The following is a 235,402-nucleotide window of genomic DNA, read 5'->3' as shown; positions in this document are numbered from 1 at the left end:
ACAGTTAACTAAATTAACTCATCTGAAGAAGTTTTAAAACTTAATTAAGATATTTACACTGTCACATTTTCTTCCTTTTAGAGACATAATTTATGGTTATACGTTTGATCTCACTGTTCCATGATGAGTCACTTACCACAGTGAATCCACTTTGAATTGATCTACATTGTTTAGAAAGTGCCACCTAAATTACTTCTACAGTTTGGTAACCCTGTTCTGATAACTGGTATAAACAAACAGCTCTTGATGTGCTAGACATGGAATTAGGTCACCGCTGAGTTCTAATCAACTTCATTTAATTAGTGTGGATGTCAGTGAGGCATATTCAGAAGGCAGATGGTGTAACAACCATTCCTGTGTGGAGGTAATGTGCCTGCTTTCTATTTTGAGTGTATGATCTGTTGATGAAGCTGCTTTGATGCAGCCACTCTGATGCCAAGATAACATAATGAGACCCGTCTGAGGGAACACTTTGAAACAAGAACACTGTGACACTACCGAAAAACAAACCATCAGATTTCCACCTTTCATGCTCTACCAAGTGATGAGCTTCATTCTCTCTTTGAGGGAACTGTGGCTGAAGACAAGACGGGGCCAAGAAAGAACTGAGGGATGGGCTGAAGTTAGGGTCTCTCTTTAAGGACTCATATGTTTGCTACATTTGCCTATCTTAGAAAGGGACACCAAGGATTCTAAACGGAATTTCTCTTTCTTTGATATTCACCTATATCTTGAATGATCTGCACACTGAATAATCATCTGCTTTTATTTAAATCTCTTTAGTTTCAGAATGGCAGATTGTTCTATTTGGCATATGAGAAGACTGACTGAACTCCCTTGATTTTTTGCAGTGCTTCCTCTTGTCAGGCCAACCAGCCTTACTTGATTAGGTTTCTATCAGACCCCAGAGATGAGGGGGGCAAGGGAGGGTATCAAGGAAAAGCAGATTTCCTTGTCTCAGTTTCAGATGCACAGAAAATCCTCAGTCGGATTTCTAATGCTTTTCTTAGGGCTCTCAATTATATTTGTAGATAATATATTTCATGCTGTATGTTGTGTATAATGTATTTCACAAAACGATTTAATAAAAAAGGTATTGACTGAAAAATATCACACTGCAGACCTAGTTAAATAACTTAGGACACTGAAAACACAAAAGAAGCCCTGAAATATGCAACTATAAGAGGTCAAAACAATTCCTTGTACCCTAATCGTATAAATTTGGAATTTGCTTAACCCCAGCCAAGTGCTTACAGTGGATTTAAACAGATTAAATAATACCATATATTTTATACATTAGCCAAAAAGAGTGAAATGGCAATAATTCCACCAATGGTAAAGTGCACTTGTAAGACTGTTTTGCAATTTATTCAACAAGTATTTATGGAGCCACCTACTAGATGCCAGGCACTCTTTTATAACCTGGGGATATAAAGGTAAGCAGGTAAACAAAGTGTTTGATATCATGGACATAACTCCAGAGTGTGGGAGACTAGAAAGAAACAATTAAATAAGTCAATCCATAAGATAACTGCAAGTGTTAAGGAGAGAACAATAGGGATGCAGGAATAAAGTATGAGGTGGGGGGGAATAAGGTGGTCAGGAAAGGTTTCTCAGAAGAGTTTGATTGGTGAGGAGAGAACTACACTAAGATCTGGAGGAAGTGCATTCTCAGCTTTAGTAAAGCAGGTTTTAAGACCAGAAGACTGGGAGAAAAGGCCAATGTGTCTGAACAGGGAGCAAGGAGAGCAGTTTTAAGCAGTCAATTTGAAGAGAGAAGCAAGAAAACAAGATAATCCAGAACCTTAGAGACTCAAAGTAAAGACGTCTGGATTTTACTTAAAGTGTAATAAGAAGTAATGGGAGTTTTAGTTATTTTATGTTAAAAGCCAAAATATAGCACTGATTATGAACTTGGACTATTCTAAATGCCTTACAAACATGTACTCATTTAATCATTTAACAAGCCTATGAAAGAATCACTACTACAGCTGACCCTTGAATGATGCAAGTGCGAGGGGGGCAGACACCCCACACAGTCAGAAATCCATGTGTTACTTTATAGTCAGCCCTCCATATCCAAGGGTCCACATCTGCAGATTCAGCCAGTCATAGGTCAGGTATACTGTGTTAGTCACTCAGTCATGTCTGACTCTTTGCAACCCCATGGACTGTATCCTGTCAGGCTCCTCTGTCCATGGGATTCTCCAGGCAAGAGGGGGTAGCCATCCTCTTCTCCAGGGGATCTTCCAACCCACATATCAAACCCAGGTCTTCTGCATTACAGGCAGATTCTTTATCATCTGAGCCACCAGGGAAGCCCAAGAATACTGGAGTGTGTAGCCTATCCCTTCTCCAGGGGATCTTCCTGACCCAGGGGTCGACTGGGGTCTCCTGCCTTACAGGTGGAATCTTTACCAGCTACATGTATACGGTAATAGGCATTTACTGAAAAAAAGCTGCCTGTGAGTTGACCTTCGCACTTCAAACCCACGTTCTTCAAAGGCCCACTGTACTATTCCTATTTTACAAATAAGGACACAGAGGCCCAGAGACATTTCGTCACATATCATCACACATACTTATATACAACAGAGCCCTGACTCTAAACTAGGACAAACTATCTTATTTAACAAGTGGTGCTGGGAAAACTGGTCAACCACTTGTAAAAGAATGAAACTAGATCACTTTCTAACACCGTACACAAAAATAAACTCAAAATGGATTAAAGATCTAAATGTAAGATCAGAAACTATAAAACTCCTAGAGGAGAATATAGGCAAAACACTCTCAGAAATAAATCACAGCAGGATCCTCTATGATCCACCTCCCAGAATTCTGGAAATAAAAGCAAAAATAAACAAATGGGATCTAATTAAAATTAAAAGCTTCTGCACAACAAAGGAAAATATAAGCAAGGTGAAAAGACAGCCTTCTGAATGGGAGAAAATAATAGCAAATGAAGCAACTGACAAACAACTAATCTCAAAAATATACAACCAACTTATGCAGCTCAACTCCAGAAAAATAAACGACCCAATCAAAAAATGGGCCAAAGAACTAAATAGACATTTCTCCAAAGAAGACATACGGATGGCTAACAAACACATGAAAAGATGCTCAACATCACTCATTATTAGAGAAATGCAAATCAAAACCACAATGAGGTACCACTTCACACCAGTCAGAATGGCTGCGATCCAAAAATCTGCAAGCAATAAATGCTGGAGAGGGTGTGGAGAAAAGGGAACCCTCCTACACTGTTGGTGGGAATGCAAACTAGTACAGCCACTATGGAGAACAGTGTGGAGATTCCTTAAAAAATTGCAAATAGAACTCCCTTATGACCCAGCAATCCCACTTCTGGGCATACACACCGAGGAAACCAGAATTGAAAGAGACACATGTACCCCAATGTTCATCGCAGCACTGTTTATAATAGCCAGGACATGGAAACAACCTAGATGTCCATCAGCAGATGAATGGATAAGAAAGCTGTGGTACATATACACAATGGAGTATTACTCAGCCGTTAAAAAGAATTCATTTGAATCAGTTCTGATGAGATGGATGAAACTGGAGCCGATTGTACAGAGTGAAGTAAGCCAGAAAGAAAAACACCAATACAGTATACTAACACATATATATGGAATTTAGGAAGATGGCAATGACGACCCTGTATGCAAGTCAGGAAAAAAGACACAGATGGGTATAACGGACTTTTGGTCTCAGAGGGAGAGGGAGAGGGTGGGATGATTTGGGAGAATGGGAATTCTAACATGTATACTATCATGTAAGAATTGAATCGCCAGTCCATGTCTGACGTAGGGTGCAGCATGCTTGGGGCTGGTACATGGGGATGACCCAGAGAGATGTTGTGGGGAGGGAGGTGGGAGGGGGGGTCATGTTTGGGAACGCATGTAAGAATTAAAGATTTTAAAATTTTAAAAAAAAAATAAAATTTAAAAAAAATAAAAATAAAAAAAAATAAAATTCACTCTGGTTGCAATGTGGAGGACAAAATGTAGGAGGGCAAGAACAGTCCAGGCCTGAGATGACAGGGGTTTAGGCCCAGAAATGACAGTGAAAACTGAGAACTGAAGTACATGCTACCAAGGTAACAAACAAGTTGCTGACATGGAAAGAGGGAAGGGAATGTGCTTAAACAGGGAGGTCAAGGGAGGCCTTTCTGTGAGAGAGACTTCTGACCTGGGACCTGAAGAAGGACAGAAAAAAGATCATTCCAAAGTCCTAGGGTAGGAGAGGTACGTGTAAAAAGATGAGTGTGGATGGGGCTGCATGAATGAGGTTAGAATGGTGAGTAGAGCTTGAAGGTCAAAGACAGGATGTACAGTATGTACAGTATTTACAGTATGTACTGTAATAGTAGGCCCTTAGAGGATTTCCAGCAGAAAGATGGCATCATCATATCCTTTCAGGAAGTCAGGGAACAAGTATATACTGACCACATACCACATGACACGGACTATTAGGTGCTGGCATATGCATACCCTAGAATACGGGGGAGACAAAAGGCCATCGTCACTGTTGTGTGCTCCAGAATTCATCCAGCACCCCGAGATTATAAAAGAGGCCCCTTTAAAATATAAGTGTAAGTCAATCAAATTTACTAAACGCTAAAGAAAATAACCTAGTCTGTTTTATCGTCATAGTAGTTGCTGAATTAAGGCTTACAGGCTCAATGCACAAGTGAATAAATGATAGCAAAGTCAACTGCAGCTCTAAATGGTAGACTATAAATGACTCAAGCATAACATGGTAAGAGTTCCCAGAGTAAATATTTTCCTACAGTCATTGATAAATAATTCAGATTTCTGGTTGCACCACCTGTCAGTGTTTCTGAGAGAACTAAACTGAATATATACCTGCCCATGACACCACTTCCTGATTCATAAGCCACAGTGAACAAGGACACAGACGGGAGAGAGGCATCCTTCTCCACATTCTCTCTTGTTGAGTCGGCTTTCTTGGCCACAAACATCCCAGAAACTACAAAGAGCAATTAAGGAGGAGCTGAAGAGGAGGAATAGGATAAGGAGGGTTTCACCCATTCAGGAATTGGGGCAGTTTGGGTGTGTGGTGGGCTTCCCAAGTGGAGCTGGTGGCAAAAGAACCTGCCTGCCAGTGCAGGAAATGAAGAGATGTGGGTTCAATCCCTGGGTCGGGAAGATCCCCTGGAGGAGGGCATGGCAACCCACTCCAGTGTTCTTGCCTGGAGAATCCCACGGACAGAGGAGCCTGATGGGATACAGTCCATGGAGTCACAAAGAGTCAGGCACAGCTGAGGCGACTTAGCACACACACACACGAGTGTGTGGTAAAGACCTCAAACTAGGAAGTCTAGAAGTCTGGGTTAGGTTCCTCACTTTGCCCCTTCCTCAGGTTCCAGGAAAATTGTCTTAGACATACTGAGTCTTAGGTTTCTCATCCTATATCATGGTGGGGAGGGGGCGCGGAATAGCTATAAATAAATTAATAAAGATGATCATTGCAAATAATGCTAAATGCTATGAAAGAAGAAAAAACTGAGCACTATGACAGAGATTGGGAAAGGTGGGAATTCTGAGTCAAGGAGATAGTTCAGGAAAGGACTAAGCTGCAGGTGCTATCACTCTGCACTGAAGGGAATATCAAGACTTTACACATAAGAGGTTATGAATATGAAATGTGGGGGGAAATAGTAAGCATAAGCAAGTGCTCACTCTTCATTAATCTGTGTGTAGAAATTAAGGGTTTTCTGAGAGGAACAGGGATTCAGAGGCAGGGCTGAGGCCCTTCCCACCATGAAAGGCAAACCAGGAAATAGTGACGAAGCAAAAATCAAGACTTACCCTGCTGCATCTGCATTTCAAAGGGACCCCAAATCTAGGCCAGTGGGTTGTCAGAGACACAGGTTCTAAACCAGAGGCTTCCATAGTCAAGGGATGAGCTTTTGTTTCTGAATCCCTCCTGGTTCACACAGAGGATGATACAAGAGTGGGAGCTGAACAGGTGAGAGAATACATTAATTTATTTTTTATTTTAAGCCTTGATAAAAACAAGACAACAGATCCCAAATGGAGTCACTTATGTTAAACCTCACATCACCAAACCAAAAAGTGACTTATTTACAATTTTGGCTCTCCCAGACACCGAGTCTAAACCCAGTTGATCAGGAATCCCCTATCAAACTAGGCTCTGTCAACACTAATCTACCTGACAGACTCCTACTACCCTAAAAAGGAAAGTGACCTCCCAGTGACCAACCCCAACAGTTTTATCTCTTAATGTAACGTCCTCCATACTCTTCTGCTTAGGTAAGTCTCATTTTGTATAGATCCTAAGTGGTGGTGTTTTAGTTGCTAAGTTGTGTCCTGACTCTTTGCAACTCCGTGGACTGTAGCCTGCCAGGCTCCTCAGTCCATGGAATTCTCCAGGCAATAATGCTGGAGTGGGTTGCCATACCCTTCTCAGGAGATCTTCTCCACCCAGGAATCGAAAGCAAATCTCCCACACTGCAGACTTTCTGTACCACTGAGCCACCAGAGAAGTCCATGGATCCTCGGAGCTCCTTTCTAGCTGCTGGATGGAATAGTGCCCGATTCCAGTTGATTTTTGCTCAAAAAAGAAAACAAACAAAAAAACACCCTGGAAAGTTTTAACATGCCTCAGTATCCTTGCCTAGAGAATCCTGTGGACAGAGGAGCCTGGAGGGCTGCTGTTCACAGGGTCGCACAGATTCGGGACACGACTGAAGCGACTTAGCATGCATGCATGCATTGGAGAAGGAAATGGCAGCCCACTCCAGTATTCTTGCCTGGAGAATCCCAGGGACAGAGGAGCCTGGTGGGCTGCTGTTGATGGGGTCGCAGAGTCGGACACGACTGAAGCGACTTAGCAGCAGCAGCAGTAGTTTATCTTTTAACGGCCCTGACTTCAGCAGAGGACACCTGAGGAGACTCCTGAGAGCCCCGTGAAGCAACAAGAGAGCAGGGGTCTGCACCTGAGAGCCCCTCGTTCTCGCTGCTCTCTTGCAGGTGGTGAGGGAGTCCCTCCTCCTAGCTCAGCAGCTTTCGTGTCCCATGTCGTGAGTTTTTGAACTTTTCTTGAGGGGCTCTTTTTCTCGCGTTAGGTCCAGAAACCAGTGGAGTCCTAGCCGTTCCGACTTGGAAGCTGGACCGGGTCCGGGGTCAGCCTGGGTCCGACTGGGAAACCAGACCGGGTTCCGGTCCACCTTAAGCCGGACCGCGTCCAGTTCGAGGCCTCACGGGAAGTGTTTTGCCTCAAGGCCGAGCAAGCAAGTTAACCTTATTGAAAATAACCTTGAATTACAGTGACTGCAGCGAAGAACTTTTCACCTGGATAACTTCTGCGTTTCCCGGGTGCCCTGGAGGAAAAGGGTCTCAGCAAAGCACTCGCCTTAATGGGCAGAGCGAAAATTCTTTTTCCTCCTCCTGAGTTTCCCATGACCAGGGTTAGAGCCTCCGGGACCCCCTAGTGGCCGTGGCAGATCCTGCACTCAGAATCCTGGGAGAATTCTTATCGAAGTCCGCTGCTCAGATCTGTATCTGTGGTTCTAGGTTAAGAAAGGAAGGTAAAATCTCACGTTGTCTCTTCCTTCCCAAATGCAAATTGGCGGGTAGGGGGTTAGTAATCACATTTCGAATTGGGAATTGTGAACTTGCTTTGGGGTACCCGGTGGTTGTTGATCTTTTCTCTCAGAGACAAGATCATTGCCTTTTCATTCTTTCTTTCTTTCTTTCCTTTTTTTAAAAAATTTGGCTGCCTCGGGTCTTAATTGCAACATATGAGCTCTAGTTCCCTGACCAGGGAGGAAACCCCGCCCCCTACAGTGGAAGCAGTCTTAGCCATTGGATCACCAGGGAAGTCCCTATTGCCTTTTGCCTTCTTGTTTGCCTTGTCTTTGTGTCCTGAGAACTAGATTTGGCAACTGTCAGGTGGCAGGGGCCCCAAAATATGGGCAGACAAAAATGCAAAATGCTGGGTCTTGCAGAGTGTTGCCGTCTCTCAGAGGAATTGTCTTTGGTCAGGACTGCCTCTGGATCTTGGGACGGTAGTATCTTCTGCATCCTCTTTAGAGCTTCCCACATAACTTTGTGGTAAAGAATCTGTCTGTCAAAGCAGGAAATGCCAGAGACTCAGTTTTGATCCCTGGATCGGGAAGATCCTCTGGAGAAGGGAATGGTAACCCACTCCAGTATTCTTGCCTGGAAAATCCCACGGACAGAGGAACCTGGAGTGGGGTCACAAAGAGTCGGACACAGTGGAGCACACTTCCTTTCCTTTGGAAGGCCTTTTGCATCCAGGAGGTTGTTCCATAATGCCAGGAATAGTTACTATTTGTCCCTGAGGAAACATGATTTTTGCTCAGATAAACTCTTAAAAATTTTAATGTGCCTCAGTTTATCTTTTAACAGCCTGCACTGCAAGCAATTGCACGGCAGCAACATAGTCAGAGTCAGAGAGGTGGCTCAGAGTCAGAGGTTAGAGCATTTTTAATAGCATTTGAAAGAAAAAATTATCAAATTTGTCACTAAATTTTTTTTTAAAAAGTTGTTCATTTACCTGCTTAATTATAACTTTGTTAACTCATACTACTCTGATGCTGGGAGGGATTGGGGGCAGGAGGAAAAGGGGACGACAGAGGATGAGATGGCTGGATGGCATCACCAACTCGATAGACTGTGAGTCTGAGTGAACTCCGGGAGCTGGTGATGGACAGGGAGGCCTGGCGTGCTGCGATTCATGGGGTCGCAAAGAGTCGGACAGGACTGAGCGACTGACTGAACTGAACTGAACTGAACTGATCAACAATAAATCAGAGAGCCCAAACCTGAACAAAAAGACTTCCAACTGCCCCTTAAAACATCATCAAATGGAAAAGGAGGCCATTTTAAACAAGCAGCTTTCCCAAGCCCCGGGGAAGCTGGAAGGCTGTTAAAGCCGTTATTAGCATATCTAGCCACCAGATGTCACCATTGGTTTTAGCAAATATACTCTACCTAGCTCTGGGGCTGCTGCTGCTGCTGCGAAGTCACTTCAGTCGTGTCCGACTCTGTGTGACCGCATAGACGGCAGCCCACCAGGCTGCCCCGTTCCTGGGATTCTCCAGGCAAGAACACTGGAGTGGGTTGCCATTGCCTTCTCCAGTGCATGAAAGGGAAAAGTGAAAGTGAAGTCGCTCAGTCATGTCTGACTGTTAGCGACCCCATGGACTGCAGCCCACCAGGCTCCTCCGTCCATGGGATTTTCCAGGCAAGAGTACTGGAGTGGGGTGCTATTGCCTTCTCCGACCTAGCTCTAGCCTAATTCATAAATTCCTACCATTTTGGACCTCAGAGACAAATGTCATTTCACCTGGACAGCTGATGAAACTGAGACTCTGGTTAGTTCCTAGTATTTACAGTATTTATTTATTTTTTATGATTCAGTTTAGCATCTTCAAATTCCCTTCCTAGTGCTTTCTGTTTCATGTATTGTTATTTTTAAAAAATTGAAACCAGTGTGATGATGCCCTTTAGGCTAGTAAACTACAATTAAGAATTAAATCAAAACAGTTGTCTGTGTCATGGGGCTCAGATCCAGGTAATAGTTTTCACTTACTTTTTCCCTTTTTAAAATGCCACACTCTTGAGTATTGCTAGTTGAAACACACCTTAACAAAGGAAAAAGGAAGAAGTTGCCAATCAAAGTCCAATTAAAATATATTCGTTTTAGGCAGGTGATGTTTAAATAGGATTCCATAGAAGAGAGTTCATATTTATGAACCTTACAAATTACTTTTTCACTATATATGTGAACCTAGAATTACTTTATTCCTTAGTTTCTCTATTTTTGATAAGTATAAAGGAGATTAAATGTTAACATCTCTTGTTGCTAATTCTTTAGCTTCTCTCTGTGGAATAGCAAGTACTTCTATTTACACAAATCTATTTTCTCTCCAACAAGACTCCTTCTGCATCCTCACGCTTGTTCAAATATCCCAAAACAAGCAACTTTTTACATTTCTATCTCCTCCTTCCCATTCTCACCATTTCTACTGCCTTGTAGGGAGAAATATCTAATACATTTTCATTTCCTAAAGATACCACAAAGATACCCTGGAAGTTCCTTACTACATAGAAACCATCATTATTGCTTTTCCCCCTAAAAATAGAGCCAAGCAACAATACATGACAAGAGCAAGGACCAAAGGGGAAAGCAAAGAAATGTATGCAACGGAGATTTTATGAAAGAACATCCCAAGAATTGACTCTTAAATCACATGATTCTGGAATTGTGGCTTTATAGCTCTATGATTTTTTTAAATTTTTACTTGATGTATAGTTGGTTTACAATATCATCTTTATTCAGCTATACAGCAAAGTGATTCAGTTATATGTATTTTTTCAGATTATTTTGCATTAAGGCTATTATAAGATATTGAATATAATTCCCTGTGTTATATAGTAAATCCTGTTGCTTATCTATTTTATGTATAGCAGTTTGTATCTGTTAATCCTATACTCTTAATTTATCCCTCCCACCAAACCCTCACTTTTCCTTTTAGTAACCAAAAGTTTGTTTCCTATGTCTGTGAACTAGGACAGACATACCTTCTGTTTTGTATCTACATTCCTTTGTATTATTTTTAGATTCCACAAACAAGTGATATTATATAATATTTGTCTTTCTATGTCTGACTTACTTCACTCGGTAAGTAGGCCCACCCATGTTGTTGCAAATGGCATTATTATATTCTTTTTTATTTTTTTTTATTCTTTTTTTTTTTCTTTTTTATAATTGGGTTTTCCTGGTGGCTCAGACAGTAAACAGTGTGCCAGCAATACGGGAGACCTGTGATCAGTCCCTGGCTTAGGAAGATCCTCTGGAGGAGGGCATTATAACATTAATTTTATAATTAATGTTCCATTATATATATATATATTGATAAAGATATTTATATCTTCATCTTCATAAATCAGTCTGTTGATGGGTACTTTGATTGTTGTCTTAGCTATTGTAAATGGTGCTGCTTGTGAACATTAGGATATATATGTCTTTTCAAATTAGAGGGTATCTTTTGGGGGTATATACACAGGAGTGGGATTACTGGATCATGTGGTAGCTGTAGTTTTAGTTTTTTAAGCTAACTCTATACTGTTTTCCATAGTGGGTACACCAGTTTACATCCCCACCAACAGTGCAGAAGAGTTCCCTTTTCTCTATACCTTCTCCAGGATTTATTGTTTATAGATTCTTTGATGATATATAGTCCCATGATTGTTTTTCTTTTAATTGGCAAACAGAATTGCACTCACTATTCAAACAAAATAACAGGAATTGCATGAGCTCCAATGAACAAAAATGCATAGTTGATTTATTTAAATCCTAGAAGTAATATTCAATGAGTTTGAGTAAAACTTGCTGCTAAAAACAGGACATTAAAGGTAATTTAAATATATTCAGTGCAGTCATGTATTCCAGTTTCATACACATTAAGTAGGTTTTTATATCTAAGGTGCCATCAACGGACCTCTCAGACATTCAAAATACCAGCTTTACATCATTAACACATTCCTGGTCAATGAGTTGGGTAATGTAGAACTTATGAAAATATATATTGCCATTCTCTTTCAAATGAGCTGCACATGTAATATTAACATAACTATATTGGTCTAATTTCCTTATTTTCAATAGCGTGCAGTTTGGAAATATAAATTGACAAATGAGAGCCAAATGAGGAAAGGGGTCTTACCCAAAAGGTCGTAAATTATAAAGCCTCAGCAAGGAATATCTTAGATAATTGCCATGATGTAAAAGTGTTAAATAGTATGCATTTAGGTTTTTCTTTTTTTTTTTTAAAGAAAAACTTACGTTGTTTTAACCATTTTATTTCAGCAAATCTGTTGGTGGTAGATAATTTGACCTTCTTTTTAAAGAGGTAGTTTGACTCACCTAAGTATCTAGGTTGGGCTTCCCAGGTGAGTGGGTGGCAAAGAATCCACCTGCCAATGCAAGAGACACAGGTTTGATCCCTGAGTCAGGAAGATCCCCTGGAGAAGGAAATGGCAGCCCAGTCCAGTATTATTGCCTGGAAATCCCATGGATGGAGGAGCCTAATGGTCTGCAGTCCATGGGGTTGCAGAAGAGTTGGATACGACTTAATGACTAAACAAGAAGTATCTAGGTTACTTTCCACATGGACTGTGGGAAGGTCAAATCTTGGATCCTATTCCCGGAGATTCTGCCTTAATTTAATTCTGCTTTAGTGCAATGCTCAGGAGTGGCCTGACCATTGGAGATTTAAAAGCTTTCTAGGTGATTCTAACGTGCAGACAATGTTGAGAATCACTATACCAAACCTTACATCTTAGGTAAACTGATGTTAACACATTCCTGCTTTGTTATTTTCAAAGTTATTTATAAGGGGAGTTAGTTCCAGGTTGGGTTTAAAGTGCACTTTTGGAAACCTTTCAAGTTACTGCAAAAGGTGATTGCAAACTAAACATTCTTTACAGCCAAGGGAGGAGGGAAATATAATTAGTAGATGCACCTTCACTCATCTCTGAAGTAATCAATAGATCTTTTACAAAATTCCCAAAAGCAAACTCTTTGGAACTTCCAAAGAACATTACTGGTGTTACCAAAAAACTGTCAAACAAAAAAATCCAATGTCAAATAGTTTGGGGTTAAATCATACTTTTCTTTTCTACAAGATTTCTTAGAAACACTGTAATAGGTTGAAAATCTGCAAGAGGAACAGAATTCCCTGTGTAGCATGCAATGAATGTGTTGAATGATTCAAGGAACCATGGGCCTAGTGTTTTATGGCGCACACTTACAGAAGTGAAACCCAAGGATGTATCTTTTAAGGCAATAAAACCAAAAATGTTGTCCAAAGGTTTCACTCTGCAAGTCTGATATACCACTTGCTTTTTAATATTCTGTTTTGAATATATCACTGTATCAGTAGTGTGTTAGTCACTCAGTCGTGTCCAATTATTTGTGACCCCATGAACTGTAGCCCACCAGGCTCCTCTGCCCATGGGGATTCTCCAGGCAAGAAAACTGGAGTAGGTTGCCATTTCCTTCTCCAGGGGATCTTCCTGACCCAGGAATGGAACCTGGGTCTCTTACACGGTGCAGGTGGTTTCTTTATAGTCCGAACCACCAGGGAAAAGCTGTCTTTGTGTTACCTTCAAATATCTGGAAATTCTCTACAACAGGCCCAGCCTAGTAGTTAAGATTACAAACTCAGGAGCAAAAGTTTTTGGGGTCCCATAGAACATTTTTTACTTAATCTCTCTGTGCTTCAGTTTCTTCACCTGTCGAAGGCGGAAATGTATCCCACCCCGCTCATAATATCTTGTGCTTGGTAAATTTAGGTTGTTGACATTCCATTACAATAGCAGTTACAAGAGTGCCTTAAAAGAGAGGCACCAAACTGCCATATAAAGAATTTCCAAGGAAATTTCTGAGGAGCTATGCTGTAACCTCTGAACCCTGTGACCCACTTTGAGAATATAAGCGGACTGAGAAAGGGAAGGAGAAGAAATACTTGTGAAGAGAGAGCACTGTGGAAATAGCTGTTGCCTTACGAGTAAGCTCCACCATCTCTCTCTGTTGAGAAGAACTCGGAGGGGTCCCCTTGGTGACCCTGAGTGGTATAAGCATGCATTTTGGGGGCCCCATGTCTGCCATCTGCCTTCTGTCCAGGAAATCTAGAGGACCATGGATGGTTGAATAACTGCTCTGAAGGCCGGTCCATCTGCTTTGCCAGAGTTTTTCAGGGCGTAGGACGTGCAAGTGTTTCCTGTGAACCAGATGACAAAGAACCTGGCCAAACAGAGGCCCAGCAAGAGGCTGGAAATGAGGCCAGATTCCTTGGGTCCAAAGCAGGAGGAACAAGTGGCATCCAGTTGCCAGTTAGCAATAAGGGAACTGAAGGAGGGAGGCCCCCAGCAAATATCATCACAAAAACTCCACAAAAGCGCCCCAGGAAGAAAGAATCGATTTTAAGCCGAAAGGCCCAAGATAACTAAACAGAGGAAAGCTAATGAGGGCCTCTTTCCAGGGCAGATCTACAGGGGAAGCAGGTGAGGGAGGTTTGCCTGTTAAATCAAGGTCGGAGCTTAGTAATATCTTGGGCCACCTAAATTTAATTACTGAACTGAGCCGTGTTCATGACCTTAATTGACAGTAGGGTGATCTGTTACTTAAACATGAACAGAAGAGTGATGGGGTCTGGAGAAATTTTCATCCAGAAGTACCCAGTGATTACTGGAGCAGGCGTGCATGCATGCTAACTCATTCAGTCATGTCCAACTCTGTGACACCAGTCTCCTCTGTCCATGGAATTTTCCAGGCAAGAATACTGGAGTGGGTTGACATTTCCTTCTCCAGGGGATCTTCCTGATCCAGGGATCAAACCCAAGTCTTCCACGTCTCCTGCATTGGCAGGAAGATTCTTTACCACTGAGCCACCTGGGAAGCCCGACTGGGACAGGAAAGATGAAAATAAAAATGATTTGATGATTTGCTGTTATGATATCATGAGTCTTGCACCAGATACATTATATATTTGAAATATACATCTTATATCTATTTATTTGTTCTTGTTTAATCACTAAGTCATGTCGATTCTTTGCAACCCCATGGACTTCAGCCTGCCAGGCTCCTCTGTCCATGGATTTTCTAGGCAAGAATACTGGAGTGGGTTGCCATTTCCTCCTGCAGGGGATCTTACCAACCCAGAGATCAAACCTGTGTCTCATGCATTGACAGGAAGATTTTTTACCACTGAGCCACCAGGGAAGCCCAATATATATATTTAAATGTTATAAATATACACTATATAGTGTATATAATAATTATACCTAATAAATATTGTATACATTTTTTAGGGCAAAAGTTTCATAAATTCTTATGAATTGAAGGACAATCAGTTCAGTTCAATTCAGTCACTCAGTCGTGTCCGAATCTTTGTGACCCCATGAACTGCAGCATGCCAGGCCTCCCTGTCCATCACCAACTCCCGGAGTCTACACAAACCCATGTCCGTTGAGTCAGTGATGCCGTTCAACCTTCTCATACTCTGTCATCCCCTTCTCCTCCTGCCCTCAATCTTTCCCAGCATCAGAGTCTTTTCATTTTATTTATTTATTTATTTAAATTATATTTTTACTTTATAATACTGTATTGGTTTTGCCATACATTGACATGAATCCACCACAATGAGGTACCATTTCACACCAGTCAGAATGGCTGCAATCCAAAAGTCTACAAGCAATAAATGCTGGAGAGGGTGTGGAGAAAAGGGAACCCTCTTACACTGTTGGTGGGAATGCAAACTAGTACAGCCACTATGGAAAACAGTGTGGAGATTCCTTAAAAAATTGCAAACAGAACTGCCTTATGACCCAGCAATCCCACTGCTGGGCATACACACCAAGGAAACCAGAATTGAAAGAGACTCATGTACCCCAATGTTCATCGCAGCAGTGTTTATAATAGCCAGGACAGAGTCTTTTCAAATGAGTCAGCTCTCTGCTTCAGGTGGCCAAACTATTGGAGTTTCAGCTTCAACATCAGTCCTTCCAATGAACACCCAGAATTGATCTCCTTTAGAATGGACTGGTTGGATCCCCCTGCAGTCCAAGGGACTCTCAAGAGTCTTCTCCAACACCACAGTTCAAAAACATCAGTTCTTTGGCACTCAGCTTTCTTTATAGTCTAATTCTCACATCCATACACAACCACTGGAAAAACCATAGCCTTGACTAGATGGACCTTTGTTGAGAAAGTAATATGTCTGTTTTTTAATATGCTGTCTAGGTTGGTCATAACTTTCCTTCCAAGGAGCAAGCATCTTTTAATTTCATGGCTACAATCACCATCTGCAGTGATCTTGGAGCCCAGAAAAATAAAGTCAGCCACTGTTTCCACTGTTTCCCCATCTATTTGCCATGAAAGAGATGGGAATACCAGACCACCTGACCTGCCTGCTGACCTGTATGCAGGTCAGGAAGCAATAGTTAGAACTGGACATGGAACAACAGACTGGTTCCAAATAGGACAAGGAATACGTCAAGGCTGTATATTGTCACCCTGCTTATTTACCTTATATGCAGAGTACATCATGAGAAACGCTGGGCTGGAGGAAGCATAAGCTGGAATCAAGATTGCTGGGAGAAATATCAATAACCTCAGGTATGCAGATGACACCACCCTATGGCAGAAAGTGAAGAAGAACTAAAGAGCGTCTTAAAGGACAATAATGCCCTAGATCTTCCATGTGTGCTATTCAAAATGTGGTCCATGAACCAGCAGCATCTGTATCATCAGAGAGTTCTATAGAAATGAAAAACCTCAAACCTCATCTCAGACCTGTAGAATCAGAACCTGGATTTTAACAAGATCCCCAGGGGATTCAGATGCGTATTAAAGTTAGAGAAGTGTTCCTTTATACCACCTGGCTGTCCATAAGAAAATCTTTGTGAGATTTTAGCATCTACTAATTGTGACCTAACCAATCCATTTAAGTTCGTCATAAAGGACATCATAAAGGACTTATTTATCAATAAATAAAGGACTGACAGTAACGTCACATGTGTTATAGCAGTTCGGCATTGTCAAGGCTCACTTTATCTCCGCTCTACTCACAATTCACTGGTTAATTGTTAATCTGGTTTAGGTTTTTCGCCTGTGCCCTTTATGCACATGCAACTGGTCAGACAAGTGACAAGAAAGCCCATATCTAGCACCTGGTGTTCCCAGGCCACCTTCTAATATGAAAGGAAGATTAGATAGTTCAGCGTCTGTTACTGGGTAATATAACACTTATTAGCTTATCTTTGCAATTTAGCCACAGAGCTTCCAGATTCTGTGGGTAATACGTGAGACAGCTTTCCAGATTTTCGTAGCCTCAGAAAAACTTGCCTGGGTGGCCTTATCAGCAGAAATGAAGACAAATTACCTCCTTTGGCTCTTACCTCTCCTTTAGATCCACCTCTGTCACTAACTGGGAAGCCTGCAGCTACAATCAACAGGCAAATTGCCATCTGAGTTTTAGTGGGTGGATTCAAGGACAGACCATAGGCTTTGGGAGAGCCAAATAAAATGCAGCATAGTACCAGGGAGGTACTGATGCTGGGAAAGATTGAAGGCAATAGAAGCGGGGCGGGGCGGCAGGAGAGGATCAGATGGTTAGATAACATCACCAACTCAATAGACATGAATTTGAGCAAACTCCAGGAGTAGTGGAAGACAGAGAAGCCTGGTGTGCTGCAGTCCATGGGACTGCAAAAAGTCAAACACAACTTAGCAACTGAACAGCAATAACAAGCAGAGAAGTGCTCAAGACCCATGCCAGCTGTGAGCAGCATGGGCTCATGGTACCTGGAGGATAACAAATCAACATTTATTGAATGAGTACATAAATCATGAATTAATATTCAACAAATGAATTAGTCTGGAATTTGTATCTTTTAGGCTAATTTGTGTTCCTCAATTCTCATAGTTCCCTGATGAATGAAATCTTATGCAATGTTTCTTTTTTCATTCCTTCTCATGCCTGAACTCACCTTATTGCTGGGGGGATTCCATTTGTTTCAGGAGAGCAATATCATAATCCAGCAAGGCCATTGTCACGTGATCACTAGCTATGGCGTGGGAAGTTTAATCTGGGGTCCACCACTTGTAGGCAGTATAATCTTGGATAGTGACCTAACTTTCAGAGCCTCTCTGTCCTTTCTTGTAAAACAAGACTTGTCTATAGGATTATTTTGTGATTTAAAGAGGATAACATCTGTGGAAGTTCGTAGCATGGGTAGGTGGTAAGTCCTCAATAATTTCTTGTACATTTCTCATTATCTCACCTTATCCTAGGTACGTTGTTCTGGCTTTGCTTAAATCTTATCCATGTCCTTACTAGCTTCAACTTCTGAAGGTAATTTAAATTGTCCGCTTTTATAAATAGTTCTTAGAGGCAGAGCATAGAATTAGCTTCAGTTTGGTACTTTCCAGTTCATTTGTTCACTCATTCATACATTCTTTCAAATGATCATTTCCCAAGTGCTTAGGAAGCATCAGGGCTTCCCTGGTAGCTCAGAAGGTGAAGGATCAGCCTGTAATGCAGGACACTGGGGGTCAATCCCCGGGTAGGGAAGATCCCCTGGAGAAGGGAATGGCTATCCACTCCAGTACTCTTGCCTGGAGAATTCCATGAACAGATGAGCCTAGCATGCTCCAGTCCATGGAGTCTCAAGAGCTGGACAAGACTGAGCGACTAACACTGTCACACTTTAGCGGGCATCAAATATAACCCCAATATATCCAACTAGAAAGAAGTCTCATTAAAAGAAAATTCTATGATGAGTGCAGTTACTATAATCAGAATGCCTGCTGCCTGTTCTGCTCTGAACCTCAGTCCACATGCATAGAACTTCATCTACTCAGGATGCCAAGGGGGAAATGGATCACTAGCAAATATCTCAGCACCAGATACATCAGACTTTCCCTGATGACTCAGATGGTAAAGAATCTGCAATGTGGGAGACCTGGGTTCAATTCCTGGGTGGGAAAGAGCCTTAGAGAAGGGAGTGGCAACCCACTCCAGTATTCTTGCCTGGGAAATCCCATGGACAGAGGAGCCTGATGGGGCTACAGTCCATAGGTCGCAAAGAGTCAGACACGACTGAGTTATCTTCATATGTGAAAATTCTAATAGAGAGGTCTCTTCACAATAAAACAGATATATACATCAGGTTATCTTTATGTCCAATGTTTTTTTCATTTTATTTCCTAGAGAAAAGCTCAAATACTAGACTGATTCAGAATGGAACGTCTGTTAGCATTTTTAAACTCCATCTGGTGAGAAGTGGCCTTTCCTAACTACAGTCTGAATTCCTCAGGATGCTGAGCTACAGGTGCCATGATTCTTCCTGAGCAACACCGTTAGGCACCATACTTAGTAAGCATACACAGGACATTTTGTTGAATCCTGCTCATATTAGTTACTTTTACATTCACAAGCACTACAAATTCTTCAAAGTCACATTCATCAAACTAAGAAAACTAATACCAACAGTCTGTAGGAGCTAGAACACTATTTCAGGTATCAGATTAGAAACAAGAATGATTTAGCTTCAGTTGCAAGTGACTTTATAACTTGTATTTTCTAAGGAGCGAAAAAACTAACTCAAGAAAAAAAAGTGTAACCTATAAATTTTGTAGCATGTTTTCAACAATAAAACCAGATATTGCAAGTGAAAAATAAATCTCAGAAAGAAGGTACACTTTGAAAGATAAAATATTAAGTCCTGGAAAAAACAGTGACTACAAAGATGAATAAACCTAGTTTAGACAGCAGTTAGGAACTTCAAGAAGAAGATGAAATTTCCCAATAGTAGAGCAATTGGCAAGAGATCCAGCTGAACAGAAGGTGACGAGAGCATCGGTAAGAGGCAGGAGCAGAGTCTGGGCTTCTCTTGTATCGCACCACGTCTCTATTGCTGTTTAGCCGCTAAGTCGTGTCTGACTCTTCTGGGACACCATGGACTGGAGCCTCTCAGGCGCCACGGTCCATGGGATTTCCCAGGTATGAACACTGGAGTGGGTTGCCATTTCCTTCTCCAGGGGATCTTCCCAACCCAGGGATTGAACCCACGTCTCCTGCACTGGTAAGTGATTTCTTTACCACCGAGCCACCAGGGAAGGTCATGCCACATCTCTAGGTATTAGGAAATGAGCACACTGACACAGAGACTGTCAAATATTTAAACACTGTTCAGAACTGTATCTCACCCTGTTCAGCTGGCAATGGGGTTTCAAGTGTTCCCGATGAGCTACGCACACCTCAAATCTAGCATAAATAAGGCTTCGTCCTTGCTCAGGACTCAGAGCGATCATCTTGCTTCCCAGAATTCTGCCTAGATCAAAGTAGGTGTTCTGTAAATATCTGCTCAATGAGGCTGAACTGAACTAGAATTTTGTTTGGATGTTCCTGTATCCCAAGATTTTGAAATGAATTGTGACCTTATAATGTGTGTGTGTGCACGCGTTTGTTCTAATAGAATAAACTAACAAATCAGACTTTATTAAAGGGGCCCAATAAAAGCTTCTCGATAAAACCAGTTTAGTTGCTCTATAAGCTACCTCTGCCTTAACAATCCTGGCTGAGCAGAGTTGGCTAAGAGCAATAGCTTTCAATTAATTAAGTCATTTGAGCAAACTGTCCATTTTGAATTTATTTTCCATTTTTCCTGATTCTTTTCCCATAGGGTAACCTGTGAAGATCTAAAAACAAAACGTTATTTGAAAAAGGTAACTTTTGTGAATGGAATAATTTCAACTTGACTGCCAAGAATTTTTCACATTTATCTAGATTTTTTATGATAGGTGAAATTATTGAGTTGATCGCATTGTGGCTGTGGTTTACTCGCTAAGTCATGTCTGATTCTTGCAGTTCCATTGACTGTAGCCAGCCAGGCTTCTCTGCCCATGGGATCTCCTAGGCAAGAATACTGAGGTGAGTTGCCATTTCCTTCTCCAGGGGATCCTGCCCACCCAGGGATCAAATTTGTGCTTCCTACATCTCCTGCATGGCAGGTGGATTTTTTATGGGTGGGCCACACATTAGTGCAGAGTAAATGATACTAAGTTACAACTTGTATTTGTTTGTGTTTAATTTGCCATTTCAACTAAAATTATTGCCAGTAAAGGTCATCATGTGATGTTGGAAATGACTCTTGAGAGTCTCTTGGACTGCAAGGAGATCCAACCAGTCCATCCTAAAGGAAATCAGTCCTGAATATTTGTTGGAAGGACTGATGCTGAAGCTGAAACTCCAATACTTTGGCCACCTGATGTGAAGAACTGACTCATTGGAAAAGACCCTGATGCTGGGAAAGATTGAAGATGGGAGGAGAAGGGCATGACAGAAGATGAGATGTTTGGATGGCATCACTGACTAGATGGACATGAGTTTGAGCAAGCTCCAGGAGTTGGTGATGGACAGGGAAGCCTGGCGTGCTGCAGTTCATGGGGTCATAAAGAGTTGGACACGAATGAGCAACTGAACTGAAAGGTCATGCAGTTTGCTATAACTTTTGCAAATTTCAGTGAAATTTTATATGTGCCCAAAGACCATCACCACAGATATATGATTTCACCAGACAGTTTTAGAATTATCATAACTGCTAATGTATTTATTTAGTAGTCTTGGCTCTTAAATCTATAAACACACTACACTTCAATTAACTATGCAAGGGAATAAATCAAAGTAAGAGTTTGCTTTGAGCATTCTTTCTGTGAGCAGCATTAGAAATATAATACAAAAAAGATTGCAATTAGAGAGATACAATAACAAAATAACCTATTAGTATCTGATTAATGATAGGTGCTCAATGATTGTCTGGCTGAGTGAATGGACACAGGGAAGATGAATAACACAACTGTGGGATATGTAATTTTATAGATGAAGAACTATAGAAAAACTTTCTGTACAAAACAGAAATAGAAGAAAGTGTTTTTATATTCAAGGTATCTCAAAGACAATAAAACAAATCATGTTCAAGCTGCTGGTGGTGCTGGTGGTTATAACCACCTGCCAGTGCAGGTGACATAGAACTGCAGGTCCAATCCCTAATTGGGAAAGATCTTCTGGAGGATCCACTCCAGGATTCTTGCCTGGAGAATCCCACGGACAGAGGAGTGTGGTGGGCTACAGTCCATGGGGTCACAAAGAGTCAAACATGACTGAAGGGACCTAGCACATGAATGTTTTCATTCTCCATTATTGACTTAAAATATAGAAAATATTAAAATCCAAGAACAATTACAGGTTTAATGTATTGAGGAAGAAGGAAATTTTAATTAAATTTTGCAAACAGAATAAATCTCATTTAAGTATGAATGCCTCTTCAAAAAGCAATTAATAATAAAAATGCTAATATAAGTTGAAAAAATCAAGAGCATTGAAAGTATTAAGACAAAAAGACAAAATTAATTTATAAAGACAGATTATTCCAACACAATAAATACCAATAATGCAATAGCAGAGACACATAACAGGAAGTCAGGAAGGAACTAGTTTCACAGTAATAGATTTACAGAAAGAAAAAAATGTCTGAAAGAGCTATTAGGAAATTTCCCAGTATAATGTGGGTTAACAGAAGCAGAAAGTGACATTTATTTTATAGAAAATACACATACCACAGTATGGCCTATGCATTAAACAAAGGTTTATTTAGAGTTAACATTTGCTTCTTATTGAATTCCTTAAGGAAAACTAAGTCTAAATTAAGAATTTTATCTTGTGATTGTTAAATTGTGTTTCCAGTAATTAGTATATCTAAGATGAAATGTCAAAGGGAAAATAGTTTTTTTTTTAAAATATGTATCTCTCTATCAAAATGCTTCATGTTGTTCCAAGTCTAAAAATGTCTTTAAGATGACACAGTATCAACAAAGATCAAATAATGGAGATTTTATCTTCCTAAGTAAATCCCTTTTCTTTTTTGATAAAGAAGAGAAAATGTAATTATAAAGTTATTCCAAGCTCACTGCCACTCTTAACTTTGAAAATTGAGAAGGTGGGGCTTCCCTGGTGGCTCAGTAGTAAAGAATCTGCCTGCCAATGCAGGAGACATGGGTTCAATCCCTGATCTAGGAAGATCCCAAATGCCTTGGAGCAACTAAGCTTGTGTACCACGACTACTTAGCCTGTGCTTTAGAGTCAGGAGCCACAAATACTGAGCCCACACACCTCAGGGACCGAAGCCCACAAGCCCTCGAGCCCATGCTCTGCAACAAGAGAAACCACTGCAATGAGAAGTCCAGGTACTGCAATCAGAGGAAAGCCCACTCAGCAACGAAGACCCAGCACAGCCCAAATAAATAAATACATAAAATTATTTTTTAAATGTTGGATGCATTTACCAAATACGCTTTAAAATAGAGTTTCTAAAAAAAATTGGGGAGGTGGATCATTTTCTATGGGGCAAATAATTCAAGAAGTCAGAATTTTTTAAAGAAACATTCACTTGTCTTTGTCACTGTGAATGTGACTAATTTACTTTTGCAGCAAGCACTATTTCTTATTAGTACTTGAAATAGTTAATGCCTTCCTCCTGCCCAGCAGGTGCTTACTTTTCATTTCTTACTATCTGTGCTTACACTTGATCTGTTTTCTACAATGCAAACCCAAAATTAACTGGCAATGAACAAAGTGAAATCTAATCTTCACCCGTAAGAGAAGTAACTCTTAAACTCAATGACAACCATGCCAGACAAAAGAGACAAAATTTCCTATTTACAGTCTAAGGTTGCTTAAAAATATTTTGGTGTAACTAGTCCTTTAAACATCCAAGGTTAAGGTGTTTCTGGTTGAACTGCTAAACTAGCATTAAAGCAAAATATGATTCTGTTGTATTCTTAATGATGTTGCCTAGGCTGGACTGTCTCTGCAGTGTATGAAGGGTAAAAGGAATGAGGGTCCATGGCTGCATTCTCCCTGGCTGACTTTCTCAGTCTTTTGGATTCCTCAATGAATATTTGATTTTAAAAATTGGCAAGGGAATGAGGGTGGGGAGTGAGGAACAAAATGAGGGAAGAAAAAAAAAGATTTTTTTGTGATTTAAAAGTTCTTGAATTGTCTCAAAAATCACTGGGTAAAACAAGTCTACCAAAGGTTATATTCATTTTCTGGGATACAGCAGGCAGGCAATTCCCCACCTGAAAAATGAAAGGACTTCCATATATCTTTTCTTAAGGCCTAAATGTCTCATATATAACAAGGACTTTTATAACCACAATCAGCTTAAGTGTGGATTGTCTGAGCTGCTATGACTGACATTTCATTTCACTTAGCTGTATTTCTCAAGTCTGATCAATTACTGTGATGATTTTCATGGGACGGCGCTGGTTTGTACCTGTCTTTCCAGTATAATTATGTATTAGTAGCAACTCACTTCCTTCTCAAAAACTTTCTCATTTGAAAAATAATTTACATGTGGTCACTCAACCAATGACTAGCTGCCTTTGAAAATCTTGGCTTTTATTAAAAGCTGAGCTTCCTAGGTCCCACCTTGAACCTAATAAATTACGACCTCTGAGGGGCTGGCCCAGAATATGCGTTTTAATAAGAAATTCCTAGGTAATTTTTAGGATTACTAAGATTTGAGAACAACTTCATTAATATACATTAGAGGTTATTATATTTCGGTGAGAAGAAAGCTGGAAAGACCAGGAAGAAGGTGACATTAATGAATAAGATACCTAAAGAGACCGATGCATCATTTTACTTATTTGGCAAGTTTCTTGATTGTCTGTATCCGCTACCTCCAGAAGGTCTACTTTTGTCTCTGCAGCAGCAGGATTAGTAAAGCAGCACTGGAGTGAGGAAGCTAGTGTGAGAGGACTTCATCTGGCTTATGTATTTAGACTTGTTGTGGTCATCTGGTTGCCTTTGCTCCAAGTCTATGTATCTTCACTTCTTGTCCATCTGACCTAGTTCTCAGTAAACCAGATACACTGGGCTACTAATCATTCCAGACGGTGTTTTCCATCCCTCCCCATGCCATCTCCTCTGTATATCCAAAATTTAACTTTAGAAAAATAAATGTGATTATTCCAGTAATTAATGCTGATTTTTTTTTCCCACCCAGAATTAAGGGAATAAGGAGGGAAGTATAACCCCATGAAGAAAGAGTTAAGTTTGGAAGTCTTCCTTTCTTCTTCACAAACAACGGATTTTTTTTTTCATTAAAATTAAGCAACCTCATCCAGGATCACTCCATACATAGGTAGTCTTTAATTTCTGTATTAGCTAACTAATGTTCTTTGGTTGTGAGGAACATAAAGCAACTCTGGCTAATTTAGACAACAAAGGAAGATTATGGGAAGGGTTTCAGAGCATTTCATGAAATCCAAAGAGAGGTGAAGGCTCAAAAAGACAAGAAGTGGGGAGTCTCCAGGGCATCAAGGAGTTTATAAATCTCTCTCTAGAATCTGCCCTAATGTGGCAGGAATCAAATGGCTTTCCAACTCTCTGTCTCATCATTCCAAATGGTAATAATGGTCGAGCTGCAGAACGTGATCAGGTAGCAACTCCCAGACAAACACCCATGGCCAGGTAGGCAGAATCACAGGGAAAATCTGCTGGGCCCATGTCCATGCACAAAGGAACAGTCTTTCTGAGAAAGGAGAGATCACAACTGACCATGCAGATACCCTAAAGCTATCTGCTACCATCCACCCTCCGGCCGCCCATACACACGCATGCACACACGCACACTCATCCAGTCTCGCTGTCCCACATTCTTTCCCTCTCTCTCCCTTCCTCTCCTCCCTTCTCTCTCCCTCTAATACATACCTTTTTCCCCTATATCCCCCCCCGCCAAAACCACTCATAACGCATGACCCAACCAGTCCTCACACAACTGCAGTGGGCGACAAGCACAGTCATCTGCAGCCACTGCACACAGAGGTGAGATATTGGCCAGGACCTCTGGCTTCCCCTGGCTGTGTCCATTCCTCTTCAGCTCTGTTGCAATCCCGTCTCAGTATTCTGCAGCCTATAGACTACATGATAAACTCAACCACTACTTAGATAACATTGTATACCCCTGAAAGAAAGAGGAAAGAAGAGAAAAAAATTATTATTTTAAAGTATCATTTAAAAAGGAAACAGGAGAATAAATAGCATACTTAGCAAGGAAATAGTGGCTCAAGTCCTCCATTCTGCTGGCATTCATAAGAAGGATGCTGACTTACAAGACAGATTCCTCCTCAGCTTGGTCCAAGTTCTCTTGGCTTCCAGCCGACACCACAGCTTGCCAAGGATCTTTGCCCTGATTGCAAAAAGAATCTCACATATCCAGGTGGCAGTTTCAGCTGTCAATTCAATCAACTTACTTTTTTTTAACCCTTAGCTGAAGCATCCCTTCACTGAGTACTGAATTCCTTACACTGAAGAGTTAAAGAAATAATAGCTCTTCTAAGAAGAATTAAAGAAAAAAATTCTGAAAGTGAAAATGTAGGTATAATGTTAAAGAAGTCTTCACCCCCTGGTCCTAGGTTATATTCTGTCTATGAAAGCAAAATCGATCATATTGATCACTGGTTCTGCTATGTTCAGTTTTCTATAACAGAGCACACCAATATCACAAGGGGCTACTTCTTAGACAGCGTGTGTGTGAGTCCTTCAGTCATGTCTGACTCTTTGTCACCCCATGGACTGTAGCCCACCAGGTTTCTGCATCCATGGGATTCTCCAGGCAAGAATACTGGAGTGGGTAGCCATTCCCTTCGCCAGGGAATCTTCCCGACCCAGGGATCGAATCCAATTCTCCTGCATTGTAGGCAGATTCTTTACTGTCTGAGCCACCAGGGAAGCCACTTTCTAGGTAGTGTTGTGGCATCATTAGGGTGACTGAGTATCTATACAGTAAGACCAGGCAGTTAGTAGCCCATCATATTTCTCTTTTTGCAATGTAGCGAACTCATCTCTCAGAAGCCATGTATGGAATCCTGTGATGCTTGAGAGGCACGTAAGCAGGGAGAGCGAATCCAAGTCCAGAAAGATGATACATGTTGCTCCTCCATGATGAAAGGGCATTTCCAACTCAAAAAAATTTATCTGCCACAGGGAAAAGATCAGGTCCCCTAGGGGTGCATTGCTAGTCATCGTTGCTAACAGTATATGAATCAATCTTGAGGAAAGGAAATTTATGTTACTGAATTCAAGCATTACCTCCATCTGGCCATCACAACTGTTATGTCTGTGAACTAACAGTCTAGCTGGAGAAGGAAGAGGGCTGACTCCCACAGAAGGAGTCATTTTGTTCTCCTGGTTATTAAGACACAGTTCAGTCGCTCTGTCGTGTCCAACTCTTTACAACCCCATGGACTGCAGCATGCCAGGCCTGTCCATCACCAACTCCTGGAGCCTGCTCAAACTCATGTCCATCGAGTTGGTGATGCCAACCAACTATCTCATCCTCTGTCATCCCCTTCTCCTCCTACCTTCAATCTTTCCCAGCATCAGGGTCTTTTCCAATGAGTCAGTTCTTCACATCAGGTAGCCAAAGTATTGAAGTTTCAGCTTCAACATCAGTCTTTCCAATGAATATTCAGGACTGATTTCCTTTAGGATGGACTGGTTGGATCTCCTTGCAGTCCAAGGGACTCTCAAGAGTCTTCTCCAATACCACAGTTCAAAAGCATCAATTCTTAGGTGCTCAGCTTTCCTTATGGCCCAACTCCCACATCCACACATGACTACTGGAAAAACCATAGGTTTGACTAGATGGAACTTTGTTGGCAAAATAACGTCTCTGCTTTCTAACATGTTGTCTAGGTTAGTCATAGCTTTTCTTCCAAGGAGCAAGCGTCTTTTAATTTCATGGCTGCAGTCACCATCTGTGGTGATTTTGGAGCCCAAGAAAAGAAAATCTGTCACTGTTTCCATTGTTTCCCCATCTATTTGCCATAAAGTGATGGGACTGGATGCCATAATCTTGGTTCTTTTTATGTTGAGTTTTAAGCCAGCTTTAACACTCTTCTTTCACTTTCATCAAGACTTTCTTTAGTTCCTCTTCACTTTCTTCCATAAGAATGGTATTATCCGCGTGTCTGAGGTTAGTGGTATTTCTCCTGGCAATCTTGATTCCAGCTTGTGCTTCATCCAGCCTGGCATTTTGCATGATATACTCTGCATATAAGTTAAGTAAGCAGGGTGACAATATACAGCCTTCACATACTCCTCTCCCAGTTTGGAACCAGTCTGTCATTCCATGTCCAGTTACAACTGTTGCTTCTTGACCTGCATTTCTCAGGAAGCAGGTAAGATGGTCTGATATTCCCATCTTTCAGAATTTTCCACAGTTTGTTGTGATCTACAGTCAAAGGCTTTCAGGTAATCAATAAAGCAGAAATCAATAAAAGGAATTCTCTTGCTTTTTCTATGATCCAACAGATGTTGGCATTTTGGTCTCTGATTCCTTTACCTTTTCTACATCCAGCATGAAATCTTGAAGTTCATGGTTCACGTACTGTTGAAGCCTGGCTTGGAGAATTTTGAGCATTACTTTGCTAGTGTGTGAGATGAGTACAATTGTGTGGTTATTAAGAACCTCTTCTGTAATGAAGGCATCTTAGCATTCACATGGACACAGATATTTTCAGACTCTAGTCCCATTCTGAAAGGTCCATCCACCTTTTCCTAAAACCTTCTTGTCATCAGTTCTCCAGTCTTGATCCTTCTAAGTCTCTGATCAAGGCAGAACAGAACAGCAAAACTGCCCAGTATTTACTCATTCAGCCTTGCCTGTGTGCTCAGCCACCCTGTCGCGTCCAACTCTTTGTGGCCCCATGGACTGCAGCCCTCCAGGCTACTCTGTCCATGGTATTTCCCAGGCAACAATACTGGCGTGGGTTGCCATTTCCTTCCCCATGGAATCTTCCTGACCCTGGGATCAAACTCACGTCTCTTGTGTCTCCTGCATTGGCAGGCAGATTCTTTACCACCAAGCCACCAGGAATGCCCCCATTCAACCTGAAACCATCTCTAAAATGTTGCCGCTACCCCAAACCCCCTGCCCCATTATATCCACCATTGCCAGAGTCACTCTGGTTCTTCCCTCAGAGACATCTCTGACTCCTTATGATCCAGCAATACAAGGGTTAACATCTGGCACCACAGGGAGGGTCTTCAGCCCCAGCTTTACTGCTACATTCCAACTGCCTTTCTTATCACAGATCTTGAATATCACCTCTGTGCCAAATAAAAAGCTCAAGAATCAGCTCAGATCCTGGTCTCAGGTAAAGCAGACAATAATAGACAGAGTGAATCATAAAATTACTGCTCAAAATTTAACCCTTGTAAGCATTTTACTTCTCAGTTGTAGTTCGGGGCTACCCTGAAGACCAGCAGCACTTCCTGGCATCTGCCTGGTGCCAGTGTATCTTGCAAAGCCATGTGTACACCAGGTTCAGGTTACTGTATCCCTGGTCCACTAGTCATAGGAAACTCCCAGGAGACATAAGGAAGAGCGTGTAATGTATAAGGGCAACTACTTGCTCATACAAGATACCTGCGTCTTTAGGCTTCCCCTGCTGCTGCTGCTGCTGCTGCTAAGTCACTTGAGTGGTGTCCGACTCCCCTAGACTCAGCCTTATAGGTTTCTCGTCCATCTCAGTCTACTTGATGTGGATTACTGCTGGGAATGACTGACATTATGCTAAGTGTCTGAGACAATATCATTTCAGGTCAGGAACTGAGGTACTGTGGCCATCTTACGCCAGATGGTTGAGTGATTCAGGCTCTATATGAGCCTAGCCATAAGCCAGGAGTCATTTCTCAAAATGAAGACTCACTTGCTAAACTAGCCTTTGCATTTTCCCAAACAGAAAAGGTCTCTTCTGCAATGGTCTTGTTGGAGCTTGGCATAGGCACCATACAGCTTTCAGAAGGGTCACAGACCATTCCAGCCACACCAGACCCACTAGCTCCCTAGAGCCAAGGCAGAGATGCTTGCCTTGCCTCTGGGGCCAGTTAGACAACCTCCTCCGACTCTGGGCCCCACTCCAAATGGGCAGCTTTTGGGGTGGTCACTGACAAAATATACCAGGGTATGACACGCAAAAGTGGCAATACTACATTGAAAATCCTAAGAGGCCTCAACTCATCATGCTTGGTAAGTTCTCTTTTTAACAATTTGTGAATGAATGTTTCATATAAATTACAATCTCAATATTGAACTTCAGAGTGCCAAAATTTTGAAGTGATGTCTATTATATTAATCAAATTTGGTCATTATTGTTTACCACTTAATTTCATTCATTCGTTCAGTCCTTATTTAAATTTCAGTTCAGTTCAGTCGCTCAGTCTTGTCCTACTCTTTGCGACCCCGTGGACTGTAGTACAGCAGGCCTCCCTGTCCATCACAAACTCCTGGAGTTTATTTAAATGTATCTGCTTACAAAAGGAATTAAAGTGTCACGTCATGTCACATTGTTGCTTTTTCCTAATGGTATCAAGCAGTTATAGAATAAGATAGCATCTTATAAAATTCAAGTGAGTTCATTTAGCAGCTATGTTTAGTTTCTATGTTATGAATGCATATGCAAAAATATGTCTGAAAAACTAGTTAAAGACTGTTTGAAAACTCTTAGAATCTTTAGTTTTTGTGTAAGACAATCAAAATAAATACATCCCTACCTGAGCAAGAAATCATCCTTCTCTATTCTCTTTCTTTGGAAACCACCATGGCAAAAGCTTTTAAATGTAAATGTCTGTAAGGAATTTTTTTAAACAAAACACTCTTTTGTTTATTCCTTTGAACAAAAATCAGAAGCAAATTAACATCTATGTCCCCGTGACCTTTTTTAAGTGGTTTTAACATATGTTGATTTTGAGTGCACCCCAAAAGTGCTTGACTCCATTTATTAATACTTTTACAAGTATCTATTGATCACCTACTATGTACAAGTTCTAGGTGAGGTCATAGAGAAATAAGACTCGGTCAATCAAAAGATTATAATCTAGAAGGGAATATAAATAAGTAGACAGAAAATTACAATATACAAACAGTCCCCAGTTTATAGTAGTTCAATTTGTGATAGTACAAAAGTGATACACATTCGACAGAAACTATACTTGGAATTTTGATCTGTTCCTGTGCTGGCAATATCTGGCACAATACTGTCTTGTGACACCAGACAGTACCCAGTCAGTCATGCAATCACAACCATTCTATCTCCAGAAAACCATTGTGTATTTTACTTTCAGTACAGTATTCAATAAGTTACGTGAGCTAGTCAACACTTTTTATTATCAAATAGGCTTTGTGTTAGATGATTTTGTCCAACTGTAGGCTAATGTAAGTGTTCTAAGAACATTTAAGGTAGGCTGCACTAAGCTACCTTAGTAGTAAGTTCAGTAAGTTAGGGGTATTAAATACATTTTCAACTTACAATATTTTCAACTTACAATGGTTTCATCAGGACACAGCCCCATCATAGGTCGAGGAAGATCTGTAGTTTGCCAGGATCTAAGACGGGAATAACGAAAAGGTGCTGGAGTACTGGGGATCAGGGAAGACTTTTCAAAGGAAGTGGTATTGAAACTGAGGCCTAAAGGGAGAAGCAGGAGCCATTCAGACCAAGATGCTAGTAAATGAGGCAAAGACAGTGAGTTCTGGGTAAAGCAAAGTCATGTGCAAAGACCCAGACACCACAGAGAGTATAACATGTTTGAGTGCTAAAGGCAGTTCAATTAAACTGGCTTTTAGAATTGAGGTGGCAATGACGGTGGTAATGGAAATATATCTGTGGGAGATACGGCTTCTTATTATACATAGCTCCACTTTCTGTTCTCTGCTAACAAAGCCTCCAATAACTAGCACAGGTCCAGGGATTTATGGCCAGCTAGAGAACGAACTAAGGTACTTTTCACTTCACAATCATGAGTCTAGGATTGGAGATGTGATCCAGTGCTGGCCAATGAGATCTAAGGACAAGTCCGCTGAGGCTTCCTTTCCAGGCTAAAAGCAGATCCTCCCAAGAAGAAAGCTGCTTCCCTCTGCTTCCTTATCGAAGATGCTCACATAAGTCTTTTTTTTTTCTTCTTAATTGGAGGTTAATTACTTTACACTATTGTATTGGTTTTGCCATACATCAACATGAATCCGCCACAGGTATACACGTGTTTCCCATCCTGAACCTCCCTTCCTCCTCCCTCCCCGTAATATCCCTCTGGGTCGTCCCAGTGCAGCAGCCCCAAGCATCCAGTCTTAAAGACTGTCTGGAGCTGCTACCGCCACCTTGGGATCAAGGAAAGACTCAAATTGCAAAGAGCTAAGGCATTAACATTTTATTGTAGTTTAGTCACTAAGTCATGTCCAACTCTTTGTGACCCCATGGACTGTAGCCTTCCAGGCTCCTCTGTCCATGGGATTCTCCAGGCAAGAATACTGGAGTAGGGAGCAATTTCTTCTTCCAGGGGATCTTCCTGACCCCGGGATCGAACCCTTGTCTCCTGTAGCTCCTGCTTGGCAGCGGATTCCTTACTACTGAGCCCCCTGGGAAGCCCCTTTATCATTTAGTTGAGCTGATAAACCATTCCCAGCACTATCTTTGTCTACCCTTCTTGGTACAAGAGAGAACAGAATGCCTGGTAATTCTGTTTGTCTGTGTTCTGTTACTTGAAGCTGAGCATCTTCCTAAGAGTTATATGGAGACTGTGATTTTGATAATCTGGGGCCATATCATGAAGGGCCTTACAAGCTATTATTTTTTTCTTCCTTCAGTTGCACTAATGTTGTTACATTACTAGTCATTAGCTCTTAAGTGCCAATTCTGTATTAATGTAACCTAAGAGGACTGATATGTATCCTTTTGTTACAGAGATGATGCTGAAAATCAGGCAAATGATCATGACAAGGATTAACAGAGGGCTTGCTATGTATCAGGAGCAGTTGTATTTTTCCTTACAAGCTGTTCTAACTAAGACTCTTGTTTGCAAGGGACAAAAACCTACTTCTAAGCCTAGGTGAATGGAGGGACATTATAGGAATGTACTGGGGTATCTTATGTGACGCAAGGAAGGGCGGAACAAGCAACTTCTGGAAGGACAGGGGTACAGGCAAGAGTTAGGGACAGTCTGAACCAGGGCTTCCAACACAAGCAGCAGCTTGCTCCCTGTCTCTCATCTCTGCTTCTCTTTGTGGTTCCTGCAAGGGGTGAAGAATATGGCCATTGGCAGCTCCTGAACTTCTCCTCTTTCAGCTGCCATGCCCTAGGAAGGACTGACTTATGTGCCCTCTAATATTAAATTTAAGAATTTCATTTAATTTCCATGTGTAATGAAATCATTCTGGATGACCAGAACAACAGAGAACACAGCACAGGAGACCAACAGAAGATTTTAAGCAAAAGGGAGAAATAGCAAAATGTATATTTTAGAAAGATTACCTTAGTCAGCCTTGGGCTAGAGAATGGGTGGGGAAGGTTGTTCCGGGACAAGGGCAATTTCTGTAATTTACATGAGAAGTAACAGAGTTTAAACAAACATAGAGATGATGTGGATATGATTATAGCTCTTACTTAAACAGCACTGACTTAGCCATTATGGTTGGTCTTTTCCAAATCACAATAAAGAGCACAACTTGTCTGCGGAAGCAGAGAGTGGCAGGAAGATGGGCAGAGAGCTGTGTTTATAGTTGGAGTTTTATGCGAAAGATTTGGAAAAAGATTAATCAGTTTGTCTGCCCTCACCCTGACCCAGGGCATTCCAGGTGGCCCTAGTGGTAAAGACTGCGCCTGCCAGTGCAGGAGACAAAAGAGACTCAGGTTCTGTCCTTGGACTGGGAAGATCCCCTGGAGGAGGGCATGGCAACCCACTCTAGTATTCTTGCCTAGAGAATCCCATGGACAGACAGAGGAGCCTGGAGGGCTTCAGTCCATGGGGTCACAAAGAGTTGGACAAGACTGAAACAACTTAGCCTGTGCACACAATCTAACCTAACCTTTCTGTTTTTAATCTTTCAAACGTTTATTTCAGGGCACTGATCCACAGTGGATTTTAGATCTTGTTGAATGCAGCCAGGTCCATAGACTGTACATACGCGACAAAAGCAGTGATCTGCTCCTCCACCCAGCATGTCTGTCCCAACTTTGTCATCTTCAACTACACACTGGATTTGAAGTTTTTTAATGCCATACCAACCAGAACTAGTTTAGAAGAGGCCTGGACCAAGCCGTCCTCTGGAACACTTCTGATGCACTCTAGTTTTGCGAGATCTGTCTCACCATCCCAAGGTTTCACGTCTGATAAGTTGGAAGACTTGGCAACAAGGTCTGGATTTTTGGCCTTCTTTGACTCATACTGCACAAGGCGCCCTTCTCTTCACCCCTTGGCTTCTTCACGTTCCTCCTCCTCCTCAGATCCGAAGTGATCAATGCCATCATCGTCATCTTTACCATCTGTAGCTCCACTTTCTGCGGTGTCTGCCACATTAGCAGGGCCATACTTGCCCAAGGCCTTCTTCACTCCTGACAGGCTGGCCTTTCCCTTTTCGTAAGAGGTGATGTGACTATACCAACAAAGGGCATAACACAAGTTGGCAAATGGTGGGCGGGAGACGGCTTCAAGTACTCCCACATCTGCTTTTGATGGCACGCACCACTCAATGTGGCTCTTGTCCGCCAAGTGGTCGTTGAGCACCTGGAGGCCTGCGGGGCTTTTTAGGTCTCCATAACCCATGGCGATGGCTAATGGGGAACCGGGCGGCAGCAGAGGGAAAGAAAAGCGCAAGCACTCCACAGCAAGTGCTAAAAGGGAAAAAAAAAAGTGAAATTTTTGAAGTCTAGTCTTAAGTTTCTTCGAGTTTCAAGTACTGTTGAGTCTGAAGCTTATTCAATACTGATTTACCATAAAAATTGATTAACAATCCACAAGTTTCTTTAAGACATAAAACATAGAATATGAAAATCCAGTAATCCATCCTTATACATTCCTACCAAGTTAACATATTTTAGTAGAAAATCATTTACTGCACGTTTTGCAGAAAGAACACAGTTTACCTGAAACCATAGGCAGATGAAGCCTTTCAGGATGCATTAAAGTGCTGGTGAAAAGTGAAAAGTGAAAGTCGCTCAGTCGTGTCCGACTCTTTGCGACCCCGTGGATTATACAGTCCGTGGAATTCTCCAGGCCAGCATACTGGAGTGGGCAGCCTTTCCTTTCTCCAGGGGGTCTTCCCAACCCAGGGATCGAACCCAGGTCTCCTGCATTGCAGGCAGATTCTTTACCAGCTGAGCCACAAGGGAAGCCCAAGAATACTGGCATGGGTAGTGCTGGTAAATGAAAGTAGACAAATAAAAGCATAGTCATGAAATGAAAGACGAATCAAATACAATTATACCTAACAGTAAAAATAACTAACCCAAGTGATTTATCAAATGTGCTAATGGTGTAATTTAAAGATGAATTGGGTGTTTTGTTTGTTATTGATGTGATTTCTGATGTAAAGGGTTTTTTCTTTGCTTTTATATCCAGGTCGGTTCTAGATGGCTGTTTCCTCAAGAATGGGCCACAAACCAACAAACCAAGGGAAAAGACAAATATGGGGAAAGGTCAGGATGAAGGAGGAAAGGAAAACAGAAAGAGAAGGAAAGGGAGTATTTCCTCATTGTAAACCAATGCATTCACTGTGTCTTCTCTGACCCAGGCTGCATGCTAGGGTCGGCAACAAAAGTCAATAGGCCTTACTGCTCCAAGCCTACCAGCTGTTGGAAGAGGTCATCCAGAGAACATGACCACCAGTTAACCGGAGCTGGACCTGCACATCTGGAGGCTTCTTACACCCTCCCTTGCCCTTGGAATGTATGTTCTGCCCACCATTCTCACAGTGGGAACAGTTTCAAGGACACAGCCTTGACAGAGCTATGTTTATTGAGACCATCTGGATGGTATACAAGACAGAACACTGTCAAGGCCTCTACATAAACTAAAGATTCTGGTGGGCAGCTGAGGACATCTACTCATCTTGCAGCTGCCCAAGACAAGCCTTTTATGTAAGTTCCTTTGCCTATTAACTGCCACCTACCAGTCTAGAGTTGCCTGCCTCTTTGTTCTCTCCTTGCCCTCGGTCCCCGTGCTGTAGTCCATGGGGTCGCAAAGAGTCAGACATGACTGAGCAGCTGAACTGAACTGAACTGCCCTCTGTCCATGGAATTTTCCAGGCAAGAATACTGCAGTGGGTAGCCATTTCCTTCTTCAGAGGATCTTCCCGATCCAGAGGTTGAGCTCATATCTCTTGCATCTCCTGCACTGGCAGATGGATTCTTTCCCACTACACCACCTGTGTGCTGTGCTGTGCTCAGTCGCTCAGTCGTGTCCAACTCTTCGTGACTCCATGGGCCCGCCAGGCTTCTCTGCCCATGGGATTCTCCAGGCAAGAATGCTGGAGTGGGTTGCCATTTCCTCCTCCAGGGGATCTTCCCAACCCAGGGATTGAACCCAGGTGTCCCACACTGCAGGCAGATTCTTTACCAGCTGAGCCACCAGGGAGCCCCTAAACACATGGTTACCTAAAATTATTTGCACAAAGATGAAGCACAGCAAGGAAGAGAACACAGAGTTCCTTACAGAGTTTTGTGTCTGAATCCTATGAGCCCTTCCTTTGGTGAACTACCTTACCGAAGCTTCCCCAGCCACTTAGTTCCATAGAGCCAATACTCAAAGTGCAGTGTGCACTGGAATAACCTAGGCAGATAGCTTAGAATCCAGAATCTTCAGCTTCAACCCAAAGGTTAATCCACCAGGTCTGGATAGAGTGTACGTTGTTAATGAGCCTCTCAGGTGCTCCCCATGCACCATGAAGCTGAAGAAAGTGATTCTGAAAGTGATTCGGCCCTAGAGAGACAGATTCAGGTCAGTGGAGGACCCACACATTCTCTGAATTTTTAGAAATGCAGATAGTAATTATAGCCATTAGAAAGGTTGAGTATAAATCAAGAAGGCCAGTTCAGATATTTAAAAAAAAAAAAAACCCTGCAAGATTGTATTAAAGATTGAACGGTACTGGTAATAAAGAATGGTACCCATACAGCTTCAAAATTTTTTACTTTGTTTTTTATTTTCTTTATGGCTGCACTGGGTCGCCTTTGCTGCTCTCGATCTCTAGTTCTGGCGGGCAGGGGCTGGTCTCTAGTTGTGGTACATGAGCTTCCCTTCCTGGCAGAGTACTAGCTCTAGGCATGCAGATTCTGGAGCACAGTCTCAGTAATTGTGGCACATGGGTTTAGTTGCCCCACGGCATGTGGAATCTTCCTGCACCAGGGATCAAACCCATGTCCCCCACTTTGGCAAGCAGCTTCGTAACCACTAGACCACCAGGGAAGTCCTGGCTTCAGATATTTTTTGAACTATTCTAAAATTGTTTTCTGCTTACATGATGAAGAGAGAGTTCTGACAGGAGAAAAGCAGAACATTTATGACTAAATATCGTGGATAAAGCAAAAGGCCTAAATAGACATAAACAGCAGACTCACCATGGTTAGCAACAGGGCAACAGAATGACATGTTTATCTTTATAAACTTGTCGTTGCTGGAGCCCCACTCCAGATCTACGGAGTCAAAATCTTTGAGGATAAACCCCTGTCAAGGAACATGTTGATACACTGTAAGAGCTGAGAACCACTGCTTTAAACCAGGGCCACTTGAAGGAAATTCACCTAAATAGTAAGGTTAGCTTTCTGAATGATGGTTTCCTTCACAAGCTGAATCTATCCCACTAAACTGTTGAACTGATCATCACAATTATAAGCACTACAAATACATATATATATATAATATTAAAATTATTACTGGCAAATTTGTTAATTTTCATTTAAAATATTTTAAAGCCTAAAATATAATTAGGTTTATATAAAGTTTTATCATTTAGGCTTCGCTGGTGGCTCAGACGGTAAAGAATCTGCTTGCAATGTGGAAGACCCCCAGTTCAATCCTTGGGGCAGGAAGATCAGATCCCCTGGAGAAGGAAATAGCAACCCACTCCAGTATTCTTGCCTGGAGAATTCCATGGACCAAGAATCCTAGATGGCTAGAGTCCATGGGGTCGCAAAGAGTCTGACACAACTGAGCAACTAACACACAAAGTTTTATCATTTATAACATATATTCACCTGTAGTAATGAGAGTAACATTTTCGAATGGAAGGTATCGTCCACGTTTGACTTATGCAGAAACAGAGAGAGTAAATTAGTCCACTGATTCCCAAGCTTGTTTGTGTGTTGACATCAATCACTCGGCGGGGGAACGTCGAAAAATACTGATGCCTGTGTCACAGCACTAGAGAATGTGATTTAATTAATCTTGGGTGTGGCCTGGGTTTTGGAATTTTTTAGAGACCCTGTGTGGGCTTTCCTGGTAGTTCAGGTGGTAAAGAAGCCCTGTGATTCTAATTTGCAGACAAGTTTAAGAAACCCTGGACTAGCCCCCAATCACTCAGATGGTAATTAACAAGGCTGGAATTCAGGCATTCTGACATCAGGTTAATGCTCATGGAATTGTATTTGGCATAATGATCAAAGAGAACCATTAACCTCAACCAATATTTATTAAGTTTCTCAATAGAACAGAGTTTCCAAATTTCTCTGGCCATAAGAATCAACTCAGTTGGGTGTTAAAAATACAGATTCTGAGCATCTTCCACAGAACTTTCTGATTCCGTAGGTTTGGAAAGGCCCAAAAGGCCTGGAGTATGCGCATGCTTCACAAGCCACCTTAGTCTACTTGGGATGCTGTAACAGACCCTGGGTGGCTTGTAAAAAATAGAAATTTCTCAGTTCTGGGGGCCGGGAAGTCCAAGAGCAAGATACTGGCAGATTCGGTGGCAGGTGAGAGCCCTCTTTCTGGTTCATAAATGGTTGTCCTCCTACTGCGTCTGCACACACGGAGAGAGCTCTCTGGGGTCTCTTTTATGAGGAGAGAGTAGCTCATGCATGCTCAGTCATGTCCAACTCTTTTTGACCCCATGGACCGTAGCCCGCCAGGCTCTTCTGTCCATGGGATTCTCCAGGCAAGCATACTGGAGTGGATTGCCATTTCCTCCTCCAAGGGATCTTCCTGACCCAGGGATCGAACCCACACCTCCTGTATCTCTTGCATTGCAGGTGGGTTCTTTACTCCTCGAGCCTTGAGGGAAACCCCTCTGGTTGTTCTTCAGTCTCTGTCTTGTCTGACTGTTTACGACCCCGTGGGCTGTAGCACGCCAGGCTCCTCTGTCCTCTACTGTCTACTGGAGTTTGCTCAGATTCATGTCTGTTGAGTCAGTGATGCTATCCAACCATCTCATCCTTGCTGCCCTCTTCTTTTGCCTTCAATCTCTCCCAGCATCAGGCTCTTTTCCAATGAGTCAGCTCTTCACATCAGGTGGCCAGAGTAGTGGAGTTTCAGCTTCAGCATCAGTCCTTCCAATGCATATTCAGGGTTGATTTTCTTTAGGATTGAGGGGTTTGATCTCCTTGCAGTCCAAGGGACTCTCAAGAGCCTTCCCCAACACCACAGTTCAAAAGCATCAATTCTTTGGCACTCAGCCTTCTTTATGGTCCAACTCTCACATCCATACCATACATGACTACTGGAAAAACCATAGCTTTCGCTATATGGACCTTTGTTGGCAAAGTGATATCTCTGCTTTTTAATATGGTGTCTAGATTTGTCATGGCTTTCCTTCCAAGGAGCAAGCATCTTTTAATTTCATGCCATCTGCAGTGATTTTGGAGCCCCCAAAATAAAATATATCACTGCTTCCACTTTTGGCCCTTTTATGAGGACACTAACTCTATTCATGAAGGCTCTGCCCTCAGGACCTAATCACCTCCCAAAGGCTCTACCCCAAATACATTGGGGATTAGATTTCAGCCTACAAATTTGGAAACACACACACATTTACAGTCTATAGAACAGGTACTTACATGATTTTTAGGATAAAAAAAGAGTGGAAGAAACTATAACAAAGATTATCAAACAACATCATTCAGTCCATAATAGTACTATTGAATGTCAAAGTTAGGATTAAAACATGGCTAAGGATTAATGAAGAGACATTACCCAACACAAAGCCAAGAGACATAATTGACACTCATCCTGGAAGGATCTAGTTGTATAAAACTGTTTATTCATTAATTCAAGAAATTTTCTTTAAAAAAAAAATTGTGTGTCATGTCTTAGCTGCAGCACGTGGGATCTATGCTCTCTGTTGCAGCATGCAGGATCTTTTAGTTGTGGCATCTGGAAGCTTATTTCCTGACCAGGCACTGAAACTAAGCCCCCTGAATTGGGAGTTCAGGGTCTTAGCCACAGGCCCATCAAGGAAGTCCTCAAGAAACTTACACATCTAAAGCACTCTGGTAGATAAACACAAGATAAAGTCAGAATTTTTGCTCTCAAAGACCTAATTATTTACGTACATCTCTTGTGGGAAAATACAAACTGTTTGAGCTGAGTATGGGATATAAGTCCAGGAGTCCTTATTTTCCCGAGAAGGTTACCATCTAAGATTGCTTCAGCAAGCCTGTAATGAGAACTCTAACAGGCATTTGGGAGATACAGAAAATGTTGTGGCAGTGGCTGTGATAATAATAAGAGAAGGGCCAGGAGGTACTGGGATACCCTAAACTCAGAGTTGAAGGACAGCTCCAGTGAAAGTCTGACCTTGCAGCAGGAGACAGTGATCATTCTGGTGTGAATGAGTCCAGAAAGAGGGGAGTGAACATCAGGACTGAGGAAGAAGAGATGACAAGCAGGAATCAGTTGGAAGGTGAGTAAGGCAAATTAGGAATGATAAACGTTTTGAATTTCTTGATCAGGCATTTGATTTTGATGTAACCTTTGGAAGATTTTATAGCTGGGACTGAAGCCAGGAAATCATAATCGTGTTTCATTAACTTCATACTTTAAAAGTAATTCTGAGACATAGATTCTGTCTTCTATTACTTTACACATCATCACCCCTTCCACCATCACCCAACATACCCAGACAGTCACACTCACACACATACATGCAATTCTTGGCATAAAGCAGGTACAAAAATACTGAAAATACTTATATTGCAACCATCTAAACTGGCTTAGTATTGAAGTATCAATATACAACCCTAGGTGGAAAGATTGTAAGTTCCAGGTAAGAAACGCCCAGGGTTGGATAGATAATGGAAATAAGACTGAGAACAGTGGACAGAAAAGCTGAGCAACACTAGTTAAAGAAACCGTAGTCCCTTGTACTGAACCATAAACCTGAAGTGAAACAGAATTTAATAGCTAACTGAGTATGAGGTAACCTACTAGAAAGGAATTCAAAATAATTTTGAGGCTTTTCAGCTTGCCTGAACACATAAGAGAAAGAGCTCTGGAAGGAAAACATGGTTGAGTCATGTCAAATTGGAGATAATAAGTTCTAATTAAACAAATGATAAACCATCCTAGTAGTGATATGCTGAACCTAAGAGTAAAATAGAAAAGCCCTGTTATATATATATATGAAAAAAGAGTTCGTGATACCTGTTCCCACTCAAATCTGGACTACATCTGACCTCCATGAAAAGCAGATTTTTTTTTTTTAATTGGAGGAAAATTGCTTTACAATTTTGCATTGGTTTCTGTTGTACAACAATGCAAATCAGTCATAAATATATATATTTCCCCTCCTTCTAGAGCCTCAGTCTCCCTTCTAGGCCACCATAGAGCGCCAGGCTGGGCTCCCTGTGAGATACAGCAGCCTCCCACTAGCCATCTACTTTACACGATACTGTATATATGTCAACACTACTCTCTCAATTGGCCCACCCTCTCCGTCACCTGCTATATCCGGTCTGTTCTCTACATCTGCACCTCTATTCCTTCCCTGCAAATGTGTTCATCAGTACCATTTTTTCTAGATGCCATACATAGGCGTTAATATAGGCTATTTGCTTTTCTGTTTCTGACTTACTTCCCTCTGTATAACAGGTTCTAGGCTCAGGAAAGCAGAGATTCTTAGAATCACTTCTAGCTTTTTCAATCCCAATGCTCTTCTACATGTTTTCATAACCAGCTCAAGACTGTCACCCAGGAATAAAGTCACTTGAAATAGGAGGAAAACTAGAACCTGAACTAGTGTAAGGGTCTCACCATTAGGGAGTCTCTAAGATTTACCTAAGCAGTTCTCATTTGAGATGGCAGCAGCAGCGGCAAGCAGAGGAAAGCCACAGACTTTTAGCACTGGAAGGAATCTTAAAGGTTGGTCTAGAGGTCAGAAGCATAAAATGTTAAATCAATAAGGAATTTGAAGTCAATAAGAAATCATATAACCAGGATTTCCAAACATTTTCAAAGGTAAGGATCTCTTCTATTTATTTCGAGTGTCAAAATTTTAATCTTCCTTATATCTGCAAATTGTAAAATTCAGTATGTACACTATAAAACAAATCCAAGCATTACCACAGAATATAAGTGAAAATGCAACTTTCCCCCTCCTCCAACCTCAGCCCAAAGATCACTCCCTAGAGACAGCCTCTGTTAACATTCTAGCGAATATCATTAAAAGCCTATGCTTATATATAAAATATTTACTTAAATAGAATCATATTTCACATGGAGTTTTGCAAGCTGCTATTTTCACTCAAAAGAAAAGGAAAGAAAGAAAACATCTTGACCTCATTTTTAAAATAGCAGTCAGTGTTCCAATACCTAAATGTACCATAATTTAGTTAACTAACCCTTCCTTTAGAAGGACAATTTACTGTTTTTAAAGTTTTAATATTATAAACAGTGTTGTGATGCTCATCTCCAAATGTTCACTTTTGTACATTCACCTAATTATTTCTGTGGGAAAAAAAAAAAATCTAAAAGTGGAAATGTGAGATCACAGGCATGCACAATCAACATTCTGTATATATTGCCAAGTTACACCCCATAAAGCAATGCAAAATTTTTATTTCTAACCTAAGCATCCATTAGTGGATATGTGGATAAAAAAGTTGTGATCTATATATATCATATTTAATATATATAAATATTATTCTCCCTGGAGTAGGAAATGGCAATCCCACTCAAGTATTATTGCCTGGAAAATTCCATGGACAAAGGAGTCTGGTGGGTTATAGCCTATGGGGTCACAAACAGTCAGACACAACTGAGTGATTGAGCATGCACACATAATATTATTCAGCCAAAAAACAGGGAATCCTACCATTTTCAACAACAAGGATGCACCCAAACAGCATTACGTTAAGTGAAATAAATCAGACAGAGAAAGACAAATACTATACGATCTTGCTTACATGTGGAATCTAAAAAAAAAGCAAAACCCTCCAAACTCATAGAAAGACAGATCAGACTCGTGGTTACTATAGGCCAATGGTGCAAAGAGGAGAAACAGCAGGATAATGACTAAAAATACAAACTTTTAGTCATAAGATAGGTAAGTACTAGGGACATAATATCGGAGAAGGCACTGGCACCCCACTCCAGTACTCTTGCCTGGAGAATCCCGTGGACAGAGGAGCCTGGTAGGCTGCAGTCCATGGGGTCGCTAAGAGTGGGACACGACTGAGCGACTTCACTTTCACTTTTCACTTTCATGCATTGGAGAAGGAAATGGCAACCCGCTCCAGTGTTCTTGCCTGGAGAATCCCAGGGACGGGGAAGCCTGATGGACTGCCGTCTATGGGGTAGCACAGAGTCGGACATGACTGAAGTGACTTAGCAGCAGCAGCAGCAGGGACATAATATACAACCTGATGACTGTAGCTAACACTGCTCCATGATACACAAGATATTTGTTGAGAGAATAGAGTCCAAGAGGTCTCATCATAAGAAAACTTTTTAATTTTTATTGTACCTGTATAAGAGGATGGATGTCAGTTAAACCTACTGTAATACTCATCTCACAATACACATAAATCAAGCCATCAAGCTATACACTTGAGACTTCTACAGGGATTTATGTCAATTATTTTGCCATAATACTGGAAAAAATTCTGTTTTCATCCTGTTTATGAGGGTACAGACTTGTCCATGTCCGATATCTTCAACACTAAGAATTATGCTTTTTTCATGTTTGACAATATGATAAAAATGTTTTTAAGTTGAAAATTTTGTATTGAAAAATTCTTTTGAAAAATTTTGCTAGTTTAATTTCTTCTTTTATGAATTGTCTGTCCCTGGGCTTTTCAGTGGGAGTGTTCATGAAAACCCTTCTTCGATACTAAAAAATTCTTAGACTCTCTCCCACTAAATAGCAATATTAATTACACACATAATATTGACCAACAAAATACATGATACAAAGTTACTGTTAACTCATTAATTACCAAGATAGAGTAACAGGAACCAGATGTATGCCTCCACCTGAAATAAGTAAAACAGATAATGCCATTCAAATATTAGATATTAGGGGAAAATATTGATCCTTCCATCCCTCCACTGAAGTCTCTGGCACTGATTTCTTTTTTCTTTTCCATCTCCATAGTTTTGCCTTTTCCAGAATGTCATATAACTGGAGTCATACAGTGTGAGACCTTTTTGGACTGGCTTCTTTCATTTAGCAGCATGCTTTTAAGGTTCCTCCACGTCTTTTCTCAATAGCAAACTTTTAAACACTGACTAATATTTCACTGTGTGGAGGTTTACTTATCTACTCACCCATTAAAAGACATCTTGCTTGCTCCGAATTTTGGACAGTTGTGAATAAAGCTGCCATAAATGTTCACATGCAGCTTTTTATGTGACATGTTTTCAACTCATTTGCATAAAAACTAGGAAGTGAAATTGCAGGTTAGTGTGTTAACAGCATGTTTAGTTTTATAAGAAACTGCCAGATACTGGGTTTCCCAGGTGGTGCTAGAGGTAAAGAACCTGCCTACCAATGCAGGAGACCTAAGAGATGTGGGTTCAATCCCTGGGTTGGGAAGATCCTCTGGAGTGTAGGAAATGGCAACCCACGCCACTATTCTTGTCTGGAAAATCCCATGGCTAGAGGAGCCTGGCAGGCTACTGTCCATAGGGTCACAAAGAGTTGGACATGACCTAATGACTTAGCATGCAGGCACACCAGACTATCTTCCAAAGTGGCTATATCAATTTATATTTGCACCAGCAATGAATGATGGTTCCTTTTGCTTTACATTCTCAACTGTATGTGGTGTTTTTCAGTGTTTTGGATTCTAGTAATTTGCAATTCCTTAAGGACAGAAGCACAAGCTGGAATCAGGATTGCCAGGAGAAATATCAATAACCTCAGATATGCAGATGACACCACTCTTATGGCAGAAAGCAAAGAGGAACTAAAGAGCCTCTTGATGAAACTGAAAGAGAAGAGTGAAAAAGCTGGCTTGAAACTTAACAGTCAGAAAACGAAGATTATGGTATCTGGTCCCATCATTTCATGGCAAATAGACGGGGAAACAATGGAAACAGTGATAGACTTTCTTTTCTTGCGCTCCAAAATCACTGCAGATGGTGACTGCAGCCATGAAATTAAAAAGACACTTGCTCCTTGGAAGAAAAGCTATGACCAACCTAGACAGCATATTAAAAAGCAGAGACATTATTTTGCCAACAAAGGTCTATCTAGTCAAAGCTATGGTTTTTCCAGTACTCATGTTATGGATGTGAGAGTTCGACCGAAAGCTGAGCACCGAAGAACTGATGCTTTTGAACGGTGGTGTTGGAGAAGACTCTTTAGAGTCCCTTGGACTGCAAGAAGATCCAATCAGTCAGTACTAAAGGAAATCAGTCCTGAATATTCATTGGAAGGACAGATGTTGAACCTGAAACTCCAATACTTTGGCCACCTGATGTGAAGAACTGACTCATTGGAAAAGACCCTGATGCTGGGAAAGATTGAAGGCAGGAGGAGAAGGGGATGACAGAGGATGAGATGGTTGGATGGCATCATTGATTTGATGGACATGAGTTTGAGCAATCTCCACGAGTTGGTGGACAGGGAAGCCTGGAGTGCTGCAGTCCATGGGGTTGCAAAGAGTCGGACATGATGGAGTGACGGAACTGAAGTGAACTTAACAATATCATCGGGGAGATGAATTAATTAGGATAAAGGCTGGGCTATAATAATATTCAAAATATAATGGAACGAACTTTATTTCCTTCTCATAAAACAATCCACTATGGGCAAATCAGGTGGTTAGGGATCCACCTCTTTTTCATCCTCAAAGTATTTCCCCCATCTGCATGGCCAGACAGGATCCAACCTGTGGGAAAGGGGGAAGGCAAAGGTAAGGCGTGTGTTTCTTTCAAAGGCATGACCTGAAAGTTATACACATGTGTCTCAGCCACATTGTGTTGGCCAGAACCTGGTCACATGGCCATGCCACGCCATAAAGGAAGCTAGAAAATACAGTCTTCAGCTGGGCAAAATATGCTCGGTTGAAATTTGTATTACTGTAGAAAAAAATAAATAGTGAGACATGACTAACAGTATCTGTTACTAGTTACAGACACTAACAGTAAGAAAGTTAGCAATGGAGTTAAAATGAGAGTAGAAGGGGCTTCCCTGGTGGACCAGCGTTAAGAATCTGCCTGCCATTGCAAGGGACACAGGTTCAATCCCTGTGTTGTGGCAGATCCCACATGCTGCAAGGCAGCTAAGCGGATGCGCCACAGCTACTGAACCTGTGCTCTAAAACCTGAAAGCCACAACGATTGAGCCCACATGCCCTAGACCCCATGCTCCATGAGAGAAGCCACCGCAATGAGAAGCCCGCACACCGCAGCGAGAGAGTAGTCCCCATTCTCCGCAACCAGAAAAAGCCCGCACAGAGCAATGAAGACCCAGCACAGCCAATAAATACGCAGATAAAATTTTTTACTAAAAAAGTAGAAGAGGAAAAGTGCATCTGATTGGGGATTTGGAAACAGGAGTTATAGTCCTAATTCAGCCTTACTCTGATTAAACCAAATTTGGACCCGTGTGTTTCAACCTGAGTTCTTAGTAAGTCTTCGAAACTGTCCCTGTGCACAGAGAAAAAGACACAGCAAAGACCTAGAGCTCACCTTCGTAATCTTTAAGTCCTGTTTTTAATTAGACAGTGACCCTTTGAGGTGGTCATTATCCGAAAGTCTGCCAAAACCAAGGGATGGCTATGACCTCTGCGCTAAAATTTGCCCAGATCCCAGCACAGATCCTAGTGAGAAGCAGGGTTATACTGGATGGCACATGATTAAGTAAAATTCTCCCCTGGCAGTGAATAAGATGTCCCTTTTTTATGCCATCACCAGCAATTTTCTTGCAGAAGTTTCAGTGAAAGATACTGGGGGTGGAAGTGTAGGGAGCTGCATTATTTATATATAAATCTAAGCTGGTGCAGCAATGAAAATAATTACCTTTCTCTTCAGTGTAAAATAAGCCTTTTCATTGTAGCCTGAATTTTGAAAGGAAAGGAAGTTAATTTTAATTAACGAGTTAATGCTTTTAATTAAACATCTGTTCTATTTTCACATGCACATAGAAGTTTGCTTAAAGATATAATCAGTCCATCCTAAAGGAAATCAACACTGAATATTCACTGGAAGGACTGATGCTGAAGCTGAAGATTCAATACTTTGACCACTTGATGTGAAGAGCCAACTCACTGGAAAAGAGCCTGATGCTGGGAAAGATTGAAGGCAAAAGAAGGTGGATGAGATGGTTAGATAGCATCACTGACTCAATGGACATAAATTTGAGCAAACTCCAGGAAATAGTGGAGGACAGAGGAGCCTGGCATTGCTGCAGTCCATGGGGTCGCAAAGAGTTGGACACGACAAAGCAACTGAACAACAAATAACTAAATGATGAGAGTAATTCTAGTAGTCATGTATGGATGTGAGAGTTGGACTGGGAAGAAAGCTGAGCACCAAAGAATTGATGCTTTTGAACCATGGTGTTGGAGAAGACTCTTGAGAGTCCCTTGAACTGCAAGGAGATCCAACCAGTCCATTCTAGAGATCAGTCCTGGAATTTCTTTGGAAGGAATGATGCTAAAGCTGAAACTCCAGTACTTTGGCCACCTCATGAGAAGAGTTGACTCATTGGAAAAGACTCTGATGCTGGGAGGGATTGGGGGCAGGAGGAGAAAGGGACAATAGAGGATGACATGGCTGGATGGCATCACTGATTCGATGGACGTGAGTTTGAGTGAACTCCAGTAGTTGGTGATGGACAGGGAGGCCTGGCGTGCTGCAGTTTCATGGGGTCGCAAAGAGTTGGACACAACTGAGCAACTTAACTGAACTGAACTGAATAATAGAAGCTTTGTTTTGCTATGTGCAGAACACAACTGATCACAAGAATTAAACAAAAACTGGTCAATATATTTAGTACATATCCTTGAGTACATCTAATTTCTGTACTACAAGATACAGTGAATAAACAACTTTATCTCCTCCAATAAAATTTAGCTTAATCCTTCTTTAAATTGTGATCACTGATAAAAATTAAACAAATTTAATAACTTTTAAAACATCATTTTTTTTCAAAATTTACTCCTATAGATTACCTAATTTTAATCATCTAGCAACTCTGAAGCAAAAACATTTTTCATAATGAACAGAGATTTGCATGTGTAGCTCATATTAAACACATTGATAATAAGAATAATTTAAGCTCTACCCTAGCAGGTACCAAAAGAGTATAGATGATGATGTCAAAGATGAGTCATAAAAGGATTTCAGAGCTCTAGAAAGCTGTATCTTTCTGGATGAATGGCAGAGCAGATATTTGTTTTATGGTGCCCATTCACCAAGAGGCACAAGGATCCTGCCTCACTTGCTCTTGTTGGCTGAGAGCACAAGCAGCATTCAGAACATTAAAATATATTACAAACAGTACACTAACATCTATACTATGTAGATGGATAATTTGTCTATATATATATTCATACATACATTTTATGCATGTATATGTGTTGGTATATACATATATGTATGTGTGTGTGTGCGTGTGTGTTTCTTCTCCAGCCCTAAGCAAACACCAATCTGCTTCGTCTCTGTAGATTTCCCTATCCTAGACTTTATATGAATGGGATTATATTATACATTGACTTGACTTTTGTGGTGACTTCTTTCACGTAGAATGTTTTCAAGGTTCATCCAAGACACAGCATGTATCAGTATTTTGTCCTTTTTCACGACCCAATAATATTCCACTGCACTACATTTTATTATTCATTCATCCACTTATGGTTGGATTGTTTCTACCTTTTGACTGCTTTGAATAATGCTGCTATATGAGCAAGTTTTTGTGTGGACACAGGTCTTCACTTCTTGTGGCTATATACATAGGAGCAGAATTGCTGGGTCATATGTTAACTGTGGACTTCCCTGGCGGCTCAGATGGTAAAGCGTCTGTCTACAATGTGGGAGACCTGGGTTCCATCCCTGGGTCGGGAAGATCCGCTGGAGAAGGAAATGGCAATCCACTCCAGTACTATTGCACCTGAGGAACTGCCTGATCATTTTTCGAAGTGGATACATCCTTCTACATTCCCACCAGCAACGTATGAAGATTCCTCTTTCTCCACATTCCAGCTTGGATTTTTCTTTAAATAATAGCTTATTTGCTAAGAATGGTGGCACAAGAGAGGAGGGCAGCACCCCAAGGAGCTAGCAGAGGCCATACAGCCCTGGACAGCCTACTTTCCAATTCTTCTAATGTGGGAATAAAATAAATCTCTATCTCATTTAATCCACTGTTATTGTGTGTCTCTGCTAAGGGCAGCCTAACACAATTCCTAATTCATGTGGTCCCATTAGCAATCTAGAACCTGGGAAGCACCCCCCAAAAGATCATTGAATATGTAAAGACTTTTTGATCCTGCTACATTCTAGAAAACGCACATTATTTCTTCCACAACTTCACATTCCAGCATTCAAGAGCCATTCTCTTCTTAGTACCTGTGTTCCAATTCTCTGCATTTTGAGGTGATACTGTGAACACACAAGCAGCTTGCCATCCGACTGGCTCTAGATGTCTAGATTTGGCTCATTAACAAACGTATCCACCCCAAAGCCAATCTTCTCAGAAATTGTTTCCGGTTCTCCCTAGCACCTTGTGGGTGCTCTGCAAGACTGAAACAACTTGGTATACAGGCGCAATGGAAGTGTTATAAATGGAGCGATTTTTCAAACGGGAAGGGAAAGCCCGCACTGTGGCAATGCAGGACAAGCACCAGTTTATTATTTCTTCCTTTAAGTATTATCCCCAATGTTAGGACAACCCAAATAATGATGAAAAGTCATTTAACACCTTATGTTAAACTCTTTATGTTAAATCCAAGGCATTTCAGTGCCATGTTGACTAACATGGCCTTTTGTAAGGTACAAGGAAACCTGAGTAATTAGTTTCACGGATCAGCTTTTTTTCTCACTTCCCCGAGTACCTGTGTTCCAATTATTTGCATTTTGAGCAGATGCTGTGAATACACACGCAACCTGCCATGCTACTAGCTCTAGATGTCTAAAGCTCATCGATGCCAAAGCTCATTAACAAATGTATCTACCACAAAGCCAATCTTTAATAAATAGGGTTCCTAATATGTTTTCAGATAACTACTAAATAACCATTGGTAGAAAGGAGAACATTAGAATCAGGAAATTTTGTGACCTATTTCTCTCTCAATGCTTTAACTAATTGATACATTCAGCCAACATTTATTGAGCAACTACTATGTTACAAATAACACTTCATTCTGTTAAAAAAAAAAGTTTCTTTTAAACTTCCTAAGCTAGGTTTTTACAGTAAGTTAATGGTTCTTGGAATCAAATATTTTAAAACAAAATATCTTAATCATCTCCCTTTTGCAAGGAAGTCTTTTCTCATTTTAAAAGGACTTTTCCCCCCTTTTTATAAACAGGACAATCATTTGGCTTGTGTTGTCTACAGATTCATTTGAGTGCTTCTTATAAATGCCAGTTATATAGGAGCAATGTTTTTCTCTTACCAAATTTCTCCTGAATCTCAGCTTCTCGTCAATCTGCTGTTTTGTAGATCCTATTCATTCAGCATTTGGTTTATTCACAAACATGTTTTAAGGACTTGATATTTGCTCAGCTCTATATTTTGTGCCCTACTGGGACAGGCTCAAATCCATCTATGACAAACAGAAACCCCAAAGAATATATCCAGAGAATTATGTCAACTTTAAAAGTCATATAAATTCCTGAAGCGGTACCATCTTACTACCTTTCTATTAAAAAATCAACATCTTCTCCTATACTGTTTTCTGTTTCCATCTTGGTCAGACATCTTTCTATCGTGTGTGTGTTAGCCATTCAGTCCTATCGCACTTTTTGCAACCCCGTAGACTGTAGCCCACCAAGCTCCTCTGTCCATGGAATTCTCCAGGCAAGAATATTGGAGTGGGTTGCCACTTTCTTCTCCAGGGGATCTTCCTGATCCAGGGATTGAACCCGGATCTCCTGAATTGCAAGGGGCTTCTATAATGTTTGAGCCGTCAGGGAAGCCCCTTTCTATCTTGAGATTAAACTAAATCTCTTGGTTCAGACAACCCTGGATTTAAACTTATGCTCAACATCCTATTTGCTGAATGCCTTTATGGTACTCTGGGCAACGTTTACATCTGTAAAATATGGATAATACTCTACCCACATTATTGGGTTGCTGAAGGATTACAGTGAAGTACACAGCATACGCCTGGCACCTAACAAGCAGCCCATTCATGTTATCTGTGGATTTCTGGCTTGTTTGCGTCATTACTCAATAATTATCTTTCCTTTCACCCTGTTAAATTGTTTCAATCGGTGACTATTCAATGAAACTTTTAAGAAATATATAACATGAGGGATGAGTCACAGCACTTTAGGACTGCTTTTCAGCATAGATGGTTTTAGCAAGCAACACCTTTTCTTCATGTGATCACGGCAGGGTACTCAAAAACAAGACGTTGGTTCTTTCCTGTTGACAAAGAATAAAAGATGAAATTACTTAAGTGTCAGTAACCTAAGTAAAAAAGATATGTGAAAAATGGGGACGGAAAAAAAAAATATGTATACAGTTGTTTTTCTTTTCATAGAGCCTTTTAACATTAAGCCCACACTTGATTCCCAGATAGAGGCCTCTGTAACTTTTTTTGGCATTGGAGTCAAGACGTGTCCTGTCGTCTAAAGCCACGGAAATCTATCGTGGAGGCAAGTAGCACGCGCAAAGCACTGCACAGTGGGAACCCTGGGGCGTTCGCGGCTGCTCCCACCTGTCGGCCAGGTCATTGTGACGCAAATTCTACGGACACGTGGAACACCTGCGGGAGAGCCGGGGCGGGGTCACCCTGGGCGGTAGATCCGAGCGGGGGGCACCCCAGGAGATGGGGGTCGAGGAAGGACCCGAGGGAGTAGAGAGGAGACTCACTCCCCCCATCCCGGACCCGCCCCAAACAAGGTGAGGCCATCGGCCCCTCCCTCCTCTGGGTCCCGGGGTCCTGCTGAGAGGGGTCGCCCGCCGGGCGTCCGCGGAGGGGAGAGACGGGGAGGGGAGGCGACGGCGGGGTCCCGGCCCTGGGAGCTCGCCGGGAGGCGAGGGCGCCCGCTCCCCCCGACCGCTGCGCTGCGCTGCGGCGCGCGCGGGCTCCGCCGGCTGCGATTCCGGCTGGCGGCGAGCGCCGCAGGAAGGACCGGTTCCTGTGCTCCCTCCGCCCCCTTCCCTCGCCTTCTGCTGACGCTGACGTCGGGCGAGGGAGCTGGAGGAGCGCTCCGTTCGCGGCCGGGAGGCTCCCGGGGGCCGGGGCTCCGAGGTACCTGCCCTCCGGGGCCCGGGCGGGGGCGAGCCGGGCGGGCGGCAGGCTGCCGCGGGAGGTTCCCGGCAGCCGGGGCGGTCGGGGGCGCCAGCCCGGGGCCGCCAACCCTGCCCTCCGCGCGCGGGGTGACAGACAGGTGGCCTCCTCCTGCGCCCTCACCGCCGCGCGGGCACCGCCGCAGCCCCTTCCCCTCCCCCGCCTCCGCCCTGGGGCCCGGGAAGGTCTGGAGGAGGCGCGCGCCTGCAGAGCGCGCGTCCGCCCCGGGGCAGCGGGAGGGATGCGTTCCCGGCTCCGGCCGCGCCTCCGGGCTCCGCGTCGGCAGCGCCCTTCCCCCTCCCGCCCGCCCCACCCCGCCGGGCCCAGCCTCCCGGCCCTTCCGGCCCCGGGACCCCGCGGTCCCTCCCGGGCTGGGGCTTGACTTGTTGCCGAGTTCACCTGCCGCAGCTCCCGGTGCTCGGCTTTTCTCTTCTCCCCGTTCCCCATCTTTGGCGGAGGCGGGAGGGAGCCCTGGAAGCACGCGTACCAGGGGGCCTGAGGTGGATCCCCCCCCGGGTGAGGTGCTCCGAGCCTCGGACCCGCCTGGAGCGGGAGCCCCTAAGCAGGCCGGGTCCCCGCGAGCCCCGCGCGCCCGTTTCCCCTGGGTGCCGCTGCCGCCGCCTTTCCTGCCTCGCGCTGTCCTGCTTCCTCTAGGAACGAACACATCCTGTTATTACGTCCGCCTCTGCCCAGAGCGACCGTCCATTAACCTTTCCCGTTGCCTTTTGACTTGGCGTGCCCCCAGAGGCCCCTCAGCTTCTCTTTGGGCGTCTTAAAAACGGTGCGTGAGATTTTCCCTGGCGAAAGGCATGTAGTTTAGAAAGGGAATTGGGTTCTCTTCTAGATACCATAAAAAATTATCACGAGCAAGGGTGCTGGGTGGCAGCCTTAGTATCTGAGATCTGGTAACTTTATAAAAATTATCAGGGCCTGGAAAATGTACTACCTACCAGCTGGTTTGAAAATGATATTGAATGTGGGAAGGAAAGCACAGAAGACATTGGCCATTAATGTCCTATAAATTATGACTCATTGCAAACATGTCCATGTCCAAACATTTCAGTAAAAACTCGCCAGAAAAATACCAGGTTGGTTTCTGAAGACCTTTAGTTTGGTTTTTTTGAGATCTGAACTGTTCCCTGGGCTGAAGGAATGAAGTAGGAAATGCCCACTGGTTTGTAATCCGTGGTCCAGATTCTGTTTCTTACATTCTGTTCAAGGCACACTTTTTTTTTTTTACTTTTAATTAAGTTTTCAAGTCCGTTTTTTTTTTGTTGTTGTTGTTTTTGTTTGTTTGGGGTTTCTGTCTTTGTTTTTGAAACGTGTAGAGAATACATGCCATAGGGGCAAAATTCTTTGACTGCCAAATATATATCTAATTTAAGGAGATGTGAGCGACTTCATTTTCACTTTTCACTTTCATGCATTGGAGAAGGAAATGGCAACCCACTCCAGCGTTCTTGCCTGGAGAATCCCAGGGACGGGGGAGCCTGGTGGGCTGCCATCTATGGGGTAGCCCAGAGTTGGACACGACTGAAGCGACTTAGCAGCAGCAGCAGCAGCCTTCAAACTGTATCTTTTTTTGCACTAAATAGGTAAAGAGTTGTACTGCTATTATAGGATGAATCTTTAGAAAATGACAGTTAAGCTGTTGAATACTAATTATAATAGTGGAGAGATCCAAGGCTAAAAAGCTGATTGTGGACACTCAACCTAACGGGGCATTAATTGCTAAAGACACCGGATAGTAAACACTTGGGAACTTTATTTTATAGCTCTTTCCTTCATTTGATCCACTTTTATATCTATCTGACTGCTTTCTCTGAGCATCTTTATTGCCATGCATTTCTCTCCACATCAGGCTTATGAAAAAGAAGATTTTGTTACCCAAAAAACCTTCAAAACTGCTGCATTTTTAGTGTATTTGACTAAAGAGTACATTTTTTTTTTTCAGGTGCTGGCAGGTTTATCAGAGAAAGAGATGTGTGGCAACTGTGAAATGATGTGGCAGGGTCAACCTGTTTCCGTGTGAACTTTTAAGTTACAGAAACCTCATACAGGAGAATGTGGTAAAGTTAATAGGCCACAAGGATCAGGAAGAATTTTTCCTTTTTATTGGTTGAGCTGTACACCTGGAAGCCTGAGGATGGGTGGGAACATTTAGGATCAGTGCACTGGCTACTAATGTCCTTTTTATTCCATCTGCACTTTCAGATTTATGGAAACCTTGGACAAGGATGCTATCTGTATGTTTATGTCCATGAGGCAACATAGATCACTGATTAATTCACCTTTTTCCCTTCTTCACCCCCATCCAGAATCTGCCTCAGTAAAGCCTTTAAACTCAAGTACCAGTATAGGAGGAACATTCGCCCCTCCCCCACCGCCGCGGCTGTCACATTTTATACCACGGTCATATCTAGTGCCATGGAGGATGGGCAAGGACAGGCTTTGGATCCCAGTGGAGCAGGATTGGAGCCCCAGCTGCAACACATAATTAGCTATGTGACCTTGAGCAAGTTGCTTCAGCTTTCCAGGTCCTTATTTGCTTATCTATAGAGCAGGAATATCCACCTTACATTTATATATATATATGCATTGGAGAAGGAAATGGCAACCCACTCCAGTGTTCTTGCCTGGAGAATCCCAGGGACTGGGGAGCCATATGTGTGTATATATATATATATATGGATTTTCGCAGTAAATAGGACTCAAGTTGGGCTTCCTGGGTGCTAGTGGTAAAGAATCTGCCTGCTGATGCAGGAGACGCGATTCGATCCTTGGGTCAGTATGATCCCCTGAAGAAGGAAATGGCAACCCACTCCAGTATTCTTGCCTGGAGAATCCCATGGACAGAGGAGCCTTGCAGGTTACAGTCTGTGGGGTCACAAAGAGTTGGACAGGACTGAGCACACACACACAGCAGGACTCAAGTAATAGTAGATTAATTATTCTTTCACACGCTAAACATATGTGCTGTCTATCTCTGAAAAGGATGCTTCTGCCTTTCCCTCATGATAGAGAATGCGTTCCAGTTGGTTTTGAGTTGTTGCAGTGATTTTGTACCAATACTGAGAATTTGGGCTTTATGGAATCCTCCCTGAAGCTGGAGAATGGAGTCTGTGGTTGAGGAATAAAACAAAGCTAATTTGTTCCATTAGGGGTAGATCTTCTAAACCGCTGACACTCAAATGTGATCCATGGACCAGCAACATTGACTTCCCTGAGAGCTTGTAAGACAGGTGGAATCTCAACCCACCCTCCCTCGACCCCATGTCCACTGAATAAGAATCTCTTCTTAACAAGATCCCCAAGTGAGTCCTGTGTAGATTAAAGTTAGAGAAGCATTGTCCTAAGCTGGTACTTATTAAACTTTTCTTTCTGATAGAATCATTTGGGGGGCTTGTTAAGTGTGGATTCCCAGCCAGGTGTCTCCCATCTGCTGTAGTTTATCAGGTAGCTCTGATGCCCCAGGCTTCTCCCACTGATCTTTGAGAACATGCTCACTCAGTGGTGTCTGACTCTTTGTGATCCCATGGACTGTAGCCCACCAGGCTCTTCTCGCCATGGGATTTCCCAGGCAAGAACACTGGAGTGGGTTACCATTTCCTTCTCCAGGGGATCTTCCTGACCCAGGGATCAAACCCGGATCTCCTGCATCTGCATGAATGGCAGGGGGATTCTTTACCACTGAGCCACCTGGGAAGCCCAGTTTTTGAGAAACATTGCACCAAGCTTTTTATGCAGCAGAGTATACTAAGATGGGCCTCTGCCCTCTTCTTTAACAGAGCATTTTGGCAGATACAACCTTTGATAGTCAATTCCCTTTGAGGTAAATAGGTGTCATAAATCCCTGTCTATCTGCTTAGGAAAATTAGGACTACGGCCATGATTTGCCGCTCTGGATAACGCATATGGTAGATGCGTTAACCTCTATAAATTCTAGTTAACCATGCTTGCATGACTCTAGCATCCCAATTAATGCCCTGAAGTAATTTCAGATTTCAGTGAATCTCTCCAGGACACAGATGACTCTAAGGTGTTTTATACACACTTTTAAAACAAAGCCTTCCTTCTGTGTGACTCCCGGCCAATTACTTAGGATAAGTAACTGATTTTGAGCTTCAGCCATAAAATGAGGATGATGTCCCCTGGACAGTGTTGCCAGGATAAGCATACTGTGCACAGAGCATTCATGTTGGTGTCTGAGAAGTGCTAGTTCCTCAACTAATAGTAGCTACTTGTCTCATTGTAAACCTAGTGAGAGAATGAGTTCTTGGAGAGTTGAGAAAATGGCATTGCTCATGATGAGAAGTCTCTCCTGCTGGTTAGATGATGTCATTCATGAGGCCTTCGGCCAAATCAGAGAAGAGGGGTTGTCGCTCAGTTTTCAGCAAGCATCTGTTGTGTGTGTCATGCGTCATGCATCGTTCCAATGCTGGGAATCCCAAGCTGAGACCCAGACCCTTCCCTGCTCTGGAGAAGCCTGCAGCCTAGTGAGGGAGATCAGTGGGTCAGGTGACGATGACATTTCAGGAAAGGTAGGGAGAGGTGAAGCCCAGGGCAGAGACACCCAACCCAGGTGGGGGAGAGGGCGGAGAAAACTGAGACGATTCATGGAGGAAATGACCCTTGAGTTAAGCCTTAAGGGGCCAATAAGAATTTGGCAGGTCAGAAAAGGTGATGAGTCGAGGGAGAGTTTCCCACACAGTACCCAGGTGTACAGAGGGAAGGCATACTGGCAACTAGTCCTCATGCCTGGAGCCCATTGTGCATGTATGTCCCTTACTGTCTGAATGACCTTGGGCAAGTTTGATCAATCTGTGAGTTGAGAGGCTTAAATGTATTAACCAGGGTAAGCATAGGACTCATTTCAATTTTGTGCTGCACAGTCATGGAGAGCTGGTGGAGATATTAGTAGAAAATGAGGGACTGATGTTAAAAAGCTGTTAGAATTAGAGGAAAGTAAAGGGGTCATTTTTAGAAGACATTTTACAGAAAGTACATAGAATCGAAAGAGGATGCCTGAAAAAGACACCGGAATGCAATGAGTTACCATGGGGTCGGATACACGAGGTATATGTATTCCGTGATGACCAATGAGTATGTAGATAATGGTATATCGCTAACCCTGAGAGTCTAGACTTGAGAGTGGAAGGTCCCTCTCATTCTGTGGTGAGAGTATTTGTGCAAGAAGTGGTTATAAAGTACTGCAGCTGCTTTCCCAGACCACACGTTAAAATCATCCCGTTGCTCACCATCATCATCATCGCTTACACCCACTTCTCTGTTCCCAGAACAAGGCATGAAAGCCTAGTGGTACTTAGGGGAAATTCAGCCTTCTCTGCATGTTTCTGGGGTAGTGCCTCCTAGGCCAGGGACCAAAGAGCTAGTTGTGATAAATGGCACACCTTGTTCTTGGTAGGAACCCTGAGAGCCGCCAGGAGTCGTCAAGGTTTTGTTGTGTATAAGCATGATGGCAGCTATGGATTTGGGAATAACATGGAACCTGAGCCTGTGATTAGGAGAGATTGTTTTTTAACAGAAGCTGAGCCCATTATCCGAGCTTCCCTGGTGGCTCAGTGGTAAAGAATCTGCCTGCCAATGCAAGAGACTCAAGAGACCAGGGTTAGAGCTCTGGGTTGGGGAAGATCCCCTGGAGAAGGAAATGGCAACAAACTCCAGTGGTCTTGCCTGGGAAATCCCATGGACAGAGGAGTCTGGTGGGCTACAGTCCATGAGGTCACAAAAGAGACATAACTCAGTGACTAAACGACAAAACTAACAACAAGCCCGTTATCCAACCCTTTGGTCCAGGAGTAGAGTGGAGTGCTTAAAACAGGATTTCGAAGGTCAAAAGCAGCCTTTCATTGACTAGTTGTAGACTTTGGGCAAATTATTTCACCTTTGTGTCTCACTTGCGAAATGGGCTGTTTGCCCTTCTGATACTGGCATGACTGTTCGGTGCTTCACACATGTAAAGGGCAGTACATAATTACTGCCCTTTATCCAGTACATATTTGCTGAAGGCCTGCTGTATTCAGATTCTGTGCTTGGCATAAGGAGGCAAAGATGAACCAGTTAGGATTCCTCCCCTCAAAGGACTTCCGGGCCAGTGCAGGGGTGTGCATGGGTTCTCAGTTGTGTTGGACCCTGTGACCTCATGGACTGTAGCCTGCCCGGCTTCTGGGTCCTTGGGGTTTCCCTGGCAGGAATACTAGAGTGGGTTGCCATTTCCTCCACCAGAGGATATTCCTGACCCAAGGATCAAACCTGCATCTCCTGCATTGGATTCTTTACCATTGAGCCACCTGGGAAGGGCTAGTATGTGTGTGTGTTTTGGTGGGTGGCGGGGAGCGGGGAGGGGGGCGGGCGCAATGCAGATGTAATCAGCTCGTTGCTTGAGAATAATGGGACTGCGGAGCACCACCAGCATTGGTGTGTGGCAGTTGATTCTCTAGTGGGGAGGGCAGGAGTGGGAGGCCCCTGGGGAGAAGGAGGACAGGTGTTGGGTTGGGGAAGACTTCACTGAGGAGGTGACATTTGTGAAGAGTCGAGGTAAGGTTAAGTCATTGTTTAGTCATTGAGTTGTGTCCACTTCTTTGCAACCCCGTGGACTATAGCCCCCCAGGCTCCTCTGTCCATGGGATTTCCTAGGCAAGAATACTGGACTGGTTGCTGTTTCCTCCTCCAGGGTATCTTCCCAACACAGGGATTGAACCCATGTCTCCTGCATTAGCAGGAGGATTTGCATGTTATACAAAGAGTTCAGACAATGGTGTAAAAGATTAGAATGGGTAGATACAAGGATGGTTTTGCCTCTGAAGGCCTAGACTAAGCCCTGATTGTGAATCTAAAAGGAGGAGATGTGTTTAGTAGCTTTTTAGGAGGTAGGATGAAGAGGACTGGGAGACTGGCTGCAAAAGATGAGAAGTCAAGTTTGGGCCACTCGGTAGATTTCCTGCTGGTGATTAGCATTGGGACCACAAGAAGGAGAAAAATTGCGGGGGTGATGGAGAGAGAGAATTTTAGTTTTAGAGGTGCTGAATTTGAAGTGCCTGTTGGACATCCGTGAAGATGACCAGAGGGAGTTGGTTATTTAAACCCCTCTCCAGAGCTCCAGCGGCTCCCCTTGCAGCTCAGACTGTAAAGAATCCACCTGCAATGCAGGAGACACAGGTTCAATCCATGGGTTGGGAAGAAGAGAAGAGAACCTGGGAACCTGGAGAAGAGAATGCCTACCCACTCCAGTATTCATGCCTGGGAAATCCCATGGACAGAAGAGCCTGGTGGGGCTGCAGTCCATGGGGTTGCAAAGAGTCGTACACGACTGAGCATGTACACACACACACACCCCCCCAGAGTGCCAAAGAGTCACACAGGACTGAGCATGTGTACACACTCACACCCCAGAGTGCCAAAGAGTCAGACACGACTGAGCATGTGTACACACACACACACACACACACACACACACACACACACACCCCAGAGTGCCAAAGAGTCACACAGGACTGAGCATGTGTACACACACACACACACACCCCAGAGTGCCAAAGAGTCAGACACGACTGAGCATGTGTATACACACACACACACACACACGCTCACACACACCCCCAGAGTGCCAGATCTACATTTTGAGACTCCCACTGTAGTCTCTGGAGAGGGGTTTAACTTTGGAAGTCATACAGCTGTTGGTGGAAGCCACAAAAGTGAATTAAATCACCTAGAGAGAGCAAGTAGAGTGTAATAGAAGACAGCCAAGGTTTGCGACCCCATGGACTGCAGCCCCGCCAGGCTCCTCTGTCCATGGGATTCTCCAGGCAAGAATGCTGGAGTGGGTTGCCATTTCCTGCTCTAGGGGATCTTCCCAATCCAGGGATCGAACCCAGGGCTCCTGCATTGACAGGCAAATTCTTTACCACTGAACCACCTGGGAAGTCCTGGAACCTTATAGATCATTGATATTCGAAAGGTGCACACACAGAGGGAAAGGAGCCAACAAGGAAAACTGAACAGTTGCCAAGTGTAGAGAGTGTTTACTGAGAAACAGAAGAAGGGGAGCTTGCTCAGAGGTCAAGAGAGAGGAGGACCTTCGCTGGGCTCATAGTGAGAACCTTCCTCTGGTGTGGTGGAAAAAGGAAGCACACTGCGTGGGCTTAGAACTCCCTCTGTGAAGAGAAGGAAGAGGATGGTGACTGGAGGGAGAAAGAGGCTGAAGAATATGGGTTGAAGGCAGAAAGGGAGGTTGACTGACTTGAAAGAGAAGGAATAATAGATGGAATAAGGTGGGAAGGGGCAAGAGGGTGAGACCGGTCCCTTGTGAAGAGGAAGGAACAGCCGTGGCTGTAGTCGTGGTGCTGGATGGTCCCCCAAAATGAGTAATGGTGACGAGGGGAGGAAGCTGTGAGAGAAAGGGCCCAGTGCCATGCCCAGGGCCACGATTCCCCATAGAGCGTGAGGGGGGAGCCTGGTCATCGCCCTCCTGGGGAGTTGCCTCTGCCTCCTATTCCCTGAAGGCCAGGAGCCGAGCAGCCTTGTGTCTGATGCTTTTTCTCGGCGTTGCCATAGGCGGCTCGGGCGTTGCCGTGGAGTAGGTAAACTTGCCCTGGCGCCACACCTGACCTGAAGCTCCGTGCCTTTGGGCTACTTCCTGGTGGTTCTTCCTGCTTGTTCTACCTGCCTTACCAGGCCTATCCCCAATGGTCCTGTCTTTCCTGATTCCCACCAGAAGAACTGGTCTTGTGCCTTATTTGTTATTATTGATGATTAATGATTTATATTAGTAATAGCAGTTCTACTGCTGTTATTTATTTCAGAAAACCTCTTCCCTAAGAAAGTAGCAAGAGCCTGGAAAAGAGAGCTTTTTATTAGTTCTCAGATAACACCAACCAGATGACCCAGTTTAGGCAAGGGTGGCTCTGCTAATCGAGGTACATGAAAACACAAAGCTGTCTCCTTCTGCTTCCCTTTACTGTTGACTTTTATCTGAAGGTCTTCCTCTTGCATCTCCCTCCCCTTCCTAGGCTGTCTTCATCCCTTGCTCTTGTGCTTGCGTGCTAAGTTGCTTCAGTCATGTCCGACTCTGTGGGGCCCCGTGGACTGCAGCCCACCAGGCTCCTTTGTCCGTGGGATTTTCCAGGCAAGAGTACTGGAGTGGGTTGCCATTTCCTTCTCCAGTGCATGAAAGTGAAAAGTGAAAGTGAAGTTGCTCAGTCGTGTCTGACTCTTCACGACCCCATGGACTGCAGCCCACCAGGCTCCTCCATCCATGGGATTTTCCAAGCAAGAGTACTGGAGTGGGGTGCCATTGCCTTCTCCAGGGGATCGTCCTGACCCAGGGATGAAACCCACATCTCTTATGTCTCTGGCATTGGCAGGTCGTTCTTTACCACCAGCACCACTTGGTCCCTTGTTCTTAAGCTAGCTCAAACTCCAACATGATTTAGGGACCACTGCTTCACCAATGGAGAAGGCGATGGCACCCCACTCCAGTACTCTTGCCTGGCAAATCCCATGGACGGCAGGGCCTGGTAGGCTGCAGTCCATGGGGTCGCGAAGAGTCGGACACGACTGAGCGACTTCACTTTCACTTTTCACTTTCATGCATTGGAGAAGGCAATGGCAACCCATTCCAGTGTTCTTGCCTGGAGAATCGCAGGGACGGGGGAGCCTGGTAGGCTGCTGTCTAGAGGGTCACACAGAGTCGGACATGACTGAAGCGACTTAGCAGCAGCAGCAGCACTTCACCAAAGAACGTCCTTGAATCTGTGCCATTTCCAGAGAAAGGAGTCATGCTGGTTTATTTACAGGACCTGTGCACAGCGTAGACATTTTATAAACAACATACTGGTGTCTGTGTGTTTCGGTAATTTAAAACAAATGGAAAAGGCTTACTCTATGCCTCGGACATTTTCTTCCATCCTGGGCCTCCGTTAGCTCATCTCTGAAAGGAGAAGATAGGACTGAATAATCTGTAAGTCCTCTGCTACCTCTGAGTGATCTGTGGAGGCCTAAGAAATTACTTGATCATTTCTGTAAGAAGCTTTAAATTGTGAGTTTAACCTTAAAGAAAGAGAACTTTATAAACAGTAGTATCTTGCAGGTCGTTCTGATTGTTGACGTTACACTTATGTGTAATTTCATAGAGGCGTCATCACTGCATTCATTTTTTTGTCTTCCTTCACACTTGTAATACTATTAACCATTCATATTTGTATATGAATTATGTACATTTCATTTATAAATGTGTGTGTGCATTTTATATTTGTAGGTATTTATATGTGTGCTTTTGTGTGTGTGTGTGTATAGTGAGAGAGTGATTGATTTATCTTCTCACTTTTGATGATCTAATGGTAGTTCATCCACTTCACTAAATCATTTCTATAAATCTGATTTAAAAGAAATAGTACATTTTGCAGATAGAGTTTGATTTTTTTAAAGCAACTTATTGTGAAAATGCAGATTGTGGGTCATTTTAAAAGACCATACTGAAGGTCATTTAAAAAGACTATGTATACATGTATATATACACATACACACATATATATATAGTTTATGTACATATATATATAAGTGAAATTTTATTTCTGTAATGATGTATCTGACAGGATAATTGTCAGAGAGATTCTGGGGAGAAAACTCTTTGAAAATATCTGTATCTGTATAGAATATTGGTGACCTGAGAATTAATTTTTGGCTCTTTGCTGCTTTGCTTAATGCCTTAGACCAAAGCTATGTAATAAAAATGTAAGGGCAGCCACATATGTAATTTAAAACATTCTACTGGACACACTGAAACAACTAAAAAGCAGAGAAAATTAGATAATATATTTATTTAATGCAGTATATCCAAAATATTATTTCAACATAAAATATGAAAATACATATATAAAATATAAATAAGTATAAATGTAATTTATAACATATAATACAAATATATATTTATATATAATATAGCAATACAATTATATAAAATTTAAATATACATAAATCAATATAAAATACATATAATTTTAGCAACATAAAATATAAATAAGTATGAAATATCAACTTCTTATTGGACACTTTACTTTTGGGATTGCTAAGTCTTCAAAATATAGTATGTGTTTTATTTGAAAACATATCTGTATTTAAACTAGCCATATTTCCAAGTTGCTCAGTAGCCACATTTGGCTAGTGGCTGATATATTGGACAACACAGTCTTGGATGAGAAAATTTGTTTATCTCAGATTAATCTTTCAAATAATTATATCCCAGTTATAAAATGCAGTGTTAAAATTTAAAGAAAACATGTATTCTCATCATTTAATGACGCTGTGTGCTGGTACTTAAGGGTCTAGTATTTCTTTTTTTTTTTTTTTTAATTTTCTATTTGGCTGCACTGGGTCTTAGTTGTGGCTCTGGAGTTCTATAGTTGTGGCGTGCAAACTCTCGCTTGCAGCATGTGGATCTAGTTCCCTGACCAGGGATTGAATCCAGGCCCCCTGCTTTGGGAGCAGAGTCTTAGCCACTGGACACCAGGGAAGTTCCATGCAGTCTAGTATTTCTTGACCAAAGTTGATTGAGACCTTTGTCTGAGTAGCGTGTTCCTTCATTGTTCACCTTGTGAGGTTAAGCTTTTAGAGAAAAGGCACTATAAAGACCAGAGATTAAAATCCATTTGCTAAATTGCATTTGAAAGTTACATATACCAAACTAAATAAAATCAAAGGTGAGTATAATTTATACAGCAAGGTCTTTAAAAACAATCCTTTCTTTAGCAAAGATACACTATTTGTTCTTTTTCGGTTTCCAGTCTTCTAATCCATTTCATATTATCTGCTCTTGTAGATTCCCTTGAGGTTTCTTTCAGTGCCAGCCTTGTTACTGCCATCATGATTTTTGTCACAGCACAAAATTCACCCTTGATTCTCCTATACAGGCAGGGGGTAAGCAAGAGAAAGAGTAGCAAGACCTAGATCATGCCCCACCATGAGCAATTTGAGTTTGGGGGTTATTTTGGTTTTAGTTTATATCATGGGGCCATATTATTTTTAACTAAAATTAATATCAAGGATGAAAGCCTTTTAGAGAATATGTTAGCTTTTTAAAGTTTCTTTAAGTATGAGATGCTGCATTTGGTATATTCCTTTGAGAGACATCCCTTAGAAGAGAGGAAGAGACTCAGGAGAGCATCAGGTTGCTAATTGGCTGACTAGTGTTTGGGACCCAGAATTCCTCCATGTAAACTTGATCTTTAACCTGACCTCCCAACAGTCTCTATTTCTAGAAACCCAATTTCCTTATCTTTAAAAAGGAACATGTTGTGTTCATTATCTCTAAGCTTTCTCATAAGTAAAAGTCGCTCAGTCATGTCTGACCCTTTGCGACCCCATGGACTGTATAGTCCTGAATTCTCCAGGCCAGAATACTGGAGTGGGCAGCCTTTCCCTTCTCCAGGGGATCGTCCCAACCCAGGGACTGAACCCAGATCTCCTGCATTGCAGGTGGATTCTTTACCAGCTGAGCCACAGGGAAGCCCAAGAATACTGGAGTGGGTAGTCTATCCCTTCTCCAGCGGATCTTCCCGACCCAGGAATCGAACTGGGGTCTCCTGCACTGCAGGTGGATTCTTTACCAACTTAGCTACCTCTGAAAATAATTAAAATCAGCTCTATGGTTTTGTGACTAAGGGCAACCTGGATGTCAGCTAGCTTCATCTACTGTTTTACAGATGAGCCAAGTGTAAGATGAGCAAGCCACGCTTCAGTCTGGCTTCCCAGGTGGCGCTGGTTGTAAAGAACCCACCCGCCAAATCAGGAAACATAAAAGACCAGGGTTTGATCCCTGGACCGGGAAGATCCCCTAGGGTAAGAAACGGCAGCCCACTCCAGTATTCTTACTTGGAGAATCCCATGCACAGAGGAGCCCGGTGATTGTACAGGGTTGCAAAAGGGTCAGACACAACTGAAATGACTTGGCACACAAGTGGAAGAGGGATAAGCTTGTATCATGACCGTGGGCTTATAGGCTTTTGTTTTATGCTAAGCAGAATATTGGGAGACAAGTTATATTGGCATTGGAAATATTTACTTCAGGATGTGATCTTAATAGAGTTAGGGAATTATTAAGCTTAGTTAATGCCTGGATATTATATTTTAATATTTATGTATTTTAATATATTTTTATATATTATAATATTTGAGCTGTTTTGAAATGTGAATGATCATTTAAAAATATCCTAAGCCACAATTCATTAACAGAAAATGCAAATTTTAATAGAGACTTGCACATGTAGGTTTAAATGAAAAGTCATCCATCTTTTAGCTGCCTTGAATATGGTTAGAATTCTGCTTTCCTCCTGTAAGATTTGCTGACTCACAAAATTAAAGCATGACTCATAAAATTAAATCATGATGGTGTTTCACATTTGCTTGTGAACTTATGAAATGCCAAAAATCATTTTCAGGAGACTCAAACTCAACTGCAAACAGAACCCATTTAAAGTTCTGTGGAATGCTCAAGTAGTCATAACCTTATCAAAATCTGAAAGGGAAAGCTGGGTGATATCTGAGACATAGGACAAACACCCATAAAAACTAGTCAGAATCACATTACTTTAACTAATGTTTGGCTTTTGAAGGGATAGAAGATGATTCAACTTCCCACCCTCCACAGGGAACCCTTTTTCTCAACTATGTGTGAACACATTTTGATGAATCAATATTGGAATAATAACAATAAATGCAGTTAGTTATGCCTGGAGGAACTGCTTTAGTTTTTCCTCCCCATTTCTACTGAAACTATTTAGACATTTATACTTAAAACACTTTTCCTTCTCTATGTGGGAAAGAATCTTTCTAGACATGAGAAAAGGGTGAAAGTGTTAGTTCCTCAGGAGTGTCCAACTCTTTGCAGCCTCATGGACTGTAACTCACCAGGTTCCTCTGTCCATGAAATTTTCCAGGCAAGAATACTGGAGTTGGTAGCCATTTCCTTCTCCAGGGCATTTTCCCAACCCAGGGATCAAACCCAGGTCTCCTACAGTGCAGGGGGATCCTTTACTGTCTGAGCCACCAGGGAAGCCCAAGATAAACTTTTTGGGGAAAGGATGAAAAATATATTGAGCAAAATAAGAAGGAAGAACATTATTTTTCTAGCATGGTACCTAGCACCTATGACAAATGTGTGTTTCTTCTGCTCATTTGGCAGTTCATCAGAAGCCTGTGTCTGAGTCCTGGTGCTGGAGCCAATTTGCTTTGTTCTCTCTGGATCACAGGTCCCCAGTTGAAAAGGAAAGGGCTTTGTTCTGTTGTTTCTTAACGACCTCTAGATTCTAAGTTATACAACTTATATTACTGCTGCTGCTACTTATATTACTGCTACTTCAGTCGTGTCCGACTCTGTGCGACCCCCTAGACGGCAGCCCACCAGGCTCCCCCATCCCTGGGATTCTCCAGGCAAGAATACTGGAGTGGGTTGCCATTGCCTTCTCCAACTTACATTAGTTCTGTGGTTATATGTCAGAGAAATAAAACCAGCTATTGAAAACTGGTAGTAGTTCTAGATGAAGTTGTTCTCTGTAAAAACAGAAAGATGGAATGAGGAGAAAATTATATAAATTAGTATCCTGCAAAATTGGAAGTTAAATCCAAGAGACCTGCCACAGGTGTCCATTTGTCATGGAAAGTCGATTAGGAACTCTTAGCAAAGACAGGACACAGAAGGTAATCACTACATGTGAAATAAACTGCATCAAACATCTACCCTCCAGAAGCTACAAAGTATATCTCAATGCTGAAAAGTGACTAAAGGTGCTTTCAGAGATTGGTCCCCATATGTCCCCATGTGTCCCAGGTCACAGCTCTTGTTCTTAAAAGTTGTAGGAATGCACAGCTGCTTATGGTTGGCTGCGTGGATGTGCACGCGCGCGCACACACACATACACACACACCCATGCAGTTCTACCGTAGAAGCAGTTTGTTCTTTGCTTTCCGTCTGTCTGGAATAATACCCTCCCAGCATACCCACAGGGCTGCCCAGGTGGCACTAGTGGTAAAGAATCCTCCTGCCAGTACAGGAGATGCAAGAGATGAGGGTTCGATCCCTGGGTCAGAGAGATCCCCTGGAGTAGGGGAAAATGGCACCCCGTGCCAGTCAGTACTCTTCCTGGGAAATCCCACGGGCAGAGGACCCTGGTGGGCTGCAGTCCATGGGGCCGCAAAGAATGGGACATAACCAAGCAGCCGAACACACATACCCACACACACTCCTGCCCGTCCCCTGGCCAGCAACTACTGATTCTCGGAATCCCAGCCCAGAGGCCGTGTAGGGAGCCAGCCCAGTGCCCTGACCTCTCTTTTCTTCTAACCCTGGGTACCTCCCCCTGCCATGGCACTTACTCCCCATCACAGGAAGCGCTCAGCACTCCCAGACTTCAGATTCTCCTGTTCACTTATACACAAGTATCCCTGAAAGTCTGTGGCGGGTAGTGATGGCTAATTTTACAGGGGTTTAATTTTAAAGAATTATTCTGTATTTCATCAGATGATGTGAACTCGTTGCTCATGAGCTCTTTCACCATCTTATGTTGCATGAAGAAGAAAAATGACTACCAAACAGTTGATAAGGTATCGATTGTAGGAGACATCCAGCTTCAGGAAGGTTGCAGTGTGAACATATCTGCACCTGGGATTCAGTGACGTGTGGTGCCATGAAGCTGGTGTTTGGCAATGAGTGATCTTTCTATGGGATGATTCAGACATACCCCCCGCAGCTGCGTATACTGTAAGACTCTGTTCTCGTCTCTTGCAAAGTGTGTTTAAATGCTGGTGTGCACAACAGAATGAAGCACTTTAAGATGGTGACAGTTTTTAGTTAGAAAACACAGATTTTGAATAAGTTAGACACATGACAAATTTGGCAGTGGTTCCGACCTGCAGTTCAAGAGAGTCTTCCATATGCTCGGTACAGATTAAGGAAAAGGGGATACTGGACTCAGTTTCAGCTAGGACTCAAGCTAATAGAAAACCTGCTCACTGAGGGAGGAGAAAAACCTAATGTTTTTTCTTTTTTTTTCTTTTTAGGTTTTTTTTTTTTTTTTTTTTTTACTTTATTTTACTTGACAATACTGTATTGGTTTTGCCATACATTGACATGAATCCACCACGGGTGTTGGACAAGGAATTAATTTGAGACATGAAAACTGCCCAAGAGACACTTAGGAAACATGAGGCAAAAGGAAGCTTACTGTTGTTGTGGGTTGAGAGTATTGGTTTGGTGACACATAACTGCCCATCTTACCTTTACTCTGAGTAAGGGTTGGCTCAAGAACTTTAGACTCTTTGCACAATTCAAATATAGTCAGAAGTGCCATCAGCGAACTCCATAAGCTCCTAGAAAAGGGTTGTGGGCCAGAATAAATGTTCAGTGCAGTTGAAGGCAGCCTGTATGGAATGAAAATACTTGACGCATGTTACGTTTCCAAGGAGGAGAATCCAGTATCAGGATTTGAGGCAGCTAAAATTGACTCTTTTTGGAGCAGTGCATCAAACTTTGCTTAAACCAGGCTGGCTTTAGTGTTCTATGAACCTTGGAGTTATTCAGAAGAAACGTTAGCACATGTGTTGGCCAACCTGTGTGTTCAGAATGGCGTTTCAATAGCTACAGGAAATAGAAACAAGTGGGACAGCTGTGGTCTGTCCACATGGGTAGATAAAATTGAAGAGTCAACACGCCAAGCATGCAAGAAAAGCGGAGATGAGGATGAGCTTAATGATTGCACAGAACCCCTGTACAAAATGTGAACAAAATATCCCTCCTCCCTGTTTGTCCCGTTTTCCCCTCTTGGCAAGGTGGTCTCTCAGCCACATGGGTATATTTGAGGACAGCTCCTGTTTTGAATGCCTGGCCTTAGAGCCTGAGGAAATGGTAACCCACTCCAGTCTTCTTGCTTTGGAAATCCCATGAACAGAGGAGCCTGGTGGGCTACAGTCCTTGGGGTTGCAAAGAGTTGGACACAACTGAGCGACTGAACACACGAGCCTGGGGTAGAGATATTACAACTCCGTCAAAGTGCAGCCTGGGAAAGTCTTAAGAACATTAGGGTGGTCGTCTTGGTGTCACCCTTAGTGTCTCTGCTCGCCTCAGCGGGTGCCCTACCTCTGAGCAGGGCTACGTCTCTCCCCTTTATTACTTGTCTGAGATGCAGAACCTGCTCTTCACGTACTCATCCCCCCACCCTCAGGGTTGCTCCATCAGAATTAGGAACTATTCATTGGTCTATTAACTCATGGGCCCCTACTTCTTAGAGTGGGTCTTAAATTATTATTGGTTCATCTGCTTTGTCCTCGGGGAGACAAGAGTTTAGTGAGACACAGACATACATGTGGTCAGGTGGTGCTGAACTGAACAATATTGGTGCTTTTATTTTTCTCATCATGGGACTCAGAGTCCATAAGTAACTTGATACTTGCTCTTCGTTGCCTATCTCCCAAGGTAAGGTGACCACAAGTAGAACTTGAGGAAGTCTCTGGGCTATTAACCACCATTTATTTTGGGTTTCTTTCATAAGTGCCTTGTGGCAGAAGTGGAGAAATAGCTTCCTGTGCAGAATCATGAATTGAAGTATTAGCTATTCTTAGACTTTATTTCATTTTATAGGGCAAGTGATATTTTTACAGCAGAATTTACAAATTTGGGGATACATGAAGATTTCTTTAGATGTCTCTTGCAAATGTCAAGAGTCTCCTGGATCTGGAAATTATGTTTGTATTCATCCGTCTTTCCTGCTCAGCTAGCTTTGTCTACTACTATAGCCAATGATCACATGTATCATTTGAGCATTTAAAGTCACTAGTTTCAATGTAAAGTGCACACAAGATTTCAGACTTGATAGAAGATCATGAGTGCAAATATACAATTTGTAATTTTTAAATTGATTGCATGTTGGAATAGTATTTTAGGATATATTGGATTAAATATATATTTAAACATTTTTACCATTTCTTTTAACTTTCTTTTTTTAATGAATGACTTTTCCTGTTAATCTTTGCTAGGATTGGTATTTTCAACTTTGTGTGTTTGTTTAGAATGTAACCGTTCTAAAAGATATGTAGGATATCTCACAGCTGTTTCTATTTGCTTTTCCCTAATGTACTTAATGTACTTTTCCCTAATGCATTGCATTTCTGTTCTCATAATTCCCTTTTTATCAGTGTCTTTGTGTATGATTTTGTTCCCACTTGTATACCTTTTATGGTGAGGTGTCTATACATGCCCATTTTTGTTTTAACCTTTTGACTCCCTTCACCCATTTCTCCAACCACTTACCACCCACCTCTGGCAACCACCAGTATGGTATGAGCTTGCTTTTTGTTTGTTTGTTTTTGATTCCACATATAAGAGAGATTAGAATGTATTTGTCTTTCTCTATCTGATGTATCTCACTTAGCGTAATGCCCTTAAAGTGTATTTATGTTGTTGCAAATGGCAAGGTGTCAGTCTTCTTCATGTCTGAATAGTATCCCATTAGGGCTTCCCAGGTGGCTCAGTAGTAAAGAATCTACCTGCTGAGCAGATGTGGGTTCGATCCCTGGGTCAGGAAGATCCCCTAGAAAAGGAAATGGTAACCCACTCCAGTATTCTTGCCTGAAGAATTCCGTGGACAGAGGAGCCTGGTGGGCTACAGTCCATGGGGTCACAAAGAGTCGGACATGACTTAGCATTTAAACAGCAGCAAACAGCAGCAGGAATATCCTGGCTTTTTTTTTTGTATGTGTTTGTATGCGTATGAATGTGTATACACGTTACAATTTATCCACTCAGGCATCAGTGGACACTGGAAATTTAGCCTGTTTCTGTATCTTGGCTATCATAAAGAAGGCTGCAGTGAACATGGGGGCGCAGATATCTTTTTGAGTTAGTGTTTTCATTTCAGATAAATAACCGGAGATAGAGCTGCTGGATCGTATGGCAGCCCTGCTTTTCATTTCTTGAGGAACTGCTGCACTGTTTTCTGTAGGGGCTATGCCAGTTTGCATTCCCACCACATCCTTGCCCACACTTGCTGTCTCTTGTCTTTTTGATAATAGCCATTCTGACAGGTTTGAGGTGATATCTCACTGTGGTTTTGATTTGTATTTCCCTGATGATTTAGCATATTTCCATGTATCTGTTGGCCATCTGTATGTCTTCTTGGGAAAAATGTCTATTCAGATCTTCTCCTCATCTTCTAATCAGATTGATTGTTTTTGCTGAGTTGTATGAGTTCATTATATATTTTGGCTATTACCGCATATCAGATATATGATTTGCAAGTGTTTTCTCCCATTCAGGAGGTTGCCTTACATTAGCTTTTGAGTAAGATGATGTCCCCCTTATTTATTTTTCCTTTTGCTTCTTTGCTTTCGGTGTCAGATTCAAAAAGTTATTGCCAAGACCTACATTAAGGAGATTGCTGCCTATGTTTTCTAGTTTTATGGTTTCAGGTCTTACATTTAAGTCTTTGTCCCATTTTTAATTTGCTTTTGTGCATGATGTGAGATAGTAGTCCAGTCAGGTCTTACATTTAAGCCTTTGACCCATTTTTAATTTGCTTTTGTGCATGATGTGAGATAGTAGTCCAGTTTTATTCTTTTGCATATAGCTCTCCACTTTTCCCAACACAACTTTTTGAAGAGACTATTCTTTCCTCCTTGTATATCCTTGTCTCCTTTGTCATGAATTAATTGACTGTTTATGTATGGGTTTATTCTTTTTATTTTTTTAACGTGACTGTTAGATCATTTTAAATTATTTATGTAGCTCATAAAGATCTTCCCTGGTGCTCAGCAGTAAAAAATCCACCTGCCAGTTCAGGAGATGAGTTAGATCCCTGGGTCAGGAAGATCCCCTGGAAAAGGAAATGGCAACCCATTCCAGTATCCATGCCTGGAAAATCCCATGGCCAGAGGAGTCTGATGAGCTACAGTCATAACATCACAAAAAGTCTAAAATAAATGAATAAATGTAGCTCATAGTATGAATAAATGTAGCTCTGCTTCACAGAGCTGACCTAGACTATAGGTTCCTTGAGGCCAAAAATGGTGTCTGACACATTATATAGTCACTGCATGTTTGATAAATCAAACTGTTGTTGTGAAGTGAATGAATAGATGAGAATTATAATAATTTTTTAAAGTAATGATTTTGACACTGTGGATGAATTTAGGTGATAGTTCAGATGAAATGGATTTTGGCAGGAAGTCATTAAATGTTTGTTGTTTCCCCAGTGAATGGGGCTGAAGCATACATTAAAAGAGATGCAAGTTCGGGCAGCAGCTGCTACTCATGAGACGTTGAGATCTGCCCTGTACAGGCTAACCTGATTTTGCTACCCACTATTCCTTTGTTCTGCGTGCTAGATTGTTTCAGTTGTGTCCGACTTTGTGATTCCATTGACAGTAGCCCACCAGGCTCCTCTGGGATACTCCAGGCAAGAATCCTGGAGTGGGTTGCCATGCCCTTCTCTCTGTTGTTCTAGTGCCATATATAATACAGAAATTTGTTTAGGAGTGATCCATTTCCAGAGAGAATTTTTCCTGTGTATCATTTAGCTGTGGTTCTCAGACTTTAATGTGCCTAAAAGTCACTTGCAAAGCCTGTTACAAATGCAGATTCCCAAAGCCATTTCCAGAAATTCTGATTCATTAGGTAAGAGATGGCTCCCAGGAATCTGCATGTTACCACCCCAGAAGATTCCAGCATGACCCGTAAACAATACCTTGAGGAACACTGCTGTATGGCAGCATAATTTGGGAGTAGCCTGGAAGTTCAGGTAGAGGGGCAGTTTGCTTATTGATTTTTTCCCTTCTCCAGGGGATCTTCCCAACCAGGGATTGAACCCAGGTCTCCTACATTGCAGCCAGATTCTTTACTGTCTGAGCCGCCAGGGAAGCCCATTATACTATAAAGAACTCAAATTGTTAAATATTTTAATACTCACAAGTTGCAGCAAAGGAAACAGCAGTGAAAAGGCAACCTACTGAATGGAAAAAGATTTTGCAAACCGTATATTAGATAAGGGGTTAATATCCAGAATATATAAATAACTCCTACAGCGCAATGACAAAATGACTTACTCGATTATTAAAAAAAAAATAGGTAAAGGACTTGAATAGACATTTCTCCAAATGAGATATGCAAATTGCCAGTAAGCACATGAAACAATGCTCAGTGTGCATGACATGGTCAAGGAAATGCAAGTCAAACCACAGCGAGGTACCCCCTCACACCTATTAAGATGGTTGCTGTCGAAAAAAACAACAAACAAAATAATGCATGTTGGTGAGGATGCAGAGAAATTAGAATAATTGAAGCCCTGTTGGTAGGACTGTAAAATATGCACTTGCTATGGAAAAAAGTACAGAGATTCCTCAAAAAATAAAATAAAAAATAGAACCACTGCTATGTGATCCAGGAATCCCACTTCTGGGTGTATATCTAAAAAAGATAAAAATGGGATCTTGAATAGATATTTGCACACTGATCATTCACAGCAGTGAAGATTTGGAAACAATCTAGAGTTCCATCAGTGGATGAATGAATTAGAAAAAAAAGTGCTATATATACACAATGGAGGAGTATTTAGCACTAAAAAGGAAGGAAAACCTATCCTGTCCTACGATATGGACGAACCTTGAGGACGTTATGCTAAGTGGGTTGCCATGTCCTCCTTCAGGGGACCCTGGCCCAGGGATCGACCCCACGACTCTTACATCTCTTGCATTAGCAGCTGGGTTCTGTACCACCGGCACCACCTGGGAAGCCCAGGTGAAAGAAGGAATCACGGAAAGAGAAATGCTTAAGTATTCCACTTACGTGAAGTACCTAAGAGTCGAACTATATAGTAGAGTGATAATTGTCAGGGTCTGGGGGCAGGCAGAAATGGGGAGTTGTTCAATGCGGGTAGAGTCTCAGTCGTGCAAGATGAAAACATTCTGGAGCTCTGTTATACAACAGTGCACAGATGGTTAACGGCACTGTACTGTTTACTTAAGATTGTTCCAAGGATAGATTTGCTACATGGCTTTTATCATAATACAAAATTGATGAAAAAGTATCAGCTATCCTAATAGTTCATGGTGATAAGAAACTCAAGGAAAGAATATCATTTGTTTCCTTGGATAATACCTTATTTTGAGAAATTTTGTTGGAAGCCTTGAGCTACATAAAATAAATGTGTACTTGCTGTGAAGCTGTGTGGGTGGTGAGAGGAATGGAAGCTTGTGACTTCTCCATGATTTATTAAGTAGAAGGCAAGCCTTACTGATCATGTCATTCCCAAAGCAACGTGTCCAAAAACCTGGATGATCTCCAGGAGGAAGAGAGATGCTGATTGTGGGATGCTGTCATCTCAAAGGCATCCAACACTCAAGAAAATGTCATCCATTCTCTCTCCTGTGCCCATACCTGAAGCCTGGAATATCAGCACCTCGATTGCATTTCCCTTAAAATGTTTAAAAAATTCCTTAGAAACTCAAATCATTTTAGGGATCCTGGTTGCCAGGATCATTTCTGAAGCAGAGGGAGAACGGTTGGGTTGGTGTTGTTGGAGCAGCCAGAGCCTTCATATGATGAGCATTCACTCTGGCAGCCAGGAAGCCATCTGTGTCTGGTCAGAGGCCATTCCTTTAGGTAATGCGTTCATCCATTCTGGTAACTGGTAGGCACATGTCGCTGGGTGGGCTGGCTCTTCTCCCCGGGTTTGCCTAGCTCCCGTGACTGGGGCAAATGGTGGTGGTTTAGTTGCTCAGTCATGTCCAAGTCTTTGCAGCCCTTTGGACCATAGCACAGCAAGCTCCTCTGTCCATGGGATTTCCTAGGCAAGAATACTGGGGTGGGTTACCATTTCCGTCTCCAGGGGATATTCCTGATGGAGGGATCGAACCTGGGTCTTCTGCATGGCACGCGGATTCTTTACCGACTAAGCCACCAGGAAAGCCCAGGGCAAATGGAATGAGGTGCAAAAGCATCAAGTGACTCCCATATTTACTAATGAGATGAAAATACAGTACTGGGTTGATGGAAACTGAAATAATCAAATTTTCTTCCTTTGTACCTTTATGGTGTTTTGTTTTGGCTTCTCTTTTTGTTTGCTTTTGTTTCAGCAATGTGCTGGTTTACTTTTCAGAAATATTAATTATGAGAGATTTAAAATCTGCAGAGACCTACAGATGCAGTATACTCATGACCTAGCTTATCAAAGACAACACTGTGGGTACAAAGTCCATGTATATGCCTCTCAAATAATATTCCGTGTCCCTACTACAGTGGTAGCTGCTGTCTGGAATTTAGTGTTTGTCATTCCTAAGCATTTCTTTATACCTTCACTATATAATGCTTGTATATTTCAATAGTACGGAGTATTGCTTGCATGTTATGGTCTCATATATTCTGTAGTCTTCTGCAACCTGCCCTTGTCATTCAACCTGCTTGTTTACTTCTTAAACCTCATTTGGGATGTTTCGAAGCAGTGTTACTTAGCCAAACTACTCCAGATGCTGGGGTACAGTGTTACTGTGGAGTAATGTTTGGCTCCTAAAATGGCTTAGACTGAAAAATGTTATGTGTCAAATTAACGTAATAGTAGTATAGTGTGTAACTGTTCAATGTATTTGTTTTATTTCAGGTTATAATGTAACTTATGCTCTCGTGCTTTTTCCCTGCCCCTTCTCCCCAAATCATCAACAGTAGAAAAAAGAAGGAGGAGGAACCATGTCAGGACACAAATGGTAAATAATTTGTTGTCTCTTCTGAATTGGGGGAGGCTGTTGAAAAAGGAAAGCATGTGATATATACTCAATAAATATCTACTGAATGGAAAAATCAGGAGTCACAATGGCTATTAGCCTTCAGCCAGTGCTGAATGTGTGCTGTGCCGTGCTTGGTCTCTCAGTCGTGTCCGACTCTTTGCGACCCCACGGACTGTAGCCCACCAGTCTCCTCTCTCCATGGGGGTTCTCCAGGCAAGAATACTGGAGTGGGCTGCCATGCCCTCCTCAGAGGATCTTCCCAACCCAGGGATCCAAGCCAGGTCTCCTGCATTGCAGGCAGATTCTTTACCATCTGAGCCACCAACAAAGCCCCCATGCTGAGTATAGTCAAGTTCAGTATCCCTACTAAATGTAATATGAAAAGCAATAACCAAAAAGATTCTCTGAGAAATTCATCTACATGGAAATTTTTTTCTTGGGAATCTAGTGATAGCTTTTCTTACCATCATTTTTTCATTGTAATGAGTTGATACATTTTTCAATCTCTGTCTTATTTACAACTTTTAATATTAGAGTTCTAAGGGAATTTTATATAGGGCAGCTATAAAATAATAATGTAACTCTATAATGACAAAAATAACTCAGACTCATTAATTAATAACTCAGAAGTCATTAATAGTCATGACTTCAACCTTCATGAACATCCAGGAACCAGTCATTGCTGGAAATAGATGATGCTGAATAAAACAGATGTGGTCCTCACACGGCAATATTAGCACTGCCATTCACATGCCTATAACTCATCTAAGCATCATGTTAAATTGCTTATAAATTCAGGTCTGCTATAAGCAGTGTTTCTGAACCCTTTTGAAACCTTGATCCACCGGTCAAGGTGATCTTTGTCACGCTTTACCTCCTTTAATTTGAATCATGAAAGAATACAGTGCCTATTTTCATTTTTCAATGGTACAATTAATTATAATAAAGACTATACTTTTTAATCCCTCCTCTCTCAGTAGAGAAGCAGTCAGGTCCAGCTCCTCAGTAATATCAAAAGTCACACTTTAAAAGAATTTTGCATGTCTTAAAATGTAATGAGCTTTAAAACGTAATTAATAAACAGCTAAGGGATTTTGTTTCCCTGAGTATCCCCATTTGACAACTCTCTAAGAGTTGTCAAACTGTTTTTTTTTTTAATTGTTCCATCTTGCCTCATTAAGACAAACGGATGGCTTCATCCCTTGACCCTCGTAATGGCTGACATATCTTGGCTGCAGGCGCAGGGAAGCAGGTAGTTAAGCCCCCGCTTAACCACCTGGGAGAGCCCCAGGAGGTGGGCCCTTCCCCAGAGCCTTTCTCCCCTTTACCTTTCAAAGCCACTTTACCACTTGCTACTGAAATGTGAGGGCTGCAGAGAACATTGAAATGCACGCTGTGCTGCGATTTTGAAGCTTGGATTTTAATCCTCTGTGATTCTGGACAAGATTCTTAACATTTTGAAACCTGAGATTCCTCATTTGTTAAATGACAGGAGTGAAGGGTGTTGACTAGATCTCCAAAGACCTTTCTCCCCCGCTCCTCAAAATGAAAATTTTTTTAAATCTATGACCTTTGACCAAAAAAAAAAAAACAATAGAAGTCCACCCTACTCCCCACTCTTGAAAATTCCTTTCCCTTGAAATAGCCACAGTTTTGGGAAGCATATTCTTCCCATCTTTTCTTTCAGCTGCTCTGGGTGTCTGTTGCTTTGCATGGGCGCTCTCTAGTTGCAGTAAGCGGGGGCTGCTCTTTGTTGCGGTACGCGGTCTTCTGGTTGTGGTGGCCTCTTGTTGCAGAGCACAGACTCCGAAGTGCGTGTAGTGATGGCGCGCTAGAGTGTGCAGGCTTCAGTAGTTGCGGCACACGGGCTCAGTAGTCATGGCACATAGACTTAGTTGCTCCATAGCATGTGGAATCTTCCTGGACCAGGAATGGAACCCATGCACTGGCAGGCAGGTTCCTAATCACGGGACCACCAGGAAAGTCCTCTTCCCATCTTTTTAACGCACATAGTATGTAGAAGGATTATCTTTTATGCAAAAGTTAGACATATTTTCATTTCCTTTTCTCTGATTTAAGCTCATAATAAAACCTTTTAATTTGCATTTAATTTTAAATAATTATGTATATTTAAGATGTGCAACATGATATTATGATATACATAGTGAAATCATTACTGCAGTTAAGCTATTTAACATATCATCTCCTTTATAGTTACCACTTTCTGTGTGTGATGAGTGCGCATGAAGAGTAATGCTCCCCTCCTAGCCTGTTTGCAGTGTTCAGTACAATGTGTTCAACTATTAAGTGTGGTCATCGTGCCTATACGTTTGATATCTAGACATATTCCCAACTTTGAAATAATGCAGAAAGATATAAACCATAATCCTTTGCCTCTTTCCAAAGATAACCATTGCTAAGGAAGTCATCTGAAACTCTGATTTTTTTAAGAACAAGTGTGTGAATCAAAACTTGTAAATGTTATCCGGCAAGATAGTATAAATCATCAAGGTTTGAGATACATATTTCGGTGTAATAGTATAAAGCAATTTCTGCTTTAGAACCCAAGTCTGGCACATTTGAGTGCTAATCGGATGGGATGGAAGAAGTTATGTGTCTGCAGAGGGAGACACCTGGGGGTCCCATGTGAGCTTCTGGATGGGAACCCTAGACACACAGGAGGTGGGGACAAAACCAGGAAGGATGGAACCCCACGGCAAGCTTTCTGTCAGTGTTTGGGTACCCTGGGCACTTTTACAGAATTCCACTTCATTTTCAGTTGAGCTTTTTCTAATTTCTTCTTGACACCCCTTTAAAAAAAAACTTTTTATTTTGTATTGGGATATTAACAAGCCAATTAACAATGTTGTGATAGTTTCAGGTGAACAGCAAAAGTCAGCCATACATATACATGTATTCATTCTCCCCCAAACTCCCGTCCCATCCGTATAACTGAGCAGAGTTTCCTGTGCTATACGGTAGGTCCTTGTTGGTTATCTATTCTAATAAAAACAGTCATGTGTACATGTCCATCCCCAAGTCCCCAACTATTCCTCTCCCTCGCCCTTCACACAGCAACCGTTAGTTCCGTCTCTGAGTCTATTCGTGACACGCTTTTGGATGTGATCTTCGCTGTGCTTTTCCTGAAGAATAGCTTCCTATCTGTATTTCAACCATTTATGTTTAAGAAGTTAACGTTTTAATATGAAATATCCATAACCAATTAAAAAAATTTTTTTTCAAAATTTTTTGTGTCTGTAGTAAGAACACTTGACATGAGAGCTACCATTTTAACACAATTTTAAGTGTAGAATACAGTGCTGTGGACTACAGGCACCATGAATTGCAGGCACACGGTTGTACAGCCGATCTCTAGAACTTAACTCGTCTTGCACCGCTGAAATTTTATGCCTGTCGATCAGTAATTTCCCCTTTCCTCCTCCCTGTCCAGCACCAGGGAACCGCCACTCTGTCCTCTGATTCTATGAGTTTGACTATGTGAGGGACCTCTGTGACAGCTTTCAAGTATGCATTTTTGCAGGCCCTTATCTCTGCTTTTCTGCCATCACTTCAGTGTTGGCTGCAGTGCAGACTGGAGAGAACTTTGGTGTTCGGCTTTATCTCTGACTCCCTCGGGTGCTTGAGGCAGTCCCCTTGCCTGGCTTGGCTTCCCTTTCTCCGTTTCTCCAGTCTTTCAATATCCGAAGTCCTCAAGCTTGAGTTTCTTGGTTTCCTGCCAAAGTTTCTTAATTTCCTCACTAACTTTTAAGGTTTTGGTGTAAAACTTAGACTTGATTAACCTTTTGGTGTAATAACCGTGTAAGAAAGCACTTCTGTGTTTAGTAATGTTGTGAATGTTTGGAAACATTTGCTTGTGCTCTGATGTCTTAAATCTTTTTGAAAGTCGTGAGTAAAACATCTCTTTGAATGCCTGTGCCTTTAGCAGTTATCCCTGGGACTTACACAATCGATATCCCCAAGACAAGTCAGTTGTGAATAAGATGCAGCAGAAGTATTGGGAAACGAAGCAAGCCTTTATTAAAGCCACGGGGAAGAAAGAAGATGAGCATGTCGTTGCCTCCGACGCAGACCTGGACGCCAAGCTAGAGGTGAGCGCTTCATGGCCCTTGACCCCTGTATGGCCGTCCTGCTAGGGACAGAATCTGAGAGTGTATTCACAGAAGCAAGCATATAGGTGTGCTTTGTATTTGAAAACATATTGCAAACAAATTCATTCATGAGGAAAATCTAGGATCAGATCAACTGAATTCCAGCATATTTTTTTAAACCCACAATTCTTCTGTAACCGCCAGTATACCTCAGTTAATTCATTTTTTAAGCACTTTATTGGAATGCATGAAATGTGGTAAATTCTCAATAAATGTTGAAAAACATTAACTCAAAGAGCCAGTGCTGTTATAGATAGCTAGGGTCAGACAAATGGTTACATTTAAAGAAAAAAAAAGGATGACAGCAAAAAGTCCTAGAACATGAGTCTAATAAGGTTGTGTTGAATCCTGGAAAATTCAGGAATGAATTAACTAATATTTAGTTAGACTATAATAACATAGTAAGCTGAATTAGTAGCTGATTGGCTCTCAAATAACTGGTGAAAGGGCCACTAATTTGCTGCCTTGCTGGGCATTCTCCTGATACTTTAGATCAAAATTTAAAAAGCATTTGCTGTACATCAGAAGCTAACACAACATTGTAAACCAACTATACTCCCAAAAAAATTAATTTAAAAAAATTTAAAAGCATACTTATCACTTCTGTGAATGAGAGGGCACAGAGAGAAATAATGTGTTATGTGGTCTGATAAGAATTGAGAGTGATATCAAAACATAAGCTACAATTCATGAGCTGAACACTTAATGAGAGGAAGGTCAAATGTTCAAGGTTTCAAAAAGCATTCTGAGAAGGGTAGGGCCAGGATGGTGCAAACCATGCTTCTCCTGGGAAAGAGAGGCTGAAGGGGAGATTTTAGTCACCGATTCTCTGGGATGGGCTGTCATGTGGAAGAGGATAAGGTTCATTCATCCTGTGTACCTGAGGAAAGAGCTAGACCCAGCGCCATTATTTCCAGAACTCACCTCTCATGGAATTATCTCAAGTGTTCGTTTGCCTGCCCTCTCTCCATCAGGGGTCAGATTCCATGTCAGCCTTATTCACTATTGTGTGCTCAGCCAGACACACAGCACACATTCAGTAAGTATCAGTGAATAAGTATGCACGGAAATACAAGTAACATGAGTTCCCAACCCTCTCTCCTGTCAGTGGGATTGTTCTAACCGAAGCTGGGCTTGACAGAGATGCTCTAATAGAGATTCCTGCAGCGGAGAAAAGAACCAGGAGGCCTCTATTCTTTTTTCTTTTTTAAGAGATAATATACTTTTGGAAGGGGGTTGCCATGTCCCGTGGCATGTGGGATCTTAGTTCCCTAAGCAGAAATTGAACCTGCATCCCCTGAACTGGAAGCATGGAGTCTTAACCACTGGGCCACCAGGGATGTCCCAAGGCCTCTATTCTGATTTTAGTATTCTAAATAGAATTGAAATGATAAGTTGTATATGCTTCTCTTATCTTATAGATTTATTTTTTCCTCTTAACAACCTAGTAGTAATACAAGCATTATTCAAATTTAGTATGTTAATTTCTAGTATGTGAAACAAAATGCAGTAATTTTATGTTTATATCTAGGCTCTTGCAGCAGCATTTCAGGCTTCCCAAGTACTCTTGCCTGGAAAATCCCATGGACGGAGGAGCGTGGAAGGCTGCAGTCCATGGGGTCGCTGAGGGTCGGATACAACTGAGCAACTTCACTTTCGCTTTTCACTTTCATACATTGGAGAAGGAAATGGCAACCCACTCCAGCGTTCTTGCCTTGAGAATCCCAGGGACGGGGGAGCTTGGTGGGCTGCCATCTCTGGGGTCGCACAGAGTCGGACTTAGTAGTGACTCTGTGACTGAAGACTGAAGTAGTGACTGAAGTGACTTAGTAGTAGTAGTAGTAGTAGGTGGCACTAGTGGTAAAGAACACACCTGCCAGTGCAGGCTGACGAAAGAGGCACAGATTCCATCCTTGGGTCGGGAAGATCCCCCGGGGGAGGGCATGGCAACCCACTCTAGTACACTTCCCTGGGAAATCCACGGACTGAGGAGCCTGGCGGCTACAGTCCATGAGGACGCAGAGTCAGACACTGAAGCACGCAGTCAGAGCCAGAAGCAACTTAGCATGCACGCACGCATTCTCTACGTGACCAAGATTTATCATATTAAGCATTCGTAAGAGTGGTTTTTAATCTTTTCAGTATATATGCATATGTCCATTTTTATTAGAACATTTGGTCATATTTATCATGAAGCCAGCCTTCTGTTTTGACTCAAACAATGAAGTGCTTTGTAACACCAGTTGTAACGGCTACCTCACCATGGCCAGTAAGCCAGGGGAGAGGGAGAGGAGCCTTGCACTCCTTTCCCTGGTGGCTCTTCAGAGGCACAGCTTTGTCTGCCAGGTGTTTTAATTGATACCAGCACTGGTCTCTGAGTCAGTGGACAGAGGGTGGAGAAAGTGTGATGTCTCTGAACTATCTGCTCTCCTTTAAAAAAGAAAAATTGGAGTATAGTTGATTTACAACTGTTTTATCTTCTCTTGAACTGTCTCCATTTCTGAAGCAAAGACCAGAAATTAAAATCTAGTTAAATTATTCCCCCCCATAGCCCACCTGCTTTCCCCTTAATTTTCTCTGTTATGGCCGTAGCATGACATATTAGGTTTCTTCTACATGTATTTTATGAAATAATTGGGAAAAGGAGTGATAGGGGCTGCTAGCTAAACTCCATTTTACCAGATGTCTTCAAAGCAGACAGAACATTCAGCTGATTAATTTTTGTTTGTTTTTATAGAGTTGTTTAAGTATGCATTAGGATCATAGAATAAGCTAGCGCCGTGTTTTAAATATGATGCTTAATTGACAGATCCTCCATTTGGAAAAAAAGACAGCAAGTGGTAAAAAGAAATAAATTAGATTATGAATGAATATTGGGTCTCTGGTTTACCAAGTCCTCTAATGGGCCCTGCACTTAGAATTCCTGTTTTTCAGCTATTATTTGAGTAGTCTGGAGGAAATCATCTTCCTGCAGATCTCATTTTAGATTGCAGACATGATGAATTCTAATAAATATAGAAAAACAGGAGCATGTTTAAAAGCTTTGGTCACATTTTCTGTTTAGTACATCACATAACACCAAGCACACTTAGGCATATGATCTTGTTTTTAGTGGGCAAATCAGACATTATGGTTATATTCAATGTAATTGTTTTTTATTTCACTGCTGCCTGTTTTATTTAGCATTTTGTTTGTGTTTTTATTGTAGCTGTTTCACTCAATTCAGAGAACCTGTCTGGACTTGTCTAAAGCAATTGTACTCTATCAAAAAAGAATATGTTGTAAGTATGCCTTAAGTATGAATATTGACCAAATAGACAGTAAGATATTGGATATTTTGCCTTAATGTGTAATTTTATATGTTTAGGAGGCAAGACAAGAAAACAAATGTTTCAGGGTGTCTGTCTTTGCTCTTTAATTGGTAGGTTGGGGTCTTTAAAAATTTTATCAGAAATTCTTCACATAGGCTGTTCATCTCTCAGTGCAAGTACAATTACAGAGGAGTTTTGCATTGAGTCTACCATGGATAAACATGTGCCACTTCTTTTCCTAGTTATAAAAAAGTTTTCTCAGTTTTATATCATGAGATTTAAAATTTTGGAGCTGTTACCATTTGATTGCCTAGGCTCTCTCATGTCTAGTTTTGTTCCTTTTAAAATGACCAAATGAAGAGAGAAGGCTCATACAGTTAATCCATTGACTATATTTTGTTGACAGCACTTCTTCCTGAACATTTTTTAATGTCAGATAGATACTGGTTTTTTTAGGGAATAAGATTTTCCTATGGTCATCCCATCTTAAAATCATTACCAACAGAGTTGTGTCTGAAATGCTAAATATCAAGTTGTATGTTACTTTGTTTTTAAATTTCCATGTGGAGATCGTTTAAGAGTACAATTTCTGTATTTCTGAGACTAAACGATGAGAAGTTTGTTTCTGACTCCTAAAACCCCTTTCCAGTAATGACAAATTAACAGTTGGCCATTTTCCTTTATTAGTAATCTTTTATGAAGACTCTTTTGGGGAAGTACAAAATCCTAGGATTTAGAGGCAAAATTTGGAAAATTATCTGTGTTACCATTTACCAGATATTTGAGCTAAGATGTCTCCAGCACTATCACGCCATAGTCTTCAGGTATGAGACAGGCCAGACACGGGGCACACTGCCTCCGACATTTCTCTGTCCCACACCCAGCCAGTCACAGGTGCTGGTCAGTTTTGCCAGCTCACTTGCTTCCCGGTTCTCCTTCCTCTGCCTCTTCATGTTACTGCCGTCGTTCAGGCCACTGTCATCACTGTCTTCCTTGATTGGCTGCATCAGCTGCCTAACCGGTCTCCCTGCCCCTGCTTTTGCCTCCTCCAGCTCATCATCCACGTTGCAGTCAGAGAGCACTCAGCCAGCTCCTGGAGCTCCCAGGGGTCAAAGCTGGAGTAATCTGAGCAACAACATAAATGATGAATAGTGTTAGCTTATAACCCATGAAGTGAGATAATGTCCATCAAGTGTGTGTACAGAAAGAAGCAAAGAAACGGAGGAGAAGAAATAGTTCTTCCTTACGAAATAGTTGCGATTAATCTAGGAAGAAGGAGGGAACCACCGAATCACCTAATGGTTTTTCCGTCACACCCACAGAAAGAATTGTGACACGCATGATTCCCGGAAAGATGTTACAGTTAGTGAGTGAAAGTTTGAGAAGAGACTGCGTCTTCGTACAGTCTTCTGAATTTACTCCCAAGATTTTTAACAGTTACGAAAGGAAAAAGAATCTTAATTTTACAGTGGGGAAATCCAATGACATGACATGAACGAAATGATAGGGGTTAGTTAACATCACCAGTAATGACGTGTGTTGATCTCCTGTAGCCCTGATATCTTACACTGAGAAGGAGACTCCACCTCTGCTGTTTCCTTCCCCTAAACCTATAACCCCAGTCTAATCGTGAGAAAGCAAACAAACCCAAATAGAGGACAGACCACAAAACACCTGACCAGTACTCTTAAAGGGCACCAAGGTCATAAAAGTCGAGAAAGACAGAGAAACTGGCACGGGTTGAAGGAGACCAAGCAGACTTGACAACTCAATGCACTGTGGGAGCCTGGAACAGAAAAGGGGCATTAATGGGAAAACTAGGAAAATTCACTAAGATTGTAGTTTAAATAGTAATACTGTATCAGTGGTATTTTCCTAGTTTTGATCAGTGTACAACAGTTACATGGATTTCCCTGGTGCCTCAGTGGTAAAGAATCCACCTACCAAACCAGGAGATATGGTTTTGATCCTGGGTCGGGAAGATCCCCTGGAGAAAGAAACGGCAACCCACTCTAGTATTCTTGCCGGGGAAATCCCATGGACAGAGGAGCCTGGCATGCCCAGTGTATGGGGTCACAAAGAGTCGGACATGACTTAGCGACTAAACAACCACAACAATAGCCATGGTTGTATATGATGCTAACGTTAGGGGAAGAAGGGTGCATAGGAACTCTGTATCCTATTTACAGTTTTCCTATCAGCCTAAAATTATTTCAAAATAAAGTTTTTGTTTTTTTTTTTAAAGTACATTGGATCATATTCTTCTGCTGAGAAGCCTCCAGTATCACTTAATGTAAGATGTACACTTCCATACCACGGGTTACAAATTCCTACTGGATCTGACCCTGCTCACCTCTCCAGCCACTTTTGCTCTTACACGCCACATGACCTGAGGACTTTTGCACTACCACTTCCTCCATCTGGGATGCCCCTGCCCTCATTGTCTCAAGTGGCCCCTTATCCCAAAGCTCAGCTTATTGTTCTCCTGCTCAGAGACACCTTGCATGACCACCCAGCCCAAAACTGTTACCTGTCACTCTCTCTTACGCCCCCCCACCCCCACTCCCGTCTTACCTGGAGTTTTACTTTTTGTGTGTTGAGTTTGAGTTTTGTATTTTTTAATTCTGTCTCCTGTTCCTTGAACCTAAGCTGCATCAGCAGGGTCCTCATGTGTCTCGTCCATCTCTTCATTTCCAATGGCAAGAACAGTGCCTCGTACAATGAGATCATCTATAAATTTGTGCTAAGTGAATTAATGCTACCAAGCTAATTGGTTTTATAGTTCTTTGGTTCCCTTTTCAGGGCACATCTGAAAATCTAATCAGCAATTAAATATGAATAGGTTTTTATTTGTCTCTGAATTAAGTCCTCGTTAAGTGAAACCTTAAACATAGGAACATTAAGAGTGATCTGATAACCTGTGTTGCAGCTGAATTTTAAACTTTGTAAATTTATTTCAGTATTTGGATTTTAAAATTGAAATTAAAGAATGAACATCCCTTCTTAGAAAATGACACAGTCATCACTAAGTCATCCAGCCGGGAGCCTGAGGCCCCTCAATCTTCCCACCACCCTCTGAGCAGCCCTGTCCCATTGATCAGAGTTCAGCTGTCAAAATGAAGCCTGTCTAGCACCCCAAGTTTAATCCTCAAGTGTGTAAAATAGCGAAACCTGAATTCTCAAATGCTCCAACCTACTTAGGTTTGTCTAGCAAAGAGTACATTTTATCAGCCTCATAGTCCCTGGGTTGGGAAGATCCCCTGGAGAAGGGAATGGCACCCCACTCCAGTATTCTTGCCTGGAGAATCCCATGGGCAGATTAGCCGGGCAGGCTACAGTCCATGAGGTCGCAGAGAATCGGACACTACTAAGCGACTAGCACTACTCACACACATAGTCATTTAGGGCCATGAACGAGTTTTCTTCCCTAAGCTCATGTGTTCATTTGTATGTGACTTGAGGCTTCAAGGTAAAGAAGGTGACAGCAGCCTCACACTGTTGTAAGCAAAGATATGAAATTGTCCTAATTGTGCAGTTGAGTGAGTCCCATGTTAGTAAGTGGCAAGGAAGAAGAACGGAAGGTGGTAAAAAACAACAACACTTCTTAGAGGAATTTTTTTTTTTTACCTAGAACCATGACATATAAGTATCAGATAAGCATTTAAAGTGAAGTAAAGTATACAGGGATAACAAGGCAAAAATTATAGTTAATTCAGTTTCACAAGCATTTAATTAATGCCCTGAATATGACTTTTCTGCTCAGCCTTGGGAATCCATAGTTTGGATGAGATCCCTATCGAGAAAGCTGGGATTCTCATGGGAAAAGTAGACACGTGCCCACCCACAGACACTCCAGTACCCGGTGCCGAGAGGGCGCTGCTGTCACAGAGAAGGAGGGGTCACCCCCTTCACAAAGGAGGTAGCTTTTGAGCAAGGCTTTGACCAATGCACTCGATTTTGAAAAAACAGAAGGGGAAGGAGAGTAGTCCTTCACCATCAGGGAAAATGGATTCGAAAAACCTCTTCTCCATAGAATGTTGAACGTAAACTGCAGTTACAGTTTAATAAGGAAACAGTCACTTTCCTGCATTGGAGAAGGAAATGGCAACCCACTTCAGTGTTCTTGCCTGGAGAATCCCAGGGAAGGGGAGCCTGGTGGGCTGCTGTCTATGGGGTTGCACAGACACGACTGAAGCGACTTAGCAGCAGCAGCAGCAGCAGCAGCAGCAGCAGCAGCAGCAGCAGCAGCAGCAGCAGCAGCAGCAGCAGCAGCAGCGTTAACATTCACCTTTGGGTTACTGGTTCCTGGCTAATGTTTTCTAGTTATTGCTGGAGATGTTGTGTCAGGGATGGGGTGCATCCCGAAAGAAGTCTGGATTGTACATGAAAACGGGCAAGAATCCTGGCAGCATTTAGAAAACGTTTTTAGAGACAAGTGATCGGTAAATGCATCAATACAGCGATGTGAAATGCGAGTAACGTTCAAAGTGCATCCCTGTCAAAAGCTGTGCTTAGAGAAAAAACGCATGCAAGGAAGCTCAGCGTCACTGCTTGCCTGTGGCTCAGCTGTCAGTAAAAGTGTATTCAGGCCAGTGGCTGCAAAATAGCGCATACATCCATGGAGTGGGTGCACCACACTGATGAAGTTAGTCCCCATGGCAGAGAGAGAGAGAGTTTTGCTATTATAAATAACTGTGCTATGATTATATCTATCTATATATCTTCGTGCCCATTTTACTACTTCCTCAGGATGTACTCCTATCAGAAGTACAATGTCAAAAGAGATATACAATTTTGACTTTAAAAAATGTTTTTTAGAGATTCTTTAAAAAAACTGTACTTAATTTTGTTTTTCAGTTTTTTGGCCATACCTTGTGGTATGTGGAATCTCAGTTCCCTGACCAGGGATCGAACCCACGCCCCCTGCATTGGCAGCACAGAGTCCTAACCTGGACTGCCAGGGAACACCCACAATTCTGATTTTTAAATATTTACTGCCAAATCAGTCAGTAGAGAGCTTGTAGCAGAGTCCCTTTCTTACCAGTAGCGCCCTCTGAGGTTGTCTTTAAAAGTAAGGCCAAATACACAAATATTGAATCATTTTTGTTGTATACCTGAAACTAAATCAATGCGGTATATCAGTTATACCTCAATTTTATTTTTTAAAACTGTAAGGTCCAAGTTAGGCATAATTCAGATTTGAGTCCAGCTCTGCATTTTAAAAATCTGCCAAGTCATCAGCCTGATTACCTACATACCCTCTGTCTCCACCCGCCTCCTCTCACCAAGTACTTGTGCCACGGATAAGATATTTGAGTTGCTGCACAATCAAGTAGAATGTTATTCAGAAGGCAGAGATCAAAAAGTCAGCAAGAGGGAATAAAAGGAGGAAACTGGCCCTACACTATAGGCCGCCACAGAAGATTCCCACAGTCATACTCCACAACCCAACTTTTTAGTTTCAGCCCAGAGCAGTGCATTATCGGCTCGCTTTTCAGTACAGAGGTCATCTTCTGGTTCTGGTTACAGGGCAGCAAACGAACTGACAGATGTGCTGAAGTGAATTTGATCTCTCATTTTGTCAATGGAAGAACAACATGAAAGTTAAATGCAGCGGTGGGGGGTGGGGGGTGGGGTGGGGAGGCCTACCTCACAGCCTGCCTCTTGGATTTAATTTCCTCTCGTCTTTGTCTGTAGAAGAGAGGACCTTGTGATTTGCCTCTTTCCTTTTCTCTGTAATAAAAATGTTCATTGTTCATGGCCCCTTTTGGTCTTTTCTCCATCAGTCTTGTCTCAAGAAGAAAACGAACTGGGAAAATTTCTCCGGTCCCAAGGCTTCCAAGATAAAACCAGAGCGGGAAAAATGATGCAAGCGACAGGAAAGGCCCTCTGCTTTTCTTCCCAGCAAAGGTGTGTGGCCTTCACTGGGGCTCTGCTGGTGGCGATCGAGGGAGGGGGAGTCTCCTGAGAATCTGGGACCCACTCACTCATGAAGGGAACCTGCCCCTGGTCTTTAGAAGGCTCTTGTCTGAAATTGAGGGCCGCCTCTGTTCACAGTTGTTAGTCTGTTTGTATTCAGCTCTAAGATAGCATGTATAATCTTTTTCCTTCCCTATTAATTTTTAAAAATGTTTTCATACCTCTTCTGGTCCGTAGTCATACACCAAGCCTGTGAGTGCTGTCCTTGGCTTATAGTTTGACCCCCTGCATTGTTTGTAGCAATCTGTCTGATCCCCTTTCAGCAGGAGCCTAATGAGACAGGGCGGAAGGGTTCGCTCACTGCTCTCTGGGGGCAGTAGACTTGAGAAGGGGTGCTGTTCAAGATGCTCTCTATAGTTTTGCTCAGACGATGGGGCAGCAGCAGCAGCAGCCTCATTGGAGGAGAGCTTACTAGAAATGCAAAATCCACCCCCACCCTGGAACTGCTGAATCCATATCTACATTTTAATGGGTTCCCCAATTATTTTCCATGTACATTCAAGTTTGAGAAGCTCTGGGCCAGAGAAAATTGTAGTAAATCAGTGACTTTCTTTCTTAACACTACTATGACTCATGTCAGGGTCCGCATGGAATAAACAGGAGCCACTGCAGAGACACACTTGGTATCTGAGGCAGTGACCTTCCTCCCCTCCTCCTCCTTCCCCAGTAACTAAGAAGCCCTCTTTCCCCAGTGTCACTCACTAGTATTAGGCAAACTTTATACCAAAATGTTATCCCTAAATAAGGCTTGTGGGCAATCGCCAAAAATATTCGGGCTACAAAAATTTTACTCACCCAGCCTGTCCAACAAATTAACCGTCTCTTGTTAGTTTCTCCTTGCTGCTTTTCCCTCGAAGTGGACCAGGAGCAGACCATCACCTGTTCCTAGGAAGACCAAAGAAAGTTGGGGTAGGAAAAAAAGACCAGCTGTGTCCACTTCTCAGTGGTCCCCCTTGTGGGCATTTTGGTTCTTTCTAATGACATTTGGACCCCAGCTTTCATGGTTGAATGGAAAAATTTCCAAGAGTTTTCTACCCCAGCTTTTCAAGATAAGTGTTTATAATCTTGAATTGTACCCTTTAATCTTATTTATAACTGTACTCCTTGTAAAAAATAATACATATTAATTCTAGAAAAATTTTAAAACAAGAAAAAAACAAAAAAAAATTAAAACGACTCAAATTTTGCAAATAGAGATTGACTCACTTTTAACCCCTTGATAGATGCTTGCAGTGCTTATATGCTTTCCACAGTCTTACAGGGATCATTGATTCTTGAAAAACCTTTCATAAATTATCCTGTATTATGTATATGGTTATCACTAATTTCAGTGGGAAAAATTCTTATACATACCTTCATGCTAAGATTAACATCCATTTATGGGAAAGAAACCAAATCCTTGGACATAATCGCTCCAAGAGTTACCATTACTGATCATATAATTTTATAACATTGCTATCCAATTATACCCTTTCATACTCATGTGGCAAGCTATCTCACAAAGCATATGGCACCTTAAGTTCATATAGTCTAACCTTTGGATACAGACAAAAACACTGAAAGAACGCAAATGATACTGGAAAGTATCATTGCAATAAACCTGTACAGCAATACAGCAGACTGCCCTGTATCCATAAATTAATGCAGCTTGCCCAGTGTTGCAGTTTGGAAGACGGCCTCCTACAAGATGGCTCTGATTCCATGATGCTCAAGTGCTCACCAGGCACATGAAATCAAAACAAGTGCTCTGCACATGAGGAAAGAAGGAGGAGGATATAAACTCTCATAAAGTCGAGTTCCCAAACCTCGCATGGACATAACTTGGGATTTGCCAGAATATATTTTTAATGTAAACAGCATTGTCCCATATAATTTTGTATAGTACTGCATACTGATTATTTAGCAAATTGGTTTTTGACCAAATAATCCTGTTTTTATGTCCATGTATACATTTTATAAAACATCCATAGCATAGTATTTCATCATCTGGGCATGTCGTGATACATTTATCCCAGGCCCTCTGTCCACTCTCTGTGTCATTTCTACCTTTTCCTACTAAAGAATAAATATCTTTGGGCTAGACTTTTAGGTATTCTATTGATTATTCTCATTGGGTCGATTTTAATGAATGGAAACATGGGCTGGTCTCTCACTGAAGCCTGACATCTTCAGTTATTGAATTTTTTCCTGGTCTAGACTCAGTCCCTTGTACCACAAGTGAATGGGTCTTCACCTTTCTGATTTTATGTGAAACAAGTTACAGAAAGAAATGATGTGACTTTCCACACCTTTTTCTTTTCTTTAAGATATTAACACCCATCATCATGTATTACATGCTCAAAGGTTCCTAACCTTACAGTAGTCCGAGAAATGGAGACTATTTTATTCACAAGACTCTGTATCAGCCAGTTTTGTAAAACTGGCAAACTCTAAAAGCAGAGACAAAGGAGACCAGAAATGAATGGGATCCTTAGAGGGACAGCTGAGGGCTCTTTCTTTAAATAGAAGTCTCCGATTTTATAAACCTTCACACCAGCGTTAGTTTTACTCACTTTATTTGGTAGTCATTGCTGCCATTGCCCACTCAGTTTGATGAAAAGTAAGTATTAAATTTAATCCACTGGTGATAAAACACAAGCTTACTTTATGGCACAACAATACGTCTTTGAAAACAGCCCACGACATCTAGGTAGGATGATGTGAGCAAGCTATTTTTAGAGAAGTACTGAATGTTTAATAACGATGCTTTACAGACGAGGAAAACTGGAGAAAGTAGTAAAGGGAGTTGTTTCCCTTTTGAATAGTTTGTTGTCCCATCTATAATCTTAGAGTGCGGTATACGGGTCAGGCACTGTGATGTTGATGGAACTGCCAAGAGCTGACTTCAGCTCACTGACATCATTGTTCCCTTCAGCTTAACAAGTTTGCCCTTAAATTGAGATGCAAATACTAGTCTTTTATGTTTTGAACCTGTGCCCTGCACCTTCATGGAGACGACTGTATTTTAAGTGTATAATTCATCTGACATTACTCATTTTGAGGAGGAAGATGGAAGAAGCAGTATCCTCCTCCCCCTCCCAAATAAACATTTTATCCAAATTTTGATATGCATCCTGGGTGGGGAAGATCTCCTGGAGGAGGGCATGGCAACCCACTGCAGTATTCTTGCCTGGAGAATCCCATGGACAGAGCAGCCTCATGGGCTACACAGTCCATAGTGTCGCAAAGAGTCGGACACGACTGAAGGGGCGAAGCACACAAGCGTTTTTTAGCTGAATAAATGACGGTATTTTACAAGCAATGCTATTTTCTACTCACTTTGTTGTATCATGTAGATCCATTTCTGGTACAGTGTCCTTAGGTTTTTAAAATGAGAATCCGATCATATGGCATATCTGAAAGCACCCAACACAGTAGACCCTCAGTAAATGTACTTGTCCCCTTCCTAGACCAGGTAATGATGCTTCTGTTTGTCCTTCATTCTCTGTGACTACCGAAGCAAAGAGCAGACGCCCTGGCCTTCACCGAGTGATCCAGAATGACCTCACCGTGCCCATGTCCATCCCTTCTCAAAGGGCCAGGCTTCAGGGAGGCAGAAGGCAGGGAGTGGCCAAGGGCAGAAATGGGAAATGGTCATTCCTTGGTGTTCCTCTGTGAACAAAAGATGGTTTCCAGCTTTAAACAAGTACTCTGCCCAGGCGTGAGACCAACCCCAATAATACAGATGGAGAGACTCCCCAGTGATACCATTAAGTAACAGTAATTAGGTTGGATAACCGTCTCCTGGTTGACTTGAAAGTTCCATACATTTCAGTGTATACGTCTGCAGATATTTCTGCAGCCTGGAGTATGTTTCACGCACTAACTCATGAATTTAAGATCGGTAAGTTGTCAAGGATTCAGATTGCTGGCCCTCTCGGTTTCAAGACTGTGGCCTTACCCTCTGGTTTAGGTTGGCTTTGAGAAACCCTCTGTGCCGCTTTCACCAAGAAGTGGAGACTTTCCGGCATAGGGCCATCTCCGACACTTGGCTGACGGTGAATCGCATGGAGCAGTGCCGGACTGAATACAGAGGGGCGTTACTGTGGATGAAGGACGTGTCCCAGGAGCTTGATCCAGACCTCTGCAAGCAAATGGAGAAGTTCAGGAAGGTAGGCGATTTCATGGGGGTTCCCGAAAGGGGTACCTGCTGGAAGGTAATGAGACGTGAGTGATTTGAATCCCCCTAGTGAAGAAGACGTAACTCAAAACACCAAGGAGGCAATTAATCATCGCTGGTGTCTCTGTATGTGACAGAATACCAATTAATGTGATATATAATTCTCTAAGGATAAGATAGAAGAGACAGCTGGAAATTGCTGGGATTTGGTAACTGATTTTAATTGAAGTCAGATTTTCATATAATGTGCACTTTTTTATAAGGCTGTCACTTCTAAATGCTTTTTCATGCATAACTAAAAATCAAGATTAGATCAAAGGAAACTGGAAGGTGAGAACAGACTGCTGGGGAAGTCTTTTTTAATTGCTAATGAATATTAAAATTAATAGAATAATAATGTTCCTTTGTTTGGTGAGAAGGTTAGGAAGCAGTGGGGTTGACTTGTAGGATTAAATGACATGGCATTGGCCCCATCTTCAGTAGACCCTTCACATATTTGTATGAGGAGGTGGCTATATTCTTAAATTTTCCTGAAATGACTGGTAAGCAGCAGAGGGACGATGTTTCATTGCTTTTTAGTGTCCCAAGTCCATTTAGCTCTTTGGAGATTGGTCATGCAAGGATATGTTGCACCACTAGGTGGCAGTCATACACTGAATATTTATGAAAATACAGAGAGGTTTTTGTTGTGTATAATCTTGGTAGGTCTTTGTTTGATCGACTTGAGTATATTTCAGGGCATGAAAGACAACAAAAATCTAGCAAATGTTAGATTTGACATAATATTGTGTCAATTGTCTTACTCATTTCAAATGATCCATTTGTAATTGTGATATTGCTTAAAATCCCTAGATTTCTTAGTACATCATTGCAGAGCAGTGGATGGGAAACCTTTCTGGTGTGCAGGAGGTTAGATGGTAGTGGGGGAAATGGGGGGGATATATGGGGTGAGGGAAAAGAGGAACCTTCTGTTGCTTAAGAATAGGGTCAGCAAATGTTGACCCAGGTATTAGACTGACAAAAATCCTTTCAAAAGGCAAGTTTTACTGTGGCTTGTCATTTGGAATCCCTCTTTATGAAGGGACACAGAGACCATTTTCTTCCTGATTGTAGATGACATTAGTGTGTTCTCAGTAGCCAGCACCTCAATAAGATAGGTTTCTGAGCTCATGGAAAATCAGACCTGAAAAGTTCCTTAAAGATGAGTTAGTGAAAGAGAAAACCAAGGCCCCAAAATAGTAAATAAAACTTTTCAACTGTTGATGGCTAGATAGATGCTGGCGAGCCCAGGCTACATTTGAAGTTTCCTGGCTTTTTAATCAGGCTGGTAATTTGGTTTGTCTTTGACGTTTTGTTTGGAGATTGGAAGAGGATGGAGTGGAGAGGTTAAAAAGGAAAAAGGAAACAAAAAACCCAACATTATCTGCAGGGTTTAAGCCAGTCACTCTACTACCTCCTTTAAGCCTCACAATAACCAAGACACAGACTTAATTTTACAGAGGAGGAAAGTGATACCTAAGTAACTAGTACAGGATCAATGAAATGACAGGGAAATGAAAAATCAGAATCGTAGAAAACATGCATCATTTTTTCTTTAAGAGGAGAATAAAGGGGAGTTAAACAGCATACCTAAGATTGACAAAGGCATTTTCATAGTTACAACCCTCCTGTGGTTATCCATTCAACGTACATTTACTGAGCACTTTCTGTGTGCCAGGTAATAGATGTAAAATTATTCCACAAGGCAGAATAATTTTCATGTGAAATTGTATTTATTTAGTTTTGTTATGAAGGGTGGTTGCTAGCTGTGTAAAGATGAAATAAACCGAGAACGCTTCGTCATTGCTTTGAATGTTGAAACATTACCCACTCTCTAGTGTCATCAATCTGTTGATTTTGGAAAATATGGGTTTGTTTTTTTTTTAATTCTTTGCCATGCAGAAGTAGCTGAAGCAATGCCTTCCTCCACAGCCCCGTGTGTGCTGGATTTAATTTAATAGCTGAACATGGTGTACTTAGAATTTCAGGAAAGAATTTTTTTTTTTAAAGGGAGTCTGTATGCAAGTATATACTTGATTAGACTAGACTCTCCATGAGGATAGGAACCAGTTTAGTTCTCTTTACTAACAATCCCTGGGCCAGCCCAGCACGTGACCCCAGTTAGCACCCATATCAGATGGCCGGATGCCAGCCGTGCCATTTGCGTGCCAGATTCATGCCTTCTCACACTTGCAGAGCCTTTCCACCACATGCAACTGACTTTATAATGTTTGGGGAATTGATATATGTGGTTTTGCAAGTAAGAAGTAGCATTATGGGTTTGTGGCTTGCTGCCCTCTTCGGAATGAATTTAAAGTGTGGAGGTTGCTGTTCGCTTGGAGTTCATGACATGAATCTTGAGTTGGAGCCAGCCTTAGTGTTTTGTCCCAGCGGGGTTCCGTTTTAAACAGAGTCTCCATTTCTCTCTCTGGGAAAGAGTTACCAGAAGGCATTTCTGAGTCCCCTGTAAGAGTAGGAATCACTGTGTGTGTGTTGGGTGGGGGATGGGGGGTGTTTACTTTCCTCAGAGCCAGCTGCTTGCTTCTCTCTTTTTTTTTTTTTTTGAGTTCTTATTGTGGGTTTTTAAAATTTATTTTTAATTGGAGGATAATTGCTTTACAATCTTCTTCACTTTTTAGCCCATGAATCCTGAATTAAATTCTATTCTTTCTTTGGGTTCATACTTTCTGAGAAAACAAAATTTGAATTCATACCTCACAAGTGGGACCCCTCTCTGGTTGCAGTCTTTAGGGTACCCTCATGTATTTATTCGGAGAAGGCGATGGCACCCCACTCCAGTACTCTTGCCTGGAAAATCCCATGAACAGAGGAGCCTGGTGGGCTGCGGTCCATGGGGTTGTGAAGAGTCAGACACGACTGAGCGACTTCCCTTTCACTTTTCACTTTCATGCATTGGAGAAGGAAATGGCAACTCACTCCAGTGTTCTTGCCTGGAGAATCCCAGGGACAGGGGAGCCTGGTGGGCTGCCGTCTGTGGGGTCACAGAGAGTCGGACACGGCTGAAGCGATTTAGCAGCAGCAGCATGTATTTATTAATTCATCCAACAAATGAGATTGAAGCCCACCTTGTGCCAAGACACATGCAGAGGGATACAATGGTGAGTGAGCAGACACAAGGGCTGCCCCGCTGTCCCAGGCAGCCACTTGGAGACAGTGACTCCAAAATGAGCTGCAGCCCACGGTGTGGCAGGAACACCCCTGACCTGACGGGCTTCCTGGAGGAAGTGGCATCTAACCCACCTGTGAAGGATGAGCGGGAGGGAGCTGGGTGGAGGAAGAGGGGACTGCAGAACAGAGCTCCAGTCTGAGGAAGTAATGTGGACAAGGCCTTTGAGTGAAAGGAAACAACACATTTCGCTCCTTTTAGGCCCCTGCAACCAGAGTATAAAAAGCGAAGTGGTGGGGGTGGGTCATGGTCCAGGCAGGTAAGCAGACCAGGGTGAAAGGGACATCTCCCTGAGGGCCGAGGAGAACGAGGGTGTTGAGAAGGGGAGACAAGCGATCCAACCTGTGCTCTCACAAGCCTGCTCAGACTTTAGTATGGAGCAGGGACTGGAAGTGCCCAAGCCTTGAGGCTGGGCGAGCCACAGACAAGACAGGGTGTCCAGGGAGTGAAGAGGGAAGTAGACCAGAGAGAAATGTCCTGTTCTGACCTCCACCAGACTCCGCAACAGCCCCACGGTTAATTACAGAGCTCTTCATTTTTTTTTTTAAAGAAACAAGCAGAATACGTATAAATAAATAAATAGTGAGATCAAACGTACTTTCACTTCCAACTGAGGCTTTTTTCCCTTAGTGTTTTCAAGATGCTAAACAACTTTTTTTTAATAACACACAGTGAGCATGACCGAAATGATGAATGAAAAACTTAAACAAAGCAAATGATCCGTTTTCAGGCTGACCCCCTTTGAGCACACGGGCCTGGTGACAGAGCTCTGGGTGGCAATGTTAATAAGCATTTATGAAGTGCTGTCTTTGGGGAGGGAAACACAAGGAGGTGGGAAAGCCTGATGCCGGCTCTGGAGAACGACCCTGCTAGTCATCTGTTCCCTGTCAAAATGACCGTGGTAAACAAGACACCTGGAGAGTGGGGCCTCGTGGAGCTCTTCTCCTAAAGACCGAATCATGGGAAATGGTGGATACATTTCCATGGGCAGAGCTGGACTCCTGTTGGAAACCCCTCCTGACAGTGCGAGTCACCCCAGGAGGGCAATGGATGGGAGACAAGGCCACAAGGTATTTTATGAGCAGTTACAACGTGTGATATATGTGCCCTTTGAAGGCAGAGTAAAAGGGTATAACTTAAAAATAGAAGTCAGCTTCTTGTAGCAGATTACATCAGCTTAAGTTGTGCGCTCCACAAGAGCTTTTGCAGCCTGGTGCCCTTGAAAGAGTCCTCCTGTGGTCAATTAAGTGTCTTGTTTTTCTTGAAAGTCAGAAATGGGATAGAGGGTAATTATTCTAAATGGAATGAAAGCTCTGTTAGGTGTAAGAAAATAGTTCTGAATCCTCTAAAGAGATGAGATAGAAATGTCTATGCAGGCATTTGGATTAGCTGGAGTCCTTATAGGCAAGGACAAGGGAACTGGCGTCTTAATGAGGGCCATTTATTAAATGTTTTAATGAAATCCTACAGCGTCCGTCTTGCATTTCATGACCATAATTCAAAAGGGTGTCGAAAAGGTATTGTAAAGAGTGTGGAAGATAACACACGGGTGTTCTCAGGCTTGTGCCTATTTAAAGAGTGTTAGGTTTTGAAGAACTGTGAATTCACCAAAGTCGTGTTATCAAAGGATATGTTGCCATGAGAAGGTTTATTAACAAGTGGTGGTGGCTTAATAGGGGTTGGGTGCAGGGAGAAACCTTTTAGGGTCATCAATCAGTGGTGTCCCATGCCCTTACTGAAGGTTTGGGTCTGCAGAGCTTGGTCAAGGACTAGTAATGAGCGGTATTGACGTCAGAGGGATTTTTCTTCCTGTGGACAAAGACTTGGGTTAATTAATTTGACAGTATCATTAATTACTGCTGAAATCATTGGTCTTTGTCAGAGGTCAGGCTCTTTCAGCAATTGAGGGCAGGTCCTGTGGGATCTGGAGATGCCAAGTAATGCAGGCAAGTCACCGCTCAGCCATCTCCCTGTTCTGTGAGAAAGGCCTTTCCTTTGCCTGAGCCATCCAGCCTTTGGGCCTAAACCCAGAGTTCTGCTTCTGTTCAGGGCCAACCTCAGGGCTCCACCTGTGAGTTGTGTTGGGCGCTGGAAAATGTCAGGATTGGGTCCCTACGATAAACCAGTAAAGGCCCCACTTGGGAGCTTTGCCCAATTTGCACGTAAAAGCAGAGGGAGCCCTATAATTCAAATGCTGATGGCTTTAATACTGCCCCAGAGGCCTCTGAGACTATCCTCAGCTGTTTTCATCCCTTTTCCTTTATTCTGCTCTTCAGCAGTTATTTCCACCATTCTGTCTTCCCGCTCACTCTCCTGTTCTTCTACCTCACATGTGCTAAGTCGCTTCAGTCATGTCCTGCTCTTTGTGACCCCATGGACTGGAGCCCGCCAGGCTTCTCCGTCCATGGGATTTTCCAGACGAGGATACTGGAGTGGGTTGCCATACCCTTCCTTCTCCATATCTTCTGCCTCAGTTATCCTCCAATTAAGGGGGGGAAAAAAGGAAAAAAATTATATTTACCCTTACACTGTGAAAAAATAAAAGCAGTTCTTGTGAGGGGAAAAAAAAAAGCAGAGGGAGGATTTGACCCCTTATCACCCTGTCTCTTCTGCTTCTAAAGTTCCTGGCACTGGCTTGAGCTCTTTGATGAGGTGAAGGTCCCTTTTGTAGAGCCGCCACACGCTATCCTGTCTGTCTCACAGCCCTCCATTTCCGTTTGTTGCTTTTTTACGTGTGCTGTGTTTAGCTAGGGCGCCTGTTTTCTGCGGTGCCCGGGAAGGTTCAGGCCAGCTGCTCATCTCCATTCCCCAGGTTGCTGTCTCTTGATGCTGCCTAAACACCATAGGAAAAAACATGCCAGGTTCGCATGGCACAATGCAGAAAGGGTGACAGATTGGGATCCCCTTGCTTTCCTGTCTGAACATCATGAGATGAGGCCTTTGGGGCTCTGTGTGTCTTCATTGACTTTTCTCCACTGAACTTGAAGAGCAAAAATTAACTCCAGGGTTAGGCGAAGACCATTTGGAAAAGCAGGCGCAAAGCAGCTAACTCTTGGAAAGCTGGGTACTGGCTTACTGCTCCTAGAGGTTGGAAATAGAGAGGACGAAGCAGCATTACCTCTGAGTGGGGTGGCTCTTCACTCTGGCCCCAGCTCTGCCTCCACCCTTGGTGATGGCCTGGATTGGGGTGATAAGCCAGTGGGGATTTCTCATTCACCAAAGAAGGCACAGGTGCTGGCTGAGCACCAAGCTCTTTCCCAGCTGTAATAGTTTTACTTTTCCCCTCAAGTTATTAGGCTCTAAAATGGTTAAGCCCATCGGCAGAGAAGTATACACACTTGAGCAGGGTTTCCTCTGACAAACAAGTTACGGTCTTGTTGAATTTGTGTGCACGGGGTTGCTTCAGTTGTGTCTGACTCTTTGCGACCCCCAGGACCATAGCCCACCAGGCTCTTCTGTACCGGAATTTTCCTGGCAAGAGTGCTGGAGCGCTGGACAAGGTTGCCATGTCCCTTGCTGAGTTTGCTTGGTCTTATTCCTGTTGCTTTAATCTTGGACTCTGGGGGGTGAGGGGAGAATATTTCACTCCTAATTCTTGGGTAGAGGAGCATTTGGTGTTTATAGACTGTTAATATTTACCTCTTATTTAGATATCAATACTTCCGCAAGGGTGAGAAGCCTGTAGCCTGTGGGCGGGCCGCATAATTTTGCAAACATTTTTTATTGTTAACACAGCCACGCCTTCATTTATTTATTGTCTGTGCCTGCTTTCACAATATCATGGCAGAGTTGAGTGGTGGAAGACAGAGACTGCAAAGCCAAAATATTTACATTCTGCCCCTTTACAGAAAAGTGTTTGCCGTCCCCCGATTTATCGGTACCTGCGAATGTTGAAGATGGTTTTATGTCATAAAATGTACCATCTTAACCATTTTTAAGCCTCCACTTCAGTAGTGTTGAGTGTATGCACATTGTTGTATAACCAGATCTCTAGTAGAACTGTTCGTCTCAAAAAACTGCAACTGTATGCCCATTGAACAACCACCCCGCCCGATCTCCCCCTCCGTAAGCCACTGGTACCTATCATTCTGCTTTTTGTTTTTAGGACTGATTAGTTTTTCTCAAGTACGTGGAATCATGCGGTATTTGCCTTTTTGTGACCAGCTTATGTCCCTTGGCGTAGTGTCTTCGAGATTCCTCCGTGTGGTAGCATGTGGCGGGCTGTCCTGCCTTCTTAAGGCGGAATGATATGCTGTTGCATGTACATTTTATTTACCTGTTGTTTTTAATCATGGACCCATTTGAGCTGCTTCCATCCTTTGGCTTCCCTGGTGACTCAAATGATAGAGAATCGACCTGCAGTTCAGGAAACCCAGATTCTCTGGGTCAGGAAGATCCCCTGGAGAAGGGAGTGGCAGCCCACTCTGGTATTCTTGCCTGGGAAACCCCATGGACGGAGGAGCGAGGCAAGTTACAGTCCATGGCATCACAAAGAGTCGGACGCAACTGAGCAACTAACACTTTGGCTATGGTAAATAAGGCTGCTGTGAGCATCAGTGTGCAAGTAACTCTTTAAGACCACACTTTGAACTCCAAAAACATGATAAATATCTGGTTTTAATGTTATAATTTCTTTTTAGTGTTTTATTTAATCTTGCCATTGCATGAAAATGAGACTCAGGCTATGCAAGCAAGGAGTCATTTGATTTTGATATTATCATCTTGGAAGATACTATCTACACATATGAATTCATTATTTATTAATTTCTACAAGAATTATAAATATTTCTATGATTTTTAAAAATGAACATATGTAATACCATATAAGCTAATGCGTCAGTTTAAAGTAGATTTTTTTCCCTTCTGTCTTAAAAAAGGAATCAAATCTTTGCATATGGCATTCTCTAACTGTTTGAGGGGAAAGCTTGCTAAACTCTCAAAATGTACTCTGGACAACAGTTCATTATCAAAGTGTGAGCTGATCCAGTCCAAGATAGTTTTCCTTTTGCCATATTGTCTGGTTCTTCTTCCTCAGACTTAGATGTCTTGGATGGCATATGCAAGCCTGGTCTTGAGAATTTTATGGATGATAGTATATAAAACATATGGATTTTACTGAGAGCCATCAGGTTCCAGATCAAAATCTTATAACCATGGCTTTCTCAGTCCCTCAGCAGCTAGAAAGTCTCAGGTGGGTTTGTTATTTCTATGTTTCATCACACTGTGCTTTTGGTTGTGGGGGTCAGGGGGAATGGCTGGTGCCCATGATACCCTCTCCCCTTCCCCAAAACACACACTGTTCCATCTGCCCCTGTCTCCTTTCAGGAGCTCCTGGAGAAGGTGTCATTTTAGATTACAGTTTAATGGAAAATTATTTCATTCAAGTAGCATGGTGTACTAGTTACTGTTGCTATAGTTTCAGTCTCCAAGCCTGTCATGTCTGCGTATCCCTCGAGATTACCGTCTTCCTTCTGGTTAATAGCTCAAGTATCATCTTTCCCAGCTAGTCCTCTTATTCTCTCGTGGTAAATTGGTTGCAGTTTTTACCACCATCTTCAAGAATTTTATATAAAAGAAGACTGTTGCACCTTGCTGGATTAACTTAACACCCTCTTTTTAAATGTTTCTGCTACAGGGATCTGTTCCACTATGATATTACTCTTATTTTACAAAATGGTGGTTTTCTTAGACACACAAAATGGAATGAGGATTTTATTTAATATCAAACAGCAGTAATACATCTACTATTTCCTGTGTGCCAATAGCTTTACAGCACTGTAAGTTACTTTTATTAGAATTAAAGGGATTTTCAAATACATTCTTCTTTCCAATCAGACTTTTCTGTGACAGAAAAACATGATGATTTGATGGTTGTCTACACTGTCTCTTTTAAATCAGACTGGATTTATAAATTGGCTATGGAGAGTTAGTATTTCAGAAAAAAAGCTCTGAATCACAATTGCTTTATGAGAAAACAAGCAAGCAAACTTGGGTTCTGTGTTAGTTTGTCATCAAGGGATATTGAAAGAATTTGAAAACCAATTTTTAAATGATTAAATTATTTTTGTGAACCGCCTAACAAAGCATCCCTGACGAGATTTATCCAAGCAGTGTTGGCCTCATAGTGGAGTCATAGATTGTCAATGGTTTCACAGGTCTTCCTGTCTGTCAGTGAAACTCATCTTCATCTCAATTCCAAATACATCCATTCATTAGTGTTCAAATATCACAAGAATGAGTCCATTGAAAACTGGTGTTCTCCATTCACAGCTCTGAGATTTAAAAAAAAGAAAAAGGTATCTGTGATTCTTTGGTCTCCAGGGAACAGATAAAATTTTAATCTCAGGGAAATTAGCCAAGCAGGCCTACATAGGACCCAGTGTATGACCTGGGCAAGGTTGCTCTGCTCGCTAAATCATGTACAATTCAACTCACTCCTTTCAGAAGGCTTCCTTTTACCTCTCTTAATGAGTTTTTGGTAAAAGTAAAACCTTAAAATAGAAAGCATCAACGTGTGTGTACTTACCCCTTCTAGCATAAATTTGTTCAGGACAATTCCAGGTAAAAGAATGTTATCCCCCAAGTGAAGAAATTCCATTTCCTGTTCAACAATTATCCCACATTTAATCATCACACACGATAAATGAAACTCATATATAGGAGCCCTAAAATCTTACACTGGCCAATTTTACATGGACTCGGAGCCCTAAGAAGAAGCAGGCCCTTGAAAGGCCATATGTATAACTTTGAAATGAAATTCCCACATGCATTAATCAGGCTTCTGTTGTTCTCATCAAATGAAATATGATTTTCGGGCTTGGTAACACTTCACAGTTGATTGGCTCTTTCTATCCAGCGACCCATCTATCTGTCCATCCATCTATTTAAATTCACTCCCCAGCTGTGATTCTGAGACAACCATTGTCATTTAGATGCTGATTCCTGACTGTGGTTCTTCTGGTGACTGCTGACATTGGAATAAGGGATACCACTCAAGATAGATTAATTATATAAACAAATGAAGGATGGGAGTTTTTTTCTGCTTTGTTCTTTTAAATCTTTTTTTTTTTCCCCTGGGTCTTTAGAGATGGGACTCTGCATTCTTAGGAGCAAAAATAGTTCATGGGTATTAGTTTATGTTCTGAGAGAGGTCCAGGCAAAGAGTCTTGGAAAATACCCACATCCAGGGAGGAAGAACCATATGGAAAGCCCATAGATGCCTGTATGGGAAATAAATGAAGAAATTTCTCAAATTAAATGCTGAAAAGAAGTTAGCAGAGTTAAAATGTATTACATTTAGGATCTCATTCCCTTTCAATTTTTTTTTAATTTTAAATAAGGGGAAGCAAGAGACAGGAGAACCTGGCAATAGTAATTGCTTCCGAGGCAGGGGACTAGATTAGAGAGGAGAGGAGATAAACAGAGATGAGAATGAGGTTGGAGTTGTACTGTACTCCTTTTTGTGCCTTTTAAATTTTGTACCATGTGCATATGTTATCCTTAAAATAACAATGTGTAAAAATTAATGAGAATAACTGAGACCAGAATGGGAACAGATAAGATTTGATAGAAGAAAGAAAAGGATAATGACAGGAAAGTCCCTTACTTTGCAAGAAATGAGGAGGGATTTTTAGTTTGTTTTTCATAATAATAAAGGGAAGGAGGAAGACGTGTTAGAGGCAAAGATGGGAAGCCGACTTCCCAAGGTTATGTCATAGGGCAGCTGGATGGAGGAGGTTGGAGGATGAAGTCATTCTCGAAAGCCATCAGCAGGGAGAGTCATGTGAAGTGGTCAAGTCACTGAGGAATAAGATGATCAAAACCAGCGCCTGAGGGAAACCTACCAAAATCAAGAACAATGAGAATGTTTCTTTTAAAAGCCTTCTCTGTTCTAAGAGAACTAGAATACGCAGAGTTGGGCTTCTCCTAGGGTTGGGAAGAGGTGAAGAAGTAGAAAGATAACTTTTTCCATCCTCCCTCAATTGCATCCCAGAAGAAATGAGCTCTGTGTTTTGCGTCAAATGAGAATGTAGAGAAAACTCTTTCCCAAAGAAGAATCAAAGGGAAAGAGGACTTCTCTTTCAGAGGGTATTGTCTCCACGGTTTCCACCAAGGCTGGGGCCTCTGATTTGGGTTGCAGCATTGCAGCATCTATCGGTTGGTGTTGGATCTCTTACTTGGTGGGGGGATGTGGGGGAGGGAGTGAGGTTCTGCTGGCTTTAATGACCTTCCCTGTGTTCTCCATCCACATCTAATTCTCATCCACACTACTTAACAGGCTCAGACAAAATCTTCCCCTACAGCATCTCTGCAGGCTTTTCTCTAAATCTAGCAATTTTATCAGTTCCTTTTTATTGGTCGTCTTCCAGGTTTTAGAAACTAAACCAAGAGTATTTATGCTCTTGTGAGCCCTAATTTTGTCATTAACATTTCTTAAGCAGTAATATCAGTTCTATAAATCCATCACATCCCTTTAGCTTCCTAGTATTTATTTATTCCTAGTTTATTTTCTAATACTCTCACAAGGACCTTCTACTGCTCAAGTCCAGAGAAAAATGGAAATATATACAGATTCTAAACCACACATCTTTCTGTGCACACATTATGGCCTGGGCTCCCACTCACACAGTATACATGTCAAAATCAGAAGTGCTGGGGAAGGCATAAGGACATAGTTGTTCCCAGGGCTTCCAGAGTCTGCAGAGCAGACTCAGGTTTCCCTGGAATTTTATCATGGTCACCATAAATCAAGTGTTTGAGAATAAAAAGTTGAAACACATCTTTAATTTTAAAGCTTTCCATATCTTCCTCATCCAGGCCATGTAGGCGATACTTCCTCACCCTCCTTCCCCAAGCACTGCCAGGAAAAGCCAGTGATTTGTAAATTGAAGCTATGTCAGCGAAAGCTTTTATTGCTACTTATTATCCGGGCCTGTGTCTGCTTTTAATTTTAATTCTCTGCTGAAAGAACTAGCTTTGCCTTTAAAAATGTTTGCACGTCTTCTACTCTCTGATGAGAAGACAACAACTAAGAGTAGTGATGTGAAGCCAGACAATGATTAGATTTCTTAAGTTAGCCCCCTCTTCCCCATCCGTAGTGTATTTTAGGTTTGAAGCAAAACCTCTTGTATTCTGTATCGACCTGCTTGTCCCTCTTCTCTCCCGGCATGTCCCCGTTTCACCCACCATTTTGCAGTTTCAGCTAATAAATCATGTAAGTAAAGTAGACATTAAGAAATGGGTGTTAGCAAAGAGGGTTTTGAAAATGAAGATTTGATCAACTTTTTCACTTATTCTTTAATCAAGAAAATAAGAATAGCCCATTTTAAGAGAATGTTAATACAAGTTGTGGGGAAGTCAAAGCACTGCTCATTTTTTGTTTAAAGCTATCTTTTTCATGGTACAAAAGCACAGCAGATATTTAAGCTCCATATTGAACAATATGATAGGTTTATTTATGTTAAGATAATTAACATATTTGAATTTTTTCCCAGCCTTGGGTTTTTCTTAGCATTCTGTGCTATAGATGAGATGTAGGAGCAACTTAAGTATGTATACAGTGCAGGATATTTCTGGTTAAATATTTGTAAGGTGTCTTCAGTTTACAAAGCTGTTCCATGTTCATTACTTGGTTGGAGCTACACAACAGCTCAGTGAGGGCCTAAATTCTTTGTCCTGTTTCATAGCTAGGACCACTGAGGTGCCACGGGCCTGAGTGACTTGCCCACAGCCACATGTATAAGGCAGGATTCGACCCAAGTCCTCTGACTCCACAGATCTGATAAATGGATCCTTTAAAGTGCTTAGTCACCACAGGGGAAAATGTTTCTGTGGTGGAAGAGACCGCACCTCACATTAACATAGCAACCACCTCTTCCAGCACATTGCACATTTTCTGTTCTCATTTTCTCTGACCCCAAGGGCTTCGGTTCTGTGTTAGGCTTGTAGCGTTTCTCCCGCTTCATTTTATTCCGTAAGTGCAATTTGTAGTGCAAAATGGCTGATGTCTCCACATCGGTCCTGGGGGCCAGGTGCTTGAACCCTGCTGCGGTATACTTTTTAGAGCCCTCAGGCCTGAACAGACAGGATAAGGCTCAAGGATGGAAAGCTGACGTCACAGAGGCCAGCACCTGGCTGAGGATCCTGTGTGTCAGCTTATCGACTGAAACCCAGTGCACTGCAAAAAGGTTAATACTCGTAAAAGGAGAGGATCAGGAGATCCTACAGCAAACAGGCTCAGAAAGATAGGTGGCCTCCTGGCCCATTTCCAGTAAAGGATGTTTTCCTAACCCTGAATTCAGGCCTCTCTGGCCTGGCTTGTGCTTAAGATTCCTCTGAGAAGTGAGTAGGACATGGAGAATCCTAGGTCCCAACTAAGAATTCTGATTCAGGAGGTGGGAGGTAGAACCCAAGAGTATGATTTTTAGTGAGCTTCCAAGGTGATTTCCTTGTGTGGATCACATCTTGAGACATTTTCCCAGCACACCACTGTGGAATAATTGATGCTCCAGTGATGACTGACCCATCAAAAAAAAATGATTTTGTTCTTTTTAATAAGACATCCCAAAAGACAGGTGTCAAATGTATAAACATTTCTTAGGTTGTTTTAAAAAATAAAGTTGAATTATATGGAAAGGTCACTAAATGAAACCCTCCCCCCCTCAAATTCTACTATATTCAGCATTATTGTGTTTTTTGCTATTCATCATACATGTTTACTTAAACCCTTGAGCCTAGAAATTGGTATATCACAGACACTCAAATACACTTACTTTACCCATCTTTGATCAGTATAACCTCGCTCATTAAATTTCTTCTCCTGTTTCAGCTGAAGTTTCCTTAATGGTCTTCAGGTTGACTCAGGAAACTGAAAGAACTGGGATGGAGCCTCGGGTTAGTTAATATCTAGAGTCGATTACTCAGAAACTTACCGCTTTGTGAGCACGTAGCAAACAGCTCTGAGAGTTAATTTACACGTGCTAAGGACAGGGAATTTTCCAGGAGCAATCTGGCACTGTTACTGTCCCAGTATGCATGTTTTTAGCCTGTAGCATCATAAATCAGTCTTCTCCATCTGCATCCTTTCTCTTTTGTGTGGTTTGACTACTGCCTGTAGTTGGTCCGTTTCTTAGGACCAGATCAGCCTGAGACAGAGAAGTCTCCAGCACTGGGTCATCCACCACCGCCATCATCTTGTTCTGTGGTCTGTTACAGCTGACATCGTTCATGAGCAGTGACGTCCTGCTCATGACATCAGAGATACTTCCTGTAGTGAGAAAGAGTTGGGCATGGTGTGAAAACAAAAATTTTCATTTGTCCCAGAATGACATCCTATACCTGTAGGGATGCTTGAGAAGCTGTGAAATCAAAAATAAAGACTTTCAGGAGCACAGTTCTCTGACATTTCTTGACAGATGTATGGCCACTCTTAAATAGGACAAAAAAACTTTGAAGTTGAATGTCTTAGTAGAAATGATGTCAAAAATAGGAAATATATTATTGAAAGTTTATCTTGTGGCAGCTCCGATTTTAAGCAATTTACCTGAATAGCTTCATTCACATTCTCCAGAGGGTAGATACTATGATCCCCTCTTCATGGATGAGGATTTTGAAGCTTGAGAGGTTAAGTAACTTTCTCATTGTCCCATAGACTATGGCAGGGCCAGGTGGGAAGGGGTTGTAAATTTACTCATATGTCATGTGTATACACATCTTTGGAGAAGGCAATGGCACCCCACTCCAGTACTCTTGCCTGGAAAACCCATGGACGGAGGAGCCTGGTAGGCTGCAGTCCATGGGGTTGCCAAGAGTCGGACACGACTGAGCAACTTGCCTTTCACTTTTCCCTTTCATGCATTGGAGAAGGAAATGGCATCCCACTCCAGTGTTCTAGCCTGGAGAATCCCAGGGACTGGGGAGCCTGGTGGGCTGCTGTCTATGGGGTCTCACAGAGTCGGACACGACTGAAGCTTCTTAGCATACACATCTTACTTTCTAGACCTGCCTGTGGCTTCTTTATGAGCATGCATGGTGGGGACTTCAGGACTTGTCAGTTAAATGAAGTTAAATATAGCCTCCCTCATTTCATTTTAAATGTTGAGTCTGTTTAAAATTCTCTTTCCTACTCTCTCTGATTGAAGTAGTCCCTTTTGGGATGCTCTTTCAGAATTCTACCCCCCACCCCCCACCCCCATCCTGCCCAGGAGGGCACTGGCTGACTCTGTCCTGGAGAGAGAGGGGAGATGGCATTCTTGAAGCCACCTTCTGTCCCCTGGCTCCTTTCTTGTCATTGCTGCAGCACGGCCATTCTGGGCTTGCATGACCAGAATGCAAAACCTGTGGCTGGGTTGATGCCTGGTCTCCTTCCTCTGCCCCGGCAATGTTCAAAGAGCCTTCGCCACCTTCCCCTGATGAATCACCCTAATGGCAACTCAGACTACGTTGGACTCCAATTTGGCCCTCAACCCAGGGCCACTCCCTGGCAAGCTCACTAACCCGCTCCCTTTGCCACCTTCCTTGAGACTCTCTGAATTTCTTCTTCTCCACACCCTGAGAGCCCAGGGAAATATTTGTTGTTGCTGTTCAGTCACTAAGTTGTGTCCGACTCTTCGTGACCCCATGGACTGCAACACACCAGGCTTCTCTGTCCTTCACCATCTCCCTGAATTTGCTCAAACTCATGTCCATTGAGTCAGTGATGCCATCCAACCATCTCATCCTCGGTCGTCCCCTTCCCCTCCTGCCCTCAATCTTTCTCAGCATCAGGGTCTTTTCCAATAAGTCAGCTCTTCACATCAGGTGGCTGAAGTATTAGATTTTCAGCTTTAGCCTCAGTCCTTCCAGTGAATATTCAGGGTTGATTTCTTTGAGAATTGACCGTTTTGATCTCCTTGCTGTCCAAGGGATTCCCAAGAGTCTTCTCCAGCACCACAATTTGAAAGCATCAATTCTTCAGTGCTTAGCCTTCTTTATGGTCCAGCTTTCACATCTGTACATGACTACTGTAAAAACAATAGCTTTGAGTATATGGACCCTTGTCGGCAAAGTGACGTCTCTGCTTTTCAATACACTGTCTAGATTTGTCATAGCTTTTCTTCCGAGGAGCAAGCGTCTTTTTATTTTGGAGTTGCAGTCACCCTCCACAGTGATTTTGGAGCCCCCAAAAATAAAATCTGCCACTGTTTCCATTTTTTCCCCATCTATTTGCCTTGAAGCAATAGGACCGGATGCTAACCCCATGAACACAATAAAAAGGGAAATGTTGGGTTTACCAAAAGGTTCATTCATATTTTCCTGTAAGAGGGTATGGAGAAACAACTTTTCCCCAACCCAGTGCTGAAGAACTGAATTCAGCTCTCCATTGTCAACTGCCTTGCTTTACTGGGGTGCAGCTGATCTTATCTAGATGAGAGACAGTCTTGAGAGGCAACCCTCTTGCAAATTCCCAAGCTGGTAGTGGGACAGGCCACATTGTACCTTTAGTTTTCCTTCAGTGCTTTCCCTCCGTGGGACAAAGTGGGCCCCCCCGTGTCATGGCCCACTTCCCTGACTGACTTGTCCAGCCAGAGGGGGTGGGCAGGCTTTCCCCCTTTCTCTGTCCTATCATTAACCTCCCCACCCCAACCCCCACCACAAGAAAAGTATGATCAAGTCTGTCTACTAAAATGGGAGAGAAAAATGGTATAGTGCTTTATTGTCTGGTAAAGTGAATTTTAAGCTTATTACTTGCTGCAGACTTCAAAAACCTCATTTGGGCTGTCAGAAGCTAGAGAGTACCACTTCCTCTCTCTATTTCTCTGGTAACAGTCCACATGAACAGTCTCCCACACATCCCAGGCAGATGTATGCCCCAGGCTGACCTTGCAGACGGTCAGGTGCATGGAAAAGCAAACAGAAAAGCACACTATTTGCAAAAAAGATCACCTTGAATTTCCCACAACTGGAACATAAGCTATGTAGGCTTTCATCCATTCTACTCACTGACCACGGGCATGAATGAGATTTTTTTTTTTTTTTGCACTGATAGAAAAGAACAGTGATAAAAATAAATCAGACATGAAACACTTCACTTTAGTCCAAAAGATATCTGCAGTTATAAAAGTAGAAGCCAATACCATCAGCAGATTTCCTGAAAAGAAACAGTTAACAGTGACAAAATAGAATGACCAGCCATAAAAGTATAACTGGACATTTGGTAGAAATACCCAATATCACCAGTTTGGAACTCAACCAGTATTCACACCCTGGCTTAAATCTTAAAGTCATTATGTCAAAGAGTCTAAAATGGCACTCAGTAGATATTTGTTTTAAATCCAATTTCCTGTGTCCGAGTATTCTTTCAGTTCCTTTTACGTTATAGCTCATCAGTTTCATCTCTCTGATTCTCAACAAAACCCCCTCTGTGTATTTATCAGCCTTCACATGGCAAGTTCAGGCCCCCACATCCTTGCACTTCCTGGTTGCGTCACCCAAACAGGAAGTCTTTTGCTTAACTTCCTCCCTGTCAATTTACAGCCGTTATCTTCCCCAAGCCTCACTTAAAACCCAGAACTTCCAAGAATTCACTTTTTGGTTAATACACTGCTTTGTAATTGTTCTAATGTACTATTTTGTACTTGTTCCGATGTATTTTTCTTTCCTTCAACTATGCTAATTGCTCTTAAAGACGTTAAGAAGCCTTAATTACCCTCCAGACATGTGACACTGTCCTTTATTTCAAATATTTAGTTAATCTTTTTCATTTGACCTGCTTTCTTAATTTATTTTTATCTACAGTGTATAAGGGGAGGGTCAGATTGGATTAAAACATTTCTAACCTTATTTTGACTTCATTCTAGTTTTCTAACATTGTTGTCAAAACACTGAATATCTGTTTCAGGTTGCAAATAAAAGTGTCTTATCTTCTTTATAAAAGAGAAATCCGTAGTTAGGAGGAGCTTTTTTTGAATGTGTATACATGGTTCCCAACCATGGCATCAGGTCCCATCACTTCATGGGAAATAGATGGGGGAACAGTGGAAACAGTGGCTGACTTTATTTTGGGGGGCTCCAAAATCACTGCAGATGGTGATTGCAGCCATGAAATTACTCCTTGGAAGAAAAGTTATGACCAACCTAGGTAGCATATTCAAAAGCAGAGACATTACTTTGCCGACTAAGGTCTGTCTAGTCAAGGCTATGGTTTTTCCTGTGGTCATGTATGGATGTGAGAGTTGGACTGTGAAGAAGGCTGAGCGCCGAAGAATTGATGCTTTTGAACTGTGGTATTGGAGAAGACTCTTGAGAGTCCCTTGGACTGCAAGGAGATCCAACCAGTCCATTCTGAAGGAGATCAGCCCTGGGATTTCTTTGGAAGGACTGATGCTAAAGCTGAAACTCCAGTACTTTGGCCACCTCATGCGAAGAGTTGACTCATTGGAAAGGACTTTGATGCTGGGAAGGATTGGGGGCAGGAGGAGAAGGGGACGACCGAGGATGAGATGGCTGGATGGCATCACGGACTTGATGGACGTGACTCTGAGTGAACTCCGGGAGTTGGTGATGGACAGGGAGGCCTGGCGTGCTGCGATTCATGGGGTCGCAAAGAGTCGGACACGACTGAGCAACTGAACTGAATCATCCAAATGTGAGGTCTTTGTGAGGAGTGATAAAGGCTTTCTATAATTGAGCTTAAACTATTCATTTATTTTTTGAGCCATGGCTGTGTGCTCAGTACTAGGTATGCAAGTTGACCACTTGAGAGTGATGCTTAACACATGCTGGGTGCTCACTCTGGGTCAGGCCCTGGGCCAAGAAATGTTGCATGCATTACCTCATTAGGCATCTCAACAATTCTGTGAACCAGCCAGTATTAAATACCCCCACTTTACCTTTTTAGGTCAGATACAGACTATTTCTGTAGTGAGATGTGTTTGTGTTCCTCCCCATAAAACATTAAGAGATAAGGAGGTGAGTTCTTTCTCCCTTGGCGAGAACAGCAGAGGGCAGGGCAGAAGGTGTGTAAAGCAGGGAGGGTTGGGGAGAGGGGGTCAGGGGACAGGAAGTCCGGAGCAGAATGTGTAGACATGGAGCCACAGCCCCTGGCTGTTTGCTTTCTGGTTGCCAGGGAACCGGACGCATGTGAACAAGGTCACCGGTGCCCCACCACTCGGCTTTCTCAGCAGCTACTTCGCTGATATAAGGGGGGTATCAGGTCGACACTGAGGGGACAGAGCAGGGATGTAGGATCCCTTCCCTAAGGAGGTTTCCAGACAGTCGGGAAGAAAGGCAGACACACACATGATTAACACCAGAGCAGGCAGCTACACCCAAAGTCTCAGAGACACAGAAGGAATGATTAATTTCTCAGCTATTCAGTGTTCTGCTTCTGCTGGTAAGTTTCCCTTCTCCTTCCCTCATCCCACTGACTGGTGCCTTTTCACTCTCAAGCTGACGAGCAGGGCATTCCTCAAAAATCTTCCTCAGCTCCTCCCTTCATCATCCTCACATTCTATAAGCAACCTCATCAGCTCTCATGACTTCACTTCCACAGTCTCAGGGTGGACGGTAGGATTTCTCTCTCTCTAAGCCTGATTTCTCACTTAAGATATTTGAAAACTTCTAGGAAATACTAAGATCTCTTCACAGGCCACACGTTAAGTCTCCCAGCAGCTTACCGGTGACACTGCCCTGTCTCCGCTCCCAGTCTCCTCCCCAGTCCTCTGTTTTGTTTTGTGTTTTTACAGCTTACCACCTTTGTTGATTGACCCTAGCAATCTTCTGGGCCCCAAACTCAAAACCTGACTCATTCCTAGCTTCATCTCCTTTGTCCTATCGTATCCTGCTCAGAGACCCTTCAAAAGCCCCCTTGCAATGGTCCCTTCCTCTTCTCACTGTGACCACCTGACCTTGACTTTTCATCACCTGGGGCTTTAATGAAAGGTCTCCTAACAGATGTGTCTGTCTGTCTGCCTCTCTTTATCTCTCACTCACACACACCCACATTCACGCTTACAAACACACTTAACCGAAATCGAACCTTCTCTGAACAGCAGTCTTGTCATGATGTATCTCTGCTTAAGGATCTACCGTGTTTATCTGTGAGCCTCCCAATCCTCTGTGTTCTCCGTGACCATGCCCACTTTGTCTATGCGATGCTGGCCCACTCTCCTTCAGAGTAAAACTGGAACTCTTCAGGCCGTAGTATCAGACCAGGCTGCAGTATTACTTGGTGATAAAGATCCTGAGGAAATTAGCTATCCGTGTAGGAAGAGTCCTAAGGGAACTGAGAAGCCTCCCCTCTTTCTGTAGATTTTATAGCAGTAAGAGGTAGCCAGGGCTTCCCTCATGGCTCAGTGATAAAGGATCTGCCTGCAATGCAGGAGACCTGGGTTCAAACCCTGGGTTGGGAAGATCCCCTGGAGTAGGGAACGGCAACGCACCCCAGTATTCTTGCCTGGACAATTCTTGCCTGGTGGGCTACAGTCCATGGGGTCATAAGAGTCACTCATGACTGAGTGGCTAATACACACACACACACACACACATACACACACACACGAGGTAGCCACATTTGGATGTTTTAGATATGGGTGCCAAGTGGATGGTCTTGTTGTATCCCCTTTAGACCTAAGTGTGTATCTGTGCACACAGTAGTTGCCTTTTTCTAGTGACAAGTTCTGGAAAGCTTTTAGTATGTAAGCCTTACCTGGCTGCAGTGTTGCTGCTTAATAATGAGATGTGTATGTTTCGTCTAGATCCGGCCCAGTACACCCTGTGAGAAACTTGAGTGAGATTAGTGTCTCTAGTTGGTACCCTTTACTGTATTTTTTTTCCCAACCTCTGCTTCAATCAGAAACCTTATTCTTTTTCATGTCTTCTGTCCAGCATTTTTATATGCCTGTTTCTGCATTAGTTGAGAACCCCTTGTGGTTTAGAGAATAATTCTTGTTCTCAAAGCATTTGACAGCATTGCTGTTACTCATTGTCTCCCTGTGAATCGGGTCAGCAAGCCCCACCTTGTCCTTTCACATTGTATGTTGTCCCCTCACTAGGTGCAGAGTTCTTCCTTGAAATACTGGTCAGAATCCCAGTATCATTACTGTAATCTAGAAGGAGACTCCCAGAGGGACAGGCTGCCCATTCTACGAAGAACAGGAGCTACAAAATTAATGGGAATGTCAATCAAGGAAGGAATCGGGTTTAAAAAAGGTGATTTTTTTTAGACCCATTTCATCATGAGTGCCTTGATATTTCCCTTCTCCGTGGCAATTTCTGTGTGTTTTACCATTTTGCTTTGATTGTGGAGCATAAAGTCACACTTGCAAAGGAAGCACTCACTTCAAAGATAAATCAACTGACCATATGTCAGCAGAAAACTCTAGGCATACTTTCCATTCTTTGATCTCCCTTCAGTGACTTCACTGGCCAATTACTGAGTATGCCTGTTGTGTTGGAACGGTTGTGCAGTGTAGGTGGGGAAGTAAGACGTTTACTCATGAGACAGAATTTGTGTGATGGCTTAGTGTTCAGATGAGTAGCAGAGTCCACACGCGGCACTTCCCTAAGTTCCTATCATCCTGGAAGTTCCTGGGGACATGAAGTTTCATCTAAATTGGGAGAACATGCGACTTTATTCTGAACTAAATGTATTTCCATCACAATTAAAATTCATAAGCCAGATGAGAGGAGGATCTCTAATAATAACTACTCACACTCTGAGGATCCCATTTTCTTCATCTTCCACTTTTTTTAGTCACAGCTCATGTGCTGCAAGAGAGACATTACAAAGGGGGAAGCAGAGACTCCAGAGTTTGGTTTACTCGTGGTCACCTTGGAGAGCCTGACACAACCAGACACAGACCCACCTTCCTGCTGACTCCAGATCCAGTGCCCCTTACCACCTGAGCTTGATTTAGGAGAGAGCTGGTTTCAAGACCAGTCATCCCAGCCAGACTTTCTGGCTGGGAGATGCAGGAAAGAAGCTTGATGTTACTGATGGATACTAAGGCTCTGGTTATTTTTTGGAAAGGTAACCAAAAAAAAGCATTATGGTGACTACCTCATATGGAGAGGGGAACGGCTGCCCACTCTAGCATTCTTGCCTAGAGAATTTCATGGACAGAGGGACCTGGCGGGCTACATCCAGGTGGCACTAGTGGTAAAGAACCCACCTGCCAATGCGGGAGACAAAAGAGACGTGGGTTCTATCCCTGAGTCAGGAAGATCCCCTAGAGGAAGAAACGACAACCCACTCCAGTGTTCTTGTCTGGAGAATCCCCATGGACAGAGAAGCCTGGCAGACTACAGTCCATAGGGTCGCAAAGAGTCGGATACAGCTGAAGCAAGTTAGCACATGCACACTCATATGGGAAAGCCAGAGGTACTGCCAGGTTTGGGAGAGATGGTGTGTGTTTGCGAGAGAGAAAGAGCACGTGCACAGCATACGCATGCTCAAAACCAACATCGTCTCTGCTTCTAAGGTTTCTCCTGCCTGTCTTTACATGACTAAACCTCAGCTGGAAGCGAAGGGCTAGGCTAGCACTGGATTTCTGCAGGACACTCAGTTCGGCAGCTCTTGTCACAAGTCAGCACCTCTGCATTCCATGGCACTTGGCGGCTTTCTGCATCTCCTCTATGGCTGTCAAATAATCCTGGGGTTGCTCTGCTTTGGAGATTTTCATTCTCCCCTTGGAGTAACTCATTCTCCAAACAGGTGTCTGTTTCCTCCCGTTTGAACACACTGGCGTGAGGCAACTTTGAGGGCACATAGCTTACTAGGAGACAGCCATTTAAAGAGAAATGAGTCATAGATTTATGTCAGTGATAGGTATAAACATGTAGATATCACCATGTAGCATTCCCCGAAGGCATTTCTTGACTGGCCATCTCATGACATGGTACAGTTCTACGTAAATTGGACAAGCTGGCTTACCTTACTCTTCACAAGCTTACATTAATACCATCATTCAATCCACTATAATGAAAGAAGAGGAATACTTCAGTTAACAAGTGCCATTAGGTGTTAGCATTCAACAACTCTTTTGAGCCCCTGGTCTCTCTGCAATACTGGGGACTCAGTGCCAAGCCACACAGGCATGATCCCTGCCCTCAGGGTGGAACTAATAGGGAGGTTGTTTTCATGTCCGACTCTTTTGTGACCCTGTGGACTGTAGCCCACTAGGCTCCTCTGTCCATGCGATTCTCCAGGCGAGAATACTGGAGTGGGTTGCGATTCCCTTTTCCAGGGGATCTTTCCGACCTAGGGATCGAACTTGCACCTCTTACGTCTTCAGCATTGGCAGGGTGTTCTTCACCACTAGGGCCGCCTGGGAAGCCCATGTGTAGGAATACAGAATTTAAAGCTGTGCCAACTCCTTGGAAGCATGGACAGTGTGTTATGAGAGTACATGCCTGGGACCTCATTTAGTCGGGAGAATGTAAGCAGACTTCTCTGCATGGAGTCACTAATCTTACCTAAGAGTTCGAAGATGCTTTGGTGCCAGCGAGGAGAAGTTTCAAGAGTAACCTCTGTGGACATCACAGCATAGGCGAATTCCTGAGGTGGAAAAGGGTTGGAAGGAAGAGGCCGTGTTGATAGAGCATAGTCAGAGAAGGGTGGAATGAGTAAGGACCTTCTGTGGTGTTGGAGAAGACTCTTGAGAGTCCTTTGAACGGCAAGGAGATCCATCCAGTCCATTCTGAAGGAGATCAGCCCTGGGATTTCTTTGGAAGGAATGATGCTGAAGTTGAAACTCCAGTACTCTGGCCACCTCATGCGAAGAGTTGACTCATTGGAAAAGATTTTGATGCTGGGAGGGATTGGGGGCAGGAGGAGAAGGGGACGACCGAGGATGAGATGGCTGGATGGCATCACTGACTCGATGGACGTGAGTCTGAGTGAACTCCGGGAGTTGGTGACGGACAGGAAGGCCTGGTGTGCTGCGGTTCATGGGGTCGCAAAGAGTCGGACACGACTGAGCGACTGAACTGAACCGAACCCTGAGAAGCCAGCAGAGGACTGTAAGGAAGAGAATGAAATGGTCAGTTTTGTGTTTTTAAATGGTTATTCTGTTTCATTTATAAAGTATTCTGAGAAATGGATGAGGGGTGGAATGAGGGGCATGGATGGACTGAGGGAGAAAATGAACATACAATTAAGGTGGCCCATGGTAGTGGCTTGGACAAGAGTACCAGTATCAGTGTGGAAGAAAGTGGAGGCATTTGAGACCTGCTTTGGGGTTAGCTTCCCTTGTGGCTCAGCTGGTAAAGAATCAGCCTGCAATGCAGGAGACCTGGGTTCAATCCCTGGGTTGGGAAGATCCCCTGGAGAAGGGGAAGGCTATCCACTCCAGTATTCTGGCCTGGAGAATTCCATGGACTGTATAGTCCATGGGATTGCAAAGAGTCAGACACAACGGAGCAACTTTCACTTCTTTTGAAGTTAGCGCAGACAGAATTGCGCTTTTGAAGTTAGCGCAGACAGAAAATTGGGAAGACTTGCTTATGGGGAGAGAAGGGTCAAGGATGGGCTCTCAGTCTCTGCCATGCTGGGGAGAGATCACCTTTACTGAGCCATGGAAAACATGATGAGAGACACGTTTGGAGCATAAGAAAATAATTCATAAATAATTCATGTAGGAGATGAATGTGAGATAATCCCAATAGAATTGTATGTTTTGTTGTGGATCTCTAAGAGGTACTCACATTTAGGAATTGTTGGTATCTGTGATTGATATGCATGAGAACAAATGAAATCCCTTAGTAACAGGTTTGGGAAAAGAAGAGAGAAGGGGATTAGAATTTCAGCACCTAATGGTCAGGTAGAGGAGAATCCAGAGTAAAGAAAAAGCAAGATTATTTGGTGTCATGGCAACCAAAAAATGGAAGCATTTCAAAGGAAGGATCTGCCAACTCTGAATATCCCCACTGTTGGGTCACATGTGATGAAGAATAAAAAGTGTTCCTGGATTAAGCATCAGACAAGCGTGTTTTGTAAAATTGTCAAGGAAGGAAGAATGAGGAAATACAAGGAAGAGGAAATATGGGTATAGGAACAAGTCTTTTGAGAAGCTTGGAGGGAAAGTAGAGTGTGGTTGAAGGACAAAAGTCTGAGCGAGATTTTCCTGATAGGAGAAAAGCCTGTTTGCAGATGAGAAATGGGAGGGGGGTGGCATGCAAATTTGAAGACACAGGAGAGAGAGGAGTATCTTGGAAGACTAGAAGGATTGAAATCCAGAGTTCACACAAAGGGACTAGTCTTGATAGGAAGACAAAATACAGAAAGGATGGGTGTAAATTATGGAAAGAGTGTGGATGCACAGTAAGATAATTAGGGAGTTCCCGTATGATGATGGCTTCCCCGGTGGCTCAGCTGGTAAAGAATCTGCCCAGAGTGCGGGAGACCTGGGTTCGATCCCTGGTTTGGGAAGATCCTCTGGAGAAGGAAAAGGCTACCCACTCCAGTATTCTGGCCTGGAGAATTCCATGGACTGTGGAGTCTGTGGGGTCACAAAGAGTCGAACATGACTGAGCGACTTTCACTTTCAGTTTCATATGATACTACGGGGCTTCCCAGGTGACTCAGTAGTAAAAGAATCCGCCTGCCAAAGCAGGAGACTTCAGAGATGGGGGTTCAGTCTCTGGGTCAGGAAGATCCCCTAGAGGAGGAAATGGCAACCCACTCCAGTATTCTTGCCTGGAGAATCCTGTGGACCAGAGGATCCTGGTGGCTACAGTCCATCGGATCCCTGAGAATCAGACACTACTTAGCGACTGAACATATGATGGCTCCAGTTTTCTTAAAGTATCAGATATAGATATCCCCTGAGAATAAAGGGAAGAAGAGTGGATTTAAGAAGACAGGTGAAGGCATGACATATTTGACTAAAAAAAACCATTTAGAGGCATGAGTGCCTGATTGAGGCTAGTCATCAGGGTCACTGTGTACAGCTGTGTAGGCATTGCACAAGGTTGCCTTACCTCAGAGGGGCACTATTCACCTCAAAAACATCTCAGATTTATATATTTGTCATGACAAGTTTCTGATAGATGGTAGTAAGGTACCTTGTTCTTGCAAAATCAAGACATCACCACAGATGTCTAACAGAGGAGTAAAGTGTCTTGAGGAAGGGAGGTTGTGTTCTAATTCACACACAAGCACTGTTTGGGATGCCTGTATTGTCACTCATGCAGTTAGAAGATAATACCAGTCTGCCCCAGTGGTGGATTTTTCTTCAACATACAAGCTGCCGCAAGCACAGACACGAGGAGGTAGGAGATGGGTCCCATCCATAGCTGGAGTTTTCTAGGAAGTTACGAACTGAGTAGAAAGAAGGACTGCAAAAGAGCAACACAGTGTTTGACATGATGCCCATACAATCCAAGCTTGATGAAGAGGGAAGTGAGGACAGAGGGCAGTGGATCTGAAGCATCTTGTTTATGAGAACGCAGGCCTGGCTGTCAGCTGTTACACTGGGAGCTCCTGAGACAGTAAGTCTCAAGGATGGGAAGCTGTGATCAAAGAGTCTGATATCTGGTGATTCTGGAGGTAAGAAGTTTCTGGTGATGTTAGGGTCAGCATGGAGCAGAGTTGAGTGCGCTATCGATAGACTTAGTCTTTACTCAGTAGGATAATGGGTTTCCCTGGTGACTCAGCAGTAAAGAGTCTGCCTGCCAATGCAGGAGATGTGCAGAAGACTTGGGTTCCACCCCTGGGTCGGGAAGATCCCCTGGAGAAGGAAGTGGCAACCCACTCCAGTATTCTTGCTGGAAAGTTCTGTGGACAGAGGAGCCTGGTGGGCTATAGTCCATGGGGTTGCAAAGAGTCTGACACCACTGAAGCAACTGAACACACACCACACACAATGGGATAGTAAGGAAACCTTTTTTTTAACCTTTAATTGTCAATGTGCTAAAAAATCTAAACCGCAATCATATCCCAATAACTGAAGAGTTTGGTTATCTCAACTTTCTACATTTAAGCTCCAAAACATGAAAATAGAAATTAAAGCGAACGCATGATTAATGTTTAAAATACAGTTTTATGTATGTTTGCTTTCTTAGATGTTGCTTAGCTGTTTCTTGGAGAAGGCAATGGCAACCCACTCCAGTATTCTTGCCTGGAAAATCCCATGGACAGAGGAGCCTGGTGGGCTGCAGTCCATGCGGTCGCTAAGAGTTGGACACGACTGAGCGACTTCACTTTCACTTTTCACTTTCATGCATTGGAGAAGGAAATGGCAACCCACTCCAGTGTTCTTGCCTGGAGAATCCCAGGGACGGGGAGCCTGGTGAGCTGCCATCTCTGGGGTCGCACAGAGTCGGACACGACTGAAGTGATTTAGCAGCAGCAGCAGCTATTTCTTAGAAATTACTAAGAGGATTTTAATTGTTTTACTGTTTAATCTGAAAAATATTTTAGCTCTGTTATTTAAGGTAAAACAACTTGAACATATGTATTTTAAGATTCTGTGCATTAGAGACATTGACGAATACTTCAGTGTTTTATGATTTGTCTGATTTATGAATACTTATGATTTATTCTAGAAATTTTGCAGGTAATTCCTCATAGTGTTATTACCTGTGTTATTTCAGAATTCTGCTCTGGGAATAAGCCCATTGTGTTTGATGTTTTCTGGTAAACAGAGGTAGAGATAGTGTTCCTTTCTTGATATCTGGTGACATATTGGTAAGGCTTGTTTTAAAAATAAGTGCTCCGTGTGTGTGTGTGTGTGTGTGTGTGTGTGTGTATGTGTGTTACTGCTCAAGGGTAGAAAAGAGTAGTATTGAGGCTCAAAAAATTTACTTTTGAAAATAGGCTAGCACAATGGAAAGCTATTTAAGTGTGATAAAGTATTAATTATAATAAATGCAAAAGTAGTAAAAAATGTAGAGTTAGGAAAGTATTTGAATAAAGGCCACTTGAGGGATAAAGTTGTGGCATAGACATAAACATTTAGGGTACATGTAAGCTGAAGTCTGGGAAGTGAATAAAAATTTCTTGTCTTCAAGAGAGATGAGAACAATACCTTTCAATATGCCTTATGACTGTGTCTGGGATACAAGGATATCTTGTTTCTCCCTCATGGCCATGTTTCCTTGATTGGATATTTGGATGCTGTTCCAGTTACTATGGCTGAGTAAATTACTCTGAAACTTAGTAGAATAAAACAGCCATTTATCATACTCATAGATTATGTGGGTCAGGAATTCAGACAGGGGACAGAAATGACCCTGGTGACTTCCAAGGCAAAGGACAGTGCAGCTTGGGACTGGCTCTTTTTCTCAGGATGCTTGCCCTTGGAACCCAGCCGGCAACCAGCATCAGGCCTGAGACAGGTGGGCAGTTTGGGCTTCCTCACAGCTTGGTAGCCTCCCCAGATAAAGAGCCAGTTGGAAGCTTCATCGCCTTTTGCCTTAGAAGTCACACACAATCATTTCTGCCTTCTATTCATTGTCAGTTCATTACAGAGCCTTTTCCATGTGTGACTGGAAATAGTACTGTGGCCGTTTTTGCAAAATACGCTCTGCCATATACACTTACCGGTTCCTTTAAGTATTATTCAAAGGTGTCTTCCTGAGAGCCAGTGACACAGTCATTTAAAATATATATTATTTCTTGGGCTTGTGGCTACCAAAATGCTCTGAAAAATTAGAGAGCCCCAAATACAAGCAGTGCCAACCCTCTCAGAACACCTAAAGAACAGTTTCCTCTCCTGACTATTCTACACCTTTATAACCCTCCTCAGCTCATGACCAGGCCCCTCCTTCAGTGAGGACTATTGGCTTTCTTACCCTGCCCTTCTCATCAAAACTCAAAACCACAAGAACAAACACTTTTTCACCTCATTGTAATTCAGCCCAGCTAGCTTCCCTGCTGGCTCAGCAGTAAAGAACCCGCCTGCCAATGCAGGAGACGTGGGTTTGATCCCTAGGTCAAGAAGATCCCCTGGAGGAGAAAGTGGCAACCCACTCCAGTATTCTTGCCTGGGAAATCCCAGGCACCAGAGGAGCCTGGTGGACTGTAGTCCATGGGCTCGCAAAAGAATCAGACAGGGCTTAGCAACTAAACAAAAGAACTCTCCTGAAATCTCATGACTTCCCCATGTCCAAAACCTATCAATAATTTTCAGGTTTTATCTTAAGGAATTTCTTCTCTACAGTATTTTATAATGTTGACCACTTCTTTCTGCTTTAAACTCTATGACCTTGACTGTCTGAAATTCTACACCCTAGTCCTTCTCCTCCCTTTGCTCCTTTTCATTGCTCTCTGCTTCTTTGCCCATCATGATCATGTTGGCCTTTCCCAGGATCCCATCTTTGGCTAAATGTCAATTTGTGTTCTTGATTCAACTACAGTTGACTCCAAAATCTCTGTCTCTTATCTAGTCCTTTCTCTCAAATGCTTCCTAGTATGCCTAACTACCAGTTGAGCGTCTCTACTTTTCATGAGGAGGTGGGCCAGAACCTAAATACAGGTCATCTGAAACTAATTTCATCTCCTTGTTTGCCTGTATCACTACTCCATCACCTTATTCATTACAGCTCATTTCTTAATTCTCACTGAGGTCAAACACTAAAGAATATCTGAATACCTTGTTTTTTTGTACCTTCTGTTGTATCTAACAGATCACCAGATTTGTAGATTTGACCTTCTAAATATTCTTTAGATCTATATTTTCTGTAAGCCTACCATCTCGGCTCTCCTGGGCTACTAAGCTCTACCACGCCTCCCTGCTTCACGTCTGCCTTCCACACTACCCAGTGTGATCTAAACAAAACCCAAATCCAACCACATCGCGTCTCTGCTCAGTGGCTGCTGAGGCCACAGGACCAAGTTCAAGCTCCTCAACATCCCACAGAACCCACTGTGGCTTCGCTCCTGTCCAAATCTAGGGCCTTACCTCACACCATTTCCAGCCTCATTCTTTATACTGCAAAAACATGACGATGCTTTGTTTCCTCCAAACAACCAGCTGTTTCTTACACTCATCCGTTTGCTTATGTTGTCTCCTCTGCCAGGAGAGAAACTGAGGTCAATACCAATTCAGCAAGTAGGCAGTTGATAACCGCTACTGCCTCAACCTTGAGAAAGAGAACAGAAGTACACAAGGAAAGCGGGGGTTGTGGGGTAGCACAGTGTGCAAGGCAGGATGGGTGGATGTTTGTGACAATGGGTGACATTTGCTCAAACCACATTTTCTGCCATAGGCCATTAGCTTGTATTCTACTTCCATATTCTGGCTTGTGGTAGACCACAGTCAGTATTGTTTGTCACATATATAACTTACGGAAACTTTATAGTTTTCAAAAGAAAATTCATAGAAATATTTGGTTCCAGAATATACAAAATCTTCGGCTGACAAAGTTATCTTTTTGGGCAAACACTTTTGGTTGATTCCCTAACTTCCATTGCAACCCAGATGGTTAGTCCTAAGACAGTAGTTCTCCAAGTGTGGTCCGCAAACAGCTATATCAGCATCACATAGGAACTGTTAAAAATGCAAATTCTTGAGTGCCCCCATCAGACCAGACCTATCGAATCAGAAGTCTGGGTATGGGACCCTGCAACCTGTGTGTTAATAAGCTCCTCCAGGTGATTCTGATGAATGTGCAAGCTTGGGAATCACTGGTCTGAGACAGTCTTGATAATTTCATTCTCTCTGACACTAACTGGTTCAAGAATTTATAGGTCACCCATTTCTGACTAGTGACAGAAAGTTGATCAGGTTGGTAAAGAGGTTTCTGTGAAAAATGTCCTTGTTCCTATGAAGGATACTCAGAAAAGGTCCACTTCTGGGAATTTCCTGGTGGTCCAGTGGTTAGGACTCTGCTCTTTCACTGCTGAGGGCCAGACTTCAATCCCTCATTGGGGAACTAAGAGTCTTCAAGCCACATAGCACAGCCAGGAAAAACAAACAAACACTCCTATACTTACCTGGATGTTATCATGTCTGGTTGTGACCCTGGAACTGCGTCAGCCTTCTGCAAACCATAAAATGAAAAGTGAGAGTTAGTCACTCAGTCGTGTCCAGCTCTTCTCGATCCATGGACTGTAGCCCACCAAGCTTCTCTGTCCATGGGATTCTCCAGGCAAGAATAGTGGAGTGGGTAGCCAATCCCTTTGCCAGGGGATCTTCCCAACCCAGGAATCAAACCCAGGTCTCCTACATTGAAAGGAGATTCTCTACTACCTGAGCCACCAGGGAAGCCGCCCAGGAATCATGAAGGTGCCAGCTAATGGAAAATGCAGTAGGCTCAGAATGGTTACACAGTAAATTGAAATACATTTCAGTCCTTCAGGGGCTTCCCTGGTGGTGCAGATGGTAAAAAGTCTGCCTGCAATGTAGGAGACCCTCATTCGATCCCTGGGTTGGGAAGATCCCCTGGAGAAGAGACAGGCTACCCACTCCAGTATTCTTGCCTGAAGAACCCCCTGGATAGAGGAGCCTGGCAGGCTACAGTCCATGGGATCACAAAGAGTTGGACAGGACTGAGTGTTACCTTCAGAGGCAGCTTTGGAGGCAGTTCTACCTCTTGAGTATGTAGTTAGTGTTAATTCACTAAATGCATTCTAATTGCTTATACCTGTTTTAACCGTTCTCTGATGGCTTGTTTTTAAAAAAATAAAAATGGCTGCATATACTTATTCTTTATATATATACATGCACTTAGTCATACCTGAAAGCTCTTCCTTTGTTTTTATAGATGGCGCTAAATGGTGATTTTAATTACTTAGCATGTTTGTGAGATTCTTCGAAACCAAGTGAAACCCAGATGTCCCATTCACTTCCATAGTGATCACACTGCACTTGAACTGTCAAATAATGGCGCTCCAAGCCCCTTCCCTATTTTTCCCGGAGGTACAGGCCTTTCCCAGGAGCCCCAGCCCAGGCACCCCAGGGAATCCCACGGGAATGCTGTGCTCCTCCAGTCTGCTGTGTCTGTGTGTCTGTCCTCAGTCAGCTTGTCAGCCTCCAGTCTGCCTGGCTGCTTTCTGTGTCCCTCACCGGCCTGTAAGGGAGGAGAGCTAAGCAAGTTATGTTCTTGGCTTCTGAATAATCAAAGACCTACTCAAGTGCTTTCCTGAGGTCAAACTCCTCAAAGATGAATTCAGAACTCACTTTGAAGGTCATTTCCCACTCTTCAGCTGGGAAGGTTTTCAAAGATGTGGAAGTTGAGTTTTTGCTGAGCCAGCACTTTGCACAAGGGTCAGGTGCTCTCTGAGGGGTGGTGGTCAGCACGGGGTTGGGGGTTCCGAAGACAAAGCCAGGTAGAAAGCAGCCACCAGAGCTGCCATACTGGGCCTTTCACGAAGGGCAACACAACTAGACCTCAAAGACTCTAGAGCCAGAGGGTCCCTTGGGGTTTGAAAACGGGCTTATCTCATCTCTCCCGCAGCAGGAGAACTCAGCGGCTTCCTCCACAACTGCACAGCCACCCTCTGGGTCTGGTCGTATTACAAAGTCTCCCTACTGCTCATTGTCTGTCTCCTTCCACATTCCCCAGTTCAGACTTCAGGAGAGAGAGTTTGACTGGCCTAGTTCATCAAAGCCTTTTGTGTTTGAGCTGAGTTCCTTTTATACCAGATGACCTTGTGGGTTATTGACCCAGATAGAATGACTCCCTCGGGTCGGGTGTCAACCCCAGGTCTATCAGTTGTGTTGACAGCATGGAGGTGAGGATAAGAGGCCAGGTCTCCACAAAGCCACTCCTCTTCCAGAAACAGGCTATGGTTACTCCTTCAGCAGAGGCTGTGAGTGGGGCAGTTTCCCTGAAAGGAGCCTGTGGGGTCTGGTCGGGGTAATTACGTTGCAGTGTAGCTACCTGGTGGCTTCCCTGGCCACTCGGTGGTAAAGGATCCGCCTGCCAGTGCCGGAGACTTGGGCTTGAACCCTAGGTCAGGAAGATCCCCTGGAGAAGGAAGTGACAAGCCATTCCAGTGTTCTTGCCTGGAGAATCCCATGGACAGAGGAGCCTGGCAGGCTGCACTCCATGGGGTCTCAAGAGTAGGACACAACTAAGCAACAAAGTGGTAGAATACAGTCCCTTCTACAGGGAAACAAGGAAGGCTGACTTTTCATTAATGATTGACATCTACATTCTGACCTCATCAAGTTGTCCTTTCTGAGCCTCTGTTTCTTTTTCTTTCTTTGTTTTTTTTTAACTTTTTATTTTGTATTGGGTTATAGCAGATTAACAAACAATGTTGTGTAGTTGCATGTATACAACAAAGGGACTCAGCTATACATATACATGTATCCATTCTCCCCCAAACTCCCCTCCCATCCAGGCTGCCACACAACATTGAGCAGAGTTGGATGTCAGGTTCTTCATCTGCAAGATGAAACAGTTTATCTTAGTGATTTCTAAATACCTTTCACTCAGGGCTGGTCCCAGTTTTGCAAGTCCAGGCTTATATAGTATTTGGAACTCTCTTTAGGGAAAAAAGCCTACAAAATTAGGCTTGAGGTCTTTGAAGGGGCCCTGACTCAAGCTTGCTCCATTTCATATAAATCCATCTCTGTTTAAATGCATTGCCGACTTAGGATATTTTCAACTTATCCTGATAAGAGTTTATCAGGATGTAACTGCTGTGTAGGTCAAGATTAAGATCTGTATACATTCTTCAAGGTGCATCCATGCTTCAAAGACAGTAGCAGTATATCTCAGCTAATGTGTATCTTCAGGCTCTTGATATGTTATAGCTTATATTTGTTGAGTTTGCACTGCTGTTATCATTGTATTGCACTGTATCTGCCTCTTCACACAGCATGGATCAGTAGCTCCAAAGAAATTCCTGGTAATGTAAAAATTGAGACAAAGATACTGATGTAATAATTCAGGACAACTAACTTCATAAATAATAGTGAACAGAGCTCGGAAGGCAAGGTGGGTAGGAGTGGATTATGATGTATATTTGCTGGTTGGGTTTCACACCAACAACCAAAAAGGAAAAGTTCTGAAAGGAAATATGGGATTATGGAAAAACTAGATTTAACCGACTCATCAAAGTCGGGGCAAGAACAATTACAGGGTTTTTCATGATATTTTCTCTATAATGTCCAACATATATCTGTTAAACAGGGGGAGAGGGATTCCTCCCAGAATAAGACAAAATGATGCTTTGTTTCTAGTATAAAGTTAATGAATTTTAGTAGCAAAACAGAGGAAAACAGTAGAATGGGAAAGACTAGAAATCTTTTCAAGAAATTAGACATACAAAGGGAACCTTTCATGCAAAGATGGGCACAATTAAGGACACAAACTGTAAGGACCTGGCAGACAAGATTAATAAGAGGTGGTAAGAATACACAGAACTGTATGAAAAAGGTCTTAATGACCCAGATAACCATGATGGTGTGGTCACTCACCTAGAGCTGGACATCCTGGAGTGTAAAATCGAGTGGGCCTTAGGAAGCATCGCTATGAACAAAGCTAGTGGAGGTAATGGAATTCTAACTGAGCTATTTCAAATCCTAAAGGATGATGTTGTTAAAGTGCTGTACTCAGTATGTCAGCAAATTTGGAAAACTCAGCAGTGGCCACAGGACTGGAAAACGTCAGTTTTCCTTCCAATCCCAAAGAAAGGGAATGCCAAAGAATGTTCAGTCCATCATACAATTATGTTCATTTCACATACTAGTAAGGTTATACTCAAAATCCTTCAAGCTAGGCTTTAGCAGTACATGAACCAAGAACTTCCAGATGTACAAGCTGAGATTAGAAAAGGAAAGAGGAACCAGAGATCAAATTGCCAACATTCGTTAGATCATGGAGAAAGTAAGGAAGTTCCAGAAAAACATCTATTTCTGCTTCATTGACTACATTAAAGCCATTGACTGTGTGGATCACAGCAAACTGTGGACAGTTTTTGAAGAGATGGGAATACCAGGCCACCTTACTAGTCTCCTGAGAAACCTGAATGTGGGTCAAGCAGCAGCAGTTAGAACTAGACATGGAACAATGGACTGGTTCAAAATTGGGAAAGGAGCATGACAAGGCTATATATTGTTGCCCTTTTTATTTAACTTACATGCAGAGTACATTGTGTGAACTACCAGGCTAGATGAATCACAAGCAGGATTCAAGATTGCTGGGATAAATATCAATAACCTCAGATATGCAAATGATACCACTCTAATGGCAGAAAGTGAGGAGGAACTAAAGAGCATCTTGATGAAGGTGAAAGAAGAGAGGGAAAAAACTGGCTTGAAACTCAACATTCAAAAAACTAAGATCATGGCATCCAGTCCTATCACTTCATGGCAAATAGATGGGGGGAAATAGAAACAGTGACAGACTTTATTTTCTTGGGCTCCAAAATCACTGTGGATGCTCACTGCAGCCTTGAAATTAAGATTCTTGCTCCTTGGAAGGAGAGCTATGACACACCTAGATAGCATATTTAAAAACAGAGAGATCACTTTTGCTGACAAATGTCCATATAGTCAAAACTATGGTATTTCCAGTAGTCATGTATGGATGTGAGAGTTGGACCATAAAGAAGGCTGAGCACCAAAGAACTGATGCTTTTAAATTGTGGTGCTGAATAAGACTCTTGAGAGAGTCCCTTGGATAGCACGGAGATCAAACCAGTCAATTCTAAAGAAAATGAACACTGGATATTCATTGGAAGGACTGATGCTGAAGCTTCAATACTTTGGCCACCTGGTGCAAAGAGCTGACTCATTGGAAAAGACCCTGATGCTGAGAAAGATTGAAAGCAAAAGGAGAAGAGGGTGGCAGAGGGTGAGATTGTTAGGTAGCATCACTGACTCAATTGACATGAATTTGAGCAAACTTTGAGAGATCATGAAGGACAGAGGAACCTGGTGTGTTGCAGTCCATGGGGTTGCAAAGACTTGAACACGGCTTAGTGAATGAACAACAAAGTCACATTGATAAAGGCATTTGCACCATTGTTCATGCTTTTCGAGTACACCTGGTCCATATTTTATCAACTCAGAGGTGAGAAGCTGTGTTCTTTAAAGAATCGCTGTGAAGAATGCAACTTGCAATACAACCTCTCTCTCTCTCTCTCTCTCTTTTTCCCTCTTGGCTTTTTGCTGTTTTATTGTTGTTCAGATGCTCAGTCGTTCCCTTGGTATCGCCTGTTTTCTTGAAGAGATCTCTAGTCTTTCCCATTCTATTCTTTTCCTCTATTTCTTTGCCTTGTTCAGTTAAGAAGGCTTTCTTACCTCCCTTTACTATTCTCTGGAACTCTGCATTCAGTTGGGTATATATTTCTCTTTCTCCCTTGCCGTTCACTTCTCTTCTTTCCTCAGCTATTTGTAAAGGCTTCTCAGACATCCACTTTGCCTTCTTGCATTTCTTTTTCTTTTTGATGGTTTTGGTCACTGCCTCCTGTACAGTGTTACAAACCTCCATCCGTAGTGCTTCAGGCATTCTGCCTACCAAATCTGATCCCTTGAATCTATTCATCACCTCCACTGTATAATCATAAGGGATTTGATTTAGGTCATACTTTTGAATGTCCTAGTGCTTTCCCCTACTTTCTTCAACTTAAGTCTGAATTTTGCAATAAGGAGTTGATGATCTGAACAAGCTCCAGGTCTTATTTTTGTTGACTGTATAGAGCTTCTCCATCTTCACATACAAAGAACATAATCGGCCTGATTTAGGTGTTGGCCATCTGATGATGTCCATGTGTACAATCATCTCTTGGGTTGTTGGAAAAGTGTGTTTGCTATGAGCAGCATGTTCTTTTCACAAAACTGTTAGCCGTTGCCCTGCTTCATTTTGTACTCCAAGGCCAAACATGCCAGTTATTCGGGTTATCTCTTGACTTCCTACTTTTGCATTCCAATGTCAAATGATGAAAGGGGAATCTTTTTTTTTTTGGTGTTAATTCTAGAAAGTGTCATAGGTCTTCATAGAATTGGCCAGTTTCAGCTTCTTCTGCATCGATGGCTGGGGCATAGACTTGGATTACCGTGATGTTGAATACCAAGATCATCCTGTCATCTTTGAGACAGTACTTGCACCCAAGTATGGCATTCAGGACTCTTGTTGACTATGAGGGAATACTCCCTTTCCACTGAGGGATTACTACCCACAGTAGTAGATATAATGCTATCTGAATTAAATTCGCCCATTCTCATCCATTTTAGTTCACTGATTCCTAAGGTGTTGACGTTCAGTCTTGCCATCTCCTTGCTTGACCACTTCTTTACTGGGAAACATGAACAATGGTGCAAATTCCTTTATCATTATGACTTTGCTCTTTCCCAGCAGCTAATTAAGGGAACAATTGATGATACATAGTTTAGCACAACTTAAAAGCATATTTAAATACTGCAATAGACTGTAAAATATTAGAGCCCACTGTCACAAAAGACTGGATTGGAATACCATGCCCCAAGTGGACACAGCTCTCCAGCTTTTTTCAGTGTGAAATGCCAGTCAGTTGGCTGGTGAACTGGCAGTGGATTTCAGTTATAAATATCTCCACAATGTTGGTTCATGCTCAGTTTGAAAAGGAAGACATTATTTTTGCACCTCTTCTTTTAATGTGGTTGGCAAATGGTAGACATAATTTTTGAAGAATCTGAAACGTAGTTTTTATCATGTTTTCACGGTTACCATCTCTGTTGTTTTCACCCTTCCCCCAGTGAATACTTTTATTAATGCCCGTTCTGATGTACGTTCACATCAGAATTGAAGCAAAAATTTGGAGGGTCCCCATATACCCCTCCCTTACCAAACACATAGCCTCCCTCACCAGCAGGATCCCATATCAGTGTGATATAGTTGTCATAATCAATGAACCAACATTAATATGTTGCCAACCAAAGTCTACCGTTTACAGTAGAGTTCACTCTTTGTGTTACAGATTATGTGGGCTTGAATAAATGTATAATGTCGTGCATTTACCATTATAGTATCATATGGAATAGTGTCACTAAACCAAAAGAAGAAATCAAATTAAAGAATTAATAAAATACAGTAAAGAAATAAAACATAAAATAAAATTCTTATACTAATTGTGAGCTAAAGTATGACAGAGTTGAGACCAAACGTATTAGTCTTATCAATAAATGTAAATGGGCTTAACTTACCTGTTTAAAGAAAAGATTTTCCACTGGACTCACCAAGGAAAATTCAGCTATATGCTGTATCTAAAATGAAATTGTTAATAAAGGCTAAAAATAAAGGGATAAGCAAAGAGTTACCAAGCAAGTGGAAAAAATGTTAATAAGAAAACATGTAGAATATCTATATAACTTTAAAAAAAACACCTTTAGGTGGAAAAAAAGGACACTTTTTAATGCTAAAAGCCAAAATTTACAATGGACATAAAACATTTATGGGTATCTAGGTACTAAATTATTCAGCAACCACTTTTAGAAAGTAAAATTCACAAGTGATGCAAAGGGAAACACAGAAGAAAAAACCTACTAATAGAAAAATTTAACATAATATGCTCAGTGTAAGACAAATCAGGTAAACATGTTGAAGATTTAAACAACATAATCAATAAGGATATATATCACACTCTACACTCAGACAACAGAAAATACACTTTCTTCCTTTTTTAAAACTTTTTATTTTGTATTGAGTATAGTCAGTTAACAGAGTTGTGATAGGGATTCAGCCAAACATATACACATATCCATTCTCCCCCAAACTCCCCTCCCATCCAGGCTGCCACATAACACTGAGCAGAGTTCCATGTGCTATATGGTAGGTCTTTATTGTTTATCCATTTTAAACACAGCAGAGTGTACATGTCCATCCCAAACTCCCTAACTGTCCTTTCCCGCCATCCTTCACATTTTTTAAGTGAATATGAAACATTCACCAAAAAGAAAAGATCCTGTGTAAATTGAATTTCTTGAAAATAATAATGAAAAATACCACATAACAGAATCTGTGGGATACATATAAAGCAATGATCAAAGGAATATTCAAGCCTTAAACACTTAATAAAAGTTAAAGAGGGCAATAAGTAAATTCTCAATTTAAAAAGCTAGAAAAGGAACAAGAAATAAACTAGAATACAGCAAAATGAGGAAAAGCATAAAGATAACATTGAAATTGAGAACAAAAACCCCAGTAAATTTAATGAATAAATTAATTATGTAAGCCATTACCTAACTCAAGAAAAAAGGGAGAATGCACACATATACAAATAATTTCCTAGAAGATTAGTTTACCAAAATTGATCTTATTAGATTGGCTTCTATGAAAAAAAACTTCCTTAGAAGAAATAGAAAAAGTTATTAAAGAACAAGAAAAGCACCAGGACCAGAAAGTTTCACAGGGAAATTATGCCAAACCTTCAAAGACCAAATGGTCCCATAAATGCTCCACAAATTGTTCAAGAGTATTGTGAATGAAGGAAATCTTAATTGTTTTTACTATGAAAATATAATTTCAATACCTAAACCTGATAGAAACAGTACAGAAAATTATAGACCAGTATCACTTATGAATAGGGATATAAAATTACTAAATAAAATATTAGAGAACAGAATCTGATAATGCATGAAGAAAATAATATACTATGACCAGGTGGGATTTATCCCAGGAATAAGGATGACTCTATATGAGGTAATCAATTAACTTAATAGCCCTATAAATAGATCTGAGGAAGAAAATCATATAATTATAGATTCTGGAAATCTTTCACAATTGTCAACACTCATTTCTGATAAAGTCACTCAAGGAAAAGGAATTGACGGACATTTTCAGAAAATATATAGTTTTGTCAAGTATAAATATTCCTTAGTCCTAAGGCCAGCATGAGGGGGAAACATTAGCACTGTTTCCACTAAGATTAGAAGCAAAGCAAGATTACCAATTATCCTATTATTATTCAGAAATGTGCTAGAAATATTAGCCAATACAAGTAGACATGAGAAACCAATAGAGGCAGAAGAATGGGAAAAGTGAAGCTGTCTCTATTTGCAGATGATGTATTAATAATTATGGACCTAGAAAGTCCTAAGAATTAGTGGTAAAACAAAATAAAATAATAAGAGATTTCAGAAAGCAGCAAGCTATCTAAGAATATACAAAGAGAAAACTGTATTTGCAATAGCAACAGTCCTTTGGGTCACAAACATGACTGAAGAGATTTAGTACACACACACACACATACATACACAAAGAAGATGAAATGCTTAAGAATAAATTTGACATGAAATATGCAAAATCTTTATAAGGAGAACTGTAAAACATTCCTGAAAGATAAAAATAACTTGACCAAACAGAGGACAAGGAAAAAATTTTAATTTCAAATAAGTAACATAATCACAATGAAGAGGGGTGGAAGAAGCAAACCCTGATCACTCTGAACGCAGTATTGCAACAACATGCTCTTGGGCTAAAAACAAAATAACTCCGAACGGATATTTAACTCTAGTTAGCAGACCTCTCTTTCTGCAGAAGCGTAGGTTAGCAATTCTGAAATCATTTTTTGTGTGTTCTAAGGCTGAGCAAATAAGTTGTGGATAGTGGGAGTCTTGTATTGTATTTTGAGAGAGGGAAGCTGCAGTCAGGGTTTAAGAAAAAAAATAGAATGAACTCTGCAGTATTGGATTGGAATTGGAGATTTAGTTGTGAACTTGAGTTCTAATACGTATACATACGTATGCACATACACGTGTGGTAACTACATAAAGATCTGCATGGATCATATATCTGTATTGTGCACATGAGTGTATGTGTGTGTGACGTATTCGTCTATATGTTTGTGTAAACACCCCAGCTCTGTCCTCTGACAAGGCAGTTGAAGCAGTTGCACCCCAGCTGCAGTGAGCACACCTAGAGCCAAGATCTTTGTCTCTATACACCCAAATTCTCCACCTAAAAGGAAGTGGAGAATAGGGTGTATATAGTCCACAAAGAAATGATTGAGGCAGGGGAAGTATTAGAACCTTGTTATGCCCCAAAGTAAGAATGTGCTTATGATAGGGATATGTCAGATTGGCAGAGGGTCCAGTTTTAAGGAACTCCAATTGAGCAAATCTGGGATGATATAATCATTAAAATACTAATTTAAGTTCTTTCTCGGCTGGAACTGTGGAGGGTGCAGAAGAGAAGAAAAAGAAGGTTCCTGCTATGCCAGAAACCCAAAAGCGAAAGAATTTCACACAGCTTAAGATCAAGCGCCTGAGAAAGAAGTTTGCCCAAAAGATGCTTCGAAAGGCAGGGAGGAAGCTTATCTATGAAAAAGCTAAGTATTACCACAAGGAATACAGGCAGATGCACAGAACTAAAATTCGGTTGGCTAGGATGGCACAAAAAGCCGGCAACTTCTATGTACCCGCAGAACCCAAATTGGCATTTGTTGTCAGGATTAGAGGTATCAACAGTGTGAGCCCAAAGGTTCTAAAGGTGCTGCAGCTCCTTCACCTCCGGCAGATCTTCAGTGGCACCTTTGTGAAGCTCAACAAGGCTTCATTTAACATGCTGAGGATTGTGGAGCCATACACTGCATGGGGGTACCCAAACCTGAAGTCTGTAAATGCATTGATCTACAAGCGTGGTTATGTCAAAATCAACAAGAAGTGAGTTGGTCCTGACAGACAACACATGGATTGCTTGATCTCTTGGGAAATATGGACTCATCTGCATGGAGGATCTGATTCATGAGATCTGTACCATTGGAAAACATTTCAAAGAAGCAAACAACTTCCTGTGGCCCTTTAAATTGTCTTCTCCATGAGGTGAAATGAAGAAAAAGATGACCCGTTTTGTAGAAGGTGGGAGATGCTGGCAACAGGGAAGACCAGATCAACAGGCTTATTAGAAGGATGATCTAAGGTATCTACCAGGATTATTTTTGTAATCTGGTCAGTTAATAAACAATTGAAAGAAACAAAATACCAATTTAAGTAAATAATGGTAGTAAATTTAATACTACTGAATAAAGGCTCCATGTGCTACACCAATATAAATGAACAAGTAAACAAATAATGAAGAAGGGAAAGCTTTAGTATAATAGAAAATGCACTAATAAATGTGGAAGGAATGATGGAATTAGAAAATCACCTTCTGCCAAGTCATCATAAAAATAATTGTTACAGGCAAGAATCATCCGTGAGTGCTAAAACTAATAGATGAAAGTTTGAGACTAGAATAGGCTAATAGAGTTTTGCCAAGAGAAGGCACTGGTCATAGCAAACACCCTCTTCCAACAACACAAGAGGAGACTCTATACATGGACATCACCAGATGGTCAGTACCAAAATCAGACTGATTATATTCTTTGCAACCAAAGATGGAGAAGCTCTATACAGTCAGCAGAAACAAGACTGGGAGCTGACTGTGACTCAGATCATGAACTCCTTATTTCCAAATTCAGACTTAAATTGAAGAAAGTAGGGAAAACCACTAGACCATTCAGATATGACCTAAATCTAATCCCTTATGATTATACAGTGGAAGTGAGAAATAGATTCAAGGGATTAGGTCTGATAGACAGAGTGCCTGAAGAGCTATGGACAGAGATTCATGACATTGTACAGGAGGCAGGGATTGAGACCATCCCCAAGAAAAAGAAATGCAAAAAGGCAAAATGGTTGTCTGAGGAGGCCTTACAAATAGCTGAGAAAAGAAGTGAAAGACAAAGGAGAAAAGTTATACCCATTTGAATGCAGAGTTCCAAAGAATCGCAAGGAGAGATAAGAAAGCCTTCCTCAGTGATCAATCCAAAGAAATAGAGGGAAACAGTAGAATGGGAAAGGCTAGAGATCTCTTCAAGAAAATAAGAGATACCAAGGGAACATTTCATGCAAAGATGGGCTTTATCAAAGGCAGAAACAGTATGGACCTAACAGAAGCAGAAAATATTAAGAAAAAGTGGCAAGAACTATACAAAAAAAATCTTAATGACCCAGATAACCATGGTGTGATGGTGTGATCACTCACCTAGAACCAGACATCCTGGAATGCGAAGTCAAGGGCTTTAGGAAGCATCACTGAGAACAAAGCTAGTAGAGGTGATGGAATTCCAGCTGAGCTATTTCAAATCCTAAAAGATGATGTTGTTAAAGTGCTGCACTCAATATGCCAGCAAACAGCCAGGACATGGAGACAATCTATATGTCCATCAGCAGACAAATTAATAAGAAAGCTGTGGTACATATACATTATGGATTGTTACTCGGCCATTAAAAAGAATACATTTGAATCAGTTCTAATGAGGTGGATGAAACTGGAGCCTATTATACAGAGTGAAGTAAGCCAGAAAGAAAAACACCAATATGGTATGCTAATGCATATATATAGAATTTAGAAAGATGGTAACGATAACCCTGTATGTGAGACAGCAAAAGAGACACAGATGTAGAGAACAGTCTTATGGATTCTGTGGGAGAGGGCAAGGGTGGGATGACTTGGGAGAATGGCATTGAAACATGTATAATATCATATGTGAAATGAATCGCCAGTCCAGGTTCGATGCATGATACAGGATGCTCGGGGCTGGTGCACTGGGACGACCCAGAGAGATGGTACGGGGAGGGAGGAGGGAGGAGGGTTCAGGATGGGGAATACTTGTACACCTACAGTGGATTCATGTTGATGTGTGACAAAACCAATACAATACTGTCAAGTAATTAGCCTCCAATTAAAATAAATAAATTTATATTAAAAAAATATGTCAGCAAATTTGGAAAACTCAGCAGTGGCCACAGGACTGGAAAGGGTCAGTTTTCATTCCAATCCTAAAGAAAGACAATGCTGAAGAATGCTCAAACTACCACACAATTGCACTCATCTCTCACGCTAGTAAAGTGATGCTCAAAATTCTCCAAGCCAGGCTTCAACAATACATGAACTGTGAACTTCCAGATGTTCAAGCTGGATTTAGAAAAGGCAGAGGAACCAGAGATCAAATTGCCAACATCCATTGGATCATCACAAAAGCAAGAAGTCCAGAAAAACATCTGCTTCTGCTTTATTGACTACATGAAAGCTTTTGACTGTGTGGATCACAATAAACTGTGGAAAATTCTTCAAGAGATGGGAATACCAGGCCACCTGACCTGCCTCTTGAGAAACCTGTGTGCAGGTCAGGAAGCAACAGTTAGAACTGGACATGGAACAACAGACTGGTTCCAAATCAGGAAGGAGTAGGTCAAGGCTGTTTATTGTCACCCTGCTTATTTAACTTATATGCAGAATACATCATGAGAAATGCTGGACTGGATGAAACACAAGCTGGAATCAATATTGCTGGGAAAAATATCAGTAACCTCAGATATGCAGATATGGCAGAAAGCGAAGAAGAACTAAAGAACCTGTTGATGAAAGTGAAAGAGGAGAGTGAAAAAGTTGGCTTAAAATTCAACTTTAGAAAAACGAAGATGGCATCTGGTCTCATCATTTCATGGGCAATAGATGGAGAAACAATGGAAACAGTGAGAGACTTCATTTTGGGGGGCTCCAAAATCACTGCAGATGGTGATTGCAGCTATGAAGTTAAAAGATGCTTATTCCTTGGAAGGAAAGTTATGACCAACCTAGACAGCATATTATAAAGCAGAGACTTTGCCAACAAAGGTTCATCTAGTCAAAGCTACGGTTTTTCCAGTAGTCATGTATGGATATGAGAGTTGGAATATAAAGAAAGCTGAGTGCTGAAGAATGGATGCTTTTTCACCGTGGTGTTGGAGAAGACTCTTGAGAGTCCCTTGGACTGCAAGGAGATTCATCCCATCCATTCTGAAGGAAATCAATCCTGAATATTCATTGGAAGGACTGATACTGAAGCTGAAACTCCAATACTTTGGCCACTTGATGCCTCATTTGAAAGGGCCCTGATGCTGGGAAACATTGAAGGCGGGAGGAGAAGTGGACGACAGAGGATGAGATGGTTGGATGGCATCACCGACTCAATGGACCTGAGTTTGAGTAAACTCTGGGAGTTGGTGATGGACAGGGAGGCGTGGCATGCTGCAGTCCATGGCGTCACAGAGAATCAGACACCACTAAGCAACTCAACTGAACCAAACTAAGACTAGGATATTTGCATTGTCTCCAAATATATTGCAGCAAGCTGCCTTTTATTTACAAAGGGTAAAGTAGTAACTAAGTAGAGAAACCTGACAACACCAGCTTAACCAAAAGGTTCAGGTTTACATTGCTCTTAATGGGGCCATTATGCACTTCTGATCATTCTGCATAGAGAAGAAGCCAGAGTAACATTTGTATTATGCTGTCAGAGGTGTGTGACCTTAATCTAATCACAGGGACACAAAGGACAATTCAAAATGTGCGACATTCTATGAAATGCCTGGCCTCTCTAAGAACAGACTCAGGAACCATCAGATTAAAGGAGTCTGAAAAGTCATGACAACTGAATGCAGTGTGTGATTTTAGACTTTTTTTTGCTATAAAAATATCATTGGAACACTGGACAAAAATCTCAATAAGATTTTTATAGATTAGATAATATTTCAATGTTAATTTCCTGATTTTGACAATTTACTGTTTACATAAGAGGATCCCTTATTTTTAGGAAATACACATTGAAATACTTAGTAGTAAAGGGACATTATAATCCACAACTGAAGCACTTTGGGGAAAATATGTGTATTTATGTGCATTTAGAAAAAGAAAAGACAGTTTAGTAAATGTTAGCATTATGAGAATCTAGGGGAAGTATATCTAGGAATACAAAGAATGCTTGCAACTATTCTGAAAGTCTGAAGTTATGTTTGATGACTTCACGGTTTGAACTTTGGTACACTCGTTTATAATGTTATTCAAATTAAGAAATTAAGCATTAGCAGATGGAATGGCACTGAAAAAAGTGACTATTAATCCTGCATATCATATCATGTTTATATTATAACCATGATTGCAACTGGCGCAGTGGTAAAAGAATCCGCCTGCCAGTACAGGAGATGCAGGAGACACGGGTTTGATCCCTGGAGTCAGGAAGGTCCCCTGGAGAAGGGAATGGCTACCCACTCCAGTATCCTTGCCTGGAGGATTCCATGGACAGAGGAGCCTGGAGTCTATGGGGTTGCGAAGAGTCAGACACAACTCAGCACACACTTTTTAAAACATGATTGCAGTGGTCACAATAAAGTGCTAGCATATGTCTCTGCAATTGTGGTAAAACCTGGTCTGTGTCTTTCAGGTGTGATGATCTAGGGTTGGCTGGTATCAGCCACATTATACACCAAGATAGTGATTTCAGTCACTCTCACATAAACTGGAGGAGGGGAAGGCAGATGGGCAGCTGTAATTCTGTTAGATTATTGGAGCTTATTATTACTGGAGCTTACTGAAGTCAGATAATGGTTCCTCACATTTGCTGACTGCTCTGTGGCTTTGGAATAAACAACTCTGATGGCCATTTAGTCATCATTCTACTAGAGTCATGTCCCCGAGGAAAACCAGTGCAGTAAAGTTTTAGAAGCTAGATGTTTACCTTTGCAGGCTGTCTGTGCAAAACAAAGCCAGGTTCACAGAAGCAAGCTTCCTTGTTCACTAAACACTCGGCCCAGTAGAACTGAGAGATTGCACATGTTGCTGTGAACCTTGCACGGTCAGATTTATAAACTTCACAAACCAAAAATAGATTCTGTGGTTGATCCAAAAACCTACAGTCTCACGAATCATTTCAAATGTTAGTTTTCATTCCTCCTCTGTTCTGCTGCATATGATTGAATCAGATTGAGCTGATTTGAGCCTGGGAGAGGAAATACGGCCTCTGTAGGATTTTCTAGGACCTCTGAAGAAAGATACCAAATAACCAGTTTGGGTAGGTTTTAGGATCCTCCAGGGGGCACCAGAACATTCCAGTGTAGTTGATCACATTTCATTAAGCCCAGAAAGGCTAAAAGTTTTGCCTTGTTATAATTGATTCACCTACTGTAACTTTCTCAGTTCCACTAACACTTTTTTTGTACATTTGCTTTTTTTTTTCTTTTTTTCATACATTTGCTTTTACAACATTTATGAGTTTATGGAGTGTTTCTACCTCTGAGGAGGCAAAGGAAGGAAAGAGATCATCTCTTGGATGAGCCTTAGAAACCAGAGCCGTGTCTCCTCAGGGTAAATATGAAAGCTTTCAGCCCACTCTCCGTGTAAGGATTTTCCAAATGTTCCTAATCTGGCTGGGGGTAGGGGAGAAACTTGAGGAAACTGAGAATTCATTGACTCTCCCAGCTTCAGGCTGTATATAAGCCACCCTGTTATTATCATTATTAATAATAAGCAGTGACTGTCAAATAGGCACTTCATGGTGGATTTTTACACGAGTTTTATGCAGAAGTGAGGGGTTGCCTGGCTACTGCATAATATTAGTCAGTTCTGATCCAAGAGCACAAAATTCCGACAGGCCTCCCGAGCCTGTCCCTCCAATTAGTGGCTGCTTCATTACGAATAAAGAACCCTCATTACTGTGGGCCTTCAAGTAAAATAGGATCCCCTACCTCTTGAAATCTGCCTTTCTAAGTACAGACGGTTCCCAACTTACCAACAATCCACTTAAGAACCACCAAGGCATTCAGAGGCTGCCTAGACTCCTGCAGCTGCTGCCCGCCCGGGCCCCCTGCCCAGCCCCCCCTCCCATGCCCCTGGTCTGCTCAAGGGAGCTCTGCCCTCCCCCCCTGCAGAGCCAGCTGCCCACCTGCCCGCCAGACTATGGACTCAGAGCTGGGGGTTCAGTGAGGCCTCCGAGCTACCGCTGGTTTTATAGCTGAGCTCAGCTATGGGGTAAATAGGCTTTTGTGGCCTGGCCTGGGAACCGAACCACCATTTATAAAAAAAGAAAAAAGAAAAAAAAAAAAACCTGTCTCCATGGGAGAATGTATTGTGCATTCCCAACAAGGAGCCAACAAACATTAGAATGTCTGTGGAAACTGTCTCTATGCTCCCAGCAGGGCAGAGAGGAGGAGGAAGGGTGGCTGAGTGTCCTGGGTTAGGGTACAACTCTAGCACTAATGCCCTCTCTCCCCCAGCACTGAAGAGCCTTGCAAGCCCTTTAATCTCTCTGCAAAACAATGGGATTGAACTAAATGAGTTAAAAACCTCTTCCTGGTATGGTTGATCAAAGGTCCATCCTCATTTCATTCCTTCCTTCCTTCCTTCCTCCATTCACTCGCTGGCATTTTACTGAGGATACTGGCTTTGTGCCAGACTCCAGACTAAGTGTGGGCTTCCCAGGTAGCGCTAGTGGTAAAGAACCTGCCTGCCAATGCAGGAGATATAAGAGACAGGGTTCGATCCCCAGGTTGGGAAGTTCCCCTGGAGGAGGACACGGCAATCCACTCCAGTATTCTTGCCTGGAGAATCCCTTGGACAGAGGAGCCTGTTGGGCTACAGTCCGTGGGGTTGCAAAGAGTTGACACGACTGAAGCGACTTAGCATGCATGCATGTTGTTAGGGATACAGTGAAAGAATTCAGATCATATACATCCTTGCTCTCGGAGTGTTGAGTGCTCGGTAGGGGAGACAAATGTCTAAGCACATGCTTGTAACATGAGTGCTATATGAGATGATCACAGGGTATTATGAGGGCGGTCGGGAGGGTGGCGTCTAAGTTGATGAAGATTTCCTCAAAGCGGGGGGCCTCCCAGATTTTCTCCTGCCTTGGTTTCTGCCTGCATTCTCGCCTCTCTCTGGTTATCAAGTATGGCTTCTTCATCCGCTGTTCTGACAGTTGAGCTTAGTCCCTGGGCCTCTCCGGGGGAGTCTTTCCTTGCTTCCTGAATCACTGGGAGGTGGAATGCAGGGGCCGGGCCTGCCAAAACCGTAGGCTTGATTCCCATGAGCATTGCCCTCAATCCTGCCTTTTTCCATGCCCTGGTGAGCCACTGCCTAAAAGACTCTCTTCCTCTCCCTGGAGCCTTCCCTGCCCTGACCCTTTGGGTTGCCAGTAATTGTGCTACTCCCTCATATAAAAAGGGTCTTCACCCCCAAAATGCTTCTTAAGGCCTAGCTACCTCCTGCTCACTTGTATCTATAATCCCGGAACTGCTTCTGTCAAAAATCCCTGCCAGGCTACCACCCTTCCCATTCTGTTGTTGTTGTTGTTATCAGTCGCTCAGTCGTGTCCGACTCTTTGTGCTCCCATGGACTGCAGCACGCCAGGCTCCCTGTCCTTCCCTGTCTCCTGGAGTTTGCTTAGATTCATATCTGAGTCAGTGACGCTATCCAGCCATCTCATCCTCTGCCGCCCACATTCTCCTTTTGTCTTCAGTCTTTTCCAGCATCAGGGTCTTTTCCAATGAGTTGGCTCTTTACATGCTCACTATTAAAATACTACAAGTGAAGGTGATTCCAAAAGGTGATAGGAGATCATTGTTCAGGCTTGAATCTTGACTGTCTAACATTGTATCTGACATTAGGAAATTATGTCATTATGAAGGTTCCTAAGCAAGGAGGTGACTCTGGTAAAGCGGTTTGCAGGGAACATTATTTTGGTAGCTCTATGTAAGCTGCTAAAATGGAAAGGAGGAAATAGATGAGAGATTTCCAGGGTAGAAATGATGGGACTTAGAAACCAAATAAGCATGTTATTATGTGATATGAAATTGTGGCAGTCTTTTTTATCCTGTCTTATTCCTCAGAAGTAGTATAAGAATTAGGTGTTCTACTTATTTTTGTACCCATGAAAGCAGTTTGATAATTATAACAGGAAATGATGACTCAAAAGCTTTTCATTTAAATAATATATCCAGGAAAGTTTTAGATAATAGTTTCCCAATCCCAGTTGCATCAAGTTCCATTAGGATGTCTTTAATGTAAGAAACTGCCTCGCACCTTGGTAAGGGACCCATTCTCTTGCCACCTAACACTTTCTGCTTTGTATCTTGATTGTTTGTAAGCTAGTGTAGCTCCTTTTCCAGACTGAGGTCGTGAAAGAAAGAAGCTGCATCTGATGAGCACAGCATTTCTTACTAGATTGAACACAGGGCCTTCCATGCCTAGAAGAATAGCAAGCATCAGTTACTGAGTGCTTACTCTGCATCAAGCACTGTGTGTTTGATGCACATACACTTTATATCCCACCTGTATGTATTTCCTCATTTAATCCTAATGATAGCCCTGAAAGGTACCATGTCTCTAATTTGGTACCATTTTTATTACTTTGCAAATTAATGCTTGGGTTAAATGACCTGTTCTAAGTCACAGAGAAGGTACGTCTAAGTGAAAATATTTGAACCCAAGTTTCTCTGACTGCGAAGAATATACTGTTAGCCTTTTCACTCCAGGAGGCTGGTTCTCAGACTTTGGCCTGCAGCACAGTCAGTCCCTTGGAAGACATAAAAATGTGGCCAGACCCCATCATGCTTTCTGATTCAGTAGGTCTTAGTGCGGCCCGAGCCTCGCAGGACGATTGGTCCTATCCAAAATGTCCATTGAGACATTTGGGCCACAGTTCATTAAATAATGCATTCAGCTTTGTGAAAATTATACTTACGTTATTTTTATTGTAAATGAATCACAAGCTGGAATCAAGATTGCCTGGAGAAATATCAACAACCTCAGATATGCAGATGATGTCATGCTAATGGGAGAAAGTGAAGAAAAAAATAAAGAGCCTCTTGATGAGGGTGAAAGAGGAGAGTGAAAAGCCTGGCTTAAAACTCAGATTCAAAAAACTAAGATCATGACATCTGGTCCCATCACTTCATGGGAGATAGATGGGGAAACAGTGAAAGATTTTTTTTTTTCCCCCTTGGGCTCCAAAATCACTGCAGATGGTGAGTGCAGCCATGAAATTAAAAGATGCTTGCTCTTTGGAAGAAAAGCTATGACAAACCTAAACAATGTATTAAAAAGCAGAGACATCACTTTGCCAAAAAAGGTCCGTCTAGTCAAAGCTATGGTTTTTCCAGTAGTTGTGTATGGATGGGAGAGTTGGACCAGAAAGAACGCTGACCAAAGAATTGATGCTTTTGAATTGTGGTGCTGGATAAGACTCTTGAGAGTCCCTTGGAGAGCAAGGGGATGCAACCAGTCAATCCTAAAGGAAATCAGTCCTGAATATTGGAAGGATGGATGCTGAAGCTGAAACTCCAATACTTTGGCGACCTGATGCAAAGAGCCAACTCATTGAAAAAGACCCTGATGCTGGGAAAGATTGAGGGCAAGAGGAGAAGGGGACAACAGAGGATAAGGTGGTTGGTTGGCATCACTGATTCAGTGGCCATGAATTTGAGCAAACTCTGGGAGACAGTGAAGGATAGGGAAGCCTGGGGTGCTGCAGTTCATGGGGTCACAGAGTCAGACATGACTTAGCGACTGAACAACAACATGACGAATTTTGGATTTCATGTTTCTTCTTACTCTTCCTTGTGACGTTCAGCAGGATTACTGTTAAGCTGATGAGCAATTGCCCTCAAGTATATGTGGACCTGATTATTGACTGTTAACAGATAGTTAACAATTTCAGTTATATGCATTTGGTTTTATTGGTATCATGGTGAAGTTGGTGGCTGTATTTGAGTGTGACCACCACAAACTTGGGTGATAGCTTGTTCACTGCTTTCCTGTCCTTTAACACTTCAACAAAGCCTCAAATCGAAGGATGGTGTACTGCTGCAGCTTTTGAAATCTGCAGCGCTAACCTCCCACTGCATTGTTCATCCGGTGCTGTGCAGTGCGGATGTGTAAAGGGCCAGAGTTTCTGGTGGAAGTCTTGGAGCATCTGATCTTCTGCCTCTGCCAAGCCTTCCATGGACAAAACCCACCTCAACATAATCCACTAGGCCATCTAAATTTTCTTTTGCGTTGTCCACAATGTACTCAAAAGTTTCATTAATGTCTTTCAAAGGCCCAAATAATAATGCACAGTTATTGTTACTTTTCATTGTCCCATATTCACAAGTAAGACTCAAAGAAGGTATTTTTTAAGATTTGAAAAGTGAAAAGAGCATCCTTTTATTCGTGCATTTAATAGGAGCAGTCAAATTGTATTCATATTTGCAACCTCGAAATCCATCATGCACAATGAACGGTTAACGTCAAGGTTTTTTGTGTGTACACATGAGGTACTGTGTCTTCTTGCCTTTTCATTTAGTGCATAAATCAACAGCGTAACATAACCCAGTACTACACTATGCACAGTAGGTAATTGATCAGTGTTGGTGCCATCTTGAAGGTGCTATTACTGAATATTGTGGTACTAGAATTTAATTGGAGAAGGCAATGGCAACCCACTCCAGTATTCTTGCCTAGAAAATCCCATGGACGGAGGAGCCTGGTAGGCTGCAGTCCATGGGGTCACTAACAGTTGGACACGACTGAGCGACTTCACTTTCACTTTCACTTTCATGCATTGGAGAAGGAAATGGCAACCCACTCCAGTGTTCTTGCCTGGATAATCCCAGGGATGGGGGAGCCTGGTGGGCTGCCGTCTATGGGGTCGCACAGAGCTGGATACGACTGAAGTGACGCAGCAGCAGCATTTAAATATCAAAATATTATCACGAGCTGTGTAAACAGGATTCTGTCATCATCTCAAGCAATAGAATTGTGCATAAGAACTGATTCTCTGCATCTGATCACTTTATAGTCCTCTGGAATTTCATTTACATGGATCAAGTTTGGCTTGGATGCTGGTGTCTATTTTGAATTCCGTTTGTTTACTTGCCTCTTTAATGAGTTTCTTTCTGGTAGCATTCACAAGACCTGTTTATCATGAATATCAGAGAATTCTTCAAAGTACTTGTGATGGTGTTGCATTTGGTTCTTCTCTGTCATTTTAACCCATTCAGGTTTTTCCTTACTTCCCCTTCAGCACAAAACTTGTGCTGAAGTTTTTCCGTCCATCTTGAGTGATTATGTTATCCAAATCCTGACCATTTGTCCCTGGGGCATTGCAGATTCTCTTCTTTTCACAGCACCAGTACCTTTCTACTCCTATCCTCTGTTAAAGGAATGGAAATGGTAACAAAAGCCACTATTATGTACCCTTGGCTTTTCTTTTTGTGAGTATATTTCTGCTATATTCTGCTGAGAGTTTTTAAATAAAGATGTCATGTTACCAAGCAACAGAAGAAGGGATTTTTATTTCTTTTGTAGACTTCTGAGCAGTGATCACTGGTTCAGTGATAGGGGAAGCCTTACACATATGTTATGGATTGAACACCCAGTTCAGCCTGGCTGGGTTATTAGCCAGTGGGTAGGCACCAGCCCAGGGTGTGGCACTCCGTACTGATTGGTGGGTAAGTGTGGGAGTCGTACCCCCTAAAATCTCTCCCAATAGTGGCAGATGCTTCTTGCTGTCTACAAGATGGTACCTCTATGACACTGATGCAAGGGGAACATTGCCCATTAATCCTGGGCAATAGGATAGTTGTAGGTGGATTAATTAAATCTCTGGTATCCCCCTTCATGATGGCTTTTACCCCTGACTGCTAGATAGTAGGGGCTTCCCAGGTGACCCATTGGTAGAGAATCCGCCTGTCAGTCCAGGAGACGTGGGTTCAATCCCTGGGTTGAGAAGATCCCCTGGAGGAGGAAATGGCAATCCACTTCCACATTCTTGTCTGGAGAATCCCATGAACAGAGGAGCCTGGCGGGCTGCAGGCCACCGGGTCACAAAGAGTCAGGCACAGCTGAGTGACTGGGAATGCACACACTGTGTGGTAGGGCCGCATCTATTCTCATTCCTTCCCAACAAGCAAGACACTCTGTACCGTGTTCACATCATCATGTTCTATTCCATTTTACATCGTGGCTTGACGGAGCTCATCCTCTCATACTTCTACCTGAATGACCCCACCACATTCAGCCAGGTGTTTAGTGACATATTAATGCACCACGCATCCTGAGACCTCACCCTTGGCTTGCCCTCTCCGGTTCCCTAACCTGCAGGATTCTTCCTCAGTACACATAGTAATATAAATCCTGCCCTACTGCAAAATGTGATCCTTGACCCTTCTACCTAATTCTGTGTTTTGTTACCACCTAGGCTACTGAGGCAAGAAGGGTTATTATTGTCAATACAGCCACAACATTGTTACTGGACCAGTAAAACCAATGATAGTGTTTTATATATTAATCCTATAAACCAAACGTTTCAACAAACCTTCTGAGCTGTTTGAACCCAAGGACTTTTTCTAAGCATGAACAGTTTTGAAAGGAGCTGATATCAAGGACCACTTCGCATGGAATAAATAAGCTCATGAATATTGTAGGGAGGACCAAATATTAAGGACCTGTTGGTACTAACCAAATGTCTCCATGCACATTTTGGACAAGATCAAATGTCCACTAATCAAACCCAAGAATTACATTTCTCGCAAGCTGCCAGGTGGCCCTGTTGCTGCTCTAGGAGGCACATTTTGAGAACGACTGCATAATCATAGTCACTCATCAATGAATAAGTGGATGCATGATGGATCATTTGATTTAAAGCTTCCTAAGTCTGCTCTGTATTTTCTGTATTGGGTACATCACATATTCAGTTATAATTCTTAAGAAAATTAGGGTTAAATTGAGTTTTACTTTAAATGCAAGCTTTAACTGTCTCTTAGTATTGTTTAAATTTGAATTTGAGGCTTTTCTATCTTTTTTAACCAAAAAAGGATAGAACTCTTTTCATTTACCCCTTTCTCTTTTCATTTTCTTTTGTATGTTAAAAAATATTTAAAATAATGGTAAAGGCGGTTTATAGATCTCACCTGTCTGCCTCTGAGGTCACTTTTATCATCTTCTTCATCTTCTTCTTTGTTTAACACACAATAGGTATTTAATCCACAGTAGGTCATTAGGCTTTATTTCAAGTATGAATTATTTCTTCCAACCTAAATCTATTTGAAAGGTATTATTTATAAGTAGCCTTGAAAGAGAGAAAGCCGTCTTGTGAGTTTTAGCGATATATTCCCCGAGAAGCATGATTAAAGCAAATTTCCTCTTTTTCTGCTCTATTTCACCTCTTAACCAAAAAACCATGATATGAATTCAGCTATTATTTCAAAGTAAAGAGTGGAGTCTTTTCCCTATTGAGCATGTTGCATCTTACTGATAAGAGATACAGCTGGAGCTAAAGGCAGTGTGTGCCCTTGTTATCTGATCCTCCTGGAGCCTAGAAATGGTACCCAGCCTTAATGAACAGGCAGACCTCAGAGGTATTGCAAGTTCAGTTCTAGACCACAGCAATAAAGCAAATACTGAAGTAAAGTGAGTCGCACACATTTTTTTGGTTTCCCAGTGCATATAAGTTATGTTTACACTAGACTATAGTCTACTAAATGTGAAACAGCATGATGTCTAAAGATACAATGTGCATATCTTAACTTTATTATTTTATGATTTATTAATACTTTATTATTTATTATTTTACTTTTTTATTAGAAATGCTTACTATTATCTGAGCTTTCAGCAAATCATGGTAGAAACAGCAAAGACCATAACAAATACAACACTGAAAACATTTGAAATATTGTGATAATTGGCAAAATGTGGCACAGAGACAGAAAGTGAGCAGGTGCATAACGGGCCTGTGTTGTGCTGAGCGCAGACCTTACATGTGACTCCTAACTGCATTGGATGACGCAGTTTTAAAGAAATATCTGCTATCCATTCTCTCTGTTATTTATCTCATCCTTCTTTATCTCTAGTAGCAGAATCTCAGAAATGTTAAATAACTTGCCCAGTGTTATAAAGCTGAGGAGCGTCTGACTCATGCGTAGAACTCAGGCCTTCTAATCCCAGATCGGGTACCCTTTCACTTTACCCCACTGCCAGGAGTTTCAGTAACTATTTGTTAACTGAATACATAGAAGTGCACCAAAACTCACCCCCTCCAGGTAAAGAATCCGCCTGCGAATGCAGGAGACACAAGAGACGCGGGTTCAGTCCCTGGGTCAGGAAGATCCCCTGGAGTAGAAAGTGGCAACCCACTGCAGTATTCTTGCCTGGGAAGTCCTGTGGACAGAGGAGCCTGGTTGGCTAGAGTCCATGGGGTCACAGAGAGTCAGACACGACTGAGTGGCTGAGCTCACACGGCACACTACAGACTCCACTTCTCAAACACATCAGTATGTGTGTATCTTCTGGTGGGTTGTATTCTGATAGGGCCACGGTGTTCAAGCTGCAGAACAGCACCACGGTTGTCAGCGGGGAGAGTAAGTGGTAGCGATGGAAGGTAGAATAGGCTTTAAGGGAACAAATGTACAAGGAAAGAGGTTTTCAGAATGATGCTAAACACTCAAGATACAATCTTCACCTTCTTAGGTAGGACTTTTAGGAGCACAGGGAAATTTAGGTTTAGTCTCTGTCTGATGACTGCTAAACTGATCTCCCCTAATTCCCCATAGGAGACCATGAGCTGAAAAAGCAAATTCAGTCTTGTAAATCAGGCTGTTAAGTTGTAGCTTCCTTTTCTTTACTCTGTTTCCCCTTTGAAGGCTTTAGGAAAGCTGTGGTTAAAGGGTCTAATCTATCGTCATTGTGCACTGGAAAATTAGGCACACGTCACGGCAAATCCCTGTAGATGCCAGTGTTCTTATTTGGGGGATGTGTCTTAAAGACGTGAGTGGTGATGCAGACACAGATAAACCATCCAGGGATATGCTCTCATGTGGGGCTTCTTATTTACAGTGCCAACCTCGGAGTGACAGTGAGTTGTCTTTCTAAAAGACCTATGTAACACAAAAGTGAAAAAATTAAAAGTCATAACACAACAAAAACAAAAATTTTAAAGACAAAGCATTTTTAAAAATAGGTTGGGGCTTCCCTTGTGGCTCAGACTGTGGAGTCTGCCTACAATGTGGGAGACCCAGGTTTGATCCCTGGGCCTGGAACATCCCCTGGAGAAGGAAATGGCAACCCACTCCAGTATTCTTACCTGGAGAATCCCATGGATGGAGGAGCCTGGTGGTCTACAGTCCATGGGGTCGCAAAGAGCTGGACACAGACCTAGCGACTAACATTTGCACTTGCATGTGCGGTGATTAAGACCTTGCCCTGCAATGCAGGAGTTCGATGTCTGGTCGTCAAGCTGATATCTCACTTGCCTCGTGGCCAAAAATCCAAAATACGAAAAAGAAGCAATATGATAGCAAATTCAATAAAGACTAAAAAATAAATTAAATTAAAATGGGAAAAATTCTGAATGCTAGTTCTGCTGGTTGTTCTAGAAGAATGGTCTTCTGTCAAGGTAATCCTTTAATTCTTTGCTTACTACTTTATGTTTTACCAACAGTAAAGATTAGGAAGAAATGTGACTCCCATACCAGAATTTCAGAGATAATAGGCATTTGGTTAATAATTTCACTTTGAGACAGCCTAGTAGTGGGTCTCTACTCAAGTTTTCAAGAAGGAAAAGACAAGAGACCCATTCTTCTGCTTTGCCCAGATTTCATGGTAATTCCTTTAAGTATTTATCGGGCAATTAATATATCCCAGATACTGTACAAGGCTCTGAAAATAAAACGTGCATAAGGCCATTGCTGCCCTTTTCTTCATAGAATTCATAGTGTAATAGGGGAAACAGCCATTACTCAAACAATCAAAATGCGGAGTCTAAGCTAGGATACAGGATCTGAAGAATCTTGCTGAGGTACAACTTAACTGTCATACATGAGTTTGATAGAAGCACTATGGTAAACTGTTTAGCGTTATCTACTAAAAATAGTCTACTTCCTGGCATACATCCAAGGAATATGCATGTAAAAACCATATACAAGAATGTTCACAGCAGTGTTATTCGTAACAGCCTCAAAGTGAAAACAAACCAAATGTCTGTCAACACTATGATGGATAAATCAATTGGAATGTTATTGAATCACTAGAACACTATAGAGCAATGAATAAGAAATAAACATTCAGTTCAGTTCAGTTCAGTCGCTCAGTCGTGTCTGACTCTTCGCAACCCCATGAATCGCAGCACGCCAGGCCTCCCTGTCCATCACCAACTCCCGGAGTTTACTCAAACTCGTGTCCATCGAATCGGTGATGCCATCCAGCCATCTCATCCTCTGTCATCCGCTTCTCCCCCTGCCCCCAGTCCCTCCCACCATCAGGGTCTTTTCCAATGAGTCAACTCTTAGCATGAAGTGGCCAAAGTATTGGAGTTTTGGCTTTAAAATTAGTCCTTCCAGTGAACACCCAGGGCTGATCTCCTTTAGGATGGACTGGTTGGATCTCCTTGCAGTCCAAGGGACTCTCAAGAGTCTTCTCCAACACCACAGTTCAAAAGCATCAATTCTTCGGCGCTCAGCTTTCTTCACAGTCCAACTCTCACATCCATACATGACCACTGGAAAAACCATAGCCTTGACTAGATGGACCTTTGTTGGAAAAGTAATGTCTCTGCTTTTGAATATGCTGTCTAGGTGGGTCATAACTTTCCTTCCAAGGAGTAAGCGTCTTTTAATTTCATGGCTGCAGTCACCATCTGCAGTGATTTGGAGCCCAAAAACATAGTCTGTCACTGTTTCCACTGTTTCCCCATCTATTGTTTATGAAGTGATGGGACCAGATGCCATGATCTTCATTTTCTGAATGTTGAGCTTTAAGCTAACTTTTCACTTTCCTCTTTCACTTTCATCACGAGGCTTTTTAGCTCCTCTTCACTTTCTGCCATAAGGGTGGTGTCATCTGCATCTGAGGTTATTGATATTTCTCCCGGCAATCTTGATTCCAGCTTGTGCTTCATCCAGCCCAGCGTTTCTCACGATGTACTCTGCATAGAAGTTAAATAAGCAGGGTGACAATATGCAGCCTTGACGTACTACTACTACTTTACTGCTGCTAAGTCACTTCAGTCGTGTCTGACTCTGTGCGACCCCATAGACGGCAGCCCACCAGGCTCCCCCGTCCCTGGGATTCTCCAGGCAAGAACACTGGAGTGGGTTGCCATTTCCTTCTCCAGTGCAGGAAAGTGAAAAGTGAAAGGGAAGTCGCTCAGTCATGTCCAACTCTTCAAGACCCCATGGACTGCAGCCTACCAGGCTTCTCCATCCATGGGATTTTCCAGGCAAGAGTACTGGAGTGGGTGCCATTGCTTTCTGCGACTCCTTTACTAGGGTGCAATAATGTGGATATATCTCCTGCGTGTGGTGTTGAGTGAAAGAAACAGACATCACCGAGTATGTAGTATATGCTTTCCTTTACATTAAGTTCAAAATCAGACAGAAGTAATCCACAGTGATAGAGGTCAAAGTATTCTATTTTTGAGGAGGTGTTGACCAAGTAATACAAAGAAGCCTACCAGAGGGCTGAAAATGTTCTGTGTATTATTCTGGGTGATACTTATGTGGGTATATACATATTTCAAAGTATATAGGGCAATCAGCTTCATATTTTTTCACTCTCAGCTATACCTTAATAAAATAGTAAAAAAAAAAAAACTGAAAATACGGAGTTTGGGGAGAGGAAGGGAAAAATAGAAACACAGAGCATATCTGAAAGAAAGCACAGACTGAAATGAATTTTAGTGACAATTTTTTATAGGCCTTTTAAAAAGAAAAGGACCATTTTAGTGAGGGGTGTACTTTTGTTTTCATATCCAATTCTAATTTCCTCACTACTTCAAGCATATATCTTCCAGCCCAAAATATCAAAAGACCTCTTTTATATAAAAATATGAAAAGCATTTTTATATAAAAATGTTCTTTTCCAAGGAACATATAATAAGCATTTGGGAGCTAATTTGGGTAACTTGGGCTACGAGAGTTGGAAGGTCACCAGAGCATCATTTAAGATTTCTCAGTTCTGATGATTAAAGAAGCACCAAAGGATTTTCCAGCAGTTTCCCTCTTCTCAGATGCACCCCACCACACACACTGATTGCCCCACCATTGTTGCCTAAAGACCTTTCTTTAAAAAATCCGTGGCATTAAGATGAATGGTGGAACATTTCAGTAATTTCCTGATGTTATTTACATTCTTGTTGATGATCAAATTCAGACTTAAATTGAAGATAGTAGGGAAAACCACTAGAATATTCAGGTATGACCTAAATCAAATCCCTTATGATTTTACAGTGGAAGTGAGAAATAGATTCAAGGGATTAGATCTGATAGACAGAGTGCCTGAAGAACTATGGGTGGAGGTTCATGACGTTGTATAGGACGCAGGGATTGAGACCATCTGCAAGAAAAAGAAAGGCAAAAGGGAAAAATGATTGTCCAGGGAGGCCTTACAAATAGCTGTGAAAAGAAGAGAAGCAAAAGGCAAAGGAGAAAAGGAAAGATATACCCATTTGAACGCAGAATTCCAAAGAATAACAAGGAGAGATAAAGCCTTCTTCAGTGATCAATGCAAAGAAATAGAGGAAAACAACAGAATGGGAAAGACTAGAGATCTCTTCAAGAAAATTAGAGATACCAAGGGAACATTTCACACAAAGATGGGCTCAATAAAGGACAGAAATGGTATGGCCTTACAGAAGCAAAAGATAATTAAGAAGAGGTGGCCAAAAATGCACAGAAGAACTGTACAAAATAGATCTTAATGACTCAGATAACCACGATGGTGTGATCACTGACTTAGAGCCAGACATCCTGGAATGTGAAGTCAAGTGGGCTTTTGGAAGCATCACTATCAACAAAGCTAGTGGAGGTGATGAAATTCCAGTTGAGCTGTTTCAGACCCTAAAAGATGATGCTGAGAAAGTGCTACGCTCAATATGCCAGCAAATTTGGAAAACTCAGCAGTGGCCACAGGACTGGAAAAGGTCAGTTTTCATTCCAATCCTAAAGAAAGGCAATGCCAAAGAATGCTCCAACTACTGCACAGTTGCACTCATCTAACACGCTAGTAAAGTGATGCTCAAAATTCACCAGGCTTCAACAATTCATGAACCGTGAACTTCTAGATGTTCTGGCTGGAACATCTTAAAAAAGGCAGAGGAACCAGAGATCAAATTGCCAACATCCACTGGATCATCACAAAAGCAAGAGAGTTCCAGAAAAACATCTATTTCTGCTTTATTAACTACACCAAAGTCTTTGTGTGGATCACAACAAACTATGGAAAATTCTTCAAGAGATGGGAATACCAGACCACCTGACCTGCCTCTTGAGAAATCTGTATGCACGTCAGGAAGCAACAGTTAGAACTGGACATGGAACAACAGACTGATTCAAATAGGGAATGGAGTACCTCAAGGCTGTATATTGTCACCCTGCTTATTTTACTTATATGCAGAGTACATCATGAGAAACACTGGGCTGGATGAAGCACAAGCTGGAATCAAGATTGCTGGGAGAAATACCGATAACCTCAGATATGCAGAGGCCACCAGCCTTATGGCAGAAAGGAAGGAAGAATTGAAGAGCCTCTTGATGAAAAAGGAAAAGTGGAAAAGGAAAAGGAGAGTGAAAAAGTTGGCTTAAAGCTCGACATTCAGAAAACTAAGATCATGGCATCTGGCCCCATCACTTCATAGCCAATAGATGGGGAAACAGTGGAAACAGTGGCTGGCTTTATTTTTGGGGGGCTCCAAAATCACTGCAGATGATGACTGCAGCCAAGAAATTAAAACATGCTTGCTCCTTGGAAGAAAAGTTATGACCAACCAAGACAGCATATTGAAAAGCAGAGACATTACTTTGCCAACAAAGGGTCGTCTAGTCAAAGTAATGGTTTTCTCAGTGGTCATGCATGGATGTGAGAGTTGGACTATAAAGAAAGCTGAACACCGAAGAATTGATGCTTTTGAACCATGGTATTGGAGAAAACTTGAGAGTCACTTGGACTATAAGAAGATCCAACCAGTCCATCCTAAAGGAAATCAGTCCTGAATATTCATTGGAAGGACTGATGTTGAAGCTGAAACTCCAATCCTTTGGCCACCTTATGTGAAGAACTGACTTATTTGAAAAGACCCTGATGCTGGGAAAGATTGAAGGTGGGAGGAGAAAGGGACAACAGAAGATGAGATGGTTGAATAGCATCACCGACTCAATGGACATGAGTTTGAGTAAACTGTGGGAGTTGGTGATGGATAGAGAAGCCTGGTGTGCTGCAGTCCATGGGATCGCAAAGAGTCAGACAGGACTGAGCAGTTGAACTGAACTGATGATCAAAATAGTAATGGAAATAGTGGACCTTTGCAGAGCTGACAGTTGTCTATGGGACTAATAGACTTTAACATGCTCCCAACACTGTATCTAGCATCTTGTCACTTTTTTAAAAAGTTGAGGATTGTTATTCGTCTGCTCAAAGTCTTCCTTGCTGCGGACAGGCTTTTCTCTGGAGCAGCAGCTGGCTCTATTCTTTGCTGCAGTGTGTGGGCTTTTCTCGTGGTGGCTCCTCTCGTTGTGGAGCGCGGGCTCTAGAGCGTGGGCTCGATAGTTTCGGCTCAGGGGCTTAGTTGTTCCGCAGCATGTGAAATCTTCCTGGACCAGGGATCGAACCCTTGTCCCTTGCGTTATCAGGCCGATTGTTAACCACTGGACCACCAGGGAAGTCTGCATCTTTGTCATTTAAACAACCTTGTCTTAAAACCATGCCTATGTTAGGAAGAGTAGTTGAGGCTAGTTTGTAGTACAAAGGAAAGGAAAAGGAAAGTGAGGTCACTCAGCCATGTCCGACTCTTTGCAACCCCATGGACTGTAGCCCTACCAGGCTCCTCCATCCGTGGGATTTTCCAGGCAAGAATACTGGAGTGGGTTGCCATTTCTTTCTCCAGGAGACCTTCCCAACCCAGGGATTGAACCTGGGCCTCCCGCATTGTAGGCAGACGCTTTACTGTCTGAGCCACCAGGGAAGTCCAAGGGATACCCCAAATCTCATAATTCCAATAGAAGGATTTTTTGGTTTTGTTTGTTTGTGCTCACCAAATAGTACTAGGCAGGTATCCTGGTTTTTGGAGTGGCTCCTCCTCCGAATCATTTAGAGACCAGGCTGAGTGCATCTTTGCAGTTCATAAATGTTCCCTCCAGCGTTCCCTAGATGTGGACATCCCAGTCATCCCCAAAGGAGACAGAACCCACAGAAGCACAGGTGGAAAGTCTTTAGGCCACACTTGGAAGTGATGCCCATTGCCTGTGCTCACATCCTGCTGGAGAGAACTTTGTCCTGCGGCCACACTGTTGTTGGGGACACTGGAAACTACGAAGGGCGCATGGATATTGATGGGCCACTGGCAGCCTCAGTCACAAGAGCATTTGCCCATCAACTGAAAATCTGAGATGTTCGCAGGCCTGTAACAACAAAAGGAATCACCACCGACCACTGACACAAAGTGTTAGTAGATTAGACGTGTGCAAAGAACACAAAACCCAAGTTTCTCCAGAAGAGCTGACATAGAACAAATTGGAATGAGATGATTTCCAGCAGGAAGGAGCAAAGAAGTGCTACAGAAATATGTCAAATCTCAACATAGAAAATGTTTTTAAGATTTAGATGAATGGGGAACTGAAGGATCTGGACCCATTTCCTTCTTGGCATGAAATTATTGTGACATGTCTTCTTCTTAAATACACACACACACATGCTCCTGAAGTGAGAGTTAACACCAGTCATCAGACTATAAAAGTAGAAGCTGGGACTTCCTGGTGGTCCAGTGGTTAGGAATCTGCCTTGCAGTGCAGGGGACACTGGTTCGATCCCCAGTCAGGAAACTAAGATCCCACATACTGTGAAGCCAATAAGCCCTTGTGCTCCACAGCTACTGAACCTGCAAGCTCTGGAGGCCACAAGTAGAAAGCCAGTGCATTCAACAAAAGACCTCACATGAGGCAGTGGAGATCTCACGTGTCAAAGCTAAGACTTCAGGTAGCTAAACCAATAAATAAATAACATTAAAAAAATTTTTTTAAAGTAGAAGCTACAGGCCCAAAGCACGTGATGGTATGTGTTACGTTACTCTGCACCAGGTTCCCTGGTGGCTCAGCTGGTAAAGAATCCTCCTGCAACGCAGAAGACCCTGGTTCAATTCCTGGGTCATGAAGATCCCCTGGAGAAGGACTAGCTACCCACTCCAGTATTCTTGGTCTCCCCTGGTGTCTCAGCTGGTAAAGAATCTGCCTGCAATGTGGGAGACCTGGGTTAAATCCTTGGATAGGGAAGATCCCCTGGAGGAGGGCATGGCAACCCACTCCAGTATTCTTTCCTGGAGAATACCCATGGACAGCGGACCCTGGCAGGCTACAGGCCATGGGGTCCCAAAGAGCTGGACACAACTGAGCAACTTTCACTTTCATACACCAGGTTAAAAACTATTTCTTTGACTAGCATGTTTAGCTCTTCCTATTAGTACCAGGGTAACATAACCAAGATATGGTTCCTGCCCCAAGGTCCCTGGAGAATATAGACAAAGATAGTCAGTTAAAATGATAATGACCATGTAATGTGGTGTGTCCCATGAGGGGACAGTAAGGTGCTGTTGAGGCCCAGAAAGAGGAGCATGTGCCTTAGGGATGGAAGTGTGGTTTCTAGAAGTGGCACAAGCTGGATTGTGAAGGGCCAAGAAAGAAGAAATATGACATCATTGGGAACCACATGTGAAGAAGAAGAGGATGAAACCACTTTATGAGCTGAGGGATCACACTGGGAGAAAAGAATTAGGAGAGAGAGGCAAGCACATGGGGCAGAACAGGAAGGGTGCGCTTGTGCAGGTTACAGAGCCTGTCTTCACCCTCCAAGTTCTGGGAACCAGCAAAAGAGTTGTTATGAGTCGATCTTTTCCAGGTTGCTCTGAATACCCAGGTCCATCACACTTTGGAACTCAAAGGCAGCCAAATACATCCACAAAGGGAAAGGCTCAATCTTTTTCCCTTCTTTGCTTTATCCAGGACCTGCAGCAGAATGAATGAACACCACTCCTCCAGCAAGGAAGTTCTCAGCAAATCATTTCACCTGTTAATTTAGGAGTTTATTTGTGTTTGTGCGTCATGATTACTTACAGAACTATCAATAAGCATAATTAAAATATACCATAATGTGATGTACAAGCAGGTGTAGCTTGGGCAGCCAAGAGACAGCTGGCACACGTGAAACGTAGACATGAATAAATGATCCAAAAAAGTACTAAAAAGAAAAGGAATAATGATATATGTTTAAAACCTCAATACAGTACAAGAATATCAGTGGGGTAAAGAGATAGTACTAGAGCCTTTTACCCTCTCCTGAAACATGTGCTTCTCAGATTAGAGAGAAATTGATAAAGCGGGTACCCTGGGTTTGGTCTTGTGACCTGAGTTAATACTTCCACTAATGACCTAAAAGAGGAAGTGAACTGAGTCGGTTAAATTTTCTGATGACAGAATTGCTTTCTTAAGTTAAAAACAGAAAGAAAAAAAAAAAAAACTCAGCAGCTGAGCAAACATTAAAACACTCGGGGCCATGTGATAACTAACTAAATTAATCCAAACTCTATCGGCATATGGCAAACTACATAATTGTGACTCATTTTAACCATCTTTCTTTCAACTTGCCAAGGCCTTGAGAATAGAAAACCTCTTACTGTTTGATTCCTGTGTAAATGAATGTGTTGCATGGCAAACAACAGTTTGTATTTTTGAACAAGAAGCCAGAGTCACAGACGTTGAATATGTTAGATTATTTTGATGCAATGAGTCGACAAAGTGACAAGGGAGAAAAGAGTAGTGGGCCAAGTGCTGACATCCACATTTTGGGTGATATGCAGTTAATCTTACTGGTCTGAGATTTGCTACAGTTAGGACAGCAAAGTGTTTCAGTGACATGAGCGTGGACTTTCACATCCTGCCCCTCCCCTGCCAGTCAAGTGAGCTGGGGCGAGTTACCTAATGTTTCTGAAAACCAGCTTCCTTCTCTGTGAAACAGAAACAAAATTATGGCGTAGGAGTGTTGTGAGCAGCAAATGAGAATATGTGCCTGTGTATCATCTCTAGTCAGTTAATGGTGGAGAATAGGGGTTGAGGGAGAGGGACGGTGTCTGGGGAAGTCTAATTGAAATTCAGCAGACAGAGCATGTGGTGCATATTCCATAGCCTGATGGTTCACTCCTTCTGGTATGTTCTCTCCCTATTCATTCAGTGTGTTTTAGACCTGCTACCTGGAGGCATGCAGCCTTAGCCTTGGAAAACTAGACAGCATGCTTTCAGGCTCACAGAGCTTCTCGTTCAGAGGATAGCCGGTCTTACCTGGGAGCAGGTAGCACTTACCAGAGCTTTGTGTGCTAAGCCAATTTTGCAAGGTGCCTTGATCATACAGAGGAAGCGGCTGCTAACTCTCCTGAGAAGCAACAGGAAAAGGGTCTCATGGGAGAAAACCTTTGCGTGGAAGCTCTACAGTGTGAGGACGAGTTGCCATGTGCACAGCGAGGGGAAGGGGACTTTCCAGGCAGAGAAACAGAGCAGAAGCATGGATATGGGTTTGACCTGGTGTCGCTGGAGTGTATAGTGCCTGGCAGGTGATGTGGGAGAGGAGGCGGATGGGCTGAAGGCTGGCAGGCAGGGTACGGGTGGGGCGTGTGTGCGTGCTAAGTCACTTCATTCACATCCAACTCTTTGTGACCCCATAGACTGTAGCCCGTCAGGCTCCTCTGTCCATGGGATACTCCAGGCAACAATACTGGAGTGGGTTGCCGTGCCCTCCTCCAGGGATCGTCCCCGCCCAGGGATTGAACCCGTATCTCTTATCTCTCCTGTGTTGGTAGGCAGGTTCTTTACCTCTAGTGCCACCTGGGAAGCCTGTGTGGGTGTGGACTTTGTACTTTATACAAGAGAAGACAACATCTAACCCAGGCCGGCCCCTGGCCTTTCTACTTACTGGCTACTTGGTTTTAGGCAAATTACTTTGTACATCAGTTTTTCTCTTCTATGCAAATGAAGATGATTTTGCATACTTTGAAGAACTGCAGCATGAAGCATTTGTAAAACAGTGCTGTCCAGAGTGTTCATTGCTTTTTCTTTTCCTCTTCCCTGGAAACTTGGAAGAGTAGACTATGATATGGGTGCCTGCTTCTCCTGCATCATCATTAAGATAACTGCTTGATGAAGGCATTCATACAGTACAGTATCTTATACATCCCTAGTACAGTCTTTTATCCATTCCTAGAAGATCACTTTGAGACATTGGTGTGCTCCATTCTCCTAGGTGACTTTTATACTCATGATCAGAACATTTATAAACTTGAGCTTCTGAAGAGCAGGAAAGGGTAGGAAAGAATAGGAAAGAAATTGGCTTTTTTCCCATTAGTGTCTGAAATTGAGTATCTAAAAATGAGTGTCTAAATGATGGTGTTCGTGTAAATGGGTTGAGAGCATGTCAGCCACAGTTGTGCCTGTCCTGATTATACAGGTGGATCCAAAATTGTTGGCTTGAATAAAGGTTTATTATTTCATGTAAAGGGAATGCTACCCAAAAAATTCAATTTTATCTGTAATTTCAGCAGTAATGAAAAGCTTTAAAATTATCACTGCTGCTGCTGCTGCTGCTGCTAAGTTGCCTCAGTCGTGTCCGACTCCGTGCGACCCCAGAGACGGCTGCCCACCAGGCTCCCTCATCCCTGGGATTCTCCAGGCAAGAACACTGGAGTGGGTTGCCATTTCCTTCTCAATTCATGAAAGTGAAACTACTTATTTATTATTGCTGAACTGCTAAAGTTCAAAATGCATGCTTAGGAGGAAATGAAGTAAGATGACCACTGCATCTTTCTTGTTTTGGACAAAATACTGCTTATATTAACTATCAAGCTGCAGCGTTAAAGACATACAGGTCTTCCTCAACTTACATTGGGGTTATATCTCAATAACATCATCATAGGTTGAAAATGCATTTTGAAAAAAAAGAAGATGCATTTGATACACCCAGGATAAATGCCAGGCTCCTCTGTCCATGGGATTCTCCAGGCAACATTACTGGAGTGGGTTGCCATTTCCTCCTCCAGGGGATCTTCCTGACCCAGGGATCAAACCCCACATCTCTTGCATCAGAAGGTGATTCTTTACCGCTAGTGCCGCCTGGGAAGCCCCAGGATAGAAACTAACATCCTGAGCACACCTACAAGACCCTGGGATATGCCCCAGCCCACCTCTCTTGCCCCATCTCATACCACCTTTCTGTTTGCTCTCAGCGATCCACACTAGTTTTCTGGGGCCTGTCTTACTGCCCTCCACCCCAGTGCCTTTGCACACGCTCTCCCCTCTGCTGGAGCTCTCTCCTTGCATGCTTCCCATGCTCAGTCCTGCAGAAGAGAGCTGGAGTCCCACCTCCCAGGAGAGCAGCCTCTCAACCAGATCTCTTGGTAAATCATTCTTACGGAATGGTGTGACTCTCCTTTGGCTCGCTTCACTCTGTTATTTCCTCACTGATATGAAAATGCCCCCTGAACTAGCATCATGAGGCCCCCATTTTGCTCACTGCTATTGGCACATGGAAGATGCTCAGTAAATGTTTGATAAATGATTGAATAGAGAGAGAGGCAAAGCCATCTTCTAGAAGATAATGTCAAAGTAAGAGTAAGATGGGGAGTTAGCTTTATTTTACTTTTAAAGGAAAGAAAACACTAGGACAAAATGCAAAGCCACTCTCAAATGATCTGGTTGTGGAGTAATATGAAGACCTTTCCCACTGAATGGAGAAGCCAGATTGCACTGACTGTGAATAGCTTTGGCTTCATCATAAGCAGTTCAAGCTGGGGCTAAGAGGTAGAATTTCGGCTTAGGAAATCTAAGTACAGAGAAAGTGTCCTGTCGTTTTGGCATGCAAGACATTACTCCTTTTTCTGGTAAATTGTATTTTTGCAGCCTTGGGAGGGCAGGACCCATGCTAAAGAGGATCTAATATACGTGAACATTTCTTAGAGTTTGAAGAGTAAGAGGACGGTGGGGGTGGGGGGCAACAGGAATAAAATTAAGAATTTGAAAAGCTACATTTATTTGAAGATTTTTTAAAGAACCTTGAAAACCACAGGAGCTCCTCAAGATGTTTATGTAATTGAAAATAATTTATTTGGGATTGAAAGGAATAATAAAACATTGTCACTTGAGTCCTAGTGGAGACACATGATATTAGACTCTCGATGTGGCCTGTGCTCACCTGTGTCCTTGGTGTTTTGTCCTCGGGCAGCAAACTAGAGATGTGTTTTAGAGAACAGACATGGAACACAAAATATTAAATGAGCTTTGCGGTATTCACAGTGCCCACCACTGTCGCATCCTTCTTGTTTGGCAGGGAAGGAGCTCAACATTTGGAAACTCAGCAGTGCATTAAGTATTTTAATAATCATTGTTGACACACAAAGCATATGGCCTTTCAGAACTCACTGGGTCAAGTGTTGAAGTCTTCTGGGTTTCTAAAATTACTTTACAAAATTCAGACAGAATTAAATTAGGGCACCTTTCAGTGTTTAATTCATGAGCCTTGTGTTATAAGCAAGGGAATTAAGTTTTCTTCTAGGATAAAAGAATATGTGTAACTTATTATGTTAATATAAAAGAAAAAGCAAAATTCACATCCCACAATAAAGTTATTTGCATTTAATTGGAAAAATCTAGAACCTCTGCATGAACAGGCCAGCCTTGTATCTACCTGGTAGTTACTGTGTACTCCTATTCATGACTTAAGGCCCAGATACCAGATATACTCAGATATCCCCCATAATAATGTGGTCTTCATTATCTCCCAACTCACAATTTATATCAGTGGCTCAGCAGTAAAGAACCTGCCTGCAATGCAGGAGACACAGCAGGAGCCTTGGGTTCGATTCCTGGGTGGAGACGATTCCCCTAGGGAAGGAAGTGGCAAGCCACTCTAGTATTCTTGCCCAGAGAATCCAATGGAGAGCCCATGGGGTCGCAAGAGTTGGACACAGCTTAGCAACTAAACAACAACATGGCCATAGTGATGCTCTGAAATAAACAACTGTAACACTCAGTGGCTTAGCACAGTGAGTTGGCAAGGCGCTTCCGGTCTCTGCTGGGCTCACGCATGAGTCTTTGGTCAACTGTGGGGAGGCGAGAGGCTCAGCTGATCATGGCTGGCCTCCCTCAGCTATCTGGGTATCAGCTGGCCAACGGCTGATCTCTGAGGACGGCTGGGTTTACCTCCTCATGTCTCTTGCATTCACAGGCCTCAGTGTCACTTCAGTTGGCCAGCCCAGGCACATTCTCAGGTTGGCCAGGGCATGTTCTCACGGCAGTCTCAGAGAAGGGAGAGAGAAAGTGGAAGCGTGCTAGCATTTTTTTTTCCAGTTTCATCACATCTGGCCCATTGGCCAAAGCAAGTCACACACCATGCCCAGTGTCAGAGTGGGCGGAGACTCCAGGTTCTCAGGGCTAAGGGTGTGGATAACAGGGAGGCCTATAGTTGGGGAGACCATGGGTGCACCCCACCCCTGCCACCTTCAGCATTAATCAGCCCCTTGTCCTGTTCTGCTGTGCTTCTCCCGTTGCATTAAATACGGTTGCTAACTTGTCCATCATCTCTAAAAGACTGGAGGAGCCTGTGCCTCTGTGCATTCATCCTTAAGTATTTTTTGACCACCTGCCTTGTGTCTTATTCCTTTACAGACCTCCCAGTGCCTAGCACTGGGCCTGAAATAGAAGAAGCTCTCTCACACTCACTGAGTATGTGTTGAATGAATACATGCATGAACGCTCACACCTGGAGTTATTTCCTCCCCCTTCAGAAGGAAAGGGTAGGACAGATGTCTCTTAGGATCCCTGCTGAAGGGTTCTTCCCAGGTTGAGCCTCGAGTGAACCAGAGGGCACCTGCAGTGGAACTCTCTGCTGCTTAAACATCTTTCCCTCCACACTCTCCCACGTCTCCCTTCAGGAACTAGGGTTTTCTTTTTTGTATCATCCTTACTCTTCTCCAAGGAAGGCAGAAAATCGCTGATATGTAACACATCCTAACTTTTTACAGCTTGCGTGCTCCCATAGTTTTCCCTGGAGTCTGTCCATTCCATAGCGAGGAATGATCGCGTTCTGGGTTTAAGCTCACAGTGTGGCTTGAGGGGAGCTTGATGGCTTCTCTTTGCTGGGTTTCCAAACTCCATTGACTAGGAATACAGAGGAATTCTTAGGGAAATGCTTTACACAGCTATCGAAACAAGACCCTATTCATATAGGGCATTAATTCTGTCAATATGATATTAAATGGATTGCCTGATTATTTTCCAGTTCCATAGACATCTACAGGAAAGCATGTGTTTCTGGGTAGAATCATAATTTTGAGCTTTGATTTTGCAAGAAGTTGTGGAAGTTGTTTGTGGGGCAGGGGACAGATAGTGCAGCTTTGGAGTCAGGCAGGCTAATCTAGAATACCAGCCCTGTGGGTCAGTTAAGTCTTCTGACAAAGCCTCTTCTTCTCAGCAGTCAGACGGGCAATACAGAGGCTAACAGAGTAAAGCTGCTATGTGATGAGGAAATTGTATTAATTGTTCAGTTGTACCAATTGTACTCATTGTGAATTATATCTATTGCTAAATTGTTTTCAATGTTATGTTATTATGAGTGATAGCTACTGTATCAGTGGCTACTATTATTATATAATGCCCTATAATTTTGAAAGCTGCAAATATAGATTATTAATGGGAAAAGTTATTATAATCTAAATCCATGACCTTCATGTTTATTTTTATATAAAAATTATTACTTTTAGGACTGTTCTCAAGGTTCTACTTTAAAATGGTACTCAAGCACTTTACCTTTTGAAATGGTCTGGAAATTTGCTTCATTCAGTCACCAAATATCTGCTTTTCTGTTCAACACCTGCTTTGTGTGAGGTTGCTAGGTGCTAATCATATAATGGTGATCAAGGCAGATATCATCTTCAAGTCCTCTCCCGCCCTACCCCCTACCCAAGGTATCCTGTGATGAAAAAGCTGCCATTAACGAGTCAGCATTATTCCCAACTCCCAGTTACCTACCTGGTCACTACAACTGCATGAATTATCTGAGATAAATTAATATGTGACTAACTTCTCTGTTAAGTAGGATGTGTTGATGCTTCAGGTTAGAGAAAGGGGAAATTTTGAGTCTACTGTTTGTACTGTAACTGTATAAATTTTTAAAACTTTCTATTTTACTATCAAATGACATGTAGAATAGACATTTCTGAAATCTCCCTTATCCCCGCCTCCATCCCTGAATTACTACTGATACATGGCGTAGGGATGTATGGAAGATTACTTGGGTACATACACAATAATAGAACATTGAAAGTTTATCTGTGGGGATAGTTTTCTGGGCTACATCACAATTTCCTATGTGGTATCCTAGATTGGATCTCGAGACAGGAAAAAAAAAAGACAGTGAAAAAGCTGGTTAAATCTGAATAACATCTGTTGTTTAGTTAATAAGATTGTATCAGTGTTAATTTCATATTTTTTAACAAATGTACCATGTTATGTGAGATGTTTATTTTAGAGGAAGGTAATGAAGAGTATATGGGGACATCAGCTTCAAAGAACCATAGGAAAACAACGGGGGAAAAATTGTCCTCTTACCACACTGTGACTTTCCAGACCTGCCCACTATGGTCAGTTTGTGAATGCCTTGAAAGGAGAGGAATTCTAACATTCGACTGAGAAAAATATTCTCAAGATAGTACGTCTGCTGTAAAATCGATATACAATACTGTCATTTAGGTCCTTTGGAAGTTAAGAGTAGATATTATAGGGTTTTCTCAGTTGCCTGAATTTTCAAAAGTGTTTTGAATATTTGAAAGAGATAATCCTACTATTGGTCTTTTTCCATGGACAAATTTTTATCACTTAAAAATTTGAATTTGAGTGGGTCAGAGATTCTCTTTCTACTTTCATAGGTGCAAACACAAGTTCGCCTTGCCAAAAAAAGCTTTGACAAATTGAAGATGGATGTGTGTCAAAAAGTGGATCTTCTTGGAGCAAGCAGATGCAATCTCTTGTCTCATATGCTAGCAACATACCAGGTAACAAAGTGAAAAATGTTTGTCACGATGAAACAAGAATGTGACAGGCTTTAGATAGCAGAAAAAAATGGAGCTTGAGCCCAAAGTATGATTTGGGCATGAGGAAGTTCTGATTGCCTTTGTCATAATTTACTTCCTGCATCTCTCCTTTTTAGCATCCTGTGCTGTGTGCAGAGTTGCTTCGGTCATGTCCGACTCTGCAACCCTATGGACTGTAGCCTGCCAGGCTTCTGTATCCATGCGATTCATCCTACAGTTAATCAGACTGAATATTAGCTGTTGCCTGAGCGTACACTGTAATTCCCCACTTGCCTGCCGTTATTTAGGTGGTTCCTTCTGCCTGAGTGCCCTCGCTCTCCACTTGTACCTTCCCAAATTACGCTCATTTGATGCACCAACAATGTGTTACCTCCTTCAGTAAGCCTCCTCTGAACTCTCTTTAGCATTGTTGCCTGTAATTCTCACGCCGCAGTCACTTCCTCATTAATCTAATGAACTTGCTTTTGTCTCCTTATTGCCTCTGCGTTCCCTCAGGATGGCACTTGCATCAGCTGTAGGGGAAGACTCTGGGGGTTGTAGGTTATATACAATGGAGAAGACCAGATTTCCTGTCCTCAGGGAATTTGGAGTTTAGAAAGGAAGTCAGAGACAGTAACATCTGACTATATTTTCTCTGCCTCAAAGACAGAACAGGGTGTGCTAAGTGAAATGAGATCCACCAAAAAGCCAGTGGAGGCTTGAAGAGCGAGACGTGGAATTGGGTGAGGGATCACAGAAGTCCATTGTCAATGACCAGCCCTGGGTTTTTGAGGATGGATCGGATGAGATGAGTACAAAGAGAATAGATGGATTTTGGAGGATGGATCAGATGAGATGAGTACAAAGAGAATGGAGAGGAGAGCCTCCTAAGGAGCGGAGCAGCGTGAGCTGTAAGGGGACAGGGAGCCGTGACGTTTGGCTGAAATACAGGGTGTGAGTAGAGGTGTGATAGGAGACAAGGCTGCAGAGGTGAGTCAAAATCTTATTTGAGAAGACCTTGAAAGCCACAGATGGACACACTTCTTCTAGGGCCCATGACTAGATCTGAGGCATTTCAAATGCTAATGGCGTTCCTGTCTTTCTTTACAGACCACTCTGCTTCATTTTTGGGAGAAAACTTCTCACACTATGGCAGCCATCCATGAGAGCTTCAGGGGTTATCAGCCATATGAATTTACCACGTTAAAGGTATGAAAGCTAGAAAGTCCATTAGAAAATCTTATAAAAAGTCAAGTCTTGTTTCTATCATCAGCAATGTACATTGAAGCAAGCATTATTATTATAACAGACTCATAATGTCAAAGAGATAATTATCCCCCCCCCCCTTCGCCAGTAGAATCTTTTTTATCCCATCAGTATTCAATATAACAAAAGCCACAAGCATCCAAAACCACAGGTTGAACCTTGGTACTTATAACTGGGAGATGAATTGTGGTGATCCTGAGCCTAATGATTGGCCCAGCTCCTTTTAAAATACTTGTTTGATGTTGCTGAAGAAAAGATTATGCAAGCCTAGTACACTTTGTTACCTTTTACTCATTAAAATATATTCACCTAGGAAGGTATTTTCTTTTTTCTCTTCTAACAAGTATTTTATTCTGTGAGTACCATCCCATATAGAATATAACTTTTTCCTAACACTGCAGTCATATTTCCTAATTGAAGCAGCAATACTAAACTCAGTGATTCCTCAACCCAAAAGGCATGTATGCAAAATGTCAGGTTCTCAGCATCACAACTGAAGGTGGAGTCATTTTGCTTTCTGATGGTTGCTGTGGATGAATGCATATTGAGATAAGGAAGTGATTTAGATTCTAGAAGAATTTTCAGAATGATGACAGAATGCTGGGTGCTTCGTTGCCAGGTCAGATTAATATCTTTGAAAGGAAGAGATCAGGAGAGAACTCATTAAACTTCATCTTGAAAATACCTTCCTTTTAATTTTTCAGGCAGTTTGTAAGTAGGTCTCATCATTTTGCTTAACAAAACATTAAGAAGTTTTTACTTTCTTTTCTTTTTATTTGTTGCCTTAAAACACCTCTTTGATTTTGAGATGTTCATAATGTCACCATATCTACAAAAGTACTAAGACAGTAGTAACCCTGTGTATCCCTGGCCTCCTGTGTTGAGGAAAATTTGACTCCTTAAATTTTTCTGTGATATTTTTCCTGCAAAGAGGACTGAGCTGATTATGCTAGAGGATTTCTGGGCAGAGAATTTAGTGAGTCTGGTGGCCATGCCCTAGGATATAATTCAAAATATTTGGGGCAGATGATTACCCATTGCCTTTTGCATCCCCCAGGCCTTCCTTAAATTACGGTTTAAGTAACAGTTTAATTATAATATAAATTCAGTAGGAGTAATACATCTGTTAAGGTGTAATAAGATTATAATAATGTTAAGAATGTTAAGTGTCCAGAAGTCAACCAAATAAAGTGTGCTTTTATTACCTCTTTAGAATGCTATTCATCTAAGCTTTCAATGATGACATGTTATATTAGAATCTGAAGCTAGTAGCTAATTATTTTCTTTATATGGACTCAAACCCATATAATAGAACCCTGTTATTACCCAGCCCATTACTGCCTAGATGGAGGCATGTTGCATATCATATTGTATGCCAGAGACTGTGAGAATGAAAACCATGAATACCTATGTATCACACTCAAATATAGACTACAACCTGATTTACCAACCCTCTTGCACTAATAATGTTTTTTTTTTTTTTTTTTAGTTTTTGAATGCTGAATTTTTTTTTTTTTTAGTTTTTTATTTTTTAAATTTTAAAATCTTTAATTCTTACATGCATTCCCAAAAATGAACCCCCCACCCACCTCCCTCCCCATAACATCTTTCTGGGTCATCCCCATGCACCAGCCCCAAGCATGCTGCATCCTGCGTCAGACATAGACTGGCGATTCAATTCACATGATAGTATACATGTTAGAATGTCATTCTCCCAAATCATCCCACCCTCTCCCTCTCCCTCTGAGTCCAAAAGTCCGTTATACACATCTGTGTCTCTTTCCCTGTCTTGCATACAGGGTCATCATTGCCATCTTCCTAAATTCCATATATATGTGTTAGTATACTGTATTGGTGTTTTTCTTTCTGGCTTACTTCACTCTGTATAATCGGCTCCAGTTTCATCCATCTCATCAGAACTGATTCAAATGAATTCTTTTTAACTGCTGAGTAATACTCCATTGTGTATATGTACCACAGCTTTCTTATCCATTCATCTGCTGATGGACATCTAGGTTGTTTCCATGTCCTGGCTATTATAAACAGTGCTGCAATGAACATTGGGGTACATGTGTCTCTTTCAATTCTGGTTTCCTCCGTGTGTATGCCCAGAAGTGGGATTGCTGGGTCATAAGGGAGTTCTATTTGCAATTTTTTAAGGAATCTCCACACTGTTCTCCATAGTGGCTGTACTAGTTTGCATTCCCACCAACAGTGTAGGAGGGTTCCCTTTTCTCCACACCCTCTCCAGCATTTATTGCTTGCAGATTTTTGGATCGCAGCCATTCTGACTGGTGTGAAGTGGTACCTCATTGTGGTTTTGATTTGCATTTCTCTAATAATGAGTGATGTTGAGCATCTTTTCATGTGTTTGTTAGCCATCCGTATGTCTTCTTTGGAGAAATGTCTATTTAGTTCTTTGGCCCATTTTTTGATAGGGTCGTTTATTTTTCTGGAGTTGAGCTGCAGAAGTTGCTTGTATATTTTTGAGATTAGTTGTTTGTCAGTTGCTTCATTTGCTATTATTTTCTCCCATTCAGAAGGCTGTCTTTTCACCTTGCTTATATTTTCCTTTGTTGTGCAGAAGCTTTTAATTTTAACCCTAATAATGTTTTAAAAATACAAGCCTTTTATAGAAAAGATTTTGACTTGATCAAGTTATCTTTCAATACATATACTGATGTATCTACATATATTGTATACACACACGTATGAATGGCACTGTATATCAATAATAAATATTTTGAAATTTAAATAAATATTTTCATGATTTACATGTTCCCTGGATTTACCTAAGCAAATAGCCCCTGAAGTGCCTTTTGAGACACTGGCTGGAAAGAAAACAATATCTTTGGAGAGGTGTGCCAAGCTCTGTTAATGAAAAGCAACTCATTTGCTTTCTTTGCTGCAGGGCGTATTCCGTGTGTTGGTAATTGTGCCATTGCAGCTGTATTTCCTGACTGTTAGTTTTATGCTTGATGAAGGATGATAATGAATGTGTTAAACAGTCGGTGCATGCTGTTTGGAGCAAAGAGTCTTCTGTTGCAGAATTACAGGGATGTAACTCACATCCCAGGAGTTCAGGTTTTATTTCTTATAAGCCTTTCTCTAGAAAATACGTGTAATTCTTTCTTATATAATATTTTTATATCTATATTTTCTTTATAAAAGTGAACTGAGTCTCTATCTCACACAACTTGAAAATTTTCCAAGTGACTATTTTGATATTTTAGAAATATTTTGTGGTACTGTTTTATGGAATAACAGCTATGACATTTTTACTCAGGCCTGGTATGATTATCTTGATTCCATGCTTATTGACATATTCCATTGTCATTCTAATTTTATGATAAATAAATTTTTGTAGCATGTTAACCTTATGGAAAATTTAGTCTTAAAATTTTAAATTATTTTTTAAAAACCCTGTTAATCTAATAATGGTAACAACTCAAACTGAGAGTTGAGAAATTGTCTTTTGAGTGGTTTCCAATAGAAGAAGAAATTCCCTAATCTCATATTTTCAAACAATAAATATGTATTGGTTCATTACAATGTTACTAAACATACATATTTTGCATGAATAATCATCATTGATATGCTCATTTTACACTGATTCCAAATCACCTGGGAATATTTTTTACATGGTAAAAGTTATTAAGTCATGGGGAGAGGAATGGAATGTGACTAGCCCTATCTTGAAAGCTTTTTTAGAGAAAGTAATTTAGACTAAGAGTTTAAAGCTTTTGGGGGGAAAAAGTACAAGAAATGCTGTCTGTAGGAAAGCAGTACCCGTCTTCAATTACCAGCCTTCAGATGTGGTCACGTTTGCTTCATCCTTTCAGGATGTCACTTACTTACACATCTCCCCACAGATCCAGAACAGGCGTCAGGGAGAAAAAAAAATTAAAACATAAAAAGAAAAAAAAAGCCCTTAGGAGTCAAGTGGCTTTTCTTTGGAAAATCTAAAATCCTGGCCTTGTCTCTGCTCTCTGGCTTGCCGGCACATGGACTGAGTCAGTTGTCTTTACAGAGAGGAAGCAGTGGGGCCTTTGGAGACATGGACAGGCTCCCTGGGAGATGCTGGTTAAAGGGAAGGCATGTCCTGCATTTGTATTTGGAAAGGGCTGAGGACCTATATTGAATGGAAATAGTTGCAGAGTGTATTCCTGTGGTGTACCCCATTGCAGGGTTTTGGGGAGGAAACAGTCTTGGACTCTGATAATGGGATAAAGCAACGTATGTGGGAGCACAGCCTGGGTCCAGCTCCGCCACTGCCCGGCCGTGTGGTGGTGGCGGTGGCAGTTTTCACGAGAGCGGCAGCCTCCGTGGTAGCACCAGGAGCCCACGGTGGGGATGGTAGGGATGTACTTATTAGACATTCTTTAATAGGTCCAGAAGGGGCTTCCCAGGTAGTGCTAGTGGTAAAGAACCCAGCTGCCAATGCAGGAGACATAAGAGACACCAGTTCCATCCCTGGGTTGGGAAGATCCCTGGGAGAAGAAAATGGCAACCCACCCCAGGATTCTTGCCTGAAGAATCCAACAGACAGAGGAGCCTGGCAGGCCACAGTTCATGGCATTGCAGAGACTCGCACAAACTGCAGTGACTGAGCAAGAGTGCACGGACAGGTCCAGAGAAGAGCCATTGGCAGTATTAGCACAGAAGGGCCTGTTATGGTTGTCAGGTTCTGTAGCCCAGCTCCAGTTACTTTCTGTGTTGGGTTGTTATCGTCGGTTAATCATTCAGTCATGTTTGACTCTGTGCGACCCCGTGGACTGTAGCCCACCAGGCTCCTCTGTCCATGGGATTTTCCAGACAAGAATACTGGAGTGGAAATTGCCATGCCCTTCACCAGGGGATCTTCCCAACCCAGGGATCGAACCCATGTCTCCTGCATTGGCAGACTGAGTCTTTACCACTGAGGCACTGGGGAAGCCCTCAGCTACTTCCTTGCCCCCTGTTTTCACCCTGCGTTATTAGTTTTGCACAGGCAAGGCTGTGAATAGCAGTGGGATAGTAGGCCTCACAGACCTTGCCCAGGGAAACGAACCTCCTCGCTTCCTACTCCCCAAGACACCCCTGCAGCCCTCCTGCCCTGCAGGCCCTGGTCTTGGCTCAGGTCGTTCCCACCAGGAAGAGGCGAGGGCAGGGCCAGCCTGCATCCTGGAAGGGTAGGAGGACTTCTACCCCCGAAACAGGGCTAATACTAAAAAATGCACTTTGCCTTTGCAGCTGGCCTTGTTCTGTGTCAAGAGTTTAAGGAAACCTGAATTTGAAAACCTAACTGTGCATGTTCAAAAATAACCATTGAAACAGATGTGCCAATGTTCCGTCCTTTCTCTCCTGGGGTCAAGGACTTAGCATGATATGGATCATCATTCTGGAGACTGAAATGCCTTCAGCTCTCACAACTCAAAAAACATCTTTTTCTAAATTTTGTTTTTCTCAAATCTGTATGCCTAACAGCCTTCTTCCACCCACCTCCACATTTCTCAGTTAATCACTTGAGCATTTACTGACAAGCCACATGGCTCTGTAGTTACTTGCTTTGAAAATAAAGCCATAATAGTTTTTATGAAAATTGGGTAAATATCTTTGCGATGCAATTTTAGTTGCCAGCCTCAACATGGCAATTACTTATGGCGAACATCCAGAATATCCTTTTAGACTTTCAAGTATTCTCTCAGTGTCATTATTTTACACAGCATTTAGGAGAATAATGTTTTCCCCCAAGCTGCTCCAGACCAGATCATTGCAGACAGCAAATTGGGATGCAGCTGGGTCACCGGGAGAGGAGGGGCAGAGAGACTGACCACAGCTCCCACTGAAATCGGAGATGGACAAGCCCAAGCGTGGCTGCTCATCCATTCATCCTTCCATCCTGTGACTGACATTGGTTCTTCCAGGCAGCTGGTAGCCCAGGCCCTGTTCACAACAGCGGGATGTTTCTCCATCCCCCATCTCTTCTCATTTTCCAGCTTTTCCTTGAGGGAAAAGGAAAGAATATCATCATTGTGTGCATAGTTACTTTATGCCAGGCACTCTGCTAAGGGTGAAGGGCAGTAGTGTCTAGGAGAATTTGTCATGGTACGTGTGACTCTGATGTACCAAGGTTGGATCTCATAATGAATAATACTGTTAGGTTCAGCATTGACATATAGAAAGCGCATATATTTTAGTTAATCCTCAAAATAGCCTTGGGGAAGTGGGCATCCTTGTTCTCGTTCCCATGTTTCAAATGAGGAAACTGAAGCTCAGAAAGGTCTAGTAATTTGCCCAAGGTCACATGCTCAGTACGTGGTAGATCCTGGGAACAGAGATGCTTATGTTTCTTGCATTCTGTCACATGGTACTTCTTCCAGGTGGCCTTCTGGCCATGAGGCAGGAGGGCAGAGAAAGCAGAATTGCCGCTTTTAAAAATTACCTCTGTGGGGCTTCCCTGGTGGTCTAGTGGTAAAAGAATCCGCCTTCCAATGCTGGGAACACAAGTTCGATCTCTGAACCGGGATGATCCCATATGCTGCAGGGCAACTGAGCCCATTTGCCGCAACTACTGAAGCCCATGTGCCCTCGAGCCCATGTTCTGCAACATGAGAGGCTACTGCAGTGAGCAGCCCGCACACCGCAACTAGAGAGTAGCCCCCACTGGCCACAACTAGAGAAAAGCAATGAAGACCCAGCGCAGACAACTAAATAAATACACAAACATTTTAAAGGTTTAAAAGTACAGTACAGCATTTTAAAAGTACAGCTCTAAACCTTCAATTAAAAATAGCGCTTTGAAGTATTCACTTGAAAACAAAAGCATCTCTTATATGTCAGTCTTCGGGTACCTGGAACCCATGGCCCTTCCTTTAGAATTTGGAATGAAGTCCTCTCCATCTCATGGGCACTTTAGATGAAAAGGGAGTTCAGTAAATATTCTTGGCTTGGCTAGTCAATATAATTTCTTAACTAGTTGTAGAACTGTAAAAACCTGGATTCAAATATTGTCTCTACTTGCGAATGGTTGACTGGCCTTAAGCAAGTTATTTCACTTCCCCTGAGTCTCTGTGTCCATTTCAGGAAATCAGAATGACAGTGTTTATCTGCATTTTGGGAGAAGTGTGAGACATGGAATTCTGTACCTAACACATGGAGTACGGAATGAAGCAGGACAAAGGCTAAAAGAGTTTTGCCAAGAGAACACACTGGTCATAGCAAACACCCTCTTCCAACAACACAAGAGGAAACTCAACACATGGACATCACCAGATGGTCAACACCAAAATCAGATCGATTATATTTTTTGCAACCGAAGATGGAGAAGCTCTATACAGTCAGCAAAAACAAGACTGGGAGCTGACTGTGGCTCAGATCATGAACTTCTTATTGCCAAATTCAGACTTAAACTGAAGAAAGTATGGAAAACCACTAGACCATTCAGGTATGACCTAATTCAAATCCTTTACAATTATACAGTGGAAGTCACAGATTGAAGGGATTAGATCTGATAGAGTGCCTGAAGAACTATGGACAGAGGTTCATGACATTGTACAGGAGGCAGGGATTGAGACCATCCCCAAGAAAAAGAAATACCAAAAGGCAAAAATGGTTGTCTGAGGAGGCCTTACAAATAGCTGAGAAAAGAAGAGAAGCAAAAGGCAAAGGAGAAAAGGAAAAGTATACCCATTTGAATGGAGAGTTCCAAAGAATAGCAAGGAGAGATAAGAAAGCCTTCTTCAGTGATCAGTGCAAAGAAATAGAGGAAAACAGTAGAATGGGAAAGGCTAGAGATCTCTTCAAGAAAATCAGAGATACCAAGGGAACATTTCATGCAAAGATGGGCACAATCAAGGGCAGAAGCAGTATGAACCTAACAGAAGCAGAAGATATTAAGAAAAGGTGGCAAGAACTATACAAAAAAGATCTTAATGACCCAGATTACCACGATGGTGTGATCACTCACCTAGAGTCAGACATCCTGGAATGAGAAGTCAAGTGGGCTTTAGGAAGCATGACTATGAACAAAGCTAGTGGAGGTGATGGAATTCCAGCTGAGCTATTTCAGATCCTAAGATGATGCTGTGAAAATGCTGCACTCAGTATGTCGGCAAATTTGGAAAACTCAGCCGTGGCCACAGGGCTGGAATAGATCAATTTTCATTGCAATCCCAAAGAAAGGCAATGCCAAAGAATGTTCAAACTACTGTACAATTGCTCTCATCTCACACACTAGCAAAGTAATGATCAAAATTTTCCAAGCCAGGCTTCAACAGTACGTGAACCGAGAACTTCCAGATGTTGAAACTGGTTTTAGAAAAGGCAGAGAAACCTGAGATCAAATTGCCAACATCCATTGGATCATCACAAAAGCAAGAGAGTTCCAGAAAACATCTGCTTTATTGACTATGCCAAAGCCTTTGACTGTGTGGATCACAACATACTGTGGAAAATTCTTCAAGAGATAGAAATACCAGACCACCTTATCTGCCTCCTGAGAAATCTGTTTTTCTTTGCTTGACCCAGGTCAAGAAGTAACAGTTAGAACCAGACATGGAACGACTACCCGGTTCCAAATTGGGAAAGGAGTACGTCAGGGCTGTTTATTGTCACCCTGTTTATTTAACTTACATGCAGAGTGCATCATGCGAAATGCCAGGCTGGATGAAGCACAAGCTGGAATCAAGATTGCTGGGAGAAATATCAATAACTTCAGATATGCAGATGATACCACCCTTATGGCAGAAAGCAAAGAGGAAGTAAAGAGCCTCTTGATGAAAGTGAAAGAGGAGAGTGAAAAAGCTGGCTTAAAAATCAACATTCAGAACACAAAAGTCATGGCATCTGGTCCCATCGCTTCATGGCAAATAGATGGGGAAACAGTGGAAACAGTGACAGAGTTCATTTTTTTGGTCTCCAAAATCACTGCAGATGGTGACTGCAGCCATGAAATAAAAAGACACCTTCTCCTTGGAAGAAAAGCTATGACCAACCTAGATAGCATAATAAAAAGCAGAGACATTACTTTGCCAACGAAGGTTCATCTAGTCAAAACTGTGGTTTTTCCAGTAGTCATGTATGGATGTGGGAGGAGGGCTATAAAGAAGGCTGAGTGCCAAAGAATTGATGCTTTTGAACTGTGGTGTTGGAGAGGACTCTTGAGTGTCCCTTGGACTGCAAGGAGATCAAACCAGTCAATCCTAAAGGAAATCAGTCCTGAATATTCACTGGAAGGACTGATGCTGAAGCTGAAACTCCAATACTTTGGCCACCTGATGTGAAGAACTGACTCATTGGAAAAGACCCTAGTGCTGGGAAAGGTTGAAGGCAGGAGGAGAAGGGGATGACAAAGGATCAGATGGTTGGATGGTATCACCGACTCGATGGACAGGAGTTTGAGCCAGCTCCGGGAATTGGTGATGGATAGGGAAGCCTGGCATGCTGCCGTCCATGGGTTCGCAAAGAGTCGGAACTAAACTGAACACGAAATGAGCTTTTAAGACATTGCATCCCTTTTAGATCTTTAAAGTCATTGATAAAACACCTTTTGAGTACTTACTTTGAGCTTAGTACTCTGCAATAGTGTTATCTCACTTAATCAGCACTAGTGGTAAAGATTCCACCTGCCAATCAATGCAGGAGACTCAGGTTCCATTTCTGTGTCAGGAAGATCCCCGGAAGTAGGAAATGGAAACCCACTCTAGTATTCTTGCCTGAGAAATCGCGTGGACAGAAGAGCCTGGTGGGCTATAGCCCATGGGGTTACAAAGAGTCAGGACTTGGCACACATCCACACCCACACATGTCGCAAGAATGGATAACTTACCTCCTTTGTTCTGATGGGTAAACAGAGACTCCCAAGATGTAAAGGCCCTTTTCCATTGTGTAGCATGAAGCTTTTTTCAAAGTCCATCTCTTTCCACTGCAGTGTGATGCCTTCTTAGTACCAATTTTCCATCTTATTTTAGAGAATAGATTGTGTTTATTTTTCTCTAATTTCACTGTCTAACTCCTTTGTTCTACAGTAGGATTCAAGAGTACCTTCTCAGGCTAGATTAACTGTGTCTCTTGCATAGCCTTTATAAATTTATAGCTGCATGGGTGGGGAGGACATGTGTGCTAAATATCTATAAATTATGTGCCTTGTATACATCATCATGGCCTCTGCTTTTTATTCCTCACGTGCTACTAATTATACAAACACAAATGCACACACGCCCAACTGAGTTCAGCATCTTTTCACCATGCCTTGCTATTTTGAGCGCTTTTATTTCCTTTTATAAACAATTGTTTGGCACCTTTATATACATATCATGTAATTAATGAGAAGTAGCCTAAGAAAATTAAAAGTCATAATTAAAGATTAGAGAAAATGTCTAATTTTGACCCTCCTGTCAAACATGACATGTAGGTCATTAGATGAGGGCTGGCTGCTGGTGTTTGCCTGTGAAATTTGTTTTGCCAAGTAGTTTTTCTTTCATTCAGATGAATGTTGCTCTTGCTTTTATTTTTCTAATACAGGAAGTAGTAACTCCCATTATTATATTAAGCTGTTTCCTCTCTGAGACACTTTTGCAAGCTCGGTCTGTGCGTTTCCTCTGTCATGCTGATCTTACGTGTTGTGTGTGTGCTTCCTGAAACCATTTAGGCATTGATGGAAACTGTTAGCATGTCAATGCAACCCTAAGAGAGAAAGATTATTTGGTCTAGGACATTCGCTTCTTCACAGGGAACCTTTCTGTCTTACACGAGGCTGTATCAATTCTAATGCACAGTGATTTTCACAAGCAATTTTAATGAAGGTCCTAGAAGGTTTGGGGTTTAGAAACAGAATGCTTTGACATGTTATTTCTGGATATGGATGGGAAGATGGCATGCATCAGTGATTCAAACTACTTCCATCTGATGTCTGCCTGGTCAGTATAGTCAGCCAGGCCTCTGAGATTCCTTTTGCTTGAGCAGATGTTCGTGTTACACAGAAGATGCTGTCACCTCTGACTTTCAAGGATGCTGCAGGGTTAAGTGTTTTCAGCTGAGTTATGGACTTGAAAATAATCTGAGGAATTCACCTCCACCCCCCTGCCCCCAGTTGGGCCTTTGTCATCAAACCTGGGAAAGAGTCATGATTCACTGTGTAGCATATCCTGAATTGGACAGTCACACCCAGGAACTAATTTTGAGAGAGCAGGGCAGGCATGATTTGTCCTCCGCAATGTTTCAGAGTTCCTCCCAGCCTCTTTATATCTTCAGTGTGTGCCATCTTTTGTAAGAAACAAGTTCCATATGTGGTAGTGTGTGGTTTTTTCCATTGCTCTGTAGAGGAACCTATAGCTTAGTTTGGTCTAAGTCTCTTTCTTAATACAAGAGATGCCTTCTGAAAATGTTCTAAAATTGATGGTGGTAATGATCGCACAACTGGGACTACACTGAAAACCATTGAATTGTACACTTTAAATGAGTGAATTGTTGTGCATGAATTATATAGAGATATATACACATGAGTCCCCTTAGTTCAAAATTCTGATATTTAATGAACAAGCCCACGTGCTCAGTATTCATTTTGCTTATGATTTTACAAACCTTTTCATATTATTCTCCTGAGCCTTAGAATGTCCTGTCTAAAGAGCTCTAATTTTTGCAGCTTAACCTTATGTACATTAATTTATCAGCCAACAAGTGCATACACAGTACGTCTCTTGAGTGACAACAACCAAATTGTTTTAAGGACAATGGTAATAGTAGGAAGAAAGGCGTGATTGTCACAGGAATTATTAATAATAAATTAAAGCAGCAATTGGAACCGCGGCCTTTCTGTGGGTGAAGAACAATAGTGACTTAACTGTGATTGTGGTGACAGGGAGCCAACAATTGAGTCCCTGCTAATGGCCCAACAGGGGCAGGGGTTGAAAAGAAGGAATAAGTGGTTTACATTACAAAGGGATTGTCTGAGAGCTGCTGGAGTGTGGTTCTGAGGGGAGGTCAGCCTAGAGACAGAAAGGATGATAACCGTGGAGCTGTCAAGGGCATCTCAGGGGCTTAGGCAAGCACTGTGGCAGCTAGACACGGCGGCTAAGAGGGCCGCCCTGGCCCCGCCAGAGCTGCTGGATACAAAGGAAACGCAGGGAGGAGATAACCAGGGCTAACCGGCAGGCCTGAGCCAGTGTCCCAGAACCTAAAAGCGAGACATGTAGCCATCGGAGCACTGGCTGGAAACTCTCCTGGCTTCACTTTGACCGGGGTTGGACCACTCTTCAGAGAACAAAACTGCTGGAAGCGGTGTGTGTGTGTGCGTGCGTGTGTGTGTGTGTGTGTGTGTGTGTGTGTGTGGTGTGTAGGAATACAATGCCATGATTGGCAGCTCAATTGAAAAGAGTAAGTCCTTGACATCTGTTGAACTCCTCCTGTGGGTGCACATTTCTAAGATACACTTACATACACTTGTGTGCCCAGCTTTTAGCAGACGTTTATGGGTGTGTCTGTGTCTGCGTATAGAGAGAGAGACAGAAAGAGAGAACACCCAGAGTGCAGCCCATATTCCAGTTGCCTCATTTGTCCCAATGCTGCCCTTCACAGCATTTCCCCCTCCAGGCCAGGATCGTGGATTCCATTTAGTTGTCGTGCAGTGGAGAGATGGAAAAAGCAAACGAGCGTGAGGAAACTAACGGGGGGAGAATGTTAAGGAGTGAGGAATGTGAGTAAAGGGACAGTCTCCCTGTGTGAGCCCTGCTGGCCTCCTTATCCAGGTCTCATGAGACTCTTCCTGTTGCCCCTACACTACAGCCCAGACAAGCCAAGCTGTTTCTACCTCTCGGCCTCTGCACATGGGCCCCGTGGTCTTCCCGAGCTGCCTGTAGCTGCCTCTACGCCATTTAGCTCTTAGTTGAAATATCACTTCTAAAAGAGGACATTCATGCAGACTGCTGCTGCTGCTACTGCTGCTGCTAAGTCGCTTCAGTCGTGTCCGACTCTGTGCGACCCCATAGATGGCAGCGCACCAGGCTCCCCCATCCCTGGGATTCTCCAGGCAAGAACACTGGAGTGGGTTGCCATTTCCTTCTCCAGTGCATGAAAGTGAAAAGTGAAAGGGAAGTGCAGACTATGATCAGTCAATTTCTAGCCCCCTATTTCAGTTCTCTGCCTGGACTCACCACTTGCTGATAATTTTGTCTGTCATGTGCGCCATGGATCCCCAGCACCCAAAACAGTCCCTGTTCCTTGGTATGTGCTTAAACACTGCTAACTGAGTGTACTAATCTAAATGTCCAGGAACAGGGAATCATTAAAAATGATGGCAGGGCTTTTTGGTTGTAGTTTATGCAAGAAAATGCTTCAGAACCCCAACCAGGGGACTTAGATTAAAGAGAATCTAGATTATTGACAATGAATGCACATTTATATTTTTAATTCAATATCAGTGTTTAAGATATAAAATCTTTCTTACATTCTGCACTGTAATTGTTTTGAACATGAAATGTCTACATAAATTGGTTAAGAGGACATCTCTGCTCTACAAAATATCTACTATACAAAATAAAAATATCTACTATACAAACAAGGGTTCCAATTATGTAAGTAGATGAGTATGAAAATAATCAGAAAGGAAATATATGAAAATAATAACTCACAATTTTAGGCAAATGAAATTATGAATAATTTTTCCTTTTTTCGCTTTCCAAACATTCTACATGTGGTTTTGTCATTTTTCTAATTTAAAAAATATTTTTAAGAAACAAATCCTAATATAGAATGTGTGTAATAAAATATTAATAACACTGTATGTATCTACAGTTTGGAGATGGGCTGACTTTCTGGACTTTGGCATGCTCAGTGAATGAGGATTTATGGAAAATGGTAGTAACTGGTCTGGGCTTTGCAAAAACTGATAGGGCTTTGAGTATAAACAGTTAGGTAAAGAGAGTTTTTTAGACTTCCCTGGTGGCTCAGCAGTAAAGAATCCACCACTAATGCAGTTCAATCCCTGGGTCTGGAAGATCCCCTGGTGAAGGGAGTGGCAACCCACTCCAATATTCTTGCCTGGAGAATCTCATGGACAGGGGAGCTTGGCCAGCCCCAGTCCATGGGGTCGCAAAGAGTCATACACAACTCTTTGTTGTTAGCGACTAAACAACAACAACAAAAATAAAGAGCCTTTGAGGGTAAAGCAGTGGAATGAGCAATGATAGGAAGAGAGCAACTTGCACACAGGAGACCAGGAGGAGAGAAGCCTGATTGAATGGAAAGTCTCTTGCGGTTGGTGGCAAGGCATTTGGAAGAGTAGGACAGGAACACATTTTAGAAGATCTTAAAACTTGCTCACGAAAGTTTAGAAATGGAAAGAAATAAGAAAGTACTATGGGTCTGTGAGAAAAAGAGTAACATGATGACCTGGGCATTATAGGAAAATTATTCTGGCAGGAGAGGTGACACCAGCATCCATCTGATGTCCATGAAAACTGAAAGTGTTAGTCGCTCAGTCGTGTCTGACTCTTTGCAACCCCATGGACGTAGCCCACCGGGTTTCTTTTCCATGGGATTCTCCAGGCAAGAATACTAGAGCGGGTTGCCACTTCCTCTTCAGGGGATCTTCCCGACCCAGGGATCAAACCTGGGTCTCCTGCATTGCAGGCAGATTCTTTACCATCTGACCCGCCAGGAAGCCATAGCAGACTCCAAAATCAACCCCAGCTCTGCTCTGCCAAGACTCAGCCTTCAAACCATCTTCACCCAGCCCTCTGGTCATCCATTGGGTAAATGAGAAGTAATTGCCTCCTCTGTGTGTGTGTCATGCTAGAAAAGTGAAGAATGAGAACGAGGGAGACAGGAACAGAGAGGTGAAGACCCAAAGGATGAGGACTTGGATTTTAGTAGTTATAAGAATAGAAGCAGGATAAGTATCTTGAGATACTTGCTTTTTGTTTGAATTATGATTAGGGCCAGAAATAGAGATCTTTTGTGTAACTCACTATTCAATTGTTAACAGGAATGTTTTGCTTTTTCAGGCATTGTCACTGGTGCACAGTTCCTAGGCACTTGCTTTTTAAAAAAACAAAAACAAAACTTTTCCTTAAATATTTAATAAACTTTAAGAACAGTCACTCAAAGAAATTATTTGCCAAAACAAGACTCTCACCTGTTCTTAATCTATGAAGATTTAGATGCACCTTCTCTGTCCACTCGTGGGAGTTAACTTGTCAGAATATGTTAAGCCACTATTTTGAGTTTTAAAAAAAAAAGTGGGGGGGGGGGGAGTTTGTTTGCTCTTTTTTTTTAAAAAATAAGCTGTTTTAGATTGCAAAATAGCAAACAAAATTAAAAATAAAATTGTCTCATCTTTGAGGGAGAGCAAACTTCTGTTCTGTCAGTGTGTGGGCTGCAGACAGAACAGAGTGTTTATCTTAGCTGCATGTTAAAGATGGAAAATAAAGTTAGCAATTGCCAACAGGCTTTCTTTTGAATAACTTATCACAAAAGGGAAAACATAAATCTAGTGACAAAACAGCTCTCCTTTACAAGCTCATATTTCTTGGATGAGTCCAAGAACATAAGATTTCATTCCTATTGACTTCATTGGTTCAAGGTTACGTCTCATTCAAGGTTTGATGACTGGGTCCAGTGGCAGTTGTGTTTTTAACTGATGTTTCTTTTGCTTTTGTTTTCTTTCCCATTATCACAATCAAGAGCTTACAAGACCCTATGAGGAAACTGGTGGAGAAAGAAGAAAAGAAGAGGATCGCCCAGCAGGAAAGTGCAGAGGCCGTGGCGGAAGAGCCAAGTCAGTAAGTAATGCCTCCTTCACTTGGCAAACCTTCCTTCCCACAGCTAAGGGCTCACCTCCCTCCCTGGCCGAGTCTGCTGGGGTCTCTGGCACAGGGTGATGGCTTTCTTTCCTCAGTTCTCAGAGTAGATGTGCTAAAACAGAGGCCAGACTCCTCCCCACACATATTCCTCTAGGCAGGGACCCGCCTGTCCTGATAAGAGACCCATGCCTGGGGTCTTTAGGAAGGGCGGCTTGAGAGGAGTTGACTAGGGCCAAAGAGGCAGGAGTGCCCATGGCTCCTGGCCTGAGCCCCAGGCTCGCACTGTCTGGGGTGCCTGGACTCTATCTGTTCCTCTCGTCACCATCAGTTTTGAGGGCCTGTCCTAGATGGGAAATCCCCGGCTTCTCACTCACAGAAGGAAATAACCCATGAACTTGCTTCACAACATGTATAGCCCTCTGGGGTTCTCCTACACAAGTGTCGGGTTTTGACGTTTTGTTTTCTACATGCAGACCTTCCGTTTTCTCTTCTGTGAAGCAGAGAGCAGCTTTGAGGGTAGGAAGTGACTCTCCATCTTGATTTCTTGCCTCTTTATAGAGAAGGCGCCTCCAGTCATTTTAAATACTTTGAAAGATGAACTTTTCCACATACATGGTGCATAATTCCTAACCTCATACAGCGAGGAGGAGGTTTCAGTGTGAACCTATGCTTTTTCTGGTAAGATGTCACAGCCCGTGAGAACCAGCTGACCTAGGAAGGCAAAGTAGTTCACCTGACCTCCATTCACTCTTCCTTGTTCACACAAGAAAGTTTAGATGCCAGTCTTGTAGTAAAACAGGCTTGCATTTCTACTGCGTTTCAAAATAAGTTCAGATAGATCCTTTTTGTCCAGCAGAAATATTTGCTGCCCATAGTGGCCCTCTGTGATTTTAAAGCAAATACGAGAAAATGTGTTTTTTGCAAAACAAGGGCAATTTTTTGTTGTAGGAACAACTATAGAATGTGGTCTGAATCTAGTACAGTTGACTCTCTTAGGTGGAAGCAGTTTAGCCTATTACCAGTAGTAATGGTTAATCTGGCCTTCCCTGGTGGCTCAGATGGTAAAGAATCTGTCTGCCATGCAGGAGACCTGGGTTTGATTCCTGGGTCGGGAAGATTCCTTGGAGAAAGGAATAGCAGTCCACTCCAGTATTCTTACCTGGGAAATTCTACGAACAAAGGAGCCTGACAGGCTATGGGCCATGGGGTCACAAAGACTCTGACAGGACTGAGGGACTAACACACAGTGGTAATCTAACTGCCATTTAGTGGACACCTGCTGTGTACTAAACACAATGCCGGGTGTTTTCTTCATGTCATCTCAGCTCATTCTCATGATGCCCCTCTGTGTGATCAAGGTAGGCTTTTCCCTGTTGTGTTAATGATGGAAGCAAGGCTCAGAGAGGTTAAAGGTCTGCCCACAGCCCCTGGATAGTAAGGGGCGGGGCCTGGAGTGAGTCCTGGTGCCTTCTTTTCACCTTGTGTTACTGCAATCAAAATAAAGCATTAACTTTTACTCAGAGAGGAAGAACCACCCAAGATGGTGTGGATTAGTTTTAATTAATTTCATATTTCTGCATTATTTTAGTACTTCCTCTTTAAAGCTCAAGAAGTATAACCCAGTAACTATTTTTAATGACATTGAAAATTTCATAAGAATTTTGTTCAGAAATGGTAGGTAAAGTGAACCACTGTGCTAGGAGGGAGGTTCAGAGGCACCGACTGGATCTCAGGACAGAGAAGTGTCTCTGCCGTGATCCTACCCATGAATAGCGAGAGTTCAGTAGGCAACAGTCTTGTGAATTTGAGAGTGATCCTGCTGTTAGCCTTATATACAGTAATTTAGCTAAACTCCTGAGGTGTCCTCTTTTGTAACTACAGAATCAGAATAAACACTCACTTGTCCATCAGTTTTTTAACTGTGTTTTTAAAAATGGTAGTAAGTACCTAACTTTGTTAGGTACCTAAGTACCCACTTAGATGTTTACGGAATATGTGCCTTAGCATGAAACCAAATCCAGATGTTAAGATACTACTAACCACCTTTAGTACAGGGACAGGAGAAAGTCAGCAAATTTATTTCTTCTTCCAAAAATGTATAGCATGTAAATGGCTATATGTTCATATTTTATGTGTGTGTAAGTACAATAATAGATATTGTACAGAAAATCTGACTCTGTCATAAGTATGACATTTTCAGAACAATATTACTAAACTTTGTTTTTTAATTTTAAGGTTAATTTCACTAGAGGATGAAAACCAGCACAAGGAATCCTCTAGTTTTAAGAGTAAGTCTCGATTTTTTTTTTTCAGAATTACTTCTGAAATACTACTGCATGATAGCCAACTCATTTTCTTTTCTGTCAAACTCCTTCTAGACCTTTTTATTTCCAACTGAAAAAAATTATGTATTTACTTTGCTTCTTAAGAGTTTAAAGTTCAAATATCAGTGCTGTTGACCCCATAGTATTATGGAGAGAGGCTGTGTATTTTGAACAAAAAAACAGCCATCATTAGTCATTTCAGCAGCAGCCTGTTGAGGGTGCATCACAATTGAGACTCGGCAGAGAGCTGTTTGCTTTACAATAGGTGATAACATTGCTGTGTTACCATTACGAGCTGTAACTGATGTTTGGGCTGTGGGGACGGTTGTGATGAGATCACATAATGACATTGGGGGGGTGTGATTTCCGCTGTGTCATGGGGTGGGTGCTGGTCCTTGTTGGGAATCCGATGGGAGGGCTCGGACTCTGCTCTTCCAGGTAGTTCCTGGGCCTGCTCTATACTAGTGTAAAAGCAAAGCATTAGTCACTCAGTCCTGTCCAGCTCTTTGTGATCCCCTGGACTGTAGCGCCAGGCTCCTCCTCACTGAGTGACACCAGATGCCTGGGGCATACTGACCCTCCTCTGATCCTGAGGGATCACAGCGCTTGTGACCCAGACCCTGTGCTGGGCAGGGCTTGTCAGCAATCCCCGCCTCCTGCGGTTACAGCCCGCTCTTCCATCGGCAGTTCTCTCATAAGGAGCACAGGGTCGGGTTGAGTGTGATGGAACTCATGGGATGGAAAGCTGAGTCTTTCACTGGGACTCGAATCCTTGGAGATGAAGGGACCAGTTTTATATAATGTGAAGAGATCTGAAATGACCTCAAGCGCCTGTTCAGCCTGGCCCTCCCAGGACACACCCGCCTCTGCTCTGCTCCGTCGTCTCCTGGAGACCGGAGAGGCAGAGTACACCCCGGGATCCCCCCTCCCTTCCATCTTTTTCCCCAGGCTTTGTCTTCCTTCCATCTTTCTTGCTTCTTTTCCAAGCCCGTCACCTGCTTTATTCTCCTCCTTCTCCCATGTGACTGCTTCGTTTGCTTTTTCCTCCATCTGTCTTTGAACAGGAAAAACAAACTGTCACCTTTCTGCCTCCACAGCTTGACTTCCTGTCATCCTTTCATACTTGTTTGCCTTCCCTGATGCACGTCTTTGTTCATTTGCTCAGCACATGTTTATCTGGGGCAGGCACAGCACGGGGCTCTGGGTGTTCAGTGGTAGATCCTTCCAACATGAGGCGAACTGTTACACAAGTTACTGGGTAACTCCAACTTGGGTGAGAGCTACAAGGGCTGTTTACAGGTATTTGTGACTGGGAATGCTCACCTGTTTGGGGGTGTCGGGGAATTATCTCAGTCAAGGCTATTGCAAGACCTATCAAAGCAAAAGAAACAGCCTGAGTGAAGACTGTGAGCCAGGGAGAACCAGGAGAAGGTCAGAGAAACAAGGTCTAAGCGGTAGAAGAAGGCGGAGAGGCAGGCTAGCCATGTAAGAGTTCTCTGAACAGTATTGATCCCCACCCACCAACCTCAGGATCATGCAGGCCCATAGCCTGGAACCTGTGGGAATCTTAGTTTTGTGGAAGCATGTGAACTCCAGTTTACTATGTTTGTATTCAAGGCGTTTATACAGCATGCGATGACACAGGGGGATGAAGTTTTCTCTTTGTGCAGTGTGTTCACTTGCCTGTGGTAGTTGCATAATATTTTGAGATTGTACCTGTTGATCACCCTGTTTCATAGATACGTAGAATGGAATCCATTATAAAGAACTGCCATCTGTCTTTTATCCTGGGACTTGTAGAAAGTCTAATGTACATAGGAGCAAACCAGGTTTGAAGGCTGTACTGTTGTGTACACACACACACACACACTTTATTGGGCAGAAGGCAAAAAGAGTTCCTACGTGTTCCTTGCCCCCACGCATGTATAAACACCTCCATTAGCAGCATCCCCCACCAGGGTAAATAATCAGTGAACCAACATTGACATATCATTATTACTCAGATTCCATAGTTTACATTAGATGTTGTACATGTAGGTGTTGACAAATGTATAATGGCACATATCCATCATTACAGTATCATACAGAGCGGTGTCACTGTCCCCAAAATCCCCTGTGACTTCACCTATTCGTCCTCCCCTCCCCCAAACTCTAGCAACTGCTGATCTTTTCACTGTCGCCATTGTCTTGCTTTTCCCAGAATGTCATATAGTTGGAATCTTGCTGTGTAGCCTTTACAGGTTGGCTCCTTTCACCCAGTAATCTGCCCTTTTATTTTAGCCAGGCCCATGTGACTGAGGTTCATTAGCCCCAGCAATTGGTTGTTGGGTACTTAAGTCACACATGTGTCCCTGGAAGGAGAATTGTTAGATCAGTGGCATATAGTTTTTCTACCAAACAAAGCAAGGATTCAGGGCAGTTAACTCAGCATTCATTGAGAGCCAGTTGCTTGAGTAAAATGTCAGCTGAGGACCCCTGCTTCTGCCTGAGGGAGTTTTCAGATACATTTGTTCCTGAAGCTTGTGCTTCACATTAGTATATGAACTCGCACACCTTTCTGAAGTGGTGATAACCAAATGCATGTGTTTTATTTACAGCCGAAGATAGAAAAAGTGTTTTATCTGCCTTAGACAAAAGCTGTACACGTAATGCATGCTCAGGTAATCCAGATTAAGGAAAACAACTCAATTTTAGTAATTTGACTCAAACTCCTTACAAAATGAAACTGACATAATTTTCTTTTCTTTCTTCTCCTCTAATGAACCTGTAGATGAACTTTTAGACATGAAACCCGAGGAAGGTGGTAAGATTTATGCATTTCTTTGGGGTTACAATTTTTTTAATATTATAAATACTGTGTTTACATGCAGGCAAATGCAATTTTTATCTCTTGAATAGCTTTGCATTCCCAAGCAATTGTTTTTAGGTAACTGCCATTTGTCTTTATGAAGTGAAGTAAAGTTAAAGTTGCTCAGTTGTGTCTAATTCCTTGCAACCCCATGCAGAGTAGCCTGCCAGGCTCCTCTGTCCATGGGATTCTCCAGGCAAGAATACTGGAGTGGGTTGCCATTCCCTTCTCCAGGGGATCTTCCCAACCCAGGGGTCAAACCCAGGTCTCCTGCGTTGGAGGGAGATTCCTTACCATCTGAGCCACGAGGGAAGCCCAAGTGACTTTAAATATCCTCATGCACAAAGACTACGTCCAGATCTGTCATCAGTATAATGCTCAAACCAGTAAAGCTAAAAGGTGCTGTGTCAGAGATTGTAAGTGGGAGTAGAAAAAACATGGCTTTCAGAATCAGACAGACCTGACTTTTGAATGTGGTTCTCTTATAAATAATCTCTGTGGCCTTAAGTAACTTGCTTCATCCTTAAACTCTTTTAGCCTCAGTTATTCTCATTTGTAAACTGGAACCAGTAGCAACAGTCTTGCTGGGTTACTCTCAGGTTCGAAGATCAAGTATGCAAAGGGTCTTTCATGATCTCTGACACAGGGACACTGTCTAAATGGCAAGCAGTTAAGATGTAGGACTAGAAATGTTGCCCTGCTGGGACTTCCCGACAGTCAGTGGTTAAGACTCTGAGCCTCCGCTGTAGGGGGCATGGGTTCAATCCCTGGTTGGAAACCAAGACCCCACATGTAGCACATGGCATGGCCAAAAATAAACAAATAAATAAATAGATTATAAATTATGAGTTTATGTAATTTTCAAAAAGAAAAAAAATCTAATTATGAAAAAAATAAAAAGAAATACTGCCAAGCTGATGCACAGCGCTTATCTTCACTGAACCTTAGTTAAATGCAAAGGGAAATTTGTTGGCTAGGTCCTACATCCCAGTTCACCAGACCGAAAAGTCATTTACTGAGTAGCCCCTCATAGGAGATTCCAGAACTGTGGGTCTGGATGAGACATGCCTAGTTTTAAGTGATCCCAAGAAATTGAGTGTTTTCAGCTTGCTCATAACATTTGCTTTTCATCCTACCAAGAGTCTCCTCCTAGTGATTTACCATGGGTCCAAAATATCCCTGAGATTGTCATCCAAATTCCAGAGTGTCTCTTGCCCCAGGTGGTTGGCATACAGTCTGCCCTGGACTCACAGGTTTCTTTCAGGACTAGAAGTGGGCCAAGATATCCTGTTAGCCCCAGTTACCTAGGGCCGAGGATTTTCTCTCCCCAGTCTTTGCTTGATTTGGATTTAGTTCCCAGAGTGTGAGAGGAGAGAGTCTGGGAAACAGAGGACATTGGTTAAAGTTTTTTTTTTTTCAAAATTGGAAAGGCAACACAACTCTAGCATTAAGTTTCCAGGGCTTAAAAAAAAGGTTCCAGGGCTAAGGAATATAAACTTCAGGGCAGAAACCTGCTTTCCTTATTAATTTTTCCCTCCACCATACAATATTTCATGAAGGTCCATGTGTATTTTATCAGAATATCTACTTACTTGTGAATGCTGAAATCACATAAGATTATGAAAGTAAAAAAGCAAGTAATAATGCAGATTGCCATTATATGGCCTATGTTTTCATAAAATCATTTCTCCCTTGGCTTAAGGATAGAATTTTGATGAAATAAAAAGTGTTTTCAAACAAGTTAATTTTTGGAGGAGGAAACAGTTCAGTCTTACAAACTGAGATAAAGATAATAATGTAACAATAATAGGTACCTACTACCTAGTTTTAGCAAGTCTGAACAGTTAACGAATTATTCATACATAAGCTTCAACTTATTTTGATAGGAATATGATTTCTCTTATTCCCAACGTCTTGTTTATATAGCTTGTCCTTTGTTTTTATTATCTCCTTCTTAATTTCATTATTTTAATAAGCATAATTTTTGAGTAGGTGGTGTGTTCATATTAGTGCAAAAAACAAAACCATAATAAAAATGTATACAGGAAAAACACAAACCTCTCAGCGACATAACTGCTGCCCACCCTCCCATCTGTTCCAACACTCCCTCCCCTCTTGCATCCCTCCAATGTTTCTTTCCACAAACACAAGCACATTTGAGCCCACAGTCTCATGTTTCCCCACTTCTTACCAAAAAAAATTCTTGCTTTTGGATTTTGATTTTTTTTTTTTAACTTGGTCATAGTAGTACATGGCTAACCCAGTAGCCATGCATTTCTTCTCAGAATTTAGTCAGAAATGCTCCTTTCCAAGATACAGTCATGAGCTTCTTCCATCCCATGGGCCAAGACTCATTGGAATAAGATTGCCATCTTTCTCCTTATTTAAAACAACTTCCACACCTCATTGGTTTATAGGTACATCTTTGTTTCGTCAAATTCCAGCTCATAGGCTTTTTTTTTTTTTTTTTGAGCACTCAATTTAAGTCTGAAGATAAAGAGAGGAACGTGCTCTTCCTCAAACTGTGTACTCATTCTCAGGCAGAAAAATGTATTTACAAATTTTCTTGGTTAAATACAGTTTGACGTAATTTCTCCTTTTGCCCTCGAGTCACGAGCCATTCTTTCCCTCTATCTGCTTCTTCTACATCTGCAGCCCCTGGGGTAGCATCAGCTTAAAAATTAACACAGCCGCAAGTATAAAAATATTCCCTCAGTGTACAAAGAACTTGAGGTGGTGAAAGAAGAGAATGCTCTTAATTAGTTGACTTCTAAATATGTGCCCTTCGGAAAACTGCCAAAAGGACCAAATCCTGATTTAAAATGCTGGTTGTAGTATGTAAGACACTAAACAATCAAGAGTTAAAAAGCGCTTAATCCAGGGAAGGCTGGCTTTATAGGACTGGCGGTGGGGCTGTAAGCTCTAGCACCCTGCTGCGTGGGGGGCCCGTTCACTCTCAGTGGTGACTCTGTTCAAGAAGTCAGTCCTGGTGCAGTGTTGTCAGAGAGCAGACCGCTTCTGACAACAGCAGGGACACAATTCTCCAGGAACCATGGCTCAGAAAATCACTCCGCTCAGTGTCATAGTGAAATGTGTTTCTCCTACTAAATAGATAATGAAATTAGAAGATGCTTGCTCCTTGAAAGAAAAGCTATGAGAAACTAGACAGCATGTTACAAAGCAGAGATAACAATTTGCCGACAAAGGTCCATTAGTCAAAGCTGCGGTTCTTTCAGTGGTCATGTATGGATGTGAGAGTTGGACCATAAAGAAGGCTGAGCACCAAAGAATTGATAGTTTCAAATTGTGGTACTGGAGAAGACTCTTGAGAGTCCCTTGGACTGCAAGGAGATCAAACTAGTCAATCCTGAAGGAAATCAACTCTGTGTATTCACTCTAAGGATCGATGCTGAGGCTGAAGCTCCAATACTTTGGCCACCTGATGGGAAGAGCTGACTCACCGGAAAAGACCCTGATGCTGGGAAAGATTGAGGGCAGGAGAAGAAGGGGACGACAGAGGATGAGGTAGTTGGATGGCATCACTGACCCAATGGACATAAGTCTGAACAAACTCCAGGAGATAGTGAAGGACAGGAAAGCCTGGCATGTTGCAGTTCATGGGGTCACAAAGAGTCAGACACGAGTTAATGACTGAACATCAGCAAATAGATAATGTAATGGAAAACCAGTATTTGGTCAGTTTATACAAAGGTTTCAAGTGAAGAAGAAACTGAGTTACAGTTTGAAATACTTGGAAGTGGCTCTGAAATCACCTTGTGACCACATGTGACGATCCTTAGCCTCAATTCATGGGTTATGACAGGTAGAAATCTTGTGTTCCTCAAAGTTGGGCCAAGAAAAATAACTCTCAGATACTGAACAGAAAGTGATGGCATAAAGCAGAATAGAGTTCCATCCACTCAGCTCATCTAAGTCTCCTAACTTGGTTTCATCCAAAAGATCCCTCTCTCAGATGGGACTGGCTGAACGAATTTTAGAATTTTTAAACTGTTGATATTATAGTTAAAATGTTTGTCTTCGGCTGCTTCCTTGGTTTCTATACAGACTTGCGATTCTGAATTCTGGCCAAACTTCAGAAAGACTGAGACCCCCCCACTCAGTAGCTCCCACAGGTCTGGATGAGGAGCTATAGCCTGAATCAGTAACACGTGTGTCCGTCCCTGCCCCGGTCTTTCCCAGTCATTCAGAAGGGTCTCCTCTGTGCGTGTGTGTGTGCGCACGCCAGTCGTGTCTGACTCTTTGTGACCCCATGTGCTGTAGCCCACGAGGCTTCTCTGATGTTCCAGCAAGACTACTAGAGTGGGTTGCCATCTCCTCCTTCAGGGGGTCTCCCTGACCCAGGAATCGAACCTGAGTCTCTTGTGTCTCCAGCATTGGCAGGCAAATTGTTTACCAGCTGAGCTTCCTGGGAAGCCCCTCCTATGCTTACCCATGTATGTGTAGCTGTCTAGGGATCTGACTGCTTCCTCACAGCTATGTCTTTTCTCATAAACTTTCCCTTCTTCCTGTCTTCCTCAGTGTCTTAGGGAGAACTGCTGGGTTGCTTCCTTTCATGAGCTAATGGTGCACTTTTAAAACCAAGTACTATTCTTACTTGATCACCTTATAGTCTGGAGTGTTCTGTGTAGATTTACCCATGCTCCAGGCATCAAGTTTTCTAGTAAGATTGCTTGCTTGTTAAATTCCAATTTTACAATGGAGGACCAGGCTTGGGGATCATGAAAAAGTATTTCTGAGTGTCTGCTCAGGGTCTGCTTCCCTGGTGGCTCAGAGGTTAAAGCATTTTGCCTGCAAGGTGGGAGACCCAGGTTCAATCCTGGGTTGGGAAGACCCCTGGAGAAGGAAATGGCAACCCACTCCAGTATTCTTGCCTGGAAAATCCCATGGATGGAGGAGCCTGGTAGGTTACAGTCCACGGGATCGCAAAGAGTCGGACACGACTGAGCAGCTTCACTCACTGACTCACTCAGTGTCTAGCATTGTTGGGGTTTTTTTCACTCGTGGAGGAGGGATTTTTTTGTTTGGCGTGTATGTGTTTGTGGGTGTGCGTGTCCCAGAGAGTGGGTGCAGTGGATTTTCCTCCATCTGTTATTATTATCCATGTCTTTTTTCACCAGAAGGGAGATTTTAGAAGTATTCTTGAATTCTAAGCAAGCACAGTTTCTTCCCAGAGCCTTTTATAATGAAGACTATTTTTCTTGTTAGTTGTCTAAGGTGGTTTCCTACCCATCTTTGTCCCATGCTGTCTTCTGGGTGACGTGAGGATAGTGTTGGTGTTTGGGGTTTTTCATGTGTGTTTCAAGCGTGAGGCTTTTACAATTAGTCATAGCTTTGAGAGCGGGGAGCCGGGAGCAGCCCCGAGCGCCTTCCTGTTTCACACACAGATGAAGGGAACTGCCGTGACATTTATCTGCTTGCTTTCCTGTGCTCTCATTTTGGGTCTGTGCACTCACGTTTCCATCTTCTGTGCTCCTAATTTCTGCTGAGGTCATGAAACTCGGTATGATTTCAGAAATGTCACCTGAGTGGGCGGTCACCCTTTTCCCACCTTAGTTTTCTGTCACCCACAGTCTGAACACTAGCGCTTCCTCTGAATGTCAGTTTTCACTCATTGAAAACTCACGGGGTCAGAATCAGTGTTCCTAAGGAATGTTTTCGCAGAGACATAGGGTTTGATTTTTGAAGCCTCGGGCAGAGCAAGGCAAATATGATGAGAGGGTCTGTCATCTCGGCCGTTCTGTCATGATGCCTGCAGCCAAGAACTTTGCCTGGCAGCTACATGACCTTAGGAACCCTACAGACTTTACGAACATTTAAATATTTGCTTATATATGGGGATCCTTAATAGGCTCTGAAGTGTGCAGCACTGAGAAAACATCTTGACCTGTGAGCCAGGGGTCGCCAGCCAGATAATCCATAACTAATAAATTATATGACCTTGAGGTCGTCTAGCCTGGGTCTCTCTTTCCTCATCTATAAAATGAGTTTGAGGAGATGATTTATAAGATCCTTTCAGGTGAGTATGACGCTTCCCTTTGGGCATTTCACTGGGAAAACAGCAGGTTCCTCGATGGGAAGATGGGGGGATGTGTGTGAAGAATGGCACACAGGAGAGGGTTGTTGAACCACAGACTTCCGTGAAGGCAATGTTGGTGAGCTGTGGAAAGGGCTACCTTAGAGCCTGACTGCAGAGGTCCTGAGCCCACAATAAGGAGCATCACTTCACTCAGCAATCAGAGCGGGCCATGGATGTTATTTGAGGAAGGGAATAATAACCTCACAGCTGAATTAAGCAAAAGTATAAGCCAGAGGGACTTCCCAGGTGGCACGAGTGGTAAAGAACCTGCCTGTTAATACAGAAGACACAAGAGACCCAGGTTCGATCCCTGGGTCAGGAAGATCCCCTGGAGGAGGGCATACACTCCAGTATTCTTGCCTGGAGAATCCCACGGACAGAGGAGCCTGGTGGGCTATGGTCCACAGGGACTCAAAGAGTCGGACACGACTGCAGCAACTGAGCGTGCACACACACACACATACACATACAAAGGGAAAGTGTCTTTTATGGAACTCCAGCAGGCTCAGCAGTGGGCCAGTCCCTAAGGGCTCCCAGGCTGGAATTGGTCATCAGAGTTTCAGGAAAGCATTTGGAATTGGAAACAGGGGTTTGAGACTGTTCCCAGGCGACACTAGAACCAAGAGAACACGTAAGATCTTCTCTGCAGAGAATGTAGGGAAGAGAGAGGTGATGGCTTAGGAGGAAGTCTCGAGGGCAACCAGAGTAGGATGAGGCGGCCAGGAAAGTATAATCAGGAAGACAGGAGGACATCCAAGAGAGCCACTTCCTGGGGACCCCAGGAGACGACAGCATTTCCAGAGTGGGCAGTAGTGTAGAGTGCTGGAGAGACCCAAGCAGCCTCAGAATAGGGGCTTGGAACCTGCCGTGAGGGTCTCACTGCTAACCTTCAAGGGGGCCACTTCAGTGTAGAGCAGGGCCAGGAACTTGATTACAGATAGAGCCAGAAAGAGTGCTAACAAAGTGGCGCGGGTGGCTGTAGAAGGAAGAAGAAACTTAACAGTGACTTGACAGGAGGCATGGGGTAAAAAAGTGAAAGTGGAAGTGTGAGTCTTCTCAGTCATGTCCGACTCTTTGCAGTCCCATGGACTATAGCCCGCCAGGCTCCTCTGTCCATGGGGTTCTCCAGGCAAGAATACTGCAGTGGTTGCCATTTCCTTCTCCAGGGGGTCTTCCTGATCCAGGCATTGAACCCAGGTCTTCAGCATTGCAGGCAGATTCTTTGCCATCTGAGCCACCAGGGAGGTGTTGGAGGAGACTGCAGTAACTGCAGTATCAAGTGAAGACTGACACTGTTGGAGTGTGCACAGACTTGAGGCCAGGGAAAAGCCTTGGAAGATGAATGATTACAGATGCTAGAGTTGAATAATGCTGGGGGTGGAGCAGGCTTCCCAAAATGGGGAGAGCACAGTGGGGGCTAATGTCGCAAAGGAAGAGGGGTACAGGAGGAGGCATAGAGTTGGAGGCCAAGCAGTGAGAGCTGGAGTATGTCACGTGTGCTGGCCTTTATGTTTGTAGTTGTATCTGTGATTGGGTTACTGGTAGGAAAGTAAACATGGAGACTTGAGGAACTAGCAAGGGCATGAAGGGGGCTTGGAGGCATATCTGTGGATTTGGCACCTGTGATCTCCACCACCTTTGTTCATTCTTTAAGACAAAGGCAGATAGCCTTTGTGGCTCAGTGGTAAAGAATCCACCTGCCAGTGCAGCAGATACAGGTTCGATTCCTGGTCCAGGAGGATCCCACATGCCGCAGAGCAACTTAGCCCATGCACCACAACTGCTGAGCCTGCACTCTAGAACCCGGGAGGCACAAGTTCTGAGCCCACGTGCCTAGAGTCTGTGGCTACAACAAGAAAAGCTACTGCGGTAGAAGCCTGTGCATTGCAACTAGAGATTAGCTCCTGCTCGGCCCAGCTAGAGAAAAGCCCACGCGGCAGAGAAGACCAAGCCAAAAATAAATAAATAAAATCATTTTAAAAAGAGACAAAGACAGGATGGGGCTCAGAAAGCCAGGACTGGTACTTGCTTGTCTGCAGGGGTAGAAGCTCTGACTCCAGCTGTAGCTCTCACTGGCTTCTTATCGTATCTAGCTATGTTCTCATTTTCTCACTGTTGAGTTGAATTATTTCCAGAGAAAATGATAGCATGATTCTTAAGAGCCGACTGACTAGGGTTATTTTTCAAGTCTTGACTTGTCCGGTTACAGACCTAAACCTGAACTTTCTATTGGTAATTATGTTTTTCTTACAAGTGATGTATAGTCATTTCAAGCATCTTAATTATCAGGGCAATAATTGGGAGGTTTCTCTGCTTTCTGGTTCAAGTCAGTGTCAGTTTCATTGCTTTCAGCTAACAAGTTTTCTTAAAAGAGAAAGTAGCCACAGTATGCTGCTGCTGCTGCTAAGTCGCTTTAGTCGTGTCCGACTCCATGTGACCCCATAGACGGCAGCCCACCATGCTCCCCGTCCCTGGGATTCTCCAGGCAAGAACACTGGAGTGGGCTGCCATTTCCTTCTCCAATGCATGAAAGTGAAAAGTGAAAGTGAAGGTGCTCAGTCGTGTCCGACTCTTCACAACCCCATAGACGGCAGCCCACCAGGCTCCTCCGTCCATGAGATTTTCCAGGCAAGAGTACTGGAGTGGGGGTGCCGTTGCCTTCTCTGAACAAGTCTTCTTAAGAGAGAGAATAGCCACAGTATAGCCTGCTGTAACTGCTAAATAACCAGGACACTAAGTAACAGGCCACATTCAGTGGTCTTGTGTGTGTGTGTGCAGGTATGTGCATACTCAGTCATGTCTGGCTCTTTGTGACCCCTTGGACCCTCCAGGCTCCTCTGTCCATGGGATTTCCCAGGCAAGAATGTTGGAGTGGGAGGCCATGCCCTTTTCCAGGGGATCTTCCCGACCCAGAGACTGAACCCTAGTCTCTCATGTCTCCAGCATTGGCAGCTGGGTTCTTTATCAGCTGAGCCACCAGGGAAGCCCCCTTTCAATTGAAGACCTCTATTCAAAACCAGTTCTGGACAACATCCTCCCCATGCGTCCTTTTTTCATTTAGTCACTAAATTTGCATTGGATGGGATAGATTATTAGTCAGGAATCATTTAGTTGGAAGTAACAAATTCTTCTTTGAACAGTTTAGCTGTAATATGAAAAGAAAATAGAAGAACGTATGGATATTGGTCCATGTAGCTGAGGATACACAGGGGTGGATTGACTTCAAGAAAGGCTGGATCTGTCTGGATTAGGAGTGAAGTTTGGAGGAGAATGGATACATGTATATGTACGGCTGAGTCCCTTCACTGTTCGCCTGAAACTGCTGCTGTTGCTGCTAAGTTGCTTCAGTCGTGTCCGACTCTGTGCGACCCCATAGACGGCAGCCCACCAGGCTCCTCCGTCCTGGGATTCTCCAGGCAAGAACACTGGAGTGGGTTGCCATTTCCTTCTCCATCGCCTGAAACTATCACATTGTTAATCAGCTATACCCCGGTACAAAATAAAAAGTTTTTAAGAAAGAGTGTTGTCAGGATTCTCTAACCTCTAAAGTTTCCATCCCCGTTTGGTTCCATCATCACTGAGAGCCTCAACTCTGCATCCCTAGAACTTAGAATCCCAAAGAAGAGAGCCTGTCTTCCTCCTAGCTTCCATATTCCAAACTCAGGGAAGCCCCTGGCTTGTGCCCACCCCTGAGCCAGTCACCATGGCCCGAGCAATGAAGAACTCTACTGAGCCTAGGTCACGGGTCCACCTGGGATGAAGTGGTGAGGCATCTTACGTGGTGTCTCACCAGGATGAGGAGGAGAAGGGGTCTCCCCAGAGAGAAAGTAAAGAGGGTGAGGAAAGGGATGCTAAGTTAGCAAAACCACAAAGGGCTATTCTAGATACCATCTCACACAACAGAAACAGTAAACACAAAGGTAGAGCTTTTCCAGTCTGTGGTTGGTTTTTTTTTTTTTAATTTTTATTGGAGAATAGTTGCTTTACAATGTTGTGTTAGTTTCTGCTGTATAGCAAAGTGAAACAACTATGTATATGTGTGTGTGTATATATATACAAGTTTATTATTTGTTGTTGCTCATGCTGGTCATGATCTTCCCTGGACTGATGTCTAGATGAAAGCAAGGGAGGCTTTAAAGTGACTTTGGGAGGAACACACACAATTCTGAGTGCTCCCTTAGAGTCATCTCTTCCTCTGGGGTCTAGACATCGCCTTGAATTAGTTCCAATAAAGGGGATTTGGTTCAACAATCATCTGGTTTCAGTCCGGCCAGAAAGGAAACCATGAGAAAAGGTTTGGGCAATTAGGTCCAACTGAAAGGAGGAAGTACTGAGCTCTGCGAAGTGAATGTGTGTAAAAAGGGTGATGCTGAGAAAGACTGAAGAGAGAAGTGGGAAGGGAGGCTCAGATGAGTGTTGGCGGACACGCCCTGTCACAGCCAAGGCTCCTTCCTCCGCTTCCAGTGGCGAGGGCCTCGTCTCTCCTGCCCAGCCCTTCCCACCTTGAGCAGGCCTGGGTGGCTCCTGAGTGCCCCCGTCACCACAGAACCATCTCGGAAGCCGGCGTAATAAAATGCCATCTTCCTCATCTTCTCACCACCACACCCACAGGCCAGATATTGGTGCAAAACCTCTGTGATAACACAAACAGAAGAATGCTGAAATTAGACAGTTGTCCAAATATGGTGATCCTTCGCCTCTATTTTTAAACCACAGTGATATGAAAGTGCCTGTATTTCTCCTCCCCCGCCGGCCGTGTATAGACAGTCTGCTTGGCACACTCCAGATCTCCCCAATGTTTCTATAAAGTGTGGTTGCAAATAGATCCAATAAAACCAACGGAGATAAGAGCTTTATTTAATTCACAAGTGAAGACTTTAAAAAAGTATCTCATATATTTGAGGAAAACCTCTTAATCTCACTGTGTCAGTATCAGCATTAAAATCTAGCTCAGAGAAAATATAAATCATGATTGTTCCTTCTCTTCATAACTTACAACAGAAATGTTTATAGTTTCCAAGTGGCAATTAGATATCACAACAAAGCCAGAGTTAATAAACCTATCAGTTCTTAGTTTTTAAACTGTGTAGAAAACTCAACGAAAGGTTATAGGATTCATGATAATTAACGCCTCCGCTATGCTTGTGCTCACCATTTAGTATTTTGTCGGTGTTCATCTGGTAAGAATCAGTCTCTTCTTTAAAGTCTTTCCTCTGGACCAGCAGTGAGGTTTAAGATATATTCCTTTTGATCTTCCTGAGGATATTCCAAAGTGGACATTATTAACATTATAATTTTACAGATGAAAAAACAGAGGCCCAGATGGGGTAAGGATCTCAAGCGAGTCACACAGCAAGGAAAGGGTGGTCCAGCGTCCACTCCTCTGGTCCAGCCAACCCTTCAGGGCTGCGTCTTTGGCCTGTGAAACTCATCCTTGACTGCTTTGCCCAGTTTCCCGTCATTTTCACCGCTGCCCTCAGGCAAACCAGATCCACCTTTTGCTTTGCTTTATGCAGTTGCAGTGCCCCAAAGGAGACGGGAAGAGGACGTCTTTCTTGGTCACTGTTAGACTTCCTGAAACCTCTGCTCCCCGCTGCTTGCCCCACTTACACTAAAGCCAGTTTACTGACACTGGATGTGGTAAAGGAAAGTACAGCTTTTATTGGAGGGCCAAGCGAGGAGGATAAGCAGTTCATGCTCAAAAGGCCCAAACCCCATGATCCCTTTTAGGGAACAGGTGTGGGTTGCAGGGCGCCTCTGATCATCCTCTCTGCTGGGTCAGTCTGGGCTGTGATGAGGCTCCCCTCCTCAGGCCAGATGGCAGGGCAGGCTGCCATGTAGTGCTTCAGCTGTGGATGCAAGGCTTCTGTGGGAAGATTCAGGAAGCTACAGTAACCAGAACTAAGATCTCCAGCATGCCTTCAAGCCTGGCTTTGTTTCATATCCAAGAAATGTATTGATAGTAAGTTTGTTATTTTAAGGAGACACCAAAACTCTATAGAGTTTTTATGGAAACTATTTGAGCTTCCCTGAGGGCTCAGCTGGTAAAGAATCCACCTGCAATGCAGGAGACACAGAAGATGTGGGTTCGATCCCTGGGTCGGGAAGATCCCCTGGAGGAGGAAATGGCAACCCACTCCAATGTTCTTGCCTCGGAAATCCCATGGACAGAGGAGCCTAGTGGGCTGTAGCCCACTAGGGCCCAGGGGGTCACAAAGAGTTGGACATGACTGAGCACATATCCATGCATCCATTTCAATGCAGTTCTACTGATGCTCAGAAATTGGACTTGCTTTGAAGGAAAGAAAATGCGGGCAAACTAAATAAGGATCTGCTTGCTCCACTTGCACTGAAGCCAATTTACTGACACTGGATTACAGCATTTATTGGAGGGCCAAGCAAGGAGGAGAGGCCGCTCATGCTCAAAAGGCCCAAACCCCATGATCCCTTTTAGGGAATAGGTGTGGGTTGCAGGGTGCCTGATCAGCTCAAGTACAATTGTCTGATTGGGTGATGGTGAGGTAACAGGGTGATGTTTCAGGAATCTCAGTCATCATCTGGTTCCAGCCTGTCTAAGTGCTGGTGGTCAGTATGTAGCTAACTTCCTCCACTGGGTGGGAGTTTTAGTATCTACAAAACAACTCAAGGATATGGCTCAGGATATTATCTATATAGCCCTTGAGGAGAAACTAAACGTCCTTGACTTTGTTTTATGACTAAGCTATTATGATTGGGTTGACCAAAAAGTTGTTCAGGTTTTTCTGTAAGACGGTATGGAAAAACCCAAACAAATTTTTCGGCCAACCCAGGGTCTCATTTCATTGTTCTTTGTTTCTGTTTCATTTTTGTGTTTTTTTTTTTTTACTTCTCTGGTTAAATTTGCTCTTTGGTGCTCTGGGAAGGCCTCGGAAGCTTAAACTTTTTTACAAGCAAGAGGCTTGGGGGCCATAGGGGGAGAGGGCGTGTCTGTCAATAGGAAGGCCCCATAGGATCGTGCTTGCTTTCAGTGGGAAATTTCTGAAGTTCTGTAATAGGGTTAATTTATATTTTGATTAACTTTTTAAAAAATCTAGCTGGTCTGTCTCAGCCCAGCCCCTACTACATCTGTTCCCTAGAAGCCAAGCCTGTGGGAGTGATGTGTTTTGTGCTCTGTTACTTCAATCAGCTTGCCTGGGCCCAATGGCAGGGACCCCCGAACCTGAAGGTGCTGACAAAGATGACCTGCTGCTGTTGAGTGAAATCTTCAGCGCTTCCTCCCTGGAAGAGGGCGAGTTCAGCAAAGAGTGGGCGGCTGTGTTTGGAGACGGTCGGCTGAAGGAGCCAGTGCCCGCTGCGGTCCCGGGAGAGCCGGACCCCAGGCCCCAGGCAGGCTCAGGATTCCTTCCTTCACAGCTTCTAGATCAAAACATAAAAGACCTACAGGCCTCGCTAGAAGGTACAGACCACAGGGATTGTAATGGGGGTGGGGGGGGGGGTGGGGGTGGTGATATATTGTTTGCTTTTTAATCCAAAGACCTATTTTTCTTTATCTTCTTTTTTGTGTTTTCTGATTTTTATCTTATATCCAGTGTCTTATTTTTTGTTTTTTGTATTTTTTTGTGTGTCCATTGACTTTAGCTGAAGCTTCAGAATCACATTCTAGCCTTAAGATACATATTAGGGTTTAAAATCCTCTTCTTTGCGTAATTTTCTCTCCATGGTAACACTTCCTATTAATCAAAGGCTAGAGGGGTGGTCCTCAGTCTTCCTGTCTTACTTTGGTTTTAGACTTTTTCGTGGCACCCTTGAGAGATCAGAGTGCCTTCACAGTCGTGGCCTATTCACGTGGCCATTCCTGCCTGGCTAGTACCCTAGCTGAGTTCTCCTGTATACTCGTGAGACAGCATTCCCATAGACATGGGGCTTTCTGGGTGCTTTTTCCCTCTGCCACCATGACCCACCCCTTTCTTGAGTGCGCCCTCAGCTTAGCCATTCCTGTTCTGCCTGAAACACACGGCCCAACAGAAACAGAGTTTTCACACTGATCAAGGTACCCCAAAGCTCACCAGCAGCTCACATCCTGGTTCAGAATTATTGATGTGCAGAGCAGATTGATTTCGAGTGCAGAAACTAACACTCAGGTTGAAAGTTAAATTTTTAAGTTGGAGTTTCTAAACAAACAGACCTTGAGAAGGAAACCATTTTAGTATCTGAACGCTTTTTTGCTTTTTCCATGTTTTAATTATAAGACAAGAATCACTGTTCAGAAGTTCTCAAATTGTTTTGATTTTTCCATGAATTTAGGTTATCTCCTTAATAAACAGCATGTTTATCTGGCACTTAGAGCTGAGAACAAACAGCAGAACTGGAATGATTAAGTAATTATGGGCTATTAAAAAAAAGAAAAACACTCAGGTCTTTGGAGATGAGATCATGGACGTGGCGAAAGTTGGTGGGCAAGACCAAAAGAAAATCTTTCCTCTTTTTATGAAATACGTGTTTCCTTTCATCTTCCTTTTTGAGCCCTATTTTGTAGCCATCTCGTTTATTCTCAGTAATGAGGTTAGAGATGAGAGGGATAACTGCAATCCAAAACTACTTCTCTGCCCTGAGTCTCACCCGAGTTTCACCACCTCTTTTGCCGGAACCCCAGATGAACAAGGTTGCCAGAGACCAGGTTTCACCCCCACCCACCTGTGGTGGAGGCGCTAACAAGGCGTGGGAGAGTCGGGAGAGGCAGGGCCAGAGCGGGATCCACAGCTCAAAGCTCAGGGCTGCTAGAGACCCTCCAGCCATGCTGCAGGGTGAACACCCCCCCCCCACCCCGCCCCAGAGCCCCCAGCTTTGGAGACACCTGGGTGCCTGCTGCAGCCAGGAGCAGTGGTGGCCTCCTTAGCTGGAGGGGCTGAGTGCCACTGTCTCATGGGCACCTCGGGCTGACAGTGAGAACTCAGAGCTTCACATCCTCTTCCTGAGCAGGTGGAGCAAGACCTCAGCTCAGGCCCAGAGCACTGTCCCCGGAACTCTGCCCAAGAGCTGAGACAGGGGCAGCAGCCATGGGCGTGGCATTTCAGCCTTGCCCCACGGCCAGGAGAAAGGCCCACGGCCACACTTGGGGCTGAGGAGGGAGTTGGTCGGTCACATAGCACGAGAGATGCAAGCTGGCACTACGGAAAGAGAAAGAGGTACTTTAAAGGGAAGCCATTTATGTCTCAGGCAAACAGTTTCACTGGAGGTTGCTGCCCTAGTAGCACTGAAGCAAGATTCTTATTTGTCCAGCAAATATGTATTGAGTCCTCTGGGTGCCAGGCACTGGGGAATCACCTGAGAACAAAACAGGCAAGGCTTCTGCCTTCCGGGAACTCACATTCTAATGGAGAGGAGATAATTGTGGTGCTGGAGAAGACTCTTTAAAGTCCCTTGAACAGCAAGGAGAGCAAACCAGTCAATCCTGAAGGAAATCAACTCTGAATATTCATTAGAAGGACTGATGCTGAATCTCCAATACTTCGGTCACCTGATGTGAAGAGCCACCTCATTAGAAAAGACTCTGATGCTGGGAAAGATTGAGGGCAGAAGGAGAAGGGCATGACAGAGGATGAGATGGTTGGATGGCATCACCAACTCAATGGACATGAGTTTGAGCAAACTCCTGGAGACAGTGAAGGACAGGAAAGCCTGGCGTGCTGCAGTCCATAATGCTGCAAAGAGTTGGACCCGACTGAGCGACTGAGCAACAGCAACAAAACATAATGAAAAAGCAGATCACATTGTAGGTTGGAAAGTTACCAATGATATGGAGAAAAGGAAAAGCAGAGCCAGAGCTGTTGTCGGGGGAATGGCAAAGTAGGTCAGGGAGAGAACTAAGTGGGACTCTTACTGAGAAGAAGAGGTCTGAGCAGAGACTCGCAGGAGGCCAGAGAATTAGCCGTGCGGGGATCTAGGCAGGGAAACCCCTGTGCCCAAAGGGAGGATGTGCCCGATACAGTTGAGGGTCTGTAGGAGGAGCACTCGGGTTGGGGTGAGAAGGAGAAGTGCTCGGAAAGGAGATGAGCTGGGTCATAGCTGTTGGAAGAACTTAGGAACCATCATAGCATCTTGGACCAAGGATGGACAAGATCTGGTTTACCATTTACAAGACCCATTCTGGCTGCCAAAAGTTTCATTTCCTCTGCTGAGGTTCTGTCAGGATCAATGTTAAAGGAGTTATTTTGTAACCTCTGAATTATCCTGTTTTCTTTGCATGTGTGTGTATGCACGCACCCACACGCACTTAAGTCGCTCAGTTGTGTCCAACTCTTTGCGAGCCTATGGACTGTAGCCCACTAGGTTCCTCTGTCCATGGGATTCTCCAGGCAGAAATATCGGAGTGAGTTGCCATTTCCTTCTTCAGAGGATCTTCTTGAACCAGACATCAAACCCACATCTCCTGCATTGGCAGGAGGATTCTTTACCACTAAGCCACCAGGGAAGCCCCACTATTAGGTATTAGACCCACTAAATAACCCTCGTAGCTCAGTTGGTAAAGAATCTGCCTGCAATGCAGGAGGTCTGGGTTCGATTCCTGAGTCAGGAAGATTCCCTGGAGAAGGAAATGGCAACCCACTACAGCATTCTTGCCTAGAGATCCCAAGGAACAGAGGAGCCTGGCAGGCTACAGTCCACGGGGTTGCAAGAGTTGGACTCGACTTAGCTACTAAACCACTAAATAATTCTCAGGAGAGACTCGAGTCATCTGAAGGAGCTTTGTACTTTTCCACAGATGTTGTCTTCTTATCCCTGGGTTAGCCCCTACTTCAGAGACACTGAGGTCTAAAACTGATTTCCTTTATCATGGTCAAACAACAAGAACGAGCTCTCAACATGGCACGTGCAGTGGGTCAAGCACTGCCGCAGGTGCTTTAGGTGTGTTATTTCATCCTCACCACACCCTTCCCAGACAGGCAGGCAGGCTAGCACTGATGTCATCTCCAGCTTGCAGCCTGGGAAACAGAGAAACAGGGAGTAAGTCGTTTGCCCCAGATTAGACCTCTGGTAGGAGGCAGGCCGGAGAAGGCAATGGCACCCCACTCCAGTACTCCTGCCTGGAAAATCCCATGGACGGAGGAGCCTAGTAGGCTGCAGTCCACGGGGTCGCTAAGAGTTGGACACGACTGAAGCGACTTAGCAGCAGCAGCAGCAGCAGCAGCAGGAAGCAGGCCGGATTGTGGGCCTGAGCCGCTAGACTCCAGAACTCATGCTTTTCGCAAATCTGTGCTGTTGCCACCAAGTACCACATCTCTGATGGCAAACGTGATTCCCCGACGGGCTCCCTCAGGCCTTGCCTTGGGTGCTTCTAGAGGAGCCGGAGTTGTAATGGCTGTAACCTTGGTCCTAGGCATCCCGGGTACATACAGGGACCAAGGCAACCACAGAGTCATGGAGGAGAGACGTGGGTGTGGGAAGGAAGGGTTTTGTCAACCACAAAAGTTGGATGATGTTCCCGAATTGTGCTGTTGTTCTTCAGTTGTTCAGTCACGTCCGACTCTTTTGTGACCCCATGGACTGTGCTCCGCCAGGCTTTTCTGTCCATGGAATTCTCCAGGCAAGAATACTGGAGTGGGTTGCCATTCCCTTCTCCAGGGGATCTTCCTGATCCAGGGATCAAACCCTGTCTCCTGTGTCTCCAGCACTGAAGGCAGATTCTTGACCTACTGAGCCAGTGGAGAAGCCTGATGTTCCAGAACAAATATGTGAATTTGAGATCATCTCCACAGCCTTTGCTGGTGCCCGCCGTCGCCCCTCGTTGACTCTAGCACTGTCCTGCTCAGTCTGGCCCCCACCGTTGTGGCTCTCTGGGTGGACCAGGTGGAGCTGCATCCTCGGGGTCTGAGGGTCCGCAGGACAGAGGTGGGCAGCGGTCTGGATGCAGGCGCAGACACCTCGAGGTCTTTCCCCTCTCTGCCCCCTCTGCACTGCCGCCTCCCTCATCCGCCTTCACCTCCTCGGTCTTCTCCCCTTCCTACCTCTCCCCTCTCCTCCGCCTCCCTCTCCTCTTCGGCCTCCCTTTGCCTTGGGGAAGCAGAAAGAAAAGGGGAGCGGTGGATTTCGTAAGAGAGCAATTATATCTTCCTTCCCCACCTACTTCAAGCTCTAGAAGAGCAAAACAAAGGAACTTACATTTAGAATCAAGTTGTGCTGAAATACGTGGAGTCAATTTTAGCGAGGCTTTCTAAGAGTTTCTGAAGTTGCCAGCATGATAGGTAGGGGCCAGGGTTTTCTGTGTCACCCAGTGATGAGAAATTGCACCTTCCTGAAGTCTCTTCCAGTGAGGAGGATGCGGCCACCCAGAGGTGCTGCCTGAGGCAGAGACCCGGCCAGGCCTTCTTAAACATTCTTCTCCATTCCCACCAGCATCAAGATTTAATTTAGAAACAGATGCTGATACTGAAACGATAACCATCTGCTCAAAATAAATCCACCAGGACATCTTTTATTTCAGGATCCTGCCAACCACAGTTAGGCATCTTATTCCAGAATCTCACAAACATACAGCCCTTTGTTCCTTCTGGATGTTCTTTTTTTTTCAGCTAATCCAGCTGTTGCCATCTGGGTGGGTTTCCACTTAAAGCCAATGTTATGTCAAGCTTAGCCTTATCTCAGATTCGCCTTTCCTTGACCAGAGCTCACCTCTTGCTGTCTCTGGCTTAGCCTGGCTCTGGGTAACTGATATTTCCGGGCCTCAAATGGAATAACGTGAAAGAAAAGGCTGTGGGCTGCATTTAAAGATAATTTGAACAGAGAGTATGAGCCACTGGCATTTTTATTTGTTCCATCAAAGAAGCAGCACTTTCTAAACCTGTTATGGCTCATCCCCAGGTCTTGGCTAAATTCCTGCAGAATTTAAGTGCCTCTATTAGTCCATAGAAGGAACCTCGGTGACCATCTCCTCCATCCTCATTTACACATGAAGGGTCCCCAAAGAGTCTCATGCCTTGCCGAGATGTGGTTTTATCCACCATCCACATAATGTTTAGACTCTCCTGCTGCTGTTCAGTCGCTGAGTCACGTCAGACTCTTTGCTTCCTGATGGCCTGTGGCTCACCAGGCTCCTCTGTCCATGGGATTTCTCAGGCAAGAATACTGGAGTGGGTTGCCATTTCCTCCTCCAGGGGATCTGCCCCAACCAGAGAAGAACCTGTGTCTCCTGCATTGGCAGGTGAATTCTTTACCACTGAGCCACCTGGAAAGCCTCAGCTTGGCATAAACAAACACAAGCTACACTAAACTCCTCAGCTTGGCTTCCGAGGTCCTTTAGGGCCTGACCCCGGTGTCATCACTGCCCGTACCTCCCGTGCCTTTACTGAGCATGACTTAATGACATCATTCTGCTGGGGACCATGTGTCATGTCTAAGCTGGACTCCAGGGAACCTGACTCTCCCCTCCTCCCCCTGGAGCATTCCACCCACTTCACACTCTTGATGTTCTGCTTGGCTAACTCCTCACCCTTCAGGTGCTCATGTTCAGCATATCATCCAGGGCCTCCCTCAGCAGTCAGTGTTGACTATTTCTGCTCTCCATTCCCTTTATACCCAGTACTTAATCATTCCTCTCATTTCACCTCATTGTAAAATGGGCTGAATTTTCTGTCTTGCTTTACGTTGTCACGGGCAGGGCCCGTGTTTGTGTTGCTATCATATTTCCCAAACATAGCTCAGCACCTGGAATCGAAGTTCCATAAAGACATCTGGGTGGATGGGCTGATGGATGAATGGATGGATGGCAGACAAGAAGGAAGGGAGAGATCCAACTGGCACTGCATCACTAATTGAAGAGAGAAAGTTCTGAAGACAATCTCAGGGGTTGGTTCTCCTGTGTGCTTAGTGATAGCAGGAACCCAGAATCACTGGATTTATTGAGCACCTGCTCTTCAGCCTCTGTATGCCCGGTTTCACCCACAAGCTCCCATTTTATCCATACAACACCCTAACGAGGTAGGAATTTTTATCCACCCTTTGCCAGTATGGAAACTGGGGCTCAGAGCAGGTGTGGACGGCAGGCTGGCGCCTGGCCACGGTGGCCGTGGCCTTCCCACGTTCTCCTTCATGGGCAGCCCTGCCCCAGAGCGCCCAGGGCTCCACTCACAGCCCAGCCTGGCCTTTCGCTCTCCCAGCGCAACTGCGCTCATGCCGAAGAGCTTCACTGGCTGGTGTTTCTTTGGCCCCACTTGCTGCTCTAGCTGGCCAGTATTATTTCTGGCCGATTTATATTTTCCCTTATGTCAGTGAAGGGGGCAGGATTGCTCCAGTAAAATTTTATATGTGTTTCCTGCAGACGGGTAGTGCAGTTGACGTATCAAAGGGACCGAGAACTAGGCTCGTCAGCGCTCAGTCTCATCTGCCCCCACCCTGCACCACCCCGTCTCCTGACAGTTTCTCTGAGATGGGGAAGACATCCTTCCAGCCACACCTTCCTGTTAAAAATGCCTCAGCCAACGAACACCAGCTGAAGAGCAGTTGATGGCAATTATAGGCATATTAGCAACACTGCGTTCTCTGTAAACAGCATTTTTCCCTGACAGAAGCCAAGACATTTGAAGTCTGGCTTGGCATTCCATCCGCAGTTACCCGAGTGGTACCCCTCCCCTAACGAATTCCCAAAGCAATATGAGTGAGAGTGAAACTGCAGCTCAGCTCAGTATTTGCTTAAAACATATCTATATATGGGCTTCCCTGGTGGCTCAGTGGTAAAGAATTCACCTACCAATGCAGGAGACGTGGGTTCAATCCCTGGGTTGGGAAAGATCCCCTGGCGAAGGAAATGGGAACCCACTGCAGGACTCTGGCCGGGAAAATCTAAAGGAGAGAGAGCCTGGCAGGCAACAGTTCACAGGGTTGCAAAAGAGTCAGACACGACTTAGCAACTAAACAACAATGACGATATATACATATATAGCTGGGGTCACAACCATAATATTTCCTCCCCTCATGTGCAAATGGTTGGATTGTTAGATTTATGCTTAATAGGTGTTCTGAAGAGAAATTGTGATTTGGCAAACTGGCTGTTTCTGCTTCACATTTGGGACAAAAGACCAGTGACACCCTGTGTCTTTGGGAAACTCTGAGGCCTACTTTCCCCATCCATCTATCATCTTCGTCTCCAAAGGGGCAGTGTGTTTATGCGCATCCTCCTCCTTATCCTTGGCAGCAGAGAAACCCCCAAGTCTGTAGATTCTCCATGTCGCTCTTACGGTTCCTGAGTGTTTACTGCTAAGTCACTTCAGTCGTGTCCAACTCTGTGTGACCCCATAGACAGAAGCCCACCAGGCTCCCCCATCCCTGGGATTCTCCAGGCAAGAACACTGGAGTGGGTTGCCATTTCTTTCTCCTGAGTGTTTAGGTGAGCAATATTTAGAACTCCACAGTGACAAAGGGATCCAATTAGAAGACACTGTCTTTATACAGACAAGGCTTCCCTTGTGGCTCAGCTGGTAAAGAATCCACCTGCAATGCGGGAGACCTGGGTTCGATCCCTGGGTTGGAAAGATCCCCTGGAGAAGGGATAGGCTACCGACTTCAGTATTCAGACCTGGAGAATTCCATGAACTGTATAGTCCATGGGGTCGCAAAGATTTTTGGAGAAGGAAATGGCAACCCACTTCAGTATTCTTGCCTGGAGAATCCCCATGGACAGAGGAGTCTGGCGAGCTACAGTCCTTGGGGTCACAAAGAGTCAGACACAACTGAAGCGACTTGGCACAGTCTTTATAAAGGAGCCTGCCGTTACAATCCTTTAAGTAATAGGCTTTAAAATATGACTTGTGTTTCTGGGACTCTAAAAATATGACTTGATATACAGACGTTCTATTTGTTTGTAACCATTCAGGAACATGCCCATCACATACAGCGAGGCGGTCTGTGTTTTGACATGTGCATTTATTTCTGCTTTCTTAAGGAGTGTGTTCTATCTTATACTCTGAAAAAAGACAACGATTGAACCTGCCTCTTTTCCAGCATTCTCTGGAGCCAAATGTTGTGCGTGTTTTTGAAATGGGAAGAATGATCTCGTGTTCCCACTGTATCAGCTTTTAGAGATGGGGGAGGGGTGGCCTTCCACACCTCTCACCTGCCTTTTCTCTGCATCCATTTGGATTCTTTCTGGAAGCGTGGGCCTCCCTGAACTCAGAGAGCCCAGTGGGGTCAAGGAGCTCAAAGCTGCAGGAGCTGGGAGGTGGGTGCTCTGTTTCCGAGGAGGGCGTTACTCCTTGTCCCGGCTCTGGCTTCAGATGAACCTGATCCTGACAGAGATGGGGGCCACAGCAGCTCCTTGGGAACCATCTGTGGCAGTGCCTCCCACACTGCACTCACAGGAGGGTTGCTGAGGGCTTGCGGCTCCTTGGACTCCACCCCGGAGATCCTGATTCCGTAGGTGATGTCCCAGCTGCTGGGGCAGGCACCACACTTCGAGAAGCCCTGCCCTGAGAGACAGCGGCCAGGCTGCTAGCATTGAGAAAATGTTGTGTGAGGTTTCTGCCGGGCACAGGTGGATCTTGACCCTCAGTGTCCAGGAGAGGATTGTAGGGAAAGATGAAACTGACCCAGTTAGATGCTACCTCTTTCAGCGTTATTTGGCACTCAACGAGACTGCGATTTTAACTTTCCACATTTACCACTATTTATGTGATTAGGGTTTGGAAGGAAAATGCCCATAGGCCAATTTTCTAGGAACCAGGGAGGTTATGTTACTCCTAGATTACACCAAATACTGGTCATTTTTTAAAAATGGCTTTACTGAACTATAATTTACATACCATGATATTCATCCATTGTGGGGGAACAGTTCAAGGATTTCTGGTAAATTTGTGTAGCCATCACCACAGTCTAGTGGGAGAACATTTCCATCTTCCAAAACAATTCCCTTAAAATCTGGTGCTTTTTATTGTTTGTGAAATATGTCAATAATGTGTTCAAGTACCATCCCAACGAATAGCAATACTTTTTAAACTCTATGTACTTTTTCAATATTTAAAACCCAATAAATAGGTCCCAGGCAGCCTGTTTCATTTGTCCGTGGTTAGTCTTTATAGGGTTTTCAATGTGCTCAGTGGTGAAGAATCCACCTGCCAATACCAGAGCTGCAGGAGACGTGGGTTAGATCCCTGGGTCTGGAAGATCCCCTGGAGAATGAAGTGGCAACCCGCTTCAGAATTCCTGCCTGGGAAATCCCATGGACAGAGGAGCCTTCATGAGCTACAGCCCATTAAGTGACAGAGAGTCAGACATGACTGAGCACACGTGCACACAGTCTCTATTTGTATGCTGCTTGCCTAAAAAGAAAGAATTCAACCAGTGAGTATTATGGCGTCTCCAGTGGCAAGCACTGCTTTTCCACCCCTCAAAATTATGTTTCATAAGCGTAGTTCTCATGATTTAAGAGTCCTTCGATGGTTACCTTAATTTCAACACTTGTCATGTGCCCAGGTAGTGCCCGAAAGAATATAAAGATGAATAACACACGGGCCCTGCCTTCAAGGGGCTCAGAACTCTATGAGATGAGACAAAAGTACCATCTAATCAATATTAGTTCAGTTAAGTCACTCAGTCATATCCAACCCTTGGCTACCCCATGGACTGCAGCACACCAGGCTAATCAATATACTATGATTCTAAATTCCCTTATTACAAATCTTAAGTATAGGGTAAACAAATAGTATTGCATCTTCTCATTTCTGTAGCATATGCCAAGTGAGTTTCTTGCCCCCGAAGTTGATTTTACTGCCACCAACTTGGTGACAGCTGAACTCTGCCATCCAAACATAGCATCCTTATCAGAGACAAAACTTTTTCTGTAGAAGACACTGTGACCAGAGCATCCCAGTAAAAGGATATGGTTTTAACTATTTGGAGCCCACAGTGATGCATCATCTGATGGTCTGTGTTTCACAGTGAGCATCACCAATGGACTCAGTCCAAACACACCTACCTGTACCACATTAGATATTATGGAGCACACTGAAGAAACAGTTTCTTGTCTCTTGGAGAAGACAGGACTTAGACATGATGAATTAAAGCAGATGTGCAAAGGAGTATATGGTGAAGTTCTAAATTAAATGAGTTATCCTGAGACATCCAGCACAGGCAGTAAATGCTGGGGGGAACTAGGCTTGCTCCCCACCCCACAAAACAGGACTGCTGAACACCTCTCAATCGTTAGCAACAGGAAGAGCCCAAAGGGCCTTCAGAACATTGGGTGAGACAAGATCAATGCTGTCATAAGGACATGGCATCAAGTTAAGGCGGACATTCTTCCCTCTCATATATTTGGACTGGGCTGATCTGTATTAACTAAACTTCACAATTTAAATTAGCTGTGTGGAAAATAAATAAACTGGGTCACACTGGAAATAGAGAAGACCAGTCGTTCACTAATTCAGTCACTGCATTTAACGGTGCTCACTTTTTGTGACATGGGCCCAAATGGTGCCCATTTGGGACAGAAAAGCAAGGCCCTTGATTTCCTAGGAACACTACTGATAATCTTTGGTGTGACCGTGAGATGATGTCACTTGGTAAGAAAAATGGGTATAAAATTGAAACCAAGAATGCTTTAACCTTAGCAGTTTCCAGTTGCAGTCTTCCCCCTAATTTTCCATACTTTCAAGTTGGTGTTCATTAGTCACTCAGTCATGTCCAACTCTTTGCCACCCCATGGACTGTGGCCCACCAGGCTCCCCTGTCTATGGAATTCTCCAGGCCAGAATACTGGAGTGGGTTTCCAGTTCATTCTCCAGGGGATCTTCCTGACCCAGGGACCGAGCCCCAGTCTCCTGCATTGCAGGCAGATTCTTTACCATCTGAGTCACCAGGGAAGCCCCTTTGAAGTGGGCAGGATTGTACCTATCCACTCTCCCCCAAAACATATTCCAGGTATGAGGCACACAGAAGACGGGGCCTGGCACACCAGCCTCCTCTCTCTTTGGAGGCCATCCTAGTTGAGAGCCATGTGTGTGCCTCACATGGGACAGACGAGACAGCATGGCTGCTCTTCCCTAAGATCTAACGACCTCTGGTTTTGAACATTAGGCTGGTCAGAGAGCAGTGTCAATCCTTCTCCTCCTCCATGGCCAGCACCAAAGGCAAGCAGTCCAAATGTCAACTACCCTGCAGTGAAAGGTAATAATCATTCTCTCCCCCTTCAGTGACTGTCACTTTCCTTTCCAGCGGCCTAACACTCTTCGCTTTATCTCCTTACTAATTTCCACTGGAGCACCTGGGATTCAGAGGCGGGGCTATAAGGGCTGAGAGTTGTGCATGATCCTAGCAACTAACATTTTAACTTTTTCCTGGCTTAAGGTCCTCATTCATAATTGGCTCTATCAGATCTAATGAGGAGGACTCAGACATCTGTCTGTATGTGACCGGGTGTTCTCCAAGGCTGGATGACAACAGTAAGGGAGAAAATGGCCTCTGAGACTGGGATCCTTAGCTGAAAATACCATTGCTTCCACCAGACAAAGCATCTGATTAATGCTTTTTGCAAAGAGCCAGGTGCCTTAGTTGTCAAAAAAGGGCCTTTCAAGCTTGTGAAATCTACTCTCTTTTGAGATAGCACATCTGCCTGAGGACGATCTCATCTGTCTCTGCATCTCTCTCTGCCTCTGGTCATCACTTTCCCTGTGTTGACCACAGGACATTAAAGGAAGTGTCAGTTTTGTTATCGTTAGAGAGCAGTCCCTTGATGTTCTTTTGGGTGTTGTGCGTTGCACCTGGCTTTCCCTCCCACAGTGGAGGTCTGGGGAGTGTGAGGATTTCCCTCCCAGCAAGTATAATCACCTGGCTGCTCACAGCTGGGCTACACCCACCATCGGAAAGCCCCCCCCTGGGGAGGGGGGAGGTGGGGTGTATTTCACTGGTGCTATCACTAAGATATCTTGATATTCTCTATCAAGAACAGACTAATCCTCCAAAATCAGTCTTGCTCCATACAGTTTCTTTGTGTGACCTCCTATAGGACTAAAGAAAGACAAGTTATAGCCCCTTAAAAAAAAAAACCAAATTGTCTCCCCCACCTCCACCAAGCTATATTGAGCTCTCTGTAAAGTCTCAGTTTATCATATCAAAATAAACCAAGTGTTTTAGGGGCTAACTGCACGCTGTGAAATTAATGTTACATAGTAACAGCTTGCATATTACTAACTACGCTTGTTTCCAATAGCTTATCTCTATAATAGATGCATTGTTGTCTCATTATAAAGTAATATATTTACAAGAGACTGGAAAAAACGATAAAGGGAGGAAAAATCAGAACTATAAAGGGATCAGTACACTGTCTTTATGTTTAAGTGCCATTTTAGTGAAAAAATCAAAGACCCTGTGTATGTTGGCATAATCTCATCAGTACTCACCACCACACTATTCATAGAAGCACTTTTAGCAACTTGTCCTACCAGTATTTTTCGAGATTCTCCTCAACCAGATGGCAAGCACATTCCTAGCTGCTTTTGGTTAGAAGGATAACCTGTCAGACATTTTCTTCATGTTTTTGATGGTCCCACCTGTTGGAGAAAGAAAAAAAGCATAGGTCATCCAAGTCAATGAACTTAGATTCTCATGTGGAACAATTTATATAGAGAAGAGCCCCCAACTTCTTTGTAAATCTCTTGCATCGGGCACTCTTTTGAAAATGCTTTCCTCATCTGGAAAATAATTGGACTCTGTCATCATGGCATTCAAGAAGTTAGGGCAGGTGGTTCGGTAAAAGAACACTTGAAGGCAAGACTCTATGGAGCATGGAGGGTGAGGGGCTTGGGGGCAGTTTAGAGCCCAGTGGGGAAGGGGAGGCATGTCTAAGCCCCCCTTCCTCTGATGGGAGAGGGTTAAAGAAGGCTGAAAAGAGTAGTCACCCTATTTCTTTTGACCTAGCAGATTTGAAGATTCCTCCAAGGGACACTGGAAGGCACCTTACTTCCTGAGTCATTCAGTCTGGTTTCTCAAATGACTGCTATTTCCTGGTAGTGCTGAAGCACAGGGTCTGGGGGTTCAGGCAGCTCTGTGGGCCGTGGCCATCTGCTGGGTAGGGGTGCCGATTGGGGATTAACACAAGAGCTCACTGTTTGTGCAGATTTATAAAGGCCATGGTATAGAAATGTTACTCGGCCAACCAGCCAACAATGGGGCATGGAATATCCTAACAAGGCTTAAAGACCAAAAGCAGCACGGTTTGTCCAACTGAGCGTCTTCCCTCTTGAAGATGCTCCCGGCCCTGAAGCCTGGCAGAGATGGGAGTTAGCAAGGAGGCTGTGCTAATGTGTCCTCTTCTCTCCCCAGAGCCTGCCAAGGCCTCCTCAGACCTGACTGCCTGGTTCAGCCTTTTTGCTGATCTCGACCCACTATCAAATCCTGATGCTGTTGGGAAAACCGATAAAGAACATGAATTGCTCAATGCATGAGTCTGCTGCCTCCGTCTGGGAGGGAGCCCACAAGTGGCTCCAGATCAACATGCCGGGGGGCTCATGGATGTAGGAAGTGATCAGTATGCTGTTTTAATATTTACGTGCCATTTTAATAAAATGAAAGGGTCAAAGGCCCTGTTTATATTGGTAGAATTATTTACTCTCATTTGGTGTAAAGGTTTCCGTGTGTCCTCTACACAGACCTGACAGTGATGGTCTAGGAGCTGTGTCCAGGCCCATCAAGCTGACAACTCCTTCTGCTGACTGCTGCTGTGTCACCGGGTTGCTACAAGGTCCAAGTTCACATCAGTGTTAGGTTGAAAGAAGGTGTCCTCCAGCCTCAGAGGCAGCGGAAGTCTTAGGAGGCTTAAATGCCTCCTTTTGTACCCCTGGCCCATGTCCCTCTTAGAGGGGGGCTGCAGGGAGACTGCCTCTTCCTGCCCAGCCACCTTCCAGCAAGCTACAGGTGAAGCTCCAGCCAACCAAAGACTCCCCTGACCTTGCCTCCTGGGCCGCGGGTTCTCTCATGGGCAGAGGGACTGAGCTGGTCAGCGCTGCACAAACTTGTCTGTGGAAGCCAGCCATGTCTGCAGATCTCAGCTCTCCAGCCCTCTCCTTGGCTGGAATTCAGAAGCATGTATTTCTGGAGCCCCGTGTGACATTAACTGTTTTGTTTTTTTTTAATTAAATGGAAAAGATATTTGACACGCAAAGTTAATGAGTCTGTTGGGGAGAAGGGGGGACTCAGGTGGGGGTGCTGTAGGGTGGGGGCTGGAGAGAGAGGAAAGAGACAGGTCCCACCTGGATGAAACTGCCAATATGACCCAGACCTCCCCCAGATACTGCAGTGCAGGCAGCAGGGTGGACCCTTGGCTTACAGGGGGGAATAGCAGCTTTGCACGTGGGCACAAACCCCTGAATATTTGAAGGACTGAAGCTGAAGTTCCAATGCTTTGGCCACCTGATGCGAAGAGTTGACTCACTGGAAAAGACCCTGATGCTGGGAAAGACTGAGGGCAAAAGGAGAAGAGGGTGGCAGAAGAGATGGTTGGGTAGCATCACGAACTCTGGACAGGAGTTTAAGCAGACTCTGGGAGATAGTGCAAGACAGGCAAGCCTGGCTTCTGCAGTTCATGGGGTTGCAAAGAGTTGGACGCGACTGAACAACCCAAAAGCGACTCAGGCCCATCCCAGTCAGAAACTCCCGGGCTAGGGCCTTACCTTCCCTCCCACGTCCCAGGTGACGTGCTGAGAGTCCACACAGAAGCCAGCCCGCCAGGATGCGCGCCCGCGGAGGGCGCGGTGGTGGTGGCGGGGGGAGGTCGGGTAGAGTCCGGGACCAGCCCCGCGGCAGTTCTGAGCTCAGCTAGGCTGGGAGGCGTCCTCAGTCCCGGGGCCGCTTCTCCAAGGGCACAGAGGCGCTGGGCCTCCCTGCCCCAGGGTGCCCGGCCCCAGCAGCAGCCCCAGCGGAACAGCCTGGAAGCCGGGCTGCGGGCAGCCCTGCCTGCGTGGCTGGAGGAGACACAGGTAAGACGGCGTCTGGCCTTCGGAGCATGCGCGCGGTGGGTCCCCCTTTGCTCGCCTCTAAGCCGGAGCAGCGTGGCCGGCCATCGTTTTTGTTAGAATCTCATTTAGCAGATTCCTCAGCCTGGCATTTGTGGCCTTTGAGGAGACGAATATACTGCCCCAGGGGCCCCACCTCGCTTCCCCTATCCTCCCACCCAACACACACGCAGGAAGGCTCGCGGGACCCCTCGGACCCCCACTCCTTTCTAGGGCTGTGCGTTTGCTGCTCATGGAACCCGGGACGCCCCGTCTCCTTGCCCTCAGCAGCCTTCACGATGCTACCCGCCCCTCAGGAGCCTCCTCAGACCCCAGCTCTCCCACTGGGACGGCTCAAAGCGTAGCCCTGTTTTCCTTTGAGGAACTGCTGCTCCTCTCTCGCCCTGGCCGCCCATCTCAGAAGACCTGTGCTTGAGTCTACCACCGGATATTGCCACCCCACAAGAGGACGAAGTCTCAGCTTCCTAAACCGTCTCTTGTCTCCCCGGTGTTCGGCCCTCTGGAGTCACCTTGTAAGCACGGGAACTAATGATTGCTGAGTGAAGGCTGCCCTGTGTGGGGTGTTGATTATGACCTCCTGGTTTCGTCCTGGGTCCCATTTGTTTGCAGCTGTAAGGAGTTAAAGCGGGAGGGCTGGACCACCTCATCCAGGCTAGAGGCCCAGGGAGCTCGGCTGTTCAGGAACCCAAGGGGTGCAGCCGTTCATTTCTGTTGAATCAGTTCAGTTCAGTTCAATTCAGTCACTCAGTCGTGTCCAACTCTTTATGATCCCATGAATCGCAGCACACCAGGCCTCCCTGTCCATCACCATCTCCCAGAGTTCACTCAGACTCATGTCCATCAGTCAGTGATGCCATCCAGCCATCTCATCCTCTGCCGTCCCCTTCTCCTCCTGCCCCCAATCCCTCCCAGCATCAGAGTCTTTTCCAATGAGTCAACTCTTCGCATGAGGTGGCCAAAGTACTGGAGTTTCAGCTTTAGCATCATTCCTTCCAAAGAAATCCCAGGGCTGATCTCCTTCTAAGGATCACTGTAAATACTAACAGGTTGCATTTTTAAAGTTTGATCGGTGGGTGAAGGGGAGAGGAGGATTGTGGTCATTGGACAGCTGTTGCTACAATTTAAAAAAAGAGTTTCCTCCCTGGGTTTCTACATTTTTGCTAAAAAAAAGAAAAAGCAAAAAACCTCATTCCCTTTTCTGTCTGCAGTCCACTTGGCCAGGCTCTTGATCCCTCCTGATAGGCGTGTTTTGATCCAGGCTCACACAAAGCCCCTTCGACCACCTCTCCAGTCTAAGGAGAAGCAGCTGCTGCCTAATTCTCTTTTAAGTGGCCTAAGCACCGGCCCTGCCCGGCGGCTTCCTCCAGGGTCTGCCTCAGGCCAGGCTGTTTCTGGCTAGAAGTGAAGGCGCCTCACCTCTTCATGCACCAGTCTTGCTTCTCCTTAATTTTCATCCTGTGTCGTGAGGCTGCTCTGAACCCTCAGGGACACCAGAGAGCACCTGGTTTGGGGGAACTTCCCATCCCTTGGAGATGTTCCCCTCCCCTCTCCCCTTGCCCCCACCAATACAGCCAGAATATTCACATTTAAGGGAGGGAGCCAGGATGTTTCTACTTTCTCCTCCTTTCCCTGGCTGGCTTAGGCTTCGGTGCACGTTGCAGACTCATTTGCCTTCAAGATGTGATTTGAGAAACGTCAGGTTGATTTTGAGTTCTGAGGGAGGCAGAGAAGCATCCGTCAGCTTGAGGATTAGAAATGCTCCAGCTTAGAACCAGCACTTATTGTTGCCAGAGGTTGATGCCCAAGAAGACATTACCTGCTCAGAATTGGCAGCCATGGGAGCCTGGAGTTGCCAATGGGCTTACGGGGTCATCATGTTGTGGCCAGTGTTGACACTGGGCGTAGGGCCAGGGCTGAGGCCCCCACCCCGACCCCGAGGCTGCCATGTGAGCCCGCCTAGCCCTGTGGGTTAAGACGGCACCCAGCAGTGGCTCGGGGCTACTTATTAGCACTGTTTGATTTTGCCAGTATGGCGAAGTTGCTTCTGTCTTTGTGGTCGACGTGTCCTCCAGACTGGCCATGGTGGTTAATGCTCTGCCTTGGTTTAAACCATCTCCCAGTCCCGGGACTGGCATCAGTCATAGCGTAGTGCTGTAGGTGTCTCTATTGTTGTTGTTCAGTAGCTACATCGTGTCCGACTCTTCACGACCCCATGGACTGCAGTGCTCCAGGCCTCCCTGTCCCTCACCATCTTCCAGAGTTTGCCCAAGTTCATGTCCATTGAATCAGTAGGCGTCTTAGCTTTGCTGGAAATAGATTTCAGGTTGGAGTCAACTGCAGGTGATTAGCAGTGGGTGCCAAGAATTCTGCATTGAGAAGAATTCTTATAAATGAGTGATACTTGTGATGGGTACAGGACAGGAAGTGGTGACTCAACAGTGCTATATATAATTACCAACAGTGCATTAGACCTTGCCTTTCATGCAGCTTTTAGATGTAATAACTTCTACTTCTTATCCTGCTCTCTCTTTCTCTTTTTCTGCTGCTTCCTCCTCCTCTTCCTCCCCTTCCTCTTCTTTTAATCAGACATAACTCAGATTTGGCAACATTGACAGGCATGCATGAATGAGAAAATCAGAAAGTTCAAAGAACTCTTTATTATTGACACCTAATTCAACTCAAATTCCCTTCAACAACAAAAAAGTGGGAATGGATTTATTTGCTCAGGTAACTGAAAGTCCAGGTGTAGGCTTTCAGGCATGGCTGGATCTAGGGGCTCAAATGTTGTTCTCAACAACTGTCTCCTCTTCAGCTCCCAGCTCTGATTTCTTCTGTGAGGCTTCATTCCATAAAGAAGCCAAAGGCCTCCAGCATCTTTGCCCAAAGTCTTGATTTGAGTCTGCCTTTGTCCTTCATCCAATCATCAGTCAACCACTGGGGTGGAAAATAGGCTATTTGCCCAGCTTTTCATGAGCCTGTCCCTGGAGCTCAACCCTCAAGGACTGGCAACAGAGAAAGGACAATTCCTTAAGGGAAAACTGGGCTTCCATTATTAGGGGAGGAGGGAATGGGCCTTGGGAAGAAGACTGACAGGACTTTGAGGAGGCACTATGTAACCTTTCCAGTGGGCTATGGCATTAGCTGGGTGAAAGAACTGGAATGTTTTCCAGAAACCCCACTGGGGTTCCTTTTGAGGTCAACCCCTGGCACTGGGGCTAGAAGGCTTGGTGCTCTCTTGGTGACCTTTGGAAGATATCCACCTTGCAGCTGTCCTTAACTGTCCAAGGAAGTCAAAAGGGATCATAGAGCTCTTTGTGTATCCAAGTGAGGAGACTGAGGGACACAGACAAACTTACGTGTTAGTGGAAAACCAAGACTGCAGCCCACCTTGCCTCACACCTGGACCAAGGCTTCTTTTACTTCAAGGTGTCTGCTAGGGTTTGGGTTCTGAAGCTAGGCAAATCTGTAGATACCAACATTACATTGAAGCAATTGCAAATTGTTTCTGGTTACAAGTATCCCATTGCTCTAGAGTGACTGTGTGTTGAGAGTGATGGGACGCTTGTGATCAGAAACTTGGAGCCAGCAGGAGCAGAGAGGTACAGACCAGACTGGGCAGAGTGGGAGAGAGGATGAATGTTTGCCAGACCATGGAGCAGCCCAGGCTGTTCCAATGCTCTCAGTTAAACTTCTTCAATCAATTGAATGAACCCTCTTTGAAAACAGAATCTTTGCCCTTAATACAGAATATGTGTTTACATCTATGTCCTGCCTTCTGATAAGTAATCGATAAGAGACTGACCTGAGGACTCTGCTGCTGTCAACAGGCCCAAATGCTGGCTCTTGAGTTCTGAAGAGGAGCCACAGTCGTTGAGCATGAAAAACATGATTGGAGAAAAACATGATTGTTCGCAATGGAATTCTGGGACCCCCCTCAGGCATTCTCACGTCTCTTTCTTTCCCCTCTGATCCTATGTCCTGACCCTCTAGTGGCACTTCCCGTATGTTCAAGGGCATTGAGATGCTCCTCCTTCCGCTGCTACAAATCCTGCCCCCCCCACCTCCCCACCCACTGGTGGGAACAGTAATCTCAGTGTTGCATAACTGCTGGCTTTGGCATTAGGGTATCTTCCCTGGTAGCTCAGCTGGTAAGGAATCTGCCTGCAGTGCAGGAGACGTGGGTTGGGAAGGTCCTCTAGAGAAGGGAGCGTCTACCCACTCCAGTATTCTGGCCTGGAGAACTCCATGGACTGTATAGTCCATGGGGTCGCAAAGAGTCAGAAATGACTGAGCCACTTTCACTCTTTGCATTAGGGTGGTGATCGCGTGACTTGGCAGAGAACTAGCTGATCCGAAGTGCCCGGGAAACCTCTGACAGAGGCCACCTCTGACAGCCAGGGATGCGGCAGTTGATTTTAGAAATGCCTCATCAGTGGAGGCTTGATTATATATCAGCTCTCTGGGGCTTTCTCCTCCAGCTGCTTCCCAGGGAACTCTTCTATTGATTTCGATCCGAGGTATCTCCTTACTATTTCTGGTCCTGCACTGTAGTGCCCAAGGGTCTGTCTCACATTTAGAGCATCCCCCACTGTGCCCTATCCCTGGTGCAGACAGAAGAATTCTCAGGATGGAGGCTGGCTAGATCAACACCATTGCTTCCACCCTTTTCCAGCAGCTTAATGCTATTTCCGATGGCTGGCTTCTAAATCCTTTCTGCTCTGCTATAGTCTCTGTTCTGGCCCAGGGAATTATGGACCTCTTAGCGTCAAGAGTTCTGTATATCCTCAGAGACTGTCTGTAATTTTGTGTGAAAATACACCTCTATGGATTTTTTTTTCCCCTGAGAAAATGGTCTAGAGCTCCCATAATTCCTCGAAGGGCTTGATGAACAATAAAAGAAACATTCATGCTCATCATCAAGGCTGTCACACCATTGCAGAAGGCACCAGCGCGATCGGAACTTCCTGTGAGCCCCGAAATCCCGCCTCGTCCATGTGTTAGCAAGCAGGGAAGTCAGCACCATTCCGCCCTGTTTGCTCTCTCCTGGCCTTTCATGGCTGAGTTGGCCATGAATGGGCTCAATAGTCAAACTGAGGGGTATTTTTATCCTGCCGGCGGGAGCTGCCCTCCTGGGTGAGCTGTGACTTTGGCTCCAGCGTGAAGGAAGAAACTAGCAGGACAGAACAGATCCTGATGACACACTCTCCTGAGCTCTTGCTCCCTGCAGCCGGCCACCCATCTGTTAGCCACCCTCAGAACCAGCCCGGGGCGGGGGGCGGGGGGGGCACCCTAGCCTCATCACCTTGGGCTTCAGGGGTGAGCCCATGGTGAGAGCAACCCAGGGCCCAGCAGGTTTTTCCACACTAGAAACCAGGCCTTTGGTTAAAGATGAAGCACCTGGAGAGGAGAGGAGGGTGGGCGCACGCTAAGGCCGGAAGTGTCCCCGTCTTGCGGCTGGTTTTCTGGGGCTGGGCAGGGCAAGCGGACAAGGGGGAGAGGCCTGAGCAGGGAAGATGAGGAAGGCGAGGAGGTCTGCAGGAGGCCAAGGGTGGAGGTGCACCTCAGCCCTCCTGCCTGAAGAGCCCCCGTGGGGGAAGCCGGACAGTCCGCCGAGCTGAGAGGCAGGAATACCAGGCCGTGGACTGCAGAGAAGGAGGTAGGAGCCTGCGGTGAGTGTCCCTGCAGACGTCAGAGGCAGAGATGTCGGGCTGATGTAACTGTGTTTATGGCTTTCCTCCCTTCACTCTTTCTGACCCTGCATGGACTGTGGAAAATAAAAACAGCTGTTTTCCGGAGGAGCTCTGCTGGACACTGTGCCTTGCGTACATAAGCCCAGGCATTTTCTTAACTGTCCTATGTGGTAGGATTTGTGTGTGTGTGCACACTGGATTTTTTAAAATTGAGTTGCAATTCACATACCACAAAATTCACCCTTTTAAAGTGTATGATTCAGTGCTTTTTAGTATTTTCACAAGGTCATGCAACCATCACCATTGTCTAATTCCAGAGCGTTTTTTATTATCCCCCGAAGAAACTCTGTACCCATTATCAATGACTCCCTATTCCATCCTACTAAGGGCAACAACTAATCTGCTTTCTATCTCCATGAATTTGCCTATAATGGACAGAATGGGATCTTATAGTACATAGTCTTTTGTAACTGAATTTTGTTGTTCAGCCCAGTGTGGGTCCACTCACCAGTGCAGCAAGGCCAATCTACTGACACTGGGTTGTGGTGAAAGAGCAGGGTTTATTGCAGGGCGTCAAGCAAGTCGTACCAGAAGCTAACATCCAAAGGAAAAGGCCTGAATTACCTGATGACTTTCAGGGAGGGGTTTTTAAAGATAAGGTGAGGAAGAGGGATACGGGATCAACTGGTGGACAGTCTCCTATTTTTGGTCGGTGGTGAGGTAATCAGGAGTCAACATCAACCTTCTGGTTCTAATCAGTTTGGGGTCTACATGCTTGTGGTCAACATTCAGTTAACTTCTTCCACCTGGAAGGGATTTCAGTAGCTGCAAAACAGCTCAAGGACATGGCTTAGAATATTATGAATATCCATAGCCCTGGAGGAGGAGCTGAAGATCCTTGACTTTGCTTTATGGTTAGACTGCTATTATTTTGTCTTGCTTGACAGTTTTCCTTTGTTTCTGCTGTTCCTTGTGTCTCTGATTAAATTTGTTCTTTGGAACTTGGGGAAGGCCTGGGAGGCTAAAGTTTCTCTGTAAACAACAGGTAGATGGAGAATATGGGGAATCTGTTCAGGGGGAGCCCCATAACGTTCTACTTGATTATAATCCCTTCTTTTCTCTGATAGTCCTCAAACTTGACAGCGAACAGGTACCGGACAAGAAAGGGAATAGTTTTGGTTAGAGAAGTTAATCATAAACTTGGCCAAGGAACTCACTTTTAGGAGGATTTGGTTTCAGCCTCCACTCTGTTTCAGCTTTCCCCAAATCTTAGATGGAATGGGGCTCTGAGTATTTCCTGCTGAAACGGGGTATAGTCCTTCCTCAATCTGAGGAATGGATTCAGAATTGGTTATATGCCCCAGTTTCAAGCCTAGCATCAATATTTTGTATTATGAAAACATTACCTCTCTCTTCGATTGCTTTGTCATAGTACATGTACAGAGCTTGGAACGTTAGCAGACATATCACAATGAGGATAATGATTAAAATGCGCCTTGTAGTGTTCCTCCAAATAGTCCTCCTATTTTAGATGGCAAGCAGGAAAATAAGTTTTGGAGTGGGTTCTCTTTACATATATCCAGTAAACGAGCCGCTTTTTTAATTGCTCCGTATTTGCGTTTTAACTTCTCTAGGTTTTCTTGTTAATTGAAGTATAGTTAATTTACTGGTTAGTTTTAGATTGTGTTAGTTTAGTTGTGTATAGCAGAGTGATCCAGTTATCCATATGTAATATATGTGGGCTTGATGTACTTGTGGTCAGCATTCAATTAACTTCTTCACCGGTAGGGGTTTCAGTAGCTGCATTAGTCTCTGGTGTATAGCAGAGTGATTCAGTTATCCATGTATAATATAGATACATGCATATATTCTTTGGGGGGGCTTCCTTTGTGGCTCAGCTGGTAAAGAATCCACCTACAATGCAGGAGACCTGGGTTCAATCCCTGGGTTGGAAAGATTCCCTGGAGAAGGGAAGGGCTACCCACTCCAGTATTCTGGCCTGGAGAATTCCATGGACTGTATAGTCCTTGGGGTCACAAACAGTCAGACATGACTGAGTGACTTTCACTTTCACATATGGTTTTTAAAAATTCTTTTCCATTTATAATTTATTACAAGATATTGAATACAGTTCCCTGTACTACACAGTAGGCCCTTGTTGTTTGTTTAATATATAGGAGTTTGTATTTGCTAATCCTAAACACCTAATTTGTCTCTGCCCCCTCTTTCCCCTTTGATAACTGTAAATTTGTTTTCTATGTCTTTGCCTCTGTTTCTGTTTTGTGAATAAGTTGACTTGTATATTTTTTTTTTAGATTCCACATGTAAGTGATAGCATATGATATTTGTCTTTGTTTGACTTAGTATGATCATTTCTATGTCCATCCATGTTGCTTCCAGTGACATTATTCCATTCTTATGGCTGAGGAATATTCCATTGTATTTGTGTGTGTGTGCATATACGCCACATCTTTATCCATTCATCTGCTGATGGACAGTTAGGCTATCATCATGGTTCTATGACTTAGCTATTGTAAATTGCGCTGCTTTGATCATTGGCGTACATGTATCTTTTTGAATTAGAATTGTTGTCTTTTCTGCATGTATGTTCAGGAGTGGGATTGTTAGCTCATATGGTAGCTCTATTTTTAGTTTTTTAAGCACCTTCCATACTGTTCTCCGTAGAGGTTGCACCAGTTTACATTCGCACCAGCAGTGTGCAAGGATTCTCTTTTCTCCACAACCTCTTTATCATTTCTTGTTTGTAGACTTTTTGATATGGCCATTCTGACTGGTGTGAGGTGATCCCTCATTATAGTTTTGATTTCTATTTCTCTAAGAATTAGCTGTGTGGAGGATCTTTTCAGGTGCCTGGTGGCTATCTGTATATCTTCTCTGGTAAAATGTCTATTTAGATCTGCTCATTTGTTGACTGGGTTTTTTGTTGTTGTTATTGAAGTATATAAGTGTTTATATATTTTGGGAATTAAGTCCTTGTTGGTCACATCATTTGCAAATGTTTTCTCCCATTCCATAAGTTGTCTTCTCATTTTGTTTTGTTTATTTTGTGCAAAGCTACTAAGTTAAGTCTCGTTTGTTTATTTTTGCCTTAATTTCTAATGCCTTGGGAGACTGACCTAAGAAAATATTGTTGTGTTATATGTTAGAGAATGTCTTGCTATGTTCTCTTACAGAAGTTTTATGGTGTCATGTCTTAGATTTAAGTCTTTTAGCCATTTTGAGTTTATTTTTGTGTATAGGGTGAGAGACCGTTTTTACTTCATTGATTGACATATAGCTCTCCAGGCCAGGGATACAAATTATACATAACAGGAGTTGTTGGTCACGACACACATCTCCCTTTTTGCCAAAATATTATTTAAAGCAATTTTATTATCTAATAGCATTCTGGCTAAAGAATCTAGTGCCTACCTGGGAGGCTGGGGCTTGAGCTACTTTGTTTGCCACTCCTATTCTTAAGAGAAAGGTTTCCTAGCTCTGAGAGGAGACCTTGAGACCATAAGGATGCAGCTGGCAGCTGCTAGTAGATAATCTTTTGAGAACATCTGGTTGTGTCCTTGAGTCGGATACTATTTAGAAAACTCGAGTGCTCAGTAATATAGAACTGTGTCTGAAACCACATCCACAGTGTCTACCTACCTGTATTTTGGATTCCTGAACAACGAGGCCTGGCCTGCTGCAGTCCCTAGAGTCACAAAGAGTCAGACATAACTGAGCAACTGAACTGAACAACAGTTATTCTATTTTTTTAATGTATTTTTCAGTGGTTAAAACAGATGTACAGTGTATGTTTAATAGGCCACAAATGGGCTGTTCTGGTTAGCCTAAAGTTCAATTTAAGTCATGTTATAAGCCAGAATGACTTTCCCAGACCTCAGTATGTGAAAATTTCCAGCACATGTCCCACTTAGATAGAATGCATGAATAATCAAAGTAATTGTCCCTTGTTGCCGTAATGGTAGCTGCCTGCCCTGGGTGAGTGGCATCCTTCAGTGCTGGGGCTACAGTTGTGTGTATGCATGTGTGTGTGTATATATAATTTGCCTCCTTATCCAAGTTGGGGGAAAATGATGAGACAAGTAAGCACAGAGGCATGCTGATGGGGAAACACTTCGCAGGTTAGACACATTATCAGTTACACCGAATTTTCATACAAACTCCATAGTTTGACTTCAAGCCATAGGACTGGAGCAGGGAGTGGTACGTGTCCTGAGTGATAATACCCTGTGACAGCTTCATCAGAGAACTTTCTGTCCTTCCTAAACACTGGTGGCAACAGTATGGTTAGAAATAAAACACTAACTTTCAGTGTTGATAGACAAAGTTTTGGGGAAAAGTTCAGCTGAATTAGTGTGATGGATCTTACTGAGCTGGTCTGGATTCTTGGGTTAGCTGTCTGCCATGGCTGCCGTCCCTTTTTTGTCCTCTTGCGGATATCACTTGGGATCAACAGTCCTTTCTACAGACCAGTCCAATTCAGAGGTCTTTCTTAAGTGATAAATATGAATTAGAGAGTTAACTCCCTTCATTGTGCATGAGGTCTTTAAGAATACCTGATAAGAGTTGTCTAAATGATGCCTTTTCCCATAAGTATAATCACCTGGTTGCAGGTCATGGGGCATTTTACCTTCATCCAGACACTTAGAGTACTGTTTGACTTCAGAAAAAAAGCTTAAACTATCCTCTTAATGACTCAAACTTTACAGTAATGTAACATAGTAACAAGGAGCTACTTGAGAAGTTGGTCTTAAGCAGTAAATACTGACTTCAGTCAACAAAACTGGAATTTAATATCCATTGAAACATCTTTTTCTTTCTAAAATGACCCTCATTTTTTATTTTTATTTTTTACCAAATATAGCCAAATTAAAACTAACCTGTTGACAAAGTAAGTCTGATTATGGTTGATTGATCACACAGGCTCTTTTAAATTGGTTCTGCTGGAACTCTCCATAAAGAGCCTCATGAACTAAAGGCCAGGAAAGCTATACCATTGGCTTGTCATCAGATTGTGCCTGTAATCTATATATTTGGGTGATTCCTTCTCTTCTTGAAGTCCCCCAAATATCTCGATGTTCTTGTACCAGTCAGGAGGTAACCTTTCTTATTCATCTGATAAATCTACAGAAAACCTAAGAGTTTCCGGTTCCTGGAAGGATCAGGTAGAGAGAGAAGAGAAGTGTTTGGATTTCACTTACAAAAGTGTAATATCCCACGCTGTGCTAAATTATGATTGGGTTGAGGGGACAGATTTCCTTATATCTGAAAAACAGATTAAAAGTCAATAACGGATTTGGAACAAGATGGCAGAGGAGTAGGTTGATGCGGAGTACATCTCTCTCCACATACACCTTCAGACACAGAAGTGCGTGCAGAAAGGAGTACCTGACCAATGGAAAAGAATATCTAAAGCCACACAGAACTCAGTAGGATGAAGCAACTAGTGGGAAAACCAGGAGTGTTAGTAAGACTGGACCTGCCCTCAGTGGGTGGGGGAACTGAAGCAGGGCTCCAATCCCCACATCGGGGCAATTATCTGAGTCAGAGGAGAAACATGTAAGGCTGAGGGTGAAACAGCTGATCTGTGGCAGCCTAAATGGAATGAGAAGCAGACAGTCCTTGCTGCAGCCATACATACCTCAGACAGGGACACAGGTCCCCTGGAAGGTGCAGCAGCTGGGAGCTGGAGTTTAGGGATTGTGGAGCAATCCCAGGGTGAGGACTGCTGCTGAGTGAGTAGAGATGGATCAAGGGAATGTGAGGGAGGAGATCATGGGGGGAAATGCCTGTGGAGGAAAGCTGGGCAGACTTGGAAGCAAGGCGATAGTGCTGAGTCATGCATAGTGGGGTGGAGCCATCATCATAGCCTCTCTGTCTCATTGGCGGCTGAACAGTAGACTGACCCACCGAATGCCTGACACACTGAACTAGAGAGCAGGACCCCAGCCAGGGGGGCCCCTCTGTGTGCCTGACGTGCCAAACCACAGAGAAGGACCCCAGGCAAGGGAGCCCTGCAAGTGCCTGAACAGGCGAAGCTGGGGAGAAAGAGTGCCAAAGAGGACTTCTGATTGCCAGCTACAAGCGGCTCTAAAAAAGACTCTGATAGGACCATAACTCCTGGGGCAGAGGCAGTCTATGTCCCTGCACACTTGGTGCTGCCAGGGTCCCCCCAAGCCAAGCAGCTGCGCCACCTTCACGCTCAACTCTCACTGGGGCAGAGCTGCCACAGGCAAAAAAAAAAAAGTCTTCCATCTATGCGTACAGGGTCGCTTCTGTCATATCCAAGTCTGCAACCCTGTAGACTGTGGCCTGCCAGGCTTCTCTGTCGGGGGCTTTCTCCAGGCAAGAAGACTGGCATGTATTGGCCAATACTGGTCGCCACGCCCTTCTAGAGCACTATATTTCCTGCTGCCCTAGCTGCCAACTCCTCTGAGTACCTGGTGCTACCAGAACCCCTGCAACCCCAGCAGCCATGCCACCTCCACACCTGGCCCTCACAAGGGCAGACCCAAGTCCTCCAGGGCAGCTTCAGGGGCAAACCCCAGTGGACGACCCACATGCAAAGGTGGGAATAAAGCCACAATTGAAACCCAGGGGCAGTGTGGCTAAGGAAGAAGACCCAAAACCTTCCCACCAAATGTATAAGCTGCACATTAAATCCACACAATCAACTCAGCAGACTCCATGTCTATGGAATATATAAAAGGACACTGAGAGCCCCCACAAAACAAAGCTCACTAGTTCTGATAGCTGTGGACAATGGAGGCAAGACCACACAGGAGTAGGACCAGATAAGAATCTGAGCTGCCCCCACAGCAGCTCCAGAGATCAGCACAGTGTTGGAGGGCATCCTAGGGAGGTGAGGTGGACTGTGACTCCCAGAGAGGGAAAGGACTCTGACAGCAGAGACTCAAGAAAAACATTTATTATTCTTTTATTTTATTTTATTTTAATTGGAGGCTAATTACTTCACAGTATTGTAGTGGGTTTTGCCATACATTGACATGAATCAGCCATGGGTGCACATGTATTCCCCATTCTGAACCCCCTCCCACCTCCCTCCCCATCCCATCCATCTGGGCCATCCCAGTGCACCAGCCCTGAGCACCGTGTCTCATGCATTGAGCCTGGACTGTCGACCTGTTTCACATATGATAATATACATGTTTCAGTGCTATTCTCTCAAGTCATCCCACCCTCTCCCTCTCCCACAGAGTCCAAAAGACTGTTCTATACATCTGTGTCTCTTTTGCTGTCTCGCATACAGGGTTATCGTTACCATCTTTCTAAATTCCGTATATATGCGTTAGTATACTGTATTGGTGTTTTTCGTTCTGACTTACTTCACTCTGTATAATAGGCTCCAGTTTCATCCACCTCATTAGAACTGATTCAAATGCATTCTTTTTAATGGCTGAGTAATACTCCATTGTGTATATGTACCACAGCTTTCTTATCCATTCATCTGCTGATGGACATCTAGGTTGTTTCCATGTCCTGGCTATTATAAACAGTGCTGCGATGAACATTGCGGTACACGTGTCTCTTTCAATTCTGGTTTCCTCAGTGTTTATGCCCAGCAGTGGGATTGCTGGGTCATATGGCAGTTCTATTTCCAGTTTTTTAAGGAATCTCCTCACAGGTCTACATAGTTGCATTCCCACCAACAGTGTAAGAGGGTTCCCTTTTCCCCACACCCTCTCCAGCATTTATTCTTTGTAGACTTTTGGATAGTAGCCATTCTGACTGGCATGAGATGGTACCTCATTGTGGTCTTGATTTGCACTTCTCTGATAAAGAGTGATGTTGAGCATCTTTTCATGTGTTTGTTAGCCATCTATATGTCGTCTTTGGAGAAATGTCTGTTTAGTTCTTTGGCCCATTTTTTGATTGGGTCATTTATTTTTCTGGAATTGAGCTGCAGGAGTTGCTTGTATATTTTTGAGATTAATTCTTTGTCAGTTGCTTCATTTGCTATTATTTTCTCCCATTCTGAATGCTGTCTTTTCACCTTGCTTATAGTTTCCTTCGTTGTGCAAAAGCTTTTAATTAGGTCCCAATTGTTTATTTTTGCTTTTATTTCCATTACTCTGGGAGGTGGGACATAGAGGATCCTGCTGTGATTTATGTCAGAGAGTGTTTTGCCTATGTTTTCCTTTAGGAGTTTTGTAATTTCTGGTCTTACGTTTAAATCTTTAATCCATTTTGAGTTTATATTTGTGTATGGTGTTAGAAAGTGTTCTAGTTTCATTCTTTTACAAGTGGTTGGCCAGTTTTCCTAGCACCACTTGTTAAAGAGATTGTCTTTTTTCCATTGTATATTCTTGCCTCCTTTGTCAAAGATAAGGTGTCCATAGGTGCATGGATTTATCTCTGGGCTTTCATTTATTATTCTTATGTTTTGGCTTGTTCTGTAGATTCTTTTCCCCCCCTTACCTCCTGCCTCTCATTGTAGTTGTCAATTTTATTGGCACTATGAAATCTAATTAAGCTTTTGAGCTTTATTTTTTTTCCCTCAGTCACATTTTTTACTGTTGTTATAAACCTCTGCCTCTACATAGGGCTTTCCAGTTCTCTGGAGTTTTCCTTTTTTTTTTTTTTTTTCTTCTCTCGTTATAATTTTTAACTTTTTAAACCTATTATTATTTTTTCTACATTTATTCCTTTGTTTGCTTTTCCTACTGTTCTTTTCCCCTTGCATTTAAGCTTTACTGTATATAAATCTTCTTTATCTACCTCTATTTAACTTTGCATGTCTATTCTTTCTTTCTTTCCTTTCCTCTCAACATATTTGTTTTATTTTCATTGCTTTATTCCCCAACTGGCACCTTGCTTTCATTTGGTTTTCCAGTTTGTGCTTTAGTTTGTTTTGTTTTTAACTGGTAGATATAATTTTGGTTTCCTTTATTTGCCAGGTCAATCTATTGTACTTTATTTTTGTTGGACTGTTTTGACTTTGCTTATGGGTGTATATGTTCCAATATTTTAATTATTATTTGCTGATTTTGTAACTGCCATTTGTCTGGGGTTCCTGTTTGGTTTCTCGGTTTGGAGTATTTGTTTTAATCTCACTTAATACAAACCGCTTGTGGAATCTTTGTTCCTGACCAGAGATCAAGCCCTGATCCTTTGGAGTGGGAGCACTGACTCCAAGACTCTAGACCACCAGAGAACTAACCCTGCTGCTGCTGCTGCTGCTGCTGCTGCTGCTGCTGCTGCTGCTGCTGCTGCTGCTGCTGCTGCTGCTGCTGCTGCTGCTGCTAAGTCCTTTCAGTCGTGCTGCTGCTGGGGAGTATCAAATAGTGAGAACTTGCACAAAGGAAACCACTTGAATACAAGACCTAGCATCACCCAACCATGGTGTCCTGTGCAGGATGCCTCATCTAAACAACAAATAAAACAAATATACAAACTCAGTCATCAGCAGACAGCATTGCCACCTCACTCAGCTTTGCCCATCAGAGGAAAAACAAACAAAAAATTCAGCACAAATCCAAACCTATACAAAGCTTACACAAACCACTGGACCAATCTTAGAGGGCAGAAACCAAAAGGAAGAAAGAATTCAACCCTGAAGCCTGGGAAAAGGAGACCTCAAACACAATAAGTTAAAAAAAATAATAATGAAAAGGCAGAGAAATACTACGCAAATGAAGGGACAAACTAGAAACACAGAAGCCCAAATAAATGAAGAGGAAATAGGCAAACCAACTGAAAAAGAATTCAGAATAATGATAGTAAAGATGATCAAAAACCTTGAAAACTAAATGGAGAAAATGCAAGAATCAATTAACAAAGGCCTAGAAGAATTAAAGAATAAACATACAAACAACACAATTACTGAAATTAAAAATACTCTAGAAGGAATCAATAGCAGAATATCTGAAGCAGAAGAGTAAATCAATGAGCTGGAAAATAAAATAGTGGAAATAACTTCTGAAGATCCGAACAAAGTAAAAAGAATGAAAAGAACTAAGGATAGTCTCAGAGACCTCTGGGACAATATCAAATGCATTAACATTCGAATTATAGGGGTCCCAGAAGAAGAAGAGAAAAAGTATATGAGAAAATTTTTGAAGAGATTTTATAGTTGAAAACTTCCCCAACATGGAAAAGTAAATAGGTCAATCAAGTCCAAGAAGCACAAAGAGTCCCACACAGGATAAACCCAAAGAGAAATATGCCAAGACACATACTAATCAAACTAACTAAGACTAAACAGAAAGAATATTAAAAGCAGTGAGGGAAAAGCAGCAAGTAACACACAAGGGAAAGCCCATATGCTTAACAGCTGATCTTTCAGCAGAAACTCTGCAGGCCAGAAGGGATACATTTAAAGTACTGAAAGGAAAAAATATATATATAAAGTACTGAAAGGGAAAAATCTACAAGATTACTGTACTCAGCCGGGATCTCATTCTAAATCGATGGAGAAATAAAAAGCTTGCCTGAAGAAGACAAGCAAAAGTTAAGAGAATTCAGTACCACCAAACCAGTTTTACAACAAATATTAAAGGGACTTATGTAGTCAAGAAATACAAGATAAGAAAAAAGATCTACAAAATCAACCCCAAACAATTAAGAAAATGGCAATAGGAACATATATATCAATAATTACTTTAAATGTAAATGGATTAAGTGGGTTTATTAAATTGAGTTTATTTCAGGGATGCAAAGATACTTCAGTATACACAAATTAATCAATGTGATACACCATATTAACAAATTGAAAGACAAAAACCATGCGATAATCTCAGTAGATGTAGAAAAAGCTTTTGACAAAATTCAGCATCCATTTATGACTAAAACTCTTTAAAAATATGCATAGAAGGAACCTATCTCAACATAGTAAAGGCCATATATGATAAGCCTATAGCAAACACTATTCTCAGTGGAGAAAAAAATGAAAGCATTCCCCCTAAGATCAGGAACAAGACAAGGATGCCCATTTTCACCACTATTATTCAACATAGTTCTGGAAATTCTAGGTACAGCAATCAGAGAAGAAAAGGAAATAAAAGGAATCCAGATTGGAAAAGAAGAAAAGCTCTCACTGTTTGCAGATGACATGATATTGTAGATAGAAAGGCCTAAAGATAGTATCAGAAAATTACTAAAGCTGATCAGTGAATTTAGCACAGTTTCAGGATACAAAATCAACACACAGAAATCATTTGCATTTCCATATACTAGCAATGAAAAATCAGTAGGAAAAATTAAGGAATCAATCCCATTCACCATTGCAACAAAAAGAATTAAATATCTAGGAATAAACTTACCTAAGGAGACAAAAGAAGAGAGATATTCCATGTTCCTGGGTAGGGAAAATCAATATTGTGAAAATGACTGTACTACCAAATGCAATCTACAGATTCAATGTGATCCCTATCAAATTACCAATGACATTTTTCACAGAACTAGAACAAAAAATTTCACAATTCATATGGAAACACAAAAGACCCCGAATAGCCAAAGCAGTCTTGAGAAAGAAGAATGGAGTTGGAGGAATCAACCTTCCTGACTTCAGATTATACTACAAAGTTACAGTCATCAAGAAAATTTGGTACTGGCACAAAAACAGAAATACAGACCAATAGAACAAGACAGAAAGCCCAGAAATAAACCCATGCACCTATGGGTACCACATTTTTGACAAAGGAGGCAAGAAT

General features: G+C 43.1%; 1 protein-coding gene, 1 long non-coding RNA gene and 2 pseudogenes across 51 annotated transcripts; 2 read left to right on the top strand and 2 right to left on the bottom strand.

Annotated features, from left to right (window-relative positions):
* Positions 1 to 33,586: 33,586 nt before the first annotated feature.
* Positions 33,587 to 34,267, bottom strand: LOC138439680 (elongation factor 1-beta pseudogene; annotated as a pseudogene).
* A 15,435-nt stretch (positions 34,268 to 49,702) lies between these two features.
* LOC138439170 (uncharacterized) lies at positions 49,703 to 52,996 on the bottom strand. Its single transcript, XR_011256590.1, has 2 exons — positions 52,738 to 52,996; positions 49,703 to 51,467 (listed from the first exon to the last, which is right to left on the bottom strand). It is a non-coding gene; the product is annotated as an uncharacterized lncRNA (long non-coding RNA).
* On the top strand, positions 51,772 to 217,172 carry ICA1 (islet cell autoantigen 1). Of its 50 annotated transcripts, none has more exons than XM_069587522.1 (19): positions 52,153 to 52,299; positions 52,993 to 53,119; positions 54,293 to 54,407; positions 67,924 to 68,110; positions 75,495 to 75,577; positions 75,993 to 76,095; positions 80,060 to 80,225; positions 83,494 to 83,566; positions 89,383 to 89,506; positions 93,528 to 93,726; positions 166,592 to 166,717; positions 167,846 to 167,944; positions 183,662 to 183,759; positions 186,016 to 186,068; positions 188,702 to 188,764; positions 188,875 to 188,907; positions 202,215 to 202,484; positions 214,091 to 214,180; positions 216,335 to 217,172. In XM_069587522.1, exons 6-19 carry the CDS (start codon positions 76,079 to 76,081, stop codon positions 216,454 to 216,456), a joined length of 1,533 nt encoding a protein of 510 aa, XP_069443623.1. In that variant the 5' UTR covers positions 52,153 to 52,299; positions 52,993 to 53,119; positions 54,293 to 54,407; positions 67,924 to 68,110; positions 75,495 to 75,577; positions 75,993 to 76,078; the 3' UTR covers positions 216,457 to 217,172. The 50 variants fall into 50 exon arrangements, with proteins under 50 accessions (XP_069443625.1, XP_069443653.1, XP_069443667.1 ...); XM_069587542.1 differs by having other exon boundaries at positions 52,213 to 52,299; positions 76,055 to 76,095; positions 80,063 to 80,225; XM_069587535.1 differs by having other exon boundaries at positions 52,213 to 52,299; positions 80,063 to 80,225.
* On the top strand, positions 128,184 to 135,731 carry LOC138439032 (large ribosomal subunit protein uL30-like; annotated as a pseudogene).
* Positions 217,173 to 235,402: the final 18,230 nt, after the last annotated feature.

The sequence above is a fragment of the Ovis canadensis genome, chromosome 4 (assembly GCF_042477335.2).
Source record: "Ovis canadensis isolate MfBH-ARS-UI-01 breed Bighorn chromosome 4, ARS-UI_OviCan_v2, whole genome shotgun sequence".
Classification (NCBI taxonomy): domain Eukaryota; kingdom Metazoa; phylum Chordata; class Mammalia; order Artiodactyla; family Bovidae; genus Ovis; species Ovis canadensis.
The sequence above is the reverse complement of the archived record's forward strand: the minus strand, read 5'-3'. Positions and strand labels throughout refer to the sequence as shown.

Coding starts and splice junctions, on each gene's coding strand:
- ICA1 (XM_069587524.1), top strand. Junction 93,727..166,591: donor AAATGGAGAAGTTCAGGAAG/GTAGGCGATTTC, acceptor CTACTTTCATAG/GTGCAAACACAAGTTCGCCT. Junction 214,181..216,334: donor CAACTACCCTGCAGTGAAAG/GTAATAATCATT, acceptor TTCTCTCCCCAG/AGCCTGCCAAGGCCTCCTCA.